The sequence below is a fragment of the Rhinatrema bivittatum genome, chromosome 2 (assembly GCF_901001135.1).
Source record: "Rhinatrema bivittatum chromosome 2, aRhiBiv1.1, whole genome shotgun sequence".
Classification (NCBI taxonomy): domain Eukaryota; kingdom Metazoa; phylum Chordata; class Amphibia; order Gymnophiona; family Rhinatrematidae; genus Rhinatrema; species Rhinatrema bivittatum.
In genome coordinates this window covers 279,463,941-279,744,954 of record NC_042616.1, presented here as the reverse complement: position 1 = coordinate 279,744,954, position 281,014 = coordinate 279,463,941, and the positions used below count along the sequence as shown (strand labels likewise).

At 44.1% G+C, this 281,014-nt stretch overlaps 1 protein-coding gene and 1 long non-coding RNA gene across 3 annotated transcripts; one reads left to right on the top strand and one right to left on the bottom strand.

The window, feature by feature from the left end:
- Nucleotides 1–52,550: 52,550 nt before the first annotated feature.
- VOPP1 (VOPP1 WW domain binding protein) lies at nucleotides 52,551–275,012 on the bottom strand. Of its 2 annotated transcripts, XM_029589562.1 has the most exons (5): nucleotides 274,447–275,012; nucleotides 179,832–179,890; nucleotides 91,760–91,837; nucleotides 80,107–80,240; nucleotides 52,551–53,685 (listed from the first exon to the last, which is right to left on the bottom strand). In XM_029589562.1, exons 1-5 carry the CDS (start codon nucleotides 274,495–274,497, stop codon nucleotides 53,504–53,506), a joined length of 504 nt encoding a protein of 167 aa, XP_029445422.1. In that variant the 5' UTR covers nucleotides 274,498–275,012; the 3' UTR covers nucleotides 52,551–53,503. The 2 variants fall into 2 exon arrangements, with proteins under 2 accessions (XP_029445422.1, XP_029445424.1); XM_029589564.1 differs by lacking the exons at nucleotides 179,832–179,890; nucleotides 274,447–275,012 and adding an exon at nucleotides 107,728–107,840.
- On the top strand, nucleotides 209,944–224,679 carry LOC115084558. The gene is made up of 4 exons (XR_003854594.1): nucleotides 209,944–210,101; nucleotides 217,034–217,163; nucleotides 221,186–221,240; nucleotides 224,419–224,679. It is a non-coding gene; the product is annotated as an uncharacterized LOC115084558 (long non-coding RNA).
- Nucleotides 275,013–281,014: the final 6,002 nt, after the last annotated feature.

The following is a 281,014-nucleotide window of genomic DNA, read 5'->3' as shown; positions in this document are numbered from 1 at the left end:
AGAAATTGGTGGGGACAGGGTGAGGGAACTGAGAGAGAGGAGACCAATAGGAGGACTGAGACAGACTGGGAGGAATCTCCATAGATATCCCATTAATGCACTCCACTTCATTCAGATCTGCCTACAAACACCTATTCAGCCACCTAACTATGCACTTTTATACTCTCCTCCAAGAGCCCTCAGATCAAAATATATTTAAGTCCCACCTGAGGCTGATATTTATTTATTTATTTATTTAACAGTTTTATATACCGAAATTCTTGTAAGGGTTTACAAATCAGTTCGGTTTACATTGAACAGAAACAGTGCTTCAGTAAATGAAAGCAATTACATTGAACATTGACAGAGCTTCAAATGTGGAACAATTACAAAGAACTAAATAAATAAATAAATCAGTCAGGGCACTGCCTCAGCTAGAAACCCACATTACTTCTTATGGGAGTGATTTTGACACTTTTAAGCTTCAGGAAAACTAGAAAACCTAGCTGCAACAAACCCTCTTCTTTTACATTATCATGTAGGAACTGATATGACCCTTCCTCTGTATTTAATCACTGAGCAAAATGTACCAGGCAAACGTCACTTTCAAAGAGCCCATCTTTTCTTTTCCCATTTGGGATTTCAGTGCTAGTGGGTTTTAAAACCCACTTTGGTCTGCTGTAAAAGCTAAAATCTACTCTACAACACATAATCACTATTATCTTCATCTAAGTTTATTCTTCCTCTCATAACTTTTCCACATCCTTGACTTTCTGTTCAAAGTATCATTAACTGAAATATGCAGTTTTATTTCTCTCTAAGTCGCTAGCAAGAGAAGCAGACACACCGCATCCAGACCAACAGAGTTGGAAACAGACACAGAGACCCCATACCCAGACACAACTACCACACAGAGATAGAAACCCAACACCCATGTAGGCAGAGACACAGACATATACCACACCTAGACAGAAAAACACAGATAACTATCATCAAACACACCACACCAAGACACACAGTGAAAGAAAGAGACAGACCAATCACATCATGTACAAACATAACAGGCCACACACAGAGATACACACTCAACACCACATACAAGCCACACAACACAATATTAAGGGCTGGAAAAGTTTTCAAAACACTTAGGTGCTAGCCAAAATGTTATAGGAGCCAAAAAAAACTTCCATCTCACCCTGCACTTTCATTACATTTTTTTTTTTTTTTACTGTTTTCACTATTTCCCTATTTTTCTTTATTTTCTCATGTTTTGATTTGGTTATTAAATATTTTTTTCACTTTTTGTCTTCTCCCTTCCCCATCTCCTCATTCTCGCTGGCTTATTTGCTTCTTCCCCTCCCCTACCTCACCACTTATTTTCCCCAGCTGTAATCTCTCCCCCTAGTTAGGGACCTGTCAGCAGTAGGAACGCCTCTTGGGTGGATGCCTGAGGGTGGCAGCTCTTTCTGGGTGGTGGATCACAACACTGGTAGCTCCCATGTCCAATTCTACAACAGAATAAGTGGCTCCCCGCCCAAGCCTGCCACAGCAGAAGCAGTTCTTCTCCCCAGCATGGCTAAGGCACCCCATGCTTACAGTGAAGTTACCTTCTGGCAGCTCCCTTCCTCCTGAGCTTGCAGTGCCTCCATGGCACAGAGAGTCAACAGAGTAGCCATTTTTTTATTCCCTGATTGGGCAGCCAGTATGCCCCCCCATCCCCCCCAGTTTGAAAATTCACCCCATATATTTTATGTGAGTAATAATTACAACAGGCTCATTTTAAAATGAGCGTGCATGCGCCCATTCACGTGTATTGGCACGCGAGCGTAGATACGCTGGAATTTTAAATCATGCACATACTTGCGCATGTATGATTTAAAATATGCGTATCACGTGTAAGTATGCTTCTAATTTTAAGAAGTTACTCAAGCAAACCTACTTTGTGTATCTTCCATAGGACTTTGCTGGCTTTAACATGTATATGTAAGTGGATGTTAAACATGCTCATGAGGGACATTCACAGTTTTTCCAATTATTGCACCAGTTTGCCCTTTCAAGCTCATCCAGCCCCCTCTGGTTCTTCATTCTGCACAACTCCCAGTTGACCCAGGCCCCTCACCCTATTGTGTAAGCCCTAAAATGTGAGATCTGCAGACTTGCTCATCAGGAGCAGCAGTAAAGTTACACGGCTAACAAGCGGCCGCGTGCTGCAACCTCCCCATTTTAAAATACGGAATTAGACGTGTAAACATTGGCCCCGCCCTTGAACCCCAATGTGCTCACCCTTTTCCACTCCCTTATTTTTTACACACGCGTATACACACACAAATCATTGCTTTTAAAATCTGTATTGCTCACACACAGCTCACATATGCATGTATGTGGGCATTTGAGGGTGAGCAAGGTTTTTAAAATCGATCCCTGTGTGAGTGCAACAACCCAGAATTAAACTAGAAGGCAGATATTTTATAAAGTAGATGCATATGCTTCTTCTGAAAATACGTGCGCGCATATTTGGAATCACAAGTTTATTGGTCTCTCTACCAGTTCACCCAGGCCTTCTTCACTTGGAGCCTCCAGCACTTCACCCTGACCCCCTACCAGTTCACCCAGACCTCCCACCCAAATACTACAGATAGAAGACAAGTGCAGTTTTAATTGCAACAAGTCAATTTGGTAGGTGCAGAAGCACATGGACATCGGTAATGTATACATATATACCACTTGCACGTACTTCCAAACTCTGCCCCACATGCCCTGAAACTGCCCCTTTTTCCCCAGTTAACATTTCCATGTGACACTGCAAGTATGTGCTCAAATAGGATATATGCATGCACATGCTAATTTTATGCATGCATCACCTATGTAACTCTTTGAAAATTATTTTATTTGCACTTTTTAAATTTCTGTACACTTGTACACCCTCCCTAATTCCTGTGAATAGCATTCTCTTCAACGACTTAAGTAGGACAGTGTAAATTCTACCATGACTGGAAAAGTTTAGTAATTTATTTTTTTTTGTTTTTTCAGTTGTCCCTATTTTGGGTGGGTGGGGGGAGAGAGTGTGATTTTTGAGTATATAAGCTTTAATTTTGACATTTTTAAATGCAGCAGCATGGTAACTGAAGGATAGGCAAAGGTTTTTGGATTCTTTCCTTTAGTTTGAACTGATTGTTCTGGAAATATGCTTAGGAAGTAATTTTCAAAGGAGTTAGGTGTATAAATGTAGCAATTTTTAAAAGCCATATACTGGAGTAAAGTGCGCTTAGACCAGTAAATCTTATAGAAAATTCAATGGCATATATTGTAGCAAGTTTCAAAAGTTCACTTCCTCGAGTAAAGTGCATTTACATATGTAAAACCCAGTTTTAAGCATGTAAATACTTTTTAAAATCAGGCCCTATGTAAGTATCCTATGGTCAATTCTAGCTATTGCAGATATCAGAAAAATTAATTTGCATATTCAGAAAGGGAAAATTAGCCATGCATATTGGAATGAAAATGATAAATTATTACACAATTCAAAGCAAGAGCTGGCTTAAAAACCTTCACAGAGGAGGTTTGTTTGCTTTTCCTAAGATATGTGGGGCGTCTTAATTCACCTTCATAGAATGTAATTATTTCTATTTGTTGAAGCTGAGGAACAAGTTTCAATTGACACTTTTACAACATCTCAAATTACACACACACATATTTATTGTAATAATTTTCTTCTTTTAAGCAGATACTCATCTCATAGGGTGCTACATTCATTTAGCTTTAATACACAAGAGGTTTTGTCATTTAAATGATTATTTTCAAAGGGATTTACCCAGGTAAATTCTGGAGACTGAAAACTGCCCTCCCCTCAGTAACTTTAACTTGCTGCCAAATTTTCTAAAGTGGCCTTATTTATCCACAGGGAAAACAGGCAATCTCTGGGAAGAGAGATATCAAAGGACAGAAAGTACTTGCAAGCATTTGATTTTCCCCATTCAGACCCTGCCTGTAGTTCAAGCAGGTGCAAAGTCCATGTGTATTGTCCTACCCACAGGCCTTGTAGAAGTGAATTTTCAAAGAGTCTCCATCCATGGAATTTACTTTTTGGAAATTCGCTTGAAATCCTTCAAGCTACCCATCCTGTTTAAAAAAAAAAAAAAAATAATAATAATTTTAAAAAAATTGCCCCTTGATAAATTTATTAATTTGAACAAGGCAATTGTGACTAGTCCTAGCAATACATCGGTTAGAGAGCTTCCTTTAACTCCTTACTACATAACATTTCTATAGCACTACATAACATACGCAGCACTGTAGGGAGTAGCTATCAAAAGTTTATGCTCCCTTAAATATTCTTTTAAATTTTATGTCATTGCATTGGACTTGTATGCATTTTAATAAGGAGTTTCTCAACATTCAGACAGATTAATCCACAACCAGTGGGTTATGTACCTCTACCAGCAGATGGAGATCAGCAAAGCTGACAACATGGTATATATTCCCCTGCTCTGACATCAGCCCCCTCCCCTCCCCCCTTATATTCTCTGTCTCCAGCATATGGTGGATGTGCATCTCCCTACTGGCGATTGCTTATTTAAAAAAAGAAAAAGGTGAAAGAAGATTGATCACGCACTGCTTCTCCTGAGGTGATACCTTGTGGTCCCTCCCTCAGTCGAGTTCTCCTGAGGTGATATATAATGATCCCTCCTGTCAAGAGCCTCAGTCAGGTAGTCAGTTTTCTAGTATGGACTTAGTTGCCAGTAGTGAATCAGCTGAGAGGATAGCAGGTGCAGGAAGTCAAGCGCAGCAGTGAAGGCATTAGCCCTCTCCCCCGCAGCTGGAGACAGACTCTATACTCAGTAGGGACAGGCTAAGATCAGGTAAAGAGTTTAAAAAAAAAAAAAAGGAGAGATTTAGGAATGCCTCTTCTGTTTCTGGTCTCTGAGCCTCGGTACACCAATCTGACAAGTCCTCTGTGGAGGACTTGGGGAGTCTCAGTAGTTTTGGCAGGTTGAGTGGCCTTTTGGGCTAGGTCCTACTCTCAGGCTGTGCTGGGACACCAGGTGGTAGACCGTGGTGGTGTCTGCATGCTTTGTTCTGCGCAAGTCTCCCGTGAAAGCAGTGCCTGATGTTGGTTTGTGCCTACGCGTTCAGGTTGAGCGTTCTTCTGGACCATGCAGTTGGGCATCTGTTTTTTGGGCATCCTGCCAGACTTGCCGGGTACAGATGCACATTTGTGAAACGCTTTTTATTGAGTGTGCTGCTACTGGACGTCCTTATCCATGGTGCTGGTAGCAAGGAAGGTTAAGCGCCTTGCAATTTGCCCTTCTTGCCATATTTGAGCATCATAGCCTCTAATTTTTGTCAGCACTGCTTGGAGTCTCGGGGTGAGTTGTCGCCAACTGATTTTACTGAACCCGGCCCTTCCCAGCAGGTTGCATATCTAAGCCAAAGAAGAATCCCATTTTGGTGACTTTGCGTAAAGCATCATGTTTCTTCCCCAATACGGATGCTATTCAAGAGTTGATTGATTTGAATGGGCTGCTCCAGAAGCTAATTTTAAAGGGGGGGACAAGCCTTGGAAGGTCTGTACTCCCTGGATCCGGTGGCGAGAAAGCAGTTGCGTTTTACGAAAGTAGATGCGCTAGTGTGTTCAGTGGCGAGAGACCTTGCTAGGGGTTTCAGACGTTTTCGACCTTACAGAGGAGCAGCTTCTCAGAGGGCTAGACCTTTGAGTAGGTCTCAGCCCAAGCATCCCAGACGGGGCACAGGCTCGGGTGGTTAGGCTCCCAACCTCCTCAATGCAGGTGTGCTGACCCATCTCCTGGAGGGGGGTTGCCTGTCTCTCTTTTTTTTTTTTTACTCGGAGATGGGTCAGGATCACATCAGACCAGTGGATTCTGGTGGTGATAAGGGATGGCTATGCTCTGGAGTTTCTCAGCATTTCTCGGGACGTCTTCATGTTGTCTCCCTGCAGCTCCCCACAAAAGAGTCAGGCGGTGGAGACTACATTGTCGAGGCTCTTGAGCTTGCAGGCCATGATTCCAGTGCCCAAGTCACAAGAAAATACGGGCCTTTATTCCATTTATTTCGTTGTGCTCAAGGAGAAGGGGTTCTTTTTGTCCTATCCTGGACTTAAGGGGGATCAATCGTCATTTGCAAGTGACTTGTTTCTGCATGGAAACCTTATGCTCAGGGATAATGGCAGAACAGTTGGAGTTTCTTACGTCTCTGGATTTGTCAGAGGCATATCTACATATTCCCATTTGACTGGAGCATCAACGATTTCTGTGGTTCGCCATTTTGGGGCGACATCAGTTTCAAGCACTGCTTTTTGGTTTGGACCCTTCGCCCAGAGCCTTCACCAAGGTCATGGTGACGGTGGTGGTAGTGGCAGTGTTGAGAAAGGGTGGCATTCTGGTCCACCAATACCTAGATGATTGGCTAAATCGGGCCAGAAGCTTGGAAGAGAGTCTTCAAGCCTCATGAAAGTTGATCTCCTTGCTACAGGAGCTAGGATGGGTGGTGAACTTGATCAAGAGAAATTTACAGCTATCTCAGACACTGGAGTATCTCTGTGTTCATTTTGACATGAAGCAAGGCAGGATTTTTCTGCTGCATTCAGAAGCTGATGGCTCATATTAGACTATTGATAAAAGCAGTTCACCTGACTGTATGGTCTTAACTACAGTAACTCAGTTTGATGGTGGCCACCTTAGAGGTGGTTCTGTGGGCAAGGGTGCATATGCGTCTTCTTCAGCGCACACTGCTTGCATGGTGGAGTCCACAGTCTCAGGACTCCTCAATACAGCTTCAGTTACCAGTGGAGATCAGCATACAACTGAAATGGTGGTTGCAGGCGGATCATCTAAGGAAAGGAATTTCTTTGCGAGCTCCGGACTTGCTGGTGTTCACAAAGGATGCAAGCTTCCAGGGTTGGGGGACTCACTGTAAGGAGTTGACGGCATAGGGGCGCTGGAGTACAGAGGAGGCTCGTCGGAGCATGTGCCATTCGGTTGGCATGCTTGCGGTTTGTTGACCGCTTACAGAGTCAAGCTGTCCGAGTAATGTCAAGACAATGCAACAACAGAGACTTTCATCAATCACCAGGGAGGCACCAAGAGTCAACAAGGGTCGCAGAAAATAGACCAGCTCATGATATGTTCGGAAGCTCATCTCTAGGAGATCTCTGCCTCCCACATTGTGGGAAAAGACAATGTGAGAGCCGAGTTTCTCAGTAGACGGAGGCTGGATCCGGGAGAATGGGAATTGTCGAACGAAGGGTTCCAGTGCATGGGGCCTACCATATCAAGACTTGCTAGTGATGTCACACAATGCGAAGGTTCCCTGTTTCTTCAGTCACAGGCAAGATCCAAAGTGCCTGGCATCGATGCTCTAGTGCAGGAGTGGCAAGCTTCTGTATGTCTTCCATCCATAGCCCTAGTTGGACAAGTTGGTTTGAAGGATTGAGAGGCACATGGAGATTGTATTTCTGGTGGCTTCCGACTGGCCCAGAAGGTCATGGTCTGCAGATCTGGGGAGACTCTTGTTGGACTGTCCTCTCCAGTTACCGGTCCAAAGGGATCTGTTACGACAGGGACCTATTCTTCATGAAGATCTAACTCTATTTTGTCTTACAGTATGGCCCTTGAAAGGTCTCTGTTGCTGAAGCGTGGATATTCCACTGTTAGTTCCACCTTGCTTCAAGCTTGAAATTTCTCCACTTCCTTACCCTATGTTTGGGTTTGGCAGTGTTTGAGGCTTGGTGTGAGGAAGGAGGGGGTTCATCCTCCTTTGGTTAAGATCTCGCTCATTTTGGACTTCTTGCAGGATGGGTTGATTAAGGGCTTGGCCCTTAATTCCTTGAAGGTACAGGTGGCAGCTCTTGCCTGTATCCAGGGTCAGGTGAATGGTGGACCTTTGTCAGCCCATTTGGATTTGGCCCGATTCTTGAAGGGGATGAAGCATCTTCATCCTTCCTTGCAGTTGCTGGTGCTTTAGTGGAATCTTAATCTTGTTCAGAATTTTTTGGCAGGTCCCATCTTTCGGCCACTACGTAGACTTTCCTTGAGGTTACTTACTTTGAAGAAGTTGTTTCTTGTGACAATTTGCTCTGCGCATAGAGTTTCTGAACTGCAGGCTCTTTCTTGCTGGGAACCATTCCTGTGAGTGACTGCAGGGTTGATCCAGCTGCGAACTGTTCCACCTTTTTTGCCAAAAGTGGTTTTGGACTTTCACTTGAATCAATCGATTTTCCTGCTGATGCTGAACAGGGAGAGAGATGTGGATGAATATCGTCTGTTTCAGACCTTGGATGTCAAGTGATATATCGAGGTATTTGGAGGTTTCTAGACCTTTTAGGAAGACTGACTGGCTGTCTGAACTCCACGGTGGGGGTAAACAGGGTAGGCCAGCATCGTGGGCTACAATAGCCTGCTGGATTAAGGAAGTTATCACAGCTGCGTATTTGGATTCTGAGCAGCCTTTACCTAAACAGGTTAGGGCTCATTCCACTAGGGCTCAGGCAGTGTCTTAGGTGAAGCTTCGATTGTGGTCTCCCATGGAAATTTGCTGAGCGGCGACATGGTCTTCTTTACACACTTTTTCCAGGTATTGCCGTCTGGATGTGCAGGCCAAGGAGGACGCAGCCTTCGCGTGTGCGGTATTGATCGGACCGCGGGCAGCCTCCCACCTTCTTCAGGAGTAGCTTGGGTACATTACACTGGTCGTGGATTAACCTGTTTGAATGCTCAGAAATGAGAAATTACTTACCTGATAATTTCCTTTTCTCTAATGAAGACAGGTTGATCCACCTTCCTTCCCTTGGCTGGCAGTTTGTGGGTCTATGGTCGTCTTAAATGTCTGCGATTCTGGGGATAACTGGTGTCAAGTTTCAGTCCCTAGATTAGTGATGTTACATTCCTTGTCCTAGCTCAGTGTTTTCCTCTTAACTGATTGCTTGAATGGTTATCTGTTAAGTTATGTTCATGTATTGTTTAGTAATCCAATTATGTATTACTTGAGAAACTTGCCTATAGCATGATGCTGCCATTCAATGCTTTTTTTTTTTTTTTTTAAAGAAAGAAAGATGCTGGTACTCGGATGTAGGGCCATCCTTAGGGGAGGAGAAGGGGAAATCAGGGCAACTGCCCAGTGCCCTTCCCCCTGAAGTAACTCTTTCTCCTTGCATCTAGCTGCAGGGTTCTTTCATAGCATGATCCTGTTCCGTTCCCTTCTGTTTGCAGGGGATATTAGAGAGCAGTACTTTTATCTTTTGCTGCCTTTTCTGCCACCGCCATGGCATGGAAAAGCACCAGTGGGGGAAGCAGGCAGAGAAAAAGAGGCACTACTGGTGCTTTTCTCAGATTTAGATACAGAAAACTTTATCACGACATCTGTACATATGTTGCCAAGTAATACATAAATTGGTTGAAAGGAGAAAGAAGAAAAAATACATAATAGTGTTAACAGTAATTTAAAATTACTGAATACAGAATGGTTAATAGTGTAGAGCATTCCCAGGTGCTTCTCTGTTTTATCCCTGGTCATGGCATACAGGAATGGTGCCCCAGCTTTATTGCTCAGTGCCCTGCAGAGAACAGTCCTCTGCTTCCTGCTCCATCCAGCCTTTCCCCTCCAAGACAGCAGCTTGCAGAGATCAGGAGGGTAAGAGTGAGACTGGAGCAGTCAGAATAGAGCAGAGAAGAATTATTCTGCTCCTTAATCCATCTCCATCCACCCCTCCTATGATTTGCCAGAGACTGATGTAGAGGGGTAAAAAAGGGCTGGTACTAAGTACTGTCAAGTACCAGCAGAAATAAAAAAAAAAAAAAAAAAAAGCCTTGCTGCCCCGACCATGCTTCATAGTAGGGATGGTGTTCTCTGGGTGATGTACTATGTTGGCTTTGCACCAAATGTAATGCTTTGCATTTAGACCAAAGTTATATTTTTGTGTTTTCAGTCCACAAAACTTTTGCCATATGGGTACAGTATCTTCTAAGTGTACCTTTGCATACTTCAAATAGAATTCAAGGTGGGCTTTCTAGAATAATAGCTTCCTTCTTGCCGTCCTACCATATGGGGCAGATTTATGGAATACTTGGTATATTGTTGTAACATGCATACTTTGAACAGTCTTGGCCATAGAAGCTTTTAGTTGTTTCAGAGTTATCACTGACCTCTTTGGTTGCCTTCTTGATCAATCTCCTCCTCTCCTTGTCTCATCATGGAGTTTGAAATGACGAGACAAAAGAGGAGATTGATCAAGGCATCACCAAGACCCTGATTAGCCAGGGTCTTGGTGGTGCCATTCACCTTCCAATTCTTAATAATCATTTTAACTGTGCTCCACCGGATATTAAAGAAATTTGTAACTCTTTTTTTTCACTCATCCCCAGATTTGTGCTTTTCCACAACTTTGTCGCATTGCTTTCTTGAGAGCTACTTTATGCTCAAGGTAGAGTCTTTACTTTGAAATGCATTACTAAGCAGAAATAACTACTGAATGCGTCATGGGGCAGATTTTTAAAAAGTTTGCGTGCATATCTTTTAAAATCCGGGGTTGGTGCGCGCCGAGCCGCGCAGCCTGCATCCATTCCCTCCAGGTCCGTCCCCCCCCCCCCCCCCACACACACACACACACTTTTCCCCTCACTTCCCCTATCTAACCCACCCCCCCAGCCCTAACTAAATCCCCCTCCCCTACCTTATTTCGTTGAGTTACGCCTGCCTCCGGCTCCCTGCCCCGGCACAGGCCGCTGTGCAGGAGCACTCGGCCCAACCCCTGGGCCTTACGCGCGTCCCGGGGCTTTGCGCGTGCCAGTGGCCTATGCAAAATAGGCGCGCCGGCGCGCAGGGCTTTTAAAATCTACCCCCATGTCTTCATGTGAACCAGTACAGTTCAACACAAGTGGGGCCAATTTACTTGGTGTGTGCTTTTGAAGGTGATTGGTTACACCGGAGCTTTAAGTAAGTATTCAGGATTGCTAAAGAAAGACAAATCAGGTGAACACTCACCCAACCAAGCAATTCCATATTTTTATTTCTATTTCATTTTCAAAGATATTCTGGAATATATTTTTTATGTTGCAGATGTGGGGATACATGAAACACCATTTTGGTGCATTTTACTTCCAGGCTATAAGGCAACAAAAGGTAAACATTTTTAAAGGGGGTGCAGACTTTCTATAGCCACTGTATAATTTGAATTACCTAGGCTAAATTGTATGTCACACAGAATTGTAAATTCTGTTATGCTGCTTCGTTGTTAGAGGCGGCTATGAATCATGGGGAAAAGATGAGCTCATATGGGCTAAGGTGTGAAGGACCTGTAGAGGCTAAATACATTTAATGTACAATAAGTCATTGATCCTACAGTATGCCTGGAGTAACGTAATCCTTTAATGAACATTGCCAAAGTTGAATTATACTGACTAGGCACTTCCACTGCTGTAATACTATTAGATCAGTTTTATTTTCAATAACAGTAACATTTGTTAAAAACAAAATCAATTTCCAAAATCCCAATGAACAAAGGATGACATTGTGCCTATCATGTCTTGAAAAGGTAGCTACTATACTGTACTACTGTCACATATCCATATGTTACAATTATAAATGTATACTGAGCGGGAGCCTGAAAAAGTAAACTTTTTAATTTGCCAACTCCAAAATACATCAGATGACTGTTCTGTACGAACTACATAGAGGGATAAAGATGCACACACTAATCTATTTTATTTTGCATACAAATGAAATATGACCTATCAAAACTTTGATTTTTCTTCATTAGAAAAAGTTTGCCCTCATCGTTTTGCCTCTCAGTATTAATAAGTGAATAAATTCAGTGTAGGAAAAACATGTAAATAAATTGTATGTATTAGCACTTTCAACTCTTGTTTAAAAAAACAAACAAAAAAACACCTCTTAGGGGTGGACTTAGTCTGTCTAGAGATTTAACTTTTGCAAAAAAAATTCACTGATTGGGTTCAAATTTAGTGGGGATTGCGGAGGAGGGCGCATGGGCCTGGCATCTGCCCTGTTGACACCGACATAAATTTGATAAGGCTGAGTGGTGCCAGTAAGTTAAAAGCTGAAAAGCAGTAGCAAATCCATGCATGAGTGTGGTATTTACTTCTTTGTTGTATATTCTAGCAATGCCTACCCTTTGAACCAAAGTGAACACGTGGAGATTGGTTCAAATCAAGCACAAGACCCTTCTGAGCACTGCTAAAGCAGTTCTTCTAGGGGAGTCTTCTCTCTCATTCCCTTCAAGTAAATTTTAAATGGGCTACGTGCGTAAATTTTGGGGTTTTCGCACATGGCCGGGTCTTGCGTGCGCTGTGCGCATTTTACAACAGACCCAGCTATGCACGTAAACTCCAGTACGCACCGAAGTGCTGGGCCTCTCCGAAAGGGCAGGCAGGGAGCGGGATCTGGGTGGGGGGCGGGCCAGGTCAGCACCATTTGATGCTGTCCCATGAAAGCTTCGGCCGGCGTGCAATTACTTCTGCTCTAGAGGAGCAGTAAGTACCAAAAAGAATTTTGGGGATAGTTGGGTTAGGTTTAGGGGGTGGGGAAGAGGGAGGAAGGTTAGGTTGGGGGGGGGGTAGGTAACTGGGGAAAAAGGCCGATCACATAGCTGCTCATAATTGGAAAATTTCCCCCACCTCCATGCATGCGGGCCGCCCGCACATGCGCGTGGAAATTATAAAATCAGTGTGTCCATGTGCGCGCGCTGCTTTGAAAGTCAACCTCTTAATGAGGCTTGGGAAAACAGTCTATTGGCAGAGCCACTTGACCTCTGGGACCTGTGCTTGAGAAGGCCTCACGTGGGCAGACTACTGGTCTTCCCAAGTTCGGTGTGTGCCCGACTCTGAAAAGTAGAGATGGCCCTGCATAAACACAAGGCCTTCTCTCTTGTTGGGTGTGGGGTTCTTCTCTTCCAGAGACCTAGTTTTTATGCTATTTTCAGTTTTTCAAAATTCAAACACTAGAAATCTCTAAGGCAAAAGTAGCCTTCCCTGCAAGGAATGCTGAGGCGTTTGTATTTTTGTGTCTCATATAAAGGACAGAGGGCCCAATGGCAAATTCTCAGAACATTCTGATCAAAGATCATGATGAAAATGATTGAAAAATGTTCATGGCTCACTTGAATTCTGATCATGTATGAGGACTAGAATAGCTCCCAGAGCACACAAGCCTTGCTGGTGCCCCCTACTGATATTGCTGATTTACAATGTTATTAACATGCAATCATAAGTCTCACGCAAAGTTAAATCTTTATTTTTTAGTTTCTGTAGTGACTTAAAGATAAGCAGGAATTGAGGCCAAAATGAGGACTGTAATGCATTATCAAACAGCTTTAACACAATAAGCACATACAGTACATGATATTCTTAATGTTTTATGAACTTGCATTATTGTTTCTTTATTCCATTTTGGACATGGCTACTTAGGAGCTATGACAAAATAAAAGGTCTCATTGGATGAGAATATCACTCCTTCATCACTCTCAAATAAATTTTGTGTTATGAATTTAGAACCATTTAAAATTTGCTGCCTGGCTGTTCTACATTGTTCAGTGATGTTTGATTTTCCTATTTCAGCGTCCTTGGTGAGGCTTCGACTCATGAGCTACTGTACCCTCAAGTCTTCCAAAACCAAAATGTGGGAATGTGTGTGATTTTTTTTTTTTGTTCCCAAACCCACAGTGGGTTTGGGAACAAAAACATTTCAGTGGGAACACTGAGAGGAGAGAATCACCTTGCTGGTGGCTGAAAGGAATCAGTAAGTTTTTGCATGGGACATTGTCTTTTTTAAAAGTTTTGGGGCTAAGTTAACTATTTGGGAATATTATTTAGTGTGTCTGTATGTTTGTGCTTTTAATAGTCAGAAAGGCAGTGAATAGACTGTATTTTTAAATAGTCAATAAGGTAGCTAGTAAGCAGTAGGTAGTGTGTTTATTTTTAAAAGTCTGCAGAACTGAGTGTTCTGCAGACTTTTAAAGAACTGAGTGTTTGTATTTAATACAAACTGAGTGTTTGTATTAAAAAAAAAAAAACCCCAAAAAAAACCACACACAAAAAAACCACAAAAAAAAAACAACCCAAAAGGTAGCCAGAAACTAGAAATAAGCTAGGAGCAGTGTATACCTAAGTAAAAAGATTGAAAAGTTCAGCTCAGTTACTTACCTTGGAAAGGTGTTGATGTAGTGTGATTGGGTTTGAATAGGTACCAACATTTGTTAATCAAGAGAGCAGTGAGTCACTCTGGCTGACTAACTGAAGTTCGACTGTTTGGATACCCCAGCTCATCCCTTAATTTATAGGCAGGTGCCACTTTCACAAAAAAAAACCCATCAACAAAAACTTTGAGAATTCGATCAGACCCCGGTAGGCCACTACCAGACAAAGTGAATTCACTAATACATTTAAAGATCATTAGACACATTCCTACTCCCATAGCAACCTAAAAACTTAACTAAGAACTGATCAAAAGTGAGATGAAGGCAGCAGTCCAGCAGCAAGAGGGGGGCTTCCCAGTCTTTTGCATCGAGTGTTACATGTATGATTTTTTTACCCACCGGTGAGAAGTTGTACATGTGCATGCGATGCAAAGAGCTCCTGGCTCTCAGAGAACGAGTCCAATCTCTGGAGGCTAGAGTGGCAGACCTGGAGTAGCTGAGGCAGACAGAGAGGTATATAGATGAGACCTTCAGGGACATAGTAGCCAAGTCCCAACTTCAGACTGGCAGCCCTGGTGCTGCCTTGGAGGAAAAAGGTCTCATGATGGGACAGCATCAACCGGGTGCAGCAGGAAAGGATCCTGTAGCAAGGACATGCTCTCCAGGTGATGCATTGTCCTCTCGCACTGAGGATATCTCCCCAAGGCCTACTGCCCAGGAGGGAAGGGTTAGGTCGGCCATCATAGTTGGTGATTCGATTATTAGGAATGTAGATAGCTGGGTGGCTGGTGGGCGTGAGGATCGCCTGGTAACATGCCTACCTGGTGCGAAGGTGGCGGACCTCACACGTCACCTAGATAGGATTTTAGACAGTGCTGGGGAGGAGCCAGCTGTCGTGGTACATGTGGGCACCAGCGACTTAGGAAAATGTAGGAGAGAGGTTCTGGAAGCCAAATTTAGGTTCTTAGGTAGAAAGCTTTAATCCAGAACCTCCAGGGTAGCATTCTCTGAAATGCTCCCTGTTCCAAGTGCAGGTCACCAGAGGCAGGCAGAGCTCCGGAGTCTCAATACGTGGATGAGACGATGGTGCAAGGAAGAGGGATTCAGTTTTGTTAGGAACTGGGGAACCTTTTGGGGAAGGGGGAGTCTCTTCCGAAAGGATGGGCTCCACCTTAACCAGGGTGGAACCAGACTGCTGGCGCTAACCTTTAAAAAGGAGATAGAGCAGCTTTTAAACTAGAACAAAGGGGAAAGCCGACAGTCGCTCAGCAGCGCATGGTTCGGAGAGAGGTATCTTCAAAGGATATTAATGATGCATTAGAATTAGGGCAACCCGACAGTGAGGTTCCAATAATAAGAAAAGTAGTCCAAGTGCCTGTAACTAAAAACTCACCTGAGCTAAAAATTCTAACTTACCCCTATCAATTAAAAAGCAGAATGAAAATACAAACAAAAACCAAACTTTGAAATGTTTGTATGCTAATGCCAGAAGTCTAAGAAGTAAGATGGGAGAATTAGAATGTATAGAAGTGAATGATGACATAGACTTAATTGGCATCTCAGAGACATGGTGGAAAGAGGATAACCAATGGGACAGTGCTATACCGGGGTACAAATTATATCGCAATGACAGAGAGGAGCACTCGGGAGGAGGTGTGGCGCTTTATGTCCGGGATGGCATAGAGTCCAACAGGATAAACATCCTGCATGAGACTAAATACAAAATTGAATCTTTATGGGTAGAAATCCCTTGTGTGTCGGGGAAGACTATAGTGATAGGAGTATATTACCATCCACCTGGTCAAGATGGTGAGACAGACAGTGAAATGCTAAGAGAAATTAGGGAAGCTAATCAAATTGGTAGTGCAGTAATAATGGAAGACTTCAATTACCAAAAATATTCATAAACTATCCAAAATACGATTTATACAAACACTGCAGGTAAACACGTTGTACAAAAATACTTAAATTTTTCAATGTGTGAATTTTTTTAATGATTTTTTAATGTTTTTTTAAATATATTTAGGACCATCATAACACCCGTGGTCTGCATGCATATTATGCCTGTATTCTCAGCCACTCCGGGTCATTTTTAATCATCGGTCCAACACTAAGAATATCTTTATCACTTTTTTGTCGTTGTCTTTGTGGAATAGGTACTTCCCTTTTCTTGGCGCTGCCGCACAAGTCTGATCCAGGTATTTTCTTTTTGCTAGCGCTGCCGCACAAGTCCAGTCCGTACGTTTCGCAGGGCTGCTGCTTCAGGGATATGAGAGACAGGTGTACTTGGAACAGTGTCATTATCAATGGTGTACTTTTTCAACTCCACATACATGTCCAAAGCTTGTGGTATACTTATTACTTTGCTTCAAGGTTTGCCGCCATGTCCTCTTTCTGGCTTCATTTACCCCAATATTGACTGGGTAAATGTATCATCGGGACACGTTAGAGAGATAACGTTCCTGGATGGAATAAATGAAAGCTTTATGGAGCAATTGGTTCAGGAACCGACGAGAGGGGGAGCAATTTTAGATCTAATTCTCAGTGGAGCACAGGACTTGATGAGAGAGGTAACGGTGGTGGAGCCGCTTGGCAATAGTGATCATAATATGATCAAATTTGATTTAATGACTGGAAGAGGAATAGTGTGCAAATCCACGGCTTTCGTACTAAACTTTCAAAAGGGAAACTTTGATAAAATGAGAAAAATTGTTAGAAAAAAACTGAAAGGAGCAGCTACAAAAGTAAAAAAAAAAATGTCCAAGAGGCATGATCATTGTTAAAAAAATACCATTCTAGAAGCACAGTCCAGATGTATTCCACACATTAAGAAAGGTGGAAAAAAGGCAAAACGATTACTGGCATGGTTAAAAGGGGAGGTGAAAAAAGCTATTTTAGCCAAAAGATCTTCATTCAAAAATTGGAAGAAGGATCCAACAGAAGAAAATAGAATAAAGCATAAACGTTGGCAAGTTAAATGTAAGACATTGATAAGACAGGCTAAGAGAGAATTTGAAAAGAAGTTGGCCGTAGAGGCAAAAACTCACAGTAAAAACTTTTTAAAATATAACCGAAGCAGAAAGCCTGTGAGAGAGTCAGTTGGACCATTAGATGATCGAGGGGTTAAAGGGGCACTTAGAGAAGATAAGGCCATCGCGGAAAGATTAAATGATTTCTTTGCTTCGGTGTTTACTGAAGAGGATGTTGGGGAGGTACCCGTAATGGAGAAGGTTTTCTTGGGTAATGATTCAGGTGGACTGAATCAAATCACAGTGAACCTAGAAGATGTGGTAGACCTGATTGACAAACTGAAAAGTAGTAAATCACCTGGACCGGATGGTATACACCCCAGAGTTCTGAAGGAACTAAAAAATGAAATTTCAGACCTATTAGTAAAAATTTGTAACCTATCATTAAAATCATCCATTGTACCTGAAGACTAGAGGATAGCAAATGTAACCCCAATATTTAAAAAGGGCTCCAGGGGAGATCCGGGAAACTACAGACCGGTTAGCCTGACTTCAGTGCCAGGAAAAATAGTGGAAAGTGTTCTAAACCTCAAAATCACAGAACATATAGAAAGACATGGTTTAATGGAACAAAGTCAACATGCCTTTACCCAAGGCAAGTCTTGCCTCACAAATCTGCTTCACTTTTTTGAAGGAGTTAATAAACATGTGGATAAAGGTGAACCGGTAGATGTAGTATACTTGGATTTTCAGAAGGCGTTTGATAAAGTTCCTCATGAGAGGCTTCTAGGAAAAGTAAAAAGTCATGGGATAGGTGGCGATGTCCCTTCGTGGATTGCAAACTGGCTAAAAGACAGGAAACAGAGAGTAGGATTAAATGGGCAATTTTCTCAGTGGAAGGGAGTGGGCAGTGGAGTGCCTCAAGGATCTGTATTGGGAACCTTACTTTTCAATATATTTATAAATGATCTGGAAAGAAATACGACGAGTGAGATAATCAAATTTGCAGATGACACAAGAGTATTTAAATCACAAGCAGATTGTGATAAATTGCAGGAAGACCTTGTGAGACTGGAAAATTGGGCATCCAAATGGCAGATGAAATTTAATGTGGATAAGTGCAAGGTGATGCATATAGGGAAAAATAACATAGGTGCTACAAACCAAGAAAGAGATCTAGGTGTCATAGTGGATAACACATTGAAATCGTTGGTTCAGTGTGCTGCGGCAGTCAAAAAAGCAAACAGAATGTTGGGAATTATTAGAAAGGGAATGGTGAATAAAACGGAAAATATCATAATGCCACTGTATCGCTCCATGGTGAGACCGCACCTTGAATACTGTGTACAATTCTGGTCGCCACATCTCAAAAAAGATATAATTGCGATGGAGAAGGTACAGAGAAGGGCTACCAAAATAAGGGGAATGGAACAGCTCCCCTATGAGGAAAGACTAAAGAGGTTAGGACTTTTCAGCTTGGAGAAGAGGTGGCTGAGGGGGGGATATGATAGAGATGTTTAAAATCATGAGAGGTCTAGAACGGGTAGTTGTAAATCGGTTATTCACTCTTTCAGATAATAGAAAGACTAGGGGGCACTCCATGAAGTTAGCATGGGGCACATTTAAAACTAATCGGAGAAAGTTCTTTTTTACTCAACGCACAATTGAACTCTGGAATTCGTTGCCAGAGGATGTGGTTAGTGCAGTTAGTTTAGCTGTGTTTAAAAAAGGATTGGATAAGTTATTGGAGGAGAAGTCCATTACCTGCTATTAAGTTCATTTAGGGGTAGATTTTCAGAGCCCTGCTCGCCTAAATCCGCCCAAAACCGGGCGGATTTAGGCGAGCAGGGCCCTGCGCGCCGGGAAGCCTATTTTACATAGGCCTCCCGGCGCGCGCAGAGCCCCGGGACTCGCGTACGTCCCTGGGTTCTCGGAGGGGGGCGTGTCGGGGGGCGGGGCCGGAGCGCGCGGCATTGCGGGGGCGTGTCGGCAGCGTTTTGGGGGCGGGTACGGGGCGTGGCTACGGCCCGGGGGCGTGGCCGCGCCCTCCGTACCCGCCCCCAGGTCGCGGCCCGGCGCGCAGCAGGCCCGCTGGCGCGCGGGGATTTACGTCTCCTCCGGGAGGCGTAAATCCCCCGACAAAGGTAAGGGGAGGGTGTAGACAGGGCCGGGTGGGTGGGTTAGGTAGGGGAAGGGAGGGTAAGGTGAGGGGAGGGGCAAAGGAAAGTTCCCTCCGAGGCCGCTCGATTTCGGAGCGGCCTTGGAGGGAACGGGGGGGAAGGCAGCGCGGCTCGGCGCACGCAGGCTATACAAAATCGATAGCCTTGCGCGCGCCGATCCAGGATTTTAGTGGATACGCGCGGCTCCGCGCGTATCTACTAAAATCCAGTGTACTTTTGCTTGAGTCTGATGCGCAAGCAAAAGTAGGCTGATCGCGCTTCTTTTAAAATCTACCCCTTAGAGAATAGCCACTGCCATTAGCAACGGTAACATGGAATAGATTTAGTTTTTGGGTACTTGCCAGGTTCTTATGGCCTGGATTGGCCACTGTTGGAAACGGGATGCTGGGCTTGATGGACCCTTGGTCTGACCCAGTATGGCATGTTCTTATGTTCACAGCGATGTGCTGGGGGGGGGGAAGCTCTTGCGAGTCCCTTGTTAAGTATATTCTGAAAATAAGGAGCGCCTTATTGAGTGGAGCAGAGTTCGCGAGAGCCCCTGAATAAGGATCTGGTGGCTTATCAGTGACAATATATTTAACTTCAGGTACAAAATTATTATAGTTGACACATGGGTCATGCGTTTTCAGCTTGTAGAAAGGGATTTGAAATGATTTATACCTGTAAAACAGTTCTGAAACGGCTGCCTTAACTGTACTAACTGAAATTCAGACCTTGCTAAGACTTGCAGAATGGAAGAGTTTTTAGAAAACTGATTCCATCTTGATCCCTTTCCACGTTTCATTCAGTTCACAAACTGTTGGAAAACTGTCAAGTTAAGTTGTGGATGAGAATATATTCATTTAAAACTGTCAAAAATGACATGCCAGTATCTGCTGAAAATCTGCTGTTTGGGGGGGAAATGGGCTATTTCGTTTCTTTGTGTTATCAAAATGTATCTCAGAAAAGATTTCCAGGGAATCAACTGAAATATAGTACCCTATGTGAAATTTAGAAATATTGTTCCATAGACATAGCAATATGGAATTTAAGCATTCTGAGCACCTGATTCATTTATTGTGTACAAACTGTACAAAAGGAATGCTATATGAATTGATTGCATTAGCAAATCAGACCAAGATTGGCATAAAGAAATATTCCTTCACAGCATCCCAGTGTAGCGATGGAGGCCAAAATAGTAATAGAATTTAGGAAAACTGGGACTTCTTAGAGAATGAGTCGAGATCTAAGGAAACTGGAAGAGTGGTCGAAGATATGGCAGCTGAGATTCAATGCCAAGAAGTGGAAAGTCATGCATATGGGGAGTGGAAATCCAAATGAACTGTATTCGATGGGGGGGGAAAGGCTGATGTGCACGGAGCAGGAGAGGGACCTTGGGGTGATGGTGTCTAATGATCTGAAGTCGGCGAAACAATGTGACAAGGCGATAGCTAAAGCCAGAAGAATGCTGGGCTGCATAGAGAGAGGAATATCTAGTAAGAAAAGGGAAGTGATTATTCCCTTATACAGGTCCTTGGTGAGGCCTCACCTGGAGTACTGTGTTCAGTTCTGGAGACCGTATCTTCAAAAGGACAAAGGCAAGATGGAGGCGGTACAGAGAAGGGCGACCAGGAAGGTGGAGGATCTTCATCGGATGACGTACGAGGAGAGATTGAAGAATCTAAATATGTACACCCTGGAGGAAAGGAGGAGCAGAGGTGATATGATACAGACTTTCAGATACTTGAAAGGTTTTAATGATCCAAAGACAACGACAAACCTTTTCCGTAGGAAAAAAATCAGCAGAACCAGGGGTCACGATTTGAAGCTCCAGGGAGGAAGATTCAGAACCAATGTCAGGAAGTATTTCTTCACGGAGAGGGTGGTGGATGCCTGGAATGCCCTTCCGGAGGATGTGGTGGAGACCAGAACTGTGAAGGACTTCAAAGGGGCGTGGGATAAACACTGTGGATCCATAAAGTCAAGAGGCCGCCAATGAAGAGTGGGTGACTCGCCAGAATGATGGCTACTGCCTGGAGACAATACCCTTATTAAATAAACATACACATGCTTACTGTGACTCCAACATCGCTCTAAGCTTCAACAGCAAGAGGAAATGTGGTAAAAAGGATTCACACTCACAAAGAGGGGAGTAGCTGGCTTGTTACGGCGGTTACTACCCCAAATCAAATAAGCCTGATACTTCACTTTCAATGCATATACAGCATAGTTCTCTGCTTAAACGGCAGGGGAGAAGAAAAACTGATACTTCACACATCCAGCAGATCTCTCTGCTTCAACGGCAGGGGAGAAGAAAAAAAGAGGGTTCGCACTCACAAAGCGGGGAGTAGCTGGCTTGTTACGGCGGTTACTACCCCAAACCAAATGTGCCTGATACTTCACTTTCGATGCATATCCAGCATGGCTCTCTGCTTCAACAGCATGGGAGAAGAAAAACAACCAATAAGGGTTGTATAACATAGTCTGGGTAAAACAAATAAGCATGGGTGTAGCTTGCTTATTGCGGCGGCTACTACCCCTAACTAATCAAGCTAGATATTTCACTTGGATGCAGCTCCATCACTGCTCTCTACATTAAAGGTGGGGGTGGAAGGGAAATAGAACCAAGAGCTAAGAGAAATAGATAAGTATGAGAGAAAAAAATGTGTGAAGCTTGCTGGGCAGACTGGATGGGCCATTTGGTCTTCTTCTGCCGTCATTTCTATGTTTCTATGAAGGGGAAGATAGATCAACTAGGGGCCTATGGCAATACATTAGGAATTAAATTGGGCATATTACATAGCCCTTGTGTTTCTTATATTCATATTCCATGTTTCAGTGACATCATGCGAATTCCTGTCTGTCTGTGTGTGTGGTTTTTTTTGTTGTTTTTTTTTGCTTTACATTGTTTTTTTTATTGGGGAGGGGGAGAGGTGGTAGCAGAGTATAATTCAGAAAATAAACCTAGTAGGGGCAAAGATTTCTCTGAAAAGGACAGAATGAATGTGCTGTTACTCCATTCCTATGTGCTGTTCTCATCTTTCTCCTGGTAGCAATATCATTCTATACCTCTGGCCATCAGTATTCCTTTCTGTTTCTTGGTATCATACCTTTATGCTCTGCATAATCTGTTACAACAAACATCCTTACGAAAATTGTTTTTGAGGGATAGCATATTAAAGGCAACAACAACAACAAAAAAACCAACCCACCCAGTTGTCAGCATTTCATTGTTTCAGGAGTCTTTCTTATTTTGTGGTTCTAGTACATTTGCATACCTTCCAATTGCTTTCAGAGATGTGCTGTGGATTTCCAGTAATTTTGCTGGAGGTTCAGATACATTTTTGATGTACTCTTGACGAATCAAAAGTACTGGAAATTTTGGCAAAATAAAAAGAACTGAGTGTGGTGAAGCCTCGGGATTTGCATTGGAAAATGAAGAGATTGTGCAGAGTGTATGGTCACTCTTGTAAGCAGTGAGATAAAAGATGCTCACAAAGGGATAAACAGAATTACTTGTGTTACATTGCTCAATTTTAGATTTCTGGAATGGTTGCATTTGGTCAATTTGAACCTTTCTAGCAACTAAGTTCGAGAGATATCTACATATTGACCATGCAAATGCTTCCCCTACTCCCGTTGAGTTGAATTTGTGCTAGAGAACTCCACCTAATGAGAAAATGATAGTGGTAAAAATTACATGGTGTAAGAAAAAAATGGAAGTCCTATGGGTGTAAGAGAGCCTAGTATGTTCTCTCGTAGACCCACTGATGAGACACTGTTATAGGCCCAAGATCAGATGCAGAGTCTTGTGATGCCACTTGATTCTAATCTTCCTTTTGAATGCCTTGTTATGACTAGGATGAGAAATTGTTTTATCACTTTAAACAGCTTTGTCAGATTCATGCCTTTTTTGATCAAAGAAACTGCAGCTATTATATAGGCTACTCTTTTATGGCTTAATCACACGATGTAGTCTTTAGTTGGGCCTCCCAAAGAAATTAAAACAGATTGCAGATGTTTCAAAATTCAGCATCTAGACTATTGACCAGCTATAGTTATGGTTGCGTGTGACAGATGGTCTGCTCTGGTTGCCAGATACTGGCATGTTAAGTGTAAGGCCTTATTGTTAGCCATTAAACTGTTACAGAGGAGTGTCCCTAACTATCTTATGGGTCACTTTGCTAAATATGACCTGCCTCAGGTACTTCACTCAGCTGACACAGATTGTCTTGTGCTCCCTCTGTTCATATTAGTTAAAACTAGGGAGCAGACTTTTATGTGTACAGTTACTTGAATTTGGAATATGCTACCTTTAAGCCTATACCTTTGCTCTAACCTTGGATTTTTCCATGGATTATTTAAATCTTGGTTATTTCTTAATATAGAAACATATAGAAAAATAGAAGTGACGGCAGAAGAAGACCATACGGCCCATCCAGTCTGCCCAGCAAGCTTTCACAGTTATTTTTCTCATACTTATCTGTTACTCTGACCGCTGAGGTCAGGGCCTTATTGGTAACTTTTTGGTTCTAATTTTCCTTCCACCCCTGCCATTGATGTAGAGAGCAGTGTTGAAGCTGCATAAAAGTGAAGTATCAAACCTTATTTGTTTACCCAGCCTGTGCAATTTAGTCCTTGTTGGTTGTCTTAATATAAATCATATTTTCTTCATCCCCCCTGCCGTTGAAGCAGTGAGCTGCGCTGTATATGTATTCAAAGTGAAATATTGGTTCGGGGTAGTAACTGCCGCAACAAGCAAGCTACTCCCACGCTTATTTATTTTCCCAGACTATGCAATTCAATCGTAGTTGGTAGTTGTCTGAATGTAAATCCTCTTACCTTCATTCCCCCCTGCTGTTGAAGCAGTGAACTGCACTGTATATGTATTCAAAGTAAAGTATCAGGTTTAATTGGTATGGGGTAGTAACCGCCGCAACAAGCAAGCTACTCCCACGCTTTTTTGTGAATGCAAATCCTTTGTCCCACATTTCCTCTTGCCGTTGAAGCATAGAGCAATGTTGGAGTTGCATTAACTGTGTGTATGTTTATTGAATAAGGGTATTAATCACCAGGAAGTAGCCGTCATTCCTGCAAGCCCACCCCCATGCCTCTTCTCTTCATTCACATCCTCGAGACTTTATGGATCCACAGTGTTATGAAATTAGGCTCTTTTATTTGGTGTTTGCTTTATTTTGATTTGCAATACTGAGCATACTTGTTAGCTTGTTCCTGCCTTAACCTGAATTGTTGAATGGATATTAGGTATCTCTGTATCCAGAGATTGTTCCCTGTGCTGTTGGGAGGATGTTTATTGGGAGTATATTTATAATGAGGCTGGTTGGTTTCCTTTATAAATTGTCACCAGTACCTTTGGCCTTATTTTTTGTTTTATTATTGTATATTTATATAATGCTTTGTTTTCTTGTACTCCATTTTGAGTTTTTTTAAAAAAAATTTTTTAAGTAAGATGCACTATAAAATTGAATAAAAATAAATTCTAGGAAAAAGGGTTAAGAACTCTAGTGAACATGTGCAGGATTATTGGGCAAGCTGAAAGAGAAAGTACAGAGTTAAAAGGCGGTGAAAGTACAGATGGTATAGCTGAGTTATTGCCTCAACAGGGAAATTGAATGGTCTCCTTTTTTGAAAATTCATCCAGCTCCTTGATGTCATACCCTCTGCTCTGCCTCTTTTCTGTCTTTGGTTCTCTCTTCTGGCACGCATTTAAAATGCTTAGCCTTTCTACGGCACTTTGGTTTTAAAACTGTCTTACAGCATATGAAGGTTTGCCTGTTTAAATGGTATGTATGATGTCATTTTATAATAGGATCCTCTGCTTTTCCCGTCTCTAGATCTGTTTATTTTAGTTTGTGTTATTTAGTTGGGCTTAGAAATTTGTTCGGTTTGCATTGTAGATCTGCAAAACTGTCTTCTGATTAAAGGCATCCCTCCCGAAGCAGCCTTGGCGAAACGTGGTCCCGTGTCAGGGGACAGAGTTATATCTATAACCAGTACTGACAAATTTGCCACAATAAATTGCTCTGCTGATAAAAGAAGGATGTTTGTTTTTTTTTATTTAAACATCAAGTGACTTTTCCTTTGACCAAAACAGATCGCTTGAGATATTTTCGCAACACATGCTTTCCTTGACATAGCTGAGTTGTGCCGTATCCTTCAAGGATTATATGCCAAGATTTTATTTAGGCTGACAAAATATCATTCTCAAGGCATTGCCTGCATCTGTATTGAACGTGTAAATAAGACATCAATGAATGCCCACTATTGCTGTAAACAGTGGGCTTTATCACACAGATGAATTTTAAATAAATCTGTAGGATTATTGGATGTGATGTGTGCATTCCTTCTGTATGGTACATTAACGTAGTGATTGAAGCATCTTTCAAAATCATGCTTTCACCTTAAAAGGCAGGGACGGTAACTTTCAAACCAGCACACATTTGTGCGCATTCTTCGGCCTGTGCCCAGGAACACGGCTATGTTATCACTTGCATGAGTATACGCACACATGGTATAAAATAGCCTGGCCACGTGCAGACATGCGCCAAATTTTAAGTGGGGGCGCAAATCCCATTTCTACCATGTAAGTTGGGGGATTTTAAAAGGGGCATGTGCCCATACCTTTCTCAGTTTACCAGTTTGTCCACCAATTTGCCCAGTTAACAACTAGGTCATACAACCCCTCCTTGTTAAATAGCCTACACTCTCCCCCCAGTTACCCCAGACCCTTTAAACCTCTCAGAAATTACTTCATCCTGGAAGAACTAGCTTGGCCATGCTGAGCACCTTTGTTTCCTCGTTCTGCTGTTTCCTCTAGCTTTGATGCCGCATTCAGGTCGGAAATGACGGGCCCGGGAGAGGCTAGTTTTAGAAGCCTCCCCAGCAAGCTGGGTAACCGGCCCAATGGACGCCCATGTGGTGCATAGAATTGCTTACCCGGGAGATATGCAGTCGCTGGAGAAGTCCCGGGAAGGCGACGAGACATCGGACCTTCTCGTTGACTCAATGACATCCTTGTCCTCGGTTGAAAGAACTCCTCCAGAGAACCTCACGGAAACTAGGATGGACGCACAGGTCACCCACCCGACGTGAGCTGATGATGTCAGTAGTGGAGGGGGAGCCGCGAGAGTAACAAGGGAGACTGTGGTGGAAGGTGATGTGGACGGCGTTTCTGGAGTTATCTCAGCAGGAGGGAATGCAGCAGTCTCAGGTGGAGTTTAGTGCTGCAACATCTGAATCTTCTAACTTTGGAATAAAAGTAACATCGATGGTAAGACCACAGGTCTTTTCTTTAGAAACTATTTGGGAAACTTTGGTCATTCTGAATGAGAATGTAACTTCACAGTTGAAGCCAGTAATTAAGAAAATGAAGTTCAAGTTAAAAACCCGCAAGATGAAAACGTTAAGAGATCGGGTGTTGGACTCTGTTAAACAAAATATAGGAAATTGAAGTGAACAACATATAACTTTAATAAAGGAGAATCAATTGCTTACTAAAAAAAATTGAAAATTTAGAAAATCAGATTCGGGAAAAAAATCTCAGATTGGTAAATTTTCCTAAAGTTCCATTAGTGCCAGCAAAGAATATGTGGAAGAGTTATGCTTTGGAGGTTTTAAAGATTCCCCAGCAAACACTCCCACCGTTAACAAAGATTTATTATGCACCTTCAATGAAGATATATCCAAATGAGGGACAGGATTTTCAAAGTTTCTGAAATTTTGGAATCCTCTTGATATAACAGTAGCCCAACCTGCAACTTTATAATTGTTTCTTTTTTACTTGATTCAGATAGAGATTGGGTACTGAAAATGTATATTAGAAATCGTAAAGAACTATTTCTTCAATTGAAAGTTCAAATATTTCCGGATGTGCACAAAGACACCTAAAAAAGAAGAAAGCAATTTCTGATTATGAGACCTAAATTACTACAGATGGGAGCTACATTTATGTTGGAGTTTCCATGTAAATGCCTTATTAGTTATTGTGATGTTAAGTATATATTTTTTCATCCATCTCAACTTTCTAAATTTATTTCTGATAGAATTTCTTCAGTTAATGTAGAAGATAAGCCTCATTAAGTTGAAAAGTTCTTTACAAATGTTACAATTCTAAAAGCTAGTTTTTTCTTTAAAATATTCTTCTGAGGAGTCACGTGATGTTGAGTGAGTGAGCAGACGTGGGTCTGATCGCTCCGGGGACCCCCTCAGGGAAAAAAGCGGCGAATCTACATAAAATCACTCATTTTTATTTCAAAATTGCTTATTTTGAAAAGGAAAACTACCAAATATTATTTTAAGTTAAAAAAAATTTTGAAATTTTTGTGGATGAGCAGTAGCAGATCTGATATCTCTGAGAACACCCTCTGGAGGAGGGGAAACGCAGCGAATCGTTATAAAATAACTCACAATATTTGAATTTACTTACTTCATTAAGCACAAGCTTCAAATACAACTTCAGGGGATTGATCTTTGAATTCTTTTGTGGAAATGACAACAAAATCGGGTAGGAAAGAAAGAGAAAAGATGAAGGCTGCTGATCCTAAGATGGCTGATACAGACACTACACAGTTAACTGACTCGGTAGCGGGGGTGGGGCCTGACATCGCAGCGTTGGTAATAGCTGCATTAGAGGGGAGGTTTCAGCAACTTTCCACACAAATTGCTGGTGTGAGCTCTCAAATTACAGGAATTCATACTCAGTTAAAGGAAACTGAATCCAGAATCTCAGAAGTAGAAAATAAGATGGAAGAACAAGCTAAGGATTTGAGAGAACTTCAGAAATCCCAGGAAATACTGCAAAGTAAGGTTGATGATTTAGAAAATAGATCACGCAGGAACAATCTGCGTATTATAGGCATACCTGAAAGCATAACAGATGTTGATTTGGGATCTAAACTTACTTCATGGCTAATTCTAACATTGAACCTAGATAATCAGCATGGGCAGCTATATATAGAGAGGGCACATCGGTTGGGACCCTATCAGATAGACAGGTCCTCACAAACTAGACCGAGAGCAGTTATAATTAAATTTCTTAATTTTGCACATAAGGTACAGATACTGCGAGCCTATAGAAAAATAACAGATTTAAATTTTGAAGGGAGTAAAGTGCTCATCTTTCAAGATTATTCAGCCTCTGTGGCAGCTCAAAGAAAAGCATTTGTTCCAGCATGCTCTCAATTAGCCAAATTAAAAATTAGAGCCACCCTGATGTTTCCTGCAAAACTGCGTATTTATTATAATGATCAAACTCATGTCTTCACAAAAGCTGCTGAAGCTCAAGCTTTTATTCAAGGACTTCCATTGATGTAATATCAGAAGATGTGACTTGATATAATTTTTCATTGGAGCTGTTTGTTTTCAATTAGATGATCTCTCTGGTGTTTGTTTTCACACTGAGAGAAATTTCAGGAATTCTCTAAAAGAAAATTGTATTAATAGATTGATTTTTCAATTTTGGATCACTCATTAGATTTGGTTGTTTTCACATGAAGAAAATTTTACTAAAAGAAAGGCTACTCGCTAAATAAACTGTTTTTCATGGCAAATTTTTATTTTTTCTTTTTCTCCTTATGAGGGGGTTCTTAAGTGACCTTCATTAATATGTTAGGTGTGGGGGTGCATGGGATGATCCAATTTTGGTTTGTCTTATGTGGTCTATTACACCTTTTGGGAAGATATATAAAGGGTAAAGCATCGAGGGGGCACATGGTTATAGTATGCAAAGTACTTTTAATATATGTGGATAATTTATACAATGCTATTGTGGGTGAGAGTCTAGGCTGGGGGATAATCACTCACATAACTGTAAACCAAATCATAAAGAAGTTTGCATTTATTTATATAGATGGCTGAGGTACGGATATGTACTTGGAATGTCTGTGGTATAGGCTCAGTAATAAAACGCTATAAAATTTTACATTCACTTAAGCGTTATAAAACACATATTGCTTTATTGCAAGAGACGAGACTCACTGACTTGGAACATGAGAAATTAAATAAACAATGGGTGGGGAAATCCTTTTATGCCTCATCCTCCTCAAGTAAGGCAGGAGTAGCTATACTTCTACATAAAAAGATTCCTTTTCACTTACATCATTTAAAAGCAGATCCAGAGGGAAGGTATATTTTTTTAGACATTGAGATATATGGGAAAAGAATATTCTTGGGAAATATATATGCACCTAACAAATATTCTTCAATATTTTATGAAAATATCTTCCAAATTCTGCAAGAACATTCACATCTTCCACTTATTTTGGGAGGTGATTTTAATACTGTATTAGAACCAACAATGGATAGACAACCGCCACACCAAACTTCCAAGATAGATGAAGGGCGAGGTCTTCCATTTATATGTAAATTATTAGATCTTGCAGATGTTTGGAGATTGTTACACCCTAATGATCTTAACTTTACTCATATTTCACGAGCTCATGGATCACAATCTAGACTGGACTATTTATTGGTTAGCTCCACTTATTTTTCTAAAGTGACAGGTTCAGATATAGGGCCTTTAGTTATTTCGGATCATGCCCCTGTTTGGGTGGATTTTGCGGGATTTAATAGCACAGGAGGGGGTAAACATTGGAGATTTCCAGCCAAATTATATTATGATGAAGGATTCAAATCATATATAAGAGATAAATGGAAAGAATACGACTATTTCAATAACCAGCATCAAGGTGATCCAATTTTATATTGGGACACGGCAAAGGCAGTCCTGAGGGGAGAGATTATATCATATACAGCTAAAAAACATAAGGAATTGTCAGCAACAATAGTTCGATTAGAAAAACAATTAAGGAAAGCTAAAGCCTATTTTACCTCTTTTCCTACAAGGGAAAACCGCATAAAATTTTACTCTCTCCAAAGTACTCTTCATGATTTTATACAACAAAAAACACAAAAAAATCTTCTCTACTATAAGCATCGGTTGTTTCAATTTGGTAATAAGACAGGGAAATTATTAGCTGGATTAGTAAAGTCATGGGAAGGAAAATCATATGTTAAAGTATTAAGGGATTCAACAGGACAAATAAAGACATCCACTAAAGATATTGGGAAAATATTTACAGATTACTATCAAAAATTATACTCAGTGGATACAGACTATCACCCAGACATTCATAAGTACCTTTCTAAGATAAAACTCCCCCGGGTAAATAAAATGGACCTATCATTAATTAATGCTCCTATGGGAAAAACAGAATTGGAATTGATCATTAAGGATTCTGCTTTAGGTAAATCTCCAGGTCCAGATGGATTCACGTATGAGTTTTACAAAGTCATGTCTGATTTAATTAGTAGTCCTATTAAAAAAGTATATGATAGGCTTTCTTCGGATGAATTACAAACTTGGCAGGAGAATAAAGCAACTATAGTAGTACATCCTAAGTCTAATCGAAACCCAGAGTTACCTGGTTCTTATAGACCTATATCCCTTATTAACTGTGATCTTAAATTAATAGCTAAAGTAATGGCAGATAGACTTGCAATGATCATTACTAAACTTATTTCTCCTTCTCAAGTGGGGTTTGTCAGAGGTAGACAGGCAGTAACAAATGTCCGCAGAGTTCTGGCATCTATTGCCTTCTCAGAAAAATTACATTTGAATTCTCTTATAGTGAGCTTTGATGCTGAGAAGGCTTTTGATCGAGTGAACTGGGTATTTTTATTTGAAGCCTTGAACCATTATGGATTTCAAGGCTCCTTTATTTCATTTCTAAAAAATTTACATAATCAGCCAAAAGCTAATATTTGGGTAAATGGGGAACTTTCATCAGACTACATTGTCTCGGGGTACTAGGCAGGGTTGTCCCTTGTCCCCTTTATTATTTGTATTATCTTTGGATCCTTTATTACGTATCTTGGAGGATAATAAGAATATAGAAGGGATTAAAATGGGATCGGCAAAATTCAAATTAGCTGCATTTGCGGATGATCTCTTGTTGCATTTGATAAACCCCACCAAATCTCTTCCAGTTGCTCTTCATGTGATTGAAGAATATGGTCTTTATGCAGGTTTTAGTTTAAATCTCGATAAATCTGAGGCCATGGTAATAGGTCCTGATGCATCTATACCTTGGTATGGGAAATTCCCCTTAAAATGGACAAATGATAAATTAAAATATTTAGGTATTTGGATTCCAAAAAGCCTTTCCAAGCTATATGACTTAAATATATCTCCAGTGCAACAGAAAACTAACAGCTTTTTAAATGCTTGGCACTGTTTCCCACTCTCTCTTATTGGAAGAATACACTTATTGAAAATGACATTATTACCACGTTGGCTGTATGTGCTCAGTGTTCTACCTCTTCTATTAACTCATGTGACTATTAGCAAATATCAGAGAGTAGTGACAAAATTTTTATGGCAGGGGAAAAAACCAAGAATTAAACTATCTATCCTAATGAAACCACTATCCATGGGAGGTATGGGTCTTCCGGATTTGAAACTCTATAATCATGCGATTAATTTACGATACATAGGGGACTGGTTGATGGGCACACAATACTTTTCAGACACCTATATTGAAGCACAATTGCTTCTTCCAATATCGCTTCGTTATGCTTTACATGCTCCTAACGCTTCTTTATCTCGCACAATCAAATCAGATCTGCTTTTACAACCTTTAGGAAGAACATGGATATGGCTAATGAGGAAGAATTCGTTATCTGACAACATATCACCATTTCTTCCATTTTGTGGTAATCCAAAGTTCTTTTTAGGATCGGATGCATCACGATTTCGACTTTGGGACCGTGCGGGACTCAGATGCATTGGACAATTAATACATATGGATGGATCTTTTCTTACTTTTAAAGAACTTCGTTCTTTTTATAAACTCTCAGCTATTGACTATTATCAGTACCTTAAAGCTCGACATTATATACAATCGCTTGGTTCACCAACCTTCATGGACACTAATTGGCAATTTTTAAGTAACTGGTTTGATCCAGAAAACCCCCAGAAACGTTCTATATCATATTTGTACAAACAATTAGAGTCTTCATATAAGATTTGGTCCTTGGAGAAGGTGCAACTTAAATGGCAATTAGAACTTGAGCAACCGATATCAATTGCAGTATTGAAATCTGCATTTGTTAGTACGCGTAAAATTACAATTAATACGCTCTTGCGGGAAACTAGATATAAAATTATCTATAGAATGTACATTTCCCAGCATCAAGCATTCAAAGCAGGTTTCACTAACTCTGATATATGTATCAGGTGCAAAGGAGGACCAACACACTTGGGTCATTCCTTTTGGAGTTGTCCAACAATTCAAATATTTTGGAAGAAAGTTTATCATACTGCAAATAAAGTTGTGGGTTATAAAATTCCATTTTCTTCATTGGTGGCACTTTTTGGAATCTTTCCTAACTCATTCAAAAGAAATAAGGTCTCGATTCTCTGGATTACAAAAGTTTTTTTATTAGCTTGCAAAGCCATACTAACAGCCTGGAGAACTTCAGAAGGACCATCTATATTATTATGGCGTTCTTCTATAATAAATCTACTAACCATGGAAACCTTGGCTATTAATCACCTGTCTATCAAGACTAGAAGAGCAATAAATGCAGTCTGGCTTCCCTTTATTCTAACCTTACCACATGAATCTAAAAGTCTTTTTTTAAATCGTATAGATATTTGATATGTGATCCTTGTGCTTCTTCGATGCAGGGAGGGAAAGAGGGATGGGGGGAGGTAGGGTTATGGGAGGAGGGGTAAAAATATGGATAGAGTTAAGAAAATATGTACCAAATGTTATGCTTTGGTAATGTTCATTATTTATAATAAAAACAGATTTAACATAAAATATTCTTCTGAATAAGATAGCCTTCCAGAGAGTTAAGGATACCCTCATTTGAGAACTTTGATTACATCAACATTATATATTTAATATTGGAGTGTATAATTCGACACCCATCAAGTTTTCTCTTTTCCTTTCTTTTCTATAATTGTTGATGTTAAATTTCCCTGTCTATCAAGCTTATATACTTGATTGTATTAATGTAAAATTGCAATAAATAAAAAATTATAAAAAAGAAATGACTTCATCCTTTTATGACTTACATGTCATCCATACCTGAAGTAAAGTTATGCAGCAGGGGCTCTCTGAGTGGGCCGCAACACACATTTATACATGTATCTCAAGGCCAGGCCCTGAAATGCCCACACCCTGCCCCCTTTTTGGAAATTTATGAGCGTGTTATCTGGGTGTCTCTTAAAACATAGTGTGCGTTAAGTCCAACTTATTTGAGCATCCCCGATTGATTTTAAAATTCACCTTTTATTCAGCAAGTCACTGTTGAAGGTGTGCAAAAATACAGCACACAGTACCCAAACTATTCTGCACATGCAAATAACCCTTCACTTAGTAGGGTCACAGGGAATATGAGCAGATGCAATTTTTCTCTGAAGGTATCATTCTTCGAAGAGATTTTGGCCTAGGGGTTGAAATACCCATCTCTTTATTATTCTACATATGGAATGTTGCTATTTTGTCATCACAATCTGTTGTGTGCCCTTCTGGAATTGTCTTCTGTGTAGCACTGACTTGAACATTATGATTATGTTGTAAGTTTCAGAAACTAGGATTTGTATAATAAATAACAGGATCAACTGCCTTGCAGTGATATTGTGTGACCTGCTGTTGCTGACACACCTGTTCCACACCTTTGTGAGTGATATTGTAGAGGGGATAGAAGGAAAAGTTTGTTTTGCTGATGCTACAATCTGCAACAAAGTGAACACACCTAAGGCAAAAGAATAAGAAGTGCTCTAAGAAATTTCAAGTAGTGGGTTAACTGCTTGCTATCCGCCTTTCAATACAAAAAACTGCAGTTATGCAATTTAAGATGTAGAAATTCATGGTAGAGGTACAACATGGGGTGAGATATATTGATGTCAACAGAGCAGGGAAAGAAACTTCAGGGTTGTTATAGCCAATGATGTCAAGGTAACAAAATAATGCAACAACGTAGAGGGATGCTAGAAGCATATGCAGAATCATAACTAGATAAAAGGAAGTGATTATGTTGTTCTACAAGTCATAGGTAAGACCTCACCTGAAGTGGTGTCCAGTTTTGGACACTGTGCCTCAGGAAGGACATAAATAGACTGAAGGTAATCTAGAGAAGGGCTACCAGAATGGTATGGGATCTGCACCAGAAACCCTATGAGATGAAGAGGACAGGGAAGATAGGGTAGAGATATCCAAATACCTGCAAGGTATTAATAGAACATGAAAACCATTTTAAATGGGAAGGAAGCTCTAGAGCAATGGCTAATGATATGAAGGTCTGAAAGGAACTCATGAGCAACATCAGGAATTATCTTTTTCACGAAAAAGGTATGGGATGCATAGAATCCCTCCTGAAGCAGGAGGGCTAAATAAATGGGTAAAGACTAAAGTAAGGCATGGGATAAGCAGAGAGGATTGTTAGTTGCTAAACGTAAAGACAAAATACAGGCTTGACTTGGCAAGGCATGTTTAAAGTGCTCTACTTGTACGATTCAGCAATGAGTGCTGGGACTGCTAGAATGAATGGCACAGTGGATAATTTGAAATGTTGGAAAGCCAAATGCAGGCAACTATGCAGCTGAGTTGGACTGGCAAGCTGCAAACACAATATAAGTCCTAGCAGAAATGCAGGCACTCGTGTAGCTGTGTCTGCCTGGCAGGCTCCCCAGAGGACCTAGGAGGCCAGATGTTTAGCAACAGCAACATTTGTACTTGTGCAACAGAAGCAGCCAAGAAAGCACATAGAATACTAGTGATTACTAGGAAAGAAATGGAGAATAAAACAACAAATATTATAATGCTTCTTTATTGCTCCATGCGGTGGCCTCATCTTGAGTGTTTTGTGCAGTTCTGATCACCACATCTCAAAAAAGAAATAGCAGAATTAGAAAAAGAACAGAGAAGGGCAATCAAAATGATAAACGGGATGGAATGATTCTGTAATGAAGAACGCTAAAGAGGTTAGGACTCTTCAGCTTAGAGAAGACAGCTGAGGGCAGATATGATAGAGACTTATAAACTGATGAGTGGAATGGAATGAGTAAACGTTAATCAGTTATTTATTTTTTCAAAAAGTACAAAGACCAAAGGATACACAATGAAGTTACTAGGCGATGCTTTTAAAATCAATAAAAAACCCCTTTTTTTTACTCAGGTACATTTTAAAAAACAGCGAGCGCGCGTACTTTTGTTCGTGCACCAGGCGCAAACAAAAGTACGCCGGATTTTATAAGATACGCGCGTATCTTATAAAATCCGGGGTCGGCGCACACAAGGGGGTGCACATTTGTGCAACTTGCGTGGGCCGAGCCCTGCGCGCGCTGCCCATTCCCTCCGAGGCCGCTCCGAAATCGGAGCGGCCTCGGAGGGAACTTTCCTTCCGCCTCCCCCCACCTTCCTCTCCCTTCCCCTATCTAACCCACCCCCCAGTCCTACCTTAATCCCCCTACTAACCTTTATCCGCGAAGTTAAGCCTGCCCTCCAGGCAGTCATAACTTGCGCGAGCCGGCTCTCTGCTGCCACGGCAGGCCCCGACACAGGCCACGCCCCCGACCGCCCCTTTTTACAAGCCCTGGGACTTAAGTGTGTCCCGGGGTTTGCGCGTGCCGCGGAGCCTATGCAAAATAGGCTTGGTGCGCGCAGGGTTTTTTTTTTTTTTAAGGGTTACGTGCATAACTTATGCGCGTAACCCTTTTAAAATCTGGCCCTCAGTGCATAAGCTCTGGAATTTGTAAGAAGAGGATATGGTGAAAACTATTTGTGTAGCTGCGTTTAAAAAAAAGGTTTGGACAAGTTCTTGGAGGAAAAGTTTATAAACCATTTATTAAGGTAAAGTTGCACAAACCCACTGCTTATTCTTGGCCACTGTTGGAAACAGGATACTGGGCTTGATGGACCTGTGGTCTGACCCAGCATGGCAATTTCTTATGTTCTTATCTATATGTAAATAAATACATATATTTTGCATGATGGACAGACATAGGTGCATAGACTGGATGGGTTACTTGGTCTTTTTCTGCCATTTGTTTTATGTTACTATGCCTCTTATATGAGGGTGTAATTTTATAACAAGCTATATGAATCGGTAAGTTGTTGTGCACCCAATTTGCACCAACTTTCAAACCAAATTTACGTATGTATGTTTGCATTGAAAATTATTCCAGCAAAATTACATGTGCATGTTTACACTGCAATTTGGTGCATATAGGTTTGCTGAGAGAATTTGTGCATACTGTATAAAAGCAAAATGTATGCACGTAAGTCCCAGTCCCGATCAGATCTCATACCTGGAATGCCTCTTCCCTATGCGTGTAATTTTTCGCACTTATTGGTTTCACAGTTTTCTAAAGGGCCACATCTGTGGCCAAAGCACTAAGCTACCCCCAGCAGTCTCTTTGAAAATTACCCTTATTAAGTCTTAACCTCATTACACTATAACAAAGGACTACAGATGGAGGGATGGTCTGGTTTAAGATTGCTTCAGTGTGTCATCAGAAAACTACTATTTAAAACCAATTTTTGGAAGGCAAGAACCTCATATAAGCACCCTGCAGTATGTTTCAGTATTCTGAATAAAAAGACATATAGGGCAAAAATCTTAAAGCCCGGTCTGTACAGAAACCGGGAGTTATGCGCCTTACTGGGCTAAGCGCGCGCTGAGCACATTTTAAAACGGCCCGGCCATGCGCATAGCTCCCGATTAAATGCGGAAGGGACTGGCCCTGTGACGGGGATGGGGGCAGGGTTGTGGTAGAGGCCAGCTGGGACAGCGGCCATTAAACCCTGGCCCGAGGAAGCGCACGCTGGCAGCCGGCTGGTGCAGAACTTACTTCACCCGCCAAGATGAAGTAAGTTCTACAACAATAAAAATTCTAATAGTTGGGGGGGGGGGGGGGGGGGGTTAGGAGTTAGGAAGGAAAGGGGAAAAGGGAGGAAGAGTAGATAGGGGGATAGGGAACTGGGCATGGGCCGTTTGGCTCGCCACGTGTTTTTAAAATTCCCCTCCCCCCCCTTGCACATGCAAACTGCGACCTGCCCGCACATGTGCCCACTGATATAAAATTGGGTACGCATGTGCGCGCGGGTATCGAATTTTATAACATTCGCATGGCAACGCGCACATGTTATAAAATCAGTGCGTCTTTAAAAATCTACCTTAGAAGATGGGCCTGATGGTCTAATATCTGTGCTGCACACTGCCATGGGGGAGACCTGGATTGGATTCCTCAGCCAAGCTTTTGTTTCCTGTGCTGGATGCAGCTGGGGATGTTTTGAAAGCAGTGTTCCTGGGCCCCTGGAAGGGAGGGGTTCTTGGCCATTGCACAGCAGCTACACTGAATGGCCAGACGCTGAGTGTATGCGTACCAAGTTCAGACGGAAACTGCAGGCTGTAGCTTCTGGCCAAGGCCCGATGATGTGATGGCTGGGCTAAGTGGAAGGGGGAGATGAATTAAAGTGGGTTACAACCTGATCTTTGAAAATGAAGGTTTCTGATACTGAAGCCCCAGTAGAGGCCATTCCCATTGAGCTGCAAGCCCATAGCAGGCAAAAACTGCTGGTAAAAAAAAAAGTGAGAAAAATACACCACCTTGCTCATTCCTGCAGACGATCAAGTCTAGAACTAAGTTGCTGAAGCTATTACACAGTGCTTTACTGGGAGAAAGAGGAGCCCAGTTCCCACAGGAATGAGCACACGTAGTATGTACCTTCACCAAATCCCGATTCCACTGCAATGCTACAAGGAGGCCTAAGGAAGAGAGACTTGCAGCAAAAGAGGTCCACTGGAATCCAGAACTGGAAAACGGAGAAAAAAATCACCAACAGAAAAGTTAAGAGGAGCAAAGTTATTAAGAATGTGCCTTAATTTATCCCAGAGCAGTTACCCACTTCATTTTCTTTGATCATTTCTCAATTTTCTTGGTATGTTCCCAAAATCTGAAAAAAGCGAGAGGCTATTATATAAAAGCTCTTGTGTTAGTATTTTATTTCAATTTTTATTGATTATAGATCAGCAATAGCCTTGTATCTGCATGAATCCACAAAACACAGCAGCATTTTTAGCGTTCTGGACATCTACTGCCCATGAAAGATGATAGAGTTGAAAAATACTATGGGGCAATTTTCAGAACTATGCAAGTAGGTGTAAAATCTGCAGATGCTTCTCCCTTTGGATATTGCCCCAGTTTTCAAAGGAAAAGGACACGCATACTTTCCCTTTGAAAATTTCCCAAGGTAAAAGTATCCTGAGCTTTATACCAATTTTTTCTGTAGATACCTTTTCTAGTCATAAATATGTTCCTCTCCTGCCCTGGGAACACCTTCACAAAAAAGCAAAATTGCTTACCTTGTAATAGGTGTTATCCCAGGACAGCAGGATGTAGTCCTCACATATGGGTGACATCTGGTTCCGTATCAGGGTAAATCTGGTTCCGTATCAGGGCAATCTGGTTCCGTATCAGGGTAAATCTGGTTCCGTATCAGGGCAAAAGTTTCTAGAAACTTTTGACTGGCACACTGAGCATGCCTAGCATGCCATGATGTTCTCAGCCATAGAGGTCTCCCTTCAGTCTTGTTTGTAGCAGTAAGCGTGAGCGAAAAAAATAAAATAATAAAACGTATCGGACCCAACTCTGCGGGGTGACGGGTAGGTTTCGTGAGGACTATATCTTGCTGTCCTGGGATAACACCTATTACAAAGTAAGCAATTTTCGTTTATCCCAAGACAAGCAGGATGATAGTCCTCACATATGGGTGATTAGCAAGCTACAGGCTGAGTCATTCTTGTATTGGTTCAACAGCATTCAACTTGTGCAATGGCACAACAACTGGTGTACTGTTGGAAAAAATGAGGCAGCCGGAAATCACAGCAGGTTGGATGTAGAAGGAGTTGGGACTATATTGGAAATAAGTTCTTTAAGACAGATTGTCCAAAGGCTGAATCATGTCGTCCTTCCTTGTCTACACAGTAATGTGCTGCAAAGGTGTGAAGAGAACTCCAAATTGCAGCTTTACAGATATCAGCAATAGGCACTGAACGATAGTGTGCTACTGATGTGGACATAGCCCTTACTGAGTGCGTTTTTACTCGCCCCTGGAGAGGAATGCCTGCTTTTTTATAGCAGAATTCAATACAGTCTGCTAGCCAGTTGGAGAGAGTTTGTTTTCCCACTGCAACTCCTGGTTTATTATTATCAAAAGAAACAAAGAGTTGGGTGGATTTTCTATGGCTGCCGTGATGTTCAGGTAAAAGGCTAGCGCATGTTTACAATCCAAGGTGTGTAAAACTCTGTCGCCCTGGTGAGAGTGTGGTCTTGGAAAGAAAGTAGGCAAGACTATGGATTGATTGAGATGAAAATCTGTTACCACTTTTGGTAGGAATTTGGGGCGAGTACGAAGAACTATTTGGTTATGTAAGAACCTTGTATAGGGTGAATATGTGACAAGTGCTTGTAACTCACTGACCCTCCTAGCAGATGTAATGGCTACGAGGAAAAATACTTTCCAGGTAAGACATTTTTCATCACAGGAGTGCAGAGGCTCAAACGGGGATCGCATGAGCCTCGCTAGCACTAAATTTAGGTCCCATTCAGTAGCCGGTAGTCGAATGGGAGGCTTAAGGTGGAGTAAGCCCCTCATAAATCGACTCACAGGGGTTGCGCTGTTATTGGTGCATCCCCTATTCCCTTGTGGTATGCTGCTATGGCACTAAGGTGTACCCTTACAGAAGTCTGTAGACCAGAATCCGAAAGGTGGCACAAGTAATCCAGTAAAGAAGGAGTGGGGCAAGAGAGGGTCCAAACCGTTTTACGTACACCACTTGGTAAATCTGGTCCACTTAGAGTGGTAAGATTTACGTGTGGGTTTTCGTGAAGCTACAAGAACTTTAGAGACTTGAGTTGAAAGATTAAGTGGTTGTAGAATTGAGCTTTCAACATCCAAGCTGTTAGGGCAAGAGTTGGCAGGTTGGGATGACGCAACTTGCCCTGATTCTGAGTTATGAGAGTGGGTGCTGTGCCCAGGCGAATTAGTTCTCTGATCGAGAGGTCGAGGAGTATGGGAAACCATACTTGTCGAGGCCAGTACAGGGCTATGAGGCTCATTGTCCCTCTGTCCTGTTGTAGCTTCACGAGAGTTTTGGATATGAGCGGGATCGGAGGATACGCATATAAAAGTCCTGTGTTCCAGGGGCAAGCAAAGGCGTCCCTGGGGAACGCTGGTCGACATCCGTGGAGGGAGCAGATCCTTTCCACTTTGTGATTCAGTGTGGACGCAAAGAGGTCTATGGCTGGGTGACCCCAGCGCTGAAAAATTTTGCTTGCTATATCTGGATCCAGAGACCATTCATGGGGATGGAAATGTAGACTGATATCATCTTCTAGAATGTTCTGTATGCTTGCCAGATAAGTTACTCGGAGATGCATGAAGTGCTTGAGAGCCCAGGCCCAAATCTGTATTGCTTCTTGACAGAGCAGATAAGAACCTGTGCCCCCTGTTTGTTTATGTACCACATTGCTACTGTGTTGTCTGTTTGTATCAGCACAGTCTTGTTCGAGAGGCAGTCTTTGAAGGCATAAAGGGCATAACGCTTTGCTCGAAGTTCTAAGACATTTATCTGACACTTCATTTCGAGCATGGTCCATGTACCTTGCGTTTGGAGGTTGTTGATGTGTGCCCCCATCCCAAATTGGAGGCATCTGTGGTTAAGATGACTTGTGGAATTGATTGCTGGAATGAGAGACCTGCTTTTAAGGCAGCTCGATTTGTCCACCAATGGAGCGAAAGGTGTAATTGGTGGGTGATTTGAACTGTGTACGACAGTGGTTGGAAAGCTTGGAACCATTGAGATTTCAAAGTCCATTGAGTTCTTCTCATGGCTAACTTCGCCATAGGGGTAACATGCACTGTAGAGGCCATGTATCCTAGTAGCACTAGAAGTTGATGGGCAGAGGCGAACTGGCAGTGGATTATTGATTTCGCTAATCGTGCTAGATTGTTGGCACGGTTGTTTGGAAGAAAAGCTTTTGCTACTGTGGTGTCGAGGTCTGCTCCGATGAACGTGAGGAGTTAAGACGGCTCAATGTGGGATTTTTGATAGTTGATTAGAAATCCCAGGTAGTGCAATAGTCTTATTGTGCTTTTTAAGGCAGACAGAGCTCCCTGTCTGGATGGACTTCTCATTAACCAGTCGTCTAGGTAGGGAAAAACATGGATGCTGTTTTTTCTTAGATGTGCAGCAGCAACTGCTAGACATTTTGTGAATACTCGAGGCGCAGAGGCGAGTCCGAATGGCAGGACTCGATACTGGTAATGATGTTTCCCCACGACAAATCGTAAGTACTTGCGATGTTGTGTAGAAATGGGTATGTGTGCATAAGCGTCTTGAAGACCTAGAGAACAGAGCCAATCTCCCCATTGAAGCAATGGAAGGATGTTTCCCAGAGATACCATCCGAAATGTTTCTTTTTGAAGAAATTTGTTGAGATTGCGGAGGTCTAAGATAGGGCGAAGGCCGCCTCTTTTCTTTGGAATTAGGAAATAGCGGAAATAGAACCCTTTGCCTTGTTGAGACCAGGGAACTGGTTCAATAGCCCTGGTGGTCAGCAGAGGCGAGTTCTACTTGAAGTTGAGACGTGATGACAGTTCTTGTCCAAAATGTGATGGGTGGCAAATGCGGGGATATTGTTTTGAATTTGAGACAGTATCCCCGATTCAGTATAGCTAATACCCATTGATCTTTGGTAATGAGACTCCATTGGTGTTTGAAATGATGGAGTCGACCTCCTACTGGTAAGTGGGGCATAGGATTGGTAGAGAGGCTTCTGTTCTCTTGATGTATTTCGAAAACCAGCTGCTGGACCAGTTTGTGGAGGTGGCTGGTTTTTTTTGCTTTGGTTGGCGTGTATATCCCCTTTGCAGTGGACGGTAGGAACGCGCTGAAGAAGCAGGTGGATAGTACTTTCTAGGCTTATAGAAAGGCCTTCTGGTATCTCTTCTGTTAGCTTTTCGTATGGAAGAAGGCTGATCAGATGGTAATCTGGAGAGCTGACGGAGTGTCTCATGGTGATCTTTGAGCTGGGAGACAGTGTCTTGAATTTTTTCTCCGAAGAGATTGTCTCCAGTACATGGGAGATCTGCCAGTCTCTCTTGGACTTCTAACCTGAGGTCTGAGGCCTTGAGCCAAGCCCACCTTCGTGCATTGATTCCAGCTGCTGATAGATGATGGATGTCTCAAATGAGTCGTAAGCTGCTCGTACTTCATGTTTGCCAGAATCGAAGCCTGTGGCAATGAGAGTATTTAGTGCCAGCTGCTGTTGTTGAGGAAGATTATCGGCAATATCTTGAACTTGTTTCCACAAGTTTCTTTGATATTGCGTCAAATAAAGTTGGTATGCTGCAATCCTAGATACCAGCTTGGATCCCTGAAAAACTTTTTTTCCTAAGCCATCTAAAACTTCTTTTCTTTCCCTGGTGGGGCAGAAGAGTGTGGTTTCTGTTTCCTGGTTTTTTCTGAGCCGATCCAACGACCACTGAGTGATGTGGTAATTGGTTTTTGGAAACCTGGGCTATGTTGTACCAGGTATGTTGCGTCTGTTTTTCTGTTTACAGCCGGTACAGAGCAAAGATGTTCCCATAACCGATGCTGAAGTTCCAGAAGCACTTCATGAATGGGTATTGCCATCACCTCCTTAGGTGCATCAACAAATTGCAATACTTGTGTCTTGTATCCTCCTCAGTAAGCAATTCAAAGGGAATTTATCTGCCATTTCCTTTATGAAATTTGCAAAGGACAAGTCCTCAGGAAGGGACTTCCTTCTCTCTTCTGGTGGAGAAGGCTCAGACTGTAAATCTTCTGTATCAGTGTCAGTGTCTACATCATCCCAAGGACTGTAGTGAGGTTGATAAGGTGACCCAGAAGGATCTAGTTTGTGTTTTTTAAGAGGATGCTTTGTTTTTGAAGCAGACTTCAATGGTTGAGTTGGAATCTGCTTTGGTATCAAAGGAGGCAGTAAAGGCATCGATGGCAATCTATGGCCAGTGTCACCTGATGGACCGGGTCATGATGGCATCAATGGATCCGGGAGTGGCATTGAGAGTAATGTCGGTACCTGGAAGTGTTGAAGGCCCGATGGCCCCGGGAAGGAATCCAAGTCCCTCCCATCGTCCTCCGATGAGCCTGGAATTGGAATCAAAGGAATCATCGGTGGATGTTTTGGCATCGATGGTGTCGATGGCTGTAGCGGGGGAGCTGTCAGCGTCATCTGTGTCGGTGCAGGAAAAGCTCCGATTAATGCGTCGATTTTATTCAGTAAAGGTTGAAAAATTGACTGTTCTGGTGTCGGTGCAGATACCGGTGCTGGCATGGAAGGAGGCTGGAATCTTTGGAATGCCTCGCCGATCACTTGTTGGACCATGGAAGTCACTTCTTCCCTGGAGACTGGGACTGTCGACTGTCACAGGAGAAGGTAAGACTGGCGTTACTGGCTCTTCCACGACTGAGAGTGGTGGCACAGTCTCTAACACCAATCCCGGTGGAGAGCGCCTCGGTATCTCAGGTACAGAGGGGCGTGGTGGCTCTAGTACCTGGACATGCTTCGGCATCGGCTCGATTTCTTTCGGTGCCGATGCAGAGGCTGTTCCCTCCGATGGATCGGAGACAGAAACTGTGTCTGGCATCTTTTTTTTCACGATGTTCTCTAGTAGATGTCGATAAAGACGCTATGGAAGATCTGGATGGGGTCAGTGAGGGTCGGTCATCGGCCTTTTTCTTACCTCGATGTTTTTCAACAATTTCTTCGGTGACGATGGCGAGATAACGATGGAGTGAGTTTTTTTAAACAGCTCCTCCATTTTATCCAACTGGGCACGCCTGCCCTTCGGTATCATCTGGGCACAAGTTGTACAAGCACGGACATCGTGGCCTGATCCCAGGCATAAAACGCAAACATTGTGCGGGTCGTTTATCGACATAGTTCGGTTACAATTTGGACATTTTTTGAATCCCGAGGCCATGGTGAAAAAATAGGCCGGGTAACGGTCGATGTCCTGCGGGTACCGATTAAAAGGTGACAGGAATCGACCGAAAAAGTGACTCAAAAAGTACTCACCGAATAATATGTCAAAGGGAGACCCGAGTAGATAATTTTGTGACTGAAAAGTTATATTTTCTGTGAGGAAAAAGTGAGGAAAAATCTCACCGAGCTCCTATCACGTGAGGCTTACAGCAACGTGGAAAAAAAGAGACTCAAGGGAGACCCCTGTGGCTGAGAATATCATGACATGCTGGGCATGCTCAGTGGGCTCTGTGTGCCAGTCAAAAGTTTCTAGAAACTTTGACAGAAGTTTTCTGTATCAGGGCTCCATCGATGATGTCACCCATATGTGAGGACTATCATCCTGCTTGTCCTGGGATAATGTGGGTAAACGTTTGTATACTCTGGAACAAAATATGTACTTTTACCTAGATTCAGGGTGGACAATTTTCAAGAAACCCTTTTATCTGAGCTTTCTAGTTCAGAGTAACTACTGGCCAGTGCTCTTTTTACTTGTATCCTGTAACTATCTGGCATTGTGTATGCAATTGCAATAGAAAAGATAACTACAGCTATCAGTTACCGACACACTGTATCATCATCATTCAAACTAATCCATATAAATATTTCATATATAATAGATGCAGGTACTATTGGTATGCTCACAGTGGGTCAGTGTCATAAAAGATGCAGGATATAATCATTCTTATTTTTCTGTGATCTGCTATGTCGAAGGGGGACTGAACGGGGCTGCCAGCAAGCACAGAAGTAGAGCCATTGGCAACAATACTCTGACAGTAACACAGTGCAATGCATGCATGAAGCAAAATGAGTAGCAGCAGAAGAAAGATAGCCTATGGAATGGGTTTTAGGGTTTAAATGAATAAATATATAAATCTGTTTTCTTTGAGCATGGAAACAATTTTCTGACATTTACCAGTTATTTATTCCCATAGTTTTATCAGCAGGTGGCCTTCCATAGGCCATCCAATTCTTAAAGCTATTATTCTCATCATCAAGTTATTGCAGTTACAAGAAATGATGCTATTAAAACAGCCCATTCCAAGACTTTTGCCTCAAAAACAGCTTTTACTCTTCCACTTGTTTCAACTGCCAACCATTAGAGTCATTTTGTTATACAGCTGTCAAACGAAGAAAAGTTACATTGATTTTTGACTTGTGTCCCTTCTCTTCAGATAGAGCAGGTGGTTTTCATAGGTTCCTGAAAAGAGCAGTCCCTGATACCGGCAGCTATTCTAAGAGTATTTTGACACTAAAGATATTTTTGAACTTATCTCACAGTGAGCAAGGACAAGCAAGACACCGCCCTGCCAGTCATCCAAGAATAAAAGTGTATGGTACGATTAGAACTTTAAGCGATTTCTCAGAAGCAAATTGCCCGTTGTATTACAAGTTTTGGAAAGAGGCATAGGACAAGCATCTTGCAGAAACTAGAGCCACAACTACAGACAGGGCTGAGACCTGTCCCTAGGCTTTATCTTTTTGGATAATGGAGTAAAAGTTCTGTGTGCAGATCCTCTTTTCCACAGATTCTATACTTTTGTTATCCATTTATTTACAGAAAAATGACAAGTGTATAAAAGATTCTTGGTGTTGCCTACAAAAATATAAGAGCATAACAAACACTCAGCTAGAACATGCTGGAAACTATGAGAGCTGCAGAAGCAGAATGAACTTTCATAAAACACCTTTGTGTGGTAGGTGGAACTTGGAGAAGGAGGTAATACCACTGGCAAATTTTTCAAGCAAGTAACTTGTCATCAATTTTTGGTTGTTTGAAAGGATGAGGGGGATGCTGTCTCTTTTACTTCTATAGCTATATATATATTATTCCCTTACATTGCATGTCAAAATTGATTTACCTTTTTAGTCATAAATGTTAATTTCCTCCAGTCCATGAACCTTGAGCTACATCCGAAGCCCTGACTGAAAGGTAAAACAAATCCCCAAAAGTGGATTGGCTAATCTTCAACAACTGTCTAACAAGGTTTTAAAATGCTTTTTAGGATATTTGTTGCAGAGTTAATGTCCTCTAAGAAGAGTGTGCAAGCAGTTCAGCATACCTGACAGAGGACAGCAGCGAGGTGTGGGGTGGGGGGAGGCAGCAGGAAGGGTTTACATACATTACTTTCAAAAAGGAGCTATACACTCATAAGTCTGAACTCTCTTGTACTGTAGCCAAATCCTCAATTTTAAACTCAGGCCACTACATATTTTTTGAAAAATTTCAACCAGACTTAGGTTCTTCAGAGCAATCTCTCAGTATACAAGACATTTTGAGGTCCATATTCAGTCACTGTCTAGATAGAAAAGTTAGCCGGATGAACTTATCCAGCTAACTTTGGAGGTATAATCAATAGCGCAGCCATGTTATTGAATATGTCTGGCTATCTTAAAGTTAGCTGGCTAACTCAATTCCTCCCAGTTAGCTCTCAGAATGCCTCTAACTTACAGGGTCATTTATCAAATCGCGTTATGACATTTTTGCATGTGAAAAATGCATTAACGCATATGCTAAGTTCTATAAAGCATGGTGTGATGCAAAGTTTTAAAAGGGGAGGAGTCTGGGGTGGGATTTCTGAAAAAGTGGGCTGGCTTTGCACTTTGCGAAGCCAGAACACACAATATCACACAGTTTTAACACCAAAAATAACTACACCTTTCCTGGCGTGTAGCCAGATGGACTCAGTACAAATGGGATAGTATCCGCGTGCTAGCAGTTGGAGACGGATCTGACGTCAGCACGGGGGCGTATATATCCCCACAGGAAGCGTAGCTATTCAGTAATTTCCGTCTCCAAAGCAGTTTGGAGTGCCTGCAAGCTAGTTGAGCGTGCTTTCCAAGACTACTTTAATTTTTCTCTTTTCTTCTCGTTCTGGCCATTATTCCATCTATTTCATTGTACCCAAGAAAGGGGGTACCTTTCGGCCCGTCCTGGACCTCAAGTCAGTCAATCGCTACTTACGGGTCCCGCGGTTTCGCATGGAAACTCTACGCTCCATCAAGGCCGCAGTACAGCCAGGGGAATTCCTCACGGCATTAGACCTGTCAGAGGCATACCTGCATATCCCGATCCATCCGGATCATCAGCGCTACCTACGCTTCAAGGTTCTAGGCCGCCATTTCCAGTTTCGGGCCCTGCCCTTTGGGTTGGCGACATCGCCACGGACATTCACCAAGGTGGTGGTAGTAGTAGTGGCGGCGCTCAGGCGGGAAGGAATTCTGGTCCATCCCTACCTAGACGACTGGCTGATCAGGGCGAAGTCTCGAGAGGAGAGCCTTCGGACCACCGACAGAGTGATAGCCCTTCTGGAAAGCCTGGGCTGGGTTATCAACCTCGGCAAGAGCTGCCTACAGCCTTCCCAGTCCCTGGAATACCTGGGAGTACAGTTCGACACCCGGGCAGACACGGTCAGTCTCACCACCAAGAGGACGTTGAACCTTCAGCAGCATATCCGGTCTTTGATGGGAGCCAGTCGACCCACCGCCTGGGATTATCTGCAGGTTCTTGGTCTCATGGCATCCACCCTGGAAGTGGTGCCCTGGGCGAGGGCCCATATGAGGCCTCTCCAACACGCCCTGCTCTCTCGCTGGAGTCCCCATCTGCGGACCTACTCCGCGCACCTGCCTCTACCTGCCCGAGTGCGCACCCAGTTACGGTGGTGGTTGCAGTCCAACCACATGAGCACGGGATCGAAGATGTCCTCACCCACGTGGATTGTGCTCACCACGGATGCCAGCCTAAGCTGCTAGGGCGCACACTGCGAAGAACTCACCGCACAAGGGCAGTGGAACAGGGAAGAGGCGGCGTGGAACATCAACCGTCTAGAGGCCCGGGCTGTCCAATTGGCCTGCCTTCAATTTGCCCACAGACTGCGGAACAGGGCGGTCAGAGTGATGTCCGACAACGCCACCACGGTGGCATACCTCAATCGTCAGGGCGGAACCAGAAGCCGACAGGTGTCTCTGGAGATCGCCCCTCTGATGACTTGGGCGGAGGTGAATCTTCAGGACATCTCCGCCGTCCACATCGCCGGGAAGGACAATACCACAGCAGACTTCCTCAGCAGGGAACGCCTAAATCCGGGAGAGTGGCAGCTCTCACCCACGGCCTTCCAGATGATTGTGGATCATTGGGGGTTTCCGGCCATGGATCTCCTGGCAGACGGGTCCAATGCTCAAGTACCCAGATTCTTCAGCCGCAAGCGCGACCCGTGCTCACACGGAATTGATGCCCTGGTTCAGCCGTGGCCTCCAGGGACTCTACTGTACGCCTTTCCTCCGTGGCCTCTGATAGGCGCTGTCATCCGCAAGATTCAGCGGCACCAGGGCCTAGTCCTTCTAGTGGCGCCAGACTGGCCCAGACGACCCTGGTATGCAGACATGAGAAGACTACTGGCAGGGGAGCCCCTTCCCCTGCCTCCTCTTCGGGACCTTCTACATCAAGGTCCCATTCTTCACGAGGATCCGGCTCAATTCTCTCTTACGGTATGGCCCTTGAGAGGGCTAGATTGAAGAAGAGGGGTTACTCGGAGCCCGTGATTGATACCCTCCTCCGAGCTCGCAAGTTTTCCACATCCCTCACATACATCAGGATCTGGAGAGTATTTGAAGCCTGGTGCGACTCGCATGGCACCAATCCACATGCAACCACGATCTCTGTTGTGTTGGATTTCCTGCAGGATGGCCTTCAGAAGGGTCTCTCCCTCAGCTCCATCAAAGTTCAGGTGGCTGCGCTGTCTTGTTATGGTCCCAGGAGGGCTGGCAAGACCATCGCTAAGCACCAGGATGTTTCTCGCTTCCTGCAGGGGGTCAAGCATATTCGTCCGCCACTGAAGTGGCCTGTGCCTTTGTGGAACCTCAACCTTGTTTTGGATTTCCTTGCGGGATCCACCTTTCGACCCCTTCGGGGCCTGTCTCTTCGTTCCTTCACTTTGAAGATGGTATTCTTGCTGGCTGTATGTTCAGCCCGCCGCATCTCAGAGCTACAAGCATTGTCCTGCCGGGATCCATTTCTCAGGATCACTCCAGAGGCTATCCATCTTCGTACGGTTCCCTCCTTCCTACCTAAGGTGGTTTCACGGTTTCATCTTAATCAGACCATAACCTTGCCTACCACGGCAGGGCTGAGGAAATCTGAAGAAGGGCGTTTATTGCGCCATCTCGACATTGGCAGATTGCTGCCCAGATATTTGGAACTTACACAAGACCTACGAAAGACGGACCATCTGTTCGTCCTGCACAGCGGGAAGAAACAAGGTGAAGCGGCCTCTCGGCCCACCATCGCCCGCTGGATCAAGGAAGTTATCCGGGCAGCTTACGTAGAGGCCGGAAAAACCCCGCCTCTACATGTCAAAGCTCATTCTACCCGAGCTCAAGCGGCATCCTGGGCGGAATCCAGGATGCTATCGCCTGCGGAAATCTGTAAAGCGGCGACATGGTCCTCCCTCCATACCTTTTCCAGATTCTACCGCCTGGATGTCCAGGCCAGGGAGGACTCAGCATTTGCCAGGGCGGTGTTACATGGGCCTCAGGCAGCCTCCCGCCCAGGTGGGGAGTAAAGCTTTTGTACATCCCATTTGTACTGAGTCCATCTGGCTACATGCCAGGAAATGTTGGGATTACTACCTGATAATCCCCTTTTCCTTAGTGTAGACAGATGGACTCAGCATCCTGCCCAGCTGCCTGCGTACATGGGTATCACCGATTCCAGGTAAGCTATGTCATCTGTTTCCATGAGAGCGTACACTCTACCAGGTGTCCACGCCTTTCGGTTGGGAATGCTGGCGGTCTCCAGCTACTATCAATCGGTCAGGGGAATCCTGTTTTCACTTTTTAACTGTGCGTCAGTACACTATAACAGCTTTTGCAAGGAAGATTACTGAATAGCTACACTTCCTGTGGGGATATATACGCCCCTGTGCTGACGTCAGATCCGTCTCCAACTGCTAGCACGCGGATACTATCCCATTTGTACTGAGTCCATCTGTCTACACTAAGGAAAAGGGGATTATCAGGTAGTAATCCCAACATTTTTCAATTGTGTCAAGCTGTGCGATATGCCCATAACGCAATTTACGATTTTTTTTCACAAATTACATTTTGGGCATTTTTAGGCTGGGGGAGGAGTCTGAGAGGAGAGTTGGGGGAAGGCCTGCGATGAGAGAGCGCACATCTGGGGGTGGTGTCATAGTCAGCAGCTATTTAAGCTACTATAGGAGACCCACCTAGTAACTCGAGGTGAGGTTTAGGTAGTAGTGTAGGGGTTAGGGACCACTTTTACATGCAGAGTGAGACTACGAACAGTACACACTTGTGAAGATTTGATGACCTTCGGAGTGAGGAAACTCACCCAAAGATGAGATTTGTGCAATGTTCTCTCACCCTAGCTTGATGGACTCTCTACCCGGGTAACATCAAGCTAGGGTAAGAAAACATTGCACAAATCTCATCTTTGGGTGAGTTTCCTCACTCCGAAGGTCATCAAATCTTCACAAGAGTGTACTGTTCGTAGTCTCACTCTGCATGTAAAAGTGGCCCCTAACCCCTACACTACTACCTAAACCTCAGCTCCAGTTACTAGGTGGGCCTCCTATAGCGATATAAATAGCTAACTACTACAAGGCCATTGTAGAGAGTGAGACTGTCTCCTTTCTGTCTCACACTCGCACACACCCACGTAGGAAAATGCAATTATGTAAGTGTGATAATTAGGAAATTACCACAAAACATGATTTTTCTACCGCATGTGATATTTACAGCAATTTGATAAATCTAGGCCTTGGCCGGCTAACTTATTGCTAAAATATAGCCAGCTAAGCACCCCAATATTTTAGCCGGTTCACTGTTGAGTTATCTGTCTAAATGCTTCTGAATATGGACCTCTATGAATACTTTGACATATCGAATGTTGGAAAAATTTATGTAAAAGGGATCTGTGCCTATCCCTTCATGCAGGGGGGAAATATCTCTTCATGAAGGGATGTAAAATCACCAAATTTGGCATGCATGAAGAAAAGGGGAAAATCTCTGATGCATCTGAAAGCCAGAAGCATCAGGTCAATACTTTCACAGAATGAACCGTACCAAAAAAATTGCCACTACTTTATATTCAGAAGCAGTTAGAGGCTGTGGGACGACAGCTCCATTCCAAAAGTCTCCCCTCCCAGAAGTTTGCCCACAGAAAGAAAGGTAGACAAAGACAGGAAAATAAGCTGAAGCAGCTGGCAATGGATGGTTCACCACTTACAGCACCTAAACATATACACATCACAATCTGCACCCCTCTCAAAACACTCCCCCCCTCACACACACATACATGCCAATGCACACTCCCACACACACCACCTGCCCACATACAACCCACCTACACCATCAGCAACCTTCTCAAAACACACACATCCCTTCACACAGACCTATCATGCAGACCCCTATACACCTACTAATACAATCTCCCAAACACCCTCTGCATCCACACACCACAATCATGCCTTTCAAAACACACACACACTATGCATCCATTCCCAGAACCCACCACCATTCCTACCCAACCCATCAATATGTTCTGCACACACCCACCCCTCGCAGATACACACAGGTACACGTATCATGCATGTATGAACCCACTCTTGCTTACTTTCTAATTCACGAGAATGTTTACTGGTATCAGAAAATTGGGATGGATCCTGCTTCAGTTTTGTTCTTGGCTGGGGGTGAGTCGATGGAAGTTGGAAGCTTTTGGAATGCCATGCTACCAATGTTCTGTAGCCTCCAGCTGCCTCCCATATGGATCACACTCCTTGCTGTACACACCGAGGCTTAATTGCTCTTTCTATTCTCTCTTCCCCACCCTCCAACTTACCTTGTGTAGTTTATGGTTGCAACAAGTAAAACGTTGCACTAAGTGAAAAAACTGTACTGAAGCCCAGCATGCATTCAAAATGTAATGTACGAAGCCCACCACTCCCTTCTTCAGAGTTTTGTTGGAAAGCATTCCCAAAGCCATGCCTTTGCATGCTTTTTCCACTTGTTAATATCAAGTAATACTTATCAGTAGAACATGAAACGAATGAGAATTTGAAGTTTCCACTCAGAAGCTTCCTTGTACATATATTTTCTTTCTGTATTAGTCTGCAATCTGCAGGCCTCTGTTCTTACAGCAATGCAAAGAAGAGAAATCAAATCCAGGGCGTCTTTTTATTGGACTTCTCTCACAGCCCACATTGCATTCACTCACATAAATAAAATACACCTTGGAGGGCAAAATATTTTTTGCCCTGTTGCTAAATGTATTTGATAGTTATAGGTTAAACCAAGAGCTCTTGTCACTTTTGTGCTATATTTAAACAATAGTGTAAAATGTGAGCATGGCATTCACAACTGTAAAAAGTCTACATCACGATCCCATGCCTGGCTAAATATACCAGCAAATAAGATCTAGGCTAAATATTACTGTATGTATACAAAGTGTGCAGTGGTGGAATCATGAACTTTGTAAAAATTATTTTTGAATATGTTCAGTCCACTGTTCAGGCAATTGAGTTGGAGCGGTAATCTTTTAAACTGGACCCTCTGCCACAACATTGTTTAGCTCCTGCAACTTTTGCTCATTACGAATGCAGCCGTAGATGCTTTTCAGAAGAGTTAAAAGCAGGGCCTGAAGAGAGGGAGGCTGACTAATTCATCTGTCATCTTCTCAGTCTCAGAAAAGGGCATCTAATTTCTCTTTCACTCCTTCTCCTAGGGTTTCAACCCAGTTCAAGCTACGTTGTGATTGCGTGAAGCACTGGAGCTGCGCTTGATGTTGTTTTACACAACACTTTATCCACCTCCAACTAACAGAAGTGGCAATATATAATAGGAAAAAAAAAAACATTTCAATATCCACTTCTATTAAAAAAAAAAAAAAAAGAAGTACATTTTAAAAAAGTTACTCTCGCTTTAGAAAATGTCTGTTAGAGATTTTCCTCTTGAGCAAAATGAAAAAAAAAATCATTTATAGCTAACAGTAATAGAGGCAAAAGGAAGAATGCTATCAAATCAGCAAGTTTGAAAGCAAGCAGACCCCCCCCTTCCTGGGGCCTTTGCTATGGTGCCTTCTCCCGGAGTCAGGTTGAATGGGTTCGGACTGTTACTTGGAGGATTTCACCACCTGTTCATAAGGGGGAGGTGGTGTGTTACAGTAAGAAGGCAGAGGAGGATAGATGAGGTTCCCCTGAGGCGAGCTGGGCTGCACATGGAATGCTGGAGCCATTGGATTTACCATAGGTCCGAATGGATCAGAGAGGTACTGCATTCCTGGTTGCTGAGAACCTAAAAGCAAAAAAAGAGAGAATATAGAACTGCTGTAATTTACAATTTATGACATCACTGGGGGAAAAATATGCACTCTGGCTTGTCAAACATCCTATGACTGCGTCACACTCGCTGATGCACAGTCAAAGCAGCATGAGGCATTAAACCAAGGCCAAGGCAGTTCAAGTAATAGTTGGTTTCACCTACACCTAGACCATGGTGTCAAAATCCTTTACAGCAAAGCCTGTCTCTTGTTTTTTTCTTACATATACGTAGTACAATGGCATCTTTAAAACCAGCACCATACTTTACAATGATGATCTAAGCAAAGTGCTAGTTTTCTCACTTGATTCTTGCATCTTAAAAGATCTTGCATGGCCTGTGGGAAATAAACAGTTCTTAAAATCTGCCTACGCTCTTGCTGGATAGTTTTGATACGGAAAAGATTTGCACACCAAACAAGAAAAAATCAAAATGTTTGTCTTTTCTGACATTTCACGCTTCCTCTTATTTCCGTTGAATGAGCTTAATTAGATAAACAGAGAAATTCTGCTGCTGGGTCCTATTAGACCTAGTAAAAGTGAGATAAATCACAGTACTGCACCCACGCCCCCTTGAGAATGCAGACATCTTGTTCCTCACTGTACAATGCAATTACACAAATCCTCACTCTTCCTACGATGAGAGCCTCAACTAGTAAGATAGATGAGGCATTAGGTATCTCGTTCTAATTAAGATTAGGTTGGTTGGGTGTTGTTTTTATGTTCGTCCAATATCTTCCTAGCTTATTTGCTGTTAGCAGTCTTTATTATGAGTCTGATTTTTAATTCATGAAAGAAGTAAATACCCTGTTTGGGCCAGGGACTAGAAAATCAGGAGACTGCCTGCATTGACTTCTGGAACTAATATCATCACTGCCACTTATTTTCTATTGCAAAGGAGTTGGGCAAATCAATTAACCTTCTTACATTGCAGTTTAGCCAACAATAGTAGGGCCATGGTTATAACAAAGATGGCCTATTATACTGGGATGGATACTGTAGTTTCACAAATGACAACATCTACTATTGGAACGTATCAGTTACATAGGGTTGTTGTCATTCTATCACCAGCCTTAAAATGTCTCAGTTATAACATAACCCTTTTATTACAGACAAGTTTTATATTAAAAACATTATTGCACTTTTTCAAGGTATAAACAAAGTACACATACACAATATTAATAAACAGAAAAGGAATTCTGTGAGAGGTGATGCAATTATTATACCAATAAGGAAAATCATAAGTAGTGTAACAGACATCTAGTTCTGTTAACCATTAAGGCCTGGATGAACCCTTAGTTGAGCTAGTGAAGATCAGGTTAGTGCATTTGGGGAGGATACCATTCAAATGCAACCCCTCCCTTTGAGGGGTCTGGAATGGCCATCCCTCTTGAGAGGTTTCTAAGCAGCTCGCTCCAGAGGTTCTGGAAGCAGTGCCTTATGGTTTGCTCAGAGTTAGGAGGTAGAAAGGAGCTTTTGCTTAAAACAAGGCTTCTTAAACCTGTTCTGAGGACCCCAAAGCCGGTTGGGTTTTCAGGATATCCACAAGGGATATGCATGAGAAATTTGCATATACTGAGTCTCCATGATATGCAAATTTATCTCTTGCATATTCATTGTAGAAATCCTAAAATCCCAAGCAGCTAGCCCTAGCTTAAGTTGTGCTTTTAGGCCCAGTCAGAAGAGCCAGGCAAACCCTGCCAGGGGAGACGGACCAGGGTTGGGAGGGTTTTCCTTTACAAGTCCACTCCCGGGCTGGTTGGCATTTTCACTCTGGGTATATTTTCAGGATTTTTTCCTTTTAAGGGATAGGAACCTTGCAAGAGCCTGTGCACCACCTGGGCTGTTCAGGTTACGGGAGACCTGCTCTTCCAAACTCTCAACAAGGACGGAGGAGGTAGTGACCTGCTACAAGGAGGAACTCCAGTATTAACTTCCTTTTAGGCCGATACAGTACAGTGCGCTCCAACGGAGCGCACTGTACTGTCCAATAGCGGGCTAACAGTGCGCTCCAACGGAGCGCACTGTTAGCCCGCTATTGGACGCGCGTTTTCCCTTACCCCTTATTCAGTAAGGGGAGGAAAACGCGCGTCCAACCCGCGGCACCTAATAGCACCCTCAACATACAAATGCGTGGGATACAGAAAGTAAAATGTGCAGCCAAACCGCACATTTTACTTTCAGAAATTAGTGCCGATCTTTGTTTCTTCCGGCACCGGGAAAGTGCACAGAAAAGCAGTAAAAACTGCTTTTCTGTGCACCCTCCGACTTAATATCATAGCGATATTAAGTCGGAGGTCCCGAAGAGTAAAAAAAGTAAAAAAAAAATAAAAAATTTGAATTCGGCCCGCGGCTGTCAGGCCGAAAACCGGACGCTCAATTTTGCCGGCGTCTGGTTTCCGAGCCCGTGGCTGTCAGCGGGCTTGAGAACCGACGCCGGCAAAATTGAGCGTCGGCTGTCAAACCCGCTGACAGCCACCGCTCCTTTTACCCGGATCTACCGCCGGACCTAATTTAAATACTGAATTGCGCGCGCCAGGAGAGCGGGAAACGCCCGCTCTCCCGCAGACTTTACTGTATTGGCCCGTTTGAAAGGGAACAGAATTTAATTTTTGAGATCCAGGAGGAAGGTTTTGACTGCCCCTTCTGTCAAGTTGGAGCAGGAGAGCTGCCTGCTTCCAGGAGATCCCTCCCATCAGGGATGCAAGAGAGATTGAGAACTTAGAAACTGAAAGAAAATCAAAGATTCAGAAGATCTGCTAACCGTGTGTAAATTATTCCTGAGGGAATTCTGCGTACAAAACCAAAATTCTGCAAACTTTAGATTGGTCAAAATGACACAATATACATGACAGTTTATAAGTAATCTCACAACAATCGTACTCTCTCCTACAAATAAAGTTCTTGTGAACTAACTACTTATTTTCGAAAAAATTTTAGACATGAAAAATAATTGGAGAAAAAGAGGTAAGTTTCATATTCAGGGTGCTCGCCTCCGTGGCGTTGCGACCTTCTTGAGGTCTAATCATTAACTTGCCTCCTTCCTCCTTTGTGTGTTTTATTTAATAATTCAAAAACGATTTTTTAAATAATTTTCAATATGTAAATTTTTCTAAAAATCAAATATTTTCTCCACCTTACATAATAGGATCATTAAATTTTTGTTCTTGTCAAAAAAATTTTTTTTGAATACTTCTGTTTAATGTCCAGACTCTTTATTCCTATGTTCGGGGGAAATTATTTGAATTAATTATAATAATGTAAACATCTTCTCATTGCAAATCTTCTGTGAATAGAAACGCCAATCTCTCACACTTTGAATTTATGGACGCCCGACTCTTGCACTTTAAATTGCCACTACCAACAATGAAACAAAATTGTAACTTATCTCCCGACACAGCTGCGTTTCGAAAATTTATTCTTCCTTCATCAGGGGAGCATATCCTTTCGTTTTCTTGTTCAATCAGGTATTCAACAATTCGTGGCTTTCCCGTTCAATTTTTAAAGCGCTGCATGGCTCTCTACGTCCTCCCTCTCGGGCTAACAAGCTCCGAGTCAACGGCTCCGAGTGAACGCCGTTGACTCGGAGCTTGTTAGCCCGAGAGGGAGGACGTAGAGAGCCATGCAGCGCTTTAAAAATTGAACGGGAAAGCCACGAATTGTTGAATACCTGATTGAACAAGAAAACGAAAGGATATGCTCCCCTGATGAAGGAAGAATAAATTTTCGAAACGCAGCTGTGTCGGGAGATAAGTTACAATTTTGTTTCATTGTTGGTAGTGGCAATTTAAAGTGCAAGAGTCGGGCGTCCATAAATTCAAAGTGTGAGAGATTGGCGTTTCTATTCACAGAAGATTTGCAATGAGAAGATGTTTACATTATTATAATTAATTCAAATAATTCCACCCGAACATAGGAATAAAGAGTCTGGACATTAAACAGAAGTATTCAAAAAAAATTTTTTTGACAAGTACAAAAATTTAATGATCCTATTATGTAAGGTGGAGAAAATATTTGATTTTTAGAAAAATTTACATATTGAAAATTATTTAAAAAATCGTTTTTGAATTATTAAATAAAACACATAAAGGAGGAAGGAGGCAAGTTAATGATTAGACCTCAAGAAGGTCGCAACGCCGCGGAGACGAGCACCCTGAATATGAAACTTACCTCTTTTTCTCCAATTATTTTTCATGTCTAAAATTTTTTCGAAAATAAGTAGTTAGTTCACAAGAACTTTATTTGTAGGAGAGAGTACGATTGTTGTGAGATATATTTATAATTCTCATCCTAAGCGGAGAAGAATACACAGTCTATAAGTAATTACATTTTAAATTAATACAGAAAAAGGTTATTACTTAAAGTTGCAGAATTTTAAATATTTTAGACAATTTCCCTAGAAATTCACTGTAAGTGTGTCCCTTCCACACTCTCTCCCTACTCCCCTGGCCACTTTGCCCTCTCAGGCCCCAACTCCTCCACCTGCCATTCTCTCTCCCCTCCCCCTCTAGGCTCAACTCCTTTCACTCTATCTCCACTCCCAGGGGGGGGGCGGAGGGAACAGGGAAAAACCATTGGGGCTCCCCTAGGTCTCAGCGCACACAAGGTGCACTAGTGTGCACCCCCTTGCGCGCGCCAACCCCGGATTTTATAACATGCGCGCGCATCTTATAAAATCGGGCGTAGATATTAAAATCTGGCCCAAGGTGTTCCTTTTACTATGATTATTTAAATCCTCAGGATCCCTTTGCAATAAGGAAACTGATATTGTATGGTACTAGATGCTCTACTACAGAGATTCTCTGTTTCACTTCAGCCTTCTGATGCTGGAAAATAGTAATTTGCTCTGATAAATCAGCTAAGTCAACTTTTATTTCTGCTGTTGCAGTTCAGTTATCTTTCAAGAACTCTTTTTACCGTCTGCAGTTTCTCCATAGTCATGGAGAGGGACACCTGCATCATTTACCAGAGCTGTTTGTAGTTAATTTTCTGAAGGAAAAAAGTCTTATGAAATTTTGCGTCTTGTGTGTCCCTAATAACGTTTATTTTTTGGTTTCTAATGAATTTATATTTGGTGTCCCATCCATACCAGATTTTTGGGATATGTCATGAGAACACTGACAGGAGTGGGGTTTTTTTTGGGTTTTTTTTATCTCTTCATGTGTGCGTCCTAGAAAGTATAATGCTTTCATTCTGGATGAAATGGTTTGTGGAGAGGGAGCTTCTTGCTTGGTTCACTTTGTACCATGTGCTCACTTTCACCAGGTTTAATCAAAGCCAACCCTAGCGATCAAGCAGTATGAATATTAATCTAGTAAAGGAGCAAAGCAGAGTGGGAAAATACTGGTTTATCTGTAGTTCTCACAGACAGGCCGATACAGTAAAGTCCGTGGGAGAGCAGGCGGCGCGCGCACCGGCCACTTGCCGGTGCACGCGATTCAGTATTTAAATTAGGTCCGGCAGTAGATCCAGGCAAAAGGAGGCGCTAGGGATAGTAGCGCGTCCCTAGCGCCTCCTTTTTGACATGAGCGGCGGCTGTCAGCGGGTTTGACAGCCGACGCTCAATTTTGCTGGCGTCGGTTCTCGAGCCCGTTGACAACCACGGGCTCGGAAACCGGACGCCGGCAAAATTGAGCATCCGGTTTTCAGCCCGACAGCCGCGGGCCAAATTCAAAAATTTTTTTTTTAACTTTTTTTTACTCTTCGGGACCTCTGACTTAATATCGCCATGATATTAAGTCGGAGGGTGCACAGAAAAGCAGTTTTTACTGCTTTTCTGTGCACCCTCCGACAGTTTACCAAACTTTAAAGCAGCAGTATTAGTATTGTTACAAATGACATTGTTTTTGACATGAGCGGCGGCTGTCAGCGGGTTTGACAGCCGACGCTCAATTTTGCTGGCGTCGGTTCTCGAGCCCGTTGACAACCACGGGCTCGGAAACCGGACGCCGGCAAAATTGAGCATCCGGTTTTCAGCCCGACAGCCGCGGGCCAAATTCAAAAATTTTTTTTTTAACTTTTTTTTACTCTTCGGGACCTCTGACTTAATATCGCCATGATATTAAGTCAGAGGGTGCACAGAAAAGCAGTTTTTACTGCTTTTCTGTGCACCCTCCGACAGTTTACCAAACTTTAAAGCAGCAGTATTAGTATTGTTACAAATGACAGCTGAAAAGCACATTCAAGGGCTCTCTTTATATTTTTACTTATATGTTGTTGCTGACATGATAGTAGTGTTTAAAATCTTTAATAGCTCTTGCTACTGTACTTAGCAACTCCGAGCAGTGTATAAGCAAGTACATTGTTACTGCTCTGCTTATCATTATCAAAACCCAATGCAGAAAGTATATTGACTAGGAGCATGTACATATTTTTTATTAAAAAAAATTAAAATGTATTAGGTGAGAAGGAAAGGAGAATAAGATCTAATGTAGAAGAAATAGATTACAAGATGCAGGCAAGTTGAGATTTTTGAAAAATCTAGCTAGCACTGTTGCTTTAACTTCCCTATTTCTAAGTTTTCCAAAGTGCATTTAACATTAAAAGCCAGTTAGCATTTCCCCAAAAAAGGGTCTTATTCAATAAATGTTTTCCCCCATAGGCACAAAAGAGGGAATAGTCCTTTTCCAATATGCCCCAAAGTGTGATCAACAGGAAGCAGGTAGCAGTGTCACAAATTTTGCTGCTTACATGTTGCCCTCTGCTGGCGATCCATAAGCAAAGTAGGATACATAACACAATACAAGAATGAATGTATTTTCTAGAAAGCTAACCACAATTGCTCAAATTCTGATGGCAACTTCTACTACTTGACCGTTGACCAATGTTCCTTCGCCTTAGTACATTCAGGGGCTGATTCTGTAACATCATGCATAAATTAGTTAGCAAATGTACACATAAATTATACAAATTTTCAAGGTGGACTCATGTAAATAAATCTGCTTTAAAAATTATCCTGGCAAAACTTCATGCGCACAATTATACCTGCTATTTAGTGCACAGACTGTAGTTTTGAGGAGAATTTACGTGCAACTTTTTAAAATCAAAACGTCTGCAGCTAAGTTCCAACCCCACCCAGAATTCATCCCTGGAACACCTTTCCTCTATGCATGTAAATGAGCATGCATGTAGTGTGTATGCACATAATTTTATGCGTGCATTGGGTGTGCAATTTTCCAAAGGGCCATTTCTGTGGGTAAAACACTATTTTATCGGCAAAAGTTCCTTTGAAAATTACTCTCATAGTATACATATATATATATAAATCTACAGTACCCATACATGCATCCCTAACCAGAAGCAAATTTGTACAGTGCCATGATGCTCCAGGCAATTGTGTGAAGGTAAATGTGGTATAAAGTGTTTAAAAAAAATGTATCTTGTATGGCAGCATGATTATCTACAGGTAACTGATGTTTCTGTACTTTTGTAGGTATAGAAATCAGGCTAATTTTGTTATTCTAAATTCACTGTTTCTATAGTATCTGCTTTTGTAGTATCAAGGCTCATATCAGTCCTCTTGCTGTAAAAGAAAAAAAAATGCATTCTTTTTTTTTTTTTTGTTTATTGCTGATTCTGGTTGACTGATTTTAAGAAATTTATGTCAAAACAGGGAAGCAAAGAAGCCTGCAAAGCTGTGATATCTGCTGTCAAGTCTGATGTAAGCTTTTTGCTCTAGTTTCTAAAGAGAGGAACTGTAGCTTTATAAACTATTGTATTTCTGTTTTCAAATATTCCTTTTTATTTAACAGTATAGCTGTAGTCACGATCTGCAACACGTAACCAAAGTTTCTCTGTCAGACTATGCACAGAGTAAAACAGGGAGATGATTTATCCACACTGTACTGTGAATGCGTCTGGTCCGGCTTCCCAGGATGGCCTGAAGGGGGTTCCCACCATGGAAATAAATCTCTGTTAGAGCTTATTATTACAACACATTTCTCCTCTTCTCTTTAGCAGTTTGAACACTTTGGAATGATGGCCATGTCAGATGGTGTTTCTGTGATATGCGCCGATAGGTGCTGAGGCTCTGGAGAGGATGCTTTTGCGCTTCCTGGCAGTGGAAAGTTGCACGTGTTCGGTTCCGCGCATGCACGGATGAAAACAGATACCAAAAAAACAGATCAGCGGGAGGAGCCAGCAGCCAGAGCAGCCTGGTTGGTGGGGGTTCCCCGGGCCCTGCTAACTGAGGGATGAGAAGAGAAGCCGGCAAGATGCCACCAACTGAAGAGCAAAGTGAGGAGCAGGCCACCAGGAAGAGGAGACCATGGGGGTGAGAGGATAGGGGGGGAGAGAGCGAGAGTGTGAAAGTGAGTGCGTAGGGGAGAGAAGAGTGTGTACAGACAGAGAAGAGAGGAGAGGGGAGGAGAGAGAGGGGACTGGGAGTGACTGGGTACGGCGGAGAGAGAGAAGAGTTTGGTTGAGCGGGTGGAGATTAGAGAAAGGTGAAGAGCTGAGAGAGTGGACGAGAGGACTGCTCATGGAGAGAAAGAGTTGCATGAGGGTGGGCAGTGTGCACTCACCAGGTACTCTTACCACCCACACAAATTATTGGGGGTAAGGGTGTAGAGTTCATTTTGTCCCTGCTGAGTATATGCTGGAGGTAAAGTACATCTTTGGAAATTTTGTGCACTCCATGGAGTACACATCTCCAGTGCTGATAAACCATAGTTGTCATTTGAGTGTTAACTTCCATGGCTGCTAACACTTGACTGTGTCAAGTTAAAATGAATAGACTTAAGTCCTCTTAGTCCAAGTGTGCTCGCTTTTCGATGCTTTCTGTATATATGTGGAAAGATGCAATATTTTTCAGAAACTAGATTCTAAGTAAAAGGTAAAGCTTTGTAATTTATACAGAGTGTTGATATAATGCCAGTGGTGGATTCTGTTGATTTTTTTCTTATTTTGCAGCCGTCTCATTTTGCTGCAAAAGACTGACAGGTTGTAGATGAGCACATAATCTCATATTAATTTAGGAATACTCAGCACAGGTCCACAAGCAGGTCTGGCTCTCAGCACAGTCAAAATATGCAAATGAATGAAATGGGCCATTAACATATCTAATGAATATTAATTGCAACCATATCTAATATATATTGCTTGTGGACAGCCTGTAAAATGAGAACTCGCTGTGGACATGGAGGATCAGCGTTGAGTGCCTCTTGACTACAGGCATGACAGAGTAGTAGCTAATGGATGCGCAGGAGTCACTTAACTCAATTGCACCCCTCCCCCCTGCCTACTGCCTTTCAAGTGACTGCTGACTCTACTTGATCTCCACTGAGTGGTTTATACCACTACACAGCCTTTTATCTCTAGCTCACTGGTTCAAATCCAGCTCAGCAGGTGGCCTACGTGAAGAGACTGTGGTCTCATTCCAGTTCCAGGGGCCACAGGGAAAGCATTTACACCACGTTCCCCTGTCAGATTCTTCCAAATCTGCTGATTTCACCCGCCCATCTTCTCAATCATTCATAACATGCACCTGAAGTGAAATCCTTCCTTTGCTCGTACCACTGCCTTCGCTCTCTCTCTCTCCCAAGCACGCTACACTTCTCTTACTAGTCTTAGTTTCAGCCACCTCTACTGGTAAGATTATTGCAGGTATCTATTACCTTCTCAGTGAAGCAGCCTTTCCTCACATTTCCTCTGACTCCCTCCTTTCAAATAAAAGAGAAGGATGTTTGTCTGCCACAAGCCCAGCTGCTAAAATCTGGAACTGCAAAATTTAAATGGCACCAACTGCTCTGCCGAGGATGCGTTTAATAACCGGAATGATAGTTTACTTGCAAGCTATGCTAAGGTTGCTCCTTTGAGAGAAATTATAGTAAGAGGGATTTAGCAATAGAGCACGCTGGTTTGCGCATGAGCTTATTTTAGTAAGGCAATCCCTCAGGAGAACTGAGCGAACATGGAGAAAAGGATAAAAATGAGATTCATAGAGAGTGTTAGGCGGAGGTTTTGAGGGATTACCGTGTAAACTGTCAGTTGGCCCAGAAGAAATATTAACGCGCAACAATTAAAAACAGCAATCAATGGTCCACTTGAACTGTTCTCCTTGGTGAGAACATTATTAGATAAACTACAAGCTGATGCCAGCTCCTTTCCTGATTGTGAAAAACTGGCTGAATACTTTGAAGAGAAAGTAATCGATATTCAGTGTAAGTTCTTTTCATCAATGCCTGTCACTATAAGTCAGACAAGGGTAAGCAATGTTATTCCTTGGTGGCTGGAGTTTATTTAGGAGCACTTGTGAATCGCCTTACAGATTACGGTAAATCTCTCAAAGTGAAGTACATCAAACAGAACCTTCGGATATCAAACTGGAAGAACTATTTAAAGAACCGTTAAACAAGAGTTAAAAGCCAGGAGAATTAATGCAGGCATGTAGAAGCAACCTGATGTTGGTTGGCAATGTGACAAATTAGGTGAACATCTGAGTTCTGAAGCCTTTTATTCATATTTCAGTTCATATTTGATATTCACCACCCTGAGGCAAGTTCCCAATTGGAAAGCAATTAATAATGGTTGGGGCAGTACCAAACATCATAAGTTCCTGGAGGCTACATGTCCTCCTCTGTGAGTGGATTTGCTGTCGTGCGGGATGGATGGGATCCTTCGACACAGAGGCAATTGCCGCTGTGTCGGAGGCATATGGCCCCACCCCCTCCCCTCCCCGCTGTGCCTGAGGCCTCTGTCCCACCCCGCCCCTTTCACAAAGCCCCGGGACTTACACGTGTCCCGGGGCTTTACGGGCGTCACCGGGCCTTTTTAAAATAGGCCCGGCACGCGTAGGGCTTTTAAAATCCGGACCACAGTGAATATCTTTCATATATAACTGAAGATATGACTGGTAAATTAAAAATGTATCTTACTGCAGCATTTTGCACAAGCTGTAGTACTCTCATCAAATATTGTGGAGCGCCAACATAAACAGAATTATAATAGCAGGAAATATGCATCTACTTATATTTATAGGCATTGGGGCAGATTTTAAAAGCCCTACGCGCGCCGAGCCTACTTTGCATAGGCCCGGCGATGAGCGCAAGCCCCGGGACACGCGTATGTCCCGGGGCTTTGTGAAAGGGGTGGGACCGAGGCCTCCGGCACAGCGGCCGTGCCTGGGGATTGCGCGTCGGCACTCAGCTGGTGTGCACAAACTATGCCAGCCCAGAGGAAGGCACAACTTCCAAAATAAAGGTTAGGGGGGGTTAGGTAGGGCTGGGGGGCGGGTTAGGTAGGGGAAGGGAGGGGAAGGTGGGGGGGGGCAGAAGGGAACAGAGAAAGCCATCGGGGCTCCCCTAGGGCTTGGCGCACGCAAGGTGCACAAGTGTGCACCCCCTTGCATGCGCCGACCCCGGATTTTATAACATGCACGCGACTGCGCGAGCATGTTATAAAATCGGGCATAGATTTGTGCACGCCGGGTTGCGCGCACAAACCTATGCCCGCATGTAGGTACTAAAATCTGGCCCATTGTGACTTGATATATTGGTTCAATGTAAGGTCTTTTTCTGATGATTAAGTTCTGTGAAATCAAGTACTTGGAAACTTGTTTTAGATTTAAATACAATGATTTTTTGACAATATACTTAACGAGAAATTTAATGAAAAAAACTCTGTACCCATTTGAACAATCCCTGCCAGCATTCTCATAAAAGCTTTTATTGATGATGCCTTACAGAACTCTGGAAAACTCCGACTTCAGACTGTAATAAGGGGGTGTCCTCTTTTTTTTTTTTTTTTAACAGTTGAAGAAACTCTTGGAAGATTGTCTAACTAGATGAGCTCAACTCGTTTCCATTAAGAGCTGTTGACATTTTCTTTTGTAGTAAGGTACCAGCCTTATTTGTAACAATGGGAATACTAGATTATGTTTTTGTTCTATGTCTGGTTTATTGATCCCCGGGGAGGATATTAGCCAAGATTTCATCTTTGTCGAGTTTGTTCTCCTTTTATGGTTTCAATTATTCTTCCCCTAGATTTTTAAGCCTTGATGCTGATGCGATGTATGGTATTTGTTTTTTTTCTTTGGCTGATTTAATTATATTTATTTTATTTATTTATTTATTTAAGGTTTTTATATACCAGCATTCATGATACAATCACATCATGCTGGTTTACAGTTAAACAGGGGTGCTTAATAAACTTCTGACAAGAACTATAGTACGGAAGAAAGCAGTTACAAATAACAAGGATGACTGAACTAGGAGAGGAGGGAAATAAAAGGAAAGGTTATCAACAGCTAAAAATATTTAGAAAGAGCTGAAATTGAGCTGGCTGTATTATAAATGTTGATGTTGTGAGACATTAGTTGGAGTCCGGGAATGCTTGTTTAAACAGCCAAGTCTTAAGTCTTTTCCTGAAGGTTGGGAGGCAGGGCTCCTGTCTGAGATCGGGGAGGATGGAGTTCCATAAAGGAGGACCGGCTGTAGAGAGGGCCCTATCTCTTAAGGTAATATGTCTAGTGGCTTTGGTAGGAGGTACCTGGAGTGATCCTCTGTATGCGTCTATGGTAGGTCTTAAGGAGATGTGTAAGTGGAGAGGTATTTGCAGGTCAATTGTAGCATGTTGATGGATTCTTTTGTATATAAAGGAAATGGACTTGTAGATGATTCTGAAGTGAATTGGCAGCCAATGTAGGTTTTTTAGGATTGGAGAGATGTGGTCTCTTCTCCTGGTGTTTGTCAGTATTCGTGCTGCGGCATTTTGTACCACCTGAAGCGGTTTGGTATAGGAGGAAGGGAGACCCAGTAAGATAGAATTACAATAATCTATCTTTGAGAAAATAATTGCTTGTAGGATCATTCTGAAATCTTGAGTGGAAGAGAGGTCTTATCCTTTTCAGCACTTGGAGTTTGTGGAAACAGTCTTTGGTAGTTCTGTTAATAGAAGCTTTCAAGTTCATCCGATTGTCAATTATCACTCCTAGGTCTCTCACTTGAGTGGTTGGTGGGTTGCCTGGATGAGTAGAGGTGATGTTACTGTTCTCTGGAGAGATGAGCAGGAATTCGGTCTTGGTGGAATTTAATACTAGGTTTAGGCTGGTGAGGAGGTGTTTGATTTCTTGGTGGCAGTTTTCCCAATGATCTAGTGCTTTCGAGTAGGTGTCTTTAATGGGGATCAAGATCTGAATATCATCTGCGTATAGAAAATGTTTTAGATTGAGGTTGGTGAGGAGCTGGCATAGCGGTAAAAGATAGATGTTAAAGAGTGTAGGAGACAAGGAGGAACCCTGTGGGACTCCTACGGTTGAGTCATAGCGTGATGATCCTTTGTTTTGGATTTTAACCTTGTAGCCTCTATTGTTGAGAAAAGTTTTAAACCAAGTAAGTGCGGTGCCGGTAATTCCTATGGAAGCTAACTGGTTTATGAGGATGGAGTGATTGACAGTGTCAAAAGCTGCTGAGAGGTCCAGTAGAATCAGTAAGAAAGATTGACCTTTGTCGAGGCCCATGATGAGGTAGTCTGTCAGGGAAATGAGGAATGATTCTGTGCTTAAAGCTTTGCGGAACCCGTATTGGGAGGGGAATAAGAGTTTGTTATCTTCTATGTAGTCCAATAGTTGAGTGTTCACTAATTTTTCCATAATCTTAGCTATGAAGGGAAGGTTGGCGATCGGGCGGAAGTTATTAGGGTCTTTAGGGTCAAGATTTGGTTTTTTTAGGAGTGGTTTGAGTGAAGCCAATTTGAGGTCATCTGGGTAGAATCCTTGGGATAGAGAGCAATTAATGATGTCCGCCAGTGTTTTGGAGATGGAGTCAGGAATTGTCAAGAGAAGTTGGTGGGCGGTTTCAGGGCGGATGTTTTTGATGGAGGGATGAAGTGAAGTCGAGTGGGGGGAGGTGTTGGAGGGCAGCTGTGTTAGGAGGCTGGTGATTTTGTTTCGGAAAAATAGAGCAAGTTCTTCCGCTTTAGCTTGTGCTAGGTTGCTGGGAATTTCCGGGGGGTTGATTTGTGTGAGACTAGATACATGAGCAAAGAGGGCTTTGGCATCGAAAACCAGGTTATGGATCTTAGACGCGTAAAAGTCCCTTTTTGATCTTAAGATAAAGGACTTGTACTGGTGTAGGGTAAATTTGTAGGCGGAAAGTGTACTGGCGCATGGGGCTTTATGCCATTTGCCCTCTTTCTGTCTTAAACTTTGTTTTAGCTTTCTAAGTTCATTAGTGAACCATGGTTGTCTTTTGGAAGCGTTTGAGTGGGATTTTTTTGTTGCTAGTGGACAGAGCTTGTTAGCTATAGATTCTGTGATGTCGTTCCAGGAACGGAGAGCAGTGTTCGCATCGGTGAGGTCTATAAGGGGAAGTTGTGAGGCCAGGAGATTATTAAGGTCTTCAGAAGAACATGATTTTCTGTAAGGAAAAGAGAATGAGGGTACGTGGGGGGTGCTGGTTTCTTTCAGTGAGAATGAAGTTGAAATAAGAGTGTGGTCTGACCAAGGTACTTTCTTGCAATTAAGGAGAGATGCAGGCTTGATGCCTTTGTTGACAAAGATAAGGTCCAGCGTGTGACCGGCTTTGTGTGTGGGTTTATTAACTATCTGTTTGAATCCCATTGCTGAGAGGGCTGTGAGAAAGGCTTCACAACTGGTTGAGAGTGTGGGGTTACCTACGTGCAGGTTAAAGTCTCCTAAGATTATTGCTGGAGCATCCAAGTTGAGGAGAGTTGTGGTTATTTCAACCATAGGGGAGGCATCTGTTTCCAGGAGGCCCGGAGGGGCGTAGACGAGTAGAATTTGTAGTTGGTCTGATGTGAAAAAGCCGATTTCAAGTTTAGAATCTGAATTGAATGGGTTTGCGTGAATCTGAGGTCTTTTTTGGTTGCTAAAAGAATTCCCCCTCCCCTTTTTTTCTGTCTGGGAAGGGAGAAGATGTCATAGGTCAGCGTAGGTAGTTGGTTTATTATAGCCGTGTCTGAGGGCTTAAGCCATGTTTTAGTTGTTGCGCATATATCCGGCTTAGCATTGGTGAGATAGTCGCTGAGGATCAGTGATTTCTTGGTTAATGATTGTACATTGAATAAGGATAGAGAAAATAGAGTGAGGCCTAGGAGTTGGGTGATCGGTGCAATCAGAATTGGAGTGAGGGTTTTTAAGTTGCGGTGTTGGGCTTGCCTGGTTGATTTTCCTATCGATGATAAGCAATGCTGTAGGATCGGGATTGGGAAAACTGGATGCATTCTGGATAGTTGAGCTGGCAAGAGAGGTGGACAAGAATGGAGGTATAGAGTGGTAGCTGGAAGGGGATGGTAGAGGATTAGCTGAGAACAGGGAGAGAGTAGGTCCGCAGGGACTGTTGATGTGAAACTGTTGTAGAGCTGTTGTAGTGAGGCTGTTAGTATGTTATAGTGGAGGCTGTTGTGTTGGCAGTCTGAAGTTTAGACCCGTGTAGATGTGGTAGTTGTGGGGGAGAAACGCCGCCAAGGTTTACTGGCTGGGGTAGGTGGAGCTGATGTGAGGATTTGTTGCTTACAGGAGAGCACTGCAGTATGACTGCAGGAAGATGCTGAAGTGTGAGGCTGGATAGCAGGTTTGAGTTAGCTACGGTTGAGTCCTGGAAGGAGACTGTTCGCCGGAGGAGATCAGAGGAAGAAGAGAGGCAAGGGGATAAAGTCGGCCATAGCGAGGAGTTTAGCCTGCCCTCCGGGGCTGCACAAAGGGGCGCACAAAGGGGCGGGCTCCTTTGTCGTGCTCCTTCGGTGCGCGGCACCTAGCTGCCGCGCTGAATTTAAAAGTCCAGTCGGGGCTGTCCCCTGATTGGCTGAGCGTCGGAGGCTCTCCTGATTGGATCAGGAGCGAAAAGGAGGAAGGCCCGAGTTCCTGGTCCCAGCTGCCTTGTGGTCGGCGCTGGAGCAGCTGGGGGTGAGTGTGGATTTATCTGGCCTTACCCCGGCGGGTCTCCGGCGCCGATCGCGCAGGCCTTGCTGAACCCCGATCGCTGCTTGCTGCGTTCGCCGTGGAGAGAGGGCTTGCCGGCTGCCGAGCTGAATTTAAAAGTCCAGTCAGGGCTGTCCCCCGATTGGCTGAGCGTCGGAGGCTCTCCTGAATGGATCAGGAGCGAAGAGGAGGAAGGCCCGAGTTCCTGGTCCGAGCTGCCTCGTGGTTGGCGCTGGAGCAGCTGGGGGTGAGTGTGGATTTATCTGGCCTTACCCCGGCGGGTCTCTGGCGCCGATCGCTGCTTGCTGCGTTCGCCGCGGAGAGAGGAATATATTGTACACTTTATAATCTCTTGATAAGGATATGTTTCTTGCATAACTTGTTGAAATGTAATTTAAAATAATTAATTAAAGGATTTTTTGATGTCTTAGATTTTAAAAATATATATGAATTCAAATGTTTTGTAGTTTATAATATAAGTTGACAGAATAATTAAAATTTAATTTGTTTTTTCCCATGTTTCAGTGATCTATTTTTTAATTTCAGTTGCAATCAGGGAGTTAGAGCAAGATGCTGGGTTTAGTGGACCATTGGTCTGACCATACTAGGTCAGACCAATGGTCCACTAAACCCAGCATCTTGCTCTAACAATCTGAGTCACTTGGAAGTACCCAGCAAATCCCAATGTGAAAATATTTCATGTTGCTGTCACCAAGAATTAAGAGGTCGAGAAATCAAAGTCTATCTGGCTAATAATTATTTATGGACCTGTCCTCCAGAAACTTGTCCAAACCTTTATACTACGAGCACTAATCAATTTTTTTTTTGACTAGATCCATAGTTTAATTGTGCTTTGAAAAAAAAAAATGTCTACACAGATAGGGTAGTCCTAGGGCCATTAGGCAAACTAGGTGATCACCTAGGGCGCCAACCATTAAGGGGTGCAAAAGAGCAGCCATGCAAGGCCGTGAGCGGAGCCTATCCCCCTCGTGGCAGAGAAGAGTAGAGACTTGGAGGGCTGTGAGCACTGCCCATCCTGCTCGCGGCCCAGAGAAGCAGAGACTTGGTGAGCCACGAGCGACATCTCAGTGAATGAGGTAGGAGTCAAGGCTGGTGCCGGGACCAGGAGCAAGGGAAAAGGTTCGCCTAAAGCAGAGTTGCTTACATGTAAGGTGTTCTCCAAGGATAGCAGGATGTCAGTCCTCACACATGGGTGACATCATTAGATGGAGCCCGGCATGGAAAACTTTTGTTAAAGTTTTTAGAAACTTTGATTGATACACTGAGCATGCCCAGCATGCTACTATCCAGGCAGGGTCCCTCTTCAGTCTTATAACATAGAATTCGCAAAAAAATAAAATAAACGGAAAGAAACCCAACTCTGTGGGGCAGCCGGTGGGTTTCGTGAGGACTATCATCCTACTGTCCTGTTACAGATAAGCAACTCTGCCTTCTCCAAGGACAAGTAGGATGGTAGTCCTCACACATGGGTGAATATGTAGCTATAGGCTGCTCCCAACACATGCAGCTTATAACAGGTGTAAACACGCACAACAACTAGAGCTGCTAGAACAATGGGAGCAAGCCTGCACCATAGCAAAGGGCCCAGGTAGGAAGAGCTGGGATATCATTGCTGAAAAAGGTTATGGAGAACTGAATGGCCAAAATGACTGTCATGTTGTCTATCCTCGTCCAGACAATAATGAGGCGAAGGTGTGCAGGGAACTCCAGGTTGCCGCCTTACAAAATGCCGTGAATGGGCACTACACACAAGTGAGCCACCGAAACCAACATAGCTCGGACTGAATGAGCCTTCATATGACCTTCAAGCTGCAAGACTGCTTGGGCGTAGCAGAAGAAAATACATTCTGCTAGCCAATGAGACAGGGTCTGCTTAGATACTGTGACTCCCATACTGTTATTGTTGAAGGAGACAAACAGCTGAGTGGGCAGGCAGTGAGACGCTGTTCGTTCCACATAAAAGGCCAGGGCCCCTTTTACAATCCAGATTATGCAGGCCACGCTCACCCTGGTGAGCGTGCAATTTCAGAAAGAAGGTGGGCAAGACAATGAATTGATTGAGATGGAATTCCGTGACCACCTTTGGAAGGAACTTCAGGTGCGTATGTAGAACCACCTTATCATGACAAATTTTTGTATAAGGGGGGTATGACACTAAAGCCTGAAGCTCACTGAACCTGCATGCTGAAGTGACTGCTACCAAGAAGATAAACTTCCAGGAAAGGTACTTCAGATCGCAAGACCTCAGGGTTCAAATGGAGCCTTCGTGAGATGGGTCAGGACCAGGCTGAGGTCCCAAGAGACCACTGGGGGTTGCGTCGGAGGTTTAAGCTGTAACAAACCATGCATGAACCGCCCTACGAGTGGATGAACAGAAATGGAAGCAGTATCCACCCCCTGGTGATATGCCCCGATAGCACTTAAGTGAACTCTTACTGAAGTGGTTTTCAAGCTGGTCTCGGAAAGGTGCAACATGTAGTCCAAAATCCTTGGTGGGGAGCATGAGAATGGATCCAGACCGAGTCCGTCACACCACATCGAGAACTAATTCCACTTGAGGTTGTATGATCTCCTTGTGGAAGGTTTCCTGGACTCCAAAAGAATTCGAAACACGCCCACCGAAAGGCCCAGGGCCTGCATAGTCCCCGGTCAACATCCAAGCCATGAGGGGTGGTGTAGCTTGCCGTGTTCCTGAGTGATCAGGGCTGGAGCAGTCCCTAGCCAGATCGTAGGGTAGGAGGCCAGTTCCTGCAGAGGAGGGAACCAGATCTGGCATGGCCAAAAGGGCGCAACCAGAATCATGGTGCCTCGGTCCTGCTGGAGTTTCTGAAGTGTCTTCAAGATCAGTGGCAGGGGAGGATAAGCATACAGCAGACCAGCACCCCAGCGATGTGAAAAGGCATCTGACACTGATCCCCTACCTGGCAGTCCCAGGGAGCAGAAGCGATCCACCTTCTTGTTCTCTGGGGAAGCGAACAGGTCTATGTCCAGGGTCCCCCATAGGCGGAAGATACAGTCCGCAATCTCCTGTTTCAAGGACCATTCGTGGGGTCGGAAGGCCCGACTCAATGAGTCCTGGAGAGCCCAGGACCAAATTCGGACTGCCTCCTGGCAGGTACGATCCTGTCCCTCCTTGCTTGTTCAAGTACCTCATCGTCACCTGATTGTTGGTCTGAACCAGGACCACCTTGTTGAGCACGTGCTCTCTGAATGCCCGCAGGGCATAACGGATCACCCATAACACCAGGAAGTTTATCTGGCAGTAACTTTCCTATACTGACCAAAGGACCTGAGTGTTTAGTCCCGCAACTTGGGCTCCCCAACCCGTGTGAATCGCCTCCATGGTGGGGATGACCCGGGGCTGAGGGACCAAGAAGGGCATCCCGCTCTCCAGACTGGACAGTGCTTCCCACCACATGAGGGATCACCAAATGGTGATCAGGACATGAGTCTGAAGGTCCTGAGTGGCTTGGCACCATTGAGATTGCAGCGTCCACTGTGCCCCTGTGCATGTGCAGCCGAGCAAATGGGTGGCATGAACTGTCGCTGCCATGTGCCCCAAAAGGCACAGAAATTGGTGTGCTGAGACATGGGGCAACAGGAGACTACCCGGGCCAGGGAAGCAAAGGTCTGTGCTCAGTCCCGGGGCAAGAAGGCCTTCTTCTGGACAGTGTCCAGCCTGGCCCCGATGAAGTCCAGTTGCAGTGAAGGCTGGAGATGGGATTTTGGGTAGTTGATTAGAAATCCCAGACCTTCCAGGGCACATATGGTGGACTATAGGGAGCGCAGTGCCCCCTGCCTGGAATCACTCATGATGAGCCAATTGTTCAGATAAGGAAAGTCATGTATTCCCTGACTTCGGAGAAAAGCTCCCACTACCGCCAGGCATTTTATGAAGCCTTGGGGTGTTGATGCTAGGCCGAAAGGCAACACACGATATTAGTAGTGCTCTTCCTCTACCAGGAACCGCAGATTCCTCCGATCCATGGGAGAAATGGGGATATGGGCATATGTGTCTTTGAAATCAAGGGAGCAGATCTTGAATCTTTCCTTTACAAGAAAATGGTTTAAAGACCTCAAGTCTAGTATGGAGCGAAGGCCACCAGTTTTCTTGGGAATCAGGAAATATCTGGAGTAGAACCCCCACCCCCTGTTGGCCAGACGGGACTGATTTGACCACTCAAGCCATTAAGAGGGTGGAGAGCTCTACTTGGAGTATCTGCTGGTTCCCAACACTTCTCCACCAAGGACATGGAGGAGAATGAGGAGGAGTTAATTGGAAATGCAATCTGTACCCCTGCCTCACGATGAACAGAACCCAGTGATCTGAAGTAATTGAAATCCATTGCTCAGTGAAGAGCTGCAGATGGCCACCCACAGGGGGGGTGGGGGGGGAGGGGGTTGGTGCCTCAGGGCATGGTTTACTGGTTCAAACTCCCAGGCCGCCAGTCAAAATCTCGTGATGGGGTTCTGAGGAGGGGCCAGGATCAGACGGGGTGCACGGGGTTGCTGTGCCCTCGGCCTAGCAGGCCCCCTGCTTGGGGTCTTGTTCTGGATGTGGGTAAAATTTGCGTGGCAGGTAAAAAGGTCATCTTGAGTATTGTCTGGCAGGCTTCTTACCCAAGGGCTGGGTATCCGAAGTGCTGGCGGACAACTGCTGAAGATTTTCATGATAGTCTCAGTTGTGCCACCGCTTCTTTAATTTTATTTCCGGAAAGGTTTTCCCCTGTACAGGGAAGATCAGCCAGACGGTCTTGCACTTCAGATTGGAGGTCAGAAGCATGCAGCCAAGCCATGCTACGAGCACCAATGCCCACTGCTGCTGCCCTCATAGGTGTCTCAAACACATCATATGCTGAGCAGACTTCGTGTTTATCACAGTCAAGCTGGACTATCCTCTGAAACTCCTCCAGAAATTGTTGTGAGAGGCATACCCCTAATTCTTGGGCTTGTTTCCAGAGATTTCTGGAGTACTGGCCCATATAAAGCTGATAGCAAGAAATCCTGGCTGCTAGCATTGAGCCTTGAAACACCTGCCATGCAAGAGCATCCAGAGTTCTGTGCTCATGGCCTGGTGGGGCCGAAGCATGAGTCCGGAGCCTCTTTGTTTTCTTTAAGACCGATTCCACCACCACTGATTGATGTGGAAGCTGTTGGTTTCAAACCCGGCACTGGGCTGGACCAGATAGACCGCATCTGTCTTGCGGTTTACTGGCGGGATAAAGATGGGATGCTCCCAGAGCCGTACTACCAGCTCCTTAAAAATATCATGTACTGGTACCACAAACACCCCCTTAGGAGCATCAATAAATTCCAGGATTTCTAACATCTTATGACGAGAATCCTGTTCCATTAATAGCTGGAAAGGTACGGAATCCACCATGGCCGTGACAAATCCAGCAAAAGATAGATCCTCAGGAGGGGATTTCCTTCTCTCCTCCAGTGGGTAGGTTCGGAAGGTAAATCCTCCATGGAGGAAAAAGATGCCTCACCTTCCCAAGTATCATACGGGGCTTCCCCTTCACTCTGAACGTCCAGAGACGAGGGAGGTGGAGCCTCCATCGGAGCCCTAAGCCTTGAACTAGAAGGCCTCGGGGGCATCGATGGAACCGAAGATGGCACCGGAGGCACCGATGGATCCCTGGTCGTCAGTGGCATCGAAGGCACAGAACAAACCGGTCCCAATGGCCCCGGGAGTGCTAAAGGTTGCCGGGGTGCCGTGTGTGGCTTGGGCACCATCGTACCTGCTGAACCTTCCTCGTCCAAGGAGTCACTCACCGGAATAGGAACCAGTGGAGGCAACAGCGATGATCCCTTCAACCTCGAAGGCATTTAGGGCATCGGCGCTGGCTGCATCAATAAGACACGGAGCAGCAAGTCCAGCTGCTCCAACAGAGGCGCATGCACCAAAGGAGTCAGCTCTTGCAGCGGTGGCTGTCCCGGTGGAACCAGAGACTTGATGCCCAGCTATCCGCCAACCGCATGCGCCTCTCCAACTCCCCCTCAAAGGCTGCCAAGAACAGGACAGCTGGAGGATGAGGAGGCAGCAGAATCAGATCGCCCCCAGAATTACGGGGGGGGGGGGGGGGAAATCAAACCTTCCACCGGTGCCAGTGGTAATCGCTGCAAATCCTCGAGAGGGCCAGAGGGTGTGACTTCCTCCGCATGGGACCGCTTCAGGGGAGGCACGAAACCGGTCGATGCCTTCCCAGGGTCCGACGGCTTCGAGGAAGAAGACTGGTATTGGTACTTCCGGGACTCCCAGTGTTCACCGTGGTCTTTTCCCGGGATCAACAGAAACGTAGAGGAACCCAATCTGGACCACGAGGATACAGAATGCGGTCAATCCCCTGCCGTACCTTGGGATCGAGGAGCGGCAGAGAAGGGACATAAAGGGGGGCTAAGGCTGAGACTCCTTTTCCTTGTGGAGTAGAAGTCTTGGATGCCAACAAGGATTCTGATTTTTTGGTGCCGAACAGCTTCTCCATTTTGTCCAGGCACGCCCGGTGACTCTTGGGGGTCACTGGGCACAAAGATCACAGGCACAGACATCATGAGCTTGCCCCAGGTAGAGCACACAGACCTCATGGGGGTCTGTGATGGACATGGTCCGGGGGCACTGGGGATAGCGGTGAAAGCTGGATGATGCCATGGCAAAAGGAACACAGTGCACAGTTGATGACCGCCGGCCACCGTGAGGCAACGCCATCGGCAACCAACTGCAAAGAACTGAAAAACTTGACGATACCGAGAGTAAAAAATCTGAAAACCAAGAGAGGAACTCGGGAAGGAAGAAAAGAGAGATTTCTCACCAAAAAAAGCATAAGCTCCACAGCCGCGAGACTTCATAAGAACATAAGAAATTGCCATGCTGGGTCAGACCAAGGGTCCATCAAGCCCAGCATCCTGAATCCAACAGAGGCCAAACCAGGTCACAAGAACCTGGCAAGTACCCAAACACCAAGAAGATCCCATGCTGCTGATGCAATTAATAGCAGTGGCTATTCCCTAAGTAACCTTGATTAATAGCCGTTAATGGACTTTTCCTCCAAGAACTATACAACTTTTTTGAACCCAGCTACACTAACTGCACTAACCACATCCTCTGGCAACAAATTCCAGAGCTTAATTGTGCGTTGAGTGAAAAAGAATTTTCTTCAATTAGTCTTAAATGTGCTACTTGTTAACTTCATGGAGTGCCCCCTAGTCCTTCTATTATCCGAAAGTGTAAATAACCGATTTACATCTACTCATTCAAGACCTCTCATGATTTTAAAGACCTCTATCATATCCCTCCTCAGCCATCTTTTCTCCAAGCTGAACAGCCCTAACCTCTTCAGCCTTTCCTCATAGGGGAGCTGTTTTGGTTGCCCTTCTCTGTACCTTCTCCATCGCAACTATATCTTTTTTGAGATGCAGCGACCAGAATTGTACACAGTATTCAAGGTGCAATTTCACCATGGAGCGATACAGAGGCATTATGACATTTTCCGTTTTATTAATCATTCCCTTCCTAATAATTCCTAACATTCTATTTGCTTTTTTGACTGCTGCAGCACACTGAGCCAACGATTTCAAAGTATTATCCACTATAATGCCTAGATTTTTTTCCTGGGTGGTAGCTCCTAATATGGAACCTAATATCGTGTTACTACAGCAAGGGTTATTTATTCCTATATGCAACAACTTGCACTTGTCCACATTAAATTTCATCTGCCATTTGGATGCCCATTCAGTCTTGCAAGGTCCTTCTGTAATGTATTACAATCCACTTGTGATTGAACTACTCTGAATAATTTTGTATCATCCGCAAATTTGATAACCTCACCGTATTCCTTTCCAGATCCTTTATAAATATATTGAAAAGCACCGGTCCAAGTACCGATCCCTGAGGCACTCCACAGTTTACCCTTTTCCACTGAGAAAATTGACCATTTAATCCTACTCTCTGTTTCCTTTCTTTTAACCAGTTTGTAATCCATGAAAGGACATTGCTTCCTATCCCATGACTTTTTAGTTTTCGTAGAAGCCTCTCATGAGGGACTTTGTCAAACACCTTCTGAAAATCCAACTACACATCATCTACCGGTTCACCTTTATCCACATGTTTATTAACCCCCTTCAAAAAAATGAAGCAGATTTGTTAGGCAAGACTTCCCTTGGGTAAATCCATGTTGTCTGTGTTCCATTAAACTTTGTTTTTCTATATGCTCTACGATTTTGATCTTTAGAATAGTTTCCACTATTTTTCCCGGCACTGATCTATAGTTTCCCGGATCGCCCCTGGAGCCCTTTTTAAATTTTGGGGCTACCCTCCAGTCTTCAGGTACAATGGATGATTTTAATGATAGGTTACAAATTTTAACTAATGGATCAGAAATTTCATTTCTGAGTTCCTTCAGTACCCTAGGATGCATACCATCTGGCCCAGGTGATTTGCTACTCTTTAGTTTGTCAATCTGGCCTACTACATCTTCCAGGTTCACAGTGATTTGGTTCAGTTCGTCTGACTCAACACCCTTGAAAACCATCTCCGGAACTGGTATCTCCCCAACATCCTCATTAGTAAACACAGAAGCAAAGAATTCTTTTAGTCTTTCTGCAATGGCTTTATCTTCCCTAAGAGCCCCTTTAACTCCTTGGTCTTCTAATGTTTCAACCGACTCCCTAACAGGTTTCTTGCTTTGGATATATTTTAGAAAGTTTTTATTATGAGTTTTGCCTCTACGGCCAGCTTCATTTCAAATTCTCTCTTCACCTGTTTTATCAATGTTTTACACTTAACTTGACATTACTTGTGCTTTATTCTATTTTCTTCAGATGAATCCTTCTTCCAATTTTTGAAGGATGTTTTGCCTTCCTTCCACCTTTCTTAATGTGTGGAATACATATGGACTGCACGTCTAGGATTGTATTTTTAAACAATGTCCATACCTGTTGAACACTTTTAATCTTTGCAGCTGCACCTTTCAGTTTTTTTCCTAACTATTTTCCTCAGCTTCACAGAAGAGAGACTAAAGAGAAGACCCTGCATGGACGTCTGGATAGTGGCATGCTGGGCATGCTCAGTGTGTCATCCAAAGTTTCTAGAAACTTTGACAAAAGTTTTCCGTGCCAAGCTCCATCTGATGATGTCACCCATGTGTGAGGACTACCATCCTGCTTGTCCTTGGAGAATACCCTTGCACTGGCCCTACATAGCCAATTTCCAAAGATCTCTTTTTCTACACATAAGACAGTTTCTTTTTTCACTCAAAGTACAATTAAGCATTTTTATGTGTGGAAATGGCTTGGAAAATTGCCTTTTTGATAGTTTTCTTTTTGTTTTGTTTTTGCTATTTTGAAGTTTATTTACATTTTTACATGTCAGCTCTCTGCATAGCCCAGTGCACTGAGAGCATTGGGTGGTCTTCATTTATTTATTCTATTTAAGATATTTATTACCCTCCTAGCAACAATTCTAGGTGTATTATAGAAAAACAAACAATCATAAAAATACATAAACATAAATAGACAAAAACCAAAGAACAAGGATAATTGCATAATAGTAAACCAATCCTGCTGATACATAAGCCAGCCTCAAAGAGCACAGCACACAAGCCTCCGTGTAACCGTCAGAGCCAGCGTTACACGGAGGCTTGTGGAGCACCGAATTGAGACTGGAAGAAGCGGTTGCATACAAGAAGTACTGCTTTGAATTTCATAAAAAAGAAAAGGAAAAGGAAGAACAGAGCGGGAAACAATCCCTGATGAAGACAACGGGTGTCGAAACTTGCGCAAGTCGGGATTCTTGAAAACGGGACTCTATACGAAGCAAGAATGGACATTGAGACAGTTCAAAGCTAAGTAAAATTCAGTCATTTGCCTGATGGTTCATCATATAAGTAAGAAGTGTTGTTTATACACGAAGATATTATATGGACACAAGTTAAAATAAGTTCAAAATAAAAGACAAAAAGAATATAGGTAATCTGTTGCCTACTATCAAAAAATTTTTTTTAAATTCACATTTTCAATAAAAGGGAGGACAGAGGGTGAGTTAATGATTAAAAAAGGAAGGCACCGAAGGAGGGTTGCCTATTGACAAATATATGAAACCATCCTCTTTCCTTTCAAAAAATATTTGGTATACCGATGATACAATTATTTGAAGTGAGCAACAGAGTGTGCCTAAAAAATTCATACATGCCAGGTGTGTTTTTGGGAATGTCAAAATCAATGCATAGCTGGTACCAGTGGGAGTTGTGGTCAAGGAATGTTGGTACAAAAGCTGGGCTTGATGGAAATGGTAAGTGAGTTAAGAAACAAAGGGGAGGATGCAGCTCAGGCAATTAATAATAAAGTCTCATGGTGCTGTAACCCCAGAAGAGGCGGATTCCAATTGAGCGGAAGCCCAAAAGAGCAGCAAGAAATTGCTTGGAACTAAAATACAAGATTTTGTAGCTGCCACCTTAGAAAAACACATATTTAAATGAAATGTATGTGAAATGTGATTCTCACCTGCAGGTCCAACAGGTTGTCGTGTATAGGACACATTGTATGTTGGCTCTTCAGCTAACGGGGGAGGGTACATCTGCCTTCGGATGAAGAAACCTGCTCCACAACAAAAGAGAACGCCCATCATCAGAAGGAACCTAGGAGGGGAGAAAGAGAGGAAGTTCAAAAGACAGATAGCGTGCACATATGGGTATAAAATAGTTAGGTCTAATTTGCTGGAAACAAAATCTCTATCTTTCACTTGGTCAATATTATTTTGCGGTTCCTAGCCACTAACAAGGCAAATTTAAAACTGCGCACAGAGGTGTAAAGTCTGCAGGTACTTTTTAGCCACAGACTTTATGTCAATTTTCTAAGGGAAAAAATTTCCCTTGAAACAAGTTGGAAAAAGCATACGCGCGGACCTGCACCTGCTGTTGGTGCTGGTGCTTTTTCCAGCAAAGTTATGCACATGTGCAGACGTGCAGGAACAGTGGTGCCACCCAGACTTTGCCCACAGGAACACCTTCTCTTTGTGTGTGTGTAAAAGTACATATGCACTGGCATAGAGGGATCGATTTTAAAAGCACTGCTTGCGCAAAACTGCCCATTATACGCAAGTATGTGGACTGCGCATGAGCAAAGCAGGTTTTAAAAGCCGCGATTTACGTGCATATAGGCACATGCATGAGCAAAAAAATAAGGGGGTGGGAAAAGGGCGGGGCCAACAGTGTTGCGCATAACTTTATATTTTAAAACCGGATGTCACAGCGCATGGTGGCTTGTTAGCCGTGTATATTTACTACTGCTCCTGATGAGGAGCAAGTCTGCAGATCTCACGTTTTAAGGCTTACAAGACAGGGTGAGGGGTCAGGCTGAACAAGAGGGCATGCAGGATGAAGAACCAGAGGAGTCTGGAAGACCTCAAGATCGACTGGGCAATCTGGGAATATCCCTCGCGCGAGTATGTTTTAAAATAAGCTTACATATACGAGATACAGCTGGCAAAGTCCTATGGAAGATATGCAAAGTAGGTTTCCTTGAGTAACCTTTTAAAATTAGGAGTATAATTACACGTGGTGGGCGTATTTTAAATCATACGCGTGCAAGTGCACGCATGATTAAAAATTCCAGCACATCTCCGCTCACATGCCGATATGCGTAGTATGTGCATACGTTTACATGCAGAGAGAGAGAACAGGCAATTTTCAAAGAACCCATTTCCACAGGTAAAACACTGTTCTGTGCAAGGAAATGGCTTTGTAAATTGCCCTCTAAGTATTACTAAAGATTTTGCGAAGGGACGCAGAGGCTCGAGCCACTCACTGGCTCTGGGAGCGGAAGACTTTGCCCCATTCCCCCCCCCCCCCCCCCCACCACTGGAAACCAACCTAGGAGCGCAAACCCGGCAGTGCAGAGGGCCTCCCCTGCAGCGGCCTGTCTACCGCCCGCCCACCACATTGACCAAAAACATCACGGCGGCGACACAGAGAAGGTGAGTGAAGGGGCACAGAGGCTTGAGCCGCTCACCAGCTCTGGGAGCAGAAGACTGCGCCCCCCTCCCCCCACCGGAAGCCAACCTAGGAGCGGGAACTCGGTGGTGCAGAGTGCCTCCCCTGCCCGCATTCTCCCCCACCACACCGACAAAGAACACTGTGGCGGTGACACAGAGGAGGTGAGCGAAGGGGGCGAAGAGGCTCAAGCTGCTCACCAGCTCTGGGAACGGAAGACAGCACCCCCCCCCCCCTCCCACCACCAGACACCAACCTAGGAGCAGGAACCCGGCGGTGCAGAGTGCCTCTCCTACCTGCAGCCCGCCCACCACGCCGACCAAGAACACCACAGCGGTGACACCGTAGGAACTCGCTCCGTGGAGCGTACACCAAGGGCGTGTGCACGAAGAAGGACAACAAAGGAGCCTGCCCCTTTGTACGCCTAATTCATGCCTATTTACAGAATAATCACCACACCCATGGAATACTGTGAGTACAACATTTCATCTCCCCTATCTTAATTCCCCATCCCTGTAATCACTGGCCAGGGTCACTAATTCCGACAGCCATTCCACACTCCTCAAGCAAGAACTCTCACCAACATTAAACTAACCGACATACACCCTATTTTTGTTACTACCACCACCTTATTCTTTCCACTCATTAATGCCCAACCCATTACTAAAAAATCCACTGTCATCTATGACCTCCTTGCCTCTGGATCTTATGACTGTCTATGTATTACCAAAACCTGGCTAAAAGATTACAAAATTCCGATTCTTAACCACTGCTGCCCACCTAACTTCTCATACTTTCACAGACCGAGAATAGGACAAAGAGGAGGAGGTTTGGCTATATTCTTTAAATCTCACCTGAAATTCACTATGTTAGATGTCTCTACTAGAGATGTGAATCGGAACCGGAATCGGTTCCGATTCCGGTTCCAATTCACATGTGTTGTTTTTTTTTTCATCGGGCCCGATCGCGGTTTTGTTTATCGGCTGCGCCCGAGCCGATAAACAAAAAACCCACCCCGACCCTTTAAAACGAATCCCTTTGCTTCTCCCACCCTCCTGACCCCCCCAAAAACATTTTACAGGTACCTGGTGGTCCAGTGGGGGTCCCGGGAGCGATCTCCCGCTCTTGGGCTGTCGGCTGCCACTAATTAAAATGGCGCCGGCCATCCAGTGCTCCCTCCATGTGACAGGGGCCGGTCAATGGCACGGATACCCTGTCACATGATAAGGGCAAAGGGCCATCGGCGCCATTTTGATTAGTGGCAGCCGACGGCCCAGGAGCGGGAGATCGCTCCCGGGACCCCCACTGGACCACCAGGTACCTGTAAAATGTTTTTGGGAGGGTGGGGGAAGCAAAGGGATTAGTTTTAAAGGGTCGGGGTGGGTTTACGGGTTATTTTTGTGTGCCATTTTTCCCGCCCTCCCCCAAAACGATAAGAGAACCCCCACGATCAATATCGTGGGGTTTTCCTATCATTTCGGAGGAGCCCCCGATTTCTGACGATTTTGAAAACATCGACGATATTTTCAATCATCCGAAGCCCGATTCACATCCCTAGTCTCTACACCTGCACCTTATGAGATGCTATGCCTGAAATCCCAACACGTTAATTTTTGTCTGACTTACAGCCCTCCCTGGCTCCTCGCCAAATTCGCACTCCCTATGTGTGAGGCTATCCTTAATCTCAACCTGAATCCGTCTACAGCCATAATCCTAGGTGTCTTCAACCTCCACCCGCCAGCCACACATACTTCATCCCCTCCCAACATTTTGTCCTATACCCTTCTCTCTTACAGCTGGAAGCAAATCATCTCATCCCCCACTCCAAAAAAGACAATTGCCTGGATCCAGTTTTCTGAACACAGCTGTAACTGAAATTCCTTGGAGTGACCACTTCCTTATCAACGTTGCTCTCAAACCCAAATCATGTGAACAGATCTCCCATAGAAATACTACCACATCCATGTTACAAGGCCATACTGACCCAGAGTCTCTTGCATCCAACCTTGTTCCGATTCTAGATAACTCACTTAACTCACCTGAAGAACTCTTGGAATACTGGAACTCCTCCCTTACATCAACCCTCGACAAACTAGCCCCTCTGAAACCATTCTCAACAAAAAGAACAAAATCTGCACAATGGTATAATTCCACACTCCAATCCCTAAAGCAAGAGCTGAGGAGACACGAGAGAAAATGGAGGAAAGACCCTTCCCACATGAATAACACTATAATGATAAACTAGCATCTTATCAAGAGGCTATAAACTCTGCAAAGAAATCTTATATCTACAGGAGATTATCAGCCTCATGAAGCAACCCCAGAGAACTATATATCTCTGTAAAGAATATAATTAACCCTAGTTCGACCACCTCTTCTCTTCCCCCCATCATCCCTAGAATGAGCATTGCGGAGACATTCACCGCGCACTTCATCAACAAGACAGCAACTGTCATTAACACCTTCAATAAATCTGATTATGACGAATCCAACAGTGTCCCGATCACTCAAGGCCCAACCTGGAAATGCTTTGATGAAATCACAGCATTGCACACCACTAAAATTATCAATAACCTGAAACCTTCTTCTAATCCCCTGAACCCTTGCCATACTTCTCTGCTTAAACTTATCAAGCTGGATATTGCTCCGTTCATCACTAAGAGGGTCATTCTCTAACGCTATCGCACGCGAAAAGGGACGTTTCGCACACGAAAAGTCACTTTTTGCATGCGATAGCTAGCTCGGGGCGGAGTCGGCCCCGTAAGAGGAGGAGTCGGGGTGGCACCGGGGCCAATGCTGTGCACACATCGCTGGCGGCAAATAACTACACCTTTTATGGTGTAGTTATTTGACGCGAAAGCCAGCAGCAATCGCAGGACTGCTCCCCGCTTCGCCCCCCCTGCCCCCCGTTACCACCGGATTCTCTAAGGTGACCTTAGATTCTCTAAGGCCACCTTAGAGAATCCAGGCCTAAGTTACTTAACTCTTCACTACAACATGGCGTTGTCCCTGATCTCCTAAAACAAGCCACAGTCCGACCCATTATCAAGAAACAGACAGTTGATCTTACCATCACCTCCAACTACCGCTCAATCTCCTCCCTATCTTTCATGGCCAAAGGTCTAGAAACAAACAGCTGTTCTCCACCAACTCTGTGACTTAATTGATACAAATAATATCCTCAACCAATACCAGTTTGCATTCAGGAAGCACCACAGCACCAAAATGCTACTGCTATCCAGCTTTGACACGGTGAGATGGGGTTTTGACCAAGGCTCCTCATTCCTCCTGCATCTACTAGACATCTCTGCTGCATTCGACACGGTCAATTACTCCATCTTACTCTCAAGATTGCGCTCCTTTGGGATAACTGGTTCAGTGTTGGCCTAGTTCTCTTCATACTTTAACAGGACACAACAAGTCCAAATCAACTCCATTACCTCCCCCTTGATGCCTCTAAGCTCTGGAGTACCCCAGGGGTCTGCTCTCTCTGCTGCATTATTTATTCTCTACCTAACTTCATTATGCCACATCCTCAATGACCTAGGAGTTCACTATAAAATCTATGCCGACGATATTAAATTCTTTTTTCCTCTCAAGGAAACAAGGGCCATGACTGAATCTTTCCTCACAACTGCCTTACCTCCATTCAAAAATGGCTGCACTGCAATAAACTAGCACTTAACACATCTAAAACAGAAATCATTGTGTAGTCACGCCATCCTATTGCTTACACACTCAACCATATCTCTTTTGATTCCCATTCCATGTCTATTTCCCAAAGTGTACAAAAAACTTGTGAGTCATTATCGACCACTCACTCTCTATGCGCAACCATATAAAAGCTGTCACCAACTCCTCCTTCTACAAACTGCGCCTCCTCCATCACCTCAAGTCCCTTCTCAAATTTTCAGACTTCAGGTCAATCCTTCAATCCCTACTATTCTCTGGGTTAGCCTACTGCAATTCCCTCTTGACAGGTCTACCGTTATACGCTACACACCCACTACAAATCATACAAAACTCAATAGCAAGACTCCTTACCAGCACTCCCACATGTGATCACATCTCACTTGTACTCAAAGCTCTTCACTGGCTTCCTATCTCCTACCGAGTCCAATATAAGCTAGCAATGATTCTTCACTCCTCTACACACAACCTAGACACCCCATGGTTCACCTCAACAATAAAAATCCATGCCCCCTCCTGACCGCTCAGATCATCTAACTAAATGCTATTGGATACTCCACATCCAAAGCTCACCCACCTTGTGGAAACCAGAATGCACGCATTCTTCTCTGCAGGACCACTCCTATGGAACAGCCTACCTAACAAACAGGCCGATACAGTAAGGATGCGGTAGAAAGAATGCGGTAGTGCCGGGTGCACGCTCGTTTGCCACGCGCACAGTTCGGATCACAAACCGCTCGATACAGTATTTAAATGGCATGCAAATGCAAGCCGCGTCCAAAACACGTCCAAGAAGCGTCCATGAAGCGCAATCCATTTTACTGTATAGAGCGCTATACAGCGCCCTATACAGTAAAATGTGTGCGCTGGTACCTGTCATTTCAAATGTCATTTCAAATGACATTTGAAATGACAGGTACCAGGAGGTGGATGGTTCTCCTACGCTCGGGCATCGGGGATTGCCAGTCCTCTCTCCCCCCCTCCCGAAGCAAGGCGCAGGGCGAAAATCGACTCGACATGTTATTAAGAAAATAGAAATTGTAACAAAAGTAAACTTGCTGCATGCTTCAAGCAGCCCCAGTCCTCTCTCCCCTCCTCCCGAGGTGCCCACTGCGGCTCCCCTGCCTCCTGGGGGCAGCCGGCGGCGAAAGCAGCTTCCAGCAGACCCGCCAGCTAAGGTGCATGAACGCACATCCAATTTGGGCGCTCAAAGCACCTTCGCTGGCTTGAGTGCCCAAATGGGACGTACAGGCGGTGCAAGCTCATCATGCCAAACAAATTGCACTGGCAGGCAACTGGAAGATTGCCAGAGCGGTGGAGCCAGGGCCGGGGGGGGGGGGGGGGGCGTGGGGGGGGGCGGGGTGGCAGCTCCCCTACCTTTCCTGCATGCGGGGCAGCTCCGGCTCGCCTGCCTGCCTGCCTGCCTCCCTCCGCTCCGCCGCTCACTGCCTCCCCAGCACCATCTTGCAGCTTGTGACATCACCCCTGACCCTTGAGCGCCCAAACGCCGGCGAAGGTGCATGAACGCACATCCAATTTGGGCACTCAAGCAGCGAAGGCGTATGAGCGAATGCCGTGACCTCGGAGGTCCATCCGGGCGCTCAGGTCACGGCGTTCGCTCATGCTGGGCAGGAGAACTATTTCTAAATCCAGTGAGAACCACTTATAAACTGTGAGGCCTTCAGCAAAGTGCCTAACTTTCTTATAGCTAACCTTGATCTTGAGTGGAGAGGGTGACTGTCTGAGGTGCTGACTTTGGAAGGGCACTAATGCTCACAAGATTCAAACTTGTGCTAATTCAACACTGTTTTCTGTCTCTTAATATTTGTTGTGTGTTTTTGGGGGTTTTTTTTAGATTTTAGCGCACGCCTTTTCATTGCTAGTCCAAGGCAAGTTACGTTCAGGTGCTGTAGGTATTTCCCTATCTCCAGAGGGCTTACGCTTTAAGAGGTGACTTTTCAAAATGTTGTACGCATAAAAATTAGCATATATGCATGTAAGTAGTATCTCCTTGTGTACATGCCATTTTACAAACGCCAAACACAGGCACGCATTTTCGCTTTCGTGTGCACATATACGTGTGTAAAAACAGGGTGGCCCGGGTGGGGTCAGCGTTTACGCCCGTGAGTTGCTATCTTAAAGAGACACTCATTTAGATTTGCCAATTTACATAATTTTACACCTGCTAATTAATACGGTGTAATTGATATCCGACATCTTTATTGTGCACTATTTGTCGAGTGGGAGCTCTGGATGAACTGGAGGGAGTTCGGGCTGAAGAACTCCCAAGGGCTTAAATGACCTGGAGAAGGACCGGGTGAACTGGTAAAACTATATGCTTTAAAATATTCCGACTTAATACGCGTGAATTCCGATTTATGCAAGTAAATCCTACTTTACCTTCACGCATAAAATGTAGAAGCATATATTTTTAAACAAAGGTAGGAAAAGTATGTGTTCAATGCATTGAAATACTGCATGTGTTTGTGCGTACGCATACATGCGCAGGTTTTATAATATACTATGATAAACTGGTGCGTAGCTATACGCGCATGTACATGCCGCCACGGGCAGCTGTTTGAAAGTTATCTTCTACGCCTGTATCTGAGGCAACGGAGAGTAAAGTGAATTGCCAAAGGTTACAAGGAATGTCAGGAGGATTTGAACTCTGGCTTCGCTGGTTCTCAGCTCCCTGCTCTAAATCACTAGGCTACTCCTCCACTGCACAGGCGGGGACTACGTCTGCCCAGCTTCAAACTGGGGAACTTTCTGCATGTTAGGTGCATGTGATACTCACTATACTACAGTGCCTGATGGATTGTAATCTGCTTTGAACTGCGTCAGGAAGTGGAACATAAATCCAATAAATAGAATAAATACAGAAACTAGAGAAACTCAGCTTGAGTGTGTTTCTTGATCCTTCTTTTCTCTAAACTCTTTTGTCTAGTGTGCCAGAAAATCAATAATTACTTCAACGTTTCCATCACCGTGGTCGATGCAGAATACATATCTTCTCTCTCTAGCTTTCTGCGCTTTCAATGGGAAAATCTTTAGAAAAAGCGCCAGGGAAAATAAAACGTTTCTCCTTCACAGCTGTGATACACCTATTATTTTCCTCTAAGTTTGTAGCCTGGCTGACAAATATAGTAAACCTCATTCAAATTTTCCTGCTTATACAAAACATCTGTATAATGCTCCAAACGGGTAACTCTACAAAACGGAGATTAACCAAGGGTTTGAGGTGTAGTTGAAAAGGAAATGTATTTTTGATATCTAGCTGTAATCCGGCACTAGGGATGTGCTGTCGTTTATCTTTCCATTGCTCCTCAGACTACTCAGTTCCAAAATCCTGTTCCCAAGTCACCATATGGCAAAACATTCATAGCCATTTAGCTGGAAAAGCTATTGTATGGCTAAGATTGAGCCAAATAAGTGAGGGGAGCATGAAGGAAATGTTCCAGGGTGGGAACGAGTTAGCCAAATTACTTATCCAGCTAATTCCGTTAATTGGAATTAGTTGCAGAGAGCAGGCCTACCAGGAATGCGTTCCAGATTACTTTAGCCAGATATCCCTTTTATTTTATTTTTTTTTAAATTGACCTCATATTTCCACTTTCTCATAGGGCCCCGCTTATGCATCTTTGATATGAATCCTCTCTCTGTCTTGTAAAGTGTTGAATTTCCATGAATCCATGAGGCCAGTAGCTCAAACCCCTCTTAAAGCTCCTGCAACATAAGGCCTTTATCATTTCCCATTAATTGTTTCAAGGTGGGAAAGTCACCGGAAAAGACAGATGCAAAGGCAACAAGAAACTGAGAACCCCACATGGCCATCAAAGCTTTTGGGCACAGTGAAGTTAAAACATTCCTCTACGCTGTGTGGTGCGAAAATGCAACGTTAGCAGCTTTGAAATTTGGACGTTGCTCTAGTTATGCCAGTCCCTTCTCGAAAAAGATGAGGGAGTACACGGAGCATACAAGAGCTATATAATCAGCAAGGAGCAGGACAAAGGACATGAAGAAGCCAAAAATGCCTACCTACACTTCAGTTACCGCACCGCTAACTCTCTGAAATACTTATGAGCCCTAGATCTACAGGAAGCAATAGGGAAAACCCAAGCACTTGCACACAGAAAAAAAAATGATTATAAGAGTCAGAAAACAAATAGCCAATGCCTTAGAAATGTGCAGTGCATGTGGAACAGCTGGTAAACAAGGTCAGCATGCGCCCAAATGAAACCCCCCCCCCCCCCTCCCAATACACTCCACCTCAAAAAACAGCTTTTTATCACCTGCGTAATCTTTACGCTCCATTCTTAGCTCACAGGTGTCCAGGGCTGCAGCAAGGGTCATCACTACCGGTGGGAACTAACTAGACCACCGCCCCCCAGAAACCTCCGGCACTGTAGATGCCCATTTAGTCCACCTAGTACTTCCACCGGCATGAAGGGACACCAGGCAGACACCTTTCCCTTTAACACACCCTTTTATTCTTTTGGTTAAATTCGATTACACGCTTCACATAAGATATATCAAAGCGCAGTACAACGACCCATTTTTTTTCACTGATTTTCTCCCATTTCGGGTGAGTATCATAATCACTGATAAATTCACAGGAAAAATAAAATAAAAAAATGAACATGAAGATCCCTACAGATATTGTGCACCCAGCTGTGACCATGGGGACTGTCAGGTAATTTTTAAAAAAAAATGTATTCTGTTGTAGCAGGAATATGATAGGCTCTACAGGGGCTTGGAGCGAGATTGAAGAGGGAACAGCCAATCTCTTCACCCGCATGGAGCCCCAAATGCCACAGAAGTTAACTTTCTTTTTTTTTTTGTACTTTTTTTGGGCTTCCAGGGCTGGGATCCTGGCATCACAAGCCTTCAATGTGATTTTTTTCCCCCTATGTTATAATCTCCAACCTACCCACACTCACCCAACCCCTGGAAGTATCTAATCTGGTCACTGCAATCCTGAATCTTGAATCCGCATGAGGTGTCACCCTAGAGCAGGGGTAGGGAACCTATGGCTCGAGAGCCAGATGTGGCTCTTTTGATGGCTGCATCTGGCTCGCAGACAAATCTTTAATAAAAAAGTAAAAATCTTAACAAAACCCCCCCACCCTCCTGACGCCCCCCAAGACCTCCAAAATTAATTTACTACAACCCCCCACCCTCTTGACCTGCTAAAAGTCCCTGGAGGTCCAGCGGGGGTCCGGGAGCGATCTCCTGGACTTGGGCTGTCGGCTGCCAGTAGTCAAAATGGCGCCGACGGCCCTTTGCCCTCACTATGTCACTGGGGTCGACCAATGGTGACGGTAGCCCCTGTGACATAGTAAGGGCAAAGGGCCATCGGCTGCCAGTAATCAAAATGGCGTTGATGGCCCTTTGCCCTCACCATGTCACAGGGGCTACCGCCGCCATTGGTCGACCCCAGTGACATAGTGAGGGCAAAGGGCCGTCGGTGCCATTTTGACTACTGGCAGCCGACAGCCCAAGTCCAGGAGATCGCTCCCGGACCTCTCCTGGACCCCCGCTGGACCACCAGGGACTTTTGGCAGGTCTTGGGGGGGGGGGGTCAGGAGAGTGGGGGGTTTTGTTAGATTTTTACTTTTTTATTAAAGATTTGTCTGCGAGCCCTGGGCCCCCACTGGACCACCAGGGACTTTTGGCAGGTTTTTTTTTTGGGGGGGGGGTCAGGAGGGTGGGGGATTGTAGTAAATTAATTTGGCAGGTCTTGTATGGCTCTCACGGAATTACATTTTAAAATATGTGGCATTCATGGCTCTCTCATCCATAAAGGTTCCCGACCCCTGCCCTAGAGTGATGACCAAGATTCTTCCCTCCTACCCTTTCCCCTCTTACCCACTCTCTAGGGGAGGGGCTGTGAGCGCTGCCTCCACAGCATCCCCAGATTCAGCTGACACAGGGGACAGAAGACCTGACTCCGGGGGGGGGGGGGAGGACCTTCTGCATAGAAGTGCAAGAAGATTAAAAAAAAACTTTCAGTTTATAAATCATTTACCTTTGCTTAAATTCTATATTTTAGAAGTGCAGACCTACAGATGGCCTTTTTTTTACTTTTCTGGTTTTGAGTGGTTGATGCTGACATTTTTTTTTTTTACCTCCCATTTCTGCTTAAAAACCCCACAAAACACCCCATAATGAAAAGCCAAAATCTCAAACAAGTTCTTATACAAATAAGCGGCAATTCACCTTTCTCCCATCCTTTCTTATTCCTTACCTGAGAAAGGCTTTGGTAACCTGCCTTTATAAGATCTATATGCATTGAAATATTTCAGTGCTTTATGGGACTTTCTTCTAACAGCTTTGTTCAATGGTCAAAGAAAATGATAAAACCCAGCTTAAAACCTTAAAGTTGTGAGTTCCGAATGGCATCGTTGTCCTCTGTTCTAACTGTGAAAGCTCACCGCTGATTTTAAAAATAAATAAATAAATAAAAGTCAGCCTACCAAAAATACCATAGTCGCTGGATGGAGAGAGCCCTGACACAGCATCTCGAACCACAACAGTCTTCATATGCTCGGCATCTGCAATGAAAAAAAAAGGACAATCACAAATCACTGGGTGCGTAAAAATGCTGACCGCCACATCCTACGTAACCCAGTGCTTCTGGATTCTGACATCATACGGGACCCATAAGTCTTGTGGTGGTTTTGGATCCCCACATCTTTGGCAATCAAGGGGTTGGAAGCACTGAGGAGGTAGGGCCCACAGGAGAAGCAGGAGAACATTTGAGGCCGAGCCAGTCGTAATACCGAGTGTTACTGCATTTTTTTTAAATTTTTTTAATATTTTGAACCATTATGGCGCCTGCCTTCTGGCTGCGGGAAGAGGAAATGAAGAGTAAAGGGAGAAAAAAAAACCTGAAGGCTTCCCACAAAGACCTAGACCAACCAGACATAGACCAACCAGAAGTCAATGTTATTCTGGTATATCAACAACAACCTTAAGGAGACATGAAGAGTGCATGTAAAGTATCAAAATTATAAAACATTTTATTTAACATCAAGCCTCCTGACTTGCCTCTATTGCCAGCTGAGGATCTCTGCTTCTGCAATGTTGCAGATACACCCCCCCCCCCCCCAACGTAATTTACGTTCTGCTAATAAAGGATTTCTTGTTCCTTTGTGGCAAGTGCCAAACTAACTACTGTCAGAGAAAGAGCTGTCTCGTTGGCGGGCCCAAAACTGTGGAACTCTATGCCACCTGAATTGAGGCTACAAAGAGATATGAAACTGTTTAGAAAGGCGCTAAAAAGGTGGCTTTTTAATCAAGCATTTGATATAGAACTGTGCAAATGATTTTATCTTTATTTTAATTATTTTTAATTTCATTTTAATCCATTTATTGTAAGTGATTTTATTTATGAACTAATTAATGTTTATTTCAGTTTTATTTTAAGACCAAATTATATTTTAATTTGTGTAATTTGATTTAAGTATCATGTCTGTTCTTTTTAAAATTTTTACAACGTAAACCGTTGTGAAGGTTGAAAAACTATACATCGGTATATAAAACCGAATAAATAAATAAGTACATAATGAAAAATGTCTTCATTCATTATTAGTTTCAGCTAGCAAAACACCGATCTGAAAGTCTCCTTTCAAAAGACCATAGCGTATGTTACTTAACTAAAAGGCTCAATATTCCATGAATTTTGAATAGCACAACATTACAAAACATCACAGATGGCACTGCCACTTTTGATGTAAGAGTACCCAATGGTCACACACCGACTTGGGAAAATAAATAGCAAATACTGTACTTCTATACTTGTCACAAATTCTTTTTGTTGGTACAGTTCTATGCAAATGTTTAGGCACCCCTGGTCAAATTGTACATTTAAATGAATCTCTAAGGGATCGATTTTAAGACCCACATGCGCGTCCATGTGTGTGCAGTTCCTGATGCACACCGATTTTATAACATGCACGAGCCAGAGCGCACATGTTATAAAATCCGATGGCCGCACACACATGCACGCTAGATTTTTAAATCTGCACGCACATGTGCGGGCAGCCTGTGACTCGTGCATTCACGGGGGGGGATTTTAGCGAAATACACGTGGCGATGCAATCGGGCTTCTCCCAGTTCCTCCCAGTCAGCTCCAATTAAGAAGTGGACTGGGAGGGAACTTTCCTATCCCTAACCCTACCCTTCCTACCTTTTCCCCTCTCCTCCCTGACTCCTAACCTAGCTCTACCTATCCCTAATTTTTTAATTTTAATAATTACTGCTCCCCGGGAGCAGAAGTAATCTCCACCCGCTGGCCAGCTGCCAGTGTGTGCTTCCCTGGGACAGTGGCTAATGGCGCTGTCTCAACCCACCCCCTCCCTACCCCTCCCCACCCAGACCACACCCCAGTCTGCCTCCTTTTGCAGGGCCAGCCCTGTTCTAAAATGCGCGCAAGGCCCGGCCAAGCACATAATCCCCGTTTTTTTAAGTACTTGGCCCTTTTAAAATCAGACTGTAAGTGAACAGAAGCTGACACAGCCTCCTCATGAAACAAAGTTAAACATAAAATCTTTCTGTAATTTTTAATAAAAAATTTAATATTTATTTGCTGATTTTAACAGATCGGAAATAACAAAACAATGAATATGGCATATGAAAAACTTTGCACACCCTTCCAATTAATTCATCACAATTTTTTTTTTTAAGTTGTCATAAAGCCCAAAACATTGACTCATTAGGCCTTCAATTAGTATTAGTCAGGTGAAAATAATTCCCTAGTTGAACAAATACTCTGACTCTCCTAATCTCTCATATTGTGATAGTTGTTCTGTCTACTTTTAAAAAGTATAGGCTCGTCTAAACTGCTTTCTGAGCATTTGAAAATGAAGATAATTTATTTTTACAAAGCAGGGAAAGGCTATAAAAAATCTCTAAATGCTTCCAACTAGCAATTTGAACTGTCAGAAACATTCTAAGAAATGGAAATTACATGGAACTGTTGAATTCAAAATAAGATCTGGAAGACCAAGAAAAATCTCTGATAGAACTGCCCAAAAACTGGTCAGATCTGCAAAACAGAACCCACAACTCACTGCAGATGACCTGCTGAAAAGTTCAGCTGACACTGGAGTAGTAGTCCACAGGTCCACACTACAGCATTGCCTGTATAAAAATAATCTGCATGGACAAGTTGTCAGAAGAAAATATTTTCTGTGACCTCACCATAAAAGTCATTAGTATGCATAACAAAACCTTGATAAGTCTAAATTTTTTTTTGCAATAAACTGCTTTGGACTGATGAAATGAAATTCGGGATTCTGTCCTGTCTTGTTCTCTTCCTACCTCTCCCATCACACTTTTAGTGTTTTCCTCTGGTGGTTCCTCCTCTACTGCCATTCCACTATCAATTGGTGTGACTCAGGGCTCCATCCTGGGCTCTCTTCTCTTCTCACTATATACTAATTCCCTTTATGCTCTGATTTCCTCTCATGGCTTTCAATACCATTTTTATGCTGACTCCCAGATCTACCTTTGTACACAGCAGAGTTGCTTACCTGTAACAGGTGTTCTCCAAGGACAGCAGGAAGTTAGTCCTCACACATGGGTAACATCATCAGATGAAACCCGGCACGGAAAACTTTTGACAAAGTTTCTAGAAACTGACTGGCACACTGAGCATGCTGCTAACCACACGTCCACGCGGGGTCCCTCTTCGGTCTTAAAGTATAGAGTTCGCGAAAAATAAAACAAACAGAGAGAACCCCAACTCTGCAGGGTGGCGGGCGGGTTTTGTGAGGACTAACATCCTGCTGTCCTTGGAGAACACCTGTTACAGGGAAGCAACTCTGCTTTCTCCAAGGACAAGCAAGATGGTAGCCCTCACACATGGATGATTAAGTAGCTCTAGGCCGCTCCCAAGTGCAGCATAGAAGAATTGCCAACATGCACAACAGCTAGAGCTGCCATAACCAGAGGAGCAGGTCTGCACCCAAGGATAGAGCCCATGGAGGGTGAGTTGGGTTTTCATGGCTGAAAGAGATTACAGAGGACGGACTGTGCGAAACGACTGTCCACCGGCCATCCTTATCCAGGCAATAATGTGAGGCAAACGTGTGGAGGGAACTCCAGATCACCGCTCTGCAAATCTTGTGAATGGGGACTGCATGCAAGTGAGCAATTGACTGAAACTGACATGGCCTGCACAGAGTGAGCCTTGATGTGGTCTTCAAGCTGTAAGCCAACTTGAGCGTAGCAGAAGGAAATACAGTCCACAAACCAATGGGATAAGGTCTGCTTGGATACCATGGCCCCCAATCTGTTTTTGTTGAAGGAGGCAAAAAGCTGAGTGGATAAGTGGGGAGGCACCATTCGTTCCAAGTAAAAGGCCAGAGCCCTTTTACAATCCAGAGTGTGCAGAGCCCGTTCACCTTGGTGAGCGTGCGGCCTTGGAAAAAAGGAAAGCAACACAATGGATTGATTGAGATGGAACTCCGGGACCACTTTATTTATTTTATTTATTTAACAGTTTTATATACCGAAGTTCTAGCAACAAAGTTACTAATCAATTCGGTTTACATTGTAACAATAAAATTGACAGAATGTAGAATAATGTCTTACAGAGAACAGGGAAGATTTAACTTGGAAAAATAAAATAAAATAACTTAATGAGAACAATAAATAACTTCAACGGAGCAAGGAGAGTACAATTTAAATAACAAAATAATTTAGGAGAATATATGTTCGGAATTGAATGAGTCGGGCCTGAGGTCGAATATTGAAAAGATCAGAATAGTTATTGGGATTAGGAGAATGCTTGATTAAACAACCAAGTCTTGAGTCTCTTTTTAAAGGTGGGAGTCGATTGTTCCAATCTCAGGTCAGGAGGGAGAGAGTTCCAGAGTTTAGGTCCAGCGGTGGAAAGAGCTCTTTTACTAAGAGAAGTTTTGAGCGGATGGGCCTTAAGCGTGCCTCTCTGGGCTAGCCTCGTTGGACGGGAAGAGGTGTGAAATTGTAAAGGGATGGTGAGTTCAATTGGAGAAGAGTTTTTGATGACTTTGTGGATTATTGTTATGGTTTTATAGAAGATTCTCTGATTGATGGGGAGCCAGTGAAGGTTCTTTAAGATGGGTGGAATATGTTCCCTTTTGTTGGATTTGGTTAGAATCCTCGCAGTGGCATTTTGTAATAATTGTAGAGGTTTCAAAGTGTTAGCAGGTAGACCAAGCAGTAAAGAGTTACAATAATCTATCTATCTTTAGGAAGGAACTTCAAGTGTGTTCGCAGGACCACCTTATGACAAAATTTTGTATAACGGGGGTATGACACCAGAGTTTGCAGCTCACTCACCCTGCGTGCTGAAGTAACCACCACCAAGAAGATGACCTTCCAGGATAGGTACTTCAGATCACAGGACTGCAATGGCTCAAACGGAGCCTTCATGAGCTGAGACAGGACGATGTTGAGGTCCCAGGAGACTGCTGGTGGCTGAGTGGGGGGCTTTAGTTGTAACAAGCCCCTCATGAACTGCCCTACAAGTGAATGTGTGGAAATGGAGACACCATCCCATCTCTGATGGTATGCCCCAATGGCACTAACATGAACTCTTATCGACGTGGTCTGTAGAGGTGCAATAGCTAGTCCAAAAGCTTTGGTGGGGAACAGGAGAAGGGATCGAGACCGCGCCCCACACACCAAGCTGAAAAATGATTCCACTTTGAGATTGTAGGATTTCCTCATGGAGGGTTTTCTAGATTCCAACAGGAGTCGGGATACGCCCTCTGAAAGGCCCAGGGCCTGCACAGTTACCCAGTCAACATCCAAGCCATGAAGGCCAGGGCTCGGAGGTTGGGTTGGCAGAGTCTGCCCAGGTCCTGAGAAAGCAGTCCCCAGCCAGATCGGGAGGTATGTGGCAAAGTCCCACAGAAATGGAAACCAGGCCTGTTGAGGCCAAAAAGGGGTGATCAGGATCATTGTGCCCCCATCCTGCTGGAGCTTTTGGAGTGTTTTTAAGATGAGTGGCAGGGGAGGGTAAGTGTAGGGCAGCCCCGTGCCCCAGTGAATTGAAAAAGAATCCGGCACTGATCCCCTGCTCACCCCACCTAGAGAGCAGAAGCGATCACCTTCCTGTTCTCCAAGGAAGCAAAGAGGTCTATGTTTGGGGTCCCCCACGAGCGAAAGATGCAGTTCGCTACCTCTTGATTGAGGACCACTCGTTTGGTCAGAAGGTATGACTCAAGGAGTCCGCAAGGATGTTGTCCATTCTGGGGAGGTAAACAGGTCTAAGGAGAATGCCATTCTCAACGCCCCACAACCAGATCTGGACTACCTCTTGACAGAGGGCGTGGGACTCTATTCCTCCCTGCTTGTTCAGATACCACATAGCTACTTGATTGTAGGTGTGAACTAGGACCACCTTGTTGAGAAGTCCATTAACTGCTATTAATCATTTACTTAGGGAATAGCCACTGCTATTAATTGCATCAGTAGCATGGGATCTTCTTGGTGTTTGGGTAATTGCCAGGTTCTTGTGGTCTGGTTTGGCCTCCGTTGGAAACAGGATGCTGGGCTTGATGGTCCCTTGGTCTGACCCAGCATGGCAATTTATTATGTTCTTATGCTCTCTGAAAACCTGTAGGGCATACCGGATTGCCCATAACTCCAGGAAGTTGATCTGGGTCTGCTTTTCCTGCCAAGACCAAAGCCCCTGGATGTGGAGGCCTGCAACATGGGCTCCCCAACTGGTCTGGGATGCATCTGTGATGAAGATAATCTGGGACTGCGGGCTCCAGAAGGGCATCCCCTGCTGCAGATTTGAGGAGTTGGACCACCACTGGAGGAACTTGAGCCCATATGTCCTGGATAGCTTGGCACCACTGGGATCATAACATCCATTGAGCCCTGTGCATGTGAAGCAGAGAGAATGGCGTGACATGTACAGTCGCTGCTATGTGACCCAGCAACCAGAGTAATTGGTGTGCCGAGACCTGTGAGCAGCCGGAGACTACCAGAGCGAGAGTCGCGAGGGTTTCTGCTCTGTCTTGGAGTACAAAGGCCTTCGCCTAGACAGTGTCCAGTCTGGCCCCAATAGTCCAGCTGCAACGATGGTTGGAGATAAGATTTTGGATAGTTGATCAAAAAACCCAGGTTTTCCAAGATCCGGACGGTGGCCCAAAGGGCATTCTGTGCCCCCTGCCTGAAGTCGCTCTTGATAAGCCAATTGTCAAGGTAAGGGAAGAAATGGATGCCTCGCTTCCGAAGATAGGCTCCGACCACCACCAGGCACTTGGTGAAAACACAGGGTGCGGATGCAAGGCCGAAGGGCATTGATAGTGTTTCCTGTCACCAGGAATCATACGGTATCGGCAATCTGCCTGAGAAATGGGGATATGTGCATATGCATCTTTGAGATCGAGGGAGCAGAGCCAGTCTCCCACTTTGAGGATGGGAATCAAGGTACCCGACAAGACCATTTTGAACTTCTGTCTTACCAGGAACTGGTTCAAAGCCCACAGGTCCAAAATGGGCCGAAGACCACCAGTTTTCTTGGGAATCAGGAAATACCTGGAGTAGAATCCTTCACCTCACTGGCCTGGCGGGACTGGTTCAACTGCCCGAGCTAGCACAAGGGCGGAGAGCTCTATTTGAAGTATCTGCAAATTCCCTACTGCTGTCAACCAAGGACACAGAGGCAAGCGGGGTGGAATTCATTGGAATTGCAACCTGTAGCCCCCTGTGCATTACGGACAGGACCAGAGGTCCTAGGTAATCGAAGTTCACCGGTCTGTGAACAGATACAGGTGACCCCCCACTGGGGAATCAACAGCATGAGAGGGGACTGGCTCACACTCCTTGGCTGCTAGTCAAACTCCCAGGGAGGGGTTCTGTGGCGGGGCTGGGGTCGGGCAGGATGCACGCAGTTGCCTCGACCTTGGTCTTGCAGGAGGCCGTTGAGGTCTCGCCCTAGGTGCCGGTGGATAGTACTTGCGCGGCTGGTATAAAGGGCGCCTCAGATACTGCCGAGGGGGTTTCTTGGGAGGCTGGGTGTCAGAAGTACTGACTGACAACTGCTGAAGGGTCTCATTTAGATCCTTCAGTTGTGCTATCACCAACTTAATCTGGTCGCTAAACAAATTTTCACCTGTATAAGGTAAATCTGCCAAGCGGTCCTGGACCTCAGGGAATAGATCAGAGGTGCACAGCCGAGCCATACGGTGAGCCCCGAGGTCTGCTGCAGTGTTTCTCATGACCGTCTCGAAGACGTCATATGCAGAGTGCACCTCATGTTTATCACACTCGCGGCCGCATTGTAATATCCTCAGGAACTCCTCCTGGAACTGCTGCGAGAGGCGTTCACCAAACCCCTGGGCCTGTTTCCATAGGTTATGGGAGTATCGGCCCATATATAGTTGGTAACAGGCAATCCTGGCTACTAACATTGTGCCCTGGAATACTCTGCGTCCTACCACAACCAGAGCTCTATGTTCTCACCCTGGGGGGAGGGGGGGGGGCGCTCAGGCATGAGTTCAAAGCCTCTTTGCCTTCTTCAAGGCTGACTCTACCATCACAGACTAGTGGGGGAGCTGATGGTGTTCGAAACCAGTAGTAGGCTGGACAAGGTAAACCGTATCCTTCCAGTTCACTGGAGGCACAGAGAAGGGGTGTTCCCATAGGCGGGCTACCACGTCTTTGAAGATGTAATGGACTGGAATAGCCACCACTTCCTTCAGGGCATCCAAGAATTGCAAGATCTCTAGAATCTTGGGCTAGAGTCTTGCTCTGTTAAGAGCTGGAAAGGCACTGACTCCACCATGGCCTTAACGAATACAGTGAATAAAAGATCCTCCGGAAGGGATTTTCGCCGCTTCTCCGGCGTAGAAGGCTCCGAGGGCAAATCCTCCAATTCATCTGTGAAGGACATGATGCCTCTCCTTCCCAGGGATCATAAAGAGCCTCCCCCTCACTGTGTCCATCCAGAGACATGGGAGGGGGGCCAAGCAACCAACTGTATCCGGGGCGCTTGCTTCTTCAGAACAGAGGAGGGAACTGACTACCTTCATTTTCAAATGCTCAGAAAGTTGTTATGAGGAGCCCATGGTTGCTGCAAGCCAACAAAACAACCATCACAACCTGAAAGGTAAGAAGGATCAGAGAATTTGTTCAACTGTGGAACTGTCTTCATCTGGCCAAATGAAGGCCTAACAAGTAAATCAACTTTTTGGGCCTTAACGTTTTTTAAAAAGTAGTAATGAATCAATTGGATGCGTATTTAAATTTTTGCATGTGCCAAATTTACTGCCAGGTGAATTTTCAAGGGAGTTAAGCATGTAAATGTAACCCAGCAATTTTCAAAAGCCATTTACCCATGTTAAGTTCAATTAACATGGGTAAAACCTATTGACAATTCAATGGTATATATTGTAGCAATTTTCAAAAGCCCTCTTAAACATGTAAATCCCAGTTTTCAGCATGTAAATACTTTGAAAATAATAAAACAAGTCCTGATTTTAAATCTGTTAACATCAGCAAATAAATAGTAATTTTGCACTAAAAATTGCAGAGATATTAAGGTGAAATTTAAAAGGGGTGCATGCACCGAAATCAGGAGATGTCCTACATGGCGCGTGCCCACCCAATTTTAAAAGCCGCCTACATGTGCACACATCTCCCAATATGCGAATATCTCACAACAAATAAAGAAGGGGAGAGGAGTGAGTGGTATGTGGGTGGGACATGGGCATTCCGGGGCAGGGCCAGGAGATGTGTGCGCAAGTAACTATGCGCCTGTGCGCACATGCAAATCCAGTGCAGCATAGCTTTCCATCTGCTATGCAGGAGGTTTAAGTTAAAAAAACAAATCAAAAATAAGTGTATGAGGGGGGGTTTAAGGGGTCTGGGGTAACTGGGGGGAGTGCAAGCTAAAGAACTAGGGGAGGGGGTCTGGAAGGCTTAGCTCTACACTGGGTGAACAGGTGGACAAACTGGTGAAACTGGTCATGGCATGGATGCGCACTTGTTTTGTTATGAAATTCCCCCACTTGCACGGCTCCTACCTCCTCCACAGCCGAAGTAAAGTTAGGTGGTACTGGAGCTTGGCGCGTGCCCGGGCACATAGATACTTGCACACACTTCTCCTGGCCCATCCCGGAATCCCCATACCACGCCCCCTTTTCATTCGTATCGGGGGACATGCACACATGGTGGCGGCTTTTAAAATCGGGTAGACACATGTATGTCCCACATGCATGCACATCTCCCGATTTCGGCGCGCATCCTTTAAAAATTCCCCTTATTGTGTTTACCTTTGTACCCTGCAGAGGTTGTGTCAGCTTCTGTTCACTCTCACTGAAACACACAGTTTGACCAGGGGTACCTAAACCTTTGCACACAACTGTATATTGATACCAAGAAAGGAAAGGGGCTTTCAAATAAGTTTAATGGTTCTCTTGCCCAAAGGATGATCAAGAAGACATTTTTATACAGCCTAGAAGCACAGATAAGACAAAGTTCAATATGTAATTGCCAGAGTAAACAGTTCTTTTCCTGGATAGATTGCTCTGTTTGAAAATTTGGCCCCTCACAGTGGCTAAAAGTCCTTGTGGGCTTTCACAGCACATGTAATTTTAGCGTACTAAAAAGTGGTTTTTCCAGGGGTGCGCTTAAGTTGGGGGAGGAAAACAGCACTTGTAGGTTTGATTTTCCAATGTACATTGTATTGTTTTATCCTGATCAGCTGCCTCAGGAAAACAGTAGCTGCAACGTAGGCGAGCACGTTTTACATGCAATCCTTGTAAGCAATTTTCAGAGGGAAATTACATTGTTAGATGTTCTTTGATGATTGGCTACAAGATGTACTAACGTGCAGGCACACCTTGTAACAATGCGGGCTACTGAAAATTGCCGCCATAAAGATATTTCAAGTTTTATTTTCCCCTTTTTAAATTGTTTGTCTTTTTTACTCTATAATTTACACTTTATTAATATATTCCTAAATTCCAAAATTTCAGAAGAAAAAAAAAACTGTTGCAGCATGTATAAGATGAAAAAAAACCTAAAGAATCAAGAAAAATAAACATGTACACATAGTAACCTACTATGCAATATGGTGGGGGATCCAATAAGAAAAAAATATAAATCAAGACTTAGTATAGTCATCCAAACAACATTAAATATTCTGCACAGCAAGACTTAGAAAATATAAAATCTCAAAACACAGAGCAGCATTATTCTATAGAGGGGCTGGGAACAGGGATGCTCTCTTCATGGAGGGCTCTGGAAGGACTGGTAGATTTATCCTTAAGCAAAACCTTTAAATGTTCTGGATCAAAAACAAAACACATCTATTCCCTTGATATTTAACTATTTAGAAGAATATTTAAGAAAAAAAAAACCAAATTCCACTGAAAAGCCTGTGCCTGGAGATTTCAAAATGTCCTCCTTATGGCCTGATTAGACATAGAAATATCCAGAAAATCCTTGACCTACTGACTAAAGAACAGAGAATCCCCATTGTTAAAGAAAAGGTACAAAATAAAATCTTTGTCCATGTGCAAAGCAAAAGATAGCACAAGAGCAGCTCTAACACAAAAGTGTCTTCTTGTGGTGTCTCCAACATATATTTTCTTTCATTTATTAAATGTATAGACCGTACTCTACATAACATGTATGAGGCAGTTTACAATTAAAACATACGCAATTCAGTTAAAAAATACAAAACAATCTCTAAAAACGGGTATCAAGACAAAAAGGTCCAGCATATCTGATGTACATAATAGTTATCATGAGGAGTCCAATAGGTCGTTAAAGCTTTTTAAACAAGCAATTGACCAGAGCTGGTCTGGTAGGGTGTTCCAGACAGATGGTCCAGCCACAGAAAAAGCTCTTCCTCTGATTGCGCAGAGATGTACGAACTTTAAGGAGGGAGATTCAAGGAGGTTCTTACATTGTAGAAAGGTCCAAATTACCTAAGAAAATTAATGAATCCATAGCCCCTTCCTTCAGGATGGATACTCATTTAGTCAATCAAATTAGTAAGCTTTGAATACTGGATGAACAATCTCAGGAACAATTTTCAAAATATTGAAGAAATATTTTCATAGCATTTCTAAAGAAGAAATTACTTTTCATTAAGGAAAATTAAGAAACCACAGGTTTCTATATTTTGATACATTCTCTAGAAGTTTAGGCTTACCACGCAAAATAAATTATCATTAGAAAGAACATTATTGGATTGTCAACAGACTAAAATTATCCTGTGCTTGAAACTTGGCTTCAGCGTCTATTGCAAATCTGCACAGCTTAGAAACACAGCCAACCATAGCGCCTTCCATTCTGGTCATCATGTGCTGGAGCTCTTCCAAGGAAATACTCCCAGAAACGGGCCACTATATCGAAGGCACCAGGAAATGGAACCGGGGCCTTCACTGCCCTTGGTACCTTGACCTAAACAGCCCTCCCAGCGAACTCTGGTAATCACCATCACACCCGTGGCGGTTGCAGAAATCGACAATCCCAGATCCTCCTTTATTCAGCGAGGCCAAAGACCAGCAAGAGGTAATAATACCTTTGGATCTCCCCTCCTGAACTGTTGCTCCCCTATACTCATTTTCCAGCACCTGCTTCTCCGACTACTAAGCTACTGCTGTGCAGACACCAACATTGTCCCTCACTCTCCACCCCATTTCCTTTTATAATTTAGCAGACCTACAGTATTTTCTTTTTGTTAATCCCAAAGGCATCCCTCTGCTGTTTCTAAAATGCCACTGCCTGCAATACTTGTAGACTGGTACAAATACCGGCATGATCAGTTCCTATTTTCAGCATTCTCAGGTAAATGAGAGTTTACTTGTATAATACTACTTCTCCAGTCCACGCATACTTGTCACTGAATCGCATAATATCACTACATAAATATCATTTTGCTATGGCTGTATGTCAGCTTGCCAGCTGACATCGCTTACAATAAAAACACTTATGCCTTAATTATACTATATCAGACCTGAACATAATGAAACTCGGGAGAGCTATATTAGGAATGAAACAATTTTACAAAATAATTCATGTGCGCTCTGCAAGATATTTTATAAATCCAGATCTTCTTAAAGGGTCTTGGGGTATCTACAGAGTAACTCATAGGTTCTCAATCCAGTCCTCAAGGCAGACCTTGCCAGTCTGGTTTTCAGGATGTCCACAATGAAACTGCATGAAACAGATTTGCAAACAATGGAGGCAGTGCATGCAAATGTATCTCATGCATATTCAATGAGGATATCCTAAAACTGTTTCTGGCTAGATGGGCCTAGAGAACTGGGTTGAGAACCACTGGTATAACTGATCTAAGAAAAAAATTCAAAGATAACAGCATCTTACTAGACAGCAGCAGTATCCAAGTCTACATTCAGTTAAATTCATATCTGGTCTTCCTGGACTCTTCTCTGTTGGATTAATTGGCTCTGTCAAAGCAATATGTCCACAGATTCAACCTGGTGGTCAAGTATGGATATGTCCTGGGCTGGACAGGTATTTATCAAACATGTTGGCAGACAGCCACAGGAAATAAAAATGATATCAATTTAATATCAGAGCCAATTCTGGGTCTAGGGCTCCCAACTGAACGTGAGTCCCCACCATCCCCCAATAGAGTCAGAAGGTCCTGGAGAGGAAACGCTGACTTCCTGACACGTGCTAATCCTCACCTCTATGGAATTTGTTTTTTAAACTTTTGTTTCCAAGTTTCTTTATTTAAAATACAAATATAAACCTGAAACCCAATCCCACCTCCCTCGGATAACTGAGGATTTGTTATGCTGGCTCTGTTAATGTAATATATTTCATGATCTTTAATTTTATTTTTATATGTATTTATTTATGCTAACTGGTCAGCTTCCATACAAAAATGCAATTATTTTATATATGTTGAATCTATAAATTAGAAATGCAAAAAAAATGCCGGTTCTTAAAGGGAAGGAAATCGGCCAGCACCTTGACTGCATTCCAATAATCTGCCCTCCACTTATCCCTGGCTTTCAGAAAGGGGCAAATGGCCCAAGGCCACTGCCTCCTCCTGCTGCTGCCCTCATTTGCTCAGACAGGGAACATAGTGAAGAGCTGAAGGTGGCATCAGACTCTTATAGGGGGAGTGAAGTGAGTTTTGAAATCTTTCTCTATTTCTATCTGCTGGCAGAAGGACATAACCCATGTGGTGGGCCTGGTCTGGAATGGATGATGAAGAAGCAGCTTTTAAACTGGATCCTAGAGGAAAGTTTACAGTTGCTCAGGAGTATGTGAACTATTGTCAGAGGATACTGGCAAAGAAGGGAATTCAGACTATTATGATAGGTGGTGGTAAAGGCTGAAGTAGCCTAGGTAGAATTAAATAAAGCGCAGACAAATTCAAAGAATTCCAAACTGCCCATATCAACTGCTAACAAGCAGGTTATGAATACAAATAAAAGTAGAAATACAAAATGAAAAATATATTTACATTTTAGAATTGTCTGTATGTGAATGCCAGAAGTCTAAAAAATAAGGAGGTCCACATTCGGTAGGCCTGTTAGTGGCCAAATTATCCGGTTACAGTTAGCCAGATAACGTGTCCCATATATATTCAGCCAAATAAACATCCCGCTGAATATATCCCAGCCTAAAGGTATCCGGTTACATATAGCTGGATAACTAAAAGCCTAACCATGTTTGAACATAGCCGGTTAGGTTTCTAGTTACCCAGCTAAGTAGCTCTGTCATTAGCTAACAAAATAAAGGTACAGAGGGCGGCCAGTCCCCTCCCCAAAGCGTGATATTAAGGCCCCGTCAGGCCGTATTCTACTACTCCCCCTCCCCAAACCTTTTTAAAGACTGATGAAGTGCCCGGCATTGCAGGCCGAGCCCCGGTCCCCGATTCCGATTGTCAAACACGCAGTCAGTCTGCCCCCCCCCCCCCCCAATCCCCCGGACCCTCCCGATCCCTCTGGATACCTTTTTTTTTATCTTAAGCCTTTCTGCCCCTCTCCCGGCGCCTCCAGCCTTGCTCTGACAGAGGCAGCGCTGGGGGCACCGGGAGTGGGGGAGTGGGCCCCCTTGCTCCCAGCTCAGATAAAAAACAAAACAAAACATATCAGGCAGGATGGGGAGGGGATGGAGAGGGGCCGGGATTCCTCTTTGTGGGTGGGTGGGGACGCAGCCCATTGGCATGTTTAACAATCAGGGCCGGGGATCGGGCCCCAGCATACGACGCTGGGCACCTCTTTAAAAAGGTTTGGGGGGGGGGGGAGTAGAATGCAATCTGACAGTGCCTTAATATCACGCTTTGAGGAGGGGATTGGCCGTCCTCTGTACCTTGATTTCGTTAGCTAATGACAGCGCTACTTAGCATGTTATCTGGCCACACAAGGCCAGAGATAACGTTAGAACTGCCCTGAAGCAGGTCTAAGGTCACCCGGCTAGTCAGATATACCAGATATTCGGCTAGGTTAGCCAGCTAGCTCAGCCCCTCCCTGGAACACTCCCAAAAGCCCCCTTTTTTTTATCTAGCAAAATTATACCTAGATAACTACCTATCCAGCTTTAACTTAGATGGATAAGTGGCTGAATAAGCCATATTTGCTATTTAGACGGATAACTTTTGATTTCTCCATCTAAATGGCTTTTGAATGTCTACCCCACGATTGGTGAATTAGAACGTACGGCATTAAATGAAGTTTATGGACAAAAGAAGCATCAAGGACACCTTGTTGTAAGGAGGAGAACCAAGGGGTGTGATACCAGAGTACAAATTATATCGACATGAAAAATCAGGTCAAATTGGCAGAGGGGTGGTGCTATATCAGTGGTCACCAAACTCAGTCCCTGAGGGATATAATCCAGTCAGGTTTTGGTGATTTCTGCAATAAACATGCATGAAATCTGTCTGCATTCAATGGAAACAGTACATGCAAATAGATCTCGTGCATATTCATTGTAGCAATCCTGAAAACCCAGCTGGGTTGCAGCCCTCAAGGACCAAGTTTAGGGACCCCTGCCCTATATGTAAAGAGTCAGGCAGGATAGAAGTCCTGCAAGAAACAAAATGCACTGTGGAATCTTTATGGTTAGAAATGTAATGTGTGACCAGAAAGAGTCCAGCAATGGGTCCACCTGGCCAGAATGAACAAACAGACAATGTATTTATTTGCCTGTCAAACAGAAATCAGACAGGCAAATACAATTTGACAACCCAATAGTAATGCTGGATTTCAATTATCCCAGTATTGACTGGGTCGCTGTTTTATCGGGACATGCTAGAGAGTTAAGTTTCTAGATGCCATAAATCAGTGTTTCTCAGCCCTCTCCTGGCAGCACACCTAACCAGCAGGGTTTTCTGAATATCCATAATGAATATGCATGAGACAGATTTGCTACACTGCAGACTCAGGTTACTCAAATCTCTCGCATGCATCTTATAAGCGAGAGGCAGGTAAAAGCCCCTTACCTGCCCGGGAACACAAGGAGCCTCTCAGCCAGGTTAGAGCCCAGTACAGGCTCAGGGACGAGAACATTTTCCAGGTTACCAGAGCTAGGAAATGCCCAAAAGAACATGGGAGAGGTTTTGTTTGGTTTTTTGTTTTTTTTGTAAAACAGGAGCTGGCTAAGCCTACTGGACACACCTGAGAGGGAAAAGGCAGAACTCAGGAGAGCCAGAAGGGCCACACCTTCTCGGGGAATTTTAAAACACAGCAGAGGAGGAGGAGGAGGAGATGGAAGTGGAAGAGGAAGAGCCATAGGCAGGGCAGCCTGTGGACAGGAAGCGTCTGTACCTGAATTCCTAACAAGCGGGGCATAGAAAGAATGGACATTTGAATCTGGGACAAAGCTAATGGTGATTCTTTGTTTTTTCTTGAATGTTTGTAGCTGAGGTTTGTTTGTTTTTTTTCAATCTGTAAGCAAGGGACAGGGCAGCAGGTTTGGCACAACAGTGATGTGAAGGGAAGAGTTTGTGCCTCAGCTCCAAGGCTTGAATTTTCTCTTGAACTCATGTATTGTACATTCAGTAACCAGAAGGAGCATTGTTAGTTTATTCCTTCTGATCTCCTTTTTGGAGGGTGTGACTTTTTATTTTTATTTTTTTTTTGGGGGGGGGAATAATTATTTTTCTTCTGCCCTCCAAGCTTACCTTTAATTGAGCAAGCTTGCTCCCTAGTGGTGGCCCATGGCTACCAGACAAGGGGCCAAGTAGACAGGGGAGGATGCTCCTTGGAAGCGGGGCAGTGCTGAAAGACCTAGCAGTCCCTACAGGAGACCAGGCCCTTCCCATCTGAAACCTCTACTCTGGAGACCCAAGAGGGGCAACTACTGCAGCGAGGAACTGTCAGCAGAATCCTGAGCTGTGTTCGGCATGTCAGGGAAGCTCGACAGGACAATATTCATTGTAGCAATCTTGTAAATCTAACTGGTTAGGTGTCCCTCCAGGAGAGGATTGGGAAACACTGCCATAAATGACTGTTTCACAGCGCAGCTGGTCTTAGAACTGATAAAAGGGCTGGCTACTGCGATAGGACCACACAGAAATAGCAATCCTAATGCAATCAAATTTGACATAATCTCTGGAGGGAGGACATTAAGTAAAACTACTACAATGGCATATAACTTTAAAAAGGGAGACTACGACAGAATGAGGAAATTAGAAAAAAAACTAAAAGGAGAGGTTGCAAAAGTTAAAAATTGGCATAAGATGTGAACAATGTTTAAAACTCCCATCCTGGAAGTCCAGATAAAATGTACTTTATGCTTTAAAAAAGGCTGAAAGAAGACCAATCAACTATCAGCATGGTTTAATGGTGATGTGAAAGAAGCGGTTAAAGCTAAAAGGGCAACTTTCAAAAATGGAAAGCAGACCCAAATTAAGAAAATAGACAAAAGCACAAGTACTGGCAAATTAGATGTAGTGGAGGAGTAGCCTAGTGGTTAGAGCAGTGGTACAGGAGTAGTCCCACTGTCACTCCTTGTGACCCTGGGCAAGTCACTTTACCCTCCATTGCCTCAGGTACAAGATTGCAAGCCCTCTGGGGACAGGGAAATACCTACAGTTCCTGAATGTAATCTGCATTTGAAATGCTGTGAAAAGCAGAATATAAAAATAAATACCAAGAAAGAATTTGAGAAGATGCTTGCCATACAGGCAAAAACTAATAATAATTTTCAAGTACACATGAACACATGCTTCAATTATGCAAAAGTCCCAGAACCATTGCCATTGGTAGGAGGGAGCACTGTGCTGGAGCCATTGCCATTGGTAGGAGGGAGCGCTGTGATGGAGGTAAATTGGGGGAGGGGTGAATGATCAAAGGTTCACCTAGGAAGACAAAAACTCTTGCATCAGCCCTGCATGTGAAGAAGTCAGTTGGCCACTAGATGACCAAGAGGTAAAAGCGACACTCAGGGAGGGCAACATTATAGCAGAAAAACTAAATGAAATCTTTGCTTTAATCTTTACTGAGGAGGATGTTGGGGAGATATCCACTCCAGAAACATACTTTGATAGTGATGATTCAGAGGAACTGAAGCAAATCATTGTGAAACTGGAAGATGTAATAGAGCAAACTGATAAACAGGACCAGAGTTGTGAAAGAACTAAAATATGAAATTGTAACCTATTATTAGTAATCTGTTATCTATCACTAAAAATATTCAAAGTTCTTGATGAGTGGCCAATAAAATATCCAGTTTTAAAAAGGGCACCTGCTGTGATTTGGGAAAATAATAGGCTAGTGCCTGACATCTTATCTCCTCTCTGTCTGGAGAAGACAAGGCTGATAGGAGATACAATAGAGGTCTATAAAGTCATGAGTGGGGTGGAACAGGTAAATAGGAAATGATTATTGTTACTAGAACTCTGAGACATTTCACGAAGCTAATGGGTAGAACATTTAAAATAAAGTGTTTTTTCCTATATTCAGCGCACAATTAAATTGTGGAATTTGTTGGCAGAGGATTTGGTAAAAGCAGTTAGTGAAGCTGGATTTAAAAAGGGTTGAAACAAGGTCCAGGAGGATTGTTTTGAAGGGATTAATAAACTTGTGGATATAGGGTGAGCCAATCAGCATTTGACAAAGTCCCCCATGAGAGAGTCCTCAGGAAATTGAAAAGTCATGGGGCATGAGGTGATATCCTATTGTGAATTGGTAACTGGCTAAAAGACAGGAAAGGGAGAGAGTAGGACTAAATGGTCAGTTTTCCAAATGGAGAAAGGATATCAGTGGAGTGCCCCAGGGATCTGTCCAGAGACTGGAGCTGTTTAGCATATATTCATAAATGATCATGCTTATCAAGTTTTTAGTTTATGTCTAATTGATAATCCAATTTATAAACACTTCTATCAGCAGCCCCACCTAGTGCAGTCCCCTATACCCTAGCATGCCACCCCACCTCACCCCAGCACTTCTCAGCTCCAACACTTTACCTCCCACCCAGCATGCTACAACCCCCTAATACAGCTCCTCACAACCCCACCCCACTAGCACAACCCCCACACCTCTCCATCCTATCTTGCCACCCTGCAAAACCCTAGCACTCTGCACCCTCATCCAGCCACCCATCACTGCCTCCCACAGCTCCAATACTCTCGACCAACCCCCCCAAACAAAAAACGTATAACCCACCAGCCCTAATAATCTTCACTACTCCCTCTTCCCCAACCACAACACTAGTATCCAGCACGCTGTACGCAGTCCATGTCCCTAGCCCCAGCACGCTCAACACATCACACCCCCACACCTCGCACTGTGGCCTACAAAGCTATAATATGCAGCCGACCTCCACCAATGCTACTCGCTGCTGCTGATCTATGATCTGGGCCAACAGGAAGAGGAGGAAAGTGGCAGTGCCTTCTCCTTTTGCAGCCCAAAGCCTGACTCATAGTTTGAACCATAAGGGTCAGCATAGTGCCGCATGGCTAAAAGTGGCAATTGGACCCGGGCTGCAGAGGAGGAGTAGTGCTTCGAGACACTGCCACTCTCCTTTCAGTCAGGCAGTGTTGGCAGGGGAAGAGACAGACCTGTGGCTCAGGTCTTCGGTCAGCATGTGACATACCGGGGGTAGGGGGCGCATGGGGGTTTTGACAGCTACACAATTTGGGTTTTACAGTTTTAAACCAAAAATCAGATGCTGTAAATTATGTTGCCCTTCTCAGTGTTGTGTATTTAAATTACAGGACAGTTCGTGGGCACAGTGAGACATTTGACTAATGCCAAACTTCAGAGACTAATCAGCTTTTGCAACTCTTAACAATGAAACCTTTATAAATAATACTTCTGTGTTAACGTAATATTTAATTTACCATTAAACAAATACAAAAGGTACCCTTTGGATGGACAGATTTTGTATCTTCTGCTGCGACATAGCAGTGACAAAGATGAAAGATAGTGGAGAATCTTTATATTGGAATCACAAAGAAAGAGACTTGCTTTTTAAAAAAAGAAGAAAGGAAGAAATGGAATAGCTAATCTGCTAATACATTTTTATGGATGTCTAGTTCCTTATGGATTAATTGCAACATAAAACAAGGCCAATTCATTATTAAGTTATTGTTGCATTACAATAAGTGAGTTATTAAATAATTCTCTCATGTGTTTTTAGGTAATATGTGTAGCTATGTACCTCAAAAAATGTTCTTGACTATTTCAGTATGTTTCAGTGAATGGGTCACCATTCTTTAAGTCACTCATTTTGAAAATGATATGTTCAAAAATACAGCATGCAAAATAAAAGCATCACCTGCAGAATGCTAACCGGCAAACTCACAGCAATGGTGAACAAGCAATGAATGCTAAACTATTCAAACAAAAGCTTTACCACGCCAAGTGGAATGGGAACTCGGGGTGCAAATGTGCCACATGATCTGCTCGACCGGGCCACTTCTGAATGCCAAAACACGACAGGAATGGGATGAGAGGGGAACTGGGACTGATAATTCACAGTGCTGCTTGTCTAAGTAGAACAGCTCGCCGATTCTCAGAATAAAGACTTTAGTTTTGATCTCCTGATATTTTCCACTGCTCTTGGTGCGGGTTTTTTTTAAATTTTCTTTCTTCTCACGTGTTTTGAGTCATTTCTTACATTCCTAAAGGTATTTTCCGTTACAGTGTAGGCTCCCTTGTCACAGCACGCGAGCCCTGTCCTTCCGTGCAGACAGTCTCGTTTCAGGCGCGCACCTTTCGAAGCACACGTTCAGATGCTCTCTGTGGCTAGAGGAGCGTGGCTAAAGCGTGATGGCCGCCTTATTTTGCAAAGCAAGACTCAAGCTTGCCCATCTCAAGGAGGTCATAGGCAAAGCCATTTGCAGTAGCCCACCTGGTTGCAGAGTACAGGGAGTAGTCTTGTACCTATGGATCTTGTAACCGTTCTTTCAAAGGAAGCTTAGATATGGAATGGAAAAAAAACAAAACACCTTTAGTATGTCCAGCCCTAAATTTCTTTAAAAAAATTGTTCTCATATTGTGTCACTCTCACATACAACATGGCAGCTGGCCAAAGGGCAGGAATACAACTTTTCCACAAAACCGTCCTTGTTACCACAAAGAGATGAGGCAGGGAGAAGGGCTTGAGGGAGGATCATCACATGGCAATCATCTCTCAAAGAGTGGTGGTTTATGCATTGCTTGTTAATTGGAATGCTTTCTATATCTCCCAGATAATAAACAAGCTGCACGGTTGCTCATGACGGTACAATTCCTGCAGGACAGCATTGCTCCAGAGAATAGGACCAAGTTACCAAACTAAGAAAAAAAAAACAAAAGAGAGACTAGATTCATTTTTTGCTGCGAGTGCTGGTGGCTGGAAGCAGATGCCGGTAAACCAATTTGTCTATAACTGCAGCAGCAAAGCCTTCTGCTGCCTGATGAAGTCATGCCTTTGATCAGTTCCTCTCTTGTGACTTGTTTATCTGAATGCATTGCACAGGAAGATCTGTTCTTTCCAGATAGGGGAAGTATCAGATTGGAAAGCCTCATATGTTATTTGAGAGCAAAATGCTTCCAGCTGCACTATATTGCTCCTTTTTGACTTCCAATCTGTGTACTTTCCTTTCATTCACTGGTGTGTGTGTGTATATATATATATATATATCTACAAAGTTTTAACAATCCTCCACAAAAAATTCACAGGACAACAAAACTACTGGCTAACCAAACACATCGAACTTCATGCTCCAAAAAGGAACCTTCACTCAATGAATAAAGACCTCCTCAAAATCCCTCACATAAAAACAACGCATCTGTTTTCAACCCGTGAGAGAGCTATATCCATCGCCAGCCCTTCATTATGGAACTCTTTACCTTTCAATCTAAGAATTCAACCAAAAACCAAAACCTTTAAAAAGGAGTTAAAAACCTGGCTTTTCAACTGGGCCTACTCAGACACACTCAACCATCAACACAAACAGACTCCCACCTAATACAACATCAAGAAAACAGAGATACCATCTTGTCCACCCATTACCTCTCAGCACAACCACGAAACCCACGATACGCCGCTCAAGAACTTTTTCCAATATATAATAACTATCACCTTTCCTGTTGATTCTACCGTTGTTACCTAACTTTTTCAACTATTATACTCTCTATAGAAACCAGGATGTTACTTTTTTCCACCTATTTTGATTACTGTAAACTGTTATGATGGCAAAACCGAATGACGGTATACAAAACATGTTAAATAAATAAATATATTATATAGAGCAGAGGTCACCAAACTGCAGGCCAGATCCTGCCCAGGGAGCTCAGTTTTCCGACCTGCCATACCTTTCCCTCTGGTGGACGGATCCAGTCACTGAAAATATTTTGTTCCTTGTGGGAGCGGCTTTTTTTCTCCTCAGGTGCTTGGTGACAGTGGCGGCAGCACAGCAGAAAGGAGGACTGTGCAGCTGCAGACGGGGTGATGAAGAGGCAGTAAGGTAGCTAGAGCTGAGGGAGAGCAAGTGATAGGTGGGAGCTGTGGCACACCTAAATTATTTGGCACCCGGGGCGGAGACTTCCTTTGGCACCCCCCCAAATATTGGCTTCCTATTCAATATAGAATACTTTTCAAAGCTCTCACTATCATCCACAAATCGGTCTACCAACAATCCACTCTCCAACTCACCTTCCCTCTGGAACTACACACATCCTCAAGACCAATAAGAACTGCCTACAAAAGTAAGCTCAAGGCCCCTCCCAACAAATCATCAGTCCACAACTCCATTAACAAGCGAGCACTTTCGACAGCAGGTCCACTACATTGGAATTCGCTTCCTCAAGACTTACGCCAGGAACAATGCCATTTAACCTTCAGAAAAAAACTTAAAACCTGGCTGTTCACACAAGCCTACCGTTGAAGGAATCCATTTTAATCAACTCTCTCACCCTTCAACCCACCCTTTATCCCTCCCCTCACTCCCAACCTTTTTCCCTTTCCCCTCTCTACCTCAACCCACCTTTTTTCCCACCACCCCCCCCGCCACCCCCCATCTGACATACCAAGTATATATCCGCTGATTATAATCCATGTTTCTGTATTACTAATTTATTGTTTTATGTTAATTTATAGTTTGTAATTTTGTTAACTTATTGGTTGATTCTTGATCTCCCATTTCTGTTACTGTTTAATTCTGTCCTATCTTCTGACATCCATGTTATTACTCTCCCTGTTTTAATGTAACTTCTCATTTCTACTTATACGTTAATTGGCTTCCCCATGTTTTAATGTAAACCGGTACGATAAGACCTGGTCTTGAGTGTCGGTATAGTAAAAGAAGTTAAATAAATAAATAAATAAATAAAATATATAATTAAAAAATTTACACACACAGAAAAATACGTTTGAAAGTAGATTTTTAACATTCCCTTTTTATTAAACACCAACAAGATAAACCATCACAATAAAGTAGAATACGATCCAAGCAAAAAACTTAGCAACTTAAAATCTAATCTGTACAATGTAATGCCCTGACTGGAATCGGATTTTTAAATATTACACGAAGTACAGAATTGTCACAAATTGGAATTAAGAAAAATGCAAGACAATATGTTCAAACTTTTTATTGAACGTCAGTAACAGTACAAATAAAGGCACAATGAAAATGTCTTGCACATCCATCCAAGAGCAAGAATCTTAAACACAAAATTTGCTGAATTGTTTTGTTTTTATAATATTAATCCCCAAACCCCAACTTTCTCCATATAATCCTCCAAATGCAGGACATTTATAATTCAATGAACAAGCAGTATTGCATTTTACTTTTATACAAAAAAAACCATACAAAATCCAAACTCAATCCTCAGCCTATTCACAGTCTCTGCTTTCAAGCCTTAATCTCTGCAAATTGATCGATAATCTCATCAAAATTTACTTCCTTTGCATATTAATGTTTAATTGAAAGTAAAGCCAAGTTTGTCAATCTTGTCTGACACATGGTCAAGCATAAGACATATTTTATCAAATTTAATTTGGAAAAATGTCTTACACATGAAGCAACAGACACACAAACAGTCAAAAAGAATCTCAAACACAGTGACATGCTTGGCAGAGATTCACAAAAATCCCATTTCTGTTACAAATCAGAAGGTGGACCCCTGTTCCGAGGTAGGGCTAGTGCTACCAAAGAGAGAATCAACCCTCTTAGGTCCCTACTGTCAGACAGCAACGCCTGGTGAATCAGCAGCTGAATGAAGACTTCGTCCTGGAAGCTTGTGGTCCCCCCAGGAGGAGCCCGTAGGGACCCGGGCCGCTGGGACTTAGGAGACTCACTGAAGACTGAAGATAGGTCTGGATGCAGGCGCCTCCTGCAGGTTGAAGTCAGTCCCAGAGTTGAAGCCGAAGAATGGTCAGGAGCCGGTCCAATGGTCGAATCCAGGAGAGGGGTCGAGAGCCAGTCCAGGAGTAAGACAGGAGAGTGATCCAAAGTCAGTCCAGGAGCAGACCAAGATAAGGGTCAGAAGCTGGTCCAGGGTCGAGCCAAGAGAAGAACGGAAGCCGGTCCAAAGTCAGATGCCAAGAATCTGTCCAAAAAAGGAGGGGAGCAGGAGCAGGACGAAGAACAGGAACAAAACCAGGAGCGCAGACTCAGGATCCAAACAGCAAGAAGCCTCAATACCAAGGCAAGGTCTGAGGAGCAAACCTTGCCTTAAATACTAGAATCGAGAGAGGAGTTTCAGGAAGGAGCCACGACAACTTCCTGTCGTGACCCCTTTAAATAAAATCTTCAGCTGTGCGCGTGGCTCTTAACATACCCAGAGGAGGAGTCTTCCGGGCCAAGCAGTATGTGTCCGGTCTTCAGTGGTGGCCAAGGCCACGGGGAGAACGTCGAGGGAGGCTGCCTGCTCCAGCAGGAGCCTCTGAGAGAGCCCGGCGCTGTGGGTAAGCATTTGGTCCTGGCTGGACCGCCGCAGCCAGCGGCCATTACAGTCGGCCCCGGTCACGGACCGCTGCGGCCGACGGCCATAACAATTTCACAATAAACTCTAGAAACTGCAATGCTGTCTATTTCTTTGTCTCTTCAACACTGATTTTGGATACTTTCAAATGCCTCCAAAGTCATCCAATTTCCACACTGATATCTTTGTCAGAGAATTCATCAAAAATCTGAGTTAAATTTGGGATATACTTTTAAGTTCTTCTTTTGCAAAAAAAAGCAAACTATTTGGCTGAACAGCAGCGAAGACTGACAAAACTTGATCCACTGCCTTAGATCGAATTTCCAATTCTTGATGAAAATGATCAAGATTTTCAAGCATAGCCCGTTTTACTTCCTCTGGCATTGTGAGTCCAGCATCCTTTGCCAGTTCTCCTGGCATCCTTTTATTGAGCTTTATTCTCCCTCTTCTCTCCATGGAAATACTCATTTCTTCACACTTTGTACTTGCATAGTGAATGGCCCGCTCCAAACTTTCACTGCGCTAATCTTCAAGAAACAGTTTTAGAGCTTGGAGCTTCAGAGTGCATTTATCAAGGCTGATTCCAACTATTTTGAAATATTTTTGTGAGAGATTAATTTCTTCCAGGACCTCATCCCAAAAAGAAAGGCAACTCAAAAAAGAGAAATCACATACAGCAGACAGCAAAATCTGAGCTGATCCTTTTATGTCCACATTTTCTTTGGGATCACACAGTATTTCCAGGGTTAAGATCAGTTTCTTCACATTGGCCTTCACTCGGTACACAGCATCATAATGAGCACTCCATCTTGTCTGAGAAAGCCTTTTGTTTGTCATGCCGGCATTTTCCATCGATGAAGAGAGGCTGAAAAGAAGGAATAAATTCTCTCCAAGGTTCCAAAAAAAGTCTCACGTGAAGAAGTACTTCCAAATGAGTGCACTCTGCAAATGTTCAAAGAATGATTTGCACAATTTGGGATTAATCTCTCTGATCTTTGACTGAATACTACCATGAATCTCAGCCATAGTTGCAGCGTACCAGGATTGGCCAAGCAGAGACATAAGAATAAATTGAAAATCCATCTGTCTCCTCTTCTTCAATAGAGTCTTCCTCCTCCTGGTGTTTCCGTCTTCTTCTCCATCAGTTTCACTGCTTTTAGAAGATGAATTGCCATCTTTCAGTCCTTGCTCGCTCTCATTTAAATCCTCCTGTGAAACTGCTTTTTCCATTTGCCCTTCAGATTCACCAGGCTCAATATCGTCAAAAGTTTCTCCCACTGTAATTGATGTTGAAGACGTTGCATACTTTAAAAATTGATCCAGACATTGCCTGAGCCACCTGTTCTCTTGCCGTCTTCATTTTTCTTTGTTGGAATCCACTGGGTCAATTTCACTTCATAATTGGTGTTTCCTGCATGCAAGTAAGTATTATTTGTCTGTTATATTATACAGCTGTTTAACCCATGCTATTTTCAACCACTGCTCGCCATGACAAGTAACATTAGTAACACAGGAATGACAGCAGAAAAAGATTTAATGGTCTTAGAGTCTGCCCAGCAAGTTTCTTATGTTAGTAACTGCTACTCTGTGCAGGTTATCCTCATGTTTCTGTTAAGGGTAGTAACTGCCGCTCCATGCAGATTACTTCCATGCACCCTTTTCTTCAATTCCAACCTCAAGTCTTTAGGGATCCACAGTGTTTATCCCATGGCTTTTTGAATGTTACTGTTTTCGTCCTCACCACCTCTTCCGGAAGGGCATTCAAGGCATCCACCACCCTCTCATGATGGAATATTTCCTGATGTTGGTTCTGAGTCATAGTCCCCTAAAGGTTTTATTTGTGACCCCTAGTTCTATTGTCTCCTTTCCAATGGAAAAAGTTTGAAGTTTGTGCATCATTCAGACCTTTCAGGTATCTGAAGGTCTGTATCACATCTCCCTTGCACTTCTTCTCTTCCAGGGTATTCATATGCAGATCCTTCAGCCTCTCCTCTTAAGTCTTCCTATACAGACCCCCACCATTTTGGTTGCCCTCCTCCATTCTGTCCCTATACTTTTTGAGATTATAGTTTCCAGAACTGAACATAATACTCCAGGTGAGGCCTCACCAAGGACCTGTACAAGGGTATTATCTTTTTTTTTTTCTTATTGGTTATTCCTCATTCTATGCAGCCCAGCATTCTTCTGGCTTTAGCCTTGTCACATTGCTTCGCTCCCTTCAGATCACCAGCCACTGTCACTCCAAGGTTCCTCTCTCACTCCGTGTACATTAGTCTTTCACCCCGTATCACAATTAGATCTTTTGGATTACCACAGCCCAGATGCATGGATCTACACTTCTTGACTTTGAATCCCAGCTGCCAAATCTTCAACAACTCTTCAAGCTTTCTTAAATCTCTTTTCATTCTCTCTACTCCTTCAGGCGTGTCCACTCTGTTGCAAATCTTTATATCATCCGTAAATAGACAAGCTTTACCTTCAAAATGTCGCTCACAAAGATATTGAGCAGAACTGGTCCCAACACCAATCCCTGTAGCACTCCATTTGTTACCGGTCTCTCTTTAGAGTAGGTTCAATTTACAATTACACACTGTCTCCTGTCAGTCAACCAGTGTGTAATCCACTTCACTACCTTGGTGCCCACTCCCAAGCTTCTTATTCACAAGCCTCTTATGTGGAACAATATCAAAAGCTTTGCTGAAAACAAGTAAATCACATTGAGCACTCTTCCTTGATCTTAATCTTTCAAAACTTGATCACAATTTGACAGCAACTCTACTAACTATTTAATACTGTGAGCAGGACTAGGACAAAGAAGAGCTAGCAGCTAGATGCAACAGGCATGTGTAGTATAGGCCTAAATTTTCAACTGAGCGGAGAACTACTGAGTTATACAAGCATGCACAAACCTCTAATTTTAAAACACAGGAGTAACACATGTTGGCTGTAAGAATTGGGTTATTAGGCATATAAACAGAAACATGCAGACAAAAGCTGAATTAGAAACAGCAACAAACTAGACTTTTTGCAGTTGAACAATAGAAATGCAGAAACATCACCAGTCCTCAAAACAATACAATCAAGAAATATAAATCAATCAGAATAGTAAAACCATACTACTAAAAAATATATATTTCAAAACCACTTGCCAGGTTCTTTTGGCCTGGATTGGCCACTGTTGGAAACAGGGTGCTGGGCTTGATGGACTCTTGGTCTGACCCAGTATGGCATTTTCTTATGTTCTTAGAATAACATCCAATGATTACAAATTCATATAAAAAAATTTTTAAAGTCCTAAACATAGATAATTTCAAAATAGTAGATACATCAAATACTCCCCAATAATTAAAACTAATAAGGATTTTAAAAATCCTCCACCTTCATACCTGTCACCCTTAGATTGTCATAGATTGGGGGGGGGGGATACACACATGAGAGACAGAGGAAGCGTGTGTGGGAAAGAGAGATCCACATACTCACCACTTCTGTCTCTTATACACACACAATATGCTTCCAGTCTCACAAACATACATACTCGATGAAAGACAGAAGGAGCATGCTTCCTGTCTCTATCATACATACTCGGAGTCAGAGCAGACAATCACACACACACACACATACAGGCTTCTTCTGTCTTTATAAAACATGCACACACACACACACACACTCACACATATATACACACACTCTCTGTCTCTATCACTCACACATACACATTTTACAGGGCTTCATGGGAGGAAGGCAGATAATGTGAACTAGCAGTCACATACCATTAAGAAGACAGCAACTATTTTTTCTTAAATCTTCAGTGGGACTGGCAGCGTTCATGTGGCACTCAAGAGACGGCTGGGAGCAGACTCTGAGTCAGATAGATGACCAGGCCAGCCTACGACTTGGAGGGAGGCAATACTGCAGAATGGCAGGCAGCGCTTTCTTAACTGCGGCAGCGGCAAGAGGCTGCAGGCCCGAAGCCTCTGGCTGCAGTGGATCAAAGGAGCATGCCGGTGGAGCGGGAGGGTGCTGCCGTTGTGAGGAACGGCACTGTCGGGGAAGCGGATGCTGGATGTGGTCTGTAGGCCGCAGGGATCACGAGTGCTCTCTAGAGTTAGCGTCAGAGCTTGGAGGAACCTGGAGGGATGTGGCGGTGTCTGGGATGTTGGTGTGGCATGACTGAGTTGAGAAGGGGGAACCTGGAGGAGAGATTAGGTGTCAGAGTGTCACCGTTGATGGGCCCTGGCCTCTGCTATTGAGACATTGCTGCTAATAAAAAGGTTAAACAAGAAAAGGGGGAGGGGAGAGCTGCCGAGGAGAGGTTGGGGTGGTGAGAGCAGCATCTGGAGCCATTACTTCTCATTTTGCACTGCCACCCATTGACTTCCCCAGAGCCAATGAGAAACAGAGAGACAAAACCACTTGCACTCACCCTCAAATAATAAAATCTCCAGTCAGCGGCTGCCTGCAACACCCTCTTCGAGGCAGGACTCTGAGTTGGCAGGGCAGCAGCAGCCTTGGAGGAGCCAGCCAGGAATCCAAATAACACCGGGAGGGTCGGGAACCAAGGAGCAATGCCAGCACAGCCGAGAAGCATGCACCCAGCGGGCTCAAAGCATGCTTTTCTTTTTCTCTCTGAGGCTGAGCCAATAGGCACAACTCACAGTAAATTGATTGGTCGCTGGCAACCCCCTTCCTTGTCGTCACCCAGGGCAGACTACCCCCCTTAGTGAGCCATGGGGTGAGAGCAAGTGAAGGGATGGAGGGAGTGTGGTGAGAGTAAAGGAAGAATGTATGAGAGTAAGTGGGAATTGGACAGGGGAGGAAAGGTTAGAGTAAGAGAAGGGGAGGAGGGATGAGTAAAAAAAGGAATGGAGGGGATGGGATGAAAGTAAGTGAAGAATGGGAAGGAGGGAGTTGAGTGAGAAGGGAATGGAAGTCAGTGAGAGGGAAAGGAGAGGATGGTGTGTGAGGGGAAGTGTGCCACCCACCTTCACAGAAATCTAGAAATGTTATTGACATTCATGGGGATCCTTCCCTCTGCATTCTCCCTTTCCTAGCATTTCAAACCACTGCTTTTCCACCCCCCCCACCCCCCATAAATGCATTTTAAAATTATCCTCCTTGTCTCTATTACCATATGCCCAATATATGCGCACATATTTTTCTGCATAGTTAAGAGAAACAGCCTCCTGTGGAAAGCAGAAAACATGAAATACTGAAAGATGATAAAACATGGAATACTGAAAGATGATATAGAATAATCTCATTTTATCTGAACCACTCAAAGTATATTTTGAGCAAATGAACTGTTCAGGTTATCAAGAGTTCAAATAGAAGACAATTTATTAGGTACTTAATTGTCCCAGGGGACATAATTACAATACATGAGCAGGAGAGTTTCAGATGAATGAAGTTCCCTTAACTGGGATTGTGCTGTCTTTTCCAAGGATTATGAGTTATGAGCACCCTGCTCTGGCAATGAATTTTGAGAAAAATGAAGCTTTCATTCTGGCTACACCTACACAAGTGTTCCACCTCATCATGCACACTGGCATGATGGGGTGGAACACTTCATGAGAAATTATAATATTGATAATACTAGGCAAAATGTATCTTGCATTCTCTTCTTTAGCTGTCTGCTGCCACTGTCACAGGTCCTATGATATTTGAATACAAAGATATACAAACAGGACAGAGAGGAAAAATTATATTAAAATACAGCTATCAGATCTCAGCTTATACTTGTTGGGCCCAATGGAGAACCCCTACCAAAGAATGTGGCCTAGTAACTAGGTCAGGCAGTGTAAAGTAGAGGATTGTACTATCTGTGCCACAGCACCCCCCCCCCCCCCCACCCCACTGGAGGCTGCCACAATGGTTTATTCTGCTTACATATTAGCAAGTGACCTCTAGTGTGTGTGTGGATTTTTTGAGTGTGAAGTTAAATGGAGAAATTACTTACCTGATAATTTCGTTTTCCTTAGTGTAGACAGATGGACTCAGGACCAATGGGATATAGGGAGCCTGCCCGTGGCCCACTTAGTACTGCCCTTGCAAAGGTTGTGTCCTCCCGGGCCTGGACATCCAGGTGGTAGAACCTGGAGAAGATGTGTATGGAGGTCCACGTTGCCGCCCAACAGATCTTGGCGGGCGACAGCATCTTGGTTTCCGCCCAGGACACTGCCTGGGCCCTTGTTGAATGGGCCTTGACTTGCAGAGGTGGGGGCTTCCCTGCCTCTATGTAGGCTGCCTTGATTACTTCTTTGATCCAGCGGGCTATGGTTGCCCGCGAGGCCGCTTCCCTGTTTCTTCCCACTGTGAAGGACGAATAGGTGGTCCGTCTTTCGCACAGATTCTGATCTTTCCAGGTATTGGACCAGGAATCTGCAGACATTTAGATGGCGAAGAAGGCGTGAGACTTCAGAGTCCTTATGTTCATCTGGAGATGGTTTGGTTTAAATGAAATTGAGAAACCACCTTCAGTAGAAAGGAGGGGACAGTGCGATGCTGTATGGCTCCCGGAGTGAACCTGAGGAACGGTTCTCAATAGGATAGCGATGGGCTGAACATATTGCCACTAGGAATGCAGTCTTCAAAGTCAGGAGACGTAGTGACAGGCCGCGTGTTGGTCTGAAGGAAGTTCCCACTAGGAAGTCTAGTACTAGATTGAGATTCCAAAGGGGCACCAGCCACTTTAATGGTGGTCGGATTTGTTTAACCCCTCTCAGGAAGCGGGAAACATCTGGATGGGTTGATAGGCTGATGCCATCCACTTTGGCTCTGAAGCAGGCCAGAGCAGCCACCTGAACCTTGAGGGAGTTAAGGGATAACCCCTTCTTCAAGCCGTCCTGCAGAAATTCTAGGATCATGGGAATTTTGACTGTCCGTGGAAGGAACTTGCGGTCTTCACACCAGGCTTCAAATACTCTCCATATTCGTATATAAGCTAGAGATGTGGAGAACTTGCATGCTTGGAGCAAGGTGTCAATCACTGCCTTAGAGTATCCGCTTCAGGCGAGTCCTCTCAAGGGCCAGACTGTAAGAAAGAATAGAGTTGGGTCTTCGTGGAGGATCAGTCCTTGCCAGAGAAGGTCCCTGTGTGGAGGTAGGCACAAAGGGTTTCCCCGCAAGAAGTCTTCGCATATCTGCATACTAGGGATGTGAATCGTGTTTTGACGATTTAAAATATCGTCCGATATATTTTAAATCGTCAAAAATCGTTAGAGGCGATATACAATAGGAATTCCCCCGATTTATCGTCAAAAATTGTAAATTGGGGGAAGGGGGAGGGGAAGGGGGAGGGCGGGAAAACCGGCAGACTAAAACAACCCTAAAACCCACCCCGACCCTTTAAAATAAATCCCCCACCCTCCCGAACCCCCCCAAAATGTCTTAAATTACCTGGGGTCCAGTGGGGGGGGTCCCGGTGTGATCTTAGCACCGGCGCCATTTCTATTAACGCACCCGTGGCCCGAGAGTGGAAGATCACACCGGGACCCCCCCCCACTGGACCCCAGGTAATTTAAGACATTTTGGGGGGGTTCGGGAGGGTGGGGGATTTATTTTAAAGGGTCGGGGTGGGTTTTAGGGTTGTTTTAGTGTGCCGGTTTTCCTGCCCTCCCCCGATTTACACAATTTAAAAAAAAACAAAACCACGACGATCCGATTCCCTCCCCCCCCCCCCAGCCAAAATCGATCGTTAAGACAATTGATCACACGATTCACATCTCTACTGCATACCATGGCCTTCTTGGCCAGAATAGGGACCACTAGACTTACTAGTCCCCTGTGGTGTTCTATCTTGCGGATGATCCTGCCCAGTAGTGGTCATGGGGGGGGGGGGAAAGCGTACAGCAGGTCTTCCTGTGGCTAGGTCTGGACGAGGGCGTCTATTTCCCGGGATTGCAGTTGTCGTCTGCGGCTGAAGAACTTGGGAACTTGGGCGTTGGACCGGGTTGCCAGTAGATCCATGGCTGGGGTTCCCCAGCAGTTTACTATCAACTGGAAGGCTGTGGTCGACAGCGTCCATTCCCCTGGGTCTAGACTCTCTCTGCTGAGGTAATCCGCATAGACGTTGTCTTTTTCCACAATGTGTGAGGCTGAGATGCCTTGCAGGTTTGTTTCCACCCACGCCATGAGGGGGGTCTATCTCCAAGGCCACCTGTTGGCTTCTGGTTCCTCCCTGGTGGTTGATGTAGGCAACTGTAGTGGCGTTAGCCGACATGACTGACAGACTCGCCCCAGAGTCTGTGGCTGAATCGTAGACAGGCTAGTCTGACTGCTCGGGCTTCCAGCTGGTTTATGTTCCATCCCGCCTCTTCCTTGTCCCATTGTCCCTGGGCCGTCAGTTCCTGACAGTGGGCTCTCCACCCTCGCAGGCTTGCATCCGTGGTGAGCAAGATTCAGTTCGGTGGGGATAGTTTTACTCCCTTGTTCAGATGGTCTTCCTGTAGCCACCATTGGAGCTGGGTCTGAACCTCTGCTGGTAGCTGGAGGTGAATGGAGTAGTTCTGGGACGTCTGGTTCCATCGTGATAGTAGGGAGCATTGTAGTGGGCGCATGTGGACCCTTGCCCATGGAACGATTTCCAGGGTTGATGTCATGAGACCGAGGACGTGGAGGTAGTCCCATATCTTGGGGCGAGCATAGCTCAACAGTTTTCATAACTGACCCATCAGTTTCCTTCTCCTTGGAGGGGGAAGGACAACCTTGTCTTGCTTGGTGTCGAACCGGACTCCCAGGTACCCTAGCGATTGGGAGGGCTGCAGGCAGCTCTTGGCTGTGTTGACGACCCACCCAAGATTCTGCAGCAGATTCTTGACTCTGGTGGTCGCCTGGTGACTTTCCTCTGGAGATTTTTGCCCTAATCAGCTAATTGTCCAGGTAAGGATGAACGAGGATTCCTTCTTTCCTCAGTGTTGCCACCACTACTACCATGATTTTGGTGAAGGTCCGAGGGACGGTAGTAAGTCCGAAGGGTAGCGCCCAGAACTGGTAATGATGGTCTAGTATTGCAAAGCATAGGAAGCGCTGATGGTCGTGATGTACCGGGATGTGGAGATAGGCTTCAGATAGTGTTGAATTTGTGCCTGCTTTTCGCCCTCGCTCCACCCTCTCTACCTCTTTGGCGACTCCCTCCGGGTCTGATGGATGGCTTACTGCCATGGCGTCTCCATGCTGCTTCTCTCTGGCGTCTCCGAACTGGCCTGACGCTGCGGATCCGCCATGTTGATGATGACGTAGGGCGCAAGCGCACGCTCCGAAGCTTGTACCAGCAAGGGCGCGAACCTCGGGGACATCCCCCCCATAGTGACATCATCCGCTTCCAACATAAAAGGTCTTTGCTTACGCTTATGAATCGAGTTAGCAAGGATTCATCCAAGCTACTCTGCCTCTTTGGACTTACTTGGCGTACCCACTCCTCGGGGGCCTCGCTCTCTCTTCTTGTTTTCAGATTGCTAATATGGGATCCGGTACTCGCTCCTCGAGGGCCAATGTCCCTGAACGCTCAGAAGACTCCCTATTGCCTGGAAGCGATTGCAGATGTGAACATTGTGAGTTTCTATTCCACTTGCATAAAGGAACCGGTACTCGCTCCTCGAGGGCCCATGTTCCTAAAACTCTGAAGATTCTCTTTTGTCTAAGACACTATCACAGGTACGGAGATCATGAGTTATTATTACAGATTGCAGAAGCTATTTCATATCCAGATATTGTGAGTTCTTATTTCAGTTTGCATATAGGAACCAGTACTCGCCTAGAGGCTCCTGTTCCTGAATACCATCGCTCTCTCAGAGCTGTCCCTGGAACCAGGTACTTGCTCCTCGAGGGCCTAACTCTCTCCAGCTACTGAGCCTTCTTATTAATCTATGTGAGTGTATCATCTACTTCTGGTTATGTATCCAGCATACCCTATCTACTCACTATGAGTCTCTCTCTACAGCTCAGCAAACCCGGAGATAGAAGTTCCAGGATCTGAAGGACTTCAGCCCTGCCGGGCATATCAGCTCACTACTGCCGCCTCTGGTGGTTCTACTACCTGTCTAATAAAGAACTATCTGTGTCTGTCTCCATACTCCAGCCTAGTCTGTGGTCCCTCTCATGATATCCTCCTGAGGGTGCTGTCATCTGCCATCGGCCCAAGGATTCACCATTTCACATTAGAATGCTCATCTCTCACATTTCAAGAGCTGAGTACATTGCTTGCCCCTCCCCTCTGGGGGAGCAACTCTAAAAGATTGCTAACTCCTAGCAGAAAAGATAACAGATAGATCCAGTGAAGCCAGGAATTCTCCCGGCTGTACTTCCCTTATGACTGAGCGTAGGGTTTCCATGCGGAAGTGTGGTACCCTCAGGTAACGATTGACAGTCTTGAGGTCCAGGATGGGCCGGAACGTTCCTTCCTTCTTGGGAACGATAAAATATAGATGGAATAGTGACCAGTTGGCTGTGGAGGCCTTGGCTGGGCCCAGTCTGGGCCCTGAGGCTTTTATTGGAGTGGGATTGGGGGAGGGGAGGTCAGAGAGCCTCCAGGAGGCCTTTTCTCTTCCTTTTCCCCCACAAAAAAATAAAACATACCAATAATATCCCTAAAAAAGTGCTAACTAAAATATTTGAGGAGATTTGACCTGGAAATCATAGAGCAAGAATAGTTATAAAATCAAAGAGGTCCATATTCAGTGGGCCAGGTCACTTTATCCGGATACTCAGCAGAACTTATATGGGTAAATGTTCTGCTGAATATACTCAGCTAAAGTTACCTGGGTAACTTTAGGACAGCATTTTTTTCCAATTTACCTTCCTAAGTTTATTCAGGATAAACTTAGGAAGGCTGGATACATTTTAACCACAGCCCCAGTATGCCTCCTGCCCTATCTCATTTTATCTGGGTAAATGTTAGCCAGATATGACTTACCTGACTAAAACTTTACTGGTGAGAGAGGCAAAAAAATATAGAATGAAACTGTAAAGGCAGTTGCTAGTACCACACAATTTAATTCCTGTGCTGTGACATATAAACAGACAACATAAGATAAAATGAAACTAATTTACAAAGCATGTGCGCTTGTTCCCATTTCTGGCATTTGACAGCATTGCATTTTGGCAACACTGCAAGCCATCAACATTGTTTGCTGACACTTCAGTCAAGGTAAAAATAACAGCCTCTCCAGATGGAAAGCGCAGGTGTAAATATGAAATTACGATATTCAAGAACACATTTGCCAAAGTCATAAATAAGCATTTCCGATTTGCTTACACACATGTAAAACAATAAAGCTAATTGGATATTTGGCAACTGATTCCAGTGGAGAGCTCAACTCATCATTACCCCAGCTCCTGGTCTCTTTCCCGCTAGCCTTATTCCCCACCTCCTCAACTCTGAATTTGACAGACCTAGATTCTTCACACCCTCAGTCTCATTCCCCTCCCTACCACACAGCCTTACCACCCTCAGTTTCCATTTCAAACCTCCCTATTCATATCCTCTGTCATCCTGTGTGTCATCTCTCAAGTATGCACACATCTAGTGGGTACAGCTCAGAAAGTGAGCGCTGAACAGCCAGCGCCCACTTTCTTAATGCGCCCCCAGGTGACTCTCCTGGGGGCACCATGCAATATTTAAATTAGGGGACGCGTTAGCAAGGAGGCGCTAAGGTCGCTTGTGCACCCCTAGCGCCTCCTTGCTAACGAGAGCCCGAGAGCATCGGCCATCCGCACAGCTAGGGGGTTCAGGAAATGGATGCTTGTCAATTGAGGATCCATTTCCTGCACCGGACTGCCGGAGCTTTTTTTTTTTTTTTTTTTAAATAAAGTTTGTGAAAGATTTTCCTCCTACTTAATATCGCAACGATATTAAGTAGGAGGAATTAACGCCTGCTCTGGGACTGCCTTACTGGGACTGAGCTGGGGCATTACCTGCACCAGCCCTGTTCCCTGCAGGTTGAACCCTAAGATTCTAGGGGCCGGCATGAATTAGGTGAGGTTCCCTCAAGAGCAGAGAGAGATTCCAGACACAGGCAAAGGTCAAGGCTAGCAGCGAACAGACAGTAACCGTTTCCAGACCGAGGGTCAGACTAGTCAGCAAGCAGAGTGTGGTCCAGGTCTGTAGTAGTGGTCAGTACCAGGCAGCAGGCAAGACAGTGGTCTAGGTCCATAGCAGAGATCAGTATCAGGCAGCAGGCAAAAGAATGGTCCAGATCCTTACCAGGCAGGCAGAAGACAGGGACACGACAGACAAAGGAGGACCAAGGAACAGAGAGATAGGACATGGCAAAGCAGACAGGGGAAGAAGGCAACAAGGAACCACAAGACAAGCAGGAGAAGGCACAAGGCAAGGCAGACAAAGATACAGATGAAGCAACTTGCTCTACAGGCAATGCAGGGGACCTATTGCTAAGTCATCCGCTCCTAGTGTGGTTGGGGTTTAAATACCCAGTCATAATGTCGCTGTTGAGCACCAAGGTCCTGGGATTTCCCATGTTGGAGCCTTTAAGTTTTGCAACACTCACGCACATGTGCACACCTACAAGGGCCCAACAGTAAACAAGCATGGTGGCATCCTAGTATTGGTAGCATGAGAGGGCAGCAGAGCATGGAAGTGAGTGTGGCTGTTGCAGACATCCCGCAGTCAGTCAAAGTTACAGTGCCCCTTCCCCAAGCCTTTTGGTCTCTGTTTCTGGAGAAAGTGCTGATGAAATTGTTTTACCAGTCGAGGAACTTACAAATTGGAGACAGTATCCCATGAGTTCTCCTTGACTTCAAAGCCTTCCCATGAGATGAGATACTGGAGTTGACCTCAATGTTTTCTGGAATCAAGCATCTCTTGAACTTTGTAATCAGTATCCTCTTCAGTTACCATCTCTGTGGGTTTGGGAGCCACTTGTGAGAGCCAGGACAAGAACAAGGCTTTGAGGAGAGACACATGGACTACTTCATGGATCTTGAGAGTGGGTGGAAGTTTTAGTTGATAAGCCACAGACCCCTTGGTAAACCACTGGAAATGGTTCTATGAACCATGGAGAAAACTTGACAGAGGGGATTTTGAGGGGGAGATTGCAAGTTCTCAACCAAACTAGTGTTCCAGTTTAAATTGAGCCTCCAGGGGACCTTTTTGTCCGCTTGTCTCTTGAATCTCTCAGACTCTAGAGTAAGGAGTCTGCATGTCTTCCACCACAATCTTTCAGGGCATTAGCTGCTGGACAGAAGACTGGCAGTGGAATAGGGAGCAATACCTGTGGGTGCCAGCCAAACACAATCTATAAGAGTGAGGATCCGGATAAACTACCCACATGATTGTTGTGTCAGAATTCTGCCCAAGATAGAAGGGAGGCCCAGCCATCCTGATGTTCATTAACATAGGCTCTCAGGAACCCTTTAAGAATCTGATTCTTTCAGTCTGGCCGTTGCTTTGCGGGTGAAGTCCAAGGTAATCCCAAATTTTTTTTAAAGAGGCTCTTCCAAAAAGGTGATCTGTAAGCCATGATCTGAGAGAATGTGAGAAAGTAGTCCTTTCAGGTGAAAGATAACAGAAAGCTGTTCCAACTGCAATGCAGATGGAAAGCTGGGAAGAGGTATGAAATGAGCCATCTTGGAAAAGCAGTCCACCATTATCCAGATAATTGTGTAGCCATTAGAGTGGGGAAAATCAATGATGAAGTCAGTGGCCAAATGGGTCCAGGGTTTCTCAGGGGCTGGCAATGGCTGCAACAGCCTCCAAGGACAAGCATGGGAGTTCTTATGCATAGCACAGTTGGAGCAGGACTCCATGTAATGCTGCACATCGTTTTTCATTCGATGCCACCAGTAATGATGGAGAATTAACTCCAGAGTCATAGCACCTGTTGGATGCCCCACCAGGTAAGAGTCACAGGCCCACTTGAGTAATCCTTCTCATAGTTGTTTTGAAACTACGGTTTTCCCCAGTGGGACGGGCACTGCAGCTGTGACCAAAATTTTTGATGGGGTCAATGATGTGGTGAGGGGATTCTGAGGAATTCTCCATCTTGAAAGAATGTGAAAGGGCATCAGCTCATTGATTCTTCTCCGCGGGACGATATCTCAGTTTGGAGTTGAACCGGTTGAAGAATAATGACCATCTGGCCTGCCAAGAGTTCCAACCTTGGATCTATAGTAGATATTACAAGTTCTTGTGGTTGGTATAGATCATGATTCGGTGCCCAGCCCTCTCCAGCAGATGGCACCATTATTCTATTGCTAGCTTCACGGCCAGAAGCTCACAATCTCCAATCATATCGTACTTTTCTGCTGGCATAAACTTTTTAAAGAAGAAAAAGCATAGTAAAAGGGTCCCTTCATCATTGTGTTGAGCGAGAACAGCCCTACCTCAATGGCAGAGGTATCTACCGCCACAATGAAATACTTCAATGGATCTAGATGGTGGAGATAGGGATCTCTCAGGAATTCCTTCTTGAGGCGGGCAAAGACTTGTATAGCTTCTTTTGTCCAGTGCTGGTGTCAGCACCCTTTTTTTAAGGGCCATGAGAGGAGCCACCAAGAAGGAGTACCCGTGCATGAACTGACGCTAATAATTGGTTAAGTCGAGGAAGCATTGCAAGGTCTTGAGGACAATCTTGGGTGGCTTTTTCCTTCTCTGGGTCTATGTGTAACCTGTCCTGGGAAATAATGTAGTCCAAGAATGGCAGCTCCTGCTGCTCAAAAGTACATTTCTCGAGCTTAGCATGTAAGTGGGATTCACAGAGCCTCTGTTGTACCTGTTTACATGCTTGCAATATTGGGCCAGAGAGTGTGAGAAGATAAGGATGTCATCCATATAGACAATTACATGGGAGTTCAGTAGTCCCGAAAGATCTTGTTGACCATGTGTTGAAAGATGGCAGGAGCAATCTAGAGGTCAAATGGCATGGCCAGGCATTCATAGTAGTCATCTCAGTTGATGAAGGCCATTTTCCACTCTTCTCATTCTCATATGTGTATAAGGTTGTAAGTCCCGCAAAGTTCAAGCTTCATGAAAATTTGCGCCCCCCCCCCCCCCCACCTTGCAGGCAATCTAACTCTGTTATGAGGGGTAGTGGGTAACAGTTCTTCTGTGTAATCACATTGAAGTCCCGGTAGTCAATGCAGGGTCTCGGTGAACTCTCTTTCTTCCCAATGAAGAAGAATCCTGCCCTGACGGAGGATGAAGGATGGATAAACACTTGTTCTAGGTTCTCTTGAATATATTTAACCATGGCTTTGGTCTCAGGGGCAGAGAAGCATCTTCCCCAGCAAAAGGTCAATTAGGCAATCGTAAGGCCTATATGGCAACAAAGTCACAATTTGCTGTTTGCTAAATATGGCAGAGAAGGTCATGTACTAAGGATGGAGTCCTGGAAGATCTGGGGTAGATATCTGGCCCAAGATGAGTAGAGGCAGGACCCAAGAGAGACACTGTTCCTGGCAGGAATAACCCCAGTGAGCAATTTGTAACATATCCCAATTTATGATGGGGTTGTGGAGCATAAGCCAAGGTAACCCGAGGATGATCTGATTAACCATCCTGGCAAAGACACAGAAAGAGATATTTTCCCAATGAAGGAGACCCATCTGGAGTGAGAGGGGTAAGGTGGCTATGATTAATTGTCCAGGTAGGGGTTCTCCGTACACCGATAATATGATAACCGCCTTAGCCAACGTGGTAGTAGGGAGACTGTATTGGTGGATGAGAGACTCCATGATAAAATTGTCCCTGGATCCAGAGTCCAGAAAGGACTCCATTTGCACCACAGTATCCCAGAAGAAGAGACGAACTGGCACCAGTGGTTAAGGAGAGGAGGATAGTTGACCTAGGGTTGCTTCTCCAACCAACCCTAGGCTTGGAAGTTTCTATATTTCTCAGGCAGCGGCTGATGAAATGCCCCTGGCTGGCACAGTAAATGCAGAGGTTCAGCTGCTTATGCTTCTGTTTTTGATCTTCAGAGGCAGGATCAGCCTAACTGCATAGGCTCTTCAGGGGAGGCTATGGCCATGGGTTCTGTCGGTGTGACCAGGTAGCATTGAAATTTGAGAGCTAGACAGAGCTGATGAAGAGATGTCCCTCAATCCTGGGCTCATTCCTGAAACCACAGGTCAGTCCTTATGGCCAAGGCGATGAGGTCCTCTAGCATGGGTGAAGTGTCTCAGTCTACCAGCTCATCTTTTATGCGTTCTGATAGGCCCTGCCAAAAAATGGCTGTCTTCACCTCAGTAGAGTCTGGATGCCAAGGTGCAAAAGTGTAGAGTGTATTCGCCCATTGAGCGATTATCTTGCCGGATTTGGAGCATCTCCATGGCAGCAGATGATGTCCATCCTGGCTCATCAAGGACCAACTGAAACTGATGCAGAAAATTGTCCAAGTTCTCTAGCAGTGGGTCATCTCTCTCCCATAGATGAGGCCAAGGCAAGGCAGAACCCCTTAGCAAAGAGAAAGTATGTAAGTTATTTTGGTGGGGTCCATTGGGAAATTGGCTGCTTTCAGTTCAAAGCATATCCTGCACTGATTTAGGAAGCCTCTACATGTCTTGGGATCACCTTCATATATTTGATGATTTCAAGGCATTCTAAGACAAGACAAGGTGGTGGCCTGAGGTACAGGGATGCTGGGTGCAAAGTAACTAGTAAAAAATTAATAGAAAAAAGGAAGCTTGTTTTCCCAAAGCAGAATGGGGGCATGTAGAGGGGTTAAAACAAGAGCTATCCCATGGATTAGGGGTTCAGAACCTAGCTAAAGAAAGAAAAGGAAACCCCAAGGTAAGACAGGAAAAGAAAATAAGAGCGAGGGATTCCTCACTAGGGACAGACACTTAACCTATGAAGGTTGGAGCTGAGGGGAGGGGATGTGACAGAGTGCACCAGAGAAACCCTCAAAACATCTCGTAGGGCCTCTCAGTGGTTGAAGATCTCATGTATGCCCTTCTGCTTTTCGGCATACATGGAGGAATAGCTGGAAGGTTTTTGGAAACAAGACTTCTGTCATTTTTCTGGATGATACTCTTAGTATATAGGAAGAGATTTCATGACTTAGTTGAGCACAAAAGGTGAATTTGGAACAGGCTATAAAGTCTAAGGCACTAAAATAGAAAAGCCCTGCTCAGGATTTTGAAAAATGTATAGCTAAATATTATCCACCATGCTAGATAAATATGTTTATGTGTACCCTATATTTTAAAAGGCCTGTCATAAGACCCTGCGCATATTTGAGATTTTAAGCTAGCCCCCACTCTCCAATTTGACATACATTATCAGATTCATTACAATATGCACGAACCTCATTATTCCTTCTCAGATAGGCAAACAATTTCTGCACATGTCAACAATATCTAGGCCAAAAGCACACTTCAGTTTCCACTTGGTCTTATTTAAAATATGTTTTCAAACACATGATCCTGCTCCAAGAAAATAACAGGTAAAAAAAAAAAAAGAAGCAGCATGAATACATACACTGAAAGCCTAATTTTTCATCAAAAAATAACTGCAGCTATTGAGGAAGACAAAAAGGTAACATATATCCAAACCCAAAATAGAAAAACATTTTATATGCATTCTGCTTTCTCTTTAATGAGCAGCCCTTGAGTTCAGATTTTACACCATATGGAAGGATAAACCCTGGGCTAGAATTAATGGCCATTTTGGATGTGGAGCTGTATGTGCTACCTAAACTTTTGCTTTCCTTTTTCTAAGGACTATAATGTTTTGAATTGTTCCTGAAATCTGCCAAGAATGGTTTTAATTGCTTTTTTTTTTCCCCCCTTTCTGGTCACACTAACATTTTAGTTAACTAGAGTAGAGGAAGGACCACCGAGAAGCGCAAATAAAGGAGTCCAGTAGCTCCCACCGGGAAACTACACCTCTATAAGAAAAGAGAAAAAAAAATAAACATGAAAGCTATAACTATTCTTTACACTTTAAAGTAAAAATGTTAGATTTTGTATTTATATACTGTGTAAGGGGGGAGGTCCTAAAACTATCCAATACTAGTTACATAGCAGTCAATTTTCAAAGATTGCCCGTTTATCTAAGTTAGCCTAATAGGCATATCCAGCTATCTTACATGGTATATTAAGCAATACTGCTATTAGCCAGATAATTTGATATTCAGCAAACCGCTAGGTAGCCAGATAAGTCTTACTTATCCAGCTATCAAGCGCTGAACGAGCTTTCAATATTGGGCCCACAGTACATGACAGCAGATAAAGACCAGTCTGCCCAGTAAGATGTTTAGTGTTGTAAATGCTGCTGCATGCAGAATACCTCCCTCGCCTCCTGAGGTGCACAGTATGTCTCCACAGATACATAGGCTTGATGTCAGGTGTAGTGCACTTGCTGACACGCCCCATTTGGGAGATAGCTGGGGTTTTCAAGGCTCAGTATCATGAAAGAGCCCAGAAGTTGCTCTGTTTTCCTTCTGGCTCTCTCCTACAAAGGAGCCCAGGGCTCAAGATCGGAGCACCTGGGAGCGGGAGCTGAAGCTCGGAGCAGCCGTGTCTCTAAGCAAGAGTCTTGGAAAGATTCCTTTGCAGGTTTCTGGCTCTTTTGGGGGAGGGGGGCGTTTAAAAGATAAGAACATATGTTATGTTTGTATTTGTATTTGCAAGGAAGAAAGAGGAAGTCATCGGCTTAATTCAGGTATTAAAAAGAAAAAAAATCCTGGTATGGGCTGGGAGTCAAAGCCCCTGTTGCTGGTTGATTAACTATAATTTTTGATTGTTTGGATTTTAGTTCCGGAAGTAACATGCAGGAAATGTGATTCTAGTCTAGATAACTAATGTATGTCAAATTACTCTGCTGCATGTCTTTATGTTTTGAGGAAAGCGATCTTTTGTAAACCGTTGTGATGGCGATACCAAATGACGGTATATAAACCTCGATAAATAAATAAATATTAAGATACCACTTTTAACCATGTACTTCAGTAAACTTTATTCTATTTTTGCATAACCCTAAACCTATAGAGCTGTGTGGTTTGTTACTGAAAGCATCTGAATTCTAAAGCCTTAAGAGCTTTGAAAGCAAGTCTTCTGCATCCCTCCCCCACCCCCCCCCCCCTCATCTGAAAGACCCAGGAGCTCCACAGGGTGCAAGATGGCCTTGTGTCCGAGAAAAAAGTGGAGCAAGGGGAGGGGGTTCTTCTAGATATAGCTGTGTGTGAGGTAATGTGCATGGTGTGTGAGGTGGATGTGCAAGAGTTAGGTGTGTATAAAAAAGATGTAGCATTACAATATAAAAAGTATATAGCAGTGCTTCGTAGTGCAAGGCTGCGTGCTGCTGAGTCCTGGGCGTGGTGCGCTTGCAATACTAAAATGGGTTCTACTGATTGTGAGGTTTGGTACACATAAGGTACAGGAGTTCTGTGTGTATGTGTATACGTCACTGTATGTACAAGAGACGATGTGAGGCATGTAAGGGAATAATCGTTTTTGGGGCCAGTTTGTGGGCAGAGGAAGAGAATGTTAAAGCATCTATTGTGACTCTGCTACTTTTATTTTGTGAATGGCTTTTTTGGTGCTGTACCAAACATATATTTCTGACCACCCCAACTATCTCCTTTTATGGCAGAAACTATTTGACGAAATCTGACTAGCTTGAGATATTTACCCTCCAAGCCCAAAATCAAAGAGATTCAATCAAGCTGAAAGTGCCTAAAATTGAACTCTTCAAAAGAGATGGGGTTTTTTTGTATCTGAAGATGAGACCTATTTTGTTGAAGGCTTGTGAGGATCTTTGAATCATTCTTATGCTGCTCCAATAAAAGGAATAACAATCTACAAAAAAAAAAAAAAATCTACTTCAGGACCAATATGGCTACTAGAATCATGTGCTCTTTAAAAAGAAAGTAAGAAACCTTGGAAACGTTACTTGAGCTGATACTGCACTAATAAAAAACCTACGGAAAGAAAGGGCAACAGCTATTGGAGAACTGCATGAGCTATTATTGAGACTAATTGTCTGTTGTACATTTGGAAGTGCTTTCAGAGTGCTAGACCACTGTTTATTGTCTGCTCAAATATAACAAATAGGATGCTACCAAACCACTCCGTCCCCAGGAACAGAGCACTCTTTGATAAGTTAAAAACAAAACCAAAATTGACTGAGCCCTCTCATAACATCCAACAGTATGGACAGAGCGTCTCTCTCTCTCATGCAGCCTCCCATAATGCATACATAGTTTTTTATATGGTGTTTATTCATCCTCCACGTCTGACTCATGTGAAGGACCAGGAAACTGCATTATTCCAGTGTAACAAGTTAAGGATCACTGATTACAATTAAAAAACATTAATACCAGCTGACAAAACTACCTTAATTCTGAGAAACTGGAATTCTCACAGGAAAAGTCAGAGACTATTTATACCATGCGCTATTGTTCATAGTTTACACAGACAGCATCTCATTGGCAAATGAATTAGCAACAATGAAAATGAATGCCACGTGCCAGGATTAGGTCAGCTCGTACTCAGACCTAATCAAGAACTCACAGAGGCATAGCCTGCTGTAAGACAACTAACAGTTTAATTAAAACAATGTAAAGCATGACTCTCAGGTCCAAAGTTAACAGGAAATCATCAAAAACAACTCTGATGGAACAATCTCAACAGTCACACGCCACATTTCCTCCCTCATTCCCCCCCCCCCCCCATCCCTTTTATTAGATCTCCAAAATTATTCAGGACAAATATAAAATTGTGAAGATAATTCAAGAAGGGAAGGTGAAATTTATATTATCTGTGTATACACCTAGAAACCATGGTATACAGCCATGAGTATGTGCAGACAGGGTGGAGGTTATTCTGCTCCATAAATCCTGAATGACACTACACCTATAAATTCATCCTCGCAACAGGCTTTACCATGTGACCCAGTCATGTAATAAAGCAACTTCCATTGCTATTTTCAGTTGAGGGTGCTAGGCAGCTGTCAACAGGATCTGCTAGAGTTGTGTATCTCTGTTCAGATATTGTATCCAACCCCATTTGTGACTGATCTGAGTCGAATTGTTGCAGTTCCTGTGGAACTGTTTGTAGATGTCTCCAGTTTCTTCTGGTTGAATCCCCTTGCTGTGTCTGCACTAGGAAGGAACAGGGTGCATGTAGCACTGCCTCTTTGTGCTCTAGACGAGATAGGGCCTCATCCTGTTTCGATGTCTAGTTTTACCCTCGCCTGTCATCCGGGTGCAAGGCTGGGAGTGTCTGAGCAGAAGAGCGGCAGTTGCAGAACTTTTCATCGGCTTGTTCGGGTTGTGCTCATACTTCTTGACATCTTTCTGATCTGGTCATTCCCTTGTCAATAGGCACAGTAAAGAAGGTAGCCTGGAATGAAGCCAGCAACCCGTTAACAGATTTACTGGACATTGCAATAGGTGTGGTGGGGGTTCATTCAGAAGCTATTCAGAGTCAGCTAAGATGGTGTTTGCGTTAATATCATTTTAATAGTTTGAACTGCCCTCTCAGCTATCCCATTTGCCTGTTGGTAATATGGGCTTGTGGCCATGTGCTGATGTGGGAATTCTTTTGAAGAAAGCTGAGGTAAAATGTGGACCATTGTCTGTTCCTAAGTTCTGAGTTTAGGCCAAGCCTAGCACGATACTTCTTAGTTTGGCTAAAACAGCAGCACTGGTGATTGCAGGGAGATGTAGGGGTATGTATTCATTTAAAAACAACAAAGAAAATGAAACAAAACAGCCTATTTCATTATGTGTCTTTCCAGAATGAAATGAAACAAAACCCCTCATGGAATTTATTGGGTTTTTTCCATTTTGGTTCAAAAATAGCAGGCACCTGCCCCAGCTTGGTCTCCTGTTGCCATTGTAAAAAAAAAACAACAACAAAACCCAGCACCACCGAAATTTAAAAATGGAAATGCCTCTCCCCCCACCCACCCACTGGATGCCTCTTACCCACTCTGTTGGGTCTCCAAAGTCCAAAGAGGGTAGAAGCAATCCCCATCTCCTCCTGCCCTGCTAAGTCCTGATCTGAAAATGATGCCGGCTGGCCCTGAAGCCAGTGACAACAGCAAAATGAAACTGGACTCAGGACCGGCCAGCATCATTTTCACACTGGGACTTGGCAGGGCAGGAGCAGCTGGGATTGCTCCTGCCCCATTTGCACTTTGAAGACCCCACAGAAAGGGTTACAGGCATCGGGGAGAGGGGGGCTGACATGGGAGGGGGGGGATTTTTTTTAAATTTTGGTGGCGGGGGAAGTGTCCTTTAGATTTTCTTTTGTTAGAGTTTTCTGCTTTTTTCCTTTTGCTGTTTTATTTCATTTCAAATAAACAAAATGAGCAGAAATATACATCAGACAAAATAAAAACGCCCACAGAAAGAAACTGGAAAATAAAACAACTAAATTTACATTTCGCTATATTGTTTGAGTCCAGATGCAGGGACAGACTCGAGGACCTTTTTCAGTTGCATATATTATGCTCTGCTTTAGTAGGATCCACACACAAGGATATCATTCATATAGACTGCTACACCTTCATATCCACTCAGAAGCTCAGACATCTTCCTTTTAGAAGATTTCAACGGCTGATGTAATCCTGAACAGCTATCTCCGAAAACAATACCTGCCCCATGAAGTAATAAAGCTTGTTCGACTGGCACCTTCTTCTTCCAGTGGGATGTGCCAAAGCCCACTGGCAGTATATTGGCAGGTAGCACCATCTTCTCTAGCCTGCTTGGGTAATGTGTCACATAAGGTGGGCAATATGTATTTTTCTTGCTTTACATTTACATTACACTGTTTCAGATCGAGACAAATCCTTATGTAGAGATCCACTAATGTGTGTCCCATTTACAAGGACTTTTTTTGAGTAATGAACAGGTGGTATGTTCCATTTATAAGAGCACCCTTTTCAGGGTGTGCCAAAATGGAATGTGCCAGAAAAGGAACATATAAAACAAAAGAATTCAATGTACCCACAAGGCATTCTTGCACATGACAGCTGAGTGGTCCATATTGGCCCCAATATGGACCACTCAGCTGTCATGTGGTCCATATTGGCCCTTATAGGGCCAATATGGACCACATGGACCAATATGGACCACATGGACCACATGACCACATGGGCCAATATGGACCACATGGACCACATGACAGGGCCTGAGTGGTCCATATTGGCCCTTATAGGGTCAATATGGACCACTCCCTAGTGATTTAGAAAGTTCAGTGTGTTGTGTTTGTGTGTGTGTGTGAGCTTTCTCCCTGTGCCAAGGAATGAGGGAGGGGAAAGTAAAGGAGAAGCTTTCCATTCCCAAAGTACTTCCTAGTGTCCTAAGGTCAAGGCCAACGAGGCGTGAGGATTTCCCAAGATGTGGACAATCGCTCTTGCTCTAGGCACATCGAGGAAAAGAGACAATCCTATCCTTGGAGCAGGATAGTTTCAGTTGGGTTGAACCCACACAGCAGTCCACTGTGATCTTAAGGGAATGAGGAGAAATATATTGACTTGTCTAGTCAGTGTAATGTGGTACCCACTCGGTACTTCTCACTGGAGGGGAGGAATGTATGCTAATATGGTACTTTTCAAGAGAAGAGTCTGTTCTGCAGAGAAGCAGTGCAGCTACGCAGGATATCAGGTGCCCTAAAAAGTGTGGGATCTCTCTAATATAATCAGTAGGTAGGAACTGCTATATTGAAGGGAGGAAATCCTGAATGTTTGAATTTTTGGATGTGTGAAGGGAAACTACTGATTCTTCACCCAGGCATTTGATGGCCTTTCTTTCAAAGTGGCTAGCTGCAAATTTAGCATCATCCACCACATGGCATATAAATCAGATTTGCTATTTAACCTTCTCAATGCCATCCCATATCTAAGCTGCATGCAGAGTAAGGTCACTTTGAATCTAGAAAGAGCCAGAAATGTTTGTGTCAGTAATCTGAATTATGAATCTGTCTTAATGATTTCTTCTTTAGTTGGGTCCCAAATCACAGTTTTCTCCTAGCTCATAACAATGTCTCAGAAAACACCCAAGAATCTCCCTCCTCTGCCTTCATTAGCTCTTGGTATCGGGCCCTTTCATAGATGACATTACATTTGAGGATAAAATAATATTTTTTTTTCCAGCACTATTGCATAATCTTTGGGTCTTTCCTCTTTCTCAAAAGTAAAGGAGTGAAATACCTGGTTGTCTTCTGGTCCCATGGCATTCATCAGAGAACTGATCTGTATTGCTCCTGCATCCCCATACAGCCTTAGCCCATAGACAAGCCCCGCTGCTCAGGACATTTTTATTTACATACAATTATTTTTACAGGCATGACATTTTTTTGTTCTTTTTCATATATAAATATTATCAATAAATTTACTGACAGTGCCAGCCCTCCGCGCCTGATCAGTACAGTATGTGATCAGTATGACCATTATCACCTCCTTAACACAACAGTAAACCAGATCTATAAACACGAGCACTATGCCATGGGGAATTTGGAAGCCCAAATCCTAAAGGAAGGGAAAACAAGCCAAAAGAGTCCTTTGCCTTCTTTTAAGACGGAGAGAAATTACTAGATATAGTTGATGGGCGTTTACATTTTCATATTAGTTTGCTTTTTCATCTAGCATTACCTAAAAACGATATCGAGCCAAGTTTCTTCAGGGCATTCGAGGGGTGGACTAGGTGACCAGCTGAGCGTGTGGATGGAAAAAAAAAAATTTGAACCATAAGATTCATAATGTGTATCAATATTTACAGCAATGGAAACCAAAATGTGTCCAATATGGACCACCAAGTCATTTGCATGAATTTCTATTGACCGCCTGCCCTTACAGAAAAGAAAAGTGCATAAGGAAGATATGAATATATTCTTGCAGGAAGGGATCGCTTTTTGCCGAAGTGTTTCAAACTAACAATAAATCAGGAAAGACCATGACTGACAATTTTTTAATTATGTTTGGCTGCCTGAAAAGAATCCATAACCCAAGAGAGGAGTTCAAAACGATTTGTTTCCACCCCCCCAGCAGCAGTAATATAAAAACTGCTTAATCACAAAAGAGTGCTTACTACCCACGAGGAAACGCACACGTGCAGAGGCTTAATCCTACCCTTTTGTCAATCTTAGAAGCTGTTTAGGAATACAAGTTGTGTTAATAAATGAATCCATCTGAATAGTTACAGCTGGAATGAAACCTTACGCTTTTCACCTTTTTATTTTCCCTATAGCAGATCACCTCAGATGCTAACTGACATCCCTTTTAGACTGAACATGAATCTTAGACTTGTCCGGGGACTACAGTACAGGTGTGAAATGATGGAAAGCACAGTCAAAAGAGACCTATGATGTGGCAAGCAGGCAAGCTATGATGCCGGCAATGCGCTCTCATGCCCTACTACAGAACCCAGAAGACAGGAAAGGGCCATGGACATTATAGGCCTATTGGGAAGATAAGGTATGTGTCACAGTATAAAAAGAATGGACATTAACCAGAAATGTTTCTGCCACTAGAATAAAGCTGTCCTTTCGTTTCCCATTTCTCAATCCCCAGCCCCCCCACCCTTTGCTAAATCCTAGCCCCCGCTGAAGATCGATAAAATACATAAAAGCATTTTTGGAGTTAAGCTGACTGCGGTACTGTTGAATTATGCAACAGATGGATATCTTCATGTATATAACATACCAAGAAAAGGATACCCTTTAATTGATGAGATGGTTTAAAGGATCTTCTGTTTTGCAGCAGGAATTTTAGAGGATCCACTGTTCTTACAGGAATGAACAGAAACAGATAAAATAAGTATTTGGTTCACATTTATGCCCTGTTTGAAATTATAAGAATGTAGGGAAGCCTATACGGTGAAACAAAAGGCCCCTTGTTGGGAACTGAATAAGGGATTTGATTAAATGTGGAAACTGATTTAAGATGATATTTGTGGGACAGTGGACATTGGATAACATTTTCCAAGTTAAAAGAAATAGGTTTTTTAATTGGATTAAACATAATAAAAAAAACTTGGTAATATTATGGTAGGATACCAGAATGAGGACGGCGATTCGTTTCAGTGAAATGGCAGTCTTGGGATATGAGTAATGCCATTCCAATAATGTGATATATATAAAAGGGAAAAAATAGGTAAAAAATGTAATTGGATAAATAGGGTTAACTAGCACGTGTGTATTATTGGTTGTATCATGTTTCCCCATTTAGTGGGCTTCAATCCTCCTATCTCCAGCCTGCCCCATGCCACTGCTCCTGCCTGTTCTTCCTTTCTGTACTCCTGCTTGGCTTGTGGCGCTTTGTTAATGGCCATTCTTCTTCTTAAATCTGCTTTATTATTTTGCCTTTTTATATTTCTAATTGCTCTTCCTCTTCTTCCTCTTGCTGCTCCCCTATGTCTCCTTGCTATTCTCTCTCTTTCTTTCCACACAGTTTGCCAGTGCCTCTTTCTTTCTCTCCCAACAGTTCCCCCATTGTCCATTCTCTCCCCCTATCCTCTCTCTCCATTGTCTCCTTTCTCTATCGTTTCACAATTCTCTGATATCTGCTCTGTCTATCCATTTGTCTCGCTGGCTTTTTCACTTCCTCCCTCTCTTTCCTCCCCCCATGCCCAGCCCAGCATTTCCCCAGTGTCTACACTTTCTCTTCCCAATTTTCTGGGTCTTTTTTCCAGTCTGCAGCTTTCTCCCCGGTGAGGCTCTGGCGTCTCTTCTCTCCCTATATGTTTTTACTTTTCTATGGCAGGAGCAGGCTCGGAAAGAAATCAGAGTCCTAGAATCACAAAAGAGAAGTTTCTCTTTTGTCTTTTCGTTAACTTGCTCCTATGCAACCTACATTTTGTGGGTGGTGCATATACCTAAGTATTTTTCATTTATTTAAACTACTACTGTTCTGCCTTCTATCAAAAACATTGCAGATGGATTACATCATTTCACAAAAATATTAAAATAGAGAAACATAAAATGAGGCATATTAAAATCTATCAAAACCAATATTATAATAATAGTAGAGGTTTCAATCAGCTGTCAATATTGAAGGCTTCCTTAAATAGCAGGGTTTTCAATTTTGTTTTTCTGAAAATTAATAAATCTACTTCTTGCTTTAAATTAAGAGGCAGACTGTTCCAAATCTGTGACCCTGCAACAGAGAAAGCTCTACTTCAAATGGCTTGCAGGAGGAATTATTAAAATGATGGGATCTCCAGCTGCTGTTAAATAACAGAGCACAGGGCCCAAGCTGGTTCAGAGGAGGTCAACTGCTTCTTAAGATATTCAAGTCCTTAATTTAAGGAACTTAAATTTTATCCTTGATGCTATTAGCAACCAGTGCTACTTTCAAATTTATCGCAATAATACTTTTGGTCCAATGGACTTTGTTCATGTTCTCCTATCCTGCTGGCGACCTTAATCAGGCTATTTAGCTTTATGCTGGATATGTCCTTAGCTAATAACATTAAAGGGTACAGGAATATGTAAACAGCAGAATCAACACTGGGAGTCCATACCTCAGAAGGCAATTGAGAATAACACATATAGTATAAAGCAGACTTGCATGCAGTGGCGCATTTACAGAAGCTGTGGAAATTGCAAAAATAGTCAGTGAAGTCAAGGAAGAAAATAAAATGAACTGCAGGAAGACAGGATATAGACTCAGGATATAGAGAGTAGGAAAGTTACTTGGGTAACTTTACCTGGATATTCGGCAGCACTTATTCGGTTAAGTATGCCACTGAACATACCTGAACAAAATTACCTGAATAAAGCTACCTCGTTATCTTTAGCACAGGCATCGGTCATGACCAGACTTACCTGGCTCAAATGTAATCACGCCCTGAGAACACCTCTAACTTTGCCTTTCTATGAAGGGAAATTTTGTGTAAGTAATGGTGTGCCCAGAGAAAGTTTACTAGCTCAGCAAGGGGATATTTTTAACTCAGCAGATCTGTACAGCTAAAGACCAAAGGTAACTGGACAAATCTTTTGAATACTAAGTTAGTAATGTTTGTTTATGTATTTGTTACTCATACTTGATTCTTTGCTTATCCATTCTTAGTACCTCAAAGTAAACTACAGTGTTAAAAAGCATATACAATACAAACCCAGACAGTTACAATCTTTATAATAAGGCTAACAGACATTAACATAATGAGGGTAGCTTTCAAACAACTCCATATGGCTGCACATACACACATATATGGCCACATGGAGATCTACGATAGTATTTTATAACCTGTATGTATCACATGCATATTTCTCCAATCTGAACATGTGCACATATATCTACCCTATAAATTATATGCGAATGTATCCTTACGTGCGAATACATGCAATGCATTGAAAGCAAGTATTTCAATGCATTGAACTAATGTAAGTAGTTTAGGGGTACACATCTTGTCAAAACTTTGTTTTGACATGTGGCCACAGACACTTCTGGGTCAAGCCCCACCCACTGATCCCCTCTCAGCCAATCAGTGATCACTTTGGGGTCAAGCCCCGTCCATTTTCCCACACTGGACCCGCCCCTTTGACATCCATCATAACCCGGCTCACTCTCCGCCCGTTTTTGATGATAGCACTTCTGGTCTAGCCCCCTGTCTGGCCCTTGTGGAGGGTGCACAGCGGAACCAGAAATACATTTTTCAAGATGGTGGCAGGCGCCTGGAGACAGGAATTGATGCACATCCAAGATGGCAGCTATTGTGGTGGGGACCGGAAAGGGATCGGAAATGGCATCACGACTGCACATGCGCAGTAAAACCAAAATAAATAGCATTTGAATTGTGACACTGTGAACCATGCTGCAGGCAGACATCTTGGAATGACATCACAGGCCATGGCATCATCCCTGCACATGTTAAGATTGGAGAAATTACTTACCTGATAATTTTGTTTTCCTTAGTGTAGACAGATGGACTCATCAGTAAGTTATGCTCCCTGCCAGCAGATGGACACAGAGCAAGCTGACGTCACAGTATACATAACCCTGCAGTGACCCCAGCCTGCCAGTATTCTCTTCAAAAGCAACTGTGGACGGACTAGCAAAATACTTGATTAAAAACAGTCAACCATAACTGTACTCAACCAACAATAAACACTGAACTCTAGTATGAACATAGGTACTCCATTCTAGGGACTGAATGAATACTTACCAGAAATCTCCTGAGATACGTATCCCCACATGAACCATGAACACAAGCAGTTGGCAGCCGAAGACAGGAAACTAAGTCCATCTGTCTACACTAAGAAAAACAAAATTATCAGGAAAGTTATTTCTCCATTTCCTAGCATGTAGACAGATGGTCTCAGGACCAGTGGGAAGTACCAAAGCTACTCCCGAATAGGGCGGAAGGCTACCCGCTGCCCAGTCAATACTGCACATGCAAAGGCTGCATCCTCCCAGGCCTGTACATCCAAATGATAAAACCTGGAAAAGGTATGTAAGGAGGACCATGTCGCAGCTCGTCAGATCTCAATGGGAGACAACAAATGAATCCCACTCGTGACACTGCCTGAGCCCTAGTGGAATGAGCCTTAACCTTAACAGGCAACAGCTTCTCAGCATCCACATATGTGGCCATGACCACCTTCTTATTCCAGCGAGCTATTGTAGCTCGTGAAGCTGATTCGCCCTGCTTCTTTCCACCATGAAGGACAAACGGGTGATCTGACCTCTGAAAAGGCTCAGAAACCTCCAAATAGCACCCAACAAGCCTTTTAACATCCAACGAATGCAGAAGGCAATACTCCTCCTCATCCCTGACCTTATCCAGAGACAGCAAGGAAATTCAGAAACTAACTTAGGCAACAACAATGAAACAGGATGCCGCTGCAACGCCCTTGGAGTCACCCAAAGGAATGGCTCCTAGCAAGACAATGCCTGCAACTCAGAAACATGATATACAGAGATGGAGGAGTAGCTTAGTGATTAGAGCAGCTGGCTTTGAACCAGGGAGTCTAGGGTTCAAATCTGACTACCACTCCTTATGACCTTGGGCAAGTCACTTTACCCTCCATTGCCTCAGGTACAAACTTAGATTGTGAACCCTCTAGGGACATTGAAATAACTACATTACCTGAATGTAATCTGCTTTGAAGTGCCAAAAAGAGGAATATAAAAATCTAATAAATAAATAAATACAAAAAAATATACAGCCACCAGGAACACTGTCTTCAGTGTTAATAACCACTAGGAAAGATTGTGCAGCAGTTAAAACGCAGGGCCAGCTAAAAAATCCAGCAACAGAAACCGGCAACTACAAGAGAGGCCGCAGGGGCTTTACCTCTTTCAAGAAACGGGCCACATCAGGATGGGACAATGAGACACCATTTGCCGCGCCTCTGAAACATGTAAGAGCAGGAACTTGAACCTTCAAGGAATTAAGGGTCAACCCATCCTGCAAAAATTCCAAAATAAGCGAGATCTTAACTGACCAAGGAAGAAAACTGCACTCCTTGAACTAGGCCTCAAACACTCTTCAGACCCGCACATATGCTAGAGAAGTGGAGAACTTCCGAGCGCAAAGCAAGGTAGCAAATGCAATTACTGCAGAAGAATATCCATTCTTCAACAGGTGAGCCCTCTCAAGGGATAAACTGTAAGACAGAAATGAGCAAGAACCTGGTGAATAACTAGCCCCTACTGCAACAGATCCATGTGCAGCGGAAGACGAAGAGGGTCCTCCACCAGGAGTCTCCAGAAATCCACATACCACAGAAGCAAAAATGAGTCACCTGTAGTTGACAGTTGACACTCTTGAGGTCCAGCATGGGACGAAAGGAACCTTCCCTTCTTGGATACAACAAAATAAATGGAATAGCACCCTGTATTTCCTGAGACACAGGCACGGGAACCACAGCTCACAGCCGCAGGAGCCTCAGAAACAGACTCCACTGCCTAATTCTTCTATGAGGAGTGACATGGAGATACCATGAAGATATCACGAGGAATGCTGCAAAATTCCAGTGCATAGCCTTCCCATATTACTTCCAGGACCCACTGATCAGACGTGATCTCGACCCACCTCGGGTAAAAGAGAGATAGGCTTCCTCCAATCTCCTCCTCCCAAAGGTGGGTTGGCAAACATTCACTGGGAAGCTCAGGGCTGGTCACTGCCTGAGCCTGTTCCACTCTTGGACGAATGTGGACGAAAAGACTGAGACCTACTGTTGCGCAGGTGGTGGACCCTTAGGCCTAGGTGGGGTTAATGCTATCCGCAGGGCAAGCCCTAGGGGTCCCCACCATAGACAGGCAGAGCTGGCTGATGGAGGCCAGCTGAAGCTTTGCCAATATCAGCCCTCATTCCCTGGAGGTTGAGTCCTTGGGTACTGGGGCCTGCTGGACTTAGGTGGGCCTCCGTCCGAGGTCTTCTCAGGGATGACGAGGAGGTCAGCCAGGGGCCAGCAGCGGTAGTAGAAGTAGGTAGTCCAAACTGGATGAGGCGGAGTCCCGGAGGCCCGTGTGCCAATGAGAACAGGAGGCAGACAGCGGGCACCCGAGTAAGAACAGGCCGAAGCCTGAAAGGCCAAGTCCAGTATGAAAACAAGTGGAGCATCGTAGAACAGGCTGAAGTCAGGGCAGGCGGCAGGGAGGGAAGAGTGGCAAGGAAGTGTGGGTCAATACCAGAAGTCAGCAGATGAATGGTCAGATAAGGCAAAGGTCAAATCAGAAGACAGGCGAAATCGTAGTCAGGCAAAGCAGAGGTTAATACCAGGAGACAAGCAGTAGCGTGGTCAGACGAAGCAGAGGTCAATACCAGGAGACAAGCAGTAGCGTAGTCAGACCAAGCAGTGGTCAATTCCAGGAAGTCAGTCAGGAACAAGCAAGGTAGACACGGAACACAGGAGCAGGTACCAGGATCAGGAACAGGAACACAGACGAATCAGGAACCAGGAACAAGGAGAAGACGCAGGAACAAGCAACTAAGGACACGACCAGCATAGAGACCTATTGCCAAGGCAAGGAAGCACTGACTGCGCCGGCCTTATATACCGGGACCCAGTAACATCATCATCCAGGGCCGCGGGTAAGTTTCCCGCAGCAGCCCCTTTAAAAGACAGCTGATTGGCTCAGCGCGAGTCGGCAGCATCTCCCCGTGGAGCAGAGACATCCACTGCAGAGCTGGGAGCAAGAGGAGCGGCCCGGGGTCGGAGGCGGAAGCCACTGGCCGCAAGAGCAGCAGAACCAGGCGCTGGAGCAGGCAACTGTGGGTAAGAGGGCCTGGCTGCGGGCCTGCCGCAACCAGCACACGCAACACCTACTAAAAGGCCACGTCCTCTGAAAAGTCGGATTCCTGTAGGGACGGAAACGCTTCAAGCCTCTGAGACGACCCCTCACAGAAATGGGTCGCTGTAATTAAGAACATAAGAAATTGCCATGCTGGGTCAGACCAAAGGTCCATCAAGCCCAGCATCCTCTTTCCAACAGAGGACAAACCAGGCCACAAGAACCTGGCAATTACCCAAATGCTAAGAAGATCCCATGTTACTGATGCAATTAATAGCAGTGGCTATTCCATAAGTAAACTTGATTAATAGCCGTTAATGGACTTCTCCTCCAGGACTTATCCAACCCTTTTTTGAACCCAGCTATACTAACTGCTCTAACCACATCCTCTGGCAACAAATTCCAGAGCTTTATTGTGCGTTGAGTGAAAAAGAATTTTCTCCAATTAGTCTTAAATGTGCTACTTGCTAACTTCATGGAATGCCCTCTAGTCCTTCAATTATTCGAAAGTGTAAATAACCGATTCACATCTACTCGTTCAAGACCTCTCATGATCTTAAAGATCTCTATCATATCCCCCCTCAGCTGTCTCTTCTCCAAGCTGAACTGACCTAATGTCTTCAGCCTTTCCTCATAGGGGAGCTGTTCCTTCCCCTTTATCATTTTGGTTGCCCTTCTCTGTACCTTCTCCATTGCAACTATATCTTTTTTGAGATGCAGTGACCAGAATTGTACACCGTATTCAAGGTGCGGTCTCACCATGGAGCGATACAGAGGCATTATGACATTTTCCGTTTTATTAACCATTCCCTTCCTAATAATTCCTAACATTCTGTTTGCTTTTTTGACTGCTGCAGCAGTATTATCCACTATGATGTCTAGATCTTTTTCCTGGGTGGTAGTTCCTAATATGGAACCTAACATCGTGTAACTACATCAAGGGTTATTTTTCCCTATATGCAACACCATGCATTTGTCCACATTAAATTTCATCTGCCATTTAGATGCCCAATCTTCCAGTCTTGCAAGTTCCTCCTGTAATGTATCACAATCCGCTTGTGATTTAACTACTCTGAATAATTTTGTATCATCCGCAAATTTGATAACCTCACTCGTCTCATTCTTTTCCAGATCATTTATATATATATATATATATATATATATATACATATTGAAAAGCACCGGTCCAAGTATAGATCCCTGAGGCACTCCACTGTTTACCCTTTTCCACTGAGAAAATTGACCATTTAATCCTACTCTCTGTTTCCTGTCTTTTAACCAGTTTGTAATCCACGAAAGGACATCGCCTCCTATCCCATGACTTTTTAGTTTTCTTAGAAGCCTCTCCTGAGGGACATTGTCAAACACCGTCTGAAAATCCAAATACACTCCATCTACCGGTTCACCTTTATCCACATGTTTATTAACCCCTTCAAAAAAATGAAGCAGATTTGTTAGGCAAGACTTCCCTTGGGTAAATCCATGTTGACTGTGTTCCATTAAACCATGTCTTTCTATATGGTCTACAATTTTGATCTTGAGAATAGTTTCCATTATTTTTCCCAGCACTGAAGTCAGGCTCACTGGTCTATAGTTACCCATATCGCCCCTGGAGCCTTTTTAAATATTGGGGTTACATTGGCCACCCTCTGGTCTTCAGGTACAATGGATGATTTTTATGATAGGTTACAAATTTTAATTAATAGATCAGAAATTTCATTTTTGAGTTCCCTCAGTACCCTAGGATGCATACCATCCGGTCCAGGTGATTTGCTACTCTTTTTTTAGTTTGTCAATCTGGCCTACTACATCTTCCAGGTTCACAGTGATTTCATTCAGTTCGTCTGACTCATCACCCCTGAAAACCATCTCCGGAACTGGTATCTCCCCAACATCCTCATTAGTAAACACAGAAGCAAAGAATTCATTTAGTCTTTCTGCAATGGTCTTATCTTCCCTAAGAGCCCCTTTAACCCCTCGGTCATCTAATGGTCCAACCGACTCCCTTACAGGTTTCTTGCTTCGGATATATTTTAAAAAGTTTTTAATATGAGTTTTTGCCTCTATGGCCAACTTCATTTCAAATTCTCTCTTCGCCTGTCTTATCAATGTTAACTTAACTTGACAATGCTTATGTTTTATCCTATTTTCTTCAGATGGATCCTTCTTCCAATTTTTGAAGGATGTTTTTTTGGGCTAAAATAGCCTCTTTCACCTCACCTTTTAACCATGACGGTAATCGTTTTGCCTTCCTTCCACCTTTCTTAATGTGTGGAATACATATGGACTGCGTCTCTAGGATTGTGTTTTTAAACAATGTCCATGTCTGTTGAACACTTTTAACCTTTGCAGCTGCACCTTTCAGTTTTTTTCTATTTTCCCCATTTTATCAAAGTTTCCCTTTTGAAAGTTTAGTGTTATAGCGTAGATTTACTTATTGTCCCCATTCCAGTTATTAGTTTAAATTTGATCATTTTATGATCACTGTTGCCAAGTGGCCCCACTACCGTTACCTCTCTCACCAAATCCTGCATTCCACTAAGAATTAAATCTAAAATAACTCCCTCTCTTGTTGGTTCCTGAACCAAATGCTCGATGAAGCAATCATTTATTACATCCAGGAACTTTATGTCTCTAGCAAGTCCTGATGTTACATTTACCCAGTCAATATTGGGGTAATTGAAATCTCCCATTATTATTGCACTGCCAAATTGGTTAGCTTCCCTGATTTCTCTTAGCATTTCATCATCTGTCTGACCATTTTGTCCAGGTGGACGGTAGTATACTCCTATCACTATACTCTTACCCAACACACATGGGATTTCTACCCATATAGATTCTACTGAGCATTTAGTCTCTTGTATGATCTTTATCTTGTTGGACTCTATACCCTCCCGGACATAAAGTGCCACACCCCCACCAAGCTGATCCTCCCTATCATTGTGATATAATTTGAACACTGATATAGCACTGTCCCATTGGTTATCCTCCTTCCACCAAGTCTCTGTGATGCCAATTATGTCAATCTCATCATTTGCTGCTTTACACTCTAACTATCCCATCTTACTTCTTAGACGTCTAGCATTGGCATACAGACATTTCAAAGTGTGTTTTTTGTTTGTATTAACCTGCTTTTCAGTTGTTGGGGATAATTTGGAAATCAATAGCTTTGGTGATTTTATACATATAGGCACATGGACTATGTTTGCTTTTAATGGAACCTCTCTGTTGGGATGCCCTTCGAGGATACATTTCTCTGAACCATGCACTGCTGAGTGACTGTCAGCTTTCCCCCTTGTTCTAGTTTAAAAGCTGCTCTATCTCCTTTTTGAAAGTTAGTGCCAGCAGCTTGGTTCCCCTCTGGTTAAGGTGGAGCCCATCCTTTCGGAAAAATCTCCCCTTTCCCCAAACATTTCCCCAGTTCCTTACAAAGCTGAATCCCTCTTCCCTGCACCATCGTTTCATCCACGCATTGAAACTCTGGAGCTCTGCCTGCCTCTGGGGACCTGCACGTGGAACAGGAAGCATTTCAGAAAATGCCACCCTGGAGGTTCTGGATTTCAGCTTCCTACCTAAAATCCTAAATGTGGCTTCCAGAACCTCTCTCCCACATTTTCTTATGTCGTTGGTGCCCACATGTACTACGACAGCCGGCTCCTCCCTAACACTGTCTATAATCCTATCTAAGTGACGCGTGATGTCTTCCACCTTCGCACCAGGCAGGCAAGTTACCAGGCGGTCCTCACATCCACCAGCCACCCTGCTATCTACATTTCTAATAATCGAATCACTAACTATGATGGCTGGCCTAACCCTTCCCTCCTGGGCAGTAGCTCTGGGAGACTTGTCCTCAGTGCAAGAGGACAATACATCATCTGGAGAGCAGGTTCTTGCTACAGGCTCACTTCCTGCTACACCAGGGTGATGTTCTCCTACTGGGAGACCTATCTGATCCAAGGCAGGACTGGGGCTGCCAGACTGGATTTGGGACTTGGCTACTATGTCCCTGAAGATCTCATCAATGTACCTCTCTGTCTGCCTCAGCTCCTCCAAGTCTGCTACTCTAGCCTCCAGAGATCGGACTCGTTCCCTGAGAGCCAGGAGCTTTTTGCACGAGTGCACACATACAATCTCTCACTGGCGGGTAAAAAATCATACATGTGACACTCAATGCAAAAGACTGGAAAGCCCCCATCTTGCTGCTGGACTGCTGCCTTCATCTTAGTTTTATTGAGTTCCTAGTTAAGTTTAGGATACTAAGGGAGTTGGAATGAGAGTACTTTAAATTTACAGGTGAATTTACTAATTAATCAGCTAGTGTCCTACAAGGGGATGATTAAACTTTCAATAAGGGTTGGTACAATAGTACGATTTAGATAAGACCATGATTGATTTTTAATGATCCTCTGATAACCAGGGGATTGGAGATTCACCCTACTTACTGGCCAGATTTTCCAACTTGCTCCCATACAATAGTGAGCCTTTGAAGGGAATTTTCACAAGATTAGCTTTGGAGGCTGCATCAGTTGACCATAGCTGATATCTGGCCACAACAACTGAAGCCACTCCTCTGGCCAAAGTACGGACCACATCACAACCCACATCTGCCAAAAAGGTGGCTGCGGGTTCCATAACTACTCTGGAATGCACCCCCAAATCATCCACCTTTGAGAGGGAAGCAAGCAAGAACATGCTACAGGAGCACAACATGAAGCAATCTGCAAGGTCATAGCCCATGCATCAAAGACCTACTTAAGGATAGACTCAATCTGCCTATCATGCATATCCTTCAAGGCCGCTTCTCCCTTTGTGGGGATAGGCGTCCATTTAGAGACTGCACAGACAAGTGCATCCACTTTGAAAATGTAAACATTCCTTCACAGCTGGATCCAGAGGGTATAGGCCTTCTAATGCCTGACCCTCTTTGAAACTTGCTTCGGGGGAATCCCATTCAAGATCAATCAATTCTTGAATGGCCTTCATAACAGGAAAAAAACAAAAGGCTTTACGTAAGGAAACCAAAATGGGATTCTTCCTCGGCTCTGACATAGACTCTGTCCCAGATACTCCCATCATCTTCAAGGTCTGAGAAATCATGGCCGGTAGTTCATCTTTATGATTTTTTTATTTAACTAACCGGAGCTTAGTGCTTACTGGCTGAGTACAGAGATGGTCTCCAGCTGTAGGGGGAGAGGGCAATTGCCGTTACCACCGCGCTCAGCCTTCTGCACCCACTACCTTTCAGCCGCACAAGCAGCTAAGTCCACGCCGGGAACTGGCTACCGGACCAAGGTACACCTCTGAGGGATCATGGAAATCGCCTCAAGAATTTCTCAACTGGGGGAGGAACCTTTAGGTATCACTGCAGGAGAGCGGGGCTTTTGTTTCTCAATTTAAATTCTCCTTCCAAAATTCACGGCAATCGCCATAGGGAGTTGCACGTCCACCATCTGCTGGAGGCGGAGAATACTGGCAGGTTGGGGACACTGCAGAAGTATATATACTGTGATATCAGCTTTCTCTGTCTCCATCTGCTGGCAGGGGAACATAACCCACTGGTCCTGAGTCCATCTGTCTACACACTAGGAAACCTTTGTTTTAAAAGAGAGTGCATGGAGGGCAACCATATTGCAAGGAATGAGCATGCTCAGTAAGCAGCAGCAGGGGGTTTGAAAGGGTAGTCGATCGCAGTCATTAAATCCTTCTATTTTTCTGTCAAACTAAACCCTTAACTAAAAATAGAAAATCCTTTTTGTTTTCTTTCTGCCGCAAAGCATATCTTTTTTGTGTGTTTGGTTTGTTTGTTTGTTTTGTTTTTATTAAACACAGTACTGTTTCAGAAAAAGAGAGAAGTCACCGGTTGTAAATTTCATCTCAGCAGAAAATTTCTGTAGCAGAGAGAAAAGCAACTACTCCCATCCACCCCACCTTGCTGTTTTCTATAGCAGTGAGAGAAACCAACTACTCCCAAACACGCCCCATCCACCATACATGCTACAGTTAGCACAGACAGCGATTGAGAAAAAGAGAGAAATGCATTTTTTTTTTAGCGCTGAGAGGTGGAACATCACCTCTTTTTATTTTTTTAAATGTCTGAAACTAAAAAAGACAGATCCCAGATTATAGTTTTGTTGAGAAGTTGTATAATTATAAAGCATGAGTAGAAACAGTATTTTTTTTTGTTTATTTCATAAAAGCAAGCCAGCAAAAGAGATGCAACCAGAACACTGTGCACAAGTGCACTGAGAAAAAATATTGTTTTTTAAAAACAAAGTAAGAGAAATATTTTATTAGCTATGAAAAAAAGAAAAGAGAGACCATGCACTCGGACATACAGGGACAGGCAGCCATCATGAAATGTGTGAGGAATATTAGGAAAAAGAAATGCATCCTGGATAGTTACCACAGAAACCACTATCAACCCCTGCTTTTCGCCATCCAGACGCCAGAAGCAGTACTGCACCCCCAGCTACACCCAACCCCTTCCCCTCCCTCCCTAGCTTTCTCTCTTCTTCTCCCCCCCCCCCCCCCCCCCCCAAATTCAGGATTCCTGCACCTCATCAAGAGCAGTAGCAAAGTTACACAGATAACATTCACACATTGGGGCAGATTTTAAAACTTATGCGCAGGCGTAGATTTGTTCGCTCAACCCATTGCGAACAAATCTACGCCCGATTTTATAACATGTGCACACTGCCGCGCGCATGTTATAAAATCCAGGCTCGGCGCACGCAAGGGGGTGCACACATGTGCACCTTGCGCATGCCAAGCCTGAGGAGAGCCCAGATGGCTTTCCCCGTTTCCTCTAAGGCCGCTCCGATTTCGGAGCGGCCTTGGAGGGAACTTTTCCCCCAGCCCTACCTAAATCCCCCTCCTACCTTATTTTATATCTTACGCCTGCCGGCGTGCGAACCTCCAGCACGGCCGGAACGGAGGAGGGCTCAGGACCTGCCCCTTTTTCGAAGCCCCGGGACATACGCGCGTCCCGGGGCTTGCGCGCCACCAAGCCTATGCAAAATAGGCTCGGCGCGCGCAGGGGCAGATTTTTTCGGGTTACGTGCATAGCCTTTGAAAATCTGCCCCATAGCCTTTGCAAAATTTGTGGTTGCGTGTGTCAGTTCTGGCCCTGCCCCCAGAACACCCATGAGATGCCCCTTTCCCCCCTCTTTATTCTGGACACGCATCCTTCCTGGCTTCTTAGAATTTGTGTTGATGGTGCGAGGCCAACATATACATGTATGTGACCGTTTTTCCCCAAGCAACGCTTTGAATATCTACCTCTTGAACTAAAGGCTCTTCAAGGAATGGACTTGCACCCATTACAGTTGCACAGCAATGCATACATCCAGTAGCACTATAAAATTGGAAAGTGTTAAAGGAGGGTAATTCCTGAAAGTTAGTCAAGCGATGTATTGTGAAGCCAATATAAACTTATCACCTTAAATATATTTATTTTGTTGAACTTCATTTCCACAAATAAATTGCAGAAAGGGGTGTCATGAACCATAAAAATAATTCACTTTTTCCTGTTCCTTGTGATTATTTGTGATGGTGCTCTCTGTAGCTCTGTGGCCTCCTTGGTCTCTTGGTTCAGCTAGCCTTAGCTGAATGCAGAGCAGTACGGATGTGAAAGTGGCTGTCATGTGACTTGGATTGCCAGATGTGTGTGTGTGTGTGTGTGTGTGTGTGTGTGTGTGTGGGGTGTGTGGGGTGTGTGTGTGTGCGCGGGTTGGGAAGAGGGTCTTTGATTTCTTTTCCAATAAGATTCCCAGCAGGAGGCTAAGCTTGAAGCCCGAGGAGCACGGAGTACACGTCTCTGGATTTCCCCTGTTCATGGGAGCTCTCCTCTCTTGACCTTTCAATTAGGGTCTGGAAAATCAGAAGTGGGAGTGTAGAGGGGGAACTGGTCAGACCAATATATCAAAGACATGTCTGATGTGTTAGCTGATAAGTTCTGCATATCCTCTAGAAAGGTAGGGAAAAAGGGCGTCTTCTGTCCCTGTACATGTAAAACCTCTGGGATTTCTACATGGGAAATGCAGAGAAATAAAGGTAAACAAAAATGTATAAGATGAGACCTTTTTATTGAACTAACACTTCTTGACTAACCTTCAGGACTTAATTCTTTCTCCTTATTTTGCCCTTGTTTTCAGATCGGACCATTTTGAATGCCAATGCCTAAGACTGCTCTCCGTTTTCCTTTGTCTCTTTTGCCCTCCAATACTAAATTAGTTAATTTGTCACCAGAACTTCTGAGTGCATGGCCAGCAAATCTCATTGTTCTTTTATCCAGTCCTTCTACCAGAGTTGCTCCACCTTCCACAATCTCATACACCCTTTCATTTCAGATCATATCACCTAATCTTAAGAAGTCTTCTCTAGCACCACCTTTCAAATGCACGGCGTTTCCTTTATGATCTCTTCACTATAATGTCCATGATTCATTTCCATATCCTATCGCTGCGAAGATGTAGGCACTCAGTATTAAGTGGCCTTTTCTTTAGCTTTAAACTCCTTCCTTACAGTGCCAAAATATTTTTTTGCATTCCCAATTCTTCTTCCAGGGAAGCGGCAAAACAAAATGTGCCTGGCTCTCTTCTTCTAACCTCTCTTCTAAACTGTCAAGAACATAAATGCGACTTGCTCTCTAGAGTGTTATTTCAATATGCAAATCTCACACTTCAAAGGTGAAAACCCTGTGTCTGTTTGAAGTTTTGTGCAACCCACTGAGAGACAGCAGGAGGGAGATCAAAGTCTTCAATTCTCTAGCATCTCTGTTATTAGGCATTCTGATTCAGACGCCTTCCCCTCCCTGAAACTGACCAAGGTAAACTAAGGGTAGACAGATAGTGAGAGTGCAGTGGTCTAAAAACTTCCCAGTTTAAAGTTTTGGTTTTTATTTATACACCAACTTTTATTTTCATTTATCTGCTTTCAAACTCTCTGTATTTGTAATTTCTGTAAATAATTTATGTGTAAGCTTCTACTGTTATATTTTATTTAGGAATAAAGTTTTAATTAGCCAGCCTTTTCTCTGGTTAATGTCATAACAACTTACTATCTCTGAAGTTAAACTGCACACATACTCTAACCAATCAGATACTATGGGGTAATGACTCTTCCCACTTCAGTGGTATGGTGGCAATAGTAAGTACTGGGGTTTCTGTTAGTAAAGAGTGAATCAATGTCAAATGCTAACCAAACAGGCTGATGCAATACCATGCGCTGGCCACAGCACACAGCTCAACATATGACTGGATGTGCATTTTGGACAAGTGCCCATATCCCTCGATACAAAACAGGGGTTAGCGCATCCAAAACACACGTCCAATCGAGCACATAGCTAATAGCGCTCATCACATGTAAGTTCATGTTCATGCATAGAAACATAGAAATGATGGCAGAAATGGACCAAACGGTCCATCCAGTCTGCCCTGTATGCTTATGGTAGCATCAGCCGTGCCATACAAGTCACCCCCATATTTAGTTTCCCAAACTGTCAAAGTCAGAGCCTTTGTTGGTTGCTGTCTGAATCCAATTCCCCATTTCTTCTTGCCATTGAAGCAGAGAGTAATGTTGGAGTTGCATTACAAGTATAAGGCTTATTGGTTAAGGGTAGTAACAGCCGCATCAGCAAGTTACCCCCATGCTTGTTTTCCCAGACTGTAAAATTCAATGTCCTTATTGGTTGCTGTCTGAAACTAATTTCCCCTTTTCCTTTTTCCCCCCCTGCAGTTAAAGCAGTGAGCAATAATGGAGTTACATCAACAGTATGAAGGCTTACTGGTTAAGGGTATTAAGCACCACACCACCAAATTACCCCCATGCACTCTTTTCCTCATTTCCAGCCTCTTAAACTTATGGGATCCACAGTGTTTATCCCATGTCCTTTGAATTGTTTCACTGTTTTGTCTTCACCACCTCCTCCGGAAGGGCATTCCAGGCATCCACCACCCCCTCCATGAAGAAATATTTCCTGACATTGGTTCTGAGTCATCCTCCCTGGAGTTTCATTACGTGACCTCTAATTCTACTGATTTCTTTCCAACGGAGAAGGTTTGTTGATTGTGCATCATTAAAACCTTTCAGGTATCTGAAAGTCTATATCATGTTCCCCCTGCACCTCTTCTCCTCCAGGGTATACATATTTAGGTCCTTCAACCTCTCAAAAGGGGAGGTGAAAGAAGCTATTTTAGCCAAAAGATCTTCATTCAAAAATTAGAAGAAGGATCCAACAGAAGAAAATAGGATAAAGCATAAACATTGGCAAGTTAAATGTAAGACATTGATAAGACAGGCTAAGAGAGAATTTGAAAAGAAGTTGGCTGTAGAGGCAAAAGCTCACAGTAAAAACTTTTTAAAATATATCCGAAGCAGAAAGCCTGTGCGGGAGTCAGTCGGACCATTAGATGATCGAGGGGTTAAAGGGGCACTTAGAGAAGATAAGGCCATTGCGGAAAGATTAAATGATTTCTTTGCTTCAGTGTTTACTGAAGAGGATGTTGGGGAGGTACCCGTAATGGAGAAGGTTTTCATGGGTAATGATTCAGATGGACTGAATCAAATCACGGTGAACCTAGAAGATGTGGTAGGCCTGATTGACAAACTGAAGAATAGTAAATCACCTGGACCGGATGGTATACACCCCAGAGTTATGAAGGAACTAAAAAATGAAATTTCAGACCTATTAGTAAAAATTTGTAACTTATCATTAAAATCATCCATTGTACCTGAAGACTGGAGGATAGCAAATGTAACCCCAATATTTAAAAAGGGCTCCAGGGGCGATCCAGGAAACTACAGACCGGTTAGCCTGACTTCAGTGCCAGGAAAAATAGTGGAAAGTGTTCTAAACATCAAAATCACAGAACATATAGAAAGACATGGTTTAATGGAACAAAGTCAGCATGGCTTTACCCAGGGCTAGTCTTGCCTCACAAATCTGCTTCACTTTTTTGAAGGAGTTAATAAACATGTGGATAAAGGTGAACCGGTAGATGTAGTATACTTGGATTTTCAGAAGGCGTTTGACAAAGTTCCTCATGAGAGGCTTCTAGGAAAAGTAAAAAGTCATGGGATAGGTGGCGATGTCTTTCGTGGATTGCAAACTGGCTAAAAGACAGGAAACAGAGAGTAGGATTAAATGGGCAATTTTCTCAGTGGAAGGGAGTGGACAGTGGAGTGCCTCAGGGATCTGTATTGGGACCCTTACTGTTCAATATATTTATAAACGATCTGAAAAGAAATACGACGAGTAAGATAATCAAATTTGCAGATGACACAAAATTGTTCAGAATAGTTAAATCACAAGCAGATTGTGATAAATTGCAGGAAGACCTTGTGAGACTGGAAAATTGGGCATCCAAATGGCAGATGAAATTTAATGTGGATAAGTGCAAGGTGATGCATATAGGGAAAAATAACCCATGCTATAATTACACAATGTTAGGGTTCCATATTAGGTGCTACAACCCAAGAAAGAGATCTAGGTGTCATAGTGGATAACACATTGAAATCGTCGGTGCAGTGTGCTGCGGCAGTCAAAAAAGCAAACAGAATGTTGGGAATTATTAGAAAAGGAATGGTGAATAAAACGGAAAATGTCATAATGCCTCTGTATCGCTCCATGGTGAGACCACACCTTGAATACTGTGTACAATTCTGGTCGCCGCATCTCAAAAAAGATATAATTGCGATGGAGAAGGTACAGAGAAGGGCTACCAAAATGATAAGGGGAATGGAACAACTCCCCTATGAGGAAAGACTAAAGAGGTTAGGACTTTTCAGCTTGGAGAAGAGACGACTGAGGGGGGATATGATAGAGGTATTTAAAATCATGAGAGGTCTAGAACGGGTAGATGTGAATCGGTTATTTACTCTTTCGGATAGTAGAAAGACTAGGGGGCACTCCATGAAGTTAGCATGGGGCACATTTAAAACTAATCGGAGAAAGTTCTTTTTTACTCAACGCACAATTAAACTCTGGAATTTGTTGCCAGAGAATGTGGTTAGTGCAGTTAGTATAGCTGTGTTTAAAAAAGGATTGGATAAGTTCTTGGAGGAGAAGTCCATTGTCTGCTATTAAGTTCACTTAGAGAATAGCCACTGCCATTAGCAATGGTTACATGGAATAGACTTAGTTTTTGGGTACTTGCCAGGTTCTTATGGCCTGGATTGGCCACTGTTGGAAACAGGATGCTGGGCTTGATGGACCCTTGGTCTGACCCAGTATGGCATTTTCTTATGTTCTTATGTTCTTATGTCCTCATAAGTCATTTGATGGAGAATTCCCACTATTTCTGTTGTGCTTCTCTGGACCATCTTCATCCTGTCTCTGTCTCTTTTGAGATACGGTCTCCACAACTGAATACAATACTCCAGGTGAGGCCTCACCAATGACCTATACAAGGGGATTATCACCTCCTTTTTCGTACTGGTTATATCTCTCTATGCAGTCCAGCACTCTTCTGGCTTTAGCTATCGCCTTCTCACATGGTTTCGCATCTTCAGATCACTAGATACTATAACCCCAAGGTCCGTTTCGTGTTCCGTGTACAACAGCCCTTCACCCCCTCATCACATACAGCTCTTTTGGATTACCACACCCCATATGCATGACTGTACTTCTTGGCATTGAATCCCAGTTGTCACATCTTCAACCACTGTTCAAGCTTCCTTATATCCCATCTCATTCTCTCTACTCCTTTCGGCATGTCCACTCTGTTGCAGATATTAGTATCATACGCAAATAGACCAACTTTACCTTCTATCCCTTCCGCAATGTCACTCAGAAACAGGCCGATACAGTACAGTGCACTCCAGTGGAATGCACTGTTAACCCGCGTTTGGACGCGCGTTTGACGCGCTAGCTTTCTCCCTTATTCAGTAAGGGGTAATAGCGCGTCAAACGCGCATCCAACCCCCCCCCCCCCGAAACTAATAGCACCCACAACATGCAAATGCATGTTGATGGCCTTATTAGTTATTCCCGCGCGATTCAAGCCAAGCCGCACATTTTACTTTCAGAAATTAGCACCTACCCAAAGGTCAGCACTAATTTCTTCCGGCGATATTAAGTTGGAGGTCCCAAAAGTTAAAAATAATAAAAAATAATAAAAAAAAAATTTTAAATCGGCCTGCGGCTTGAAAACCGGACGCTCAATTTTGCCGGCGTCCGGTTTCTGAACCTGTGGCTGTCAGCGGGTTTGAGAACTGATGCCGCCAAAATTGAGCGTCGGCTGTCAAACTCGCTGACAGCCGCCGTGGGCCCTAATTTGAATAATTTTTTTTTCTAAATCGCGTGCACAGGAGAGTGGCCTGCGCGCGCGCCGGGAGAAAGATATTGAACAGGACCAATCCCAACACCGATCCTTGTGGCACACCACTTAACACTGATCTCTCTTCAGAGTAGGTTCCATTTACAATCACACACTGTCTTCAGTCCATCAACTAGTTTGTAATCCATGCCACCACTTTGGTGCTCACTCCCAAGCTTCTAATTTTATTCACAAGCCTCCTATGCAGGACCGTATCAAAAGCTTTGCTGAAATCCAAGTAGATCATATCGAGCTCTCTTCCTCGATACAAATCTTTAGCCACCCAGTCAATGATGAGGCTATTAGCTATTTCGCCCTGATGCAAAAAAAAAAAATATGTGTGCCCTACGCACACATTTTTATCTCAAAAATTAACGCTTGCCCCAAAGCAGGCTTTAATTCTTGAGGAACCAAAAAATGTTACAAAAAAGTAGAAAATACTGCTTTTCTGTAGTTCCTCTGACTTAATATCATGGCAATATTTAGTCAGAGGAACCGAAAAAGGAAAAAACCTTAAAAATAAATAAATAAATAAATAAATAAATAAATAAAATATGCACCGGCAGTTATGTTAGGAAAAGGGACGCTCAATTAACAAGCATCCATTTTCCTAACCCATGGCTGTACACAGGTTAGGAAAACAGATGCTCATAAAATTGAGCATCTTTTTTCCTAACCTGCTGACAGCTACCTCTCCTAGGCGCCCGCTGGCAAGGAAGCGCTAGGGGCACACAATTTCCCCTAGCGTCTCCTTTTTACTGTGGCAGCCCATTTATATATTACATCAGACGCCCCGGAGAAGTACACTGTCATGTGTTAGGAGAGGGGGCGATCAATCACGAGTGCCCATTTTCCGTGTGCCTATATGTGCAGACTAAGAGAGGAAAATGTTCCTCTTCTTCCGGTTGGGTCTTCTCAAAGGAAACAAGGGATTGAATCCACCCAGGCAGTCTCCCAGGGCTAGAGAGGGAAGACAGTCTTGATGGATTGCAATTGCATCTATATAAATAAAAATGTAAATGTTCGTTTGTTCAAAATCTTAAATCTCCGATCTCTGAAAGTTCTTCACCGATTGCTTTGAAATTTTGACACAACGTTGCATTCAAATATGCGCGTGTTTTTATATACCTATATTATATAGATGTCACACCTGTGGCAGGTAAAAACATGCTTTTTTGGAAAAACAGCACCATCTGTTGGACGTAAAAGCAACACACGCTATCTACAATATAAATGGGCTCTGACCGACGGACCGCAAATGCGCAGTAGAGAGCAGCTCTACCACGCATGTGCGGACCATAGAGCTCTGCCCTGCGGCTGGGTGTCACAGAGGGGAGGAGGAAAGGGCAGACGAGTCGCCACTCCGAGAAACGGCTCAGCCCGTTCCTCCGCCGCTGGGGAAGAGGGGAGGGGGTAGGGACTGCTGTACAGTTACACACAGGAGGAGGAAAGGGTAGAAGAGTCGCCGAGCCAGTTCGTCCACCACCGGGGAAGGGGGGAGGGAGTTGTGATGGCCGGAGCTGAGCAAATGCAATAGAAAGCAGCTGTGAAGAGATCACAAGCAGCTGCAGCCTGCAGCAGCCAAAGCGCAAAGAGCTGAACAGAGAACATCTCGCCCTCCTCCCCCGCCCCCAAGTCCCACAGATAAGGAGAAGCCATGTAAATATCCCGCAACTGCGGGGGGGGGGGGGGGGGGGGGGGGGGGAAGGCAGTGCTGTCAAGCTGCCCGTGGGTCTCAGCCACCACGAGAAGAGTTTACATGGGCATCGCTCCACTAGCACGCCCAGCAAACCTAGAGTTGGCAAACCAGACAATCTCTATATCTGCACAGACAATGGAACAACAAAAAATATTGTATATCCACAAGCATTGTGAAATTAAACATATTACAAACGTGCGCTTTCTCTTTCCTTTTTTTTCCATTTAACCAGACTGAGCCACTGCAACGCATGGCCGGGTACAGCTAGTTACAAATAAAAATGAACACCTAAAGTTATTTGTAACACCCTGAAAATATTTGCTGAATTAACAACTAATTTGCATTAGCAATATTAGTATCAACATTTAACGATTTTCTCTTTTGCCTGTGTAGGTAACAATAAACCTAAGAAAAGAACCGGTTCTTTCAACTAGTTGGAGTACTCATCAGACAAGTATTTGTTACTGAAAGAAACTTTACTTTCTCTAAAAGTACTTGCTTGACTTCTATTCCTTTAAAGAATGTGAGTCTTTATGTGAATTTTATTTCTTTCATGTGCTGTGGATTACTGCTACGCTCCTGGGTAAATGTTAAGTATTAGAACTGCTTGTTCTCCTGTTTGTATGTGTCTATGTTTTTCTTGTCTTTTTCTTTTCTTATATGCTCTCTCTCTCTCTCTCTCCTTGTGAGATTTGAATCTCTCTATACACAATTCTCTCTTTTTCCTTAAATATTAAACCAGAGTTACTGTGTTTTGTTTCCTCAATCTCTCTCTATTATACACTGTTTCGGGCTGTCGTTGTATCTCAGTTTTGTTCTGGTGGTCTAGCTAGACTGTGTGCTGACTCTGCTGGACACACACTGGCCTTTGTCCCCTCCACTAGTGCTGGTTCGTGGAGCTGGCAAAACACTGGTAGTGGGTACAGTTTGAGTAGAAGGAGGGGCTCCTTCTCCAAGGTCTGTGTGGGGATTTTTGTCTCCTAGCTGGTTTTTTGACCTATCTAAGCTTTAAATGAAAAAATAGTGTCTTTCTGACTACGCTGTCACTGAATATCTTCCAAAGACATGCTAAATTTTGAGTTCCCATTTCCTGTGGTCTTGTAGCCTTGCTGCACTGGGCTAGATTAATGAATAAATAAAAAGATATTTCTGTTTCCTTATTCTGGCTAAGGCACAGAGGAATTTCTTCAGAGTTCATTCAAGTGTAGTGTGGTATGGTATAGTCTCACACTTTCTCTTTCTCTCTCTTTTTATATACACACACTTGCTTGAGTTCCTTTAGTCCAGGAACAATTATTCACAATTCACTTTCTAACCAGTTGTTAGATCTAACTCTGTATTCTCATAGGGATTTTGGGTTATGGCTAAGAACTGCTGCGATACTTTCTCACTTCTCAACATTCACTCACTCTGGACCAGAATAAACCCAGTGTATTTTTTTTCCAGGAGGTCAATGTGTCTCTCCAGAAATCAAACACTTTTACCTTTTACTATATGTGCTGTGCTGCTACCGCAAGAAGCTGGTCTTATTCACTGCTTTAATCCTTATAATGGGATACAGGTATAGGCTAAATATATATAAATCATCTAGCTGTATTATAGCATTCAGGGCTAAATACAGATCTGGAGGTCTGAACACAGAACAACCCAAGGTATTACAACAGTATGTCTTTCACTTGAGTCTCTGTACTTAACAGAAACTCTGCTTTGAATACGAAAGGGATATATTCAGAGAGTATTCTATTTGTGCAAGAGAGATATCACCTAACTCTCCTTCAGCTACTTATGAAAGCTCTCACTGGGTCTTCATGCAAGAGACAAGTATACATAACTCACAATCAGGCCAATGCAAAATCGATGCGTGGAAAACAGGCATTCATGATGAATACCCGCTCTCCTAATGCACGCCGATCGACTTCTCCGATGCAATATGCAAATGAGCTGATGTGGTAAAGAGGAGACGTTAGGGGAAATTGTGTGCCCCTAGAACCTCTTCGGCAGTGGGCACCGATGAGAGGTGGCTGTCAGCGGGTTAGGAAAACGGATGTTCAATTTTACGAGCGCCCCTCTTCTTAACCTGACCATCGACACACTTTTTTTTTTTTTAACCTAACTCCTTTTTTCAGTTCCACAGACTTAATATCGCCACAATATTAAGTCAGAGGAACTACTGAAAAGCAGTATTTTCTGCTTTTCTGTCAACTTTAGGGGCTTCTTAATATTTGTCTGCTCCAGGGCAGGCGTTAATTTCTGAGGGTAAACGTGTGCGTTGAGCACACTTTTTTTTTTTTTTTGCATCTGGAGGTAATATTAATAGCCTCATCATGAATTTACATGTGATGAGCGCTATTAGCTTTGTGGGGGGGGGGGGGGGGGGGGTGGGGTTGTAGGATGTGCGTTTTGGATGCACTAATCTCCTTACTGCATAAGGGGTTGTGAGCACGTGTCCAACCACGGGTTAATCAGTGCACTCGGCTGAATGCACTGTATTGCATCGGCCTGAATAATGAGAAAGAGGTATGTGATCACAATCAACTCTTCACAATTTTCTTTCCCAGTCTCATTCAGTATTGTCATTAACCTATCAAAGGCTGTTAAGTACTCTCCTGATTCAGCCACAGTTAATACAATTAACAGTTTGACTGTCCTCACCCAAACCGTAGCCTTTACCACAATTAAATTGCTCACTAACCAGACACATTCACTCATCATTCCCACAGAAAGTATGTGCCTTTTTCTCTGTGCGATTTTATCCTTTGTAAGTTAGAGCAGGCTTTGGTGTTATGCGTGCCGTCCATGGCAGACCCGCAGCACGGCCCCCTCACCTTTCTACAGTGGCTCCAGCTCCTGGTTCCTCCTCGCTGGCGGCGGTGGGCCATCAGCTTTGTCCTCGGGCCTCCGGCCCTGCTTCAGCCGCCGGCGTTCCCGGTCCAGCCACTGTGCCCATTGCTGCTCGTCAGGCCTCTCCGCATGGCCCACTAGCAGCTCTTTATCTCCAATGGAGTAGTTACTTTCAGCGGGCGAGAACTTCCTGGAGAAGTACGAGCAGGGAAGAAGTTGTCCAGAGTCGGAATGCTGGCTGAGGACCGCTCCCACGGCGATACTGGAGGCATCGACCTCCACGATAAATGGTCGTGAGGGGTCCGGGTGTCGGAGGCAGACATCTGAAAGGAAGGCCTCCTTGAGATCAGAGAAAGCTGCAACCGCAGCATCAGGCCAATGTTTAGCATCAGCTCCTTTACGGGTCAGAGCTGTAAGAGGGGCCACTCGGTGAGAGTATCGTGGGATAAAATGTCTATAAAAATTCGCAAAGCCCAGGAACCGTTGGAGGGCTTTAAGACCCATGGGCCGGGGCCATTTTGTAATGGCTGCTACTTTCTCTGGGTCCATACAAAACCCGGTGGCAGAGATAATGTAGCCCAGGAAAGGTAGAGACTCGGCCTCGAAGACACATTTCTCCAATTTGGCGTAGAGATGGTTAGCTCAGAGGGACTGGAGGACCTGGCGGACATGCTGGCGGTGAGAGTTCATGTCTTTGGAATATATGAGCACGTCGTCGAGATAGACTATCACGTGGGAATGGAGCATCTCTCGAAGCACCTCATTCATGAGGTGCTGGAAGACGGCGGGGGCATTACAGAGCCCGAAGGGCATCATGAGGTACTCGTAATGCCCGTCTCTAGTGTTGAATGCCGTCTTCCATTCGTCCCCTGGACGTATGCGGACGAGGTTGTAGGCTCCTCTAAGGTCCAACTTAGTAAAGATACGAGCCCCTTGGAGACGGTCCAGCAATTCCGGAATAAGCGGTAGAGGATACCGGTCCCGCTTAGTGATGGCGTTGAGGCCGCGATAATCAATACACGGCCGAAGCGAGCCATCCTTCTTGGCCATGAAAAAGAATCCGGCTCCTGCCGGTGAACGGGATGGCCGGATGAACCCCTTAGCAAGGTTCTCTGAGATGTACTGGGACATTGCCTTGGTCTCGGGCAATGAGAGGGGATACACACGGCCTCGGGGCTGTGTGGTACCTGGATCCAGATCAATGGGACAGTCAAATGGTCTGTGTTCCGGAAGTATCTCCGCCATCTCTTTGGAGAAGACATCTTGGAAACTCTGGTAGGCCTCAGGCAGGAGATGCGAGGAACAGAGACGCAGAGAGTGAGGAGGACGTGGGAGGTGTAGGCATCGGTCAAAGCAGGCAGGACCCCAGCTAACTAATTGGAAATCATCCCATCTAATGACGGGAGAGTGTTGTCGAAGCCACGGAAGCCCCAACACCAGCGGATGCACTGCTCGTTCCAGGACAAGAAAAGAGATCTCCTCGGAGTGAAATAGACCTGTCTGTAAAGTCACTGGTTCCGTGGAACAAGAGATAATCCCAGGGAGCAAGGTCCCTCGGATCGAGGAGATCCGTAGAGGAGGAGCCTTCTGTACGGTAGGCAGGGCAAGTTGCGTCACCAGCTCGGCCACAATAAAGTTCCCCTCGGCTCCGGAATCAACAAAGGCCCGAATCTGGATCTCCCCACCAGGGTACTTGAGGGTTACAGGAAGTGTGCAGAGAGGAGCTGATCCGGTAGCAATTAGGTGTAGCTCCTCAGTATAACCTAGGCACGAGCGTTTCCCGGACGCTCAGTACAGGATGACAGGAAATGTCCTTTGCCGCCTCAATATAGGCAGAGGCCTAGGGAGCGCCATCGGCTTCTCTCTTCCGGAGTAAGCGGTGACCTGCCAAGTTGCATGGGTTCGGACGTAGGGGTAGAAGCCCTCAATGGAGGTGACCTCGAGGAGGCCGGCAGGCAGTGTAGACTTCTGCTAGACGAGCGGTTCTCTCTGTCCCGCTGCTGAAGACGGCGGTCTACCTTACCCGCAATGTCCATCAGGTCATTTAAATCATTAGAGATCTCTCTTCCTGCCAGTTCATCCTTAATCCGACCAGCCAAGCCCTCGAGAAAGATTCCCTTGAGGCAATCATCCTGCCAAGCCAGCTCTATGGCCAGGGTTTGAAAGTTAATAATATACTCCGCTACCGGACGCATGCCCTGTCGGAGGGGCAGGAGCTCCGAGGCCGCTGTGGACTGGCGCGCAGGATCATCGAAGGCTAGTCGGAACTGAAGAAGGAATTCCTGAAGATTCTGTAGCAGAGGATCGGAGCGTTCCCACAAGGGTGAAGCCCAGTCTAGTGCCTTGCCATCTAGTAAGGAAAAGATATAGGCTACCTTGGCTGCCTCAGAAGGAAACTGGGATGGTAGCAGGGTGAACCGTACTTGACACTGGTTCAGAAACCCACGGCATGTTTTACTGTCCCCAGCGTACCTGCTCGGAGCGGGCAGTTGTGTATTGGGAACAGACGCCGATGCAGGGGACCCTTGACGACTGGAAGCCTCTAGACGAGAAGCCAACTGGTCCACGGTAACAGCAAGAGTATCAATGCAGCCTTGCTGATGTTGGAGATGAACTAGTACCTCCTCTGAGCTCACCTCCACCGCTGACAGGCGGGTGGAAGGACTTGTCCCCAAGTGTTCAGATAAAGCCTGCATGGATCCCACACTTGGTCAATGTCCTGTATCTGTTGCTGCATTGAATAGTGCATTTGCTGGGCCATTTCAGGCCAGACTAGAGGCATCGGAGACTCCGCCGAGTCCATGGCCTTGCAAACTGTTGCAGTCCAGGAATCTGCAGATCAGGAGTGAACCCTTGGGCTGAACCACCCCAAGATAGGGGGGGGTCGGGAGGAGGAGCCACAGGCAGAGGTCTTCACCCGGGAACCGGGAACCCCCCAGGAGGAGCCCGTAGGGTCCTAGATCCTTGGGACTTAGGAGCACAGTGTAAGTCTCTATAGTAGCAGATGGCCTGGGCAAGGCTGGAACGGAGACGAACCCAAGTCAGGCTGGCAACCGGCTGAAGCGGAACCAGGCACGAGCAAGGTACGGTAGTCCAGTAGACTGGGGCTAGTGGGGTCCAGCGGTGCTGGAGCAGAAGGGGCAGATACAGAGTCTCTAGCGTGCTGAGCACTGAAGCAAGCTGTGAGCCAGAACGGAGTCTGTAGCGTGCTGAGAGCTGGAACAGACAGTGAACAGGAACGGAGTCTGTAGCGTGCTGTGAACTGGAGCAAGCTGTGAGCTGGCACGGAATCTGTAGCGTGCTGTGAGCTGGAGCAAGCTGTGAGCTGGAACGGAGTCTGTAGCGTGCTGTGAGCTGGAGCAAGCTGTGAGCTGGAACGGAGTCTGTAGCGTGCTGAGAACTGGAGCAAGCTGTGAGCTGGAACGGAGACGAACCCAAGTCAGGCTGGCAACCGGCTGAAGCGGAACCAGGCACGAGCAAGGTCGGTGGCCTGCGGTGAGCAGAAGCGGAGTCAGGAACACGCTGAGGTCGATGGGAGGCGGCAGACAGAAGCGGAGTCAGGAACAGGCTGAGGTCGATGGCAGGCAACAGACAGAAGCGAAGTCAGGAACAGGCTGAAGTCAAAAGGCAGGCGGCAGGCAGAAGCAGAGTCAGGAACGAGCTGAAGTCAAGTCAGGAACGTGGATCAAGTGAAGCGCAACTTAGAACTACTATCCAGTAGCAACCCTCGTTGCAAGGCAATGAGATGGAAAGCGAACACCGATTAAATCGGGCTTGGGGCCCGGCTTCCGGTGGCTGTGCGTCCATAGTGCGCGTCCTCACGCGCGCGCGTGGCGGCAGGGAGGTGAGCCAGCAATGGCGGACGTCTTAAGGGATCCGCAGAGCCACGAGAACGGCGTTTCCACCACAGTGGAAGCGCAGTGCAGAGCGGGCAGAGGGGAAGCGGTGGAGACCGCAACACTAGGGCACACACACCCGCTGGATTTTAAACATGGGCTATTACAGCCTCCATGCAACGCTTTACAGCAGCCATTGACTCAGCCAGGTAACAAAAAATTATTAATTTAATTCCTCCTTACTTAATTTTAGCCTCATGGGTTACTTTTCTCTGGTTAATGTCATATAACAACTTACTACCTCTGAAGTTAAACTGCACACGTACCAAAAATATTAATACATTGAAAAAAATCTAACTTGCAATGGAGATACCTTAAACTACTCTTCTTAGAAGTAGATTTGCAGAGTGCGCGTCAGACCCTCTTATTTATTTCAGCATGTATACACATAATGCTCTGTACCAGGACACCTTATAACGTCCAATCCTCAAAAGACTATACCGTCTAAATAGGTACGTGAAACAACAGAAGATAAAGTGACTTGCCTGAAGTAGAGCATGAAAGAAAGAGTATTTCAACACTAGTGTCCTAGTTCTCAGCTCATTACTCTAACAAGCAGGCAACTCTGGCTCTCCTCTGCTAATCTCTCTCCCAGCTGTCAAAAACTGACAAATAGTGTACTTCGGTTTGGTTCTGTTTGATCTGTGGAAGTTCAAAAGATTAAATTACTGGCTCAGTCCAGACTAGATTCATATTAGATATAGTGTGTTTCTCCTCTCTGGAGGCTACTAGAAACATGAGCTGGCTTTTTGGCATGTGTGTAAAATACCCTACTCAAACAATTAATTAATGAGTGCTAGAATTTATGGCAAAGTGAAATGTTAGAAGACCTAGCGGAAACACAGGAACTCATGTAGGCTGCTATGTGATAATAGAATTAATAGCTGAGTCTATCTGGCAGGCTGCACGAACTAGAAGTCTAAAGGAAGGAAACATTGGTGCTCATGTAGCCAGATGTATGCAGGGGATCTAGAAGGCTGGCTATGTGAGCAATAGCTACACTTATATAGGTAGTTAGTTAGATTAGGCTGTAATGATTGAATTAAACTAGCAGCTGCATTCATCTGGCAGGTGACATGTACACTGTACAGCAATAACTAGAAGGCGTAGCAGAAACACAGGTGATGGAAGGGGACGTAGGGAGGCAGGGGCAACACCTAGTGTTGGTGGTTATTTGGATTGTTGCAGGGCTTTGTGGTAAGACATGGGAAGGGAGGGGTGCAAAAATGTGAATTAAGTGGGGGATTCTGTATACCCACCTGGCCGAGATGGTAGAGTACAAATGAGGACAATGTCAAAAAAACTGTCCTGGATAAGGAGAAATATTTTAAAACTGGTCAAATTCTATGGCTGGAAGCTGAGCTGTATCCTTGGCAGTATTTACAGGAATAACTGGACAGATAGATGGGTCAGTTGGTCTTTATCTGCCACTATGTTGCCATGTGAAGGAAAAAGCATATATGAGTATGGGAGAGGAATGGGCAGGCTGCTCGCTCACTAACACTCTTGTGATTGTAAAGATGCAGTATCAATATTTCTTGTGGTCATGGATATTTTGTTTTAAAGAATCTTTTATTTGTCTTTTTGGGCGCAGAATGCATCTTCATTCTCCTATGCTAGATTTTAGCCAGACAAATAGTTTATTCTGTCTCTGCCTCTTCCCTTGCTTTATTTGGCCCTCGGTCTTATCTAGATGATGACAACTTCCTCCGCAAGCATGTTTGGTGTTATGTTCATAGCCAGATTGGGAGGAGGAGTTGACATTTACAACTCAATTTACATCCATTGTACAGAATGGATAGAACAATGGGACAAAGAGAGTGCAATACTATCGGCAATAAAACCTAGGAATAAAATTTGATATCACCATAGCAAGGCCAAAATAATAGGACAAAAACAGAGTAAAGAATTAATCTCTGCTGAGCAATGACATGAGCTGCAAACTATTAAAGGCAAAGCTGGTGCTTCCAACATTCAAACTAGGTGTTTGCCTAGAGCACCAAATGTATGCAGCAGCAAACTCCCACCAGCATGAGGCTGAGAAGCACTGTCAGAGACCATCCGGCAGCAGCCAAAGATGAGGAAGAGACCCAGGAGTAGGGCTGCTGGGGGAGCCTATCCCACCAGCAGCCAAATGGAGAGTGCCCCAGGGCCACTTCTAGACCCTATCCCACCAGTGGCTGAAGAATACAGGAGGAGGCCTGGAGCTGCCACATTAGGAGGCAATAGAGAGAGGCAAATGAATGTCTTTTAAATGTGGAGGAGTGGAGAGAAAGAGATAGAGAGGATGAATACTGGACTATTAGTGGGGTGGCGAGAGAGAGAGTGTATGCTCAGTAGATGGGAGCAGAGAATGTATGCTGAGTGGAGGAGAGAGGGTGGAGAGAGAAGATGCTGAGTAGGTGGGATTGGAGAGAGAGAGGGAGGTTGCAGGATGGGATGGAGGTAGACTGCATGCTGGCACTGATAAGAGGGCCACAAGGCTGGAAGGAAGGTTTGCTTAGACAGCCTGATAGCCTTGTACCGATTCTGATTAGACAGCAAAACAGAGATGGCAAGGGGAAAGATATTTAACTAGCAGAAACTATTAATGTTTTTGCTGTTAATTTATCATGTCAGCAAAAGGACTGGCCAAACTGTGACAGGTCAACAACAACCAGGAAAGGAACATGTGACTGTGCCTAAATCTGCCAAATCAGCAATAGAGATTAGTGTTATTACCAAAAGTAATGAACCCGAGCCATGTACATATCTATTTAAATATGGGATGTCCGCAAGCCGGGATAATTTTAAGTTTTACTCCTTGGTCAAAACTTGATTAGGAGTAAACAACCCGGACCTCTCAATCATTCATCCTGGTGGAAAGAAAATGTTTTTTAATTTGCACAAAAAAACAGAAAATGTCAAATTTGAAATTGTTTCACTAATAAACACATGTTAAGTGAATGAAAGACCCCAACATCAACTGTTTTGATGAATTCTTGCATCAGGGGAAAAGATTCAAAAACAACTTATCTGAAAGACATGCCTCAAACCGGATGCTCCCATCTGATCCTGTTCGCAGACAGAGTCCAATGATTAAATGCTAGAGGATACCATCCTGTAATAACACATCCAGAGGGAGACTTCCAGCCACCTCAATCTGTATCTAGAATAACTTTAGTGATCAAGAATAAGCATATTGAATGCAAGAACGTTGCAAATGCCAATACTGCCAAATAAAAAGCCCAATAGAATCTAAATGAAAAGTCAAAGATCATAAAAACACAGATAAGTTCAATTCATCAAGCCCAGTATCCTGCTTCCAGTTCACAAGTACCTGGCAGGATCCCACAGGGTAGATAGATTCCATGTTGCTTATCCCAGGGAAAAGAAGTGGAAGTCCATAATGGTTTATGGACTTTTCCTCCAGGAACTTGTCCAAACCTTTTTTAAATTCAGCTACACTAATAGCTTTCACCACACCCTCTGGCAACGAATTCCAGAGCATAATTGTTGTGATCCTGCTCGCGGCAGGCTCTTACCCTTCTTCAGGCCAGCCGGCCCGACCTCCAATGTTGTTTTGCCGGCACGGCAGGAGCCACACCGGGGCTTTCTCCCGCAGCGGGTGCCACGCTGTTTCCTCCTGAGCGGCTCGGAGGCCACCGCCCTGCTCCTTAAGCGGCTGGAGCCACGTTGCAGCTCTCTATGTGGCCCGGAGGCCACCGGAACCGCGCTGCTGCCCTCATGCACCCGGAGGTCGCCAAGCTACCTCGCGCCCTCCGTGGGGAGATGGCCTGCATCCCCGACCTCACCTGGAGTTGCCAGTGATCCTCCGTCAGGGCAGGGAGCCATCCCTGACGCCAGGGCCTGCCTTGAGACCTAGTTCTTCTTCTCCTGTGCTCTGCATCGCTGCAGGGTCGCTGTCCAGGGTCCTGCTCTGCTTCCTGCTTCTTCCTAAGGGGCAAAGCTGCACCTCTCTGCCCTTTTTAAAGGGCCAGTGCAGGTGTGGTTCTTTCCTGACTCCTCCCTCGGTGTTTCCTGCTCCAGCCTACAAAAGGCTTCTTCTGTCAGTCTTTTTTTGCCTTCACAAAGAGTAAGTCCTCCTTAGGACTCCTCGTCTGCTTCTCCTCCTAGGCACCCTGTTCCATGTGGGATCCCGTGTCTTCAACTGTGTTCCATGTTCCGGTCTCTGCATTTCTTTGTTGCTCCTGATGTCCAGTTGTCCGCCCGTTCCTGATGTCCAGTTGTTCATCCGTTCCTGATGTCTTGATTTCCGCCTGTTCCGGATGTCTTCAGCTCCGCCTGACCCGTCCCTTGTGGTCCGTGACCAGCCCGCCTGGGCTAGTAGGGCACGTAGTGGCCCAGTGGTCTGCGACCACCCCAGCTGGGGTGTGTAGGGCGCTGGTGAGCCTTTCCATCAGATGGCGCCGAGGAGTCATCTTTTCCCTCGTCAATCTGCCTTGATGTCCGTAAGCCAAGTCTGCCTTGCCTTGATGTTCTTGCCTGATGTCTTCCTCCTCTGGACAGGTCCTGTCCTTTGGTGTGGTCCATGACTAGTCCGGCTGGACTATGTAGGGCGTCTGAGGGATCTGGGTGCCTGCCCATTCCTGTCCTTGGATTTCCATGGCTCTGATGCCTTCTTGTGTGGTCCGCAACTCTGCCTGGCTGGGCTGAGTAGGGTGCCAGAATGGACATTGTCTGCCTGGAGGTTCCGGACTTTTAACCAATGGTTTTAGTCTTGCCTTGCCATGCCATGCCTGTCTTGCCATGCCTTGCCTTGCCTGTTCGTACCTTGCCATGCCTTGAGTCTTCGTCTGCCTTGCCACGACAGATGTCTTCGTCTGCCCTACTATCTTGTTCCACGTCTCCATCCATCCATGACTTCTGTCCGGCCTACTGCTTCCCGCCGCTCCCTAGCGGCAGTCTGAAAGGGCTTGGAACGGTCGGAGGACCATTCAGAGACCACCATTGCGTTGGTGATCTCAAGGAAGCGTGCAGGTCCGGTCAAGGCTCAGGGTAGGACATTTCACCGCAAGGGAACACATTGAATAAAAAAAGTATTTTCTCTTATTAGTTTAAATGTATCACCTTGTAACTTCATTGTGTGACCCCTAGTCTTTGTACTTTTTTGAAAGATTAGACAACTGATTAACATTTACTCATTCCAAGCCACTCATTATTTTATAGACCTCTATCATATCTCCCTTCAGCCATCTCTTTTCCAAGCTGAAGAGTTCTAACCTCTCTAGCCTTTCTTCACAGGGGAATCATTTCATCCTCTTTATCATTTTGGTTGCCCTTCTTTGAATCTTTTTAAATTCTGCTATATTTTTCTCGAGATGTGGTGAACAGTACTGCACACAATACTCAAGATGAGGTCACACCATGGAGTAATACAGTGGCATTATGATATTCTTGTTTTATTCTCCATTTCTTTCCTAATAATTCCTAGCATTCTATTTGTTTTCTTGACTGCTGCTGTAGAATAAGCAGAAGATTTCAACATATTATCATCAACAATGACGCCTACAGGCTTTTCCTGAATGGTGAATCCTAATGTGGAACTCTGCATTGTGTAGCTATAATTTGGGTTATTCTTCCCTATGTGTATCACTTTGAACTTGTACACATTAAATTTCATTTGCATGCCCAGACTCCCAGTTTTGTAAGGTCCTCTTGTAATTTTTCACAATCCTCTTGTGATTTAACAACTTTGAATAATTTTGGGTCATCCGCCAATTTAATCACCTCACTCACTGTTCCAATTTCCAGGTTGTTTATGAGTATATTAAAAAGCAGTGGTCTCAGAATAGATCCCTGGGACATCCGCTATTCACCTTTCTCCATTGGGAAAATGTAACATTTAGCCCTAATCTCTGTTTTTTATCTTTTAACCAGTTCACAATTCACAATAGGACACTGCCCCCATCCCATGACTTTTTAATTTCTTTAGAAGTCTCTCATGAAGGATTTTGTCAAATGCTTTCTGGAAATCCAGATACACTGTATCAATTGGCTCATCTTTATCCACACATTTATTTATGTTCTCAAATAAATGTATCAGATTGGCAAGGCAAGACTTCCCTTGGCTAAATCTATGTTGGCTTTGACCCATTAAACTATGCTTATCTATATTTTCAGCACTTTCCATAATTTTTCCGGGTACATATGTCCAATTCACTGGTCTGTAGTTTCCTGGATCACCCCTTGATCCCTTTTTAAAAACTGGCATTACTTTGGCAACCCTCCAGTCTTCAGAGACCACAGTCAATTTTAATAATAGTTTACAAATTATTAATAGCAGGTTTGCAATTAACTTTTTCATTTATTTAAGCATTCTGAGATATATACCATCTGGTCCAGGTAATTTGCTACTCTTTAGTTTGTCAATTTGCCCTATTACATTTTCCAGGTACACTGAGATTTGTTTCAGTTCTGCTGAATCATCACCTTTGAATATCATTTCTGGCATGCATATCTCTCTTACATCTTCCTCAGTGAAGATCGAAACAAAGAATTAATTTAGTCTCTCTACTATGGCTTTGTCATCCCTAAGTGCCTCTTTTATTTGAACATCTAAGGTTCCAATTGACTCCCTCACAGGCTTTTTACTTCAAATATACCTGAACAAGCTTTTAATATGAGCTTATGCTTCAATGACAAGCTTCTTTTCAAAGTCTCTCTTTGCCTTCCTTATCAATGCTTTGCATCTAACTTGCCCGTGCTTATGCTGTTTCCTGTTTTCTTCATTCTGACCCCTTTTCCATTTCTTGGAAGATATTCTTTTAACTATTAATAGCTTTTCTCACCTCACCTTTTAACCATGTCAGTAGTCATTCAGCCTTACTTTCACCTTTTCAAATGCATGGAATACATATGGTCTGGGCTTCCAAGATGGCAATTGTAAACAATACCCATGCCTGATGTCAACTGTTAACTTTTGCAGCTGCTCCTTTTTTATTTTTTAACCATTTTCCTCATTTTATCATAGTCACCCTTCTGAAAGTTAAATGCTGTCACAGTAGATTTCTTTAGTGTCCTCCCTCCAATATTTAAGTCAAGTTTGTGATCACTACTGCCAAGTGGCTCCAATACTGTTACCTTTCACACCAAATCCTATGTTCCACTAAGCACTAGGTCTAAAATAGTTTCCCCTCTTGTTGGTTCTTGAAGCAGCTGCTCAATGAAGCAGTCATTTATTTCATTTACGAACTTTACCTCTCTAGCATGTCCTAATAGGACAATCACAGTCCATACTGGGGTAATTGAAGTCTCCCATTATTATTGTGCTGCTGATTTTGTTAGCTTCCCTAATTTCTTTTAGTATTTCATTGTCTGTTTATTCATTCTGACCAGGTGGATGTTAATACACCCCACTGCTATTTTTATTCCCCTTTTCACCTGGAATTTCTGTCCATATAGATTAAACATTGCATTTTGTTTCCTGTAGAACTTTTATCCTGTTTGACTCAATGCCCTCTTTAATATTTAGTGCCAGCCCTCCACCAATTTGGTCCATCCTATCATTTCAATATAATTTGTACCCTGGTATCACAGTGTCCCATTGGTTATCCTCCTTCCACCAGGTCTCTGAAATGCCAATTATATCACCCTCTTCATCCAGGGTTATACACTCTAATGCCCCCATCTTATGTTTTAGACCTCTAGCATTTGTATACAGATAACCTTGAGTCCACACTTCAATCAGAGACCTAAACAATTTTACAAAACAGTAATCTGGCCCTTGAACTGGCAAAAGCAAATCTGTTTTGGAGTAAAAAACTCTATAATAAGTAGTCCATAATGCAAAGATCCGATGTGGTTAGACTCAGGAGTAACCTCGGAAAATATTTTCTCAGTGAAAAGGTGGATGCATGGAACAACATCCCAGTGGAGATGAAAGATGACAGAAGCAGAAAAACAACTACAGTTCAAGAAGGCACAGAATAAGTACAGAAGATCCTTAATTGTGAAGAAGTGAAGGGAAAGCCAGAGATCAAATGAGATCTACAGAATTGTAGGAGAAAAACTGGGCAGTTGAAATGAGTCCTTATCTGCTATCTTATTTTGTTTTTCTGTGTTTTTCTAATACAAAGAGTGGCAATAAAAGTCACATGTGCAAAAAGCCCATCAATGAAGATATTAAGCAGCATCTCCAAGTGTTCGGAAATTTGACAGTTGAAAGTTGGCAACTCTAAGCAGGAGTGATTCTATTATCAGCCATTGCTAGGGTAGAAGCTGCACATTTAGGGAGTGTAGCAGTTGGTGGTTTTACAAACTAAGGGGCCGATGCAAAAATGTTGCGCTGAAGGCGGGCGCTGAATGTTAAGTGCCCCCAGGCACCTCTCCTGGGGGCGCGATGCAATATTTAAATTAGGGCTCACGCTGTCGAGAAGGCGCTAGGGGCGATTGCGCGCCCCTAGCGCCTCCTTGACAGTGTGCACCCGAGAGAGATCCACTGTCGGTGGCTGTCCGCCAGTTAAGAAAACCAACGCTGAATTTATCATGCACAGGTTAGGAAAATGGATGCTGATAAATTCAGCATCCATTCTCTCAATCTGACTACCAGCACCGGAGTGAATAAATTGATATTGAAGCGTCGGGCACTTAATATTAATTTATTCACTCCTTCATTTATTGGTCCCTTCACTGTTACATGTCAGTGAAAGGACCAATCCCTTATTGTATAAGGGGATTAGATGGGCGCCTCTATAACCCGTGTCCAAGTGCCGTTTATACAGTGCGCTCGGCTGACCGCACTGTATTGCATCGGCCCCTAAGGCAATAAGGAAGTTTACATCAAACACAGAGCTAGCTGAATAAACACCAATTATGTACCAATTTGTCTCTTCACTCCCCCCTTGCTTGATACTGTAAAATTTTACTGGAGCAGGCGTCCAGTAATACTAATATTTAAAAAAAAAAAAAAAGCTACTGGAACTAAGTAAAAATATCTGTAAACATACAGTGACTGGTGATTTCATGCGTGTCACAACATGACTGCAGTATCTCCCACTCTTGCACTGCTCCCCCCATGGTCTTGGTTCTATACTGCTGCTGCTGAGGTATTCTGTCAGGATTCCCTTAAAAATAAAAAAGGCACGTCTTTCCTACAAAGAATACTGAACATGGTAAATTCTAAAACTTGCTCCTGGTGTTATGATTCAGATGCTGCAAATTATGGACTGCCCACTTGATTAACAATGGGCTCCCTTTCCCTTCAGCTCCTCCTTGTCCCTTCTTTCTAGGGCTGAAGTCAGCATGACAAAATGATTTCTTGGCACACAGGAAAACAAGGACAACAATGAGTACTTACATATAATATGTAGGATATAACCCTTCAAAGTACCAGCATTGTTTTTTGGCCTCCGTGTACTGGAAAAAAGCAAACAAAAACAGATAATCAATATTTTAGTTCAACAATGTAACGTCTCATCCTCTAATGTAGACTAGATCTTTAACAGGCACCATAATAAATAACAACAGACAATTAAAACTAACTTCTCCTGTATGCCCTCTGGGTCAGAAAAATATGTCAACTTTAGACCTCAAGGTGATTTGATGGGTCTAGCTCAAGGAGGCATTTGATTCAAGGATAACTTGTCATTGATATTCGCAGGCACAAGTCTCCCGCTGAATAGAATTGCCTAACGTTATCCAGGAAACATTATCCAAATAATCTTTAAACCTAATCAGCAATAACTGAATGTAACCAGTTAGCTTTAAAGTTATGTGTACCTGGATTACTTTAACCTTAACCAGGCTGTATTTTGATTGTGTACCAAAAAGCAAAACATAAAATAACCTTCCGGGCCAGTAGGCCTGATCCACCAACCCCCCCAAAATCGGTAGGTATGTTAGGCATACCGCCCGTTCCCCCCTCTCCAAGCCCCCCAAAAATAATAAAAACAAGTTTTCGGCCATAGCATCCTAGGAGCTTCTCTGCCATTTCCTCCTTTTCATTCCCCAGAAGCCTTGGGGGTTTTGGGGGAGATCCGGGTGGGGTGATAGGGCTGCGGTAGGGGATGCAGGTGGAAGGGGGAGGGTCGAGGTAGGGAGGGAGGCTGGAGCTCATGTGGTTTTTTTGGAAAATCAGAGGGATGAGGAATGAGGGCTTGCCTGGCCACCATAGCCTATGACTTATTTTTACTCTTTTGGAGGGCCTGGTGGTGGTGGTGGTGGTGGTGGGGGTATTGGGCGCTATGCCTGCCACAATTTTTACTGATTGTTGGGGGTGGGGATCAGGCCTGCTGGCCCAGAAGGATTTTTTTTTTGTTTTATTTTGTTTTTTGGGCCTTAAGCAGCTATATTTTGAACATAGCCAGTTAAGGTTAAAGTTGGTCGGGTATACAGGCCTGGATAACTTTAGGACTGCTCTGATGCAATCCTAAAGTTAGCCAGAGAAGTTATCCGGATAACACCAAATATCAAAAACAAGAACTATAAAGGAATTCAAAAGGGAATGGGATAAACACAGAGAGGTTGATTTTAAAACAAGCGTGCATGCCCCCATACATGTGCATGTCGCGAGGATATGCTGGAATTTTTAATCGCGCACACAGCTGTGTGCGTAGGTTTTAAAATGCATCAACCGCGCGTAAGTATGCTCCTAATTTTAAGAGGTTACTCGAGCACAGCTAGTGCGCACGTATTTTCCATAGGGCCTTGTTGGCTTGTACATGCATATATCAGTATATTTTGAAACAGGCTCTCATGAGGCACGTTTTCAGTTTTCCCAATTAGTCCAGCAGTTTGTCCAGTTAATAGCGAGATCTTTCAGACTCCTCTGGTTCTTCATCCTACATGCTCGCCAGTTGACCCAGACCCCTCACCCTGTTCTTTAAGTCTTAAAACTCAAGATCTACAGGCTTGCTCCTCATCAGGAGCAGTAAAGTTACATGGATATCTAGCGTACGTGCACTGTGATTTTCGGTTTTAAAATTCGGAGTTATGTGGAAGTCTTGGCCCTGCCCCCTTCCTCCTTATGTGCGCCCAGGCACATACGCGGGTATTTTATGGCTTTTTTAAAATTCGCATTGCTCGCGTGCTTGTGGGCATTTTTGGTCGAGCAACACTTAAAATTGACCTGAGAGGTTCTCTAGTGGCTAGAGGATGGAAATGAAGAAGCAGGAAAACCAATAGAAGCTTTCGTTGTAATATTTCCGCATGGGGGTAACCTCCATAGAGTAGCAGTTACAACCCCTAAATGGAAGGCATGGGGGTAACCGATCCCTTGAGGTAGCGGTGCACTCAAGGGATGCATCTGGGGCATTTCTTACGGTTAACGTATGGTCTAGCTATTTGGCTGTTGATATTATTTCAACGACGTTTGTTCAAGTTCCCTCGTGATGGCAGTAGGGCAGGGGCAGTCTGCTCTTGTGCTTCGATTCCCCGGGCAGGCCCTCTGTGCCCCACCTGATGGAATGATTAATAAAGTTGGGAGGGGGAAGTCTGGTCATCATCTGCTCATATGGCTCGGAAAGAATCATCTTACCCTTTGTATAATTGGAGCAAAAGTTGAAAAGGCGGGAAGGTCTGGCCATTACTTGCTTTTATGGCTTGGATGGGGCCTCCCTACCCTTAGGGGTAACATGTACGGAGAAGTGGTTACAACCCTAAACAGAAGACATGGAGGCAATCTGCACAGAGAGGCAGTTACAACCCTGCTGGGAAGACTGGATGAACCATTTTTGGTCTTTATCCGACATCATTTATTATGTTACTAACTTAACTCGGCCCCAGAATTCTCTCAAATCACCTCCAAGTAATCCAGATACTTTTTATCCGGCTAACTACTTATAGCTGTGTACAAAAGTTTAGGCACCCTGATGAAATATGTTTCAATGAGTCTCTAAGTGAACAGAAGCTGACACAGTCTCCACATGGTACAAAGTTAAACATTATTAAAATTATTAAAATTTGTTTTTATATCACTCTTTCAATAACAAATAATTAGGAACAACACCATCAGTAATAGTGCAAATTATGATTTAATCCATCGCCTCTCGCCACGCAATGGGCCGCAGGCAATTTCAGCAATTAGTCAAGCACTAGATGTATAATCATTTGGTGTTGTTCCATATCTATTCAAAAATTTATTATTCAATTAATTTAAAACCATTATTTTATTAATTTTTCTTTTTTACCCCAAAATTATATTTACTAAATCCTAAGATTTACAAAATTGTATTTAAATACCACTAACACCACATTCACCGTAGGTTTTACTTTAATTTCAAACCTGTCCCTGTGTCGCTATTACTCTAGTTTTTATTATATCATTAAATCCTAAGATTTTTTAAAATATACTTAGCCCCGCTGTAGATTTTTTATTTCAAAACTGTCCCGACATGGGCCATGTTTCGACTGTTTCCAGTCTTCTTCTTCAGGGGATGCCTCGTATCTTAATTTCAACTTCAAAAATCAAATTTTTTTATTTTAACGCCGAGGCGCCATTACTGCACAAATGAAAACTTAGCAGAAACGATTTTGTCAAATTGAATGACTTGCGCTGGAAAGGCAAAATTTGATTTTTGAAGGCTACAGAGAGCCATGAGGTATACCAAAACAAGGGGCGAAGCAAGGAGCCAAGCAGACTCAAAGACAAGGCCCAGAGTGTGGACTGAGACAGCAGGGATTTGCCGAGCCATGAGGTCACCGAGACTGGAGTTGGAAAGAGGATAGGTGCAGCTCCCGAAGGACCTCTGATGGTTGGGAGGCTGCATGACAAGCAGAATTACAACATTATGGCTTCACCCGTGCTGGACTTCCACACTGGGGTGGGGCTACAGTACATTTAGAAGGTAATTTTCAAAGGGACTTATATAGGTAATATAATGCAGAAATGGCCTTTTAGAAAACCGAGCAATCAATATTCACATACAGGTATGTATATAATCTTGTTACCCACTAAAGTTTGTGAATAAGTGGACTACAAATTTGTTAAATAAAAAAATGACAATCATACAATATTCTATGCAAGTCTTTAAGTGCATAGGGGACTCATTACAAAGGGTGGAATCTGGGACTTCTTTGCACAATTTTATTTTAAAAAGTATACATGTAAATTCTCTCTGCAAAACTTCATGCATCAAATGGCAAGTGTAACTGTGTGCACATAGTTCTGCTGAGATAATTTTCAAAGTGAGCTTACACGCTTATGCTCACTTTGAAAACTGGTGTAACTTGGTTGCAAATCTATGTAGCATGTTATAAAATTATCCCCTTAAAGAAACCATCACAACAAACCCATGAAACTTTGCAGAACATTCGTCATCCTTAGGTGAAGAACTGAACTGTTTAGCAACAGGAAGCAGGCCTGGATTTGCCAATAGGCACACTAGGCCTGTGTCTAGGGCAGCAGAAATCTAAGGGACAGCAGGCTGGCTGAAGATCTGCTGCCTTCCAATAAAAATGACAAATTATACTAATAAAATGTAGCGTAAAACTACTTTGGTTTCATAATGTAACATAAAAGACGGAAATGTTTGCCAATTTGCTTCAGAATTTTTAAATTTTTGCCACTGGATCTACCCTTGAGCTGCCACAAGAAATTAGGGGGGACTGTGCCTTAGACCTTCTGCCTCCTGTTGTCCAACCTTGGGGGCAGGGGGAAAGAGGGGAATGACAGGGGGCAACAGAACCAACAGTGCCTAGGGGCGCCGAAACCCTAAATCCATCACTGATAGAACGAGTACACTAAAAAAACTTTCAGGTAGGGGTGCACAACCTTCTCAAACTGGTCTGAGGAACTTAGTCCTGCCGAGCTCCGCTCTTAACCCCCAAAGCCTGCCTGCCACCTTTTCTTAGACCTTTCCCTTCCCTAGATGTCCTCTGCAAACCTTCCACAGCTTCAGCCATTCCTTTGTTTTCTGCCCCATCACCTCTCTTCTTGGGTCATCATCCCAGGCCCTATCAATCCTTTCCTCCTCCCTCTCTCACCCCCACAGCTCCTGCAGCCTCCGTCTCTTGGTTGTCGGTAGGCCTGGAAGTGTCTCCTATTCGGTGCATGCCCTGGGGTCTGGGACAACCTCCTTCTCCCTAGCTGCCTCGCTTGCTTCTACCCCCAGCAGCAACAGCCCCTAGCCCATGGTCTCCTGGGCAATGGAAGTCTGCAGCCTGTCAGCACAGAAGAGGAGACGTGACATGCCTGGAGGAGACAGAACGCCAGTTTTATCTGTACGCCCCCCCTCCCCTCAGATGTGTAGCCCTTCCAACTACTTTTTTTTTCTTTACAAGAGATTATTACAAATCACAAATTTGAAAGAATCCAGGTTTCTCCATTGTTTATGCCTTGCCTGATTTTGACAAAGCACTGACATCAAATCTTCTGGCTCATATCTGCAGAGCAATGCCTCCCCAGCTGGCACAGCCCAGCACCCAAGTTCATCTTCTCGAATGTGTATTGCAAGTTCTTTGAGCACAGACATGAGAAATGAGTAGGAGCACATTCTGGCACCAGGGGAAAGCTCTAAAAAAGCCGGATTAATGAGCTGTGTGAGAAGATGAAAATCTGTACATGAAGAGGAACAAACCTGGACTGGGAAGCAGTTCAAGGAGATTATCAAACAACATATTTCTAATAAGCATTATAAACCTTCCAGCAGCTGGATAACTGAACGAATGGGAAGAGCCTACTGGGCATGGATAACTGAATAAAACCTGCCAAACTGGGTCAAACCAAAGATCAGCCCAGTCGAGCATTCTGTCTCCAAACAGTGGGAAAACGAGTAGTGAGAGGGAGTGAATAGGAAATAGGGCACATGCAGATAGAGCAGCAGGTCCCAAACTGTGGGTTGTGATCCCCAAATGGGATTGCAAAATCAATGGATGGAGTCATGAAAAACAGGGCCACTTCTTCCTCCTCCTCATCCAACACGCACACGGCCCCTCCGTTCATGCCCTCTGCACTTCCACTCCAAACCACAACCGGCAACAGCAGCCAGCGTGCGTGCGCCAGGCCTGCTCCCCCCCCCCACCTGCAGAGGACTCTTTTGGCCTTCCAAAAGAAATCTGAAAGATCATTTTTACAGTGTCGTGAAGAAGCTATTAAGCGGTTTCAGGGATAGACATGTAAGCAGAGGCAGGGCATGTGGTAATCAGTTCATTCCAATCGTATCGTTTATGTCCGAGTCAACTTGCAAACTTACTTTTCCATTTGCAGGCATCCTCCCTAAATGAAGCCTGAGTGATAGGTAGCTCAGAGGACAATTTTCAAAAGCTTATGCACCGGTGTTAATGGCTGCTAAGAGGAGTGAAAAGGCTGTCGGAAAATCCCCGCTGTGTAGGCGGATGAGAGTGCACGAGTTGTTCCACAGGGCACATTCCTTTACTCGCAATGAGGGGAGGCATTCCCCAGGGTCGGGAATGTTACAGCGCCTGGAATTGTGTACTTTCAAAACGATGCACATTTTTTTACTAGAAAATGTACCCATAGGAACAAAACAGATATAAATGTCTGCAGGTGATGTTTCTTGGGTAATCTTCTGCAGGTAAAAATACCAGTGGACTTTACATCAAAATGCATCATTTTGATAGTTGCTTTGTATATTGATAATAATTTTTCCCACTCATCAGACAGAAAGATCTCCAAGTAGTTCTACTTCCCTGAAGTCCACCTTAAAACACAGAAAACCTTTGGCCTTTGGTCATTCTCCACTTTGATGGCAGGGGGTGAAAGAGGGGAATTGGATTCAGACAACAACCAACCGTGGGCCCTGACTTTTAAGATCTGGGGTACTGACATGCAAACATTAGGGGAAAAGCACAGGACGACTTCTACAGCCAAGTCCAAAGAAAAGCGCATTCAAGCAGCAGCATTCTCTGAATTATCAAATGTACAAATGTTGCTAGCAGTGATTTTGTTGTGGGTTTGACAATTGCTTGGTTTTGATTTTTACTATTAATATAAGGCTTGGGGGTAACCTGCACGGAGCAGCAGTTACTACCATAAGAAACTTGCTGGGCAGACTGGATGGTCTTTTTCTGTCATCATTACTATGCTTCTGTGTTTTTCCATGTTATGTGTGTTGACTTTGAAACCTGAAATAACTGCAGATATATTACATTTGTGAATCAAAATTTGAATGCATCTGCCCGGATCTGCCAAAAAACAACAGCATGTCTGCATACCTACAGTACGTGAACATAATCCACTTGAAGTGACGAAAGGCAAAATATAAATCAAATAAATAAATATAAAGCTAATTTTTATTCTACATCCTCATTTCCCAGAAGAGTCAAACATGAAAAACCAAAGGTTTAATTGCTATGGCAAACAGTAAGGGGAGAATGGACAGCCTTACCTAATATCTCTTGTAAGCCAAAACCAAAGAATGGACTACACTAATAAAGATTTCCTTGTCTGGACATTTATACATGGTTCTTATTATAAAATTTGCCACCAGGCCTATCCTTTTCATAACCTGCTATAAAAAATCCCTGCTCCACCCAGTCAAAAGCTTTCTCCGTGATCTTATGATAAAATGGACATCTCTTCCAATTATAAAGCCCACTTGCTCTCCATGTATTAGCTTCCCAATTACCTTTTCTAATCAGTTTGCCATATTTTTTGCAAGAATTTTCAATTCTGTGTTTAATAAGAGGTATCTACTAGATAAAGGAGCCCTGACCGACGTGCCGCAAATGCGCAGAAGAGAGCAGCTCTACCGCGCATGCATGGGCGAGCACATCGGTCAGAGCAGAGCGTGCCTGAAAAAAAAAATGGCGCTGGAGGAGCAGTAGCGGCGGCGTGCACGAGGGAGGAAGGGAGGGAGGGACACCCCCCCCCCCCGGAGATCTTCCGTCTGCGGGTTGTGGATGAGCTGAAAGGGGAGGGGATTGAGAGAGGGGGAGGGGAGGGAGGAGAGAGGAGTGAGGGAAACTAGAGGGGGGAGGTGAGAGGAAGGGAGAGGGAGAATAGAGATGGGAGGGAGAATGAGGGGGAGGGAGTGGGAAGGAGAATGAGTGGGAAGGAAATGGACCAAAAAAATTTTTTTTAAATGTTGCGTGTTGTTACAGGCTTAACGGCTAGTGGGTCTATAAAATGAGCAGGCTTCCCGTGAAATAATCACTTCCTAGAAGGCATTTACGACTGAACCTGACTGAAGCATTGCCTAAAATCCTCTAACCAAAATAGAAACCCAACACGTTTTAAAGCTCAGTACTGGCGCCTTACAGTCCTCCCATCTTCCCAGGCTTCAGTGACTTCTTGCTTTGTCCCTGGAAAAAGCCAATCTTTGTTCCTCTTCAGAGGCAAGGCAGGGAAGGCTGGCCTAATCTGGAACCTCCTCCCCCAGGTCTAATTCAGTTCCACCCTGTGAGGAGTGAGGTATCTGATTTTCAGAAATCTTGAAAACTGCCCCCACACCCAGCACCTAAGTAATAGCCACCTCCTTCCACTTGCTGCCTGGATCTTATCCACTCTAAAAAGCTGGCGTTTTGGGAGGTGGGGTTGGGCCGTGGGCATGAACTATCTGAGCATACAGAAGTTTCCTACCTAACTCCAGCCATAGATGTAGCAGGCACAAAGTATGCGGGCATTCCCGTCCTGTAACTGTGTGTGCTCTGGCAAAGTTCAAAGATGAATTACCCGGGAAGTTTCTGTTTGAAATTTGGCTAAAGTTACACCAGCACAAAAATCCCCTGCAGTTTGTTAGGGGACAGTGAAAATCACATCGTAACTTTACCCATCTCAGAAGAGTTAATGATCCTCCAGTCTATTTTTAATTCTTTTGTATTACCAAATGTCCTACTTTCCCGTCGTTGTCTAGCTAGGACTACCTTAGCCAGGTATTTTTGTAGTATCTCTGCCATGTATTTACAATTCTTCTGCTCTGTGTTTTCAGCACATTTCCCCTAAGTTTACAGATCCTCTTTGGCACACATTTCTTTTTCAGAGTCTCTCCGACTGGCTGATGAACCCGGTCTCTGACCTGCAACCTGTTCTCTCTCTCGCAAACAGAAATACTGGAATAGGTCTTCAAACCACACAAAAGATCAACTATTATGCCTATGAGGAGTAAGGGACCTTTAACTAAAATGCAATTTATTGGTACATAAACCTCAGCACTCCTGGGCTGCAGGGCACGGCCGTTTTGTGGAAGCAGCTTCTGTGGCATCAGCTCAACTCCCCTTCTGCCGAGGGGGAACAGACAAGCGGACATCAACACTCCCACAGCACAGCTGCTTCAGTGACACCACGCAAAAGACGCGCGGCATGATCACAGGCGGTAACGGCGGGAGAGCTCCGCACCAATTTCTTACGGATTCTTTGTCGCCTGCGATGCTTCACTTGAAGGGGGGGGGGGGGGGGGAGGCTAACATAAGAATTATCTGAAGAAGCTGTTGTGCAGGAGCTTTCAAGACTGATGTCACACAACATCTGGAGAAGCAAACCCCCCCCCCCCGCCCCCCAGCGGTCTAAGAAAAATCCTCCTGCACCACATCTTCGAACAAGTCTTGTGTTGCTCCAATAAAAGCCTTCACAGATCACAAACCATTTTGTTAGTTGTTTTTTAAAAAAAGTTCATGTGGATGCTGTCCTGAATCTTCCATCATATTGTTCGTTTGTTATGCCAGAAAAGTGGATGTTAATAATTTAAAAAAAAAAAAAAAAAAAAAAATTGTGGCAGGTTCTTCCTGCTTCTTTTGGTTCAGCCATGGCTGTGCTGGTCCTTGGCTAAAAACTCCTTCAGGAAGCCCCTAAATCCCGCTACTAGGTGTTGCCAATGCTGCCTCCACCGTCCGTCCCCCCCAAACCTCAGGGGGCTGTGAGTGCTATTTCTGCAGCATCCGCAGCCCCAGAGCAGAAGACCTGAGCCAGGAATTGGACACAGGGCTGCCACATGGCGGTGCACAGTCGGCATTCTTCCTGCATGCATATGACTTATGTCATGTTCATGTCCGTACTTTCTCTGTCCCATCTGTCTGTAACACCCCCTTTGTTTGCAGTACTCTTGGCCATGACGTATGGGGATGCTGGGCTGGAAAAGACAAGGAAGATAGCTCGGGCCATGGAGTCGTCGTTTGGGGCACAGGGCATCCGCGTAACCCAGGAGAGCAAACGCTAGAGGGTGCTGTGGCGGGAGAAAAGTAAATGTCAGCATCTGGAGCCCTGGCGCCAGAGGCCGGCCGCACGTGTGGAGCAGGCCAGCTAACCACTCGAGGGCACTGAGGCAGGAAACTGCAGGGAATGGCAGCCGGAGCTGTGCAGGAGGCTGGCCCAGAAGGGGAGTCATGCTGAGCTGAGCCTAGGGCAGAAAGAAGGCTGATTTTATCTGCACACTCCCTCCTTTGCAGGTGTGTAGCCCTTCCAACTTGGGTATTTTTTTGGGGAGGGGTTTACATTATTACAAATCACAAATTTGAAAGGATCCAGTTTTCTCCAGAATCGATATTTTGTATATGGCTTGCTTGATTTTTAACAAACCGCTGACCGTGAACATTCCAGCTGCATCTGTAGATCAATGTTTCCCAGCTGGCAAGCTGGGAAGAGTACCAAGGTGATCTTGCCGGATGTGTGCTGGATGCTCCTTGAGCACGGTCAGGAGAAATGTGTGGCTTAATGAGCTGCGCAGGAAGATGAAAACCTGTATGCGGAGAGGGACTCCCTGAACTGAGATCATCAGCTAGCAAATCCTAATGAGCATTATCATCCTTCCAGCAGCTGAAAGACTGGGAAGAGCCGACTGGGCATGGACTTGTGCTTACTGGGACTCTGCAAAGCAGCGTAGCCCCCTGGGTGTGAGCTCGGCAAGTGACAGAGAGGACCTTCACCTGTGCTACAGCCGGCATCCGTCCCAGCCTTTCCCACTTCAGGTCTAACAAGTAATATGGGACTGATGCTTCTGCCCACACCCGTCTCTTTACAACCAATTAATACACTTAACACAGGTTGGGATCAACAGGCCGCAGCTTTTATTAACAAACATCCCGGAGCCCGAGCCAGCTCACTAACAACCAATTACTCCTCCCCGCCCATCAGCCTCGAACCAGGCAATCAGAGGCTATCCCAGCCTGTATGCAGTCACATCATGAACACGCCCCCCCCACGACTCCCGCCACCGCCCAAGCAAGGAGTCGCACCATCAACAACTGCACCCAGTTGTTCAGTTAGGAACCACTGACCTGACCCCTGTCAACTCAGACACTTTTAACCACTGCATAATCCCCCAATCGGCTCAGGCTACCCCCCCCCCCTCCCCCCAGCTGGGACAACGCCAGACCCCTGAACAGTAACATCAACCAAAATTAGGGACGGGCGGGCGAGTATCAGCGTCCAGGCGCAACGGCAGGTAAGAGGCGAATGCCTGCCGGACCCCAGGATCCTCCCACAACTCCTCCCACTCCCATCTGCCCCAGCTGAATGGGAACCAATACGTTCCCTAGAAACCAGAGGTTTGAAAATAAACCTCCGACTCCCCCCTCCCCTGCCTTATCTTGCGGCATGAGCCCGGATAAGGGCAGCCGCAGCTCCTCCCCCCCCCCCAACTTTTAACTCCCGGCTTGCCAGGGAGGAGCCTGGCACCATACTACGGTGGCCAGGCAGCTACGGGACCCGCCTGACCTTGCAGAATTATGGTAGTCTACACCTGTCATACAGGCACCTCTCCCTGCTCACTGGGTTAGCGCTCTGTGTTTCAAAAAACAGCTTTTATCTCCTTATGTGTGGCAAGTCGAAGAAAAACATGACAAAAAAAGCACTCAAGCAGTATTACAAATGTTACATAGGATACCGTAAAACTGCCCAGCAGCCTGCATTGTTTCCTGGGATGGCTGTGATGCCTTTGTCTTGGTGGAAGTTTGTGTTTCCTGTTCTCAAAGGTACTGAACTGTTGAGAACTCCTAAAAGTGTAAAAGGGAGGGAACGTTCTTATGTGTGTTGGTGTGTATTGAAATAATGCATAGTTATGTAAATAAGATAATGTCAAAATGTTTCACTCACTGCTTGTGCCTAGACAAGGGGCTTGAGCTGATGTTTCTCTCTCTCTCTCTCTCTCCCTGTTTGCTGCTTTCAGTTTCACCTTCTGATCTGCCCTGCATCTGAGCTTTCTTGTTTGGCACAGATGTGTTTTCCTTTTCTCAAATAAACAGGTCAGCTTGTCAGGATATCCACAATGAATATGCATAAGATAGATTTGCATACGATGGAGGCAATGGTTCTCTTGGACCAGCGCTGATCATCATTCGTCTTGGCAGCTTCTTGATTCTGCAAGACTTGGCTTTATCAGCAACCATGTTTAACATTTGTATGGCTCCCACTGTGCAAGCTTTTTCGGTGCGGGATACCTAACATCTCTGTGCTGATGATTTTCAATTTTTTTTTTTTTTACTTGTGGCATCTACATGGGCTGAGATGTTTGGCTTGCTTTCAGTTTGTTTGTCTGCAGTGAAGCAATGGCGAAAACTTAACAGGCTAGCCTTAAATTTAAAGACCAAAATCACAGTTTTGCAGGGGGCTGGCAAATTAATGTTTAAACGATTTCATTGAATTTATACCATATAAATACAACACTAAGGAGGGGTTGATTCTGATCCCTCCTCAGATCATCAATACAATAGTACAACAAAAAGAAATACTTCCCCCTGTCCCCTCCCCCAAACCCACACAGAGTATAATGATTCCACCCGAAGAACATCCAACTTAGGAAGGTTAATCATTAACTACTAGGCTACGTGCCCGATGTGGTAGAAATTGGAGATAATTCTGCCACACCTTCAAAAAAACGCTGTCTACTGCGGGGCGATACCGGGAAAGCCAAGGCCTCCATGGTCATCATTCCATGAAAAATATTCCTCCAGACCCAAAAGGATGGGTTGTCAGAAAGACTTCCAAAGTGAGAGAATCACTCTCTTCCCCACCAGGCTTGCTTTGTGTAAAAGCATACGCGAACCAGGATCTCTGAGGCGGATCGGCGATATACACCCTAATAGCAACCACAAAGGGGTAATGGGAAATGCAACATCCAGCAATTCCGCCATATAACCTGCTACTTTGCGCCAAAAGCGCTGTATGACAGGACAAGTCCAAAAAACATGGGATAAGGACCCCCTAGGGTTTCCGCATCGGGGGCAATCAGAGGAGGACGCTATGGTTAACTGAAAAGCAACTTGTGGCGATACATAGGCCCGACTTAAAAATTTAAATTGTAACTCTCTATAGTACATATTATTTGAGATCCTGGATACATGTCGAAAGCAAGTCTGTAAAATAGCCTGAGTAAGAACAAAGTCCCCGTCCTTATTCCAACGTGTCTCCAAAGTTACTCACAAATCCATCTCCGTACTTTTTTGTAATTGTTTATAATACAGAGAGAGAGAGACGGGGTCTGTGTCTTCGCAAAACCAAATATAGCATCTAAAGTGTGGCACACTGAGGGATCCCTATAAGTGGTAGGACTTGCCCGTAAGTAATGTGCTATTTGATTAAATGGAAAAGCGTGTGTGAATAGCTTGGAAATCCTTAAAGGAAATGATTTCCCCTGTACTTGTCCACAAATGGCCCAAATGTGTAATACCTCTATCCTCCCAGCTCCTAAAAGGTAAAGATTGAGAACCTGGGGTAAAATCAGGATTCCCCACTACTGGGAGGAAATAAGCGCATTGAGCAGGTAATCGTAATTGTTTCATCAGTCGTCGCCAAGTCTGTCGGAGTGGGCGCACCAACGCGGTCTTTGTCAGGAAAGAAGGAAGAGACGCCGCCGGGGACTGAACAACATAGGCCGGCGCTACAGGAGCCATCAAAGCAGCATCTGCATATAACGGGGCATGAGCAGAGGTATCCATGAGCCAGTCTCGAACCAACCTTAAATTACAGGCCATATTGTAAGCAGCCAAATCAGGCACCCCCAACCCCCCCTTTCCCCACCTCAACCTCAACCAGGGTAATGGGATACGTGCCTTCCCCCCTCTCCAGAGGAACTTCCGAAGCGCACTAACCGCTGAATGTCCGTCTTCTTTAGTACAAGTGGGAGATTTTGAAAAAGATAAAGCCAGCGGGGCAGAATAGTCATTTTAAATAAATTAACCCGACCCACCAGGGAGCTGGCAAATTAAAAGTACCATCGTCTTTTATGTTTGAGAATCAAACTATTTCGATAGTATGTGCCAAAAACATTAGGGCCGGATTTATGCGCGCAGGGCACTCGCGCGCCGGCGCGCCTATTTTGCATAGGCCGCCAGCGCGCGCAAAGCCCCGGGATGCGCGTAAGTCCCGGGGCTTCGTAAAAGGGGAAGGAGGGGGCATGTCCGGGGGGCTTGTCGGCAGGCCGGGGGTGTGTCCTGGGGGGCAAGCCGGGAGGGCGGTCCCGAGTCCCCTGGCACTGCGGCCTGTGCCAGGGGATGCCGAGGCAGCACGTGTAAGTTACGCCTGCTTGCACAACAAAAGGTACGGGGGGGGGGGGGAAGGTGTGGTAACGCGGTAGGAAAGTTCCCTCCGAGGCCGCTCCGATTTCGGAGCAGCCTTGGAGGGAACAGAGGCAGGCTGCACGGCTTGGCACGTGCAGGCTGACGATTTTGCGCAGCCTTGCGCGCACTGACCCTGGATTTTATAGGCTACGCGCTTATCTTATAAAATCTGGTGTACTTTTGTTTGCGCTGGTTGCCCGAACAAAAGTACGTGCGCGCGTACTTTTTTAGGATCTACCTCTTAGTGTGGACTGAGATATGAACCTACAGATGTCTGTTCAACTTAAGGCAACAAGATCTTGCTATTATAAATTATGCCTGTTGAAACCTTTAAAACCTTTGCTTCATGATAATGAATTCAGATAGTTTGTACAGGCCTTAATATTACCAAATCTAGACTACTGCAGTGCTCTACTAATTGGGCTTCCAAAACATGCTTTGCGTGCCCTTCAGGTGTTACAGAACTCAGCTGCCCATTTGATATCTGGGCTGAAAAGGAGGGCTCATATCTCTCCTGTTCTGAAAGAGCTACACTGGCTCCCTGTTGAGCGAAGAATACAATTTGAAATTGCTCTACTGATACACAAGATGCTAAAGGTTGATTCTCTGCCATGGGTTAATCGAACGTTACTCATTTATAACCCTACACGCTCTTTGAGATCTCAGCAGAGAGGTCTTCCTGATGTGCCATCCCATTCGTTCCGTCCGCATGTCGAAGATATGAGCGAGGACCTTTTCAGTTGCTGGTCCCATCCATTTACCAGTGGACTTGTGACTCATGGAATGCACAAAGACTTTTAATAAAGTCATTAAAAACTCTCTTATTTCAACAAGCTCTTAATTAATGACTGATCTTATGTGCTTTGCAGCTTTCCTGAGCAGTTTTCAGAGTCAGCAGAGTATGTCTTGTGATAAGATGGTTGTTTTATGATTGTTTTAATTTATGAATGTTAGTTGTTTTGGAAACCGCATAGAGCTGTGACATATAAATCTCTTAAATAAGAGGCATACAGGACCAGACCAAAGGTTCACCTAGCCTGGCATCCTGTTATGAGAAGCTGCTGCAGTACTTCTTTTTTGATTTGTACTCATTTTCCCCTAAGCAGCTGCTGGTGTGCCCCGTTTGGAAGTCTGGCGTGCTATAACAGGGCGGGCAGCTGTGGACGTCTCTCCTGAACTCAATGTCATCCCTAGATTTTTCTTCACTACTTTTACACAAGCTGGGCATACAGTACCAACCATCTCTGACAGATTTTGGGCTCTGCTTTATAAATATAGGGGTTGCCATGGGCACAGAGTAGAAGAAATCCTTTCTGAAAACAGGAGTTGTTTTGGCAGTCACGTCAAGTTACAAGTAACATCCCAATTTCACTTTCGTGATACCACATCTTGACTGTTAAGTATCTATCTGCCTATACAAATCTACAGACACTCCTTACTGATACGAATAAATGCGCTCCAATTTACAGTTCCCTACATGATTAGCTCGACATCAAGATACTTTAATCTTATACTGAAGTAACCAGCAAATATCAAGGGATTATGTTATGTTCAGTTCCTAAAACCATCTATAAACAAAGAGCAGCCATTTTTCCTTCTGAGAAATTACATCTGTAAGCCACACTGCTGTGAGTTCACATCCACGCGCATTGACTGCCTCAGCATTTTATGTAGGTCTCTTCTTTTTATCCAGCAAACGGCACAAATACTTTCCAAACATGTCTGGAAGAGATAAACAACCCTTTCCTTGATGGAACTCCTGAAGCATACTACACCTGGGAAATTCTGCTACCAAGAGCCTTGCGCTAGAAGACTGCTAATATGCTTTCTGCTCTGGTTCAAGTTAAATACCATACATCTCCTCACAGACAGCTCTAAATTGGCACAGGGTTCTGACGGATCAGAGAAGCTCCCTCAGCTCCGCTGTTTGTCAAAAGGCCAGAGCCAGCCCCCCCCCCCCCCCTTCCCTGGGATTGCCAATGCACTGCCTTCAGAGCTTTCAAAGCTCAACCTGATAAACGTGGCAGAGCCAGACAGCTTCCAGCTTCAAACTAATTAATGGGATAGCCTTTCAGTCAGACCTACAACTGACACACATGCCCACACACACACACACACACAGAGTAATCTCTCAAACCTTGGTAAAGAGCAGTAAAGCAAGACAGTGGCTGGGACAGCAATTCCAAATATTAGCAGTGGTTTCATCTAAAATGACAGTCTACCAAAGTGACAGCACCGGGTATTTTAAGTATTAAGGCACCAATTTTCAGAACTGGCCTTGCCTTAAATATAAATATAAGTGTGTGTGAGTGTGAGAGAGAGAGACTTCCACTTCAAAGAAGAATACTGAAATCTGTTATCAAACTCCAAGTAAGCAATGTCAGAAATATCCTCAATCAGCTTCTTACTTATCATGCTATTTGGTTTCCACTGGTATAACTGATTTTCTCCATTGTTTGATGTAGGAGAGGAAGGGTTCAGGAAAAAAAATAATCAATTGACTTACCTATAAAAGGGCTTAAAATGAAATCTAATTTGACAGTGATCCTCAGTTTTTAAATATCTATCTTTAATTTCCAAAAAATTGAAAATCTAATTTCAACCATCTTCAAAACCCCCCAAAATACAATGTCTTTCAATTTAGTTGAAAAGATATTTTAAAAAGTTGAGAGCCCATTTCCCCTTGAAAATCTAAAATCTGTTAATTGAAGGGCTCAACTCCACACTATTTGGAAACCTGTAAAAGATTTTTCCTAGTAATTTCTTTCAGGCCAATTCAGTATGGTGCGCTCAGGCCGAGTGCACCATTAGCCCCCATTTGGAAAACGCGCAGCCAACCCCCATGAAACTAATAGCGCGCATCACATGCAAATGCATGTTGATGAGCCTATTAGTTAGTCACGCTCGATACAGAAAGTAAAATGTGCAGCTTTTCTGTACACTCGCCGACTTAATATCATAGCGATATTAAGTTGGAGGCCCCAAAAATAAAAAAAAAAATAAAAAATCTTAAAAAAAAAAAAATCTGCCCGCGGCCCGCGGATTTGAAGACAGCCATTCAATTTTGCCGGCATCCGTTTTCCGAACCCGTGGCTGTCAGTGGGTTCAACAACCGACACCGGTAAAATTAAGTGTCGTCTGTCAAACCCGCTGATAACCGCTGCTTCTGCCAATAAGGAGGCGCTAGGGACGCGCTAGTGTCCCTAGCGCCTCCTTATTAGTGCGGGCCCTCATTTGAATACTGAATCGCGCGCCCAGGAGAGATGCCTGGGCGCGCATTGGGAGAGTGGGCGCTCACCTCGGAGTGCCGGCTCTCCCGCGCACTTTACTGAATTGTCCTGTTTGGATCATTGGTTAATTCCTGCTATGGTTATTGTTTGTTTTATTTCTCTTTGTTCCTTTCTGTTTATTGTTCTTTCTTTTTGTGCAAAATATTAATAAAACTCTTGAGCTTAAAAAAAAAAGAAAATCTAAAATCTGGGGTGTTAAATATCACATTTAATTTCATGCATTCATGTGGCCATTATTATAAAAAAAAAAAAAAAAGACTTCCTTGAGCTTTTGATCATCTCATTGGCATATTAACCCTTTTCCAAAGCACAACACAATTAGTACATCGGCCTCTTGAATGTATAAAATAGTTCCCTCTTATAATTCTATTATTTACAGAATAATCCATAAGTCATTTATGATAACCTCTGGAAGTTCATATCTTTTCTGACCCTTACTAGCTTAGTCTCATAAGTGCTGATTTATCATGGTTATTCTCCCACTTTGTGTCTAAGGAAACAGTTTGGCAAATGTGATCAATAATCTGCTGCATATACTCAGCTCCTCTTGAAAACTTCAAAAATCACAAATTAGGTAATACAACAGAACTTTAGGTACTAGTATATAAGGAGGATCATTTTCAAAGGCACTCACACCCATGGAATACAGTTCTATGCATGTAAGAGGCTCTTGGAAAATAACTCCACTGGGTATACATGGAGCATGACTTCCCATGTATTTTTACATACATTTGGATGTATACCTCATGCTTTTATGTTATTCTATGTAAACAGTTATGATGTATTTTTCGAATGACGGTATACAAAATTTTTCTAAATAAATACACATTAAACAGGTCTTCTGGGGGATGGATTTGGGGCAAAATTGGGATTTACATGTACACTTTCAATTTCTAAGAGCACATATGTATATCTACACATATGGGGATAGACTAGATCTAAACATCTAAACATCCCCCTTTGCCAGCTGCTTACAAATCTCAAACTCAAACACTATCTTTACGCCGACGATGTCCAAATCCTGATCCCTATAACCGAATCCCTTACAAAAACACTGAAATTCTGGGACAACTGCCTCCAAGCAATCAACGACCTCCTTACTTCCTTAAACCTTGTGCTCAACACGTCCAAGACAGAAATGCTCCTCATATCTCTCAACCACAAAGATAGCCTACACACAAGTCATTCCAACACCCTGGTCAACCAAGCAAGAGACCTCGGAGTTATAATTGATAACCAGCTAAATCTAAAAAAGTTCATCACCAACACAACCAAAGACTGCTTCTTCAAACTTCAGGTACTAAAAAGACTCAAACCGCTACTGTACTTTCAAGACTTCAGATCGGTACTCCAAGCCATTATATTCTCCAAATTAGACTACTGCAATTCCATTCTACTAGGCCTTCCCGCTTCCTCCACCAAACCGCTCCAGATGCTACAAAATTCGACTGCCAGAATTTTAACAAATTCCAACAGAAGAGACCACATCACACCTATCCTGAAAAACCTACATTGGCTCCCAGTAAACTTCAGAATTCTACACAAGTGTCTCACCATCATCCATAAAGCTATCTACAACAGAACACCCATCGATTTACACAACCCTCTCACGTTACACCTCTCTTCCAGACCCATCAGAGAAGCATACAAAGGTACGCTACACGCCCCCCCCCCCCCCCCCAGCTAAATGCACACACCTCTCATCCACTAAAGATCGAGCCTTCTCGGCAGCAGCGCCAACCATTTGGAATAACATGCCCCCAGACCTTAGACAAGAACCCTGCACGCTGACATTCAAAAAGAAACTCAAGACATGGCTATTTCTACAAGCCTTCCCTGATCTATGACATCCCCTGCTGTTACAACTCACCATGGTCCGCCAAACGACGTTCCCCATCCCCGACATGGCTTCTGACGTTACACATTGCATTAATCAGTCCTGATTGTTATGAACAAATACTATTTAGTCAGAAATCATATGGCATGCCACAGCCCTAGGTTTAGGATACCGTGTATATATTTGATAACATTCAATCCTGAGTACAAGCGATTATTATAGTCCTAAGTAGATGTCAAGATATTATTTATTTCTGAAACTTATTATTATTTATTTCTATGTTAGCCATACCTCTGGCTTTTCCTTCTCCCAGTTCAAGTGCCCCTGTTTTATTGTAACTTTCTCTCACTTTTTCTCTCGTCGCCTACGGTTCACTGTTAATGTTAATGTTAATGCATACTGTTAATGTTATTGCACCACTGTTTATTGTAAACCGATACGCTATGATTGGTATCATGAGTGTCGGTATAAAAAAGCCCTAAATAAATAAAATAAATAAATAAACGTGTATTCCCTGGAGGAAAGGCGAGATAGGGGAGATATGACAGAAACGTTCAAATATCTCAAAGGTTTCCATGCACAGGAGGTGAGCCTTTTCAGTGGAAAGGAGGCACTAGAACCAAGGGTCATGAGATGAGGGTGAAAGGGGGTAGACTCAGGAGTAATCTTAGGAAATATTTCTTTGCAGAGAGGGTAGTGGATACCTGGAACAGCCTCCCAGTGGAGGCGGTGGAGACAAAAACAATATCTGAATTCAAGAAAGCATGAGATAAATACAGGGGATCTCTAAGAAAGTAATGAGAATTATAATGCTAAATTAATTGGATGGATGGGCAGATTGGATGGGTCATATGGTCTTCTTCTGCGTCGTTTCTATGCTTCACACTCATAAATTTAACACTGGCTCCCAGGCTGGTATAACTTACTTTGTGGGTTATGTTGGCACTGGTTACATGCACACCCACAAATTTCCAGCTGAAAACTGCACATTAAAAGGTACCCACAGACTTCAGCCTGTGCGGGCTATTAGAAAATTACCCTCTATATGATACACCATATAAAACAAAACCAAACACACATCAACAATATATAAAACTAATTTAAATCATTTTACCATTACCAACATTTCAGCTTTTCATACCAGCTCTGCTTCAGGGTAGTATCACATAGTAAAACAGAGCATCGTTTACACTCAGCAGCAGGGTGAACAGAAGGCTTTTCTTATTCGATGACAGGCATATCCAGTCTGAATTTTATCGCATGGCATGTAGGAACTTGATTTCCCTAATAAAAGGAAGACTGCAAGGCCATGCATTCAATGAGGTAAAAACCACAAATGGCTCTGTTTGTCATGAAATCTTGGAGCCCTATATGCTTACCCTGCTTGTAAATGTAAACCATTCAGCAGTTAAGAACACGTACCCCAAATAAATGATTGCACCAAGCCCCAAAACGTCCTGATGCCAGTCATACATTCAAGCACTCGTTTGAACTAAAGAGTCATATTGCCTGATCAGACACGGTGTAGAAGAATGCCCAGGGTTTCAAACTATTCAGCAAGTCAGCGAGCAGACCCATTATCCAGATAAAGCTATCTGGCTAGCTTTATCTGAATATTCAGTGAACCCACCTGGATAGGTTTGCTGCTGAATAAAAGGGTATAGTTATCCAGATAATGTGAGGCCAGCTACTTGTGCAGACTGACTTGGTTGCAGAAATTCAGCGGGATAGCACTCAATATGGTGCTCTCCGACTAAATCTTTAAGCCCACCTGCGTGCCTGCAGTCCCACCCCCTTCACGTCTGGGTTACTGGTCACACATTGTATACTTAGTTCCAACCAGTTTTTGTTAAATGCAAAATTTGTTACATTGTATACTCAGTTCCAACCAGTTTTTGTTAAATGTAAAATAGTACGACCCTTGTCATACTATTCCATTTGTTGTTATGTGAACCGATGTGATGTACGCTAACGAATGTCGGTATATAAAAGCAAATAAATAAAATAGATAAAAAATAAATAAAACACAAAGAAATTTGTGAAAGTAGTTGGTCAAAAGGGGTTTATATTTAGGTTTATGCAGATCAAAGTCGATGTTACTTACCTGGGTAAATCTTTTGAATATGGCTAAGGGAATGTAGAGAAGGATGTAAATTATTGACTCTTCCTCGCACAACCACCTTAAAAATTTGACTTATTTCTTTTGTCACTGCATTGCTCAATTAAAGGAACTCCGCTATTATGCACCGAGAGCTTAGTATGGCCACAATTCAGGCCTTCTTTAGAACCAAAATGTTAGTCTCTATCACTAATTTCACATTAGATTATTTGAGACATTGGTATACCTTTTCCTTTGTTTTAAATTAAAAAAAAAAAAAAGTTACACCCCTTTCTCTATCTAACCTAACCCTTCTTGTCACCTTCCAAGGCTTAGCTGTAAAATTTTCTTAATATGCACCTGGCATTGATTTACTTAAAAGCTTTCCACAGTCAGGCTGACAGCTCACTTTTCCATGGGGTTCAAGATTACAAATGAAGGGTAAAGTGGACCACTGAGACTGCAGTTTATAATTCCCCTATAGGTGTATTTTCATTGCGTGGGTTAAAACCCCAAACATCTGTCACAGATGTTTTTCCATATCAAACAGAAATCAACTTCCTACTTCAAGGTGAATTAGAATCCACTGAGGGGTCAAGTCACCCATTCCGTGGCCAAAGAGGAGGCTGGAGAGAATATCCATCTACTTTGGGGAGTTGGGTAGATATTTTGAATGCTATCCTGTTTGGAAACTCCCTCCCCAGGAGTCCAAGTAATGGCAAAGCACGCCTCTCCCTTACTTAGGTTGTGAGCCCTCTGGGGAGAGGGAAATACCAACCGTACCTGAACGTAATCTGCTGTGAAGCGCTGAAAATAATGTGCGAAAAGCGGAATATGAAAAAAAAAAATCGAAATCTTACTCCGAAAACGTTGTACAGCACTTGCTAGGCTGGTCTGACAGTTTGGACAGGCTTAAGTCAGGTTTAAGTAGTATCAGAAGTAGAGAGGCAGTGTAAAAAGATGCGCTCTCTGCCCATAGCTGCCATGCCGTAGCGCACCTTTAAAAGAGCAATCCAGGAGCATCTCATCAGGTCAGGAACACAAACACTGTCAATATCTAAGTCACATCAGCTCTGGCAATGAAGGGGTCTGAACGCTTCAACCTGACAAAGGACTTCATGTACCAGAATTCCCTGCTTCATGATGGGTTTACTTACAGTCTGCAATACAGCTGTAATTAGGACATTGAGAAACTCTCTGTCAGCACATTGCACATTTTCATTTTTTGGCTTCGCTGTTCTTATTCTCTGATAAGCTTTCACTGCTGTAACCTAGATTAGAACAATGGATGTATTATGTGATGGGCTGTATTACTGCAGACTCGCGAATTCCTTTCCAGAACTGCAAGTCCCAGCAGCCTCTCCTGCAGAACATGGGAGAAGTTTCACGAAAGTTCCAGGGTGTCTAGGGAGGGGGTCAGTAGCCCCTTCAGCCGGAATATGCTCGCTCAGCAATGCTTAGAACGCATGTGTAAAAGATAAGAACTGTAAAGTGCATAAGAGTCTGCTCCTGGAGGGGAGGGGCATGCAGTTGTACTGAGCCTTTGTCTTAGCTGCATCTTGCTGGCAATAAAAGTCTATCTTTACGGATCAGTTGTCTGGACCTCCTTACTGACTAAAAAGAGACGGTTACATTTGGCGAGCCTCAGCCAGGAGGTACCGGGGACGCTATTTTAGCCCCCCAGTTGGTCCAGGGGATTTTGTGGCGGAGTGATCCCCCAGACTTGCCTGGTGAGTGGCCACTGCTGAGTTCAGTGATCAGGTATCCGAGGGGGTCATTCCACGGAGATCCTCTGAGACCTTTGGGCTGGTGATCCGGGAAGAAGGCTTTCGTGACGATCGGAAGAACCCTGCAGGCGAGTATTATGGGAATGATGGGAAAAGTGAAGAATAGCTAAAAGAGTAGCAAATAACCGGTCCATCCGTGAGGGGACCGAGGGGGCTTTGATCACACCCCAAGCGGTGGTTTGGTAGGAATTGCATTCCGAAAGCCACGCGCATAAAAAAGAGGAAAAAGAAGTAACGCATACGATAGTGGGAATAGGTTTCTTGTTGTGTGAAAGTGACCCTTTTGTGTCTGACGGATACGGACCCCTTACCTATCCGTCTTCCCTTCCCTCCTTTGTCTGTGACTCTATCCTAATGGGAGGGGGCGGTTCTACTCCATTAAAAGTCATGACGGAACACTATAGGGAAGTGTTCGATAGACATAAATGTACAAAGCCCGGAATGATTCAACAATGTACCCATAGGTGGCCCAGTTTGTGTGTAAACTGGCCTCCGGTAGGGACTTTCGATTTCCAAACGGCCACAAGGGTCCAGAATATAGTTATACGAGAAGGGAATCCGGGTTGCCCTGAGGATTAACCGTACATAACTGCTTGGATTGCAGTTATTGAAAATCCTCCGTCGTGGGCAAAGAAGCTAGTAGAGGGAGCCGCCCTCGTAATGGTAACTCAAGTACGCAAAATGGGGAACCGGAAGTCCCCAGTGTCTGTCTGTCTGTAAGGTACCTGTAAAAAAAAAAAAAAAAAAAAAAAAATTCTACTGTGGTAGATCGGTTAGACAAATTTCTTTTTGTGATCAAATGCATTATTTCTTTTGATAACTGCTATCTGTGAATTGCAAGCACATTTACCAGGGATTTTTTTTAATTGTTTTAAACCCTAATAAGAAGAGTTTTGGTTTACAGATGCTGCACAAGACTACTATACAACAAATTAATGTACAGTGTTAAGTTAAAATACTGATTTGATTACTGAGAATGCATTTACTGGTGTTGAAGTTTAGAACTTGATGGCAGTTAAGGGTTAACGGCAGAGATAATTACAGGAGAGAGGAGGGGATCGAACCAGAGAGAGAAGAGAAAGGAAAAAAAAAAAAAAAAAGGGACATTGGGCTAGCCTGGGTGAATGAAGACAAAGAGAAAGAAAAATTGTTTCGTTTGTTTTAACAGAACATTATTGAAAGTTAGTTGATGGTGTGCGTATGTGAATAAAGATAGAATTGTGGTATGTTAATTAAAAGAAAGGAAGATTGTAGCTCCAAGTTTCTGCTGATTAAATTTATTCTCCAAGGTCCTTGCTAAAACTGTCTGTAATCTGACAAAGGATTGCTACTTGCAAAGAAATACCAGAACCAAGGGTCCCTTACAAATCATTTAGTGCCTTATGATGCAGGCTATTTTTAAGACATTTTATAGCAGCAAATTAATTGTTACAGTACAAAGTGGAATGGTGGTGCGTCCCACTGCGCGTCAGTACGTAGTGCGTAGGCATTCAATATGGCTGTGCGTTTCATGCTGGCATTGCTAATCAGAAGTTTTAGTTTTCTCATATCTTCTATCCCAGTGTCCTCCCTATGCTTATCTTTCTATTCTCTAATACCATGTTAATTATTGTTCTTACTTGTCTCCTATATATTATCTGTTATTTAAAAGTTACATTGGAACGCATGATAAAGTATGAACTCTCTTTTGCTGACGCAGTTTATTTTGAAGCTGTCTCTGGGAAATTAGAGGAGAAATGATTAAGAATGGGACCTTTGTTAAAGCTTTGTTAAATATACAGAGCATAGCAAGCGGCAAGATAAGACAGCTGCAGTTCTGACTGTGGGAATTACAGGATGCCGTTTGTAAAAAAAAAAAAAAAAAAAAAAAAAAAACACACAGAGAAAACAAAGACTTAATATTAAAAATTTTGATTCAGTGGCAGGCGCAAGATAAGGATTATTGGAAGTTGTGGGCAAGAGAAGGGGCCACTATGCAAGATTAGGAACAAGAGCAAATATGAGTCGGCCCAAATGATAAAGTAGTAGCCCACACACACACACATATATATATATATTGCAATTATGTTCTTTTACCACTGGTGGGGGCTGGGCTCTGGCTATTGCCATATGTTCTTAGTGTTTGCAATGTAATTGATACAAGGCTTCCAAGGGTTTGATCATCACTCCTGCACACCTAAAGCGCCCCCCTTGGATCCTTGCCTGCAGATCCAGGTTTACTTTATTGAATTAACCCAATGCCAAACTTACAAGTATGAAGGAAGCAATGTTTTGCAGCTTCTCAGCCTCGTCAGAACTGATTTGCCTCCAGGCGCAGGTCACCTATTCAATTTCCAGATGGATTGTGATCTTTTCATCGTATTTTGAGATGTATGGGAACAGGGATCAGGAAGAGAAGAAAAGGGCCCGTCCCTGCAACCAGGAACTTAATAATAGAGACCCGACATCCGAAAGAAGCTGCAGAAGGCCGAAGGCTTTGAGGGCATGAGCCTCAGCCAGTTAAAAGCTATAGCAGACCAGGTATGTGGAAATAGAGAAGTGGAAGAGAAAAGAGAGAAGCAAGTAGAGACATGAAGGAGAAAGTGACTGTTAGCCGCCGCTCTCGAGGACACGCGGACGGGAAGGAGCCAAGACAATGGCAGACCGCGAAGAGGAGGGGGAACAAGACCCCCCCTTTGGGAAAGAATCAGTGTGCGTACTGCAAAAATGAAGGCCATTGGAAGAGAGACTGTGAAGAATGGCAAAAGAAATACGGGAGCCCTGCAGTGAATACTAACGACAAAAATGGACCTGCACCGACACAAAGGGGCCGAGGAGGAAGGAGATCGGACAACCCCCACTGGCAGATGGCGGGGGAGGCGACAAGGAGCATACAGCCTGAAGAGACCGGGAGGGAAGAATCCCCACTGACCCTCTGGTGGAGATCCATGAGGTAACACAACAAAAATCAGGGGCCTGTTGGACTCAGAGGCCAACGATCTGTCATGACTGCACCAATCGGCCCCCCCGATGAAAGAGACTGTTTCTATAGTGGGCGCCTCAGGTCAGGTACTCACTGCCCCTCTGCAGAAAGAATGAAGTATACAAGTAGGCGGGACCATGGTATCCCTTATCGGATGGAACCTGCTGTGTAAGCCTCAGACCACATTGAGATTTCAACCAACAGGGGAAGTTAAAGCCTCCTTCGGGGACCATCCAGTGATACTCATCTGTCCCCTCCAAGAAGAATGGAGACTACATCTTCCCATAGTCGAACGAACCATCGAACATCGATATGAAAACAACACCCCCCTCAACAAAAACGAAGACAACTGATGGATAGTGTACCCCAAGTATGGTCCGAACAGAACCCGGGTGGAATAGCTATCGACGCTACCCCCATATGGATAGAGATGAAACAGAATGCACAGGTGATTAATCAACCTCAATACCCCATTCCATATATGGCCAGACAAGGAATCCAGATACACCTGCAAAGACTGTATGATTTGGGCATTCTTCGGCGAATCCGATCTGCTTGGAACACCCCTTTGTTGCCAGTAAAGAAGCCTGGATCTAATGACTATCGACCAGTACAAGACTTAAGAAAAGTGAATAGTCAAGTAGCAGATCTAGTAGCCCTCGTCCCAAATCCGTACTCAATCTTGGCTCAAGTCTCTCCTGCATCAAAGTGGTACAGTGTCATTGATCTCAAAGATGCCTTCTTCTCCGTCCCGGTGGCGGAGGAATGTCAAAAGATTTTTGCTTTCACATGGGAAGATGCAGATACTGGAGTAAAGCAGCAGTACACATGGACTCGGTTGCCTAAAGGGTTTAGGCACTCACCTACGCTGTTCGGTGAGCAACTGGCAAAAGATTTAAAGATGTATCAAGTAAAGTATGGGCCAGTCATACAATACGTGGATGACCTTCTGTTGTTTCGAGAGACGTACCTCGAATGTGCGGTATCCACTCTTCAGCTGCTAAAGACGTTGTACTCAAAAGGGTATCGTGCAAGTAAAAAGAAAGCGCAAATCTGTGAATTGGAAGTAGAGTATTTAGGCTTCCAAATACGTGGAGGAACCCGATGTCTGGGGATTTCTCGCACCAGTTCTATAAGAGATCAACCTGTACCCACTTGCAAGAAAGAGCTCCGGGCGTTCCTTGGAGCTGCAGGATACTGTAGGCTGTGGATTGCTAACTATGCAGTTATTGCCCAACCCCTGTACGACAAGCTGCGGGGTAAAGAGGCAGAATCTCAACCCTTCCAATGGGAAGGAAACGAACTGGCAAGCTTACGTCAACTAAAAGAAGCCTTAATTGAACCACCTGCTTTAGGATTGCCAGATGTAATGAAACCATTCCATCTATTCGTCGATGAAAAGAAAGGAATGGCCATTGGGGTATTGACTCAAACTCTAGAATCATAGGAACGACCTGTTGCATATCTGTCAAAAGGAATGGACAATGTTGCAAAAGGATGGCCAGGTTGTCTTCGAAGCATTGCGGCTGCATGCTTACTAATTCCAGAAGCAGTCAAATTAACTTTTGGACAAACCTTGAACGTAACAACTCCTCATACTATCCAAGGACTACTAGAAACTCATGGGCCAAAATGGATGACTAATTCACGTCTTGTAAAGTATCAAGCTCTGTTATGTGAAACTCCTGAAATTCAAATACAAGACAGCAAAAACTTGAACCCGGCCACTCTTATGCCGGCACCTGAACCAGTTGCCCATGATTGTGAAGAAGTCATGACTACAATACATTCCAGTAGACCAGACCTGAGGGATCAACCCTGGCAAGGAGCTTGGACTTTATTCACTGATGGGAGCAGCCAAATCATTCATGAGATACGTTCTGCTGGATATGCTGTTGTATCCGAAGATGAAATAATTGAGGCTCAACCTCTTCCCCCAGGAACGTCTGCACAAAAAGCTGAACTAATTGCCCTTACTCGAGCTCTGCAGTTGGCAGAAGGACAAACTGTAAATATCTATACAGACTCTAAATATGCCTTCCTTACAATTCAAGTGCATGGAGCATTATAGAGGGAAAACAATTGAACAATGCATCAGAAGTACGTGAATTACTAGACGCAGTTTGGCTTCCTCGCAAGGTGGCTGTAATGCATTGCAAAGCACACACCAGGAAATCAAACCCTATTGTCAAGGAAATCAGAGAGCAGATGAAGCAGCAAAAGGGGCAACTCGGGAACCCTTCCAAGCAGTATTAATTGCATCGAATCATCAGGCTTCAGGCAGTCCTGGAGCTCATCACCAACGACTGCTTTCGCTCTTAAACTCTGGGCAAAACAAAATACCAAAATTATGACTGCAGTGTACCAGAATAGATTGGTTTTAGATTACCCTCTGGCCCAGGAAGGAGGGTTTGTGGAACATTTAACCTCTCCAATTGTTGTTTACAGGTAGATGACCAAAACAAGGTTATCCAAGACATCACTGATCGCATGGTCAAGATGGCACACGTCCCTGTCCAGCAATGGAATAGTGCTTGGGACTGGACCAATGGATTCCGTGGTTGGTTTTCCATGATCGGTGGATTTAAGAGCTTGTTTGTTATCCCAGCCAGTTTAATTCTGTTTTGTTTTTTAGGACCCTGAATTATTCCTTTCTTGCTCAAACCGCCTTCGTCGGGTGATGAAGGACATTGCTGAACGCAAAACAGCCACGCAGCTTCTGTCACTGTACATTAACCATCCTCATGTTTTATCCTGGGCCATCTTCCCATACATGACAAGTTCGGGCTACAAAGGGGGGTGGAGCCATTAGGGCCCATCCGTCTCAAACCCGTGAAGAAACCATCGGACTGTTTGGGAAATTAGGGCCCCCTGAGAACTCAAATTGCTAATTTTTCTTGTTTCTGTTTCTTTCAGCTCCACAGTTGCGTTGTGATGGTGTGATACTTTTCATAAATAATGATAAGTATCAAAGGGGGGAATGAAGGGGTCTGAACGCTTCAACCTGACAAAGGACTTCATGTACCAGAATTCCCTGCTTCATGATGGGTTTACTTACAGTCTGCAATACAGCTGTAATTAGGACATTGAGAAACTCTCTGTCAGCACATTGCACATTTTCATTTTTTGGCTTCGCTGTTCTTATTCTCTGATAAGCTTTCACTGCTGTAACCTAGATTAGAACAATGGATGTATTATGTGATGGGCTGTATTACTGCAGACTCGCGAATTCCTTTCCAGAACTGCAAGTCCCAGCAGCCTCTCCTGCAGAACATGGGAGAAGTTTCACGAAAGTTCCAGGGTGTCTAGGGAGGGGGTCAGTAGCCCCTTCAGCCGGAATATGCTCGCTCAGCAATGCTTAGAACGCATGTGTAAAAGATAAGAACTGTAAAGTGCATAAGAGTCTGCTCCTGGAGGGGAGGGGCATGCAGTTGTACTGAGCCTTTGTCTTAGCTGCATCTTGCTGGCAATAAAAGTCTATCTTTACGGATCAGTTGTCTGGACCTCCTTACTGACTAAAAAGAGACGGTTACAGCATGACACTCGATATACACCACACAGCTACCAAATACTTCTCAGGTAAGTACTGCTTACTACGTGAGATCTCTGGGACGCTGTTCCAAAACCAGGCCCTTTACCATCCTCCTCAGGTTTTTCTCCCTCCTTAACCCCTTTCTCCAGTCATGGAAAATAATATGTGCATGCTATAAAGTGCTTAATGAATTTTGAAGAAACAAGGGGAAGGAAAGCTTAGCTGTGACCTAACAAGTGAAACCTACTTTTCAGCAGCCCAAAAGTATGCTCACTAAGGGCCATGGGGGATCACTGGGCATTGCTGTACTGCTCTACAGGCAGGATGGAGGAATGGAATCAGCAGTCAGGCCAACAGAGGGTAACCCATTATCACCTACACGCACAGAAACAAGCGGCATCTACAAAATTCTAGAAGCTATGAAGATATCTCTAGTACACTGGAATGTTAATTGTTTCCAGCATTTATCCTGTACAATTCCATCTTCAGAATCCTGGGCACACATGTCAGAGCCATCATAACAGGACCCAGGAAACCTGGCGAAACACATCTGTCAGCAGCAAGTGATGTTCAGATCACATTTATCTGTTTATACTGTGAGAACCGTGACGATAATAAGATAGCTTATGGTTTAGATAGATGGTTTCCTGGATCCTTGGAAGAACCGATCCCATGTGAGTAAAACTGACAGCCCCTATCACACCAGAGAAATAAGCAATATCATAGAAGCTCAGTACAGGGATACTGGATGTGGTCAGGAATGTAGCCAAGTACAGCTTCCAGGAAGGAACAGACACATCTAGAGGTACAATATTGACTGATGATGGTTGTATCTCCTGCCACTCTCTGAAGGCCCGATTTTAAAAAACCCAGAGTGCGCTGAAACGGGCAGATACGTGCGTGGCCGGGCCGCGTGCACGCTGCGGGGATTTTCAAATGCCTGTGGCCACGCACGTTATCTGTCCAATCGAGCAGAAGAACAAGTTCGGCAAAAAGGGATGGGACGGAGGTCTAGGTGGTGGCGTGGGTGGGCCGGGACAGCGCGCGCCGGCAGTCAACCGACGTGCACAACCTGCTACTGCTCCAGAGTGCAGGTAAGTTTTAAAACAAGCAACAAAAAAACAGTTAGCGGGGTTTTAGGGGTAGAGGCGGATAGGGGAAAAGGGAGGCAGGTTAGATAGGGGTTTAGGAAGTTCCCTCTCAGTCCGCTCCTTTATTGGAGTGGACTGGGAGGGAACTGGGGAAAGGGCCTATCGCGTTGCCGCACGCATCTTGAAAAATCCCCCCCCCCTTACGCGTGCAAGTCAGCACCTGCGCGCACATACGTGTGCTGATATAAAATCCGGCGCGCAAATGCGCGCGGGTAGTGGATTTTATAACATGCGCGTGTTATAAAATCGGCACGCCGGGAAATGTGCGCACATGGACGCCCGTGCGCGGGTTTCAAAAATTTACCTTTAAATGAGCAAACTTTCAGAACTTTCACCTCAAAAGAGAAGTTGTAAGGGCGATTAATATAGGAGGCTAGGTGTCCATACAACTTATCCCAGACTTGGGAGACAGGAGCTCTGGTCAGCTTGAACATACTCAAGCGCTCTCTCTCTCTCAGTCAGCTTCTCTAAATTTGTGCTGGGGTAACAGTTTCTGCTGTGGGAGGCTCATCATCTCTTGTATATGCTTAAAAGAATAACATGAGTTCACTCATGTTATGTTAATTTATATTTCTAGACTGCCTTCCTTGTACCAACCAAAGCAGTTTACGAGGAAATCATCTAATCCATCAAGAAACTAGTACTTCAGTAAAACAAATGAATATAAAACAGTTAAAAACATCAAAATACATCAATGCTTCAAACATATCAAACTGGAAACAAACTGCACCTACTTTCACTAAGGAGGCGAAGCCATAAAACAGCTAACAAAATCTCCATTTAATACTAGAATAGCCCACTCAGACATAACCTGGGACCCTCAGCCAACCCAATACCCATAAGTATTGCTGTTGTGTGATGCTGCCATGGCCAATACCTACCCTAGACGTATGGTCTCTGGTGCATACTGCATAGCGCTGTCATGGAGCAGGCCAGCCCTATATTTAATGTAGCAGGAACCATACCACATTTGGCTCTAAGACAACATTTTTGCCCATGTCCCCATAAGTCTGATGCCAGCTCATTTCTTTAGCATGCTCAGTGAAATCCTTCTGCTAGGGATGCACTATCAAGGTCAAAGCCAGCTCTGCATAATTTATCTTGGTAGGCACCGCAAGGAGGAAGTGGAATTTATAAAAGGTGCGTGGTACAGACGCGAAGGAAAAAGACTCTGCTGCATCCATGTGGAACGATTTTACTAGAAATTGTGATAAGGCTCCGTAAAGCATCAAGCTGGAGAGATTAGCTAAAATACACAGTAACACAGAGCCATAGTAGACATTGGCGGATAAAGACCAAGTGGCCTACCCCGTCTATCCGCTTGTCCTACTACTACTTATTTTTATTTCTATAATACTACTAGCACTATACAGATATATATACGAGTCAGTTTCTGCTTCAAGGACCTTATAATCTAGTCCAGACCCTCATTCAGGGCCAATAAGAGGCTTTAGAAGTTTCATTTTTGAACCAGGACCTGGAAGAGCAGGAGCAACCGGGGGGGTTGCTCCTGCCCCTTTCTAATTTGCAGACCCCAGGAAACGGTTAAGAGGACTTGGGGGGGGGGGGGGTAAATGGATTCATTTTGCTATTTTGGTTGCTTTCATGGGTTTTGAAAATGAAAAAATGTGGGTGTTTCATCGCATGTTTCATTTTATTTAAAAATAAATGCACATTCCTAAAATAAGCACAGGGAGGGCAATTTTCGGAGCCATTTATCCAGGAAGGTAGAGATTTATCTGAGTAAACTGCTACTGCCAAAATGTGTCCTCCTCTGCCCTGCTAAAAGTATTTGTGGACTTCCACAGCACGTGCGCTTGTAGAAAGGCTGAAGGGAGCGGAAAGGGAAAAGAAGCAACGCATGCAGATTACACTGTCAGCTCTACGCATGTTGTTTGCCAGAACATATTTGTCCGCAGCTAAAGCTTCAATTACCTCATCCCCAATTACTTAGCAGTTCCTTACAGCCTAGATATAACTTATACTGTCATTTGGTTTGCATACTCTGCCTATTAATCTTTACTGGATAACACATACTTTTAGTTCAAATACCTATTAAAAATCTTTGCTAGGGACTAACCATACCTTACCTTATCTATAGGATTTTAAATTAATCAGAGAGAATGGCTTTATTTCAATGCAACAATTGTGGTGCTTATGTCCCAAGGCCTATCATTTGGAGAACCAAGGGCTGTCCCTTTTGCCTTCAGCTGTCTAAAATTAAAATGGAGCTGATCCATCTCAGGGAGCAATTGGCCAGGATTCAATTAAATTCTCCTTCCTTGAAACATCCATCTGTCACCCATCTCCCACGGCGGTTACAAAATCCCAGGAAAAAAATGTTTTACAGTGGGCTCAGGTAGAACTAGCATGTGACAATCAGGCACCCACCTTCCCCAAGTTTACAGCAACCTGTACCTCAACCCCCACTCCCACAGAGTTATCAGACATCCAGGATTCAAAAACCCAGAATCAGTCGGATAACAGTAGGATCTGGCAGAATAAGATCTGTGACGGTCATGCAAAGGGAAAACAACAATCAATCAGCTCAAAAAAACAGAAAAGGTTCTTAGGAAGTGCAACATAGCAAGGGAGAAAAATTGGAAAGCTATGACTACAAATGCTCACAGTTTGGGCAATAAAATCCCAGACCTGCAGGCCTGAATGGTGGAAGCAGACTTGGACGTTGTTGCTGTCACGGAGACATAGTTCACAGATTTTCATGACTGGGATACAGCCATACCGAGCTATAACTTGTTAAGGAATGACAGAAAGGACAAAAAAGGGAGAGGAGTAGCACTTTATGTCAAAAATAATATCCAAGCAACTGAACTGCAAGGAAAGTGGGATAGAGAAGAAGCATTATGGGCAGTCCTAAAAAAAGATGATGGTACATCCATTTTTACTGGAGTGGTGTACAGGCCTCCGACTCAAACAGAAGAACTAGACAGAGATCTGATCAAAGACATTATAAAGGTGGGAAAGAAAGGAGAAGTGTTGATTGTTGGTGATTTTAATCTGCCAGACATGGACTGGAGAATCCCTTCTGCAGAATCTAACTGAAGTAGTGAGATAATGGATGCCAAGGGGCTCTGTTCAAACAAATGATATTGGAACCCACGAGGGAGGGAGTTTTACTTGACCTAGTGCTCACTAACGGAGATAATGTCTCTAATGTCCGGGTGGGGGCCCACCTCAGCACCAGTGATCATCAAACAGTATGGTTTGATATTGCAAATAGGATCTGTAGAAGTGTCACAAAGACCAGAGTTTTGAACTTCAAAAAAACAGCCTTTGTCAAAATGGGGAAATATCTGGAGGCAGAACTTGAAGACTGGGAGAAAATGGGAGAGGTGGAACAACAGTGGGCCAAACTAAAAGGAGCAATTACAAAAGCAACAAATTTGTATGTTAGAAAAGTAAACAAAAGTAGGAGAAATAAGAATCCAATCTGGTTCACAAAGGAGGTAGCTGATATAATAAAAGCAAAAAAAGCAGCTTTTCAGAAATATAAAGAATACCAAAAAATGGAACACAGGGAGGAGTCTCTAGTGAAACTGAGGGAGATGAAAAAAATAATCAAGAAAGCAAAAAGTCAGGCAGAGGAAAGGATTGCCAAGGAGATAAAGCGAGGTGACAAATCATTTTTCAGATATATCAGAGAAAGGAGAAAGGTACATAGTGGTATAGTGAAATTGAAAGGGGATAAGGATCAGTGGGTGGAGAGAGATGATGAATTAGAAGAAATATTAAACAAATACTTCAGTTCAATGTTCACTAAAGAAGACCCTGTTGAAGGACCGTCACTTGTTATCAAGACTGTAGAAGGGGGTGGAGTAGACGAAACTCCATTTACGGAAGAGAATGTATGGGAAGAGCTAAGAAAACCGAAAGTGGACAAAGCCATGGGGCCTGATGAGGTTCACCCCAGAATACTGAGGGAGCTCAGAGATGTGCTGGCGGGTAGGGATGTGCAGACCAAACGTTTATGTTCATAAGTCCATAAGTCGAAAGGGGGGGTCAATTTCGGTCAATATGGACATATGGAGAATTCCATAAGTTGAGTCTATGTCCATACGTGCACCGATTCCCTAAATAAAAATTTAAACCCCTCACCCTCCTTAATCCCCCCCCCAAGACTTACCAAAACTCCCTGGTGGTCGAGCGGGAAGTCAGGACGCCATTTGTGAACTCCTTTGCGAGGAGCACGTGACGTCGGCTTGGGGGGGTCAGGAGGCCCCCCCAAGCTGGCCAAAAGTTCCTTTTGGGTCGAACGAGGGTTCCGGAGCGAACCCGCGGGGAATCATGTGACGTCCGCGTCACTCCGACGTGACGCCGACGTCATGTGCTCCTCGCAAAGGAGTTCACAAATGGCGTCCTGACTTCCCGCTCGACCACCAGGGAGTTTTGGTAAGTCTTGGGGGGAGGGGATTAAGGAGGGTGAGGGGTTTAAATTTTTATTTAGGATCAACAATCGCGATTTTACCTATAAGTTCAAAACGAATGCACACCCCTACTGGCGGGTGCACTGTGTTTCCTGTTCAATAGATCTTTGGAAAAGAGTATACTGCCTAGTGACTGGAGAAGAGCGGTAGTGGTCCCGCTACACAAGAGTGGGAGCAGAGAAGATGCTGGAAACTACAAACCAGTTAGCTTCACCTTGGTGGTGGGAAAATTAATGGAGACTCTGCTGAAAGAAAGGATAGTAAACTATCTACAATCCGGTGGGTTGCTTGATCAGAAGCAGCATGGATTCACCAGGAGAAGGTTCTCTCAGACGAATCTAATTGATTTCTTTGATGGGGATGACTACAGAACTGGATCAGGGAAAAGTGCTCAATGTAATTTACTTGGATTTTGGTAAAGCTTTTGATTAGGTCCCACACAAAAAACTCATCAACAAAATGAGAAGCTTGGGAATCAGCTCCAAGGTGTTCTGTGGATTACAAACTGGTTGACGGATAGAAGACAACGGGTGATGGTAAATGGAACCTACTCTGAAGAGAGAATGGTGTTAAGTGGAGTGCCACAGGGATCGGTGTTGGGACTGGTTCTGTTCAACATCTTCATGAGCGACATTGCAGAAGGGTTAGAAGGTAAAGTTTGTCTATTTACGGATGATACTAAGATCTACAACAGAGTGGACATGCTGGAAAGAGTAGAGAGAATGAGACGGGATTTAAGGAAGCTGGAAGAGTGATTGAACATATGGCAGCTGGGATTCAATGCCAAGAAATGCAGAGTCATGTTTCTGGGGCATGGTAATCCAAAAGAACTATATGCATTGGAGGGTGAAGGGCTGATGTGCACGGAGCAGGAGAGAGACCTTAGGGTGATAGTGTCTAACGACCTGAAGTCGACGAAGCAGTGTGAAATGGCGATAGCCAAAGCCAGAAGAATGCTGGGCTGCATAAAGAGAGGACTATCTAGTAAGAAAAGGGAAGTGATAATCCCCTTATACAGGTCCTTGGTAAGGCCTCACCTGGAGTACGGTGTTCAGTTCTGGAGACCGTATCTCAAAGGAGACTGTGGCAGGATGGAGGCGGTTCAGAAAAGGGCAACCAAAATGGTGGGTGGTCTCCATCGAATGACTTATGAGGAGAGGCTGAAGAGCCTGAATATGTACACCCTGGAGGAGAGGAGGAGCAGGGGTGATATGATATAGACCTTCAGACTCTTGAAAGGTTTTAATGATATATGGTCATCAACAAACCTTTTCCATTGGAAACAATTTAGTAGAACTAGGGGTCACAATTTGAAACTCCAGGGAGGAAGACTTAGAACCAATGTCAGGAAATATATTTCTTCACTAAGAGGGTGGTGGATGCCTGGAATACCCTTACGGAGAATGTGGTGAAGAATAAAAATATGAAGGATTTCAAAGGGGCATGGGATAAACACTGTGGATCCCTAAAAGGCTAGAGGATGGGAATAAATAAAAAAAAGCTAAACTGGCACAGAGCAGCAGTTACTACCCTTAAGAGAAACATGGGGGTAACCCGCATGGAGCAGCAGTTACTACCTTGGGAAGCTTGCTGGGCAGACTAGATGGACCATTTTGGTCTTTTTCTCCCGTCATTACTATGTTACTATGTTATTATGTAAGGTGCATGATTAGCTATGATGGGGGCTGTCTGAAAACTGTCCCCCTCCATACTAAACGAAGAGTCAGAACAGTCAGCAGGAGCCTTCAGAGAAAGATGGAAACTCCTAAGGGAAGCAGGGAGAGCATATATAGCCAGCCTACATACCTACATAAAAAGGCTATCACAAAAAAAAATAATAATAATCACAATTAGACATATAAGTGGAAGCTAAATTAGTCACTGAATTTAAGAGGGTAATTTTCAGCAGATCTTGAAGGGTTAAAGTTTGCCTATACAAAGTACCCACAGATTTTAGGCCAAGTTTTAAAAATGGCCTTAACCATATAAGTTTGCTTTGAAATTTTCCAGGTGTGCGTGAAACCAGCATCAACATGCGCACACCTCCCGGGCAGGTGTACAACAGGATTTTATCCTCATAAGTCATTTTGTAAATCAAGCCCTAAACATCCACTTGGTTGAACCTCGCAGTCTTGGACAGGTATGAGTGATTATAACTTTATATGAAGAAGTCAGATATTAGAATTATATCTGGGTGTTTCTAATATGAACCCTGAGGCAGTCATGCAATAAAAGTCATCCTCTGAATGTGTCCACTAGCATGGCATTCATGGCTAAGTTGAAAAGGGTCCCTTGTACGCATGATTACCTCACAACCAAGAGACTAAGGGCTTGATTCACAGCCCTGGCTGCCCAATGCAGCTTCAATTTAGGAATCATATTATGGACCAGAGGTACTGAAGCGTTGTCTCCATTTCGGGGGTCATTTTCAGACTGGCCGCATACCTGCCATACCCGTTGGATGCTTTTTACCCACAGACTATGCACTAATTTTTAAAGTCAAAGCAGGCCTAAGGAAAGCTATTCACATGCATTAACAGTCAGCTGCTATTCTCTGCAGGTAATTTTCTGAATCAAAATACGCGCCTACCTTTGAAAATTTGAAAGCAAATGCACAGTTTCAAACGCCAGCCCTAAGAACTGCCACCACGTGTTTACTTTTACCTGCATATAGGGCGGGCAAGCTTCAAGAAGCCTACTTCCCAGGATAAAGCACTAGTTCCCCACAGACACGGCCCTTTAGAAAGCCGTGTGACTGATACTCCCGTAAAGTGGCGCCCATGCATGCTGTATGTGCGTATGTTTACATGCTTTGGGAGAGGCAAGCCAGAGGTTACGCAGTTTGGGCAGGGTTGAGACTTATGCGTGCACATTTTGCTTTCACAAAGTATGTGTGTGTGTGTAAATTTAATTCTTTCAGTAAAACTACAGGCAATGAATAGCAGGAGTAATTGTGTGTATGTGTAGTTTTGCCAGGATAATTTTCAAAGTGGATTTATGCACTTAAATCTGCTTTGAATATTGGTGTAACTTGTGCAGATACTTGCCAACTAACTTATGCATTATGTTACAAACTGGGAAAAATGCTTTATATATCTGGCACTAGGGGATTTTGTATGTCTGGCTATGAATATTTATTTATTATTTATTTGCTGATTTTGTATACCGTCATTCGGTGGAACCATCACAACGGTTTACAACATAGTAAAAGAAAGATACAATATATACGAACAAATACAATGCATAATAAATAAAACAATATTAAAAATAGAAAAATGATTATTAATACAAGTCAATAAAAACTAAAAATGATAAAACATAATAAAATGATAATAATTCTTAGCGACATTTCATAAAAAGATAAAATAGGATAGTAGATTATTTGGGGTCTTGGTATGCCTTCATAAATTACCAGGTCTGAACATCCTTTTTAAATATCTTTAAACTCGAATGTAGCCGTATTTCCACTGGAAGTGAATTCCATATCTTTGGGGGTCGCTAATGAGATTGCACGTTCTCTTACTTGGGAGAGCTGTGCAGATTGTACTGAAGGGATAATTAATATACCTTTGTTTGCCGATAGTAGGTTTCATTGGGGTGTGTGTAGTCTGATAGCTGCATTTAGCCATTCAGTCTGATCCTCATGGATGATCTTGTGTAAAATGCATAAAACCTTGTACTCGTTCTAAACTTTATAGGCAGCCAATGTACGGATATTAAAATCGGAGTGATATGTTCCTGTTTTAGTGCCAGTTAGAATTCTGGTTACGGAATTCTGTAAAATTTGTAGAGGGCTAATTGTAGAAAGAGGTAGGCCAAGTAAGAGCGAATTTCAGTAGTCAATGTTAGCAAATATAAGAAGTTGAAGAACTATTCTAAAGTATGGGAATATGGGAAAATGTGTCATATATCAGGCCCTATCTATATTTATGCTATAAAACAGGGCTTCCCAAACCTGTCTTGGAAATCGCACAGCCAGTCAGATTTTCAGGATATCCACAAGAAATATGCATAAGATAAATCTGCATGCACTGGAGACTCAGCACAGGCAACTTGATCTCATGCATATTCATTATGGATATCCGTTGACTCTGGGGTCACCATGACTGTCATTTTTGCGCACTATACAACAGGGGTTCTCAACTCAGTCCTCAGGACACACCTAGCCAGTCAGGTTTTCAGGATATCTACAATGAATATACATGAGGTAGATTTGCATACAGTGGAGGCAGTGCATGCAAATCGATCTCATGCATATTCATTGTGGGTGGCCTAAAAACTTGACTGGCTAGGAGTGTCTCGAGGACAGGGTTGCGAACCCCTGCTATAGAAAAACTGGATCGTTTTCACCCCATTTGAATGTTTGTAGATTCGCCCTTCTATTGAAGGTATTTTATCGATTTATTTATTTTTATTTATCAACATTTGATGTTCTGCCTTTAGTCTCGAAGTGGATAACAAAAATGAATTACAATTGCAGTTGCATCAAAAATGTACAATCAGGAACACTGATCACAAAGAGGGGAGATAACCAGAAAGTGAGGACATGAGGTAGTTTACCGTAGGCATTTGGAAGGTAGCAGAGAATGTGCGAAGTAACTGGTCTTCTTATAGAAACATAGAAACATAGAAATGACGGCAGAAGAAGACCAAATGGCCCATCCAGTCTGCCCAGCAAGCTTCCCTCATTTCTTCTCCCATACTTATCTGTTTCTCTTAGCTCTTGGTTCTAATTCCCTTCCACCCCCGCCATTAATGTAGAGAGCGGTGGAGGAGCTGCATCCAAGTGAAATATCTAGCTTGATTAGTTAGAGGTAGTAGGAGTAGTAACCGCCGCAATAAGCAAGCTACACCCATGCTTATTTGTTTTTACCCAGATTATGTTATACAGCCCTTATTGGTTGTTTATCTTCTCCCCTGCTGTTGAAGCAGAGAGCTATGCTGGATATGCATCGAAAGTGAAGTATCAGGCACATTTGGTTTGGGGTAGTAACCGCCGTGACAAGCCAGCTACTCCCCGCTTTGTGAGTGTGAATCCTTTTTTCTTCTCCCCTGCCGTTGAAGTTATGCTGGATATGCGTGAAGTATCAGTTTTTCTTTTCCCCTGCCATTGAAGCAGAGAGCTATGCTGGAAATTCGTGATGTATCAGTCTTTCTCCGATGCCGTTGAAGTAGAGAGCCATGCTGGATATGCGTCGAGAGTGAAGTATCAGGTACATTTGGTTTGGGGTAGTAACCGCCGTAACAAGCCAGCTACTCCCCGCTTTGTGAGTGCGAACCCTTTTTTCTTCTCCCCTGCCGTTTAAGCAGAGAGCTCTGCTGGATGTGTGAAGTAACAGTTTTTCTTTTCCCCTGCTGTTGAAGCAGAGAACTATGCTGGATATGCATTGAAAGTGAAGTATAAGAATGGAGTGATCAAGCTAGTTGAAAGGCATCAGGAATAGAGGAAGGTGGAGGTAGTAATCTGGATATTTGGTTTGGGGTAGTAACCGCCGTAACAAGCCAGCTACTCCCGTCATTGTGAGTGCAAATCCTTTTTTCCACATTTCCTCATGCTGTTGAATCTTAGAGTGATGTTGGAGTCACAGTAACCATGTGTATGTTTATTGACTAAGGGTATTGTCTCCAGGCAGTAGCCATCATTCTGGCGAGTCACCCACTCTTCATTGGCGGCCTCTTGACTTTATGGATCCACAGTGTTTATCCCACGCCCCTTTGAAGTCCTTCACAGTTCTGGTCTTCACCACTTCCTCCGGAAGGGCATTCCAGGCATCCACCACCCTCTCCGTGAAGAAATACTTCCTGACATTGGTTCTGAATCTTCCTCCCTGGAGCTTCAAATCGTGACCCCTGGTTCTGCTGATTTTTTTCTTATGGTAAAGGTTTGTCGTTGCCTTTGGATCATTAAAACCTTTCAAGTATCTGAAAGTCTGTATCAAGTCTGTATCTTGATATGTTAGGGACTAGGGTAGGGAAATGTATGGGCGCACATGCCTAAGCATAAGACAAATGCCAAGTATAGAGGAGAAAAGTCAATAAATAAGGAAGCCTTATTTATGGTCCCATTTCAATATTTGTGGTATTTTAGGATACATCAACCACATCGAATATTTGTATAGCATAATGCCAAACCAATCTGAGCATATCTGTATTGTTTTTCAGGAAATAATAGCACTGCCAGATATGGATGAGAGGTAGACGTTGACTCTGTATCTGAGTAAGTCTGAGTCAAACATTCGCGGAGCTGAACCTGGATTCAAAGCGGACAGGAGGAAGTTTGCCCTTCTTTGTTTAAAGACTAATATAACATGCTGTCTTAAACATTGTTTTCACCCAGTCGTGACTTCAGCTTCAGTAGAACGTAGACATTTATGGGGAACCCACAGTGAAATGCTGTGAGCAGGGTTTAGTTAATTTGTATGTTGCTTCTGTACAAGCAATAACCAGATGGTACAGATCCGGAGTATTTTCAAGCATGCTATGGGCAGACTTTTAAATAAAGTCATAAATCAGAAGCCTCATCAAAGTTGTTTGTGACAGGCTGGAATAACAGATGTGCACGTTCTCGGTAGTTTTGTTCACAGCACCTAGTCTGAGAGCATAAAGTAACTCAAAGCGAGCCAAGGAAATATGTTTGTTCCAGTACAAAAAAAGGCATCGCCATTTTTGCAGACTGGCAATGCACTGATGTACAGGCTGGACATATCAGCAGCCCATGTTACTCACACTGCAAACCAGCAGTTACTGCTGGGCCGGGTCACTGTCTTTCCTAAGCTGTCATCAGTAAGAATTACTTTAAGCTTTCTTAAAAATATCAGTTAGGGATTCTCTCTCAGATAAAGACAGCCTTTCATCTAACCCAGGGCCTCACAAACCTGCACTAGAGACCCCACAGCTAGTACGGGTTTTCTAAATACCACATGAATATGCATAAGCTCAATTTGCATACACCAAGTCTCCGATGCATGTGAACTTAGCTCACGCATATTCACTTTCTTTACACTATTGTACTGTCGTTTATGCTTCCGATGCGTTTTTAACATGTCTTTGGACCTGATTTTGAGGAAATAAAGTAATAAATGATATGAAATGAAACTAGTTATCCTGAAAACCTGACTGGTTCTGAGGTCACTAGGACAGGTTTAGGAAACCCTGATCTAACACTTATGTTTTACATAATAATAATAATAATAACAAAAAAGCCGCAAAGTATTTCAAGGACAAGAATTGCCATACTGGGTCAGACCAAAGGTCTATCAAGCCCAGTATCTTGTTTCCAACAGTGGCCTATCCAAGTCACAAGTACCAGTAATGTTACTGCTTCGATATGCTGCTTACGCACCTCTACATATTACTGGCCCTTGATGAAGGCTGTTGATGCCGAAACGCGGTCCGTGTCGGGCTTGCCTCCTTATAAGATCTCACGACCATGTCTCTGGCGTTTCTCCAAACATACAGGTCGATACAGTAAGGTCGAGGTAGAAACAGTGAGGTAGTGTCAGGCGCACCCTTCCTCCCCGCACGCACAGTTCTCTTCACTAACTCCCCGATACTCTCCTCTAATCGCATGCAAATGCATGCCGCGGCTTTAAAGCGGTAGGGAAGGGTTATGCCCGCGTAACCCATTTTACTGTATAGGCGCTGTATTAAGCGCCTATACAGTAACCTGGGTGCGCTGGTACCTGTCACTTCAAATGACATTTGAAATGACAGGCACCAGGAAGTGTAAAAATCAAAATTTTTAAATACCTGTCGGAGGGCTGTGTGGGTCCAGGCGGCCGGCGGGATCCGGGGGGCCGGTGGTCGCGTGTTAAATCTAGGCCGCGGGCGGATGGGCGCCTGTTCCGGGCGGCGGGGGCGGGTGGACGCGCGTTAGTTTCAGACGGCCGAGTGGGTCCAGGCGGCCGGCGGCGGCGGGAGCCGGGTGGTCGCGTGTTAAATCTAGGCCGCGGGCGGGTGGGCGCCTGTTCCAGGCGGCGGCGGGGGGACACGCGTTAGTTCGAGACGGCCGGCGGGCGGCGGGTGGTCGCGTGTTAAATCTAGGCCGGGTCCGCACAGGCGCGCATTCATTCACTGCCGGTGGGGGCTGCCGCCCCCACCGGCAGTGAATGAATGCGCGCCTGTGCGGACCCTGCGATTCAGCGCTCAAGGCATGACGTCACGGCATGTGACTGCCTTCAGCGCCAAATCGCAGGGGTCGCACATTCATTCATTCATCCAGGCGGAGGAGCCGGCTGCTTTCGCCACCAGCTCCTCCGCCTGGATGAATGAATGCGCGCCTGTGCGACCCCTGCGATTCGGCGCTCAAGGCAGTCACATGCCGTGACGTCACGCCATGAGCGCCGAATCGCAGGGGTCGCACAGGCGCGCATTCATTCAGTGCCGGTGGGGGCTGCCAGAGGCAGCCCCCACCGGCACTGAATGAATGCGCGCCTGTGCGGACCCGGCCTAGATTTAACACGCGACCACCCGCCGCCCGTCTCGAACTAACGCGTGTCCCCCCGCCGCCGCTGCCGCCTGGAACAGGCGCCCACCCGCCTGCGGCCTAGATTTAACACGCGACCACCCGGCTCCCGCCGCCGCCGCCTGTACCCACGCGGCCCTCCGACAGGTATTTAAAAATTTTTATTTTTTCTTCTGACAGGTTTTATGTGTCCCACATCATTACATTTTCTCGATCATCTCTGTATCGCTTTTTTTTAAAATTGTGTTTTATTGTTTTTGAGTGTCTTAAGCGATGTCGATGGATTTGTTACTAGACTCACAGTCCTAACTCCTACTAGGGGGAGGCGGTAAACTAACACGTTACGGCCGCGGCAAAGCAGTGCGTTACTAATGAGAGAACCTGAGCGCGCGTTACGGTATCGGAGGGGAATAGCTAATTCCTTCATTATACAGCTAATTCGTTCATTTACATGCCGGGTGCGGGAAGGGTTACGCGTCTGTTTTAAGAAGCGCTATGGACGCGCAAAACTGGAGACTGTATCGCTGGTTTGCCTTACGCGTCCGAATTGTGCGCAGCGAGCTCGTTACAGACGAGAAATCTTCAACTGAACTTTACTGTATCGAGCTGATATTAAGTTAAGTGCAACCTTCAATGTTTTAATATTGGTCTCGAATGGGCCATGCACTAATTTTTCACTTGAGCAAAGAAAAAATCAAAAAAAGTATAATTTGATATAAGACCTATGATTATATTGTCGGTATACTACATGCTAACTAGCAGTGAAAATGTATGCCTTGGTATGAGGTCTCCCTTCAATAATTTTGCTATGTACTCACACTATTGAACTTGACAATTGTTTGGGACTATAGCATTTTTGTTTTTGGGTATTTATTTCAGTGACATGTACTTTGTTTTGTGTGGTTTGTGTGTTTGTTGTGCTTTCTTACAGATTCCCAGTTTGGAGTATTAGTTGAGCTGAAATTTAAAAGATATCTATCATGTCCTACATGGATGGAGATCAGCAAAATTAAAAAAAAGACAACTGTAATTTGGTTATGGACATGACTTCTTTCAAACAAGACGACTTGAAGGAGCAAGACGTCTAGAAGATCAGAATTTCATTTGACAGTTAAACCATTAAAGGGACTCCAAAATTTATTAATACTGGTTATTAGTGCACTGACTACAATGGGATTTTTTTAAGGACTCCTATAAGCTTATACATGTTGATCATGTTTGGTTATTTATTTTGAAAAAAATTATTGATGTGTGAAGTTACACCATACTTATGTTTTATCTGAGGTTTGATTGAAGAATAAAATATATAAAATCCTTCTATAAAAATAAAATAAAAAACGTGTTCTAGCATAAAATTCATTTATGTTTTACTTCCATATTAATTTCTTTTTATTTTTCAGATATCATGGGCCATATTTGCAGAATGGTCTGGTCCCTGTTTTAATTATATATTTCTTCTACAGTGCTGACTCTGAATTGTTCCCTTTGCAGGAGTCAACACTGAACATTACAGTGTTATCATGTGTGTTAGGGCCTTAATGCTAGTGTTAAGGCACTAACACAAAACGATAAATGACCCTGTAAGAGAGGTACCTCATGTAAAACATTTGAAAGAGCATGTGAATTATTAAGGCATTTACAGAGGAGTAAGACCTGATAGGTATTAGGATTTTCCAGTCCAATGTTTAGAAATAAAACGTGTATACATTCTGTTTAAGTTAATCAAAGTGATGGTATATTATGAGTTGTTTGCGGTTATTGGCTATGACAGTCAAACTATTATACTTAAGTAAGAGATTTCTTGTTTTAGAAAGAAATACTGTGTGGGTATTATGTGAGTGTTAGAGTTTTGATCTTTTCCTCTGGTAGGATAAGAATTATAGTATTTATTTATTTATAGGCTTTTATATACCGAAGTATTGGTGATGGCCCTCATTCCGGTTTACATTTTAACAACAAAATACATTAACAATCAAAATAGGAACTATAACATGTAAGAATGTATAGCGAAGATATATATCGAATTCGGAAGATCAACTTAAGCGCAAGGGTAGGAGATAAACTATGGAAATATATAGGAGATAAACTATGGAAATATAATTTACACACATACATATATGGTATATATGTATGTGTGTAAATTGAACTAACTGGTTTGTATTTCAGACATGGAACTGTGAGAGAGTTCAGCCATAACCTTGTAGTGAGAGTACACTGTATTAAGTGATAAGGATTCACATCATTTTGACCTTCAAAGCTGCAGGAATGAGCCAAAATGCTGAATCTTTTAATATAAATTGTTGTATATTCTCTGGGTTATTCCACTGCAGGGGTCTAATGGCATGGATGGCCAGAAGGATATGTAACTGGTATGCAGCTCCTCTTTGAGATGTTAGCCAGGAAGGCAGGTGTACAAAGGTTCTGGGGCACTATCTATACCACATTCTAAGCCCCCAGGGACAGGATTTTTCCAATGGGAGGATATACACCCAAGGCCCCAAGCTGCAAGAGGTGACTCTCTCTCTCTGTGAGTGTTATAGCACAGCGCGTAGATAGTAGATGTGAGCACCAAATAAACAGCCGGTATACCCGGAGCAGGTGTTCCAAAACATTTTATTGCTGCAGATCTTCAGTAATAAATACTGGGCAATCTATACACTTCTTCTTGGGGCAGCCAGTTATCCCAGTTCTTCAAACGTATCTTCATCTATGTAGCTGTACCTCAGTATTTGGGCTCCAGGATTATCTCATTCTCCAGTGCTTGGAAAAGTAAGATTCCAAGGTGGGCAGGGGTTTTCTAGATGTAGCAGAAATTCCCTTCCCAAAAATACTTGAGGTTCAAAGGTTATCCTACACTCCACAATTCCCAAATTAATTTCTTCTCTCAGAGTGAAAACTCCAGTGGGGGTCTCCAGCTGAATAAAGACTTCTTACTCACAGTCCTTCCTCTTCAGATGTTAAACAGACTCTCTCTTCCTCACTTCTGGGCAGGAAGGGTGGCGGCTAAACCTTCACAGAAAGGCATAAACAGGAACTCTCTAACAGTGGGTAACCAGAGATCCATCCAAGGGTTGTGCGAGCAGGCAGCAGCACCTCCTCTACTCCTGGATAAGGAAGTCCCGGAAATTCCCTAATCCAGGCCAAGTTCCAGGGATTTCACAAAAACAAAATCCCAAAAGCAAGTCCAAAAATCTCTTAATCAAACCTGGAATTACACGTGCAGGTAAGTATTTTCAAAAAGGTACACACACACATACTTTATAAAATACCTGCCTCTGCAGTTGTGATATCTGCCTGTGCCTCAGTTTGCTCAACTGCAGCTTAGAAATAATGGGGTAGATTTTTAAACCAGTACGAGCGCATCCATGTGGGCGCACGCTACCCGGTGCGCCCACATGGACACGCGATTTTATAACATGTTATAAAATCGAGGGTCACGCGCGCAAGGGGGTGCACAATTGTGCACCGAGCCTGTGCCAAGCCGTGCTGCCTTCCCCTGTTCCCTCCCTGGGAGGGAACTTCCCTACCCCCCCACCCCACCTTCCCTTCCATTCCCCAATCTCCCCCACCCTTTCCCCCCTACCTTTTTCTTTTTTTTCTATTATTGCAAAACTTACTTCAGCTCTGGGGCTGAAGTAAGTTGTGTGCGCCGGCCGACTGCCGGCGCGCGATCCCCAGCACAGCGGCAAATGGCCACTGTGCCGGGAGCCTCTGACCCCGCCCTGCCCCCGGACCGCCCCGCCTCCTCCCCTTTTTGCAAGCCCCAGGACTTAGGCCCAGCACGTGTAACCTTTTGAAAATCCGGCTCAATAAATGTTCTCTCTTCTCTCCCACTTGGAACCCATCAGGATCAAAATTGGTAGCCAAATTTTCTACTCCTGAAGTGGATCTATGTATGTTTCTCAAGTTATGTTTGGGTGAAAGATACTATATAAATTCAAACAGTTCTACATTTTGAAGGATAAAGTCTTATCAAAATCACAGGAGTGTTTACTTCTATTGTTTTTCAGTCCTCAAATTATTGTGATTTTTTTTTTTTTGGTTGATGCTATTTCCTATGAAACAAAACGCCATGGCTGACATCTCTTCTTGGAGCCAGGTATACTGCAAGCAGGTGTTATGGGAGCTCTCCAAACAGACCTTGGTCAACAAACCTTTACCCAAAGCAGCAATACCCTTTCCATGTCACAAGCCCAGAAGAATCTCATATAGAAACACAGAATATGGGGGGGGGGGGGGGGGGCGCATCCATTTACTGGGGAGGACTCAGTACAACAGCCCTTTCTCCACTCCTCACCAACCCCCAAGCTGATCCCAAGAACAGTCCTTTCTCCATCCCTCTCCCCACCCAACTCAATTCATGGTTCTTTATCCTTCCCTTCCCTCCCTTCCTTCCAGCTCGATCCTCTCTCTCTCTCTCCCTTTATTCACTCATATCACAGATCTGACCGAGCCTGACTTGCCCAGAGTCAGCAGGCTGTCCTTACACATGCACAGCCGTAGGGACTCTGAAAGGGCTCCAGATCCTCCTCCTGCTGGCACGAGCTTCCCCGTTACACAGGACGCAGAGCACGCTGCAGGGGGAGAAGGCAGCCCAAGGGCCAATGCTCCAGCTCGCACTTTGTGCCTCCCCTCTCTGCTCCTGGCTGGTGAAGGCGAGCCAGCTCTTCTGCAGTGCATGAGCACTCTTGCTGCCACTATAAAGTTACCAGATTGCTGGCAAGCCATTCTGGGACACTGGTTCACATGCTAGTAGTAGCCAGCAAAAGTGAGAAAGCAGTTAATAGGGATCTTGGGAGGTCTCCTCTGGGAAAAAAAAAAAAAAGAGTTTTATCAACCTAGTCTCAAAATTTTCTGATCCCTAAGAAATATTCTTTCAGTTTTCTTACCGAAACATATTAGTGACATAATTTAAATCATCTGAAATATATTCTGCTGAGAAAAGAAATGCAAAAATCAGGTCAAAAAATTCATTTTTTTCAGGAATATAAATCTTCTCTATGTGGGCATACACTCAGACCATGATATTTTGAATTGGATCTCACAATTCTTTTTAGTGTTGTTTATATTCTCTTTCAGAAAATAAAACAATTTTTCAAGCTTTGGTATTTCTGATTTGTATTTTCTGCTGTACTTCTCCCTCCTTTTCCCATCCACTGTTTCACTTCTTTCTACCGGTCATTTTTTGGGGGTTTTTTGTCTCTCTCTGGCAAATCTGTTCTCCTTCCTTTTTTGATTTTCCATTTCAGTTCAGTGCAGTTCAGTTCTGTTTCTTCTTTGTCTCTTTTCTCCAGTGAATCTTCAGTTCTTTCCTTCTATCTCTTCTCCTTCCTCTCTCCATGTTCCTTTCTCCCCATTTCCCTCTCTACCTCTTCTTCCTGCTGACCTCTCTCCCCTTTATTCTCTTCAACAGCAGCAGCCCCCACGACAACTCTAAAAGCATGTCAGGTCCTGGCAGCCATACAAACAAAAAGAACAGCCAGTGCTTGCCTTTAAATCACTTTGCCTCTCTCGGGTGTACAAATAAATATCCTTTGAGATCCAAATCCAAAAGATGTATAAAGGTATATATGAAGATGTATAACATATTTAGCCAGATTGAGTCTTATCCAGGTAAAATATGGGCAGACAAGGTGATCTGCGCAAATAGGCTAAAGTTATCCGGACATTGAGGAACGCTTACCCAGATGAGTGCTGCTGAATATCCGAATAACTTACCTGTAGTTGGATTCGGGGCTCTTTGATTCTATACCACTGAAAGGATCCTGAACTGGTAACTGGTAGCTTTCTTTTGGAGCTCTGCACTGCTCCCAGGGCTGTAAGGGCGACTTTATGCTCCCTCTGGAAAGGTAAACCTTAGAGAGCTTAGAGCTGCTCTTTCATAGACTGCTGTTCTTCTCTTTCCTCACCCAGCTGCAGTCACGGAAGAAAGAAACGTTTAACAAACTAAACTACAGTGCTTTTCCTTTTAAGTCTCTCTTTTCTGCGATAGCACTTGCTTTGCTGCAAGTTCTTAAGCTCCCCCTTCTAAAAGACTAGGGATGTGAATCGTGTCCTCGATCGTCTTAACGATCGATTTCGGCTGGGAGGGGGAGGGAATCGTATTGTTGCCGTTTGGGGGGGTAAAATATCGTGAAAAATCGTTAAAAATCGTTAAAAATCGAAAAATCAAAAAACCGGCACATTAAAACCCCCTAAAACCCACCCCCGACCCTTTAAATTAAATCCCCCACCAAATAACTTAAATAACCTGCGGGTCCAGCGGCGGTCCGGAACGGCAGCGGTCCGGAACGGGCTCCTGCTCTGAATCTTGTCGTCTTCAGCCGGCGCCATTTTCCAAAATGGCGCCGAAAATGGCGGCGGCCATAGACGAAAAAGATTGGACGGCAGGAGGTCCTTCCGGACCCCCGCTGGACTTTTGGCAAGTCTCGTGGGGGTCAGGAGGACCCCCACAAGCTGGCCAAAAGTTCCTGGAGGTCCAGCGGGGGTCAGGGAGCGATTTCCCGCCGCGAATCGTTTTCGTACGGAAAATGGCGCCGGCCATACGCGTATGGCCGGCGCCATTTTCTGTACGGAAAATGGCGCCGGCAGGAGATCGACTGCAGGAGGTCGTTCAGCGAGGCGCCGGAACCCTCGCTGAACGACCTCCTGCAGTCGATCTCCTGCCGGCGCCATTTTCCGTACGAAAACGATTCGCGGCGGGAAATCGCTCCCTGACCCCCGCTGGACCTCCAGGAACTTTTGGCCAGCTTGTGGGGGGCCTCCTGACCCCCACGAGACTTGCCAAAAGTCCAGCGGGGGTCCGGAAGGACCTCCTGCCGTCCAATCTTTTTCGTCTATGGCCGCCGCCATTTTCGGCGCCATTTTGGAAAATGGCGCCGGCTGAAGACGACAAGATTCAGAGCAGGAGCCCGTTCCGGACAGCTGCCGTTCCGGACCGCCGCTGGACCCGCAGGTTATTTAAGTTATTTGGGGGGGGGTTCGGGAGGGTGGGGGATTTAATTTAAAGGGTCGGGGGTGGGTTTTAGGGGGTTTTAGTGTGCCGGCTCACGATTCTAACGATTTATAACGATAAATCGTTAGAATCTGTATTGTATTGTGTTCCATAACGGTTTAAGACGATATTAAAATTATCGGACGATAATTTTAATCGTCCTAAAACGATTCACATCCCTATAAAAGACACTTGGCAGCTCTGCTGTCCAAATCAGGCACACAGCCAGGAGTAACCTTACCCAAACGGCAAGAAATGGAGAGCACATATCCCCTAATGGCAGCCCATGGTGCCAGCAGGCCTGCCATTTGGTAACCAGGAAAGCCAGATTAATACAAATGGCTCCCAGCAGCACAAGGAGATAAAATGGCTTTGTCTAAGGTCAATAGCAGGGTCAGCGCCAGAGAAGAGTCTTGACCTTACGGTGCAGGATCTCTATGCAGTGCAATGCCACTCGACTACTACTCCTGCCTACCTCCCACATGCAGGGCTACAGTTATTCTCCATTTGAAGGTACTTAATTCCAAAAATATGTCAAATAGCATTCCAAAAATAACATATGGAAATACCTGACTTCCAAACATCGCTCTTTTTATAGTGGGGGGCCCTAGTTTGATTTTGAAAAACCAAATAAATCCAGATTTGAAAACATGGAATTTTTCAGCATCCAAAAATATAAAACATAATTGCATCCCTCCTTGCATGGATGTAAAGCAATAATACACGCAGGTGTGAGTAGCAAATAGGGTAGCCAGCGTTTCACCACTGTGCCTAGCACTAGGATTAATAAGAGAGCCAGCCTAGTCTGGAAGAAGTGTGATAGGTTTTACTCCAGTGTGAAAAGGCAACCAACACATAAGGGGGCCGATGCTATACGGTGCGCTCAGCTGAGCGCACTGTTTAACCTGCAGATGGACACGGTTTGTGTAGGCGCATGCACAGCCCCTTATAATTTAAGGGGATTAGCGCCTCCACAAGGAGTGTCCAATGCGCCGGGAAATTAATAGGGCTCATCACATGCAAATGCATGTGAATGAGGCTATTAGTTATTCACTCCCAATGCAAAAAAAAAAAAGTGCGTCCAATACGTACATTTTTGTGCTCACAAATTAACGCCTGCCCGGAGCAGGCCTTAATTTCTGAGCATCCCCAAAAAGTTGTACAGAAAAGCAGAAAATATTGCTTTTCTGTACATCCTCTGACTTAATATCGTGGCGAAATTTTTTTTTTTAAGTGCCAGCGGTCAGGTTCGGGAAATGGATGCTCAGTTAACCAGCGTCTGTTCCCGAACCTGTGGCTGTACACAGATTGGGAAAACGGACACCGATAAATTAAGCATCTGTTTTCTAAACCGGTGGACAGGCATGGACAACTGACCGCTCGCAGGCGCTAGTTGTCAACAAGGCGCTAAGGGCGCACAATCGACTCTAGCGTCTCCTTGACAATGCAACCCCTAATTTAAATATTACAGGGTGGCCCCAGGAGAGGTAAATGGGCGCGCATTAGGAAAGCCTAGCACTTTTTTTTTTTTTTGCATGGGCTCCAAGAGATGGTGGAGACTGACTCGAAGCCACTCCCATCAGTGCAGTCAAAGCATCCAGGGTGTATTTTTTGTTTGGGTGTTTTTTTTTTTGCAGTAAGCTATGAGCTTTATGAGTGAAACCTGACATCTCTCCCTATTCTCCTGAAAGTAGAGGTCACTTAGCAGGCCTGACTGTCAAAAGTAACGCTCAATGCTTATGAACACACAAAAAAACCCATTTTGAAACTAAGGCATCGTCATGACTCTGGATATTTAATGTGGAAATGCTTTATTCTGCTCCCATTTCAGGGAGATTTATCCCCTTCTGGGTGGTGAGGTAATCTAAAAAGTAATTGATAAAACAGTGCCAGCCGTAGTACGCCACAGATTGCCAGAAACTCCAAGCGGTTAGCTTTGCAGGCAAGTAATCAGTAAATACAGAATAGCTCACTTTTCAAAAAGCAATATAAACAAGCCAGTCTGCCGCCGCACAGAGTGTGTGAAGCTGTGTAAAATAAAACAGACGGGGGATGTACGAGAGCAGAACTGGAGCGTGCCCAGTCGTGGCAGCAGACTGGAAGTACTCTACTCTCTCATATACTTAAATGGAGCAGAGGGGAAGCAGCTTGCATTCAACTGACATCTGGACAAAAAAAAGCACTAATGAGACAGAGAAATTGTGCTGCAGAATCATAATCAACGGAAACGCCATCTCATTTTAGTAAGTGTGATTCACCAAAAAAAGCCCTCTGAGCTGAACTTAAATAAACTTAAATGAATCAGTTGGGGGGAGGGGAAGGCAGATGATGGAATTTTATCTCCAAGATAGAACAGAATCATAATCATAATTATAGAGTGCTGCTATAACCTAGTAAATATGCTAATTGCAGTTCAGCATTTGGAACGAGAGCAGTTAAGGTCTCTGCTGCTGTTGCTAAGGAGCCTATTTTGTTCTTAATAATACACATTTCCGTCTCTGAGACAGGCTGACATTGTTCCTCCCCTACAAGGAGAAAAAAAAAAAAGAAGGGATACGGGGACGGAAAAACCAGGAAGGAGCAGAGGAGAAAAAGAGGGCATGTGACGTAAGGGGAGTCCAAGGAAGGGGCTGAATGTGCGGAATGGGTAAGACAGCCATGCCCAGGACGCACAGAAAGCAGCAGGGCTACCCGCCTTCTTCCATACAGCAACTGTTAGGATGGGAGAACCGGCGAAGCTCCTGATCCTTATTTAGAGGAAGATGATGTGATCGGCTGAGTAATTGGTTAACGATTGCCAATATAGGATTATAGATTTAAATTTAGCAAGAAACACAAAGCTCAACTGCGAGAGACTTTAAGGAACAGAAACTATTTATAATTGGGTGCAAGTGTATAACTATACCATATATATCTAGAGAGAGAGACACACACATATGTATCTTTTTGTGGTGTCATACTAAGAGGGCAAATAAAATTTACAGAAAGCATATCTTTAGTTTGCAGATAAAATACAATATGGAAACACTGTAACAGCAACAAAAATAAGTATTTTCTTATTATTCTCATAACATGCAGCACTGTTTTGCCACCATTTGGCACATGAAAGGTAGGAGCAGATGGATATTAAATCCGAAAACGAGATTGCCTGATATCATACCCACCTCTCCACACTTTGCATGCTGAAACTGCATGGCAGTAATAAGACATCAGGTTCCAAACTGTGTCATTTAAAAAGAGGACAAAAGCCAATTTCAAGAATGGGAGCCACAACTTTGTAGAGCAAAGTTTTATTACTCACAAACCTCCAGAATAGGAGTAAATGTATAAAATTTGCACAAGAAAATGGGAATAGAGTACAAAGCGTTATCTTCACTGGCTCAGCCTGTCTTGACGACTTGATGATTACTATATGTGATACACCTATCGCATTTGGCACAGCAGAGTGAATATTGTTTGCTGAACCATTCATGGGCTCTGCTGCAAGATAGAAATGTTATAGAAAAAAAGACAGACATCAATGCCACCAGTTTTATATACATTGCAAAGGGCTGTCCCCACTGGTACTGAGAGCGTAATATGCTTCTGCTTATCATCAGCAGCACCATAATTATTGCACCAGTCTCCATATCAAATTTGTTGCAACCTTCAGATGCTCGTTCACACACCTTCAAGGGTATCTATGGCTCTGCTCAACCTTGCCTCTCAGCGCTTGCGCTATCCCTTCATGTTCTCTACACTCCCAGTCCCACATTTTTCTCTGCATTCTCTACTCTTCCTGATTTTGTGCATCCTCTCTCCTTGAACCCTACCACCGCAACAATTTTACCACCTGAAATCCAGGCAGCCGCATCCCCGCTAAACTTCCGGTCCAAAATCAAAACATCTCTCTTCAATTTTTCTCATCCACAGGCCTAATTCCTCAGTCTTTGTTGTTTCAAGCTCACTATTCATTCAAATTTCTACTGTTCTGGGGTAGGGGGACCTTTCTCCTAGTTGGGATGCATATCCATAGTTAAGATGAATATTCTCCCCAAGTTTTTGTACCTTTTCTCTTCCTTGCCCATATTTATTTCAGCTGCTTAAAAACTGGCAGAAAAAAGTGTTTGATTTTAGCTGGCGTCGATGTCTACCCCGGGTGGCACGTAGGCTACTTTATCAATCTAAGCCCAGTGGAGGTCTTGGAGTACCAAACCCGAGATGGTACGATGTGGCATCCCAGCTCAGAGCTCTCCTTGACCTAGGTCGTAAGAATTCTCTGAAACAGTGGATTTCTTTAGAGCAAGAGATGCCTCTTAAAGCTATGCCTTGGCAGCCTCGACAATCGTGGCTACTAGTGCGAAATCTCCCATGTTCTACTCGAACAACCCTTATGGTTTGGGCCCGCTGGAAAGCAAAGTTGGTGGGCGATTATTCTTATCATTATCAATCCTCCCTGTTTTTTTTAACTCCTTATTTCCAGCTGGCTATCAATCTCCATTGTTTTCATCCTGGCAAGACGCAGGAATATCCACTATTGGGCAACTGCTCAGTCAGGGGAAGCTTCTCTCGAGGGAAGAAATTGAACACACTTATCAGGTTGAACCTATGAATGTTTTTGGCCTATGTCCAAGTTTGCGTGTCTAGAGTCTAGACTAGCACTGCGGTTCCTCATGGGACTCCTCCCTGTGGGAGTGGCCATCACCACAGTACCCAAGAATCTACTCCAACACCTCAAAACCATAACAGAGTTCTTTATGTAAAACAAGCCGTTAAGCCCGTTAAAACGGGCTACATCCCTCTGTCTCTCACCTCCCCCTCATTCTCTCTCCCCTCACTCTTCACCACCTCCTACCTCCCTCCCTCCCTCACCCACTCCTCCCCACCCTCCCTCTCCTCTCACTCAGTCCCTCCCTCCCACTCAGTCTCACTCACTCCCTCCCCCTCTCTCCCTCCCTCTCACTCACTCAGTCAGTCCCACTCACTCTCACTCAGTCCCACTCCCTCCGTCCTCTCCCTCAGTCCCACTCCCTCCCTCCCTCTCTCTCCCTCAGTCCCACTCCCTCCCTCAGTCCCACTCACTCCCTCTCACTCAGTCCCCCCTCCCTCTCACTCAGTCCCTCCCCCTCACTCAATCCCTCCCTCCCACTCAGTCCCTCCCTCTCACTCAGTCACTCCCTCCCCCCTCTCTCTCACTCAGTCACTCCCTCCCCCTCTCTCCCTCCCTCTCACTCACTCAGTCCCACTCACTCTCCCTCAGTCCCACTCCCTCCCTCTCTCTCCCAGTCCCACTCCCTCTCACTCAGTCCCCCCTCTCCCTCTCACTCAGTCCCACTCCCTCCCTCTCACTCAGTCCCTCCCCCTCACTCAATCCCTCCCTCCCACTCAGTCCCTCCCTCTCACTCAGTCACTCCCTCCCACTCTCTCTCTCCGTCCCTCCCTCCCACTCAGTCCGTCCCTCCCTCTCTCTCTCTTCTCCCTCCCTCGCTACTGGCTGCTACCGCCGCCCGCTACTGCCGTCGCCGCCGCTCGCTACCGCCGCCACCGCCCGCTACCGCCGTCGCTACCGCCCGCTGCCGGTACCGCCGCCGCTCGCTACCGCCGTCGCCGCCCGCTGCTGCCACTGGACGCCGCCCGCTACCGCCGCCTGCTACCGCCGTCGCCGCTACCGCCGTCGCCGCTACCGCCGCCGCTCGCTACCACCGTCGCTACCGCCGCCGCCCGCTACCGCCCGCTGTCGGTACCGCCGCCGCTCGCTACCGCCGTCGCCGCCCGCTGCTGCCACTGGACGCCGCCATTTTTTTTCTTTCTGACGCTGGCTCAGACCGACGTGCTCGCCCGCACATGCGCGGTAGAGCTGGTCTCTACTGCGCATTTGCGGCACGTCGGGCAAGCTTCGTTTATCTAGTAAGATGTGAGGTTTTCCTTTTGTGCATACATACTCATTTTTCCCCCATTATTTCCTGTGGAGCAAGGGTGTGTCAATATTTCAGAGTATATTTAAAGTGGGGACTGATGTATGTACACGTCTTTTTGGCTTCTTGCCCTTATTGCTTTACTGACAGAATGCTTCATGAGCTTTCTCTGCCCTTTTCCAGATGTTGCCGATATCTCAGCAGCATGACTTTGCATGCTCAAATAACCTCACATCTATTGTAATAAATCTAATAACGTACATGCATCAGAAAGAGGAGGGCAACCTAAAAGTCAAATGCAAGGAGTTTGTTTGTCTTTGCCAGATGCACAAGGCCTTTCAACCTGATATCCCCAGTCAATTTCTCAAAGAAACTAAAGTCAAATATGAACATTCAGCATCAAGTAGAAGGTGAGGAGTATAAAGTCTCTGAATAACTTCAAATATCAGTTCCACTCAAGTATAGGAGATGGTTGCAGCACCGAGCAGTTCCAATTCAATTATGGTATTCACACTATATTAAAAGAAAGAAAACTGAGGAGGAGCCATTTACTAAGTCACAGAATGGAAAATATCTCCAGGGTTGACTAAGATGTAGAAGCCAAGTCATCACTGAGCATTACCCTTGGCGTAGGTTAAGGAGGACTGGTTAGAATTCCCTGCTGTGTTTCAAGATGCAGACAATTCTTATTTTCTGCAAAAAAAACCCAAAAAACAAAGTTTCCTTTAAATTGTATCTCGGATCTCTTCCATAATTTTTGAACTTGTAGGAATCAGTCTGAATCTTTTAGTTTACTTGTTGTTCTATTCTTGCAAAAATTTTGCAATGATGGTCTTTATTGTTGACGAGTTTATTATGTTTGGATTAAGATATTGCAAAAGCATACTTCCTGTTAAGACTTTCCTGAACAAACAAACTGCCCGACTTAGAATAATATGCCATTAATCACATTCATGAGAGCAATATGGTAAAAACCAGAACTGACTCAGCTTTTACATTCTTACCATGCAGCCTTAGTCCTGGGGGAATTCTGCACTACTGCGAAGCGAGAATTTGTGCAGAATTCCCCCTCCCCCCCCCATGCAGAATTGCCATTTTCTTCGCAGATTTTTGCAATTCTGCGCAGAAAATGGCAGAGGAGACCCTAGCATGCTGCGAACAGAGTGCTCGAAGAAGGCCCTGGCACGCTGTTCGCGGTGAAAGTGAAGGCCCCCGGTGCCGCGGGACGCACATTGTTCGCAGCGAAAATGAAGGCCCTCATGTGCCGTGAACGGAGTGTGCTCCACTCACGGCAAAGATGAAGGTCTCACTGAGAGTGAATGTGTGTGTGTGTGTGTGTGTGTGTGTGTGTGTGTGAGAAAGGGGAAGGGGTGTGAGAGAGGGGAGAGGAGGGCGAGAGAGAGCATAGGAGGTGAGGGGGGATGCTTGAGTGTGGGTGTCAGAAAGAGGGAGCCTATATGAGGAGACTGTGAAGGAGTGTGTATGTGTAGGAGAGACTGGGAGCTGGTGTGTATGAAAAAGGGATCATGTGTATGTGAGGGTGCTAGCCTGTGTGAAGGGATTGTGTATGTGTGAGAGCCTGTGTGAAGGGCTGCGTGAGAGAGAGACATAGGTAGCCTGTGTGAGGATGTATGTGTGAGAGAGAAAGGGAGCTTGTGTGGGTGTGTATGCAAGAGAGAGGGCCCTGTATGAGGGGATGTGTGTGTGTGCGAGAGAGTGAGGGAGCCTCTATGAGGGTGTGTGTATGTGTACTAGAGAGAGGGAGCATGTGTGTGAGAGAGGGAGGGACAGAGGGAGCCTGTGTGAGGGACAGTACTGAGAATGGGGTCAAACTCTGGGACTGGCGATAGAGTGGAAGGGATGGAGCCTAGGGGTGGAGGGGAGAGATACTGGCAGGTGGAGGAGTTGGGGCCTGAGAGGGCAAAGTGGCAAGGGGAGTAGGGAGAGCGAGTGGATGGGACACTCTTACAGTGAATTTCTAGGGAAATTCTGCTCACAATATTTAAAAAATTCTGCATCTCTAAGTAATAACTTTTTTCAGTATTAATTTAAAATGTAATTACTTAAAGACTCCAATAAATTATGTTCAAAACTGGCTCACTAGTTATATCTTAACTGGCTCACTAGTTATATCTTAACTAGTTAAGATATAATCTGCTAGTTTGCAGTTTCCCCAAGTAGCTGTACTAATTTGGTTAATTACTTAAAGACTGTCATGTAAGTTGTGTTATTTTGACCAATATAAAAGTTTGCAGAAGTTTGTGCGCAGAATTCCCCCAGGAGTACATGCAGCCACATGTTCGTCCTGTCCAGACAACCACAGTGTACGTGTGTCATACATGTCCTTGTAGAACAGGCCCCAAATGTTTTCCTGAACTCTGATAGGGATAAGGCCTGGGGAGAAAGAGATAAGGTTCATGGCGGGCATGGGTGAAGGACAGGAGGATGGGAGGGAAAGACATTGGGTTGAAGGAGAAAGATTAAGTCCACATGGGAAAAACATTTTGACTGTCTTTTGAATGGCTGAGTTGGTAAGCCCTAGTAGTTGTCTTTCTTATTTCTCTTTTATACTTTGTAATTCTTTTTCTTTTTACCATTTAGGATCTTAGGAGGAGGAGGAGGAGGAGGATGAAGTCAAGGTCATTGCTCAAGGGTGGCATCTAATGGCCAGGTTTACAGCCCATGACTGCGGAGTCTTAGAAGGATCCCTGGCCCCTAGACACTACTACTATTATTACTTAACATTTCTATAGCGTTACACTACATATGCAGCACTGTACAAACCTACAAAAAGACAGTCCCTGCTCAATAGCGCTTACAATCTAATATCACTGCTATGCCCAGACTAGCTACATTGAGTGGGGGGGAATATAAAATAAGGGGGGGGGGGGGGGGGGGAAATCCACCAGGTAATTTTTTATTTTTAATGCATGCTATGTTTTACTATATTCTATTTGTTTGGATTTCCTTTTTATGTATTGCCCTGTTTATGTTTTGTAAGCTGTCGTGAACAATTTTAGTGTAAATGTAGCCTATAAATTAGTAAATCAAATTAAGTGAAATTAGTGGTGAAAGAAGGTTCATAGCACCAGGATCCCAGCCCTGAACCGGAAGCCCAGAGGAGGAGGAGGAGGCAGCTCTCCTGCCTCTTAGTTTATACTGCGCCTTCCTATTTTAGTGATATATTCTCACCTCAATAATGTCTGCACCCAAATCGGGGAAGATCGAAGCTGTGTTTGCAGCTGGAGGGGGAACTAAAACGAGCTAAGCCAGACCCTCCGTCTCCTGACAAGTCCCCTTCCACAAGGAGTATGGCGTCAGCGGATCTAGTTCTAACAGAGCTCAGACTGCTGAAGGATATGCTTCAAAATAAGATTCAACCACTGCTATCCGCTCTGATCTCTCAGAGGTGTCTCAACATTTTGCCAATTTCGCAACACAGAAGAAGTAGAAGCACAAACGGAGTCCCTGTTTCTAACTACAACCCAGCTTCCTAATCTAGCTCAGAAAATGGAGCATCTGCAGTGGGACTTAGAAGACCTAACTGCAATCAAAGGAACAACGTGCGATTGCTGGGGGTCCCAGAGGATCCCCAGCAATCGCACGTTGTTCCTTTGATTGCAGTTAGGTCTTCTAAGTCCCACTGCAGATGCTCCATGTCAGAGGAAACAGATCTCCGAAGATTTCACACTAACTTGATCCCAACTAGCCTTCAACCCCAATTTGATCTTCCTCTGGAGATAGAGAGGGCCCATCGAATTCCATCGTGGCTGCTTCAGAACTCCAGATACCCAAGACCTATTATATTCAAGCTTCTCAGATACTCGCAAGTGCTGGAAGTGCTCTCGACAGCTGGAGCCAAATCACTGCTTACCTACCAAAGCCATACCATCCTGTTTGTTCTGGACTTGGCGAAATCCACGGCAGCCCGCAAGAAGGCCTTCTTGGCATTTCGTCCCCGCCTTCAAGCCCTGGGTGCCTGCTTCAGTCTCCTTTATCCTGCACGAATGCGCGTTACCTGCCACAACCAAACTAAGACCTTTGAGGCTCGGGATGCCTTAGAGACTTTTCTTTCATCACTGGAGTTGTCGGACATGGTGACCTGAATATCTACATTGAGAGTAAATTTTTTTAGGAGAATAACTTTTCTTTCTGTAGCCAATGAGATGTTTAATTGCACTCTGTTTTTTGGGTTTTTTGCATCGGGGAATGTGCAATTGTCTGAGGTGTTCAGACCTCCATCATTTTCTTGGCTGGCCTTTCTTTTCTTTTTCACTTATTGTTGCGCCGGGAGGTGGACCCTTGGCCTAGTGCAGGATTGGTAGGCTCATTGGTTGGACCCAGAGAGTGCCTGCCACCAGGAGGCAGAACACAGGAGGAGACAGAGGCTAGCTGGAGCTTCACCACTAGCAACCCAGGGTTACCTTGGTTGAATCCTTGGTTACCCGGGCAACCTGGTCTTAGGTGGACCTCGCAGGATCTCCTTGAGAGAAAGTTCAGGGGTGTGCCCACCACGATCAAGGATGCGCAGTCAATGTTCAGGCTTGGAGTCCGGGGTACTAGAGCAGGCCAGAAAAGAGTCTCTGAATGTATGGCAAGAATAAAGGCCAGAGTCAAGGTAGCTTAGTCAGCCAAAGCAGGGGTCAATACCAGTGGTCAGTCCGTGGGTAGTCAGCCAAAGCAGAGATCAGGTTCCAGGAAGGGGTCAGACGTGGTCAGTGTTCAGGCAGAGGTCGGTTCCAGGCAGTGTGCAGAGGTGGTCGAGGAAACAAGCAAAGGTCAAATCCAGGCAGCGATCAAACGTAGTCAAGAACATGCAGAGGTCAGTACCGAGAAGACAGTCCGAGAGGTACTATTTGGGAAGACGCAGGAACAGAAGGACGCTGGAACAAAGACTGGAAACGCAGAGGCAAACTTGATATCACAACGTGATCGACCCGATTGCCAAGGCAAGGAAGTGAAGGCAGGCACTTCATTTTGAGGAGCATTCAATCAGGGAGCGCCGCGGAGCTGGGATCCGCCCCTGCCCCTTTAAGGGACCAGGCGGTCTGCGCGCATGCCTAGGGGCGGGGCCGACGCCACGGAGAACACCGAACCGCGCCATGAGGCCTGGCCAGAGGTGGAAGGCCCGGCGACCGCCGCTGAGGCCTGGCTGTACTCGCTGCTGCTGCTGCAGGGGAGGACGACCCGGGAACCATGGAGGAGTTAGCAAGGTGAGCAGGCTCGGGTGCGGGCTGAGCGCGGACGGGACATGCAACACTTATGCCTATATTTGTTATCTAAGGCACAATGGCCTTTCAGGCCTGTTTCTTATATTGGCATTAAGGGAGATGTCCCTTTTTTTTTTTTTTCTTTTTCTCTATGATAAAGTTGGATCTCGTTGGCTTTTGGCTCTGCTTGGAGACTCATTTTATTGCCTCGGATAGCCAATTGATTTGGCTTGATATCTGTTTACATGTTTGGCATATTCTACGTAGCATTTTATTTTATCAGTATCGTCTGTTTTTTGTTTGCATTTTTTGTCCTGTTGCCTACTGTTTGTGTCACCTTTGCTCATTTACTTTTTACAGGAAGGACTTGTGCAGTATCCCTTTCTTTTCTCATTCAAAATGGCTTTGTTTTCTTCACTACAGGTCGCATCGCTTAATATTAATGGGTTAAGACATCCGATTAAAAAGAAAAAATTTCTCTTATCTTCATTCTTTATGGTTATGCTCCAAGAGATGCACCTTTCCGCCTTAGAATCTCAAAAGCTAAAGCAGGCTTGGGTCAGGGAATTATTGTTTAGCCCAGCGCAGCACAAGAAATTCGGGAACTTGACTCCCAGTTTCAAGGCAGACTGGAAGGTCGTTGGGTTTCAGTTATAGTCTCTATTGGGTCAGAACATTTCCTCTTTTTTAATCTGTATGCTCCCAATGCCGATGATCTTTTTTTTTAAGCAATTTTTTTCTCAACTTTTAAATGACGATACTTCTCATCTGATTGTGGAGGGACATTTCAATCAGCCTCTAGATCACATGCAGGTCGATACAGTAAAGTGTGCTCCGTCGGAGCGCACTGTCAGCCTGCTCTGGACGCGTGTTTTCCCTTACCCCTTATTCAGTAAGGGGAGGAAAACACGCGGCCCACCCGCGGCACCTAATAGCGCCCTCAACATGCAAATGCATGTTGATGGCCCTATTAGGTATGCGCGCAGGATCCAGTAAGTAAAATGTGCAGCCAAGCCGCACATTTTACTCTAAGAAATTAGCGCTAATTTCTTCCGGCGCCAGGAAAGTGCACAGAAAAGCAGTAAAAACTGCTTTTCTGTGCACCCTCCGACTTAATATCATAGCGATATTAAGTCGGAGGTCCCCAAAAGTAAAAAAAAGTAAAAAAAAATTTTGAATTCGGCCCGCGGCTGTCGGGCCGAAAACCGGACGCTCAATTTTGCCGGCGTCCGGTTTCCGAACCCGTGGCTGTCAGTAGGCTCAAGAACCGACGCCGGCAAAATTGAGCGTTGGCTGTCAAACCCGCTGACAGCCGCCGCTCCAGGCCAAAAGGAGGCGCTAGGGACGCGCTAGTGTCCCTAGCGCCTCCTTTCCCTCGTTTGCACCGCGTCGCCTAATTTGCATGCTGGAGCATACTGGATAGCTCGCACCGGCGAAGGGCCGGTGCGTGCGCCGGGAGAGCAGGCGTTCGTCTGCTCTCCCGCGGTTTTACAGTATCGGGCTGATATTGGGTAAACAATCCTCAGCCAGAATTTCCTACTCCAGAGCACATAAGGCTCTTCATAATCTGATTGCAAACACAAATTTAGTGGACCCGTGGGGTTTGTTATACCCCTCAGCCAAAGATTATACTTTTTTTCCTGCTCCTCACCTCACCTACTCCCGTATTAATTTTTTAGTCTCTGGTTCTCTCCTTCCAAATATTCGCTCAGTCTCAATCCAAGCTATTTTAGTGTTCAACTATGCGGCAGTTTCCATTTTCCTCAATTTGCCTTCCTCTTCAACGGAGGATCGCTTATGGAGATTTAATACTGCATTGTTGGAGGATACAGATTTTCAAGGGTACATTCGGGGAAAAACTGAGGAATATTTTCAGCATAATGAGATATCAGATGTCGCCCCCTTCCTACCGTGTGGGCTGCCTTTAAAGCAACAATAAGAGGCAAGATCATCAGTTACAGCGTTAAAACCAAAAGAGAACAAAGGGCTAAGCTTCTGGAATTACAAGATTCTGTGGCCTGCATGGAAAGGGAGCATATCTCTCACCCCTCTTTTTCTTCTCTTCTCATTCTACAGAAAGCACGATATAAGTATAATAAGCTTTTAAGTCATCATGTGGAGAAAACCCTTTTTTTCTCAAACAGCACTGTATTATGCTGAAAACAACAAATGTGGGCATTTACTTGCTAATTATTTGAAAAAAAAAAAAGAGAAAAGAAACTGATAGCAGTTATTCGAACTCAGCAAGGTGTGTTTCTGCGATCTGATACTTATATTATGCATGCTTGTTTAGACTTTTATGCGGATTTGTATAAGTCTGAAACCAACACGCCTGTTTATTCATACATGCCATTTTTTCTCAGCTGTCTCATCCCATTCTCGTACCAAAGCAGAGAGTCGTTGGATCGTCCCATCACTCAGGAAGAAATTAATTCTGCACTGGCTGCTCTCCACAGTGGGAAGGCTCCAGGGCCCAAAAGATATACAGTGGACTTTTACCATGCATTTCAAACCCTTTTCACTCCTAAACTTCACTATTTTTTCAGTTCCCTGCCCAGTTTTCCTGATTTTTTCTCTTCCTTTTCGGAGGCTTGCATTGTGGTGCTTCCCAAGTTGGGAAGAGACTCTCAGTTAATTACTATCATCCCATTTCGGTTCTCAAAACTGACTATAAATTATTTGCTAACATTTTGGTTACTAGAGTAGTGCAAGTCATAGAGTCTCTAGCTCATTCTGACCAAACTGGCTTCATTAAAAATAGGCTCATTTCCAACAACATGCGGATGTTACTTCACATCACGGAAATGGCAAAATCTTTTTCCTCTCTGGTTATTGCTTTGTCTTTGGATGTTGAAAAGCGTTCAATCATGTAGAATGGCCATATTTGGTTGAACCTTAAAATGGTTTAGTTTTGGTGCCTATTTTCTTGCTTGGATTCAATTGTGGTATCATCGCCCCTCTGCTTTCCTCTATCTTAATAATAAGATGTCTTCTCGGTTTATTCTCAAGAGGGGCACCAGACAGGGATGTCCCCTGTCTCCCTTCCTTTTCAATTTGGCATTGGAACCACTGCTTGTAGCGATCCGCTCTGACGCAGCTATTGAAGGACTGAAACTTGATATGACCTCCTACAAATTGTCAACTTATGCAGATGATGTTCTCTATGGGGAAGATCCTAATAGAAGCACGCGGGCGTACTTTTGTTCGCGCAACCCTGCGCAAACAAGAGTATGCCAGATTTTAATAGATACGTGCATAGCCGCGCATATCTATTAAAATCCGGGGTCGGCGCGCGCAAGGGGATGAACATTTGTGCACCTTGCACGCGCCGAGCCCTGCACGCGCTGCCCATTCCCTCCCGCCTCCCCCCACCTTCCCCTCCCTTCCCCTCCCTAACCCACCCCCCAGCCCTATCTAAACCCCCCCCCCACTTTATTATAAAAGTTACGCCTGCCTGAGGCAGACGTAACTCGCGCACACCGGCCGGCTGCCGGTGCGCCATTCCCCGGCCTGGAAGCAGTTTCGGAGGCCTCGACCACGCCCCCAGGTCTCGGGTGTGGAAACCACTCGATTATTTTGAATCTTTAAATGTGACTATTAACTGCACAATTCCAAGCTCATAGCCCTTCAGTTCAATGTATTGATATATTTCTTAGGGCAACATTGTATTGTATTGTCTATTATATTGTTTTCTCTTGTTAGCGTTTTAAAGTCTTGTCTCACTTATATGCTTTGTATTCGTGCTATATGTGTATTAATAAATACATTAGAACTTAAAAAAAATTAGTATCAGTGTCAAAAAGATTCAAAAATTATTGAACCCTGATTTATATATTCAGGAATGGTCCTTGATTAAACATAATTTACTTTCCTCTTCACTTGAACATTTCACCACTTAGGTTTTTCAGTTTCAAACTGAAATTAAAGAAAACCTCATTCAAGTTTCACAAAATATGCTGCCAAAGAACCTTGAGGGTACCCTGGTTTAATAAAGCCCTGATTATAGAGAAAAGAAAAATGCAGAAGGCCAGTGGTAGAAAAGCCATTCTGAGGATTCTCTTAATACCTATAATTCTGCTAGAATAGAATACAGGGCATTGTTTGATTTAAGCAAAGATTATTTTACTGCCTGTTTACAGATGTCTATTAACCATCTTTTTAAGCTGTTCAATATGACTAAGTTTTTAACAAATTCTCATAAAAATTATAACAACCTATCTAGGATTGACCCTCAGGATTTTGCTAACTTGAACAACTGTCCCTGTAAATACAGGAAGTCATAAAACAATCAGGAATCCCCAAGGATGCAATAAGTGTTACACTGGTCAGGAATGATTTCCTGTTGGAATGATTTTGTTAATGTTGGGTTGCTAGAAATTGAAAACAAGATGGGTCTTTGAAAAACTTATTTTCCCCCTTCTTTATGTTCACTGAAATGAGCTTTTGGAGATCTTAGGTTTAATTGTTAATCAATCTCTACAAGGATGTGTACGCCTATTTTAAGCAGGTAATTATCCAACAAGTGTTGGAAAAAGGTAATCTTCGTAAAGACCAGAATTCTAGCTATCGTCCAATTTCTAACTCTTGGACAATTTTCACAGTGGAAGGGAGTGGGCAGTGGAGTGCCTCAGGGATCTGTATTGGGACCCTTACTTTTCAATATATTTATAAATGATCTGGAAAGAAATACGACGAGTGAGGTAATCAAATTTGCAGATGATACAAAATTGTTCAGAGTAGTTAAATCTCAAGCAGATTGTGATAAATTGCAGGAAGACCTTGTGAGACTGGAAAATTTGGCTTCAAAATGGCAGATGAAATTTAATGTGGATAAGTGCAAGGTGATGCATATAGGGAAAAATAACCCATGCTATAGTTACACAATGACAATGTTAGGTTCCATATTAGGTGCTACCACCCACGAAAGAGATGTAGGCGCCATAGTGGATAACACATTGAAATCGTCGGTTCAGTGTGCTGCGGCTGTCAAAAAAAGCAAACAGAATGTTGGGAATTATTAGGAAGGGAATGGTTAATAAAACGGAAAATGTCATAATGCCTCTGTATCGCTCCATGGTGAGACCCCACCTTGAATACTGTGTACAATTCTGGTCACCGCATCTCAAAAAAAATATAATTGAGATGGAGAAGGTACAGAGAAGGGCGACCAAAATGATAAAGGGGATGGAACAGCTCACCTATGAGGAAAGACTAAAGAGGTTAGGACTTTTCAGCTTGGAGAAGAGACGGCTGAGGGGGGATATGATAGAGGTGTTTAAAACCATGAGAGGTCTAGAACGGGTAGATGTGAATCGGCTATTTAGTCTTTTAGATAATAGAAAGACTAGGGGGCACTCCATGAAGTTAGCATGTGGCACATTTAAAACTAATCGGAGAAAGTTCTTCTTCACTCAACACATAATTAAACTCTGGAATTTCTTGCCAGAGGACGTGGTTAGTTCAGTTAGTATAGCTGTGTTTAAAAAAAGGATTGGATAAGTTCTTGGAGGAGAAGTCCATTACCTGTTATTAATTAAGTTAGAAAATAGCCACTGCTATTACTAGCAACGGTAACATGAAATAGACTTAGTTTTTGGGTACTTGCCAGGTTCTTGTGGCCTGGATTGGCCACTGTTGGAAACAGGATGCTGGGCTTGATGGACCCTTGGTCTGACCCAGTATGTTCTTATGTTGTTATGCTTTGCCTTCATCAGGGGAAGAAAACAGTGGGCAAGTACGCCATCCTGTTCAGGACTTTAGCATCGGAATTACGCTGGAATCAGGAAAGCCTGGTGGCCCTCTTCTGACAGGGTCTCACTGACCATATCAAAGCCAGTAGGGTTATGCCTTCGAGTTTGGATGACCTCATCAGCCTTTGCAGCCAGGCTGATGTGAGGTTCCAGGCACGAGCCTGAGAGGGACTCCTCTCATAGACACATGAAGTCGGTTCCCCCGTTTAAAGGACAGCCTATAATTCTGCCAGAGGAAGCAATGCCACCACCTCTGATGGAGGAACCTAAGCAATGTGGTACAGCCAAGATCTCAGAGGAGGAGAGGTGGTGCCAGCAGCTCCACCTCTGCCTATACTGTGTTGGGTTGGGCCATTACGCCACACAGTGCTGAGAAATTAGGGAAACTCCCTGGTCTAATGCTGTTTGGGGAGGCAGCCTTAGATCAGCCTAGTCCACCTCCCTCCATGCAGATGCTGATCCCAGCAATACTGAAGAGTAATGTGATGGAAATCTACATGAGGCATTTCTGGATTCCAGAGCAGCCAAGAATTTTAATGATGAAGAGCTGATACAGAGATACAACCTCCTGATTGTAGAGCTGGTATCCCCAGTCATGACCTCCTCGGTGTATGGAGAGCCACTACCGGGAAAGCTACAGACAGCCACAGCCCCCATGACCCTTCAGACAGGAACCTTACACCTGGAACAAATCTCCTGCCTCATCCTGCCCAAGTCTGTTTACCCTATTATTTTGAGGCTGCCATGGCTCAAGGAGCATAACCCAAATGTTGACTGGTCAGCAGCCAAGATCAGTCAGTGGGGACACAGTTGCTCCCAGAAGTGCTTACAATAAGTTCCCCCACCACTGACCCTTGCTCAGGCCATGCTCCCACTACCACCTGAGTCCCCATGAGCCTATATGACTTACAAGGCACTAACAAGAAACAAGCGAAATAGCACCACTTTAATAAACCTATGAGGGTGCCATTGACCTCCTTCCCAACAAGGTAGCTCCTCATGACAGAGCCCACCCTTGATCTGTTGTTGAGACACAGGCAATGTCTGATGATAGATAGAAGAATCTTGAAGATGGAAACCTTAAAACCTCTGCACGCCAGTTTAAACCAGGGGGATAAGGTCTGGCTGAGCACCAAGGATCTCTGCCCAAAGGTTCCCTCAGCAAAGTTTGCTTCTTGCTTCACTGGACCCATTCTGACCCCCATACCAACAGACCCAGATAAGGGATATGAGCTTCAAAAAATACTGGATACCAAAAGGAAATGAGAAAAACTTCTCTAACCTCTTGGAAAGTATATGGTCTAGAACAGAATACCTGGGAACCTACCAAAACTCTCCAAGCTCACCAGAGAATTCCATGGACTCTTCCCCCACAAGCACAAGGGCCTGGGGAGGGTGCTTAGAAGAGGGGGGTATTGTAGCGCCACTTTCCTCAACTGCTTCTGGCAAAGCTTCCTGCTGCATCCTTGGACCTCGTAGAAACCACTTGCATTTCCTGTAGCCCTTTTATAGACCATGCAGCCAGCATTTCCTTTAGGCACTGACTGATGATGTCATCCAAGCTCTGGTAAATCAGGAATCTCAGTTCCATTCCACCAACCAGCGCCTGAACAACAGGTTCCCGGCTGTGCCTTGCTTGCAGTACATGTTGCTATGTTCCTGTTCCAGCCTTGTCTCACTCCAGCTCCTTGCCTTGCCTTTTCCTGCTCCTTTCCCTGCCTTGCTCCAGCCCTGGTTTTCGCCTTGACTTGTTCCAGTCCTGCTCCTTGCTGTGCCCTGTTTCAGTCCTTGTCTTGCCTGTCTCTTGGACTGTCTTTTTGGTTATCTGACCCCTGCCTGGATTCTGACTTTGTTTGATCTCTGCCTGCCCTGACTTCTGCCCAGATACTGACATGCTTGCTGTCCACCTGCCCTGCCCTTGACTTGGTTACTGATGCTGCCTGACCATGCTCTATGGGACCTCGCTTAAGTCCTGCCAGCCTCAAAACCCAAGGGCTCAACCTGCGGAGGAAGAGGCTGGTACAGATGAAGCCTAGTCCTTGGCCCTGCGTGAATGTGACTGCCTGCAGTCAGCAAGGACCTAGCAGGTTCTCCAACCGGGCAGTACCAATCTCGCCACATCCCAAAGGGCTCACATTCTGTGACAGTAGATTTAAAGTGTCAACAGGTGTTCCGGAAGGTTCACTATTATTGGCTGCACTTTTTAATTTCTATTGAAGACCTTTGTGCACTCTTTTAGACCAACTATCAATCACATTTCACATCTATGATGATATACAACTGGTTTTCCCAGTAAAGAATAACTAACTTGACACAGATTTCAATATCTGAAAGTGTGTTAATATCTGAAAGTGTGTTGGCTATTAATGAATGGATGAGGCAAAACTGTTCTATGTTAAACATCAGGAAAACTGAAATGTTCTGTTTTTCTAAACAAAAGGGGTTTGGGGAAAAACCAACACGTTAGATCATTATTGGCAAGGAATTCCAATTCCTTTTAAAAACTCTGCAAGTAATCTTGGACACCAATTCAATTCTAGCCTGATTTTTGAAACCCAAATGCAATGCACTCTCAGATCTGACTTTTTTAAATTGGGTTTGCTTAAACATTTGAAGTTTATACTTTATCAAGGCAATTTTTGAATGATTGATCAGGCATTTGAGGTAACGGTTGACTATTTTCACTCCCTTTATATTTGATTTACCTGCTTCAACTTTAAAAGCTTTGCAAGACCTCCAAAACTCAGCTGCTTGGCCAGTTTGGGGAGGTCTTTGTTGGGATCACATTTTCCCATTACTGAAAACCCTACATTGGCTTCCAGTTAAGCAACGAGTTGAATTTAAAGTTTTAGTCCTTGTTTATAGAATTTTGAAGTTAAATAACCCAACCTATTTGGCCAATCTGCTTGAACCTTACTATCCTGCCTGCTACTTATGTTCTCAAGTTAAATTGTTATTAAGGGTTCCCTCACTGAGATCTGCTCAATTACAAGCAACTCACTTTTGTGCCTTCTCAGTGATAGAACCAGTTTTATGGAACGACTTACCTAAACAATTACGAAAGCTGGATGATATAAAAATATTTTGAAAACAGTTAAAAGGCCCATTTGCTCAAAATTGTATTTAATGATCACTGATTTTGAAAAACCTGGCACTGACTTTTCTGAGGAAGGATACTTTTGTTACCATCTATTGTTTTATTTTTGTTCTACAATAATTTGCTGTGTTTTATTTGTGCTTTAAATTGATTGTAATCCACTTAGTATGGCGCACCATTATTGGCAGAATATAAATACTTCTAATAAAGAAATAAATACATAAACAGAATGTGGCTTTACATTGCAGATTTTTTGGGAAACTTTCAAGCGGCCATCTTGGTAAAAAAAAAACCTGTGGATACTTTTATGTTCATGGAAAATGTACCATGCGCATACTTTCCCTTTGAAATTTAGATGCATGATCCACGCATACAAAGTACTCCTGCACCCTGTTACACCTGTTTTTCCCTTCAGGCAGATTTTTGCTGGAATTCAGCACGCGTGCATTTGAAAATCCAATCTGTGCATGGTTTTCCCATCCCACCCTAAACACGCACCTGGAAATGCCTCCCCCTTCCTGCACTATGGAACCCCAGGGCAATTTTAGCCGGTCTCAGACAACCAATTGACCTGGATGAATAGCTTTGCAACTTGTCCTCTCAGTGTACAATTTTAATTTTAACTTTTAAAAATATGCCTTCAGTGGCAAAAGGTACTGCTTTAATTTTTAGCTGTCTCCTGCATTTGTTACTTACACTTAATGGAGGGAGAGCAATTTTCAAACCCCAGGAGAGTTTGCATGTCCATTAGGACTTTCTGCAAGCTAATTTTCAAAGGGAAACTCTGGGGGGGGGGGGGGGGATGTTCTTTGAAAATTCAGATGAATTTATCCAGGTAACTGCTTCAGTACATGTGTAAATTGCTTTCCAAAGGGTCAATATATAACAAATGCTTTATTTAGCTAGTATTTTATTTTTTCAGGGGGCTGCTCACCATATTATTGTTTGTTCTTGCCCTTGTCCTCCTTGTTCCCTCCCACCCATCTTCCTGAATCCCTAAGGTCAGCAATGCAAACAAAGGTTCATTTTAAAAGCCTGACGCACCAAAACCAGGAGATACGCAAATATGTTGGCCCGGCACATGCCAAGCTTATTTTAAAAGCTGCCCGAGTAAGTGCACATCTCCTGCTGCGCGCACCAATGAAAATTTCCAGAAAAAGGGGGCGGTCCTGGATTTCTGCTTGAAATTAGCACGGAAATACTTGTACGCACAGGTGCGCCCCAGGGTCTCCTGCCGAGTAACTTTGCTTCTGCTATGGAGGGCCTGTAAATAATAAAATAAAGATAAACAGATTGGTGGGGGTTTTAACGGTTGGCGATAACAGGGAAGAAAGAAGGCTAATAAACTAGGGGAGCTTGGAAGTCCTATCCCTTACATGAGTGAACTGGGAAAAAAACTGGGAAAAGTGGCAAATGCGTCAGCACACATGTCTTTTAAAATCCCCCTACTTATGCAGTGGAAGCAGCGTTTGCACGCACAGGCATATGTCCACTCAAAATTGTATGCCAATGTGCGCGCAGTCAGGCTATTTTATAACATGTGCAAATATTCGCATGTATGTTATAAAATGGCCGCGTCGCTGGGCACAGACCGACGAACGTGCACACCTATGTGCCCGCAAGCTGGTTTAAAAGTTACCGTCTAAGGCTATCTTGCTGTGAAGCATGCCAGCTCGAAGAAAAGGGAAAAAAAGTAAATTGCACCCGCTCCAGTCTGCTAACACACAACCCTGATATGGGCAACCAGCACTGTCAGCATTACTGTATGTTAAATTGTATTGTACGCCCATTTAATTAAAATGACTAAAATACTTTTGAAATCATGGTTCTTGCAATCACTTGAAAAAGAATCTCTTTTCTATTAAATTGTGATTGAACACATCTGAATGGCTTATAAGACAGGTTGTCAGGCTGGTTCCATGCATCCTTTAATGTTTTGACCCTCAAGGTCTCCAATGAACTGTGTAGTTCAGGTCCCAGTTGGGGGATTTACATGGAAAGAGAGCCTGCACAGTGTGTCTGGATATCATTTATACTGACATGGGATTGATGAGATGTTCAATTGCCCCCGAGGGCATGAAAGAGAAAAAAAAAAAAGGCACTTGAGTCATCTTGCACTCTTATTGCATCAACATACTGCAGTCATCTTCTGAAGCCACCAGGCAGAAGAGCAGTGTAAAAAAGACTGCCTGCAGGGCACTTCCACATCTGGATAATTGACTTCTCTTGTGATTTCTGGGTTAGGGGGAGGGAAAGGGATGCAGGGCCATTAGGCTCAGGTGAAGAGAAAGCAAGAGAGCAGGAACAGATGGCTAGATAATTAGTATGGTTTAAAGAGGTAAATTTACTGTTTGTTACAGTACTGATGATTTCATACAGTGCAGATCTATCCTATAGAATTCCCATTTTTCATGTATTTAAATAAAAACAGCTTTACTATATATGTAGTTTTCCTATACCAAGAAAAATAGGTTTCTCTACTAATGTGTGTCAGCAGCATGACAAAAGGGAGTAGATATACGTTAACATGGAATAAGATATCATCATGCATTAAAGCATCGCACATTCCTGTACTGCTATGATGAATTATGTACATTTTGCAATTATGCTTGGCCTCTGAAGGACAAAGCGATGAAGTAATGGGTTCATTCAAATTAACTGGGCTGCTCAGGAAGCTTTCACTGTTTTGATAACAGGAGCTGTTCTTCCCTGAAATACATCAGAAGGAAGCAGTAGATCAAAGAAATTCAAAAGGAAAGTCACTATGGCCTCAAAATCTGCACACTTCCTGAGCCACAAAAATGGATGCATACCTGAAAATATTCACCGTTTGGTATTTTTTTGTCATATTGCAAAAATAAAAAATTCAGATTAGCTCAATAGGAATGTTTGCCTTTGACCTCTGAATTTCTCCAACTCATGGCAGACAGAGGAATTAATTTCCAACTGTACCATTATATGTAGTAACATACAGTGTTATATGATAATATTACAGAAACATTGATCAAAATGGAGGTACTTTGTGATCTTATGGTGACTTGAGACATATAGGGGCTAATTTTCAAAAGGATTTAGACTTGTGAAAGAAACTACTATAGTAGCAATTTTAGAGTAATTCATCATTTTGCTATACATTTTGCATGAATAGTGTCCACAATAAAAAAAGGAGTGTGGTTAGGGAAATTTTTGAGATACTGCAACTTGAGCTATTTTACTGCTTTGTATAGGTATTTTACTGCAATGTGTGTTAAATTTATTGCACCCGTGATATGCCCAGACAGGCATTTCCATGTTGTGGGCTGCTGAGAGAGAGAGATTGAATATCCTCTGGACAATTCAATAGCAGATAATATAGCACTTTTCAAAAGCCCATTTACATGTGTAAAGGGTATTTACATATGTAAAACACAATTTTAAGCATGTAAATAATTTTTTAAACAGGCCCTTAGTGGGCTAAATTTGGAGGGGTATTCAGTGGTGCAGCCGCACTTCTGAATATAGCCGGCTATCTTAAAGATAGCCAAATCAGTTTATTTGGATAATGTTAGGACTGTTTAGCATGTGGCCAAATTACATACCTGGCTAACTTAACTCCACCCAGAATGCCCCTATGTTATCTGGCTAAATATTAGCAGATAATGAGTTCTCCACCTATAATTTAGCTGGATAAGTACCCAAATATTGACCTGATAGTAATTGAGCACCACTTTGTACATTTTCAAATAAATAGGACTTAGTCTGGGTTTACAAAATTGTTTAGGCTGAAAGAAGACTAGAGGACCATCAAGCCCAGCCTCCTAATGATTGACTGACAAATCTCTCTACATGTTAATCCTGGGCAAGGCTAGAAAGACAAGTGTGGTCAGTTCTTTAGCAATAAAAATTATTCCTTCCCAACCCCAAATATGGTGATTGACTCAGAATCCCTGAATGAGAACTTTTCCCTTGCATTGAGGTAGACTGACATACACCCCATTATCCTTTTCATCTAAAAAATATGTGTCCACCCTACTTTTAAACTGAATAAATGTCGTGGCCACAACTACTACTAGCAGAATACACCACAATTTTACTTTGTTTCATATTAAAACAAAAATTAAGGAAAAATAAATGAAATGTCATTTGTCTTCTGTTTTGTACTGTGCACCCCAGGATGCTCCCCCACCTTTCTGCAGGCTCCTAGATTCCCCCTTAACATACCAATATCCCAATCTAAGGGTAAAAAAAAAAAATCCCTAGGGGTGAAGATTAACCATTTTTATGAACCAATGATCTCAAATTACAACACACTCTCGGACCTTTCGAACCATCCAAAAGGGCTACAGGTTATGATTTCTAAAGATTCCTCCAAACTATTCCTCAAGAAAGTCTCCCTCATAAATTCCACACCAGGATTTATTATGAAAAGCATGTTCTTCCCTGCACCATGCAAAAAAAAAAAAAATAAAAGCAGTCAAGCATGTTCCAGTCTGGGAAAGAGGAAGGGAATTTTATTCCAAATACACTTTCTAATACGCCAGAAACTGGGAGCTTTCATGCCATCTTGAATTTCAGAGTCCTAAACATGTTTCTACACAAAAAAAAAAAGTCAAAATGGTGACACCACCCACAATCTTGGCACTGCTAGGCAATGGAAACTGGTTTTGCTCTCTAGAATTGAAAGCTATAAAAAAACACCTAGATCACAGATGGTTCCTGAGGTTCTCCTCCTCAGATCTCATTATCTTTATACAGGCTTTGGAGCCTCATTTTCTAAAGAATTGCAGGCCTGTGATACTTTAGAAAATGGGGCTAATAGGGGGCAGGGGTCGAAGAGTTAGGGGTGGGCCGGGTCTGCAAAGAGCTATTGCACAGACTTAATGCCAATGTTAACTACACCTTTTTGAATAGTGTTAAGGGGAGGGAGAGAGAGAGAGAGAGAGAGAGAGAGAGAGAGAGAGAGACTAGCCATAATGTCCTCTCCCTAGATAGGTATTTGTATCCCTATGGTAGGCCCACCTAGTAACTCGAGGTGAGGTTTAGGTATTAGTGTAGAGGGTTAGGGGCCACTTTGCCATTCAACGTGAGACGTACAAACAGAACAATGGTCTCTTGTGAAGATTTGATGGCCTTCGGAATGAGGAAACACCCAAAGATGAGATTTGTACAATGTTCTCTCCACCTAGCTTGATGTTACCCAGGTAGAGAGTCCATCAAGCTAGGTTGAGAGAACATTGCAGTGGGAGTGAACGTCACAGAGCAGCCTATTTTGGGGGAAAGAGCTCGTTGCCTTGGGGTGGCAGGTCAGAACCCTGATAAATCTCGACAAGTTGTAAAATACTTAACTATACTGATTAAATGAAGCAGTTCAATGCATACCACAAAATTGCTGAACTGAAATATCAAAATAATGAGCTTTTATTCTTTCCTAACTTCTTCACAAAAATTTTGGAGTCTCAGAAAGAAATGACACTGTATTTAATGCAGTTATTTAAAAAAAAGAATAAAATTTTCCCTTCAATTTCCAGCTCAGCTGAAGGTTTTCTACAAAGGGGAAACTAGGGCTTTTACTGCCGTAAAGATGCCAAAGTGTTCGTTGAGAATCTATAGTGTTTGACTCCATCATGGCTGTTCATGCCAGGAATTGGAAGTTTCACTCTATATTATAGTTTGATAAGTGGTGCCTAAACGTAGCACTCTTCAATATACTGTGTTGAACAGATCAAGCGACAAATATTCCTTTATTTGATCAATTCATTTCTTTTGCATTCTACAGATCAGATAGTTGCTGCATAGATCCTTTTCCAATTTACCTGTTTTATGGGATCATTTGGATGATACAGCATATGATTCAGTGTTTATGATGGGAGCTATAGCTTGAGAAACAGCTCTTCCATTAGTCACAAAACTTTAGCCAGTTAACTTTAAGCAAGTATGTTCAGTGGGACATTTATCCCTCTGAATATAAAGGACAAGTTATCTGGATAACTTTAGCCGGATAACTTGTCCACTAAACAAGCTACTGAATACTGACCTCATTTTCTCAATACAGATTCTTTCTAACGGGGTAACAGCTCAGGGAGCTTGCTAGCCAACTTCATAAAGAATTCCAAGTCTAGAACAGTAATAACTCAACTGAAATGTGGAGGTTTATCTCAATCCACTACTTCAATACTGTATGTATTTGAATCTTTTTTTAAACAACTATACACTGCGAATCTTCTTCTTTGCAGGATCAACAGTAATTTTTCAATGATATCAGTCTTTCTCAATTACCTGAATTGCATATACTGGATATTGAGGCCCCCAAGAAGTAGAAAAAAAAAGGGCTATTAGATATTTACATCTTGGTAAGACCCTGGCCTTGATAGATTAAGGGATGAATTTTATAAAATCCTAGGTGATTCTATTCTCAATCTCCTGAAAGAAATGTTTCATGCTTAACAAGAATCTGGACAGTCTGAAGCAGGTCATAATCTGGCTACTACGGTCATGATTCCTAAGTCTAGTAAAGATATACTCTTCCCTGAATTGTATAGACCTATTTCACTTCTTAATCAAGATATAAAAATCTTGATATCAATCCTGGCCAGCAGGGTAGTAAATAAGATAATTCAGTCTATCCTGACTTCATCAAAGCTAGACATTCTGTTGAAATCCTTGATCTGACAATAGGTCCATCTGTTATATAATAACCCTGTAGCTCAAATATTGGAGGATGGGGCCATATCCAACAGGTTCACTGTGAGCAGAGGAATTAGACAGCTGCGATGATTCTGTCAGTGTTTCATCACAGTGCACAATATTTGCACTTCAATCATCACCACGATAGTCCTGGACTGCCCGTTTCAGAGGGGGGGGGGGGGGGGGGAGAGAGAGAGAGAGAGAGAGAGAGAGAGAGAGAGAGAGAGAGAGAGAGAGAGAGAGAGAGAGAGAGAGAGAGAGAGAGAGACTTACTATAGTGCCTATGCCCTAGACAGGTATTTTAACCCCTATGGGAGGGCCACCTACTAACTCGGGGTGGGGATTAGGTATGAGCGTCGGGGGTTGGGGGCCACTTTCGCATTCCACATGAGACCTACGGACAGAACAGTGGTCTCTAGTGCAGATTTGCTGGCCGTCGGAGTGAGGACGCTCACTCCAAGAAGTGGTTTGGGCAACATTCTCTCCACCTAGCTTGTTGTTGCCCAGGTAGAGTGTCCATCAAGCTAGGTGGAGAGAACGTTGCCCAAACCACTTCTTGGAGTGAGCGTCCTCACTCCGACGGCCAGCAAATCTGCACTAGAGACCACTGTTCTGTCCGTAGGTCTCATGTGGAATGCGAAAGTGGCCCCCAACCCCCGACGCTCATACCTAATCCCCACCCCGAGTTAGTAGGTGGCCCTCCCATAGGGGTTAAAATACCTGTCTAGGGCATAGGCACTATAGTAAGTCTCTCTCTCTCTCTCTCTCTCTCTCTCTCTCTCTCTCTCTCTCTCTCTCTCTCTCTCTCTCTCTCTCTCTCTCTCTCTCTCTCTCTCTCTCCTGAAACGGGCTGTCTGGGACTATCGTGCACCGCGATAACCCTTTAGTGGCCCCGTAAGGCAAATCTCAGGGTTGTAGCTATTAGCCGCGCTAACACTGCGGCTGTTTTGCCGCACACGATAGCTTTGCATATGCTCCGCCCCCTGACAAATTTGCAAATCGCGATAACAGGCTGTTATCGCGCGCGGTAAACTCCTTTGAAAATGAGGCCCTTAATTTGGCTTTGAAATGTGAAGGCAGAGTCAATGATAAGGCCTAAATTTTTCACTTGAGATACAATGGGGATGTCAATGGAAGCAACATGAAAAGTTTCAGGCACAGCATTACCAGTACATCGCAACACAAAGATCTCAGGGTTTTTTCTTTTTTTGCAAATTAAGCAGCAATTTATTGTGTTTTAACCATTGCCTAACTACACACATACAAATCGATAGCCTTTCAGCGGTTTCAGACCAAGAAGGGCATAAAGGAACAGGAAGATACAACTGAGATGGAAAAAACGATTATCAGCCAGGTGGATTCAGGGAAACCCACAGCTTATCCCTGGGAGTAAGGAAGAAGGAATAGGATCTGCTCGGTATGTCCCAGCCTGACCATTGTTGGAGACAAGATTCAATGGGTTTGACAGAATGGAGTAGCCTAGTGGTTAGAGTGGTGTGCTACAGCACAGGAAAGTCCAGGGTTCACATCCCACCCACTGTTGTTCCTTGTGACCTTGGGCAAGTCACTTTACCCTCCATTGCCTCAGGTACAAACTTACACCTGGATTCCTTTGCCATGAAAAAAAAAAAGGGGCAGCTGGCCACACTGCACACTATTGGCCCTATAGTGCTACGGGAAAAGGTGTAGTGATGATGTGAAAAACATTATTGCCTTCAGGGAGATAACCCCACCCATACTCCTCTCCTTCCCCTGATTTGAATGAAACCGGCACACTGCAGAGTAAAGAATGACCCTGTCAGATTGTAAGCCCACTGGGGTTAGGGAAATACCCACAGTACCTGAATGTAATCTGTCAAAAAGCAGAATATGAAAATGTAAATAAATCAATCTTTGGTCTGGCCTAGCACAGTATATCTTATGTTCTTACCTTTCTGCTTTAGGACTCCAAGGTCAAGGCAGATCTCCTACAGGGAAGGACTTTTGGGCTCCAGCAAAAAAAAAAAAAAAAATCCTCCCTCTTTCAAACAATTTAGCAGTTGGAAGCCTTCTTGAAAATTATTCCTATAGAGCTGGCATACTATACAATTTATTTATTTAATTTTATTTAAAATCTTTTCTATACCATCGCAACAGTTTACATGTAGGCACATAAATTAATGTAGGTGAGGGCGTACAATAGTACATTCTAACAGGTGCCACTAAAGGTTCAGTTACATTATATCATTAAAGACAATCAATTGTTTAGTGGGGTAGGTCATGACCAAATGGTACTGTTCACGGGTAAAATTCACTAGTCATAGTGTTACCATTATGTTTATAGTGATGTAGAGTTCGTAGACCACTCTACTGTACAATCCTAAGTGTTTGAGCCTTATTAAACAAGGCCGTCACACAACACTTAAAATCTCCACGGGCCTGTCCAGCTGCCAGTCACAGCATACCTGGTCTTCTTGTCTCTTTCCTTACGGTGCTGATAGGAGAGTGCCAGAGGGCAAGTGGAAGCCGGTGCTCCCTGGTGGGGCCGGCCACGGCTGAGATGATCAGCCAGTGACATGAATCAGTTTCTTACTAAAGGGCTCTCCCCGGCTGTGCTTCACACATCCAGACACTCTCGGGTTTTAAGAAGCCAGTTTGACAAGGGGCTCCTGAGAGCAGATCTCCAAAGCGATATTACGGACAGCTGACTATACCCGATGGAGCTTTTAAGTAAAAAAATATATATTTTCAGCAATTATTATGAAACGTATTACTGTGCAGGACTCAACCTCATAGTGATAAGTTTATGAATAGCTTTCTAACTAATGGATGGTTGAAAGGCGCACGCCAACAAGATAATCTGTGACTATTTCCAAAACTGAATAGGGGGCCACTTTGTAAGCATACCGTATGTGCCAGCCAACTAGCAAAGAGCCCTGCTGGAACCAGACAGGTGGTGACTTTTATAACTGGACAACCTATTCTACCCGTGTCCGACTGCGGGTTAACAGTGCAACCGGCTGAGCACACTGTATTGCATCGGCCCCTTTGTAAGATAAGTAAAATCTTAACAGCTTTGCAGGTATTTTGTGGACAGTCACGGATCTTGTCAAGATATGAATTGAGTTTATATATACAGAAAAAATATTTAAAAAGCTATTTTTGTGAATTTTGAATAAAAGGTGGATGGAGGTTTTTTTGATCTATGATTGAAACAACAAGCTTTCAAGTTTAATTGGGCTTGCTGTTATTCTGAGGTCTTTTTCCTCCTTATTTTTAATGAATTGATAGATTCAGTGTGAGGTATAACAAATGTTTTGGGGTTTTTTTAAATTTTGGAGTGAGAGTACTTTGGATATTTTATTATTTGAAAACCCCAGATGCATCCAGGTAGATGCCCCCTTTACCAATGGTACCTGCGATCTTTATCCTGTCCGTGACTCGTATCCCCAGGGTGGAAACTCGTTTGGGGGGGGGGGGGGGGATAGGGGAGTCTCCAGATGTTCTTCGCTTCTCTTCCTTTAATATACCTCCATCACTGCAGGCTGATCTCCTGGAAAGAAGGGCAGCCCTTACTTTTAGATCTGGGTAAGGAAGGAGGCGTAAAAAAAGAAAAAAAAATCTTCCTTCCCAAGTTTTATTTGTTTACTTATTTATTCGTAGGTTTTTATATACCGAGGTTTGGCGCAAGCCTTCACTCCGGTTTACAGTTAAAACAACATTTTACAGTAAATAACAGTAGTAACAATGAAGAACAGTAACTAATCATTTGAATTAAACAAAAAGAGATTCTCTCTTCTCTCAGATGGTTTACTGCAACCTCCTCTTGAACTGGACAAGGAGGTAAACAGCTCCCTCCTGCACTCCTAGAGAGCCAGGTCTGAGAAAACAAAACCTCATAAAACACAGCCAGAAATCTCCCTGGGACTCTTCCCTCCAGTCTCTAACCAAGACCTGGCGGGGCAGTGTCTCTCCCATCCTTGTCTAGGCAGGGGGCCCTAAACTTGGAGAGCACACTGTAGCAGCTCCTTCCAAAACCAAACCTTCTCTGCCTCACTCTCACTCACACCTAGGCTAACCCCACCACCGCCCGCCACCTTGCGCCTCAGGGACGCTCCACTCCACCCACCCTCTGGGGGAGGTGCTATTGTGGTAGACATGGCTCTTTCACCAAGCTTTCCCGGATTAATTTTGATGACCCTCCCTCCTTCCTTTGTCTTTTGTCTCATTGCTCTTAATTATAAACCCAATGTATCCCCCTGAAACAGATAATCTTGTAAATCTTGTATATTTGTAAAATTTGTTCCATTTTCTCTATCTTTTTCACGCCTTTTCTAGTTTCAGTTTGCTAGGCTCGCTGTTTCCGAGACTCCTACATCTTATAAATACATCTAATAAATAATCGGAAAGATTTTAAGAAAGCGTTAAAAACCTATCTTTTTCAGGAAGCATTTAAAGATCTAGAAGTACCTTAATGGAATGTATAAAACAAATTATGTCTGTTCATATAGTTCTCTTCTTTTCTTGCTTTTAATTTTTAATGGATATTGGGCCACTCTTTGTCTTAGTCATTTTTATTTTTATTGATAAAGCAACCTTGATGTATTTTTATTCATACCTAGTTATTTTAAGTTTTATTTATTATAAATATATTATTATAAATATATTATTTTAAACCTTTAATTTCAAGGTTTATATATTATTGTAAACCGCTTTGATTGGTAAAATTTTTACTGGAAAACAGTATAGAAATTTGTTTAAATAAATAAATAAATAAATAAATAACTAAATAAATAAATAAATAAATAAATAAATAAATGTGTTAGTTGTCCTCTTCCCCCTCCCCTGTTCATTGTACTTTCCACCTTTTTTGTTAAAATGTAAACCGATATGATGTGTATTTTAATGTCGGTATAAAAAAAAACCTGTCAAATAAATAAATAAATTATGAATGGTAGGTCCCTTTGCAGCTGTCTAACCAGGGCACGGAATCAGGGTCATCTAGTAGAGACTCCATAGTCTCTACACAGAGGTGCGCATATTTTATATCTTATGTTTGCATGTGTGTGCTTGTTTTACAGTTACCCTATGTATTTTCACAATGAGTGTACTTTGTTAATAGCACATGCTAAAACTGTATAACATCACAAAACAAAATTTTCATAGGTTTCATGTCTTTTCAGAGGAAAATGACCTAAAATGATGCAGCTAATATTGTTTTAAAATGACAGCACCTCCCTAATGGACAACTGGTTTGGCTTTTCCTCTGCCTGGGGAACGTGCACAGGACTTGTAGGTCTTCAGGCCAATTGGGCTTAGGTGCGCCCCACCAAGGTTCATTTCGGGCCCTTTAAGAGGAATTTTCACAGATTCTTCTAAAAGGTCATGCTCATGTCACAGAGCCATCAACATCTGTAAATAGCACAAGCACTGCCGTCACCATGACAACATCCAAAGCCTCCGGAGCATTACCGACTGTAACAAAGAACAAAAAAAAAAACCAGGACATGGGGAGCAAAACGTACACGTGTGCAGAGAGAGAGAGACACACACACACACCACAGGAATAAAGGTCTGTAGATCACACAGGAAAAATAGAGCACCTACAATGGTAAGGGGCACTCGTAGCAGTGACAAATCTAACCCAGTGAGACAATGCAAAAAAACGGCATAATCATTAAAAAAAAGAAAGCGACAGCAGCAATGGCAATACTTCCTACCCCAGCAAGGGACTGCAGCAGCTCCCTAAGGCATATCAAAATAGTACTTTTCCTGTTTCCAAGGTATCACTGCATCTGGAAATCAATTAAAACTTGGCTCTTTTCTAGGGTTTGATTCCCAAAGGCTAAAACCGGTCAGATACAGGGTGAATGATTTGTTAGAAAATGAAGTATCTGTTTACGAGTGGGTTAAAGAGGAGGCCATTGCGGTTATTTTGCTATTGCTGAATCGCGTCTTGCTGCTGGATGGTCATGAGGTTATAACCCACCCTAATGTAATGAAATGTAAATAAAATAGATTATATTTTGGCCAATACAGTTCTTAAAAACAGTTTTCAAATGTCTTTGAGGGAAAGGTTAAATGAAGGTTGCCCTTGATAAAGTGTGAAGCCAGCAGCAGACTGTATTCTGCCGGCATATTCCATTTAGGGTTGCCAAGATGGCTCTTTGTGTCATAAGGCACCAGCTGAGCCAGTCTTGGTTTGGTCCTTTTGCACATATGAAACTGCGCTTCCACTTCCCATAAGAAACACACAACTCCAGCTTCAAACCGAAGCCTAGGTTCGTCTGTCCTATGGGGTTATTCGGTAACCCTCAGTTCTGCTACCAGTTAGGTCATAATCCTCAAACTCACCCTATACTGGTATTACAGCTCCTTCCCAAAACAGAGAGAGAAAGAGAGACAGAGACTGATTTGAGATTATTTAATTAAAAGCTATTAATGTTCCAGTACACAATGCAAAAAGATCTGATTTTCAGTTTGACAATACAAAATACATAAATACATCACTCCTAAAAAACCAAAAACCAGTTCTTCATCTGCATTTATTCAAAAAGCATTTTTCTAACATTTGTGAAAACCTGGGGCAGAAATGCTAGTTATTAGTTTTTCCCACATACTGAAATTCAATTACAACCTTCGAAAGCCTATTAAATGCCTAAAATTTGATGCACTTGCATCTATAAAGAGAGAAACTCAGCCTCTTGAGTTAAAATAAAATTCAATATTGATAAATGGGTTTAAATCTAAGACAAAACTGAAAATCAGTAAACATCCTCCGAAGAATGTAAAAGAGTCTGGTAAAAAGGAGCTATACATTAACTATCTGTTGTGTCGAAGTTCAATTATACAATACTTGTTTGTCACATTCTCCTCATAGTCTGTAAGGCCTGTACATGGGGACTGTGGTTAGGACAACAGGTCTCAGCCCTGTCAGCAGGACCTGCCTGCTCAGTCTGCTTTTTCAGGCAGGCACAATGACTATGAGAAGTGCTAGGTTCCAGGGTTACCACCACACATAGTTCAGACTGAAGAGGATGATCCGGGATTGCCCCATTACTTGAGGAGGAAAATCAGAACTACCATTATTTGTATGCAACCGGGGGGGGGGGGGGCAAAACCAGGGACCGGACTCACCTCTTTGGGTTGGCCTACTGAGGCGGCAACTCTAAGCTGTCTCCAGAGTGCGGGCTCCTCGCAGTAGAGCAGTCTCTGCAGAGCCTGTAATCATTCTGCTCCCTTAGGAGCCTATGTAAATCAGCTGCATTAAAACTAACAGGTTACCCCTATGAATGTGTTCTGTATGGAGCTAATGATAAGCAGACTATAGCTATGCTGAAATGGGCTACTAAGGTAAGCACAGCACATAAACTATCTTTCACTGAACACCACGCCACCCCCACATGACACCCTCTCCCCCCCGTCCTCCCATCCTCTCTGTGGAAAATGCCTCTTTTGTAAAAAGTGACATATTGTAAATTGTGTAAATAATGACACTGTTAAGCCTTTCTTTTACATTCTATGACTTTCTTTCTGTAACTTGTTGACAATTATACCTTCCTTAACTCCAGTAGTTCATTGCTATACCATAAAGCGCTTGTTGCTGAATTATGTTTTATGTGAACCGATGAGCTGTTCCCAACGTTCATCGGTATATAAAAGCCTCTAAATAAATAAATACATACATACATAAATAAAATAAATAATAAACATTTTTCATGTCAGTAACAGATGTAGCCTCCCCCACACTACACAGATCAAAACCAAAGGGATGTTTAACCTGGAGTATTCCCCCAGAGGCTGGGGCATGATGCCTGGACCCAAGCCCAACGCTGAGGCCCAGCCCAGAGGACACATCCTGATGCCTGGGCCACGGCCTGACACTGGGACCTCGACCGGACCCAGTTTTCTTAAAAAGAATTCTAGATCGGTAGGTAATGGGGGAGCCTGTGCAGAACCTGCTCTGCCCATGCCCACATCCATGAACTTGCTTCTCCTCCTCACCCCGCCTACCTTTCCCAGTGACACAGCAATGCAGGCCTCTCCCCTCACTTTGGCAACTAGTAGGATGAGCTCTGGCAGCTACCCAGAGTCTCTCTTTTTTCTCTGGTGTGCCTCTGCAGTCTTCCTTAGTTCTGCAGCAGCTGGCAGGAACAGCTCCACCAACCTCCCCATCCCTGCACCCTCCACAAGTAAATTTTGAAGACCTGAGGACGGCACTTCCTAGCCGCGGATCTCACAAGATCTGCGGCTAGGAAGTGAGACCTGCTAGTTTGAAAATTCTCACAATGCCTTAAGTAAGTGGCAGGGCACCCAGGGATTTCCATATCTAGAGACCTGAACTGCGGCTAATTCCCTCCCACCCCAAATAAAAAAAAATCGGTGTTCTTACTGAAAGACAGCATGATTTCTACATGTGTGCTCCAGTTCAATATGGCTTATAGGGAAGAAAACTATAGGAGGAAAAGACAGCACCACCATTTCCGATATCCTAAGCTTGTATAATTTCAGAAAATACTACTCCGGACAGAATATTATTTCACAATGAAAAGAAGGGTTGGGTCCCAATCAGTCAGCAATAGTTTCGAAAAAAAAGATTCCTACACAATAATGCACCCCACCACGAGTTACATTTGCTGAAATTAGACAAAATGAGGTTTTCAGGAACTGATTCCTGTTCTTCCTGCTGCATCACTACTGGAAATCACTGCAGTTCCACACTTTTATTCCAGTTCAAGAGGAGGTTCATCCAAGAACATTTTAGACAGGAAATTGTTTCACCTGGTTTTTTTTAAACCTGTAGTTTGCGCAGTCTCAGAGAACAAAGGTTCAGCTTGATTGTCTTATTGCTCAGCTACAGGCTGATGTAATATAGTGCACTCGGCCAAGCGCACAGCTTTACAGGCACTTGGACACGAATTTTGGACGCGCATTTAAAATCCCTAATGCAATAAGGGGATAAGCGCATCCGAAACGCACGTCCAAACCAGTGCAAAGCTAATAGAACTCATCACACGGAAATTCACGTTGATGAGGCTATTAACTATTACCCCCGGTGCAAAAAAAAAAAAAAAAAAAGTGCGCCCGACAACACTTTTTACTCTCAAATTTTAATGCCTACCCCGGAGCAGGCATTAATTCTTGAGGAGCCCCAAAAGCTTACAGAAAAGCAAAAAATACTGCTTTTCTGTACTTTCTACGACTTAATATAATGGTGATAAATCAGAGCAACAAAAAAAAAGAAAAACCGTAAAAAAAAAAAATAAAAACATTTTAATTTAAAAAAAAGGTGTGGCTGCTGGTCAGGTTAGGAAAAAGACACTCAATTAACGAGTGTCCGTTTTCCTAACCCACTGACAGCCACCTCTCCTCGGCGACTGATGCCAAGGAAGCACTAGGGATGCAAACTTTTCCCTAGCGCCTCCTTTTTTTTTGTTTCCCCCACGGCAGCCCATTTAAATATTAAATCGGGTGCCCGGGAGAGGTGGATCGGCGCGTGTTAAGAGAGCGGGGCCGCCCAATCATGAGCGCCCGTTTAATGCGCACCGACATTGCATCGGCCTGCTAGTGAATTCACAGACCAAAATAAAGAGAAGGTGGCTAATAGGTGGAATGAAGGCTGTTAGTCACCAGCTGCCTTTTCTGTGAAAACCAGTGTCGTAACAAGGGCAACCTGCCACAAACTATATTTTCTGATAACTCCAGACAAAATTGAGGGATGGGTGATCATTTATTCCTCTGGACCTGGGACATTATTACAAAACAAAACAGCATCCTGACCAAGTTAGTCACAACAAGACTGCATCAAAAGAAGGCCCTAGTGGTCCTGATAAGAAAAGATGTAGGAAGACAGAATACATTATTGTGCTTACAATTTTTTTTTTTTTTTTTTACTGCAAACACAGCTCCACCCCCTCCTCCCTCCACACTCACACAAAACTTCCTGCGGCCATAGATGATGCAAACACCTTAGCAGCCAAACTGTTAAATTAAAGAAACAACAATAACAAAAAGAAAAAAAGGAAGCCCCCAAGAGACTGGAGCACCTCTATCACTTTTCCAACCAGCTCCTCCCACCCCTCAATCTTAAGAGAAGGGGAGGGAGGGGGAGAGAGAGAGAGAGAAACTTTCAAACTGCCAAGACCCTAAGTCTTTTTGAAGTGATAGATGATAAAACAGCTAATGAACACATTGATGGTGGATATCCCCTAGCAGGGCTTCCAAAACCTGCCCTGGGGACCCCACAGTCAGTCGGGTTTTCTGGATACCCGCAATGAATATGCATGAGATCATTTGCATATACTGAGTCTCCATGGTGTGTACATTTTTCTCATGCATATTCATTGCGGATATCCTGAAACAACTGACTGGCTGTGGGTTCCTCGGGACAGGTTTGGGAAGCCCTGCCCTAGAGCATTTAATCACTTCCCTCACAAGAGTGTGCCATGCTAGGCAGAGAAGTAAGTGGATCAGGAGGGCTGCAGGATAGGCCTGTGATCCTTATCTATCCTGCAGCTTCAGCTGCTCAGCCAGCTCTGTTCTTAGGTTTAAATAATTTAGGGATGCTGCTGTACTGCTCCTCATCATACCACAGCGGTATTCCTTGATATCCTGATACCAAAGCAGTAATTTAATGCCACAAAGAGAAAGAAAAAAAAAAAAAGATCTTATTTTTTTTAGAAAAAAGGGGGACCTGAGCGTGTCAGGCAGCTCACGCAGAATTGGGTTCAACTCCCAAGTCAGGTCTTCAGCCCTGCAGATCAGCCGGGACCAGGCATGCTGTGGCTGCGGAGTATACAGATCATGCAGGCAGGCGGGGTGGCCCCATAACTGCACAGCAGCGATACCTCGCGGACGGATGGGGCCCATAAATGGCAGGGCTCAGGAAGGAAACGCCGGTGCACAGTTCCAGGCTGAGGGACCCCTGCAGCCGTGACGGGGGTAAGTGAATTAGGCGAGAATAGAAAAACAGGAGAAAAATCCTTGGGTAGCTGCAACTGAAGGCTCATGGCACCGGATCACAGCCCTGGTTCTGCCTGAGCTAGCAGCCCAAAGGAGCGGGAAGAGAAAAGCAGGTGAGGGGAATGGGGAAGGTATGATTTTACCTCTAGTGAATAGGATTGTACCTTTTCTTCCAAGAAAAATAAAAAGTGGAAGGAAAAAACTGTCTGGAAAAAAAAAAAAAGAGAGAAAGACAACTAGGATTGAGGCTAATAGCTATTCACCACCCAGGTTTCATTGCCCCTCACACGACCAGCATCCGGAAGTAGTGCAACTTGCATAAGTGGTATTTTTCCTCAAATCTTGGGTGATGAGGGGGAGCCGAGATGTGAAAAACACTGCATTCTTAGAGCAGGGTGCTGGGAGGTGCCATGCGTCATACTGGAGGTCAGGAAGTAAGGGGCCAAGCCAGTGCCGAGCTTGTAGAAATTGTATGGGTGTTGGGCCTCATTTAATAAAGAATGTTCCTGGGGGAGCAAAATGATGCCGACCATTTTAATAAAAAGCAGAAGTACGCCTAACAGCCTGCATGAAATTAAAAAATGCTCTGTGGCTCATATCCTTTGCGTAGCACCCAAAACGCGAATATCCTGCCAAGGAATACACTTGAGGTTGCTTTAAATTGCCAGACATTTTTAGACTCTTCGAGCAACTTTGCAATAACAAAATAAATATTGTACTCTACCTTTGATATTTGACCTCTATGATTCCCCCCACTCCCCCATCTCATTGCTTTCCTTTCGCTCAGTCTTATTTTCTTCCTTAGCCTTCTCTTCTCTTCTCTCCTCCTCCATGACGCCTCTTCCATACTCTGCATTTCCTCTGCTCTGTCTCTCCCTGCTTGGTTGGACCATCCCTGTTTCTCTGTCTCGTCTTTTACTCTGCACTCTTATTTCTGGTGTCTCTTCCTTTATGTTCCTAAGTCTTCTTCCCCTTTCATTAAGAACATAAGAAATTGCCATGCTGGGTCAGACCAAGGGTCCATCAAGCCCAGCATCCTGTTTCCAACAGAGGCCAAACCAGGCCACAAGAACCTGGCAATTACCCAAACACTAAGAAGATCTCATGCTACTGATGCAATTAATAGCAGTGGCTGTTCCCTAAGTAAACTTGATTAATAGTTCTTCTCCAAGAACCCATCCAAACCTTTTTTTAAACCCAGCTACACTAACTGCACTAACCACATCCTCTTGCAACAAATTCCAGAGCTTTTTTGTGCACTGAGTGAAAAAGAATTTTCTCCGATTAGTCTTAAATATGCTACTTGCTAACTTCATGGAATGACCCCAAGTCCTTCTATTATCCGAAAGTGTAAATAACTGATTCACATCTACTCATTCAAGACCTCTCATGATCTTAAAGACCTCTATCATATCCCCCCTCAGCCGTCTCTTCTCCAAGCTGAACAGCCCTAACCTCTTCAGCCTTTCCTCATAGGGGAGCTGTTCCATCCCCTTTATCATTTTGGTTGCCCTTCTCTGTACCTTCTCCATCGCAACTATATCTTTTTTGTGATGTGTTGACCAGAATTGTACACAGTATTCAAGGTGCGGTCTTCATCATGGAGCGATATAGAGGCATTATGACATTTTCCATTTTATTAACCATTCCCTTCCTAATAATTCTTAACATTCTGTTTGCTTTTTTGACTGCTATAGCACACTGAGCTGATGATTTTAATGTATTATCCACTATGATGCCTAGATCTTTTTCCTGGGTGGTAGTTCCTAATATGGAACCTAACATCGTGTAACTACAGCAAGGGTTATTTTTCCCTATATGCAACACCTTGCACTTGTCCACATTAAATTTCATCTGCCATTTGGATGCCCAATCTTCCAGTCTTGCAAGGTCCTCCTGTAATGTATCACAATCTGCTTATGATTTAACTACTCTGAATAATTTTGTATCATCCACAAATCTGATAACCTCACTCGTTGTATTCCTTTCCAGATCATTTATATATATATATATATATATATTGAAAAGCACCGGGCCAAGTACAGATCCCTGAGGCACTCCACTGTTTACCCTTTTCCATTGAGAAAATTGACCATTTAATCCTACTCTCTGTTTCCTGTCTTTTAACCAGTTTGTAATCCACGAAAGGACATCGCCTCCTATCCCATGACTTTTTAGTTTTCTTAGAAGCCTCTCATAAGGGACTTTGTCAAACACCTTCTGAAAATCCAAATACACAACATCTACCGGTTCACCTTTATCCACATGTTTATTAACCCCTTCAAAAAAAATGAAGATTTGTTAGGCAAGACTTCCCTTGGGTAAATCCATGCTGACTTTGTTCCATTAAACCATGTCTTTCTATATGCTCTGTGATTTTGATCTTGAGAATAGTTTCCACTATTTTCCCCAGCACTGAAGTCAGGCTCACTGGTCTATAGTTACCCGGATCGCCCCTGGAGCCTATTTTAAATATTGGGGTTATCTTGACCACCCTCCAGTCTTCAGGCACATTGTTGTCACTCTTCCACTCTTTCCTATTCACCTGCCCGGTCCCCACTTTCATCATTCCTTCTCTTCCGAGCCTGTCTCGTTTCTTCCTTTCTGTTCGCCTCCCTCTGTCTCGCACCAGCTCCTCTTCTTTCCCCCCTCCCTGAAACACATACACACACAATAGTAGTTGGTTGGAGGATTTCCCAGGGATTTTCATCCGTTATTCCTCTTACCTCCTCTTTATATGACCATTGACAGCCAACCTACCCCCTCTCCAAGTGTAACACCCAGAAAGCTTTCTTCCATATCAAGACTGTCGGTGAACAGACCGCTCTCCACCTGCAGCCCCGAGGTGCACGTAAAAGGGTAATTTTACAAGCTGCTTCCATGGGTAAAACAGCGCCTTACCCTCAGAAATGGCCTGTCAGAAAACTGTCCACCTTATATAAATGGGGTAAACTTATACGTTTAGGGTTTGCAGGCGTCTATATTTACCTGCACTTAGCAGAAGTGATCCTGGGTGCAGGGTTAGCGAGGGGTTGTCACCTACGCCTTAGAATGTGCATATTTCCCCCCAAAAAAACCTACTCACGCAAATGCGCAGGCGTAAGTGGGTCATTTTCTTTGGGTATTTTTCAAGGGGAACTTGCATTTGTAAGTTCAAGTTGAGAATAGGTGTAAATTCCTGTTGGTAAGTAGCTGCAGCATTACAAAATTACCCCCGTAATTCTTCTTCCCAGCAGCCGGCAGTTCTGTCTTCACTCCTCTCCCTTCCGCTGTTGCACTCCTAAGATCGTGACGCCTTAGGCCACTTAACAGCCAAGTTCTCTTGCAGACTAAGGGGGTCGATGCAATAAAGTGCGCTCAGCCCAACTCCTGGGTTTACGGGTGGTTGGGCGTGCAAGACCAGAACCCGACGACGCAGTAAGGAGATTAGCGCGTCCAAAACCCTTACAAACCCGAACCTGATAGCCCCCCCCGAGACATGTAAATTCCAAATACATGAGGACATTGCCTATCACCACCTGATGCAGGAAAGGGCTGGGCACCCAACGCACATTTTTTAAAACGCGGGAATTAACATCCAGCCCCAGAGGTGGAATAAAGCCAACTCGCAATCAAGGGCTCGAGAGAAACATTACAAAATAAAATGTGTCGTCCTCCTCCTCCTCCTCCTTGGAAAGCAAGGTGGTGGCACGTCCTGAGTGTGTGTGTGTGGGGTGGGGGTGGGGGGGCATGGAAAGCTCCTCATTTCATTACCACACCAGACCCTGCTCCAGCCTGAAGACAATTAGAAGGTTTACCTCAAAAGTTAAAGCCCCATTACAATTTGAATGACACCTTCATTTTTGGGGGGGGTTTTTGTAATCAGCTTCGAAGCTCCACAATCCACATGGTGATGTTTCTTGAAGCACAATGAGATTTGCTGTTTCCAAACACAAAACTGCAGCCTTGTCCCCCACATTTCCAGCACTAAAACAACGTGAAACATACAAATTTGGTCAGTTCAGCCATTCCACACTGAAACTGAGCAGAATATTTGCCTATGATAAGTTTCCTGCATTGCTAGGTACCACCCAGTGCTCTGCTCCACAGCTGGAAGATCTGCAAGCTGATCCAGGAGGAAGAGAAATGAGGTTTCAGGTGATAAACATTAATTTGCTCTTTAGCAAAAAGTGTTTTTGGCTTGCTTTCAGGCAAGAGTACAGCTGCATTAAGCCTAACATTATGACTGCTGGCCTGCAAAAACACTTAGACCTTCTGCAGGGCTAAAGGTGCGAGCTAACAAGAGTTTTAATGCCACCGTCACCAGAAACAGATAAGGAAAATGAGGCTCTGGTTACAAACATCAGAATAATATGGTCTAGCTTCACGTGAAATTCTGTCTTTCAGCTGAAACGGGGTACGTCAGAGTGAAGTTTGCCTTGACCTTTAATTTCCCAAGTTGTTTTTGTCAGTTTTCTCTCTGTCTGCACAGTCTCACACATTCTTTTTTGGGCTCTAAACAGATAAACCTATGCAGTTCAAAATGAAGAAAAAAAAAAAAGTATGAATGCGATTCTGAAGTAAATAAGATAGTGAACAGAAAGGGAGAGATGTTCTGGTTTCTCATCTGTTTTTTGTGTCTATTCACTTTGTCACGATGTGTTTCCTAAAGCGAGCAACTTGTTTTTGTCAGAAACAAAACTATAAGGGAGCATGTTCTTGAAAAGATCAAAAGATTTTAAATCTTTAAAGATTTTTTTTATTTTGTCACTGTAAGGTTGGGGATTATAACTGAAAACTTAATTCTGGACTGTTACTTATTTTAGCCCAACTTCCCTTCACTGTCATCTCTTTCCAGATCCCACTAAGTCGGCGTTTTCAGGATTTCCACAGTGAATATGTGTGAGGTAAATCTGCATGCACTGGGGTTTTCAGGATATTCTTTGTGAATATCCTGAAAACCCGACTGGCTCTGGGATCTCCAGGACAGGCCTGGGGAGCCCTGGACTAAGAGCTTTATCCAGTAAAGAGTGTTATGTCTTAAGGTTATACCTGGCAATTATCGCATGCTTTAGTAGATAAAACCTGCTACATCTTCATTACAAAAGGCCATGGTCAGCATGAGCCCAAACAGCTACAGATAATGTAGGAACTTTACACTCCAAGAGTCCCTTGGTGAAGGCATTTTGCAAATGGTCTGTCACTGAAGGGCTCCTTTATTGACCCGTGTCACAGGTGCCATCACTGTCATAAGCTCCTAGGGAAATGGGAAGGGGGGGGGGGGAGAGCTAGGGAGCAACCAGAAATGTTTGCATGGGTTGCTTTGTTCAGGAGCAGAAGGGTAGAGGACAATGAGTTGGCTCTGGTACAAATTTGGGGCAGTTTCCAAATCTGTGGAAAGCCACAGAACTTATTCTGGCAAACCATAGGTGGAAGTGGGAGAGGGGGGCAACAAGCACCAAGTTGAGAGCCTTTTTTTTTAGTGGTCTTTTCTGTTGTCTTAAAGACAAAGCACAATCGGCAACTGCAGACTGTCAGTGTTAATCGGTATAGTCTCAGATCCCCCCCCCCCCCCCCCCCCCCCGAGGACCGCCTTCTGTATTTTAAGATGGGTTTAACTTTATTGCATCTTTGAAAGGTTGACAATGTATTGTCTGTTATTACTGTTTATGTCATTACCGTGTGCTATTTCGTTAGGCTATTACTGCTATGCCTGTAAGCCGCTCGCACGCTTGGTGAGAAGAGCCGAGGTAATAAATCTAAAATAGAAATAGAAATTCCTTGGCCCACAACTCTCTGCACAGCGATTCACCAGTGGGACTTGGGGTGCTAAGGTGCCCACAGCTCCCCAGCCTTTGCTCCCATTGCTGACACCGGGGATTACACCTGTCAGTGGCACGAGTCCTGCCAAAACTCAGTGTGCAGAAAGGAGACCCTGTCCAAACAGGGAGCGACTTGGGCATCTCCTTTCCGGGTCCCCTCAGCCCCCCCAAATCTAGAAGCAAGGCCTGACCGCAGTTCTTTATCTCTGTTTTATAACAGGGGGCACCTCTGGCCTCTCGCCCCCAGCTAGGAACCAGCAGCAAACAGCAGCAGGGGCATTGCAAATAGAAATAACCCCCACCTCCCCAAAATGAGAGGTTTGTACTACCCTGACAACTTCATTGAGTATACAAAATAAAAGGCATATTATTAAAAAAAAAAAAAAAAGGCAAATGTAATCTAAAAATAAAACCAAGTCATGAGACTCCACCACAAGCGATGTTTTCCGTACCTAGGAACAAGAGCAGTATATGCAATATGCAAGATCTTACTACCCAAAAAAAAAATCAGCAAAGATTTCAAACATCGGCTTGCCATGAAGTGCTCAAACACTATCGAACAGAAATGTATCGTTTTGCAAAGAACGGAGACAGGACATCTCGGCTTACCTCGAAAACCTGGGACAGGAGGAGGAAAACCCCACACTGGAAAGTGTTCATTGCTCTCCAGTCTTCAGAGCCGTCCCCAAGACCTGAAAGCTGGCAGGGCTGCCGCAATCATCCCTCCCTGTGGGGAGATGAATGCATCTCGGGCTGGTTTCCCCCCCAACCTCACACACACCAACCCGAAACGCCAGAAGCCGAGACACCGCGGGTCCGCCTGCAATTGTAACCGGATACTTCAGAAAAGAGATAATCGGGCTCGGGGGCTCCTCGATTTAAAACATCCCCAGAGCGCAGCGATCACAGCCGCGCCTGCCGGGCTCCTGCAGTTTCCTTCCTCCACCGAGGAGTCGCTCCGCTTCCTCTCGCTGGAAATAGCCTGCGGGGGAGGGCGGAAGGGATTTTCCTCGAGGGCAGGGGGGTGGGCTGGGTGCTTCCCTGCTTGCTAGCGGCGGCGGCGCGAAGGATCACCGGGATACGCCCTGAGTGAGGAGGAGAAGAGCGAAATGGGAACGAGGGTGGCTCGCAAACACAAAGAAGACGAGTGTTCTTCGAGTCTCCTCCCCCCCCCTCTCCCCTGGATCTGACCTCCAAAGATGGAAACGGAGAAGCTAAGCTGAGATCACACGCAGGGGGGGGGGGGGGGGGGGGAGAGAGGCCGGTCCATGCTGCCTAGAGTGCGGGGAGGAGGTGAATCCCGTGACAGCCGCCCTCCTCCAGGAGAGCAGGGCATACAGGCTACACTTTATCCTACACAGCCACCCCACACCACTTCCTAAAGTCATGCGCGGCCTTGCCAATGGGCTGCTTAGCGTGCTTATTTGTTTTCTAATCAGCATTCTTTTTCATTCAGCCCTCTGGTCTCCCTTCACGTTCTTCTCTCCCGATACAGTAAAAGTCGCGGGTGCGCAATTTAGTATTCAAATGAGGGCCCGCGGTAAAAAAAAAGAGGCGCTAGGGACACTAGTGCGTCCCTAGCGCCTCATTTTTTAAAGGAGCGGCGGCTGTCAGCGAGTTTGACAGCCGCCGCTCAATTTTGCCGGGGTTCGGTTCTCAAACCCGCTGACAGCCAGGCTGATTTTAAATTTTTTTTGTTATTAATTTTTAATTCTTTTCTACTTTTGGGACCTCCGACGTAATATCGCCATGTACGCTTTCCTGAATAAGGGGTAAAGCTAGCGCGTCGAAAACACGCGTCCAAACGTGGGTTAACAGTGCGCTCCGCCCTGTACTGTATCGGCCCGAAACAGGTCGATTCAGTGAAAGATCGCGGGAGAACGGGTGTTCCGTGTTGAGCGCCCTCTCTCTTCAGTGCGCACCCAGCCACCTCTCCTGGGCGCGCGATTCTATATTTAAATGAAGGGGGTCATGCTAAAAGGAGGCGCTAGGGATGATTATGCACCCGTAGCGCCAACTTGGCCCAGGAGAGGTGGCTCTGTCAACGGGTTCAGGAAACTGACGTTCTCCTAAGCAGACCGACTGACATTTTTGGCTCCTTGGACTTAATGTCACTAAGATATCAAGTCGGAGGGTGTATAGAAAAGCAATATTTTCTGCTTTTCCGTACACTTTTCTGGGCTGCTCATAAATTAATGCCTGAATTAGTGGATTGTCGCACATTTTCCTTCAGAATGCCGGGTGACTGACTAATGGCCTCATCAACATGCGTGTGATGAGCACTATTAGTTTTCAGGAGGTTTGGCCATGCGTTCGAGGCGCTAAACCCCTTACAGTATAAGGGGTAATAGACGCGCGTCAAAAACACGCAGCCAAACACGTGTTGAACAGTGCGCACGGCCGAGCGCACGTTACAGAATCGGCCTGACAGACCATTTTTATGGCCCAGAGGCAATGAAATATCTTAACCCTAATACTGAGCTCGTCTTCAGACCAATGGAAGGGTTCCAGGGGTTCTTCCCCCCCCCCAAAATATTTCATTTTCTCTCAGTGACTTTGACCGTAGTACCCCTGGATTTTATCCAATAGTTTTGTTTTTCCTATTTTTATGGAGTAGTAAACAGGGAATTTTTGAGTTGTGGCCACCCTTGAGATTAGCAGGGAGCAGGAGAGGTGTGTGTTAACTTTCTGTTTTTCCACTGCCCCTTCCCTCTCATAACAAACAAATAATCTTTCTTTGTCCCCTCTCTTTCCTTCAGGGATGGTCCCAGCACAATCCTATCTATTTCCAAGCCTGGCCCCCAGCATTCTCTCCCCCTCCCTGAACTCAGCATACACCATCTTCTGCCCTCTCTTACTCCAGTGCTCTCCCAAGCCCTATGCATGGGTACACAGAGCTCATGAAATGAATCACTCAGCTTCCCCTGCTTCCTGCTCCTTCCCCTTACCCCGCCCAGGCAGCTGCAGGAAACAGGAGGGGAGGAGAGGAGATGAGAATGAGGTTACAGCAGACAAGGATTAGAGACTCTTCTCTCTAATACACAGCCCTTCCACTCTTGTCATGCAGGGTACAGAAGGAGGGGGAGGGGGCAGAGTAAAAAAAAAAAGAGCTACTATTCTCCCTAATCCAGCCTTTCCCCTCCTGTTTCTCTCCCCTACTTGGCAGCCTGCAGGGAACAGGAGAGGGCCCTGCAACCAGAGGTTTCCCAGGTGTCCAGAGACCTGGGGGAATTTCATTGAAATCTCTGAGTCTCCGATTTAAACCTGGAGAGTTCACAAGTATGAGAAAGCTGTGGGAATCTCTGCAAAAGTAAATGTAGAGTGTGTTTCTCTCCTGTCCCCCCTCCCCCAATCTGAAGTCAAATACAACATTAAATTATCTTGCAAAGCATTTAATACCATTACACGAAAAGCTCAGAGTTAAGTGTTAAGAAAAATGTACTTTCTTCTTGATCTGCTTGTATCAGTATTTTTCTCTCTTCATGTGGGCGTTTTGGTATCCCTCTTGATCATGGATGAAAACAGTATTCTTCCTAATACCTTCTCCTGACCAAATGTAAGGATTGTTCAGAGATGCCCCCAGGCTTTCAAGATCACATAAAGTGCCTTCTTTAGACTAGATCTGTATTACACTTCTACAGTGATGTCAGGTGACTACTGGACTTCAATTATTCAAAGACTGCAATTCATCAGAGCAGCCAGTACAAAGGTCATTATCAGGGAAAGAGAAAAAACCCATCCATGTGAAGAACCATCTCCCCCCCCCCCCAAAAAAAAAAAAAAGGAACAGAAAGACCTCTGTAAACACAGAAAGCATAGGGATAAGCACTGTATCCAGTTCTAATTTTAAAATATCTACAACTGGACAATTATCTTTGAACTCAAAAATGTACTTTATTTCATTTATATATTTTGCATTGCTCATATTTATATTTATTGCTACGTTAAATAGTTATACTGCTTATATAATATATTATATTACTTTACTTATTACTATTTATTACCAGTTAAACTATTATTTCTTTATTTAGCTCTATGTTAAATTGTCAAACAGTTATATTGTTCCATATGTTCTACTGTTCCATGTAAAGCTCCGCTCTCTGTTGAGCAGTTCTTCGTTTTATGTAAACCGGAGTGATTTGTAGTCCCTATAAGAACTTCGGTATATAAAAATTAAAAATAAATAAATAAATAAATAAATAAGCAGAAGAAACTTGTTTTAATCAAGCCATTCATTAGGATGTTTAGTTTATAGCTGGGAGAGGGGGAATATAAATGGTGGGAATACCCTGGGTAAGAGCAAACCACCACCATCCCAGCCTTTTCATCCCAAAACGTAATATTTCACGTCTCAATAAGTGAGACTGAAGGCCAAACAGTGAACATTTTCTGGTGCTGTGTGTGGTATAAAACTGGAAAGATTTAGTATTATATGGTTTTGTAAATGAAAGAAGCAACCCAAAATTATATTTAGATTTCTTAATTTCATTTATATTGTAATTCTTAATCCCAAACAAAAAAAACCCAAAACAACCCAAACTCTAGGTTCTTTCCTCCCCTCTTCCCTCTATCATCCTAGGTCCTCCTCTTGCCCCAACTCCTCCTATCCCTTTCTTAATTTTATATGAAAAATGATATTCATAGTACAGTTTTCTGAGGTAATAATATCACTTACAACATGTACTATATATTATATTTACATGCACTTCTATAGTGTCAACCAGAAAACCTTGCAAAAGACACTTGGAACCCATATGGTATTAGGCCTATTGTAATACATGTGTGTGGGCTTAGCCCTCAGAAAGCCATGAGTAAAATGAATTACAATTACAATATAGTAAGCCTCTCATGCCAGCACACTAACTGCCAGCAGTCAATCCTGCAACTAACTGCCAGCAGTCAATACTGCAACTATTTCACCAGGAACTAGATCACCAATAAACCTACCATTAGGAAAACAGAACAAGCCAGGCTACTGTAGATCCCTATACAGAAACTACAAGCTAACCTCACCTTGATTATCCAAACACAGAATAGAGATACCATAAAAGTATAAACAAACACACTCTTAGCATGTTAATTCTCACACACGTGCACTTTTAGACTCACAGGCATGCTCCCTCATATACACAAACTCTCTCTCAGGCCCACATATGCTCGCTGCTCTAGAACATAATACACCCTTGTACTAGGAAGTGCAGATTGAAAAACAGAACAAGATTGTTATGTGCTACCTTTATACCTCAGGGAATATCACTTGAGGGGTAGTGCAGGACGACAGAATGGGACAAAGGGCAGTCTTCTCCCTAACAAGGCTCCTTCCCCGCAGGTTGGGCCTTTGAGTGCTAGGGGCCAGTAGGAGTCCAGTGTGGTGGCAGTGCATGGGAAGTCAGAGAACAGGCTGGATCAGTCTGGGTTAGGTGATGCTGTGGACAGGCTGGACCAGGCAAGGCAGGGTCTGTGGCAGAACACAGGACAAGGATAGGGTCGGGACACAACACTAGAATAGGATAGGGTAGGACAGCGATAGGACAGGACTGGAACAAGACAGAACAGAGGCTGAGTAAAGCAACACAGAACAAATATGCCCAAAGGCAGCTAGGCATATAGGCTGTAGGCCACTGGGTAACACGAAGAGGCCAGATAGGCCACAAGATAGACCAGGCAAGGGACAGAAGGCCTGATGGCCACAAGGCAAGGCAAGGCTAGAAGGCCTGATGGCCACAAGGCAAGGCTAGAAGTAGAAGGCCTGAAGGCCACAAGGCTAGGCAAGGCTAGAAGTAGAAGGCCTGAAGGCCACAAGGCTAGGCAAGGCTAGAAGGCCACAAGGCTAGGAGTAGAAGGCCACAAGGCAAGGCAGAGCAAGGAGCGAGAAGGCCAGATGGCTGCAAGGCAAGGCTAGAAGTAGAAGGCCAGAAGGCCACAAGGCTAGGAGTAGAAGGCCAGAAGGCCACAATGCAAGGCTAGGAGCAAAAGGCCCAAAGACCGCAAGGCAGGACTAGGAGCAGAAGGCCTGAAGGCCACAAGGCAAGGCTAGAGGAAAAGTAGCAAGAAAGACAGAGGCTAGGACAAGGATCCAGAGATAACCCCAAGAATTGACAAGTGGCTATGGCAAGGCTGGATTAAATAGGGCAGAGACCTAGGCATGCTGAGAACAGAGAGGTGAAGCTTAGCCAGCCTGGAGAGTATGCTCATTAAGGTCCCCTGGTGAAAGGTTGTGCCTTCTGCCCATTGCTGGTTGTTTCTTCCTGCGATGCTCTGACTGCACACCATAATAGACCTGGGTTGCCGCCTACCTCCATGATTGGCCCCACCACAATGAGGCAGTCCCCTGCTCTGCGGCTCTGCTCCATCTAATTGGCCCCATGGCTGCAGCAATCAGGTCCAAAGCTGCTGCAGGCTGTCTTTGCTATTGGCCAATGGCGACGTAGATAACTGAGAGCACACATGATGATGATTTAAAAACAAACAAAGAAAAAGTTAGGGCAGGGGATTCACTGAAGGCCCTGACCAGATGCCACTAAAAGAGGGGTGGGAGATATTGGGAGGACCCTAGACCCCAGGGATTATGGTTTATGTTAGGGGGAGGGGCAGGAGAACAGGGCTGAATTCCTGGGAGGGAGTCCTTTGGTTGGGGCTTAAATTCCAGTTTTCTAGTTCCTCATCCATAATTCTAAGAACTAGACCACTCTTTCTCTGTACAGCAGTACAAAATGACCTCAGTTATAGCTGTCTTGTCTTGTTCCACCTTCTTTTATCAAAACACTCAGCCTTTTGGTTTTCTGTTATATGATAGCACAAGAAACCCTTAATGCCAGTAATGATTGCCTACTTGGGAGCCTTCATAATAAAGGTTTCTAGCATTTTGTGTCTATGAGGAAATAATGCTATGCATATAAGGTCCTTATTCTCTTACATATTGCAATGATAGATTTTTCAGTATCTTTTGCAAAATCTAAACCAACTTTCTCCTCCTCTTTCCCTCTAAACCAGAAGGGCTCATGAGTCCAGTCCAACAAATTAATCTTCAAAACCTCTTGGGTTAGGGCTTAGATGTAACCATCTAACAGGGGCACCCATAAGTCATTGACATTGAATAATTAGGGGTCCATATTCAAAGTATTTGTCTGGCTAAGTATGGAACAGCAGGTTTTGAAAATCCCGCTGGTTTACTGCC

Bases quoted from the DNA above. Each gene is read 5' to 3' on its own strand.
- VOPP1 (XM_029589562.1), bottom strand. From the start codon at position 274,497: ATGAACACTTTCCAGTGTGGGGTTTTCCTCCTCCTGTCCCAGGTTTTC. The intron at 91,838-179,831 runs GTAAGTACTCAT...TTTTCATTGCAG, and splicing joins TTATATCCTACATATTATAT to ATGCCGAGCATATGAAGACT. The intron at 80,241-91,759 runs GTAGGCTGACTT...CTCCCCTCCTAG, and splicing joins CAGCGACTATGGTATTTTTG to GTTCCTTCTGATGATGGGCG.